The 288,358-nt window shown below is 38.4% G+C and overlaps 2 protein-coding genes and 2 long non-coding RNA genes across 6 annotated transcripts in view; 1 reads left to right on the top strand and 3 right to left on the bottom strand.

Annotated features, from left to right (window-relative positions):
* Positions 1-92,898: 92,898 nt before the first annotated feature.
* LOC130855561 (uncharacterized) lies at positions 92,899-226,629 on the bottom strand. Its single transcript, XR_009054344.1, has 5 exons — positions 226,513-226,629; positions 225,243-225,341; positions 140,482-140,558; positions 93,392-93,440; positions 92,899-93,221 (listed from the first exon to the last, which is right to left on the bottom strand). It is a non-coding gene; the product is annotated as an uncharacterized LOC130855561 (long non-coding RNA).
* Positions 226,630-239,890: 13,261 nt separating this feature from the next.
* On the bottom strand, positions 239,891-252,879 carry LOC130855565 (uncharacterized). Its single transcript, XR_009054345.1, has 3 exons — positions 252,032-252,879; positions 241,267-241,374; positions 239,891-239,930 (listed from the first exon to the last, which is right to left on the bottom strand). It is a non-coding gene; the product is annotated as an uncharacterized LOC130855565 (long non-coding RNA).
* Positions 252,880-256,202: 3,323 nt separating this feature from the next.
* NR2F1 (nuclear receptor subfamily 2 group F member 1) lies at positions 256,203-265,435 on the top strand. The gene is made up of 3 exons (XM_057739326.1): positions 256,203-256,832; positions 259,263-259,790; positions 264,906-265,435. The coding sequence occupies exons 1-3, from the start codon at positions 256,373-256,375 to the stop codon at positions 265,184-265,186; spliced, it is 1,269 nt and encodes a 422-aa protein (XP_057595309.1). The 5' UTR covers positions 256,203-256,372; the 3' UTR covers positions 265,187-265,435.
* Positions 264,763-288,358, bottom strand: part of FAM172A (family with sequence similarity 172 member A) — a 405,836-nt gene continuing 382,240 nt past the window's right edge. For 2 of the 3 annotated variants that reach the window (XM_057739272.1, XM_057739263.1), the window contains one exon: positions 286,360-288,358. This exon is cut by the window's right edge. Coding sequence is in view for 1 of the 3 variants with exons in the window: in XM_057739283.1 (XP_057595266.1) it covers positions 265,226-265,362 (137 nt within the window). In the remaining 2 variants the exon portion in view is untranslated. Of the gene's footprint in view, positions 265,363-286,359 lie in introns of those variants that run through there. The other variant, XM_057739283.1, reaches the window with a different exon arrangement.

The raw sequence follows: 288,358 nt of genomic DNA, 5'->3' as shown, positions 1-288,358 counted from the left end.
CCTCTGGGTGTGTTTGTATGATAGGTAGTAAGTTTGATGATGTATAATCATTGTAAAAAGAAAAAAAGAGTAAGGCCATTTTTAAGACAGAAAAAATACGTTAAAATATTAATAAAGGCTACACCTTAGTAGTGGAACTCAGGGTGATTTTGTTTTCTTCTCTCTGCTTATCTGTATTTTCTAAAGTTGATTTAATGAACTTATAATAAGACAAGAGAGTTTTATAACAAAGACACTGTTAATAAAAGTCATTTTAAAACAAATAGCCTACCAAGCTATCATATCTAATTTTCCATGCATACGTTTTAAAATACTCCTTATGATCTGTCCCTCTGAGTGCAAAAGGCAAAAGACAAAAAATAAAAATTTTCTTTCCTTACCCACATCCCACATTTATTGTTCTACCTGAACGTAAACTCACAGTATTTCCTCGGGACCCCTCTCCGGCTACCTAACAGGCAGAAAAAAATTTCAACCTTCCACTGAATTTCAACCTTCCACAAAATTCACCTAAACTGAATTCTGCATTTGAAAAAAAACCCAAGTGAGAGCATGTGCCCCCCTCTCCTGTCTTCTGGCCACAGGCTCCCTGCTGGACCTCACTCGGACCAGGCTCTGCCCTGACTCACACTTCAGGCCGGTGCTGGCCCAGCTCATCCTCCTCCCTGACCTCCCGGCACCCATAAAGCCAGGTCCACGTTAGGGCTCGGCTACTTGTGTGGAGGAAGTATTCCTCCCTGGGTGCCTGATGTATTCCTCATCATGCAAATGGGAAATAAGCATATCCAGGTCAGAGGCGTAATGTGGGTAAATAATTGCTGGGGGAAATGTGTGGCTCAGCGAGCTCATCTAAAGCCAAAAGCTTAGGACGTGTGAGTCCAGCATCTATGCTGACTTGCTGGGAGCCCACGGGAAAAGCACTTAAACTCTCTGTGTTTCATCTTAAAATAGAGACGATAGGAATGCTAACCCAGGCCCCAGGGAATAGCGAAAGATTGTGAAGTGCTTCAAAAATTCTTGTATCAAAGTAATAGGTGCTATTTAGGGGAAAGGTCATGAAATAATCAAAGACTTCCTGGAACCTCAATAATAACTGTGATTTGACAAACTGTGATCTAGGCATAGTTGAAAAGGCCTAACTAAATTCACGGAAGCCCAAATTTACAGACATACCTGAAGCATTTGCCATAGTTAGTTTAGGAGCTTTATAATCTTTTTTGCAGAAGGAAGACTTGTTATTCTCCTGAAGCAGAATATACCAATCAGCTGTTTGTGTCGATTCGCTGGCTTCATGTGGTTTAGAAAAGAGTCCCACCCAGAGATGAGTTGCTGAGAAAGTTCCTAAAAAAGCATCACTTATTACAAACCAAATTGTATTCAGCAGGTAGAAATGAGCATGTGGGCTAGATACAAGCTAGGATCACAAAAACACACACACAGAAACCACACAAGCCGGAAGAGAGTGCTGTCCTATAATTATGTGGCTTTTCTGCAGGAGTCTCTGTACGCTTCTGTGGCTTCCATGAGGAATACCACGAAAAGCAGGTGGCAGCAGGATGTTTCTGGTCTCAATTCCATCTCCCTCTTCCATTCCCACTGGGCACAACACCCTCCTACAATCTCTGATCTGAGACCAGACAATGTCTCAGTTGCAGTCTGTTGTGGTATTTTCTAGATGGTTTACCACATTTTCTATGTGGTCAAGGAAATAAGGTTGGTGGCAAGTTGACATCTCCCATGACTTGGCTCATAGATTTCAGTCACCATCTTTTGGGGTCTGGTGTGCCCACATAAGGAAGAAAGCAGAGAACATTCAGAAAAAGCCAGCCTAGGAACTGGAGCTGTCTTTATGCCTCCTGTCATCTCTAGCCCTAAACAAAATGATTTGAAACAAAACAAAGTTTCCAATATATCTGATACTCTGTATTCTATTATTTAATCCGCATATCTACCTAATGTCGTAGTTCAAAGGAGGGCTTTGAAATCAAGCCCAGTTCCACTTCTTAGCTAAAATGGCAATGATAGCTCTGCTACTGCCTCATGCTGTAAAGGGCTTTGAGATGAGGGACCTAAGTATTTAACAGAACACCTAGCATAGAGTAAACATTCAATTAACGTTCACAGCTCTCTTAGCAGCAATACTGTTATAGCTAGATCAGTAGCTAGTTTCCTCATTCGGTAACAGAAAACACTGACAGTCAGGAAGATAAAGTGGCTGGTCAGCCAGGATTACCAACCCATGATCTCTGACTGCAGAACACATGTTGTTTCCACTCCCCTTGACTATCTCCCAGCTTGGGAAATAGAGTCGGCGCAGTTCAGAAGGAGGTACTCACAGAGCTACAGAGGTCGTATAACCACCCACGTGCAAGGGTCTCAAAACACAAGTCCAGGCACATAGGAATATATCCTTTTATCCTCTGCTACATTATTATGGCCTCTTTTGAGGTGAGTACTGTGTTTGTCTCAATTTCACAATAATAATGCTCGCTGGGATACTCTCAAATATATTTCTCAGCACCAAGGGCAGAAGTGAGAGCAAAAGCGATCATTCTTTTTTTTTTTCCTTTTTTCTTTCTTTCTTTCAGTGGAAAATCCATGACCTCTGTGACCCTCAACCCAAAATCATAGCCCAAGGCTTGGTTAAAGCTATGGGTGGAGGGGTGAGGGGAGGGCTGATAATATTAGAGAAAGATGAACTAGGAGCAGAAACAAAGGCCAGTAAACAAAGTGAAAGAAGCTTAGAAAGGGGAAGAGGGAGGGGGCCCTTGAAACAGAGAGCAAGGCACAGAAAAAGGACCTGGAGAAAGATGGAATAAATTGTTTGCTTGTGCTGTTTAGCAAAATCAGCTAAATTTGGCTTTCAAAAAGTTTCACACAAAATCATTTTCACTGATTATTTTTTGGCACAAGAAATTTTGTAAAATTTGGAAATTCACAGTGACACAATTTGCTAAAAATGCCATTCAACATGATTTGATGTAAACTACAGAAATGTTATTATAATTCATTAGGAAAACTTAAAAATGTGATAGTGTCCTGAAAACTTGGATCGTTGCCCCAAGAATCACTGGCAGCTAAAAAGCAGCACAAGAACCAAAGTGCTCAGTCTATCTATTCAAAGCAAATGTCATGTGTCTTTTATGTGGTTAGCTTCACTTTAATATCCCGGAGATATTTTGTAGCCATTTTTAGTCTTTCATTTTATTTTCTCCCAGGATTCAAATTCTATTGCCCATACACATACAGGCAATTCTATATAAAATCCATATGACCCACTTACCAGCGAGGAGCCGTGATTACTGCTACAACTGAGATCTGAAGGTCTGAGTCTCCAGTCTACTACCCCATGGTTAGAACTGGCCTGTGCCGTGCGTGTGTGTGTGTGTGTGTGTGTGTGTGTGTGTGTGTGTGTGTTCCGAACAGGATAAAAGTGGCTAGTTGCCTAACAGAATCCAGGGCTCCTAACATCATTCTGAGAAGCATATGTTAGACAGTGAAAAAAATCCTGAATGAACATCAGGCAGACTAGAAGGCTACTGCCTCCTTGAGGAAAAGGAGTTTGCCTTGATCATCTAAGCAAAGACTCTAGCTGCTAGTAAATGCTCAGTAAGTTACAGGAAAGAGGAATGGAAGGAGAATAGGAGGGAGGGAGAGACAAGGGAAGGGAGGAAGAAAGGAACATTCAGTTCGAGTTCTAATACACAGTAAAGTCAACTTGGACAAATTGCTAATTTTTTAAAACCGGTTTCCTCATATGTAAATGAGAATAATACCTACCAGCAGTATCGTTTATAGTCAGGGTATTGAGGTTTATCAGAGATTTTCACATACATCATGTTATTAAATCTTCATACTATTATTTTTATTGCTGTTCCTATCATGATTGTATGTGCCTATATAAAGTGAAAAACAATTTCTCTTTCTTCAACACACCCAACCATTCTTTTAATAACCCTCCCAGTCCTATCCATGCTTTAGGGCCCCATGTCCTCAATCTTCACACTCCCAATTACCAGGTTTCCTGACAGGTGGGCTCCTTTGTAAATCCTATTTTCTTGAATTCCCCTAGGCTTCTTCCTGACCTGCACAAAATGTATCTATTGAATGTACCCATTCTTTAGTCTCCTGCTTTATGCTGATAACCTGATAAATTCATACCAAAGTGACTGCAATTGTATATTACCTCTTGACATCCATTGCTCCCCCCTGAATTACAAGCACTGGAAGGAATAAAACCACATTTCCCAGGCTCCCTTACAGCTGGAAGTCCAGGTGCATTCTGGATTTGGCCAGAGAGATGTGCTTGTGACAGATGTGAAACACAGGTGGAAACCCTCCTGTGGCAGTTGCCCTTGGCAAGCAACTCTGACAGTCACGCATGCGGGCAGTGGCCAGGGCCCACGTTCTCATCACCGCTCATCAGCATCTTGGGTGAGAGGTAGTCAGGACAGAAGCAGCAGTCGCCTGTGCTGTAATGCTCTTCTAACTGCTCAGTTGCAGTGGCAAGGGGAAAACCAGAAGCTAGAAGTCAAGGGCAGCTCCCTGACTTCCATTCTTCTATCCTTTCCCAGTAGTTTTGTGAACTTATAATTCCCTGTATTAAATTCCTTTCTGTTTGAAACACTCAAAAGCAGTTTCTTTTTTTCTGCACTGAACTCTGACTGAAAGAGTAGTTTTAATGATAAACACAGGTTACACTCAATCATCCATCCTCCCTACTCCCTTATCACTGTATTCGTAACTATATACACATTTATCCTGCTGTGTTTTAATTCTCTGTTTACATGTTTATATTTGTCTTCTACTCTATTCTATTTCTTTCTGTGAACATCAAACTTCCTCACCATTGCTACCAAACCGCGAATTTTTAGAGTAAAGATTCAATGTCTCAGTCATTTCTCTATCCCTAGTGCCAACAGCAATGCATAGTGCATAGTAGGCAATAAACACTTTGAACCTCTTTCCAGAGGAGGAATATACATGCACTCCTCCTCTGCCGACAGGAAGTGTTGACCTTGTATGTGAATGCATGAGTTCTTTGCATAGTTTTATTTATGCTCTAAGAAAAAAAGAGTGTCTTTTTAAAAATCTACACACAAATACACACACACACAGTCTATCTATATTCATCTGTAGCTGTGTGTACAGGCAAAATGACATGAAACACTAATGCAATTATCCCACATTATCCAGTCTTTAAAGCAAATCTTTTAAGTAAAAAGACAAACAAAAAACTGGGAAAAAAATATTTGCAATTTATTCTATTTACAAGATAGACAATGAACTAAACTCTCTAATCTATAAAGAGACCATAGAATTTTAAAAAAAAAATTAGAAAATGCGTAATAGTTCACAGAAGAGGAAATATAAATGACTCATAAACATGAAAAGATGCTCAAATCACTCCTACATAGAAAAAATGCAAATTAAAACTACATCAAGATACCATATTTCACTATCATGTTGGTAAAAATCCAAAAATTTGACAACCCCTAGGGTTGGCAAGATGCAGAGAAACGGGAACAGTGATTCATTGCTGGTGGGAGTGTAAATAGGTATAATCATTCTGGAAGGCAATTTGGCAATATTTATTGAAATTACAAATGCATATACTCTTTGACTCAGCAGTTCCAACTCTAGGAGTTTCTTCTACAGATAGTTACACATGGGCAAAATCATGAATGTGCAGGGTTATTTACTGCAGCAGTTCTTGTAATAGCAAAAGATTGGAACAATCTAAAAGTTTTCCAGTAGAGAACTGTTTAAATAAATAATGGCATATGCAAATAATGAGATACTGTTCAGCCACAATAAAAAAAATTAAAGAATGGGCAAGTTCTATAGTACTAATATGTATGGACATGTAAGAGGTAAAGTGAGCAGAAAATACCCAAAGTGTGTATAGTATGCTACATTTGTTTTAAAAATAGGGAAAGAATGTGTTAGCATTTGCTTATATAAACATTTTTTATATACCTGGAGATCTACACAAGAAACTAACAGAGGTCATCTATTTTGGTGAATGGTTGGAAACCAGCAGATGGGGGACTGATGAGAAGCAAATTTTTATTGAGTTCATTTTTACTATTATTAAATTTTTAAACCATGTAAATCTATCACTCATTTTTAAAATTAAACATTAAATACAACTAGTATTAAGAAAAATTAGTGTATTTGAGTCTTATTTACCTCATTTGATCAATTCCTAGCATCTGATAGCACAATCCTCCACCCCCACTAGATGTTTGTAGGGACAGGAAAGAGAGTCTGCAAAGTTTTAGAGTAAAGTGATTGCTTACTGACCACTAATTTTTTTTAATTTATTGGAAATACGTGGATATCACAGTAGGTATCACAGCAGTGGAAAATATCAGGAAGTCTTTTCCTACTTAGAAACATACCCATATTAATTTTACACTTGTTTGGTTTAATAATCTGCTTTATTTTAAGTGCAGATTCAAGGTATATCTCATTACGAGTACCTTGAAACTCAGTATGCATAATTTAATCTGGTGATCTCTTAAAGAATAATCTATATTTACTGAGAGATGGGTATTTTCAACTGGAGGAAAGGGAAGTGGGGTGAGAGGGCAGATATCTAAGTGTGCAGAAAGGGAAGGATTATGTGAAGGTAGCATGGGGCAGACGGCCCAGGAGCCAGAGGAGAGAGGGGACCTGGTGAGACTTGGAGAGAGAAAGGGTAAAGAAAGGGAGATGAGAAGATGACGCATCAAAAGCCTGTTTGACTTTTACCTGGAAACCTGCGGGTGGCAACCACCTCACTTCCACAGGTACTCACTGCTCCTTCATCTCTGATACACAGACCCCGCTCTGCAAATGCTCCAGATTATTGAGGAGTCTTTGCTTTGTTGAAACGACAGGAAGTTACCTCCTATTTAGCCTCATAGGTTTCTTTTTCTTTTTCTTCCTTTCTTTGTTTCTCTCTCTCTCTTTCTTCCTTTCTTTATCTTTTTTTTTTTTTAACATACAAAAAGTATACTTATTTAAGGCATACAACTTAATGTTTGGAGATAAGTATATACCCGTTAAACCATCACCACAATCTATGCCATAAACTTTTCCATCACCTCCAAAAGTTTTCTCCTGCCCTATTCTCTTTTCTGTGTGTGATAAGAACACAGTGTAAGATATGCCCTCTTAGCAAGTGTTTATATGTGCAGAAGAGCATTGTTACCTGTATGCACTCTGCTGTACAATAGATCTCTAGGACTCATTCATCTTGCACAACTGAAACTTTACACCCTTTGGCCAACACCTCCCTATCTCCCCTTCCCCAACAATTGGTAACCACCATTCTAATCTTTGTTTCTATCAGTTTGACAATTTTGGATTCCTCAGGTAAGTGGGCTCACAGGTTTCTAACATATACTCTATTTCACAACAAGACCTAATGCTTAACATTTGTTTCTTCTTAAACTCTACAGCAAAACGGATAGCTATTTAAAGAGAAGAGAATGAGGTAAGGTTTTACATTGTGCAAAATGTGCATGTGGGATTTGGTTTGCTATCACATAGGATGTACATTACATAAATATCACTTCTGAACCAGCTGGTTCACTTGAAAACCCAGTTTCAAACCGTTCAATGCTCCCATTAGTAAAAATTGCTTATATTGTGACATCTGCTAAATAAAACCAGTGACAGTAAATAAAACAAGTAAAATCAACTGTACTATTATCATCTGAGGAATATCACGTCTTTCCGTTGTATTCTGAAAAAGTCATTGTGCCTACATGAACCAAACCAATGGTTATAAGGGATTGAACTGTTATTTAAATGCTCTAAGAATAAATTGTCAGCTGTAGTGAACAGCACAGGGTCCTTTATATTTTGCTAGCAGGTAGGTATTTAGCCTGGTGGTAGAGAATAGATGGCGCTGGCAGGGTTGAGGCTCCACTTACAGTGGTCACCAAAGTTCTTCATGTCTGTGTCAGCACAGATTTCATTATAACTTTAAAGTGTTTCATATCATAGAGACTCTGTAGTGCATGTGCTATGTGTATAGAAATACTTTTTGTACTTGTTAAGATGATATGATGCAGTTATGTTGGAGATGTATTTACATTCATTCATGCCAGGTTCCCATAACATTGTTGTTACACAAATACACATGGCACGGAATACAGGGTGGCTGGTTGGCTACCTGACTGAGAAACAGGAGGTGTGCAGCAGAGAGCCCTGACTCATAAAATTCTAGTATGTTAGAGATGGAGGGGACCTAGAGATCAGAGAACAAGCCCAATGAACCAATGATGAAACTAAGTCAAAAATTAGATTTACAAATGCTATTCATATGTAAAACACTATCTTGAATCAAACCTCAGCTAAGCAGAGCCTGTTAAAAAAAATGATAACAGTAAAACCATGGCTGTAGGAATGCGGGGGAAAAAAGCAAAACAAGAAATGGCTATTTCACAAGGGAAGAGAGAAGGGTTTTGACAACAGGGAGCTACCTACCACTTCATACATCTGGAAGTGAGCAGGCTTCCACCGTTTCCAGGAACAGAAACAACTACGGAACAACCATTGCACTGTTTTGTGGATACAGGAAATGAACAGGCACATCTGCCTGCCCCTGAGGTCACGTGCCCCCATTTGGGCCAGGATTGTCCCTCTGGGATACTGACACTGATCCTCTCTCTGGGCCCACCTGCAGTGTTTGCTTCCACACTCCTGTCTTCAGCCAGGCTGCCCTGTCCCTACCAAAGTGCAGGTAGGATGGTTACAAGCAACAGTTGCTTCCACTGCTGATTCTTGAATAGATATATTTGAATGAGAATTCCCAGCCAAGGTCCTCAAAGCAATAATTTCCTTCCTTGCCAAGATTTTTCTAACAGTAAAAGGTTTTTTAGAAAGAGAAACTTCTAGCATGTAATGTTACCAAAAAAAAAAAAAAGAGTGTATACTAAAACCAGCATCTCAATGAGGGGTTTTAATAGATCTGAATATATTGTTTGGCACTCCAGCCTTGATACTGAAATGGTGGCCTTCCATTGCAGTACATACAAGGAATTTCCTTTTACTTGCCATACTATAACCACATAGTAACTGTATAGCTACTTTTCTTCTTTGGGGGCTCATACATGATAAAGAGCAAATCACTCAGCCTACATCATGATGTGTTGTAGGGAAGAAGGGATCCTATTTTCCAGGCTGGGTTCTGCCTCTAACTTGCTACGTGAAATTAGGCAAATAACCTCCCCTCTCTGAACCTTAAATTTCTAAAGTATAAAATGAGGGGTTAGGCTAAACTCTCTAACATCTTCCATAGTTTAGAGACTCTGCTGCACTCTGGAGCCAATTCTATAAACATTCTATAAAATTATCACTGTGATTACCATTTTTATTATTTCAGGTTGAAATCTGAAACCTAGTTGTAGGGATCACACTCAAATATTTCAATTTGGCAGAGTGCAGTTAGCCTTTAGTGGTTTATCTGGATGGGCACACATGATGGTTAAGATGTCTGAAGAAGTACACAAAGTATTTTATGGTTGACTTTGATAAGACAAAATGCTTTCTGCAGGGTGTGATTCGGATGAGCACACCAGGACACCCAGCCAAACTCATCTGAACTATCCAAACCCCTTGATTCTGCAAACTGGGTTGCAGATCTTTCGAGAACAGGCTTCTTACGAGATTGCTGGCACTTTCTCTTCCAATCCCAGCCAGAAAAACAGTAAGAACAGCCTTTCTCATATCATTTTGGCATTTCTGGTCTTGGTCCAGGCTGGAAAATTGAAGTGTAAAAGCACTTAACTGAACATTTCAGAAGGTAAAGAAATGTTCAGTTCAAGCTTAGCTCTCAAATGGACAAGGGGCTCTTCTTTTATTCACTTCATCAGAACTCTGGATGGCGAAGAAATATCATGATTTGCCCTCTGCTTTCAAAGTTATCTATTCTAAGTTCTGTGTTATAAGAATATAAAGACCTTTAAGTCCCTCTGTAAAGGGCTGCACAAATTATTGTTTATAAGTGTTAGAATCCTGATTGGTATTCTTAATTCAGGGATTCCTACTTCAAGCCTTGAGTGAGTAAATCATTGCAGAATTTTCATTAGGAAAATAGAAATGACTAACATTTTGAAATGATATATATACAACTTGTTGTTAATGTCAGCATAAATATATATGCAACTTATAAACAATATATGCTTGCTTTTAACTTTCCCTTGTCACTCCCATGTTAGCAGAACCCTTAGTCAGATTTGTGTCATAGCTGCCTTGAGTCCAGTCTTGGTTTGTCTCTGTTCTCATTTTGCTCTCTGCCACACACACATACAACATTTACAGGTTCAACTCCAGTGATGGCCCTCACTGTTCTATGACAGGCTAGGAATTTCATTTTGTAAAGGTTACATGCTGATTTGAGAAATGTTTGTTCCCAATACTGAAAACGTTCAAATCACTGTCTTCCACTTATAACCACTAACCATAATTCTATGTCTGGCTATTACTTTTGCTATTTATTAGTTTACATGACCCTGCTCCAGATCAAATGCCTGTTATAAAATACCTGCTTCAAAATTTCTAAAATAGGAGGAAACTTCACTACTTTGGGATGGGCAATGATTTCTCTAATGGACACAAAAATCAATAACCATAAAAAAAAAATTTACTAAACTAGAATTCATCAAAATTAAATATTCATCAAAATGAGTTCAAAATGAAGAAAAGGGAAAGACAAAGCTGCTGACTGGGGGAAAATATTCACAAAACACATGTCTGACAAAGTATTTGTATCCAGAGTACATAAATAATTCTCACAGCTCAATAATAAGACAAACAACCCAATTTAAAATAGACAAAAAATGTGGATAGACAATTCACAAAAGGAGATGCACAAATGGCCAACAAGCACATGAAAATGTTTTCAACATCATTAAACATCAGGGAAATTCAAATTAAAACCACATGAGAAACAGCTACATCCCCACTAGAATGGCTAAACGTTACCAACAGTGCCAAGTTCTGCAGACAATGTGGAGCAACTGAAACGCTTACATTATTGCTGACGGGAATGCAAAATGGTGCCTCTTTGGAAAATAGTTCAACGGCTCATTATCAGGTTAAATATGTACCTACAACTCAGCAATTCCACTCTAAGGTAAGAGACGTGAAAGCATATGCCCAAACAATTGTACTTGAATGCTCACAGCTGTTTTATTCATGATAGCTGAAAACTGTGGGAAAAAATATAACCAACTCTTTGCCCCCTTTTAAGCCCAGGGTCTTTATACACTCTCACATTTTAAAAAGTGCATTCTCTTTTTCTCTTTCCATTTCTCTTGTCTGTTAAGACCTATATATAGGTCTTAACAGACAAGAGACATTTATATATAGACAAGAGAAAATTTATATATATATATAGACAAGAACAATTTATATATATATATATATATATATAAGACCTATAGAGGGGTAGAAACCCTTGATGGTATTGGTCACACCACAATTACCTCAGAGTTTGATTGTACTAAGGGAGCTATTTATAACTGTCTCATTATTGGTTTTTCTTATTTACAGAGGAAAAGTCTAACTAGTTATACATCTCCTCAATTCCACATGACATCCCAGGTAAATATAAATATTGGGTTGGCCAAAAAGTTCATTTCAGTTTTTCTGTAATACGGAAAAAGCAGAACAAACTTTTTGGCCAACCCAATACTTTCTTAAAATATATTGCCATGATAGAGCATGTAAGATACAGAGACACTGAATCTCCTCTTTTCCCTGAAATCTTAGTTCTTGAAAAGCAAAGACTTTCTATGCAGAAATTGAGTTGCTGTGGTGATTACAAATAGCCTGCATTCTTTCAGGACATATTTATTGAGCACTTGTTCTGAATCAGATACTTTTTTTAGATCCCAGAGAAGCAATCGTGAGCGAAATAAAACTCTGACCTTACAAACTAATCAGGGAAGAGAGACAAATAGAGAAGCAGTTACCATTTAGTGTGATACCTGCCACCACAAGGGTATATGCAGGGTGCTATGGAAGAGCATAAAAGGGACACAATCAGATGCAGAGGTTCAGGCGCAAGGATTCTTAGAAAAAATGGTATCAGATGAGAAATAATAGTCACAGCCACTAATATTTATTGAGTGTTCACTAGAGCCCAGGCATCATTCTAAGTCCCTCATTTCATCTTGATAATAACCCTTAAAAGTAGTTACTGATCCTAACGTCATAATAATCCTCCAGGAAAGTTAAAGACCAGGAAATGGGGACCCAGGATGCCAACCAAGGCAGTCTTTTTTCGGAGCCTCTGCTCTTTACCACAGCACACATACCCTTCCTGAAGAGGGGGAAAGGGAATCACATGAGCAAATATGCAGAGGGCAGAGAGAAGCATCTGCCATTTGAGAATCTGAAATTAGAAGTTCCATAAAACTCAGCAAAGAGCACTCATATATTAGGGAGGAGGAGAGAGGAGCCCGGAGAAGCAGTCAGGGCTCAAATTGTGAAGGGCAGTGTAAACCTCATTAGGGAGACTGGACCTGACCTGAGCTAGACCTCGTATGTTCATGGTCTCATTTCATTTCAATAACATGAGAGAAATGATCTGTTGCATATTTCAAATAGATTGGTCAGGGAGCCATTAAAGAGTTTCAGTGGGGAAATGATAAAGCCAGATTCACACTTTAGAAAAATCACTCTAAGGGTGATTTGAAAAATGGATTGAAGAGAAGCAAGACCCAAGGCAGCAAGATCCCTTAGGGTATTTTTGCACTAATCCATGAGAAAGGTAACAATAGCTTAAATATGGAGTGATGACGATGGGCGGTCGGAACAAAGAGATGTTTATGGGGGAGAACTGATAGAAACTGGTGGTTAATTGGCTGCAGGCACTGAGCGAGAAGGCAGAATTGGGATGAGTCTGCTCTGTCTCTTGGCCACAGGCTGCGTGATGGTGCCACTCAAGAAGAGAGAACACAAACTGGGCAGAGTGGAGACACTGAAGCTCATGAGTGCGCTGATTCTGAGTGGCCCTAGGAGAGCCAAGCAGAAGGTCCAGGAGATCTTCAGATCAGAATGTCAGAGGTGAGCGCTGGATTACAGATATTGATTTGAGAATTATTGGTCTGTATATGGTAACCCAAGTTGTGGGTGAAGAAACCCAAAGAGAGCGGGTGTGGTGAAAGAAAAGGACCTAACCCAGAAGCCGAGTAGCATCATCATTTAAGGGCCATGGAGAGACAGGGAAGTTCACAAATGAAGCTGAGAGGCCACCGCCAGAAGGGCAGCGGGAAGTCATGGCATGTGTTGTCACAGAAGCCCAGGGATGAGGGTCCACGGGAAAGATATGTGAGACTTTTTTGGGGGGAACCATCACAACAGGCTATAATTCTCTTCCATTCCAGTAAAGAAACTTTCTCGTGTGCATAATTCACAGGAATCCACAGGCCTAAGATATTTTATTAAGATATCTTATGAGTTACATTCGTGGGGCAACTCAAGAGATATTTGGCTCTAGGAAGATGCTTCTGTTTCCTTAGTGTGTGATACTTCAGACTTTATCAACAAGAACTTTAACTGCTATGTTGTCACTGACTTTCATTCAGTAAACTGAAAAAAAAAAATCATGTCAGTTCTAGACCTTCTATTTTCACGGTCCCATTTCATTTCAGTAACTTGAGAGAAGTGATCTGTTGGGTATTTCAAATAGATTAACTATAACGTTATCTATATGCGACTAAAGAAAAAATGTTAATGATATTTTATATAGGTTATAGACTTTTTCATTCTATTATCAATGCTATTTTATCTGTTTCAGTCTAGTTGACTGAAGGATGACTGGTTAAGTTTAGCTGCATAAATTGAATCTTTGATGCTTTCAAATCTTCTAAAAAATGGAGGTACTATAGTAGCTGGATGGGAAAGAATCTGGTTGATAATTCTGCCGTTAAGTTACTGAACATTAAGACATTCTGTTAAGATATATTCTACATTAAAAATAGAGAGATCAAACTGTGTCAATTATACACCCCCATTCTCAAGTGCCACTGAATAACCCTGATGACTGTTTCATGGAGAAGGAAGAGAGATGATACTTCTTCTATTAGTTACTAGAAATATAGTTCACTATTTGAAAAAACAGGTAGGGTTTGTATTTTGTAACTTACAGGGTAAAAAAATCATCCTCATATTCAGGTAAAAGTAAATCAAGAGAGTTCAATATAAACGTATAAACATATTAACTTGTCAAAATATGTTGAAAACTTGGAAATGGGTATGAGACAAGCATTTTTAATACTTTATGATGATTTGCTGGAACATTCTGAGCAGGAAGAAAGCAGCAGAAAGGTAAAAGATATGGCTGACCTCTCTTTTTCTTCTACTTTTATGTTCAGCCTAATTCATTTTTCCCTGTCAAAAACATATGTTTCCCTGACTTAACTGCCATCCTTTTTAATAATATCCAATCTGTTGTGATGAACAGGAAGTTTAATTCCAAATAGCAAAGTGGGAAACAATTGAGATGGACTAGAAACTGCAACTCAGAGAAAACACAGGGATGTCGTGAAACAGGCAAGTTGCATGAGATAAGGGAGAAATTCTACAGGAAGGTGGGATATTATTTGGTCAAGTTACACAGAAACAACTGTGCTTACTATAAAGTTAAACCTCTTTTAGCTGAGTGTTGAAATTCATGAATCTTTCTCTAATAAAACTACACCACAGCTTTCCTTTAGTCCTCCACTTCCTGATCTTCCTTCACTCCGACTTTCAAATGTATGCCTTCTTTCTGCCCTAATCTTCCTGTGACAGCAGCTTGTAAATTTCAAGCTCTCTCCATTCATATTTGCCACCCACCCTGCCATCAACACCTTGCTCACTGATCCTTGAGTGTGCAGATCTGACCTGGAATAACCTTGAGGCAGCCTTCCATGATTGACAGCAGTTGCATTTGTAGTATTGTTTCTTAGAGACAGGAAAAGACCAGAAGATTTGTGGTGGCAACTGCCAAGGAATTTTACGTAAAGAATTGTGGGTTATAGGAGCTTTTCTGACTTGTACAGGAACAAAAATTCAGGTTATTCCTAATACGGATAAGCCACCCAGCATTTATGTGTCCCTTCTAGGTGTGGGTTTTTTCTTTCTTTTTCCTGCCTCTTCCATTCTGACCACTATTGTTTGATGTGGTGGGTGATGGGTGATGAGAAGGAGGTTGTGGAGGTGTGGGGAGGTTTAATCCTACTCCCTCATTTCAACCCTCTACCCAAACTTTCTGTTTCCTTTCCTGTCCTTTTCCCTTCATCTTTCCAAATCTTGCTTTTGTCTTACCCGAATACTGACAGTCAGGGGACCAGATCGGAGCAAGAAAGTGCCATCAGAGTTGGTAGGGACACTACTCCAGTTGCAACACACGTAGATACACAAACCTGAATTTGTAAAGGGTACCTCATAGTTTCACGGAGAAAAAATGTTTTTATCTCTTTCTGGCATTTCAGCCAGAACAAAAGTCACTGAAATACAACCTTTTTCAAACTCAATTTGTTATCAATAACATTACCAGCAATATCAGTTCAGCCTTAAATGTGAATAAACATTGCAACCAGTCCCATGTGTTTTCAAATATCCCGTTGACAGAATACTGCTGGCCTTTTTGGTAATGCGAAGAGAGGAGCTTACATCTGGGTACGCACAAATATTTTAGGTTATTCTCTTTTAAAATAAATATGTGACTGACAGCTCTAATTCAGACTGCTTATATGCCTTAAACTCTACTTTAACGCTGACAGAAATTTTTAGACGCTGTTTGACTAGACTCATAGACTCCCATAGTTTCTCGTACTTTTCCTTTCAATTCAAGGGATCTTTTAGCGTCTGCAAAAGATGTCCTTCTCTGTGTAAAATCAGGAATACCAACAATCTTGTCCTTAGACTGAAAGAATGGCTGCTGCTCAGGAATTCATGGAACTCCACATCAGGAGCTAGGGTCCCCTATGGATGCTATTTTGTATTAACAAGCAAAATACCAAAGTGAGAGATAAAACTGTATTTTCTCAGCACCAAAGTATATTTCCCCTTTGCTCCTATCACAATCAAGAAAAAGAAAATTATTTTTATTTTTGTATATGTTTTAAGATTTTTCTCTTCAGCTTCTTAATGCTATCCTTCAGGTATTTTTGTTGTTGTTCAACATTTCACATAAGAAAAAGAAAGAGGACAGAAACATCTATCAAGACAGAAGACATGAGAGGGGTATGCAAAACTGAGAACTCTGAAGGCATTTTACACAATGCTTTCATGAGATAAACCACTCCTGCTACTCCTGGACAACAAATCCTTTAAAGCAACTAGAGTTTGGATTCCTATGCTGGATATACTGTTTACTCTGAACCTTTCATATTTGCCTACCCTAATTTTACCTCTAATTACAAACCACCACAGAACTACATTCTACTATTCTACTCCTGGAATAGTGAACAATTCCACTTCTGATTAGATCATCTTTATTTTAATACGTCTTTCTGGAGGGGTATGAAATCAGCTCACTTGATTTCAAAATTCTCTCATTTTCTTTTCCCCATCTCAGCATCACATTAGGCTCCTCCATTTTGTCCCTCTCATTGGCGAAGCACCAGTGTGGCTTGGAATGAGGAGACTGTGTGGTTGCCAGGGTGACCCCAAGGACCAGTTACTGCACATATGGTTCTGCAAATGGAAGTTCCTCAGTCACACCCAATGGCAGGAAAGAAGATTTGCAAACTTGCCCAGGGCAAAGCTGGTGTAAGGTTTCAGATAAATGTTCAGAACTAACCACCTCCTGTTACTCCTAAGGTACAAAAATAAGTGCATGGAAAGAAATTAATTTTTTTATAATCTTAATGATCTTTCTCTTCCTAAAGAAGAAAAAAACACTCATAAGAGGAAGAACATTTGCTTTGAGGGGCATTCATAACAGTTGATTAACACATGCAGGAGAGTATGTAGATGCCTAACTGCAAGAATGTTTAAAAGTTCCCATTTTAATTACCAAAGGATCAGAATCAGCAACAAGTCAGGCTGGAGCTCAAAAATCACCACTTCACATCAGTGGGTCCAAGACTGACTTGCAAAATCTTCTATTAATATTTGACTGTTTCTACAATACTAAGTTTTCACAGATACCATATTTTTAAGGCTCCATTGGGACAATCACTGGCTGGAAACACTAGAGCAAGAGAGAGATGAGATTACCACCTGCCATGGGCAATCTGGGTCCCATGTTCCCTTTGAAGAACTACATTTTGCTTTGTGCTTTTTCTGGAATTTTGTTCAAGTTGGTTGCAATTCTGTATTTCACTAAACGAGAAGCAAAACAAAAGTATTTGCCAGGTAGGATATATTGGGTGTTGTTCACTTTTTATATTTGACAAGTAGTATTTCAGTTTAAGCTGAATGGTTCTTTCAATATTACACGGATTAGAGTTATTTTGGTGAAACCTGGATAAGTATGCTTTTGCTTAAGAAAAACTTGAAACAGTCTATCAATCATTGCATGTTTTTAAACTCAACAAAAGGCTACTTTACAAGTCAAGATTTTTAAAAACCGGTATGTTCAATTTTATGTTATTTTTAATTTTTATATTTTAATCTTGTATGTTCAATAAGCATTTTATATTAAATATAAATTGATTTATCAAACATGTTTTTCCAAGGTGTTGATGATGGTCACTATTTCTAATTTGATGGATGGGCTTAAAATTAAGTAGTACTGTCAGGTGTAATAATTTGCTTAGTAAATATATATTTCAAGGTTAACTTGATAAAATTCATTCATCACAACCATAAAAAAAATTATGAAGACAGTTTAGAGTGTTTAGAGAAAGATTACTATCTGGAACTCCCCAATAATAATATCTGAACCCAAAAATAGTTGATTCCAAGCCCTATAGCAACTTCAAGAAGTCCAATGTTCCTGGTGTTACATCAAGAATTTTCTTATTGACATTCTGTCACACCGTGTTTGGAAAAAAACTAAAACAGAAAAAGATAGCATTAAAAAGTAGAATGAAAATCATTTGACAGATGTTTCTAGTTTCAGTTTGGACAGTTGGCGTTAGAGATAAACATTCATAATCTATCTCATCTTGTTTGACAAACACCAAGATATGTTGCTTTAAACACCAAATTCTAGTATGTTGGAATTTTCAGAAGTGTGACTAATCTTTTAGTTCACATCAAACTGGAAACACACTTGTTCATTCTGCCCATTTCATAGGCAAAATATTGATAGATATCAGATTCGCTATCAGTCTGTCCCCGCTTAAGATCAGTCCTGTCATTGTCTCCTTTGCTACATGCTTCCCCATGACCTGCCTCATCTGTCTACACCTGGGTATCTTCGTTTGTAGAAACTACTACCAATTCCCCTCGAGATAACCTCCCCCCAGCAATGTGTAGTGTGGAAACCTCTCCCTAAAACGTCCAGAGCCTAAAACCATCCACACTAATGGGATTAATTACTTACAATATAAGCGCCTGCCAAATTTCCCCTCCAGGTTCCAAGATTTCAATGTTACGCTTACGTTTTAATAAATATTTGTATTTCAATTTGTTGAAATTATCTTCCAGACAAGCTAGGTATACTTGGTTTTGTTTCTCGCCCAAGTCGATCACATTTTAATGTTCCTTCTGAATATATCTGATGTTTTTAAATCCATATCTGGGCAGTAGCCCTTCAAGAGCCTATTCCCAATGCTACGTAATGCCTTCCATATTCATTAGGGCTAAACAGAACAAAGAAAAAATGTGCACAGTATGATAATGCCAGGGTGTAAGTATTTTCACTATCAATGACAATATCTCATAGGGTTTTCTAAGAGGAAGTATTAGTAAACGAAAGATTAAGCTGTTGGGGAACATAAAAATGGTATGTACATATTTATCAACGAAAATATATATTATTTTGCGTAAATCTCAATCACTGGCCTCTAAAGTTCACTTTCAAAAGTAATTATTAGTGTTTCTATAAGAATAATAGCCAATTCTCTTAATTTCATTGTTCAGACCTATTGATTTAGAGTTCTTAAATTTTTAAAAAATAATTTCCTTATTCATCCATGGGAAATGGCTGTTCTTGTGGTATCTCTAGTACCTCGTAGTTGACTAATATCCTATTGTTTATTTTTCTTGGTAGAGAAAAAAATTTTAAAGGAGTTATTTCACTTTTTGTCCTTCATTTACAAGTGGATTTATTTTTCTCTATAGTATCTTTTAAATTGATACATTGACCTTGTACAGATCTATCTTTTCCCTCTAGTTCTTTTTCTGGAAGCTATTCCTTTTTCCATGCTTTTGTCTCTGTGTCTTAGACACACACATATTTTAAATTTTTTCCTTTATAATTCTAGTATACTTTTCTCTTGGATGTAGTTATATAAGCTTCCTTTTATGAAAACGTATTGTCTTATTTTTATATACACAAAAGGGGGTCCATAGATGGGCTTCAGGAGGTCCAGGAGCCCTCTGACAGTTTATATGAAGCACGTATATGTTCATTTGTGGAGAAAGCCTATTCATTTCAAAAATTCGCAGAGGGTTTTGGGAGACAAAAGAATGTAAACGACTAGTGAGAACAGTCCATAGCGTACAAGTACTCCTTGTACACAGCCCACACGGCTCCACCCCTCTGGCTGCTCTGCTCTCTCCAGGTAGCAGTTCCATCTCCCTCAACTAAGAACTGGGAAAAGACTGACCCCAGGAGATACTTTCTCCCATACACATGTTGATATTTAACAAGTTACTAATTCCCAGGTGTATCTAATTCACTCAGTTCCTACAGGAAGATGGGCTTTTCATGACTAGTCCCAATTTTGCAGCCAGAGCAAGGGAGAAAAGTTTTAGAATTCCAAAGTAGAATTCAAATGAGTTTTCTCATGCTAAAAATTACAAAGAAAAGTTATATGGAGTCATTTTTATGCTGCGAGTGGCCTAAGAATCTACTCATAGTTATTTCCAAGGAAAATGCACTACGAGTTCCAACCTGATTTCCACTTGGGTCCTGCCTATGTAGGTCATTCTAAGAAAAGGCAAGGAAACATTTTATTTGGTTGCTTTTTAGCTTTTCGTCTTAAAGATCATCATTTCGTTATTCCAGCTCTATCACTCTAGGCCAAGTCTTTCTTCTGCTTTCCAGACTTATATATTCAACTCTACAGTCTTTCTCCATCTGGCCGCCTACAGGCACCTCTGCTCCTGCCCTGTGTCCCCGCCTAGCCCCACTCCACAAGGATAAGAACACCCTCATTCCTATTTGTCTTCCTCTCTAGCACGTGCCTGATGCATAATATAGTTCTATAAATGTTTGCCAATGCTCGAATAAATGGAACTAATTTTAAAGCCAGTTGTTATTTAGCCATTATTTATCATTAAACATTATTTTTAAGTATGTAACCTGAATTGTTAATACAGTAAGACATACAAAATACAGCGTTAGCTCACTCTGTTCAGTTTTTGTTCTGTTGAATGGATTTTTGTACTTCTTAACACAATTTTTACTAAATCTATACATAATGAGCAGAAAATATGAATATGGTGATGCATTTCTTAGCTTGGTTCTACTTTATATACTGAAATGTTAGAAGTGGACCATTTCTCGTCTAGTCTCTGGTATGAATCAGAGAACGTAGATCACCGATATTCCTGGTTTCCAGACTGAAGGACTGCTCTACTTACATATGTAAGCAGGATGCATTTTGCCTTGCAAAAAAGAAGTGGCTAAAGCCAATTTTTTGGTGACCCTTAGCCCACCCACTGAGGGTATAAAAAGTTTCAGAATGAAAAGGCCATTAAAGAAAATGTCGTTAGAGAGAGATGTTGGGGTGCAATGGCATTTTCCTCCCACTGCCTAAGGGGCAGGAAGGAGGCTGCTTTCCTGTCACCTCAAGTCAGCTGGGAGGAGCTTGGCCTGTCTCCCCCTGGAGCTGAGGGCCCCAGTGAACTGGTAACTGAATCACACAGGAAAATTCTACAAGGGAGAAATTGGCTGAAGTGGCTGATGGCAGCGGACAAAGAAAACTTTACTGGAAGTAAACTGTGATAAGAAACAAGAGAATAGAGGCAATGATATGTGTTTTACGTAAACCAGATGTTGGCCATGAAGGAGAGAACCAGCCCAGAAACATTTTAAATTGTGTCCAAGAGCACTTCATGAAAGGCTGTTAGGACTCTCTCAGGGGTGAAGGTGATGAACTACTTCATGCCCTGAGGCTGAGGGGACAACTAAAAACAGTAAGCTAGAACATGGAAGGCTCATTGCCCAAATCACAGGAGGTTTACTCAGGGGTGCCCAAAGGGATGAGTTTCAAAGAGACATATAAAAGGGCCCCATCAAGAGTCAGCCTCCAACACCACTAAGACCAGAGAAGCCCAATGCCAGGTCAAGCTATTTCCTGCCTATTCCCCCTCTTCCATCCCCCTCACAACCCTGGAGGAACCAAAGGCAGCCAAATGGGGTGGGGAGGGAGACAAGAAATAAACGATAAGAACATAGTGTTCTCCATACCTGCCTGCCACTTGCAACCAAACTTCCAACCTAAACAGGTCCAAGCTGGACGAAGGCAGAAGATTTAATGTGATGGTAAGTGCAAAGCTTTGCTATTACATGAGACTTGAAAAGAGAATTGGGTTTATGACTAAAGGGACTAGAAGGCTTTTGATTTTCTGGCAGTTACAGGGAAAGTCATGGGACTTGCCCCATATCTCATTCAAAGGGCAGAGAAGATCTATTCAGAGCAGGTTTGAATGAGCAAAGGGACAGGGGAGCACTTTTCAGTTTCACCATGCATCCTATCGACTACTGTTATTTCTTCAAGTAATTATCATCATAATCCAAAAGTATCCTTTGAATTTCAAAATGATGATACCAGTAATTTGGTAATGCTAGGATGCTTGAAAGGTTTCCTCCAAAAACTGGTGGTTCACTCACATTATACAAGTTTGCTCTTCTAAACTCTACATTTTGCAGTTATGGAGAAAATTGATGACATTATCTCCACATTCATCCATAAATATCTTTTTCTTGACTTAAAAAAAATATTTTTGCAACAATATAAATAAGTGTACCCACCCCTCTGCAAATCTTTTCACTAAAACATTTTAATGTTTGACTATTGAAAAAGTCTTATTTAAATTTTGTTTATTATTTAATAGACTGCATTAAATTTAGCAGTGGGCACAGGAACAAAACTATATTCTAAATTAGCTTCCACAATCAGGTCTATAATTCAGTAGCATAAAATAGATCTCAACATATTATAGATGAACAATTAATAAGCATTTTTAAATGATAATGATGGTTGGTCATTATCTAGTACACGCTGAAAACATAAAGAAGGCTTGAAGAGAGAATTCAGAAATGGTGTACAAGAAGGCTTCTCTTCTCATGACTAACTTAGTCTTACCATCCATCTGGCTGGGCGCATCCTCTTAAGGTGGAAAGCAGACAGCCAGATGTAAAGTCTGAGAAATTTTCCAAAATCATCCTAAAAAGAGTAGGGCGCTGAATACAAAGGGTCCTTCCATTTACAACATTGTTTCCAAATAGCATTCCTGGCATCAAATATGTCTACATGACTGAAACCAGATAGATGAGAAAAGAAAAATTCTCAATTTGGTCAATCAGTAGATTGCCTTTCTAATCACACTCTGCTCATTATTCGCTGTTCCCAATTTCCCCAAACTCTCGCACCTCCATGTGTTAGTCCTGATGGAGCCTTTGTTCTTGCTGATGGATGGGCCTTAAGAATCTCTTCTGTTTCTTTAAGGCTCTAAGAAGACTTAAATTTCTACAGATGAAGTGAGGAAGAACTTAAGGAACCAATCATTAGAAATGAGTGGAAAATGGACTAAGCAGAAATATGTCCTATATGTCTGTCCACTAAGACCCTGGGGAGGGATGTGGGGACTGTTTGTTTGAATTTTCCTTTGGTTACATCTTCTCAGGCTACTGCCACAGGTCAACCTTCTCAAAAGGATGCTCAAAGACCTCATATCAGTACAACCATCTCTCAGCTACACTCCTTCTAGGTTCATGCCAATAGTGCCATCCAGAAACTTTGACACTGAAATCTCCTTTGCTCCCATGGAAACATCTAAAGGATTCTCAGCTTTGATATGATTTGGATTCCCCTCTTAGGCTCTGCAACAACCTTTACAGTGACAACATGTCCTGCACGTTTACATTTACTCATAGCCCTTGTGTATAGGCCTCTGTTAGGAAATCATACCCATGTATAACTTTGAATTTGTCACTTGCACAACCATACACATACACGCACACACACACTCTTTTCACAGATGAACTAGTAACAAAACCAATTTAAGCACCGTCCAAATCCTGCCTTCTCCCTCCAGCTACCTCCCCCAACCCTGGCTTCTGCTACTTTTCTTGATTTCTGCTAGGAGCTACCTTAGCAAAGGCCATTCCTTGGTGGAAAAGCAAAGGGAACCTCCACAGACATCACCAACTGACAAAGAGAAGCCCTCGCTTTTTCAGCAGTCATCCAGAAGTCTCCAGGAGTTAGTTTGTTTGATTTAGACCAATAAAATACAAGAGACGGGAAAGAGCTCAGATAAATGCCCAAATCTCTTCAGCAGACTCTCCTGAGATGCAGTGTTCCACACAGCCTCTCCAGAGTCATTCTACATGACCTAACAACCAAATCTGTTTCCTTTGTTGCAGTTCCACACTACATCACATTGGACTTGTTCTTTTCCTTCCTTGCCTCCCTGATTTTTTCCCCTCTCTCTGGCTTCCCTGAGATTGCACCTTCCAATAAACCATTAGCAGCCATCTTTTGTTTTCTAAGGAATCTATGTAAAGAGACTATAAAATAAACTATTTGCCTTGGTCAAAGCTTTTTGTTGTTATCTAACAGTTTTTTCCTAATTTAATGTCTCTGTTTTAATCACTGAATGGAAAGTAATTTTAGCTTCTTGCATATTTCACTTCATTTATAAATGTCTATCCTGAAGATCTCAAGATATCAAATCATATTTTATCACCATAGTATATGTGTTTAATCATCAATAATTATTTTTCCAAGCTGACTTAATATCCTTGAATCTGACTAAATGAGGAAGTTGGTTGGAGGGTCAAGAAGAGGTTCTGAAACAATCAGAATCAAATCAAGACTGCATTTGCTACAGCTGATGTCACTTCATACTTTTGGATTTATGTGCATAAGGATTGAGCTGGACATTCCTCCTTTTTATGTTGTATTTGAGTTGTTCTTTAAATTACAGAATTAAATGCTCAAAGATGAAATCTTTTGAGTTACAATGTCCCTGAATCAAATGCTGTGAAGATGAAGTAGCTTCGCTGTTATGTCTGTCAAAGCCTTCTAGCTATACTTCACATTTGGTGCCTTTATATTTGTTCTTCTATTTCTATTTTGTTAAATAAAATGTTGGAACATATACCAAGAAACACAGATTGTCCATAGCAGCATGAGACTTGGGCTGTGGTTGGAAATAATTTAAATTAAACATTACATGAACACTGAAGAAGTTTCCAACTTCCCAATTTAACTTGTGTATATATTATACCCCCCAAAAAATGTAATACAAGAATATTATACAAAGGAACCCAGGAATCTAAATATATAATTGATCCATAGTTTATATTTTTATACAAATTGTTTTAAAAATAAAAATTAAATATATTCTCATTTTTAACAAAAGATTACTAAATCCCACCAGAATAAAGTACTAAACATAGAAAAGTCTCTAGAACATGAACCTTGCTTGAAAAAATTATCTTATCTAAAATATAAATTATGATTTTAAAGAGCATTCTTACCCAAAACGTATATTCTATGACCATATAAAGGGCATTCAGTGTTAAGGATGTATATAAGAATGCAAATGCCTTTCCAACCGGGCAACAAGAAGTATTCATTTTATTCCACAATTCTCCAAAATGCTGTGTTGCTTATCAAGTTTTAAAATAACTGCTTCCGTGTCCACGTTCTGGCAGCCACAAACTGTGGCGTGACTAGAACTTTGCTCATGTTGCTTTGGATTCACAGGCTGTGTCTAAATGCAGCCTCGGAGTTGGATAGCTGCACACAGAATCTAGCCAAATTGGTTGCAGAGATCTTCATCAAATGTTAAGATATCTTTTTGATATTTTTAACAATTATTAAAGACATTTTAAATCTATAGACACAGACATAGTCTAGGCCAAGGCCCAACACATGCCAAAGGATGACAGAAGACATTTGGAGGATGATGTAATTTTTAACAGTTGGTAACAGATGACCCTGACTGGAAAGGGGCAGGTAGTAGGTTTTCTAAAAACCAGCCCTGACCTAATCACATATTGGGTTATCAGAGAAGTTTCCTAAAAAAAATTAATCTCCAGCCCGATTATGATCCACTCTACAGGGGCAAGATATCAAAAAGGAAAACAGGAGATACACCAATAGGAAAATGTAATGAATAATTTTTATGCCCTTAAATTTGAAGACAGACTAAATGAACACATTTCTAGAAAACAGTAACTTACCAAAACATACTCAAGAAAATATTAACAACCGAGTATTACTATAACCATAAATGACATTGAAGTAGAGTTTAAAATCTTCCCACCAAGGAAAAAATGGGTCCAGACAATTCTACAGGCAATTTCCACAAAACTTTCAGGGAACAAATAATTCCAGTCTTATACAAACAATTCCAGAGTATAGGAAAAAACACAGAAGGAAGGACAACCCATTTTATGTGATTTTATAACACCTTGTTACTAAAACTAAATAAGGGCAGTAAGAGAAAAGAAAATTACAGGCCAATCTCATTCATGTACATAGATTCAAAAATCCCAAATAAAGTATTAGTAAGCTTCATTAATTACTGCAAACAAAAACACTATCATCAATTCAGCTTCTATCAAGAATAAAAAGTTGAGACCTAGGATTTCAGCTCTAAGATACAAGGAGCCTGGAAGTTGTCGCACCCATCTTTACCACAAGGAAAATCTGGACAAACTGAAAATGAAAAAAAAAAATTTCTATCAGATAACTGAAGTTGCAAGACAAATTGCTGCCCCCAAAATATGGGGCACAACACAGAAAGATACAGCAACGAAGACTCGCATCCCTATGGCAGAAATTGCTAGAGCCATAAACTGATAGGAACAATGAAATGGTAACTTTGATTGCAGGCATTGTGTGGACTAATATGAGAGTAAGAAACTCCGGGAGCCACAGTCTTCAAATGTCCCATGCAGATTTTCATGGGCTTTCCCTCCAGAAACTCCAACAGCTTCTCACTTGAGGATCTGAGAACTGGAGAAAGAGTCCCTTGGCAAGGGGAGGGAAAGGGTAGTCCTTGTGAAACATATTCGGAGACATCTCCATTCAAGTGGCTTACTCTACAAGGTGAACGACTCTGCCTTAGCACGGCTTTTGAAACCTTATCCTAGGGGTTACGAATGTCTCCCCATTCCAGCCACCTGCAGCCTTCCTATCTCACTCAAGGGAAAAAAACAAAAACCATGGTGAACAGGGCACAGGGCTTCAAGGAAACAGATTGGAAATGCTACTGCTGGGGAAAGCAGTAGGGGACAAGGAAAAATAAAACAAACCACTGGAGGAGGGGCAGAAACAATTGTGAAGACCACAGCCACTAGCCACAGGCTCACTAAAAGACAGAGATTAATCAGATTACAGAATGCTCCGCTTCCCCACCCCTACCACCACACCCACAGGGCTTCAGTACAATAACAGTGAATCATAGCCAAAAGAGCTGCAAGACAGAGGCTCTCTCTGAGGAGCAGTACTTAGGGAAGCCCCAAAGCAAAGACAGGAGACAAAGGAAGGATGCTAGAGATACCTGAAGTTTCTGGAGCCATAGCTACAACAAACATTAAACCCAGCCCAACTCCTAGCAATATTTACAAAAATTCTCACGGGGACGTCCTATTAAATCAGTTGCTATTTCCTGATACAATATATCCTGCTTACAACAACAACAACAAAAATTACAAGGATGCCGAAGGGTGGCGGGGATGGGGCAGAACACCACCACAATCTGAAGAGATAAAGCAATCCTTAAAAACAACCAGACAGATATGATACAGCTGTTGGAATTATCCAACAGGGGATTTTAAGTGACTAAGATTAATATGTTAAAAGCTCTATAGTAAACAACATGGAAATTCAAATGGATAATGTAAGAGATAGAAAGCTTAAGGAAGAATAAAAAGTAAATGCTATAAATTTCAAACACAGTAAAAGAAACAAAGAATGCCTTTGATGGATTCATCAGTAGACTTGACATGCATGAGGAAAGAATTAGCAAACCTGAGCAAAACAAGTCAGTGGAAACTTCTCAAACTGAGATGCAAAGAGAAAACAGAATGAAACAATAGCACAGAACATTCAAGAAAAGTGGGACAACTTCAAAAGGTGTAACAAACACATGACTGAACTACTGGAAGACATAAGAGAGAAAGAAGCAGAAAAAATATTTGAAGTGATAATGGCCAAGAACTTTCCATATTAATGACAGACAGACACCAAAGCACAGAACCAAGAATCTCAAAGAATACTAAGGCAGTTTATCTTTTTATAGCAAACAAACAAACAAAACACCTAGGCATATTATATTCAAATTACAGAAAACCAAGGACAGAGAAAATCCTAATGGAAGCCAGAGGATGAAGAATAAGACAAGGCTTTGCACTATGACAACTTCTACCTAATAGTGTTCAAAGGTCTTGGGAAAAAAATAAAGAGGATTTGAAAGAAAGAAAGAAACTACCATGATTCACAGATAATAATGCATGTAGAAAACACAAACTTAATTATAAATTAAGGTTTGCAATATTCTTACGGAGAAAATTATAAAATTATAAAACTTGATTGGAAAACATCAAAAAGACCCCAAAAAAGTTGAGAGACATGCTACGTTCATGGATAGAATGACTGAATATTATAAAGATGCCATTTCTCCTCAAATTGATCTATAGACTGAAGGCAATTCTAATCAAGTTTCTAAAGGTTTTTGATGAAACTCAACAAGCCAATTCTAAATTTTGTGTGGAAGAACAAGGGTTGAGGATTGCCAAGTCTCCCTTCTGACAAAGAATAAGATGGGTCAATTGCCCTGTCTGACATCAAGAAATATAATAAAGTTACATTAATTAATATAGTGTAGAACCAGTGCACATAAAGAAAAATAAAGGAATGGAATATAGACTCTAGAGGCAAACAGCTACATAGAAACCTGAGTTATGAAACAGTAGCAGTGTAGATCAGTGAGGAAACATTTCAATAAACATTATCCAGATAATTGCTTATCCACATAGGGATGAAAACAAAGTTGAACCTCTATATCACACAACATGCAGAAATGAATTCCAAGTGGATTAAAGGCTTAAAGGAGAAAGACAAAATGATAAAATTTTAAAATAGATTCAACTGGTAGAGAAGATAGACATAGAAAAAAGTACTTTGAATGCAGTATATTAACTAAGTCTAGTGATGACATAAAGAGGGAGATCTCCCTGGAGGTGATGGAGATAGAGAGTGTTTATTCCAAGCAGAGGAAATAGTGACTGCGAAGGCCCAAGAGTATACATTGGCAGGGACTTTCAGGGACCTGTAAGCCATACCCCATGGATGGCTCTGTCAACATATGGGGACAGGAGGAGCAGAAGCTAAACTGGAACAAGAGATGGAGGTCAAATCCTAAAGGGCCTTGTTTACTCTATAAAGGAATCTGAACAGAGTCATATAAGCAATGAGGAGCCACTGAGGAACAGGAAATAGCAGTCATGTGATGTCATTTGCATTTTAGAAAGATCTGCCTGACATCAAGGTGAATGATAGAACGGAAGGGGGTTCGATTGAAACTTGGGAAGTAAGCAGACGATGAAAGAAGTGTAGGCACAGCTAGTGTTGGCTTGAGTTAAGACAGCAGCAGAGGCGCTGAAGAGGAGCAGAGGGAGTGACACAGGGGCTAAGGAGGAGTGAGAATCCACAGGGCTTAGTGACTGTGTGGGGGAGGGGGAGGGTGTGAGGACGACTCTCAGGCTTCCCGAGTGCATAACTGAATGGATGGTGATGTACGTTCACATACAGAAAGAGGAACCGGTTCAGGGGGTGGGGGTGGGGAGTAAGATAACGAGTTCCGTTCTGAACAAACGGAGTTTGGATAGTATTGTCATATCCAGCAGCAGAGGCTCAGTAGTCGGGGAAGACAAAGATAGTAAAAGGAAAAAGAAGAAATAGCTTCTATAGTGAAGGAGCAAAATTAGAACACATCCTGATATTGTTAGAAAAAGTTTGGTGTCAGTAATTCTGGTGGTCAGTGGCAGTGCCTGGAAAATGTGCGGCATGGGAAAAAAGTCTAAAAAACAAACTACTGCTAAATATTAGTCTTAATTTAAAATCAAATAGTATTTACTGGTGTCAAAATAATGAGGTCCAAATGAGCTTGGGAACCCAAATTTGGAAAGATATTCTTTAACATTTAAATCATTGTGCCTACTTCTTCTGACTCCAATGAATGTTTCTCTTTATTTGCTCTTTATGCGTAGAACACATAAAAAACAAATTGTTAGAGTGGGAAATCTAGGGCCTCCCAGTATATAAGTGCTTCCTTAAAAACCAGAGCAATCCGAACAATAGCAACAGCAACCCCAGACATCATGGAAAATAGTCTAATACTGAAGATTAATAGTACAGATTAAAACAACCCCACATGGGTGCCACTGGCGCTTTACATCCCTCCATAAACTCCTGATGAACTAGAGTAATAAACACCAAATCAACACTGGAGGCTGCTTTAGCTTTTCAGACTTGGGAATCCATGTTGGAAATCATTGCCTCAGTGACCTAAAGAGGCTTATATATTCCTAGAGATAAACAAACAGATTTAACACAATAAATATTACAAAGAGCATGAGAAACTCACCAAAGTTTCAAAAATAGGCTTTTAAATGAAATAATTATAAAACTGATATAGTAGGATTTGGGGTTTTCTTGCTTTAACTTTTCCTGTGTCTCTAAAAAGCAACATGTTTTTAAATGTGATAGGCAGTTTCCATCGCACCTTTTGACGTTAGCTATTGTCTGGTCTAATTCCCTAAATTCTCTCTCTTTTCAAAATTTACACTTGTCACTTCTCTATTGTTTCCCCTGAAATGCATGCAGAAGTGTGAGGTTTCCAAACCAGGAAGAACTAAAGCTGTGCCTGTGTCACTAAACACAGTACTTTATACACTATTTTTCTTTACAGAGTCTCTTTCACAAAATGCTCAAAACAATTGTATTTCATTTTATACAATAAAAATAGCTTTCTGTATTAAGCTGCTGCACATGTTGGGGAGACGATGTTGCTTTTTTACTACTATTTTTCTTGAACACACGTCTTTGACTGAAACTCTGAACTTCACTCCCCAAGATATTAAGAATCAGCACTTTGTACTTTTCTCATTTGCTTCCCTAAAAAGTTTCAGTTAATTTCTAGTTGTTAGAAGATCTGGAATTTAGGAAACCAAGTGCTGCTATTTCATTTCTCATGCTTCTCTAAAAGCCTAAGGTTTAAAAACATAATAACAACCTTGGCTAATGGAAACTGTCCTTTGACTCAAACATTTATTTTAGCACTTAAGATGAACGGGCATTATTTATAAAGTTAGGATGTACACTCCTGAGTTAGGAATAAACTCTACCCTATGATGTGGACATTCAAATTATATATTCAAATTAGTAGGTTTATAGTTTTGCATAGTCTACCACGTATAATTTTAAATGAATAAATAAGCATATCTGGTTGTGTTTGAAGGTTAAGCTACCACATGAAATCCCTTTATTTTTCATTTTCTTATATTAATTGACTGATTCAAATTTTAGTCAATATATTAACCTTTGCTGGAATAATCCTAAAGCATGCTGATTCTTGTTTTCCATAGCAGTTTAATGAGTCTCAACCCACCACACTTTTATAAATGGTTATACCTAAAGGTCACACCTTTCTATGAAAGGCTTGTGATTTACTTTCAAACAGAGAAAGACTAGACAGAAAGGATAAATAGGGAAACGCTGGGGTCAGGAAAGCAGCTTCATTTGCAGCAAAGTGGTCAGCGCTACGATGCTTCCTCAGGTCTCTCCACATGTCACCGCTTGTCCATTCTTGAGGTCTGGTTCTGACCTCTTCCCAGAACTGACTGTTGAAAATTCATCTATCCCTGAGCAGACTGCATCTGGGAATTAAGCTTCTGAATATCAATAATCCCCTCTTAATTATCAGGGGAGTATATTTGTTTTCTATGGCAACTGTAACAAATTGCCACAAATGTTGTCCTTTAAAAGGACACAAATGTATTATCTCATAGTTCTGGGAGGCAGAAGTCCACGATGAGTCTCACGGGGCTACAATTAAGGTGGCACTGAGCCGTGCTCCTTCTGGATGCTGTAAGCGAGAATCCACTTCCTCGCTTTTTCCAACTCTATCTAGTCCATTCAGGCTGCTATAACAAAATACCACAGTCTAGAGACCACAGACTACATAGTTTATAAACAAAAGAATTTTTTTCTCACAGTTCTGTCGGCTAGAAATCCTAGATCAAAATGCCAGCATGGTCAGGTGAGGGCCTTTTCTGGGTGCAGACGTCTCAATATGCCCTCACATGCCAGAAGGGCTGAGGGAGCTCTGTGGGCTCTATTTTATAAAGCACCAGTCCCATTCCAGAGGGCTCCACCCTTATGACCTAATCGTTTCCCAAAGTCTCCACCTCCTAATACAATCACATTAGGCCTTAGGGTTCAACTTATGAATTTTGAGAGGACACATGCAGACCATGACAAGCTCCTAGGGACCACCAACCTTCCTCGGCTCATGGCCCCTTTCCTTCATCTTCAAAGCAAACGTCAAGTTTTTATGCTGCAGCCTAGCTGCTTGTCTCTTCCAATTCCCTCCTCCAGTCTTAAACATGCTTACCATTACATTGGGCCCAACTGGAGAGTCCAGGATCATCCATCCACTTTAAGGTCAGCTGATTAGCAACAATAATTCCATCTGCAACCCCAGGTCCCCTTTGCCATGTAACTTAACACGTTCACAGATTTTTGAATCAGGACCCAGACATCTTTGGGGAGGCATTGTCCTGCCTACCACAAGCGGTAAACTATTACCTAGCATTGTTTTGACAACAAGAGTTGCGATGGTCCCTTGGAAGCAATAAAAGTTTCAAGGGACACCCAACTCTGGCACCCCTCTTGAACACTGGTGATCCCAGAGATCTGCACCCCTGAGGAGGACCCCTTAGCTACCACTGCAACACTAGTTCAGACTCTCCCACTCACATCTTTGCCATGCAGCGGCCCTCATGGGTACCCCACATGTTGAGACGGCACTGATTCACCTGAGAAGCTATGTGTTTGAGGTGAGAGGTGGGATAAGAATGAAAGCTTACAGGCCAAGGCAGAGGATCTTCAGGAATAGGCAAAGCTCAGTACCTGCATTTCTCAGTAGCTTGTGTTTCAGAATTCTGGTTCTGAACATCCACAATGCCTGTTTTCAGAAGCTTCCTGGAAACCAGTGACTATCCCAACAAAAGATGTCTAAAATTCTCCTGTATTAGTTAAGATTAAAAACAAAGCCAATAGTATAGCTTTTTTCTAATGATAAGATAGAAGTTTAAGTCTCTCTGACATAACAGGCCACCCAGGCTCAGCTGATGGTGCAGCTCTGACCAAATACCATTCATCAGCCCAGACTCCTTCCATCCTGATGTTTCTGCACCATCATTGTCCTCTTATGCCTAGTCAAAGTGGGCTTACCTCCAAATCTGTTTCAATCCCACGGGAATAAGACACGGGAAGTTTAGGGTGAATAAATGTTTTCAGCAAGCAAAGCAATGATTGCACAAATCACTTCCCCTTGCATCAGCACTTAATCATGTGGACACACCTAGCTGCAAGGGAGGCTGGAAAACATTGTCTCTAGCTAGGCAGTTTTTAACATTTATTTAGGGCCTGCTTTGTATCAAATTTTTTAAGCACATTATTCTTATTGCTTGCCTTTAATCAAATGAAGCAACCGGGGCTGAAAGTAAAGTCTCTTGCTGACAATTATCCAGAACACCTGAGGCTGAATCCCAGTCTCTCTAGCCCTAAAGCTGTGGGCTTCCCACAGCACCATGCTGTCTCAGAGCTCTACATACTGCATTGATTTGCAGAACTTGCTCTCAGGATTTTGAAAAACATCAAGATTGGATCTGCCTTTTTTCTGAGTTCTTCATTTCCCTAGCTAAATATTCCCTCTACACACTTTCCTTTCACTGAGCAAACCATAGTCTTGAAATTTATTTTATCATTTGTCATGTGTTCAGTAAACTGCTGTGTACATTTATAAAATAGAGCCCTTAAATTTAAAAGCAGACAATAGATCATTTTATTATTCTCTTAAATTCAAAGAACTTAATTCAAATTCATTTCACTTTTTCTTTTGCTGCACTTAAGGGCATTTGATTTCTTTCCCCACCATGGCCCACCTGGTGGAAGGAGTTACTCTTTGAAGACAACAAGCACAGAGGCTGGAAGTTAATGATTAGACCCATATTCTTGCACAGAAGGAAACTCAATCAGAACAAGATTAACCAGAGGAGGTTGCAGAAAATTAATAGATGGCAGAAAACCTTATAAAATGAAAACAAGGGAAGTTTGCTGCAGAACAACAGCCCCTTCAACTTCAGAGTGAGAAGATACGCAGTGTCCTGTCTGCTCTCCTCCTTTGTTGAAATATTCATTTATCCTTTCTCTGCTGTTTCAGAAGCATTTATAGCAGCTTTCACAAGCTTTCAGCTCCAATTTAGAAGGTAGCTCCTCAAAGAGAGAGACAATCTTTAATTTCTTCTTCACCTTTCTATAGCACTCTGCACACAGCTGGTGTTCAATAAATGTTTTCGGCACCCAAATGTAAGAAGTCTGAGTAAAAAGGCCTAGGTGAAGTGTTTTTTCTTTTTCCTAGAGCCCAGACAGAAAACGATCTCCTGCTGGTTACAAATCTAATGATAAGCTCTGTGGAAAATGCCGGATATGTGCTCCCTGGCCATCTGGGCCCCACCACATCGGAGGGCCTCCAGACCTGGGTTTCCTGCTCAGGTGCTGAACGCGGCAGGTCCCACCACCACACCCACAAAGAGGCCAACAACACTGCATGTCCTGGTAAGCCTAAAGTGCTTTTTCTCAAAGCTGCATATCTTGTCAAAACTGTTTGCCCACATCACTACAACTGTGTGCAGGGAAGCCTGAAACAAGTCCGTGTTTGGAAAGCAATGGAAAGTACAAGAGGTTCTGAAATTCATAAGCCTGGAAAAGCAATGATTCAGAGAGAAGCTGCTCTTCTCTGTTCTTCCAAATTGAAAAGCACTCAAGGCGATAGAGCAGCTGCTGCTTGCCCAGGCTGGTTCCTGTTGACCTGACTTGACCTTGTACCTCATGTTTGAATCGAGCCTCCAGCTAGACCAGGAAACCACAGCCTCCCTCCCATGATCAAGTTTGACCTATACATCTCTCCTTCTCCCTGTAGAAGTACAGCAGGGGAGCCGGGCTGTGGGGAGACAGAGGAAAGTTAGGTCAAAGGAGAGGCTTCATTAAAGGGTTAACACCAAAGTAGTATCACAACCCTCCTTCCTTCCCTTTCAGCTAATCTGCTGCCTGCTCCTCCTTTACATTTTATAGTCTTCTCTTCCAATTACAGGTGATTAATAATTAAGTGGTTGTTAATTCTTTTCTCCTGGAAGTCTGGAAAACTTGAGCAATGATGATACAGTTGTAGCTCAAGAAGGAAACAGGGGGAAGGCACCAAAAGAAATTAGTGTTTTCTTTCCCATGTAAAACTTATAACATCCACAAATGACATGGGTTGTAATTCATAGCCTTCAATCTATAAACAAACATTTTATGCTACTTAGAATTATGTTTTTTCTTTTTCATTTCCTAAGTAACCTCCATGTTTTCAAGACAAGAGGAGGAGAGAAAAAGCCACACTGCCCTTCAAGAATTATGAGCTTCCTTGGCTCCAACTCTTCAACTTTGAATATTTACTTGGCAGCTAGCTGACTGAAATTCAAATAAACCTACAATTATTAGGTAAAATAAAGTGTGCCCCATAACTCAGAGCACTCATAATGTGTGGAAAATTTTCAGCTGACCTAATTTATGTTTCCAGTTTGACCCAGAGTAAGTTGAGTCACTCATTACTAGGTGACATGTGGTTAAGGCCAACCCCAAAGATCTCAGTCAAGGAAAGTTCTTTGATGTTACTCTTGACTTCCCAGAGTTTGTAAAACTAAATCCTTCCTGAAAAACAGTGAATCTGTATGAGGTGTGTGTGCGTACAGTTAGGTGATGAATGCCAAGCATATTCCTAACTGTTTTAGAGCAATTCAAAGAACTGGCCACTAGAGAAACCTCCACGAACTACCTCCGCCTCATACCAATTATTCTCTTTGTACTCCCTCAAAGAGATCTGAACCACATTAAACTGCTCTTCTTGCATTTTCTCATCCCTAACAGAGATTCCAAATCTACAGAAGCTGGATTTTTAACCTCTTTAAAAAGAGGGGCCCTTTATTTACAGTAGATGCTCAACAGATATTTAGAAATGAACAAATGGATGAATGAGTGAAGGCCTAATTCTGACAACGTGCCATTCACTAATAAAGCTTTCTTGCTGCCTACCTACCTCCTTCCCTTCTACCCCCGCTGTTCTTCGGAATCCCAAGGGTCTGCAAGCACAGCGGAGCGTTCGGTTTAGGCAGACATTCAAGTACACTCTCCAGAGCAAGGACCAGCACACCTGCCGGCTGCTTCCCTTCATGGCAAACAAATGTTTAGCACGTATCCAGATCACAGACACCCTAGCTCTTGTGGAGAGTCCGCATCACTTCTGATCTAACATGCCGATGGTGAGGTTTAACAGCAAATAGATAATGTATTGTTATGACTCAGCTTTGAAACAAATTATTTCCGTGAGTTCGCTCAAGCTCCCAAGTCAGTTTCATGGAAGAGCATCCCAAGACTGTAAGGCAAACTACTCCTCTGTGAACCAATATTTTCTTCATACAGTATCAGGCAAGCAAAATAGAAGACAGAAATAAATTGGATTTGAGGCTGCTATATGCCTGCGCCTGTCAGAGTCCTGGATTTCAAATTTTGGTTTGTCATTATAACAGCTTCTTTGTTATCATTGCCTCGTTGTAAAATAAGGGAAAGTTACGCACTTGAACTTACTATTTTTATTTATATATTCAAGTCTTATATGAAAGCTTCTTTTTTTACGTTTAAAACCACTAAAATAAAACAGTGGCAAAGGCGATGAGATCTGTCAGGAACTGGCAGCGTTTTTAAGCAACCTACACACTTCACTCATTCACAGTCATTCAACAAATCTTTCCCAGCACCTGAACAATGCCTGGTGCTGTTCTAAGTGCTGGGGACATAGCTGTGAATTAGAGAATCGAATTCCTGCCCATGTTGTAGAGAACTGGTATAGGGTTCTAGGATTTACTTTCTGATTTCTTAAAATAACTGCGATAAGAGTGCTTTGTCCCATATTTCAAATATGCCACGGAATGCTGGGAAAATGAACTTTGTAAACCAAAATGTTCCATAACTTAATTTCCTATTCATAAACGATCATACAAATTACAATATTACTAATGCAAATAAACGCTTCTCTTTCTGAGGTAGATATTCGCAGTTCCTTCCACCGTTCCGGTGGTTTCCAAACCCCTCACAGGCCTGGCTCCCATCTTCCCGCTGCTGTCTGATTTGTGGACGCCCATGTAAGATGTCTGGCGGTGCTGGGAGAGAGCAAAATTCCAGAACCGGCTTAAGCACCAGTTGCAGGAGCCACCGGCACTTCCATCCCAATTCAAATAAACCCAAAGGAAAGAGCTTTCTCCCTACCCTGCTCATCGCTCTGGCCCTGATTAACAGCATGACGACCAGACTCTAGAGTCTGATGCCCTTCATCTGGCCAGGGGAGGATGGCAGAGCCCCCACTAGTGCTGCGTACTATGGGAGGAAGCCGGCCTTCTCAAGTTCTTCCCTGTGGTGCAGCGTGCAGAGAGGACACATCCTTCAATTAGATTCAGTTCTCCAGCAAGTATAAAATTAGTACCTTAGCCAAACCTGGATCCTCTTCTCAAGAACTTACACTTAATAGGATAGTTTCCAGAGCCTGCTGAGAGGTCAGTCTTGACCCTATGTAGTAAAACCCAGAGAGGAAGGCCAAGGCCAACCTCAGTACCACCAAGCAGCAGGACAGCACAGTGGTACCCAGCAAGGACTCTGGACCAGGATACCTGGCTTCCTGGCCCTCCACTTTGGCACGTTCCTTAACCTTTCAGAGCATCCATTGGAATATGCAGGAGACAAAACAATGCTTCCTCACAGGGTGGTTGTGAGAATTAAATGAGTTGGAACATCCAAACCAGTGAGTGCTGAGCCTGGTGATACATCAGGCCATGCCTGGGCACTCCAGGCTCGGAATGTTGGCCCACTGCTTGCTTATTTCTGTTCACATGTCTTAAACATTAAGAAACACGTGAAATGGTGGGAGAGATGATAAAAATATCTATGAATGGTACAAAACACTAGGTCCATACTAAAATGTTGACATTTAATGTCTTTTCCTCAGACACAGGTACTAGTATATCAATCAAGGAGACAAACTCATTCAGGTTATTGGACTGTCTCAGAGCATATGTGGCCTTTGTCTGTTTTACAAATTCCCCCAAGTTCTTCTCTAAAACGGATAAGACTATGATTTTTTTTTTTTTTTAGTTTTTCATTTATTTATTTATTTATTTTATTGGCTATGTTGGGCCTTCGTTGTTGCACAAGGGCTCTCCCCAGTTGCGGCGAGTGGGGGCCACTCTTCATTGTGGTGCACAGGCTTCTCATTGCCATGGCCTCTCTTGTTGCAGAGCACAGGCTTTAGGGCTATGGGCTTCAGTATTTGTGGCACATGGGCTCAATAGTTGTGGCTCATGGACTCCAGAGCTCAGGCTCAATAGTTGTGGCGCACGGGCCCAGCTGCTCCGCGGCATGTGGTATCCTCCTGGGGCAGGGATCAAACCCGTGTCCCCTGCATTGGCAGGTGGACTCTTACTGCGCCACCTAGGAAGTCCTATAATTCATTTTTAATGTGCGGAAGAATTGTAAGGGATGCAGAAGTCTTGTAGGTGATATAAAAATTGCAAATGCTCCACAAAAAGGACCCACCTAAATGGCTGACATGTAAAAGAAGATGTTTTAAAATGTTTCCCTTTGTCACACTCCACGAGGTCTCTCCTGCCTGCCACACCCACGTGAGTCCCTCCCTGTGCTCTCTGAGCTGTGGAAGGAGCGGGCCCACCGTGCTTCTGTGGGTGCGCTGCTAGACGTGTGCAAATCTGCCTCACCCCTCAACTCCCTGCCCGCTTCCCCTAACTGACACCCTAAGAAACTTCTGTCCATCTGCTGCATTTCACAGCTACCCGGGGAGGGTCGTGGCCAAGGTCACACACCCAGGGCGATGCAGAGCAGCACCGGCTCCCTGCCTCCTGAGGACTCCCAATCCAGTGCTCGTCCCACAATACCAGGCCTGCACTGAGAGGCACCGGGGAGAATGCTGCAGTGCTGACTTGCAGCCAGAACATCTCAGGTCAGAATCTTGAAAAGCCCCTAGGTGGTGGGTATAATTTTGGCCCTAGCACTGCTGGGACCTCTGTGGGAATATCCTCTATTCAGCAACTATAGCAAGTCTCAGCCCAGGACTTCTGAAGCAACGCCCAGCCCACATGGCCAGAATATCTCTGAGAGCCAGTGCTGCCCGTGCTGGGACAGGACGGCTCCTTGTTCAGCCAGGCCGACCAGTTCTCTTGGGCTTTCAGTAACCACCAACCCAAGGAGGGAGGGGGCAGGCTGCAGGCACCGCAGGCTGGGTTGCTGCTCTCAAGCTCAGGTCACACGCTAAGCTGCCTCCACTTAAGTGCAGCCAAAGTTCTTCAAAGTATTTGGATGAAAATTTTCATAAAACAAACATGGAAATCCATTACCAGCAGTCGCCAAGTGCTGGCACCTTGACGAACGGCCACTCCACCAGCATCCAGGAAATGTGCTGGGCTGACAAGTGACTCTTGCGAAGGAGCCCTTTACTTAAACGAGGTAGGTACCCCCCATGGCAGGATACATGCGGAAGTTCAAGGACCAAGGAGACTGCTCATTGCAGAATGTTTTAAGAGATCCAGTACTGTCCGCTCACTCAAGCTCTCTGAATCCACGATTGTAAAAGAGTTAAGTCATATATGGAGTCCTAGAAATACAACAAGCTAGTGAATATAACAGAAAAGTTATATTGAAACCAATACCCTCTGCCCGCCAAATCCGCTTCTCCACAAAGACACCCAAACTAATGCCTTCAGCAAGTTTTAATATCTTTTGTGTTCCTCCTTTTATTCCCATTTTTAGTTTTAACGTTTTTATTGAAACAAAGAATAGTTAGAGAATCTTTTGTTTACAGATTATTTTAAAAACAAACTTTGTACCACTGGCTTATGTGTGCATATATACAATATATTGTATATATTTATATGAAATGTATATAAAATATCTTATATTTATATATATAAAATATATTTATATTTACATATAAAATATACAAATTATATGATACATAATATATCACAGTATTTACATATATCTAATATACATGACATATATCTTATATATCATGTAAATTATATAACTTAATATAATATAAATTATATATGATATATAATATATGCATCTACATAAATATAAATTTTAATTAAACTATATATAATATATATAATTTTAAGATATACAATACAAAATTTATTATAATCATATATAACATATTATATAAATATGTATACATAAATTTTACATAATATTTATATATAATTTTAATATATATTCCAATGTCTTTGTAGTACAAGGACACTTATGTGTTTTCTATCACCTTGGAGGATATATCAGGGAGCCCAGAGGAATGAGATGTATTCCCTAGTCTTTAATCTCCATGTTAGTAGATGGGTTTGAGTAGTTAAGAGTTTGCAGAGCATAAACCTAAAATCTCCAGCTGGTCCCGCAGGTGAAAGTGTTCTTAGCTGCCAGGCACAGGCCCCCCTCTGTGGGAGAAGTGGTGTTTTATACCATGTTGATGACTGATAGTTCAAGTACATTTTGCAGACTCATTTTCCCAGCATTCTGTTGTTTCAGCTGAACTATTCATGCCACAATACTTTTATAGGCTCTGAGGCTGAAAAATGTTCCCATCCAGGTAAGATATATGAACCTCTTAGTTTTCTGATGCAAAAGTAGCATTTCAGATTATCCTCTTGCAAAAGAAAACCACACTCCTTACGCTGGCAGGTAAATGGGAGAGTGGAGATTTGAACAAGGACATGAAATATAGGTGATACTCCTGTAGTGCCTTCTGTGGCAGCCTACTTGCAACAGCTGCCGTTACGCTCTGCTGCGATGAAATCAGTGTTTCCAAGCTGGGGGTGGAGCATGGGGAAGCTTCTAGGAGAATCACAGGCCACAGACAAGGAGCCCTGCATTCCCATTAGGTGGCCACAGTATTGTAAGGACCATATTTCATACTAAGCACAGTGGAAAAGAAGAGCTGGAGGTCTGGAATCCAAGACCTGGGCTTGAATCCCAGTTTGTGCTACCTGTGCAGCAGTAGACAAGCGACTTGAGCTCAAGTAGCCATAGCTTTCTTAATAAATAGAATGGGGATAATAATCATTTTGAATCCTGCCATTTACCAGTTGCATAACTTTGGGCACGTTTCTTCTCCTCTCTGTGCCTCAGTGTCCTGTCCTATAAATGATAGTTTTAACATTTCTTATGTTATAGGTGAGGATTAATTGGCTAAGAGAGGCAAAGCTCTTAGAAGAGTGCTAGCACGTTAAAAAGCTATTTCAGATGGTTCAGAAAATCCAAACTTGAGAAAGTCCTCCAGGAAAAGATGAAGAGGGGGCAGAAAGAGCAAGGAGTTGGGAGAAAAAGAGGACGCAAGTGAACATCATTGCCCATGCCTTTGAAAATGCTTGGCCTTTTGGCTTCCGTAGAGATTGATCTTAGTGCCTCTGCTTCCGGATGGGAGCTGCAGGGCAGGGTGAATGGGTCCCCAGGAAATGACAACTGCTGTGGTTTCACAGTTGTTTCTTCAATTGTTTCGTTCTACAACTACTTGAGAGCATCCAAACACAGAACTTTTCTCTAGAGGTTGATACGGAGGGAAGGAAGAAAGAGAACTGGCTGAGACTGAATAATAAAAAAATAATTGTTAAACCTTTAAGACTAATCAGTGGTAGCAGAAAGAATGTCCTGATTTGTATTAGCTTCCAGAAAGTCCTGTAAGAACAATCCAAAAATTAGTCATATATAAATGCTATATTGGTGTGTGATGGTAGGAGCTATTTGAGCTCAGAGTCTGAGAACTTCTCTTAAATGGCTAAAAGCCTCTATATTCCTAAGTTTCAAAGGTAAGAGAGAACCAGGGAAAGCCCAAAGAAAACCAGTTCACCCCTATCTCTTTAATGGTCTCTGATCTCATCTGTGAGATGGGGCCATAGCATCTATAACTGAGTCTGAAAGGACTGGGCTATCGGGGGCCAAAGATTCCAAACTAAAAAGGACTCTAAACCTCCCTGACATTTGCAGCTCTCCCAAAATATAACTAGAAGGAGAAACTTGGATACAAACCTCTTTCTATACATAGTATCACATTTAGTTGAAATACATTATCTGATAAGCCTCTAGCAGGGAAGAGTTGATATCTAAAGACCATTCTCCCCTCCTTTCACATGGCCAGGCTGGGAAGGCGGCAGTTTCTCAATGAAGTCATATGACCAATGAGGTGTGAGCACAAGTGATACCTGCAGCTTCCAAATCACGCCCATCGAGAGAAGGGGAGTGGCCTCTCCTTCCCCTGTCCCTGTTCTCCTTCCCACTGGATGGAATGCGGACCTGGTAGGAAGCATCTCGGACCATGAAAATCCCGCTCTAGGGAAGGCACAGCAACACGCTAGAGGGGAGCCTGAGTCTCTCATATCACAGAGATACCACACCAGCCCAGACTGCTTACATGCTAGACTGTTATGTGACAAACTTCCATCTTGCTATTTTGGGTCCCAGTGGCTTCACCTATATTCTAACTACCACAGTTCCATGTGCAGTGGGAAGGTGAGGTGTGATTACACAAGTGGTGTTCTTGAGTTATAATAAGTGAGCATAAACCGCTTCAAAGGAGGAAAGACCTCGATAAAGCAGTGTTTTGCTTTGCTTTTTGCAGCCAGAGCTGAATTGCCATGAACAATAAAATGGAAGCGGAGCCTGTGCAACATCCCTCTTCTCAGCTCCTCCCACAGGCAGTGCCCGCCTAGTCTTTATAGAAATGTGACTAAACATTTAGAGAATGTCGACTTGAAGGCAGAGGTCCTGGGTGCACATCTCAGTCTTGTCTTGCCTTCTAGGCAAAGTTGTTGTAAGATGTGAGATGTTTGTAAAAGCACTTAGGAGAGTGCTTGCCAAGAATTTGTGTCTCAGTAAGTGTTAGTTTCCTTTCTTCTTGACAGCTGCCTCCTTTTTCTCATAATGTGTGGTGAGATTTCTAATAGAGGACCTCAGTCAGTATTCAAAATGCTTTGGAAGTTTACCTATAAATGCATATCTTATCAAAGATATAAATGAAGTCCAAATCACCTGTGAATTACTGGGAGACCAAGTAAGGATGTTTTTCTCAATTAACAAAGTATGGGTGAGGCTTTCTGACACATTTGTTTGGGAAATAATGGGTGAGAGTTTAACCCCATGCCAGGAAACAAAGATGTTCTCGGGGACGTCTAATTTAATTACATTATTCTCCAAAAGTTTCTTTCCTTACTGTGGTATTGAAAGGAATAGTCTGGGTCAGTGAGCCCTAAAGGCCAAATTGAAACTGGGAAAGAAAGAAAATATGACATATGACATAGAAAAGTGTCTTCCACTCATTTTGAAAATCATCCTGCTGTAACTGCATCGATTCATCTCTCAGTCTTCTCGTCGTGACTCCCGCAATTCATCCAACAGACATTCGTGAACACCTCCTGCGACCCAGGTCCTGTTCCAGGCTCTGAAGATGCCAAGACAAAGCCCTTGTATACTTTCAGTCCACTGAGGGGTCTGACCAGGAACAGGAACTGACTAGAGAACAGGCACAAATGAGGGGCCGCCAATTCCTCCTCCAGAGAGAAGGGTTCAACATTCCAGCTGGGTCTGGAAGAACTTTATGAAGGGCACAAGGCATTCTCAACAGTGATTGATTATATCTCACGTTAGAGCAGAACGGATATTGAAGAGGACTGGGACAGAGAAACAAGAATAAAGGCCTCAGCTAAGGAGGTGGTAATAAAGAGGTCAAAGGCCCAGAGTTTAATGACTAATGAGACATGAAAAAAAGAGGAAGAGAGGCGCTAACACCATGGTTCTTGATTTGCTATATTAGGTAGATGGTGTCCAAATAAAACAAGACAAATAATGGCAGAGACATCACAAATTAAAAAAATAAGACACCAAGTCCTGTTTTGAGATGATGAGTCTGCAGTTCTGCAGGTCATATCCAGAAGGAGACATTAGGGAAGCTTTTGGAAGTAAGGGCCTTGATCTCAGGAGAGAGGTCAGGCTGCAGGTTAGAACCAGGACATCTTTCCCACACTCATGGTAGCTGAAACGGAGCAGACAAGCAGACGCAGGGAGAAGGTATGCAGAAATAAGAGGTGAGGACCAGAGACAGAACCCTCAGTATTCTAACATCTAAAGAATGGGGAAAAAAATGAAGAAAAGACTCAGAAGGGAGAGACATAGAAATGGGAATTTCAAAAAGTAAAGAGTAATCAATATTCTCAAATACTGCAAGGGGTCACTAAGAATAAGAACTGGAAATAGGTCAGTAGGCTTGGCAATTAGGAAGACACTGGTGACTTCTGAGAGAGGTTCTAGTGGAGCAATAGGAATGGAACCCTGACTGTAATGAGAGGAAAAATGAGTGGTCCTGGAGGAAGTAAATTTGGCAGGACCAAATTCCTCTTTCAAGAAATTTGGTGGTAAATTGAAGGAGAGAAATCAAGTGATGATGAAGAGGTTGTGCCAAAACTAATTAGAGAGAAATATTTAAACAAGTTTGCAGGCTGATCAAAAGGGACCAGAACAGAATGAGGGGCTGATGATATGAGAAGAAAATAACTGATAGAACAAGACCTTGAGCAGGTGAGAATGGATGGGTGTCAGGCCTTCACTTGACTTCTTATCTCAATCATTAGCAGGCATGAGCCTTGTGTTTCCAAAGTTCTTTACTCTGTCTGCTATTCATAATAATAATAAAAAACTAACCTAGCTTGGATCCTAGGTACCCAAAGTACCAGACTGAAAGGTACCACTCCAGGAAATCTAGCAGGTCTAGCTGCCTTCCAGCTCTGTGAGATTATGTTTCTGACTTTAGAAGCCAACACTATTTCCCACCTCTGTCGATATTAATCTCTTCTTAGCATCACTTATCACCTTAGCACTGAGTCTCACCTGCCGGTCTTCATTCTAGTCTAGTAGTCTTCATTCTAGTCTAGTAGGTAAAACATGGGCTCTGAGTTTGAATCTGAGCTTCATCACTTACTCCTTGTGTGACTAATTATAGGCACGTTATGTAATCTCACTGTGCCTCAGTTTTCTCATCTGTAAAACAGGTCCTTTTCATTCCTCCAAGCTGAATCTTCTTAGTTTTCATGGAAATTCACTATAACTATAAAAAACACCTTCGTGTCCCAAATTCCTATAGGAGAAACAATTATGCTTTTGTGATTCAAAAATTCACCGTTTCCCTCATTGAAACAATTGTTTTTATACGACACATTTTCACAAAAGCAAAAAGTTAGGGAGGAGCCCCCTACATTCTTAGAAAAGGCTGGAAGATTGTTGTGGGAAGCTGAATATGGGCTCCCCCAAAATACCCAGGTCCTAATCCTGGAACTTGAGAATGTTACTCCATATGGCACAAGGGATTTTGCAAATAGCATTAAATTAAGGTTCTTGAGATGAGGAGATTATCATGGATTTGCCAGGTGGGCCAAAAATGTAATCACATGTGTCTTTATACGAAGAAGGCAGTGGAGATTTGGTCACAGAAGAGAAGAGACCATGTGACAGAGCAGAGGGAAGCCAAGTCAAGAAAAAAAAGATGCTAGTTATTGGCTCTGAAGATGGAGGAAGGGGCCATGAGTCAAGGAGTGCAACTCCAGAGGCTAGAAGAGGCAAGGAAATAGATTCTCCCCTATCTCAGGGTCCTGCTGACACCTTGACTTTAGCCCAGGAAAACTGATTTCAGACTTCTGACCTCCAGAATTGTAAGGGAATAAATTCATATTGTTTTAAGTCACTAAGTTTGTGGTCATTAGTACAATGGTAGGAAACAAACAATTGATTTCTCTTTTCTGAGACTTAGAAGGCAAGTTATCAAGCCTTTTACCTTGGAGAGAAGAAGGCAGAAATCTAGTTACCCATCCTCTTTTATTTCTGGACCAGAGTAAAAGATCTTCTGAGGGGACCTGCAAATAATTTACTCCAACCCAGAGCATCCTCTAGACTCTGCAGTGAAGAATTGTTCATCCTCCTCTAAAAGAGAGTCAAAGAGATGATTCACATGTGCTAGGGAAAATGTTTTTATGTTTTCTTTAATCAAATAAAATTAAAATAATCATTTCAAAATTTACCTACAATAAAAACATAATCAGACTAAGTTAAGATTCCACTTTTTATCTGCCAGAGAAGCAGGGAAATTCAAGCTTATTTTTTAAGTACTAATAAAACCTTCAGTGTAAGGAAGTGGTTTCCAAACACAAGCCATAAAATAAGGATGTATTTTAAAATGCTGTTATTAGATAATTGCCATTCCCACAAACTTCCCCTCATGCATCCTGGCAGCCGATCACACTCTGAAGTAAAGGAAAACATTGTTTTATGAATAGTTTTTTTCTTGTGACATTTTGGTGAACAATAAGATCGTGACACCAAGAAAAACCTGCTCCCACAAACAAAATCATTTAAATTTTGTCAGGTGATCCATAGGGAACTCATGAAAAATATTTCTTCCAGAAGAGTCTGGATGCCTTAAAGATGGGGACAGAACGCAAAAATCTGGAGATCTTTGTCTTTCAGAGCCCACCTTCCTCTTGGGCAATAAGTAAAACGCATTTTCTGTGTGGTCCATGTGTCCAGATAAGTGCCTGTCTCTGTTTGTCCCTGATCCCACTTGGAAGAAAGCTACAACTTGGATTCCATGTATCCTCATTCCCAGAGACTTTTAGTGAAAATTCATGTTAAACACTATTTATATAACTCTCTATGGTTAAAAACTTACCATGAACAAGGAGATTTGACTCATAAGAAGCATCTAAGTTCTATGTTCATTTTATATATCAAACAAATATTGAGCCCCTACTGTGTGCAAGAAAATAAGCTAGATGCTGAAATTGGGGATGAAGCTCAATGATGAAAAAGTCACCTGCCTTGAGTGATCTTAAAAGAATCTTTTCTAAGATAAAGATAGAAGGAAGCATATAGTCAACAATATTCAGTTTTCCATGGGGACATTATGGGTTCTGCTGTACACCTGTTAGCCTCTACTCCCCCTTCTCCTAGTAAGAATTGTGGTAACAATTTAGGAGATTCCGTTTTTTGAGCTTTTGCTAGATCTGAAATTCCCAGGTATTCTCATGCTTTAATTGTTTCAGACTCACTCTGATCCAGTACCATAAAAAATTGGGAACTAGCCTATATTTTTCAAATGTGTAAAAGGGGTTTTTAATTCTTTGAGATCATAGTTCAAAAGATAGATAGATGATAGATAGATAGATAGATAGATAGATAGATAGATAGATAGATAGATGATAGATAGATAGATGATAGATATTGAGATCATAGTTCAAAAGATAGATGATAGATAGATAGATAGATAGATGATAGATTACATATATACACACACATATACAGAGAAATCAAGTATGTAAATGATTTCCTCAAATGCAATAAGAATAACCCTAAGACCAACATTCTTTTAAAAAATAAAAATAAAAATTATAAAGTAAGCATCCCTTTCTAGAGGGCAGCAATAACCAGGTAAATCAAGTTCCAGCAGTATCGGTCTGGGCTAGTGGTTGAGAACTACATTCTCAATTCCAAAGTCCAACAGCAATCTCATTATGGGGCCTCATGAAAAGCTAGGCTACTCTTTCTGGACTCATAGACACAAAAACTCAGCCATCTTTTTCTTATTATTTGCTTTAACTGGATTCCAGGTTTTCTTCCATGTTCCTTTCTCCTGGTGGATCTGAAGAACCTGTTCCTTAATTCCCAGTGTCCTCATGGAATTGTTCTCCTTCTTTTTCCTTATACTCACTCCCCAGCCTTGCTAAAAGGCAGCCTTCCTTTTCTCCCTCCTCCACACAGGTAGTTTGTGACAAAGCCAGGTCTAGACTGTATCTCCAGGCCTCCAGGGCACATGCCTGTCTGATAAACAGAAATCCTGCCTTTAAAAAAAAAAAGATTGTCTGTTCAAATGTCATTTTCCTTAGTCATTAAATTTTGAGAAACATGTAGACAATAGTGATAAATAATCAGGCTCCTATAGTGGTGAAAGAGCCAAGGTAAAGGTTTCTATTTCATTTGTCACCAATTGCTTCTGGCAAAAGAGGAGAAATATGCCAAGCTTTTAAGACTTTATGAACTGCTGTGTGAGCAATGCTAGGTACCAATAATCAAACAACTTGTGAAAACGTTTTTAAAGAACCAAATGAAGTTAAACTTAACAAAAAGTTACCCCAAAGAGAGGAAGTAAAACAATGATTAGTTTGGTTATCACATATCATTCCCAGGGTTTTATATACTGATGCACATTTTTGGAATGGCGTGACCCAGCACTGTAAATCTAGATGGAAAGAAAACAACCTTTGGAGAATTTTGTTAAAGACAAGCATTGAAGTAAAATTATATTTGGTAAATTTTATGACTTAGGAAAATATATATATATACACACACACACGTCATTTTTATATTCTTTCACAATAAGTGACGTTATACATAAGTATTATTTTTGGTAATAATTTAGAGAAGAGACCCCAATATTGCTTTCATTTGACTAAGTTAGAAGTCTAATTTGAATCTCTGTACTAAAAAGTACATGTTATTTTTATTTGCCTATCATCTTAATAACTCCCTATCTTCTTTTTTTGTTTTTATATCCTATCTTCTGAACAATTTTATTCTAGAAAGGTGGTTGTGAAATGCTCAAGAACTAAAAGAAAACACAAATTAGAGCGTGACATTAACTATTTACAGAACAGAATGGAGTGGGGTACTACACAGTGTGATGTTTTGTGTGATTAATATACTACTTAATAAGATTGATCATCTTTTAAAATTGTTTTCCAGGTAGTCCATTAGTTAGCATGAAAAGAGCTCAAGAAAATCTTATGTATAAAGGAGGTCATGACTTGGTTTTACAGACTACTAAATTATGGGTATTAACACTGCCAAATAATATAATTCAGGAAATTAAGTATCCTGGTATCGTGGCTTTCTGACAAACATACAGAACATACTGGACTCAGAAAGATAAACAATTGAGGTTATAATCTCACCTCACCCAAAACATCCCACTGTACCTGAGTCAACAAAAATCTGAGTGATAACACAAAGATCACAGGGTGCAGGCTATCTTGTGCGTAGCTGTAGGAGTCCTCTCTTTCCTTTTCCTGTTTACGTTGTCAATTACAAAATGCTGAGTTGGAATGTTCTTATATTTAAGACCTGTTCAGCGTTTTCTCTTTTTCCTCACATTTACGTTAGCCTTTTCCTTTAATTATCTTGATGTTGTTATTCTTGGCAAGGCTGCTCTTTCCGTTATGGTGTGTTTACCTTCCAAACAATCCCTACTTCCTCCTTATCTTTGTGAGCTTATTAAAATTTCCAGCCCCAACCGCTCACTGCCCCTCTTCAGGGTATCCTCACCTTCACCGCTCACTTCTCTTTCTCTCTTTTCAACCCTCCTTTCAACTCTCACCCCAACCCTCTTACCCCTTTGGAATAACAAGTTATTTCCTCTTTCATTTCCTCTTACAGAAGATGTTTTTGGACCCATTCCCGAAACTCTTTGGCATGAAACCATACCCATGCCGTCCTGAGTTTCCACTGGGCACACTTCCAGGAGTGTTTCATCGGCCTGGAGCCCGTGGCCTTCACACCAGGTCAGGCCTGGCTTTGTCAATCATGTTCATCACTGTCCAGCAAAGCAGGCAACCTGCACTTGTGGTGACAGGACCGGTGGGTCTTGTTCCCTCCGGCAACAGGCTCATGTTTTCATGTTATTTTCAAAAAGTCTGTTCAAGATATAAGAATCTGGACTTCTTTTTTATTGTGGGTGAAAATGTGATTTGATGAAGGGAAGGGATGCTGAGTCAGCAATATTTGCCCAGCAGAGACATGTTTCTCAACTTACGGAATAGCTGTCTTAACCAATTACTTCTCATTCTTTACAGGTCAATCCAGTGGCATCCAAGAGCCTTATTAATTTGTCCTTTAGTGGGGAATTAACTGTAATGATTAAATTAAGCAGACTAAAAACTTTACCACTCACTAGTTGATAGGATGTTGAGTTTCATAGCACATTTTGATATGTTCTTAATATTTATGTATCACTAATATGATATAGTTAAGAGCTAGAGGACTCTGTCTTGAGATGAAGGTTTTACTCATGTATTGAAACACAAAGGCAAGAAGCCAAGACAGTGTCCTGCATCACAGAACCCTAAGCAGGGTCCCCCACATTTGACATCAAGTGCTTTGGCAACCATGTAAGTAAATGTGCAGGAAAGCACACATTCTCATTAATGGCAATGGACTCTGGTGCCCATAAACAGACACACTACAAGTGAACAAGTAATTTATTTCTTTCGATTCAAAACATTCTAGATTCAAAACCCAAACCTGGTCTTTTTTGTGAAGTTTGATTGGTTTGGTTTGGTTCAAAGGGCAGAGACTGAAGAGTGAATTTTAATTTATTTTTTCAATATTTTTTAGTAAATAAGGCCTTGACTGGGTCAAGTTATAAACATTTTCTATGTCACTCCAGTACCTTGTTGCTAATACAATTAAAAATACAAAGTCAAAGAGACTTCCAATTAAAAATGGTGTTTGCCAAGCAGTTCCAATAGAATGTCTCCCTTCAATCAGATGAAAACACTGATGAGGGCCCAGAAAACACCATGTGTGCTTGCTAGGTATTAGCCCAGCACACAAACCAGCCCACAGGCTGGGAAGGAGGAAGATAGATTGTTTGTAGATCAGAGGGGCCCCTAGTGAGCTCCGGTTTGAAGGAGGATGACTCAGTGCTGGTAAATCTACCTCACAGGCCGAGAGCTAAGGAGATCAGACCCCACATAAGGGACCGAGAGCAGGGACAATCCACTCACCCTCTCCACTAACGATGTCCAGTCTGCAGAGCTCGCTCCTTGTGTGAGACTGAACAAAAAGGGGTGGGGAAAATACTGCAGAATAAGGGAAAGACAGCAGCTTCCGCAAGACCCAGAGAAGAGAAGCTGGGTTTGAGCTTATCGCTTGCTGGCCGCCTGAACTTGAACAAGGTACTTAAAATCTCTAATCTTCAGTTTTTGTGAGAAATGATGTATAAAAAGGAAAATATGTTGTGCCTAAGGTATGGTAAGTACTCAATAAAAGCTGGTTAATATAATGATTATGATTACCAGGTGGTAAGATGTGCTTTCAAGTTATTATTTATTCATTCATTCAGCGAATATTATTGAATGCCTGTCCTATTCTGACATTAAAAAAGACATACCATGTTCCCTTCCCTATTATCTCATGCTGCTTGTGGTCTATTATAATAATTAACAATTAAAACAGTTCTGCTCCAAGAATAATAAGCTAAATGGAAAGCAATATAATAATATTATCAATTGAGTTCTAGGAGAAAGGGTCATGGAAATCTCCAAATCACAGTCAAAGTCAGACTTTACTCAAACTACATTAAAACTGGATTTAATATAAGCTTATGTAATTAGACGTTTACATCCAATATTTAAGAACATAATTTTTATTGTCTACAAAAAATATAAAAATAATATAAGTGCAACAGCTTCTTGACATAGACACCACATAAATAGTTTAACGTGGACTATAAAAAAATGAAAGATAAATGAAAAAAATCTTAACTTATTAAGATTTGCTATAAAAAAGTATATAATTGATACAATGATATCAGTTCTAAGATAATAGCACTCCTGATGTTCTAATAGCCATTACATTAGAATTGTTTTATCTTCTCCCTTGCATAACTCTAATTTTACTATCAGAGGTCTTTGTCATTTCATTTAGTGTTATCAGATTTGTCCTTTTACAATAATTCTGCCAATATTAATATATTTGGATTTTCTTGGGGGAAATCACAATAAGAACACAATTTTTAAGCTATTGGAATACGGTCTAAATTAATTGATGTTTTTTGTCCACTTCAGGGCTGAAGAAGTAAGTTATCTGACCTAAGATGGTCATGAATTTGCCTCCAAATAAACCCATTCTTGGGGCTGCTTAAAATGTCATATGCTGCTATTTCTATTCCTAATTTAACAGAATTAGCTGGTTTTTTTCCTAAAAATCCTTGAGGATACTTATTTTGTTCTGTGTGTACTGACTCCTCAAGCCGATAGCCACCCTACTAAAGTGCACTGGCATCTTGCAATCAACGTGTTCTTGAGGTAAGTCTGCTAAAATAAACTTGGGTTCTCATCCTGACTAGCTCATCTCAGAGGAAAAAATAGGGATTTTACCTAACTGTGAACATTGAAACTACTTGACTTTACGTCCCCTTGTAAATTCTGACTAAATAGATATTCATTGAAATATACCAGAGTATATAACAATTTCCAAGCCTAACACTGCATTCGATGTTGAAATAGAGTCCTCCTTTGTTTTCTAAGATGATCTGTCTATCCTTATTTAGAGAAGCCAAAAAAGAAAAATAACTTTCCACCCCACACTAAGTACCTTTAAACTCATGAAAGGCAAGCCCCCTTGGACCATCTCCTATCTTTCTGGCTCTCTCTCTGCCAGTAAAGGCTTTTAAGAAATGGAAAGGAATATCTTTATGTTCTTCCTAACTGTTCCCCACTGCCTCCTTCTTTTTGATGGGTAGGTTGGTACTACTGTCAGCAGTCCAATTCTCTATCAGCACATTTTAAACTACACTGCAAAAAAGAAAAAGAAGAGAAGAGGTATATCAGAATCCAGAGAGCTGACCACACTGGCCTCAACTTTGCTAATTGAAACATGACTCCCTGTAGCCATTTGTCCACAACTTTTATGTCCATAATTGTGTCTGAAGAATTTGGAAAAAGAAAAATAGCAGGAGAAAAAGCACAAAATACTCAGATACAAGTAGCTGACCACAAAAAGTTTCCAGAATGATACCAGCCAACATCTTACTGACTAGCTTGGAAGCAAACCGTCCTGAGGTGTAACCATGGTTCCATCACTGGACAAATTGCTTAGCTTCTCTGAGCCTGTTTCCTCATCCATGGAATACAAATGATAATACGTTGCTATTTCTGTTGTTATATAGGTTAAAGCAGAATATGCAAAGTACTTCGATTGGTAGCTGACCCACAGTAAACACTCAATAAGTACCGGTATCAGCTGTTAATATCATCCTCATCATCATTTCTTTTACTTGTTCCTTTGTTATGCATTTCTTGTTTTCCCCAACTATGTCAATTATTTCAATAAACATGTGCCACGTGCCAAACAAGCACCATAGAGGGAATTGTGGCACAAAGAATAACTGAAATGTAGAGTTTCTGGCTCCAGAAGTTCACAACCCAGGAGATAGGACAGAGATAAACAGATAAGCATTCTACCTGCTAATGAACACATGACACCGCTGTGCCCTTGTTTCTGTGTATGTCTCCATTTGCTAACAAACTACACACCCCTCAAAGTCAAAGCCACATCTTAGTCTTCCCTATATCCCTAGTGCCTTGTCTGGTCCATGATTACATGTTCAATAAATGTCTGCAAAACAAACAAATGAATAAATTAATGCTTTACATTCAGAGCAAAGAGAGTGTACACCACCTGGAGAAAATGGGGTGGCCTCACCAAGAAGGTCACATTTGATCCAGATCTTAAAGAAAATTGCAGTTCAATAGGCAATGTGTGAAAAGGCTTTCTGGGAAAAGGGAACTGTATAAAAATTCAATTCTAAATTCTTAGAAACTAAGACCCCTAATTTTAAATTCCCTTATAACAACACACAGGACCTGAAGAAAACTTATCCATAGATTACTAAATATCAACAAAAACTAATATTTGTAGTGCAGCTAAACATACTGGGCACTGTCCTAAATGTTCTACAGTATGAAGTTATCTAATCCTCACCACAATCATGCGAGGTAGGTACCTATTTTACTTAGACACAGAGACATTAGCTGATTTGCTCAAGGTCACGTAGCCAGGAACCAGCAGAGTCAAATTTCAACCTACATGGTCTGGATCAAGAGCCTACAGGCTTCCTCACAGGCTCTCTCTGCACTGTATTCCTTCACTCCATCTTTGGATAGATGCTGATTATCTGCTTTGAGCCAGGCACTGTTCTAGTGCTCATCATTATGAAGCTTGCATTCTAGTGTGAGAAGACAAATGATAAACTAAACAAATAAGTGAGTGGTATAAGATATGAGGAGGTGTTATGCTATGAAAACATTAACTAGAAGAGGAGAATACGGAGTCTCTAATAAAGGGCAGATGTTCAATTTTAACTACTGGAGTCAGGGAAGGCCCTGCTGAGAAGATGGCATTTGAGCAAAGACTTCAAGGAGGTGAGTGAGCTCAGTGGTTATCTGGAAGAAGGGAATTCAAGGCAAAGGGCAAAGCAAGTGCAAAGGCACTGAGATAAGCGCGTACCTGGCCTGTTGAGGCCAATGTAATTGAAGTAAAGGAGAGTAGAAGAGATCAGAAAAGTAAGAGATGGTGAGGTCATGTAGAGCCTTCTAAGACACTAGCTTTTACCCAGTAGAAAAAATATTGTATAGTAGTTTTCTTTGCATCAGTACATACCCAGGCTTTTTCCTTAGCTCCTGCCAAGCAATGAGACAGAATTTAAAACTGGCCACCACCCATTCTGTCCTTTGCACCCAAATAGTGTGAGTATACTTTGTAGTGCTCACAGACCTATCCCAACTTCCTTAGATCCCTGTTTGCGTTCAATAAAATAGAACCATGGACTATACAGAATCATTACCGACATGGTAAAGGCCCCCCGGCCTTTGAATAAGATCACTGATCTAATAATAAACCAGAAGACTGGGGGGGGGGGGGGGGAGATGGGAAAAGGATGCTTATTTTATTTTATTTTATTTTTATTTTATTTTATTATTTTTTGGGGGGTACACCAGGTTCAATCATCTGTTTTTATACACATATCCCCGTATTCCCTCCCTTCCTTGACTCCCCCCCCTCGAGTCCCCCCCACCCTCCCCACCCCAGTCCTCTAAGGCATCTTCCATCCTCGAGTTGGACTCCCTTTGTTATACAACAACTTCCCACTGACTATCTATTTTACAGTTGGTAGTATATATATGTCTGTGCTACTCTCTCGCTTCCTCTCAATTTAGGATGCTTATTTTAAATAGCTGCTCTGAGCTTGTAACCATTTTTAGATGACAACTTCCACAACTTCACCCACCCCCTACACAGTGCTTGTGGGTAGTAAGGTTCATATAGATTAAAAATTTTTCAAAGAAATGCCAATTTTTAAGCTCCAGAACTTAGATTATGTTGTTTTATCTTGATTTTCAATTTACAGTTTGACACCAGAGTCCCATTTTGGGTGAAAATACTCTCCTATGTAGAACCCTATTCAAGTCTCAAACAAAACCACAAAGATTAAATTTGACAGGGAAACTTCGTAAGATAAAAGCAAATGTTAGTAACCAAGCAATTACTACACTTTAAAATCTATTTTCCTAATAATTGTTCCTTATAAGAAATAGGAAATCTTTGAATCAATGAAAGTTTTTATTTTATTTAGGTAAAATTTACATACAATTCTTCAGTGCATAATTCAATACATAAATGTAAACACTCATGTAAACAACTAAATAAAATTATATAAAATTTCCATCCTCCCATAAAATTTTCTCGTATATCCTCCTACTCTATCCCTCTTATCACAAGACAACCACTGTTCTAAATTAAAATCTCACAACATTAGTTTTATCATTCCTTGAATTTCATATACATGGAATCATAATATGTACTCTTTTGAGTCTGGAATATTTTGCTCCACATATTGAGATTCACCCATATAGTTAAGCACCATTAGTTTATTCATTTTTATTGCTAAGTATTGGGTTGGCCAAAAAGTTCATTCAAGTTTTTCCATAACATCTTACAGAAAAGCCCACCAGTAATGGGTAGGAGATGCCATTTTATACTCCCACCAGTAATGCATGGGAGATCCGATTTCTACATATCTCACAGATAGTTGGTGTTTTAAGTCTTTTTTTAACAAAAGCCATTCTGGTCATTTTGAAAAGCTATCTTATTGTGATTTTAATTTGCATTTCCCTGATGGCAAATGATTCAGAGCCCATTTTCACGTGCTTATTGTCCATTTGCCTGCCTTCTCTTTGAAGTGCCTGATCTAATCATTTTCCATTTTCATAAATTTGCTTGTCTTCTTTTATTGATATGTAGGAGTTTTTTTACATCTTTTTGGTAAAATCATTTGACAGACATATCTTCTTAAATAATTTATTCCAGCCTATTGCATGACTTTTCTTAATAGTATCTTTTGATTATTAGAAGTTTTTAGTTTGGATGAAGTCTAATTTAATCATTTTAAAAAATGTGTGGTTTCATGCTTTTTGCATTCTAAGAAATCTTTGCCTGTCTCAATACTACAGTCTTATTCTAGGTTTTCTTCTAGAAGCTTTATACTTTTATCTTCAAATTTATACTTGATCTCAAATTAATTTGTATATAGTGTGAAGGGGTTGAGATTCATGTTTTATTTATATTTAAGTGTTTTATTTATATTTAATCCAGTGCCATTTGTTGAACACATTTTCCATTCCCCCATCGAACTGCAGTGGCATCTTGGTCAAAAATCAATGGACTGTATATATATTTGTATCTATTTCTAGACTCTCTATTCTGTACCACTGGTACACTTCTCTATCATCATGCCAATAACATGTTGCCTTGATCACTGTAGTTTTATACCGAGTCTTGAAATCAGGTAAATTCTTCCAACTTTTCTCTTTTCCAAAACTGACTCTTGTAGGCCTTTTTTATTTCTATTCAAATTATAGAATCAGTTGTTTTCTTCAAAAGGAGAGGGGGGCTATTGTAATTTTGATTGGAATTGTGTTGTCTACCTATAGACAAATTTGGGCAGAAGTGACATTTTAACAATATTGAGTCTTCCACCCATGAACAAGGTATAATTCTTCTTTATTGGGTTTTATTTAGTTATTATCAGTATTGCTTTGAAGATTTCAGTATAGAAATCTTGAGTAAATTTTGCCAAGTTTATTCCTATTTATTCTATGGATTTTGCTGCTAAATGTTATTGTTTTCTTAAATTTTATTTTCAAATTATTTCTTGCTGTAGTATAGAAATACACATAATTTTCTCTGTTGACCTTGTATCCTTGGACTTTATTAAATCACTTATTAGTTCTAGTAGTTTTTATGTAATTTTCTGAAATTTTCCTGCATACACTATTATCGCATCCCCAAATAAACACAATTTGACTTTTTTATTTTCATTCCTTATGTCTACTCCTTTTTATTTCTTTTCATTTTTGTTCCTTTTTTTAGCCTCATTGCACTAGCTAGAGCTTCCCATACAATGCTGAATAGAACTTGTGAAAGTAAACATCTATAAGAGTGGACATCCTTGCCTTGTTCTTCATCTTAGGGTAAACCTGTTCAGTTTTTTTATCATTAAATATGATATTAGCTGTTGAGTTTTTTTGAAGATGCTATTTATCACAGTGAGGAATTTTTCTTTTTCTTTTTTTCTTTTTTTTTTTTTTGCATTTTTTCTTGTTTGGATCTGTTGACAATGAAGTCTCTCAAGTTTCATTTATCTAAAAATATCTGATTATTTCATTTGCACTTCCCTGATGATCAGTGATGTTGACAACCTTTTCATGTACCTGTTGGCCATTTGTATATCTTCTATGGAAAAATAAAACACTTACATTGAGATATTATATATCTCAGGGTAATTTTCTTTGTATTTATCCTGCTTGAACTGGATCTAAAAATTGAAGTTTTCCTCCAGTTTAAAAATTTGGTGCCATTATATTTTCAAATAGTTTTTCTGTCCATATTCTCTTTCTCCTTTCCTTTAGAAACTCTAGTTCCATGTATCTTAGGCTACTTGATATTTTCCCACAAATCACTGAGTCTCTGTTCTCCCCTTGCCCATCCCTTTTTCTCTGTGTCCTTCAATTTGAGGAACTTCTATTGACTTTCCTAAAGTTTGCTCTTTCTTCTGCACTGTCCAATATGCTGTTAAGTCCACTCAGTGAAGTTTTTGTTTCATATATTTTATTTTGCAATTCTAGAAGTTCCATTTGTTTCATCTTCTTATTTTCCATTTCATGCTGAGATTCCTCATCTGTTCATTCATTTTGACCATCTTTTCCTTGCAATCCTTTAACACATTTACAATAACTGTTATAAAATGCTTGTGTGCTAATTTCAACATCTTGGCCAATCAGGGTTTATTTCAAATGACTGATTTTTCTTTTGCTCATGTTTTGTAGTTTATTGTTTCTTTGTATGTTTAATAATAACTTTTATATGTTGAGTATTATGAATAATACATTATAGGAAGTTTGGATTATATTACCTTCCTTTAAAGTATGTTGAATGTAATTCCAGCAGTCAGCTGTAATTCCATTCAGCCAGATTTGGTTTTAAGCTTTATTAGTGTGGCTCTATTTCAGTGTATTCTCTAACTGAGAATGTGGCCCTTAATCTAAGTTGTGGTCCTTACTCCTAAAATATGGCCTTTTGGAGTTCTCAACTAAATGTCAGCCCACTTTGGCTAGGCTAGAATTCCAGTGTCTTCCAGCACTGCATGATCTACGAGAGCTGCATTCTGCTTTCAGACCCCACTAGCCTCTCTCTGCTAGGCCTTACAGAGTCTTACCCTACCTATATGTAGCCCAACCCTTGGCAAAAGATCCGAAGGCAACCTATGCACAGACTTCTGGGCCTCAACCCTTCTAGCATCCCCCTCTCTGGGACCCTGACCTGTATATTCCAGCTGCCTTAGTAGAACTAAACTCTGATCTCTGCCTTCTCAGCCAAGCAAGACTGACATTCCTCATGGAGTGTCACCTCCCTGAACTATAGTCTGGAAAATGCCACTAATTAGAAAGCGAGAGTAAACATGAAGCTTACCGCTTATTTTTCCTTCCAAGAATAACAGGCTTGTACTGCCTATTTCCAAATGCCAGTTTTATAATTATTTAGAGCAGTGGGTTAACTATAATACCAGTTTTGCTAATATGTCCTGAAATAGTAGTCCAATCAGCTCATAATTCATCAGTTTATGATCTTGATCCATACTTCAATTCTTCAGCCTTAGTTTCCCCATCTTGTAAAACTATGGGTTGTCTCTAAGGAACCTACTTCTTCTAAGAGCCTAAGATTTAGTAATCTCTTGCCTCAGACATTAGAAAATATCTCCAGTCATAGCCTCATTCCTTATAAATGAATAAATGGATTTATTTAGTGCCCAAGTTTGAACTGCCGCCTTGACTTTTTCTAGTCAGCACAGGTGTGATATGATTTTCTGAAAGCTAAAAAATAAATGAATAAATAAATAAATAAATAAATCATGGTTTCCTTAAAGGTATTATAGTTAGCAACATTCTTACAAATCCACTACATCACTGTACTGGAGTAGGAATTTAAATGGTCCCATTTTTTCCTATTTAAAATGAAAAGTTGGCACCATTTTAATAGAGAATTGTGTAGGTTAATGTCTATAATACTGGGAATGTGCCTGGGGGTTCTTGAGTGAGAAGGTCTCATATATAAAAGAGAATTTTCCATACTCAAAAATTATAATACTTAGGGACTTCCCTGGTGGTCCAGTGGGTAAGGCTCTGTGCTCCCAATGCAGGGGGCCCAGGTTCGATCCCTGGTCAGGGAACTAAGATCCCACATGCCTGCTGTAACTAAGAGTCTGCATGCCACAACTAAAAGATCCTGCATGCCGCAACTAAGACCCGGTGCAGTCAAAATAAATAAATAAATAAATAAATAAATAAATAAATAAATAAATAAATAAATATTATAATACCCCATATGTGTGTTATGGGATAGAAAAAAAGAAAAAAATGATAGTTAATCATCTTGCATACTTTCAAACATTCCAAGCACATGCACACACACACACACACACACACACACACACACAAACACAAAATACCTAGTATATGCCTTTCATGAAATTATAAAACAAACTTACCAGTCTTGCAAAATACTAGAATTTGTAAGCTACTTAACACCCATTTCCCCAATTTCTTTTTTTGTATTTTCTTCCTTTTCTTAAAGTCACTGATATTTACACATAAAAGTATGTTGAAAGAGTTTCTAGGGAATGCTTTTTCACCTATTAAACACTTTATTTAAAAGTTTTAACCTTTCTTTTTTCTAAGAGCACTTGAAGGTTGCCTTGAGAAACATCATGTGTGGAAAACACAACTTTTTCTTGCATTAAGCATTTTTGGTGAAATACTTTTAAACTTCGTGTAGTCATTTCAGATGATCTAAAAGAACCCCAGAGACAATAAAAGAAGAGCACATCTGTTATCCTCTCTGTTAATATAAGTGTCTGATTGTTTCCTGTCCCACAAGGCATATTCCCACATAAAACATGACAGGGAGAATGAGTAGTAATGACTGGACTGCAATGACTGGGCTTGTGAACATCCCACACAATGACCATAGGTTCACTTATGAGATGATGTGCTAACACCACCAAAAATGAGCAATGACAACCACATAGGACTATTAAACAACAGAGAGGGACATTTGGACACCGAAGGCTTGTTGGAGAGAAGGCATTTACTAAGCTTGCTCCTAGAGGACTCCCAAGGCCTCGGAAAATAGTTCACAGCACATTTTTCTCTTCCTCTGTGTGCAGGGTGAGAACACCAATTTCAGGACAACTCTTGAGAGCAAGCATGAGAATTTTTAGGTGTACAGTTTTTTTGAGATGGAGGTATTTTGAGGCTGATTTTAAATATGTAGATAAAGGAACATTTCTGGATACTGATAGTCTTCACATCGCACAGTAGTGTGGGACCATAAAAATGACCATGCAAGCTAAAACCATGCAAGTCATGTTAATAATCAATGAGAAATTATGATTATTTTATGACCTCTAGAAGCTTTTGTCAAAATAATAAATCACCCCTTACTGTCAATTATCAATACATAGGGAAATTAAAATAGAAAAATTAATATTTATTTTGTACACTGTAATTTAAAGCATTAGAAACATTGAAAATTAATGTGTTTAAAATTTTTGTAAGAATCTCATCAAAAGTTGTTTAAACAGTGCTTGCCTTTTCATTGTATAACAGAATATGTAGCAAATATCTCTTCTGTGTTACTGAGTTATTATACTCTTTTCTAAGTTTGGGTCAGCTTCTAAACTTTTGTTCTTTGTTATTTGATTTAAACATCATATAATATCTCTAAGAGTTCTTTAATGTGGGGTTTTTTTTTTCAAGTTGCTTTTTCTCTTTTAACCAATGTCACATCCTCTGGGACATTTTCATCCTTTTTGTCACAACCACTTTCCAATTTTACTTCCAGAGTTATTTTTTGTTTCTTTGCTGCACTTTCATCTTTGTTGGCCAATTCCCTGTTTCAAGGATCTATTTTTGTAAAAAGTCATGTGAGCTTATCTCTGCAAGACAAAGACACAACACCACTATGCACCTTGCTGTCTGTGCATGAACTGAATAACAGATGCACAGTGACCAGTCAGTGACAGGCACTGAATAAAGTGATGTGATTTTCACCGATCATGATGTGCATCTGTTTCATACACATATATAAGACGTTATAATTTGACATTGTATATACTACAAACTGAACATCACCAGAAGTTCAGTTACCATCCATCACCATACACTTGACCCCCTCCATCCATTTTGCCCATCCCCCAATCCCCTTCTCCTCTGGTAACCAATAATCTGATCTCCATATCTAGGAGTTTGTTTGTTTTGTTTGTTTTGTTTTATGAGATTCCACATATGAGTGAAATTATATGGTATTTGTCTTTGTCTGACATATTTCACTTAGCATAATACATTCAAGGTCCATCTATGTTGCCGCAAATGGCAGGATTTCATTCTTTTTATGGCTAAGTAGTATTGCATTGTGTTTGTGCACCACATCCCTATCCATTCATCCATCGCAGGACACTTAGATGTATACATGGCCAACAAGCACATGAAAAGATGTTCAATATCACTAATTATTAGGGAAATGAAAATCAAAACCATGATAAGCTATTACCTCACAGCTATTAGAATGGCTATTAACAAAAAGACAAGAAATAACAAATATTGGAGAGAATTTGGAGAAAGGGGAACACTTGTACACTGTTGGTGGAACTGTAAATTGGTGCAGCCACTATGGAAAACAGGATGGAGATTACGCCAAAAAAAAAGATAATAGAATTTCCATATGACCCAGCTATTCCACTTCTGCGTATTTATCTAAAGAACATGAAAACACTAATTTGAAAAGATATATGTACCCCTATGTTCACTGCAGCATTATTTACAATAGCTAAGGTATGGAAACAATATAAGTGCCCATCGATGGATGAATGGATAAAGAAGATATGACATATATACACAATGGAATATTACACCTCTATAAAAAAGAGTGCATCTGTTTTTTATGTCATGATTTGTAGGCTGGAGAGCTAGGAGCAAAGTCTGTGATGTGGACAGTTACTTGAGATTAATAATGAAATTTGAACCACTTTGTTGGGGGACTGGTGTTATCAAACTAAACTGTGGTAAATGAAATTCATGCATATCTAAAACCTTGCAAAGTGAAGATTGTCACTATTCAAAATTTGGTTTTCCCACTGATTTGATTTGACTTCAGTTTAGCCATTAGGTATTTTCTTCCTGGTTTAATGAATTTTATAAAACTTCTAAGTAAAGGGATCGGTGGGCTTTTTGCAGCTTGGAGGGAATCTCAGGCAAAACCCAGACGTATAGGACTATAGGACTCTTCTACATTTTAGAGAGCTTAATTTCTATTTCAAACCCCTCTCTTATGAAGTGGCAAATCTGAGTATTCTATCAATGGCTCTCATCCCTGTATTAAGACTCAATCCAAAAATCCCCCTCTCAAGACCTACAAACATCCCTCCAGCTTCATTCAGCCTGATTTTCTTCTCTTTTATACATGATCCCTCCCTCACCAGCTAACATGACAAGAGTGGGAGGATCCTGGCTCTGATAATAAAGTATCTCTAGTACCATTCCACATCATCCCATCCTATGCCTGGATCTTTCTTAAACTCAAAAGGCAATAATTTGACTCATTTCTCATGGCTACCATGAGGGGTTCTACTATAATGACCGCTTTCCAAGCAGCAAATGTTACAAGATTTCACCTAGAATGGGAGAAGGACCATGGGATAAAAAGAAATGGAAAAAAAAAAAAAAGCTAATTGTTTTCTAAATTTTATCCCACAGTAAAACATAGTGTGGTATTTAAACAAAGTTCTGTCAGCTTCCTGAGTTTAAATCCAGGCTTCGCTGCTAAACATTACTTTATCTCATTGGGCCTCAGTTTCATCATCTGTAAAACTGAGACAGTAAAGGTTCAGACCTCTTAAGAGTTTTGTGGAAATTAACTTTTTCATGAAAAGCATTTAGCATAGTGCCTGGAGATAGCAACTGCTCAATAAATCTTGACCCTTGTTACTAAGGAAAACAGCCACCAGTGGATGATGGAAACCCAAATTTTTGAGGTTATATATCCCCCAAATACCCTGAGAATTATGCCACTTATTCACAGCTGGGTTGTGACTGCCAGCTTTTCAAAAATCAATTGGCCTACAATTTTGTTTTAAGCTAAAAACCTAAATCTTGCTTAGAATTTTCCTTACACAAAATTAAAAGAAGAGGATTTTCTGCTTTTTAAAAAGGACTCTATGTGATTACACACTATGCATCCTGTGGACTAGGATAGGGCAATGAAGTGTACGAATTCCTAAAAAAGCCGTTTTTTCTTTACCATCAACAACAGTCAAAACTGCCAGCAGGGCCAATCGTGCTAAATCCATATGAACTAATCCATTGAGAGTGAAGGGTCAAGAATCACAAAAATTCGAATTTTCCCCTCCTACTCTTTGATGATGAATATGCCCGTGGCACCTGGGGAACAGTCCTAACTATCATCACCATGTGTCTGGAACTACTTCCCAGAAACGTGTGTGGTGGTGGTGGTGGTAATGGTGTGTCTGTGCACGCGTGCACACGCAAACACACATGTAAGTGAGTACGAAGCTTGGGCAAGGAGAAAGAAATGGTTTTGAAATGACTAAATAGGGTATTATTTATTGAAGCATTAAGCAAGGTCATTGACAGCTTTCCTTAGTTTTCTTTACAAGGGTGGCATCTCCCAGATACAAAACAAAATCAAATTTAAAAAAATCAGCATCTCCTCAGCAATTGCACCCACTGAGAAATGTAACCCTTGTTAAAGCTGAACACATGAGTGACACAGATAGAGGCCAAGCCTCAGAGCCCAACAACTAAACTATCGACTCAAATCTATCCTTCAATGGAAGGAATTGAGGAAGAACTATCTTCTCAGCCCCTGCTTATTCTTTCCAGCTTTGCACATCTGTTTTTCTTGCCTACTTGACCTCTTTCCTCCTCCTATGCCTGCACCTCAATTTTGCCTTAGGGAACTATCACTCCCCCCAAGGCATAAAGTCTTTGGTTGAACAAAGTGTCTTCCACCGTCTTTGGCTAACAACATGCTCCCTTTTGCGGGAATTTAATCTTGAGCAGGAGGATGCAAGGAAGGAAGTCGGGTGGGCTCACTTGTTCCAGCAGTGATACCACCAGACTGCTGCCCAAACCCCTAGAGCTGCCCTGGGCCTATTCTTTTCTAAGCTTAGGATTTCCAGACTTCCTGTTGAGCCTGTGTATCCTCTCACATTTCTCCTATACATTCCTGTTGTTCAAATCACGTAGGGTCAGTTCTGTTGCTTGCAACTAAAGAACCCTAGCTCATAGGACACTCACCCTGCCTTCTGCCTAGACCCTGCTTAAAACTGTCTGGGGTAAAGAGAAAATCCTTCCATAATACTTCCTCTGAGTTCTATGCCTCATTTAGGGACAATGGTACCAAGAGAAGAAGGAGGTTAAGCTTCCATTTCAGAGGTCAGCCAAGCATGAAAGTTAGAAATAGGAAGTAAACCTATATGGTCATAAATACATATAAATGACAATGTATATTAAAGATACAACACATATGCTAACTCTTGTTTAATAAATTTAGATCATGATGTAATTGAAAATCAATTCTAAAAAGTTGTCTGTTATTTTCTAGTCTTTAAATATTACCTGCTATAGATTGAATGTTTGTGTCCTCCCAAAATTTACGTACCAAAACCTAATCTCAAATATGACAGTGGTTGGAGGTGGGGTCTTTGGGTGGTGATTAGGTCATGAGGTTGGAGCCCCCATGAATGGGATTAGTGCCCTGTAAAAGAGACTCCAGAGCACTCCCTCACCCCCTCTGTCATGTGAGGGCATAGCAAGAAGATAGCTATCTATCAACCAGGAAATGGGCCCTCATGAGGCACTAAATTCACTGGTGGCTTGATCTTGGACTTCCCAGCCTCCAAAACTGTGAGAAATAAATGCTGTTTACATCACCCAGTCTATGGTATTTTTGTTACACCAGACAAAACTGACATCACCAGTTACTAATCTAATATTATGCTTCCTTAAGAAAAATACTTAGGTTTTTATCCACGTTAAAACAAACACAAAAACTAATACCAACAACAGAAAACCCTACTTGTCTCGAGATTCATGATTTGTGGCAACTTGGTCAACCATCTTGGACTAAGGAACTGTAACAGCAGTTTTTTATTCACATGACAGTCCTGTGAAGAAACGGAAGGCCTTGAAGTCCCTGAGTCGGCTTAGCTTCCTGGATGGATGTCCCTTTGTGCCTCTCTTTGCACAGACACACTTCTTTCACATAACATGACTACCAGCAGCTCCCTTTCAATTGGCCGAAGACCATCGTGAGATAGTCTTCCACCAGCCCCCATGAGCAGCCCAGCACACTGTGGAAAACCAAAGCAGCCTCTCTTTCAAACAGCAAGAGGAGCCCTGGATAATAAGTTTTTAATCATTCATTCCAGGACCCTTTGAAGTTGTAAAAGTTACTATTATTCCCATAATAGTAAAGATTACTAACTAAATTCTCTAGAAACTTCTTTTAAGCCTTTTAAGGGGCTATACCTTGTTCCTAAACTTTCAACAAAATCGAACCAAGCAAAAATTGAGATTTTTTTTCTTTTTAAACAGAGCTATGCAGTAGTTTTCTCATGTTTTCCAGGGTTACTGCCTTTGGTAACTAATTCTGATATTTAATCCTGCTCAGCTTGGTTTCTCTCTTCAACATCAAGGACCGTGTGGGCCAGTATTTAACTAACTTTTTAAGCTACAACAATCCCTGAGCTTTGCTGGGTGAGAAGAAGTGAGGCACCATGCCAACCTACAGGCAGAATGCTAGCCCTCTTCAGAATCATTCAGAATCTGAACGATTCACATTCATTCATTCAGAATCCTGATTCAGAACCGTTCCCTAGTGCCAATGATCATTCTTACACCACTGCCGGATTCAGCAACCAAATTCCACATTAAACACCTCGTATGCATCTGACACTACTTTAGGCACTCTGGTAAATATAAAAATAGTAGAAGGTAATGTTTGCTTGTAAACATTGCTGTGACCCCACCAAATTTTAAGGCAGATATTTGTTTTCCTATGAAGACCACATCTTTCTCTGAGCTCAGAACCTCCTTGGATCTTGCAGATCTCCTCCTCTTGGATCTTGTATGGTCTTCCCAGCCTTTGTAAAAGAAACAAGACACAGAAATGAAAGGCAAAGTAATGGTAATAATAATAGTGAATGATGAGTCTTGGGACAAAGGAACCGCAACACAGAAAGACTGACTCAAACATGCTTGCTGTCCCAAGAGATCATAAATTACAGTGACTCCAGTGTTTATTGTGAGACTCACATTTACCTATGTGATTATTTGTTTTACCGTCCCTTCTAACTGACGTCTGTTACCCCCTACTTTTTGGATACAGACTACCCTGCAGAGTTTCTGAGATGGGTAGAAGTCACAAAAAGGAGCAGAAGTCCACACTCTTGCTACCCAAAGTGTGGCCCAGGAACAGCAGCACTAGCATCCCTTGTGACTTGTTAGAAATGCTGAATCCTAGGCTCCACCCCAGACCTACTAAATCAGAATCTGCATTCTAACAAGATCCACTGGATAATTCCTTCACACATTAAAACCTGAAAAGCTCTGGTCTATAGCATTTGATAATTTGAAAGAGCTTTCAAAACTACCTGGAGTTCCTGGTTGTAATTTCTAGGATGTGAAAGAGAATTTATAATGCATGTACACATCTTCCCTACAGTACAGCATGCAGCCTTTCTGATTTGTGACTGAAATAAGAAGACATCTTATAAGATCTGTCTCTACTGATATGAATTGTCCAACAGTGAAATTTTTCACACCATATATGCTTCCACTGAAAGAAAAGAATTTATGTGCTTATCAAATTTAAAATAGTAACATTTATTTTAATAACACTTAACATGAACATGAATTATGCAACCACATTAAGGCAAGAATAAGGAAAGTAAAACCAGTTCCTATAAAATAACTTTGTCACCTAATTATGCCCAAAACAAAATCTTGGGCCAACTTGACTTTTCTTTTTCTCTTTTCCAAAGTACTCCATTAAATAGATTTAACTTTGTCTTTCAAACTGCCCTTATCAAAGAATGATTTTTCCATATGCTTAAATCCATAGGGCTCTACCATTATAGAGTGGCCATGAAAAATGAAGGGGAAAAACACAGTTTTCTTCTGAAGAACTTATTTGAGGTGACAAAATAGATTAAAATGAGGCTATTGCAAGGGTTAAACTTACATTCTATGTCCTCCAAAAATCTAATGAAATTTGGGCCTTCTGGGAAGGATGGAGAAAATTTTATAGAAAATGAAGACTCTAAGGAAAACAATCTCCATGGGTAGTTCAAGAGGAATGAGAACCTATCTATAGCATTCAGGATTTAGGTTAAAAATGAGGAAAAGTTTCCTGACAATTAAGATTATTAAATGCATAAATTAGCATTATGTGGAAATTTAAGAGGACACGATGTTAAAAGCGTTTGCTTCCTTGAAGTCATGAAGTTGATTTATTCTTATTGGAGCTCTTGTTTTAAAAATAATAATTGTTGTTGTTGTTTTTAGCTTTATGATTATGACAACAATGACAAATGAGCGCTAACAATGTATTAGGCACTGTGCTTTGTATTTTACGTGCTTTGTTGGTGCTATTATTATACTTATCTTATAGTTGGAAAGAACTGATTCTATTAGAGGTTAAGTGACAGATCCAAGGTCACAGAGGCAGTTTGTGGTAGGACCAGGATTCGTTCAAGGCGGCTTCCCTCCAGAGTCAGTACACTGACCCTCTCTACTATACTATGCTATCTCCTGATACCCGCACATAGTGACAGGCCAGACTGGGACCCCAAAGTTGGATTCACTTGGTGCTGTGGCAAATAGCCTTTCAGGGAAACTATAGTCAATATTGGGAAAAGCATTAGGAGCATAAAGATAACATCTAGTTAACCAGGTGAGGTGGTTGAAACACCTAATTTTCTCCTTGTCTGTTCAATATGTCATCGGTCACGAGGCACAGCCCACCAAGCTGAGAGCTGATTTAGGCTGCCTCGGGGTTTCCATATGCCATCCACATGGCTGTCACCATATCAACACCCAGAAACAAAGCAGTTTTGGAGACATTCTGACCCTCACTCCACATTGCACTAACCAACCATAATCTGTCAACATGTAGCACAACTAGGACAACAAACAAATCCTCTCTCTCTCTCTCTCAATTATACACAAACCAAATGAAAAAAAATTTCAGCAGAAGGACCATCAGAGAGCCTGAACCTGAGCTGATGCTGTCATTATCATAATATAAATGCAGTGGATTTAATATCTCTAGTCTATCTAGATCAAACAAGATAACATATGTAAGGCTCAGCCAGTGTGCAGAACATCAGTACTCAGCAAATGTCAGTTCTTTCCTTTGCCCCCTCCTTAATTACATGGCTCTCACATATTTTATTTTACTTCTGAATTCAAAAGTAGAAGGCATGACCCCTTTAGAAAAAGCCAGGTGATATCCCATTGTGAAGCAAACAGATTGTAGTTAGAAGTAACAGGACAGTGATGGAGATATTTATAAGGTGCCTCCGCTTTACAAAAGGCAGCTCAATTTCATGAGAGAAAAGGAAGGTGAGTACACATGAAGACTTAACACAAAACAGCAGAAAAGATCTGAGAGCTAATGCAGAAATTTGACACCTGACCACTATAAACTGCCTTGTGCTATAGGAAACCATGAATTATTTGAAGACACAAAATGCCTGGGGTTTAGTGTACTGTTACCAGTAGCTTATGACAAATAGAAAATACCAAACTGCCCAAAAGCCATGAAAATCACCCAAGTGTTCACAGAAAGTTCCAAATAGACTAACGATTAAAGTGGGTTCAGATAACATTCTACCTTAGAAGATACCTTACTTGTACTTAGACGTTTAAAAATGGATTTCTTGGTTACAGGAGAAGTGATCAATTTATGTTTTAACTTTTTAAATTGCATTTTATATTATAAAAGTGTTACTATAATAAGTGAGATGCTTGTTTTTCTCAGTAATTCATCCTAGAAGCAAGTCTAACATATAAGCCTCTGTGCTCTAGTGAATCAGTAGAAGGCAAGCAATCTAAAAGGAATGAGAGGGCTTCCTAGGTGGCGCAGTGGTTAAGAGTCTGCCTGCCAATGCAGGGGACATGGGTTTGATTCCCTGCTCCAGGAAGATCCCACATGCCACAGAGCAACTAAGCCCGTGTGCCACAACTATTGAGCCTGTGCTTTAGAGCCCATGAGCCACAACTATTGAGCCCATGTGCTGCAACTACCGAAGCCCACGCGCCTAGAGCCCATGCTCCACAACAAGAGAAGCCACGGCCCGTGCACCACATTGAAGAGTAGCCCCCCCTCACCGCAACTAAAGAAAGCCCGCGCACAGCAAAAAAGACCCAACACAGCCAATAAAATAAATAAATTTATAAAAAATAAAATAAAAGGAATGAGAAGTTTCTTTAGCAAAGTGTTCTTCAGATTTTTGAAACTTATAGCCCCCTTTGATATGTACCAACATCTAATGCCTTCTTTTGATGTTCTATAAAATTCAAAGCAAAATGAACATTATTATTTGCATTGAATCAAAACAATGGACATAGTAATGCTTTGCTTTCAAACCATACAGTCCCATACCACCATTATGACACTAGAGCTGGCAGTATAAGGGAAAGTATGCTACTGCTCACCTCCTCTTGAAGAATCTTTGCTCTCGTACTCATCCCGAAATACCACTGGCTTCTATCTACATAAAAGAAATTCTCATTGATCAGATTTCAGAGTTCCAATCTGCTTCACTTTCATTGAATACTCATGGTCTTAAAAGAGGCCTAAGTAAATTGCAAAAAGAAATATGTAAACTCTTCTAGTTTAAAAATAATTAAATCTTAGAAATTGTATCTGCAAATTTTGCAAGGTATTTGTTAGTCATTCTAAGTTGTGAAGCTTTAATAACATCACCCATCTTTTACAAGTTGTTGGAACACTTTATAGGTTGTCATTTTCTGTCATTATCTGGATTTAGGGTTTTTTTTTTCCTGGAACAAACTCAACACATAATGCCTCTTGTGAGCTACCATCATTTATTTACATGAGTGAGAAGGCAGCATGGTATTTTGGAAGATTCCAAAGGCTCTGACAGTCAGATACACTCACGTTCAAATCCTGAATCTGCTGCTGACTATCTAGATGACCTTGAGCACATTCCTTAACCTGAGCCTTTATTTCCACATCTGTGAAATGAGCTTAACAATTCCCTCTCTCAGGACTGTTGTGAGAATTAGAATACATTTGAAGCCCCTTGCACAGTATCTTGGCATATAGTAGGTACTTAATGTAATTTTCTAGTAACTATCGAGCTTATGGAAAAGATTTTATTTACATTATGATTTTTAGTACATATGATATTGAGTATTCCTTTAAAAAAAAGAGAGAGATTTTCAGTTTTTTAAAATGAAAAGTAATGTGTCTAGATTTAATGAAATTTGATCTTTACTATCATAATAGTGATTGTTTTGAAAGAAATTGAAAAATAGTTACCTAGGCAATACCCAAAAGCTGATTCTGCAAGACAGAGTGAAAGGAGATGCAAAAATTACTTCAATAGTTACCAATATGTTTCCAAATACTAGTTATCTTATCACATTATATAAATTAACCACACTGCACCTGCCACTAGTGTATCAAATCTTTGTTTTTTCCCGATATATCAACAGCAGTTAATTTAGAACAGTTACCTAATATTATCAAGACACCACCAGATTCAGGAACTCTGATTTTCTTTATTTTAGCTCCTCCATTCACAGGGTTTGGACTCTCATTAGTCGTAGGGGAACTAATTCTTCTAGCATGAATCCTTCCCTTCTTACCCTGACCTGCAGGCAGCCATGCTCTGCTCAAGAGCAAGGCAGGAAATACCCCCTGAAGGAACAGGGCTCTGCAATTCCTGCTTACCACACTGTAAAGTACTAGAAACACACAAAGCATGACAAAGATAGAATCTAATTGTTTTAACCAGTGAGAAAATTTTCAGTGACAATGTTGAAAGATTTTTCCATCAACCCAGATAAACTATGATTACACTCATGTTTACATATTGCTAAATGTCCAGAAGAAAAATGACAAATTCAATCATCTTGATATTTTACCGTGGAAAATTAACCACTGTATGGCAAAAACAAAAACAAAGCAAAACAAAAAAACCTTCAATTCTACTCCATGCTAAAAGACAATACCATACAGGGGATGGGAAAATATGTTAACATTTGATTAAAACACAACAGGGAAATAAGTATCAATACAGATCAACTTAGAATTTAGAATTTGACATATGTGAAAGTTCCTGGCGTAGTATGTAATATAATTGCTGAACAGATAATATTTGAACATCAACCCAAATTTATCTTCAAACTGCTGTCCTATGTCTGATGTATTAATTTACATAATTAACCTTATAACCATCTAAATAGTTTTTTTTTTAATATTCTGGTAAGGACATATCCATATTCTTGTGCTCTGAAATGAACTCTCAGAACAGGAATACACTGAACTGTTCACATTTCAGTAAAAACCAATAATAGATACATAATTTCTTATGAATGTTCAAGGAACCAGAAATGCACTGGGTGCCTTGAAATTTATCTCAGTACAATGGTGCATCCAAAATAAAAATCTAAGTATATAAAACACTAAAAAATAACGGTAGTTTTTACTGTTGGTCCGGAGTTAGTAGCAAAGGGGAATTGCATTACATAATATGCAGCGAGACCTAATTCCTTGAAAATCTTCTTAACATATTCCAAACTAACTCTTAAAGGTAGCTGTCCTCTCCCCTCCTTTCTCTCCACAAATTCCCCTGAACTATTTCCTTATCTCTCCCTGTGCTAATTCTCTTCACCTCTTTACTTTTCTCTCTTCTCCTTTACCCTCTTTAGAAGAGAACAAAAGAAGGATTGCAAACACTGGTCTGAGCTCCATTGTCTGAAATCCTTGGGGCCAGATGTATTCAGAAACTCAGAACTTTTCAAATTTTAAGATTAATATAATGCATATACTGCATATTACATTCAGTGGCTGGAAAAGCACCCTGCAATCAAGTGTATTAATATTTAAGCTGTGAAATATATGAATAGTCATATTAAATGAGTTAAATAAATATTATACATAGACTATACAAGCTCAGGTCAGGTTTTGGGCAAATGAATTTGCCAGAAAAGAAGAGAACTTTTTGTTTTCAGAACTTTGGTGGTTTCAAAATCACAGAAGAGACCGTAAATCTGTATTTCTAAATTAACGTTTTTCCTTTTATTCCTGACACATTTAATTTTATTAATAGCCAACCAAGGTTATTAAGAATTATGGAATTGTGTTACAAAAGAGAAGGGTGATCCACTGAGCACCTATTACGTTCCAGGCACTTTTCTAAGTTCTGTACCTAGTGAAAAAAATACATAAAAATCCTGCTCTCATGGGATTGTTTATATTCTGAAATGGAGCCTGGGGGTAGGGGTAGGCGAGACAGAAAATAAACAAACAAGTAAATGAAAATATAATCTAATATCTGGTCGCTAAAGGTGCAATGAAAAAAATTTTAAAAAGCAGAGAAAAGGCATGAAGAGTCAGAAAGGGTAAGGGGTGAAAAAGGAAAGCCTCTCTGGAAAGTTAGAATTTGAATGGACAATTTAAAGGCATAAAAGACTTTCAGGAGGGGAGCATTCCAGGCTGAAGGGACAGCAACTGCAAAGTTAAGGCAGGGAGACGGTGGGGGTGCTGCTTGAGGAAGCAGTGGTAGAGCGCACTGAGGGATAGGGAGAAACAGGGGAAATGAGGTCAGAAGAAAAGAATGGATCTTGAAATGGCTCTTTTTTTCTTTTTTTTTTTATTATTATTATTTGGGGGGGGGTACACCAAGTTCAATCATCTGTTTTTATACACATATCCCCGTATTCCCTCCCTCCCTCAACTCCCCCCCACCCTCCCTCTTGAAATGGCTCTTAAAATGGGAGAATGATGGGCTGGGGCAGGTGACTGGAGCTGTTGTTGACTGCAAGTGATGGGAAGAAGACAGCCAGACAATGACCCAGGGCGAGAGGTGCTAGTCAAGCACAGAGAAGAACAAGGTCAGCAAGGGGCTGCCATGCTGTTGGGGAGGTCATGCTGAGTCTCTAAATGCAGGGCAATGCAGGAGGGCAGGAGCACAGGAGCTGAGACCAGAGCCCCTGTACTGCGAAAGATGTAGGACAGTGAGGGAGAGAAAGTGAACAGACACAGCTTATGGAGCTGTTGAACAAACTGAAGCCTTGGCAACAGATCAAGAAAGAATCCATTGCCCAAAGGTGGGCTCTCAGGAAGAACAGGTCTGGCAGCCTGGAGGAAGTGAGCACTGAGTTAGCCAAACACTTACTCCCCTCCTAAACAGAACCGGTATTAGTCCTGCTAGCTGGAGCAGGGCTCCGGCATGTGGGGAGTGCGATCATCACGAATCTCCTCTCCTGCTTCTGAGTCCAGGGACAGAGTTTCTTAATATTTTGTTCTTTCACATATCCAAACAATCTGAAAACAGTCATAGAGCCCTGGGAAGACAAGAAAAAGTGCTCTGCATCCACTAATGAAAAACATCATTTAATAACAAGGTAAGGAAACAGCTGTAGTAGTGATACAGCAGGAAGGATGGATCTTTGGAAAGAGCATGCTAGTCTATAATAATATAGGAAAGAAAAAAAAAAGTCACCAGGCCAATGATGCCCCCGTGACCATTGCTAGTAACAATAGTAAGAAAGCAACCATGACAATGATCATTATTATGAACTTCCATTTCTTTAATTACCACCATTTGCCAGGCACAGTGCTAGGCACTTCACATATGATTTCCAAACCTTAGAGCTATGGAGGGGTTAGAAGCACAGATAGATGGTATTATTGCTTGGTATTGTTTACTGGCTACGGTCACTCTGAGTGTGGACCCAATTAAGAAATAAGACCCAAGGACCACACCAATGTAGATTAAAATGTCAGTTTTAATCCTGAAAAATAGAACTAGAAAACGTGACTGTCAAATGGGGTTCTTATTGTATATTACCAAAAGGGGTGGCTTCCTCCACAAGTGTAAGACCTGTTCCTGTAAGTTTAGTTCATAGAAGAAGAAAAAAATTAAGATGATGCATTCTACAGAAGAGAGGGAGAGAGAAAGAGAGACAGATCAAGCAAAACTACCCAATCAATAAATGATTCCCTGTTCCAACTGGAAACATAAGAAAAGAAGACTCCTCCTTCACAATTTTTCTTAGGGAGGGCAAATTCCCTCTTCTGTACAGAAGAGTGGGGAATAATAACCATTTTGGTCTTATTATGCACATTTTATAGACAAGGCAACTGCAGCTCTAAAGTGTAATTAACTTTCCCAAGTCATAAAGCTGGGAAGTAAGAGAGAATTCAGGATTTGAATTCAGCTCAGTCAGACTCAGATGTCCTAACTCTTTCCACTATGTCACTTAAGAAATTACTGATAGAAAAAACAATCCTAAAAGTTGTATAGAACCACAAAAGACCCCAAATAGCCAAAGCAATCCTGAGAAAGAAGAACAAAGCCGGAGACATCACACTTCCTGATGTCACACTATATTACAAAGCTATAGTAATCAAAACAGAATGGTAATGGAATAAAAACAGACACATAGATCAATGGAACAGCATCAAGAGCCCACAAATAAACCCACACTTATACAGTCAACTAACATTTGACAAGGGAGCCAAGAATACTCAATGGAAAAAAAAAGAACGCCTCTTCAACAAATGGTGCTGGGGAAATTGGATATTTGCATGTAAAAGAATGAAACTAGACCATTTTTAGGCAACAATCACACAGCTTAACTCAAAATGGACTGAAAAACTTAACTGTAATACCTGAAACCATATAACTCCTAGAAGAAAACATAAGAAAAAATCTCCTTGACATTGGTCTTGGCAATGATTTTTTTGGATATGACACCTAAAGTACAAGCAACAAAATCAAAAATAAGTAAGTGGGATGATATGAAACTAAAAAGCTTCTGCACAGCAAAAGAACAATCAATAAAATGAAAAGGCAGGAGACTGGGATTTACATATATAAGTAATATGTATAAATAGATGACTAATAAGAAAAAATATCAAATTGTACACTTTAAATATATGCAGTTTATTGTATGTCAAATATATCTCAATAAAATGCTTAAAAAATGAAAAGGCAATGTATGAAATGGGAGAAAATGTTTGCAAACCACATATCTGATAAGGGGTTAATATCCAAAATACATTAAGAACTCTTTCTCTGTCTGACTTATTTCACTAAGCATAATACCATCCATGTTGTTGCAAATGGCAAAATTTTATTCTTTTACATTGCTGAATAGTATTCCACTGTGTATGTGTATGTGTGTGTATCACCTCTTCTTTATCCATTCATCTGTTGATGGACACTTAGACTATTTCTAGACCTTGGCTCTTGTAAATAATGCTGCTGTGAACAATGGGGTGCATGTATCTTTTTGAATTAGTGTTTTTCTTTTTGTCAGATCTATAGACTGGAGTGGAATTCCTGGATCATTTTTACTTTTTCGAGGAACCTCCATACTATTTTCCATAGTGGCTGCACCAATTTACATTCCCACCAACAGTGTATAAGGGTTCCTGCTTTTCCACATCCTCACCAGCATTGGTTATTTGTGGTCTTCTTGATGACAGCCATTCTGAGAGATGTGAAGCAATATCTCATTATGGTTTCACTTGCATTTCTCTGATGATTAGTGATGTTGGTCATCTTTTCATGTGCCATTGGCCATCTGTATGTCTTCTTTGGAAAAATGTCTATTCAGGTCTTCTGCTCACTTTTTAATCAGGTTGCTTGCTTTTTTTGATATTCAGTTGTATGAGCTGTTTGTATATTTTGGATATTAACCCCTTGGATATTAACTGATAAGTCAAATCATTTTCAAATATTTTCTCCCATTCAGTAGGTTGTCCTCTTGTTTTGTTGAAGGTTTCCTTTGCTGTGCATAAGCTTTTAAGCTTAATTAGGCCCCATTTGTTTATACTTATTTTTATTTCCTTTGCTTTAGGAGCAGATCCAAAAAAAATACTGCTTTGATTTATGCCAGAGTGTTCTACCTAAATTTTCTTCTAGGAATTTTTATGGTTTTTGGTCTTACATTTAGGTTTGTAATCCATTTTGAGTTTACTTTTGTATATTGTGTTAGAAAATGATCTAATTTCATTCTTAACACATGTAGCTGTCCAGTTTTCCCAGTACCACTTATTGAAGAGACTGTCTTTTCCCCATTGTGTATTCTTGCCTCATTTGTCATAGATTAATTGGCCACAGTGCATGGGTTTATTTCCATGCTCTCTATCTTGTTCCACTGATCTATGTGTCTTTGTTTCAGTACCATGCTGTTTTGATTACTGTAGTTTTGCAGTGTAGTCTGAGGTGAGGGGGCATGATTCCTCCAGCTCTGTTCTTATGTCTCAAGACTGTTTTGGCTTTTCAGGACTTTTTGTATTTCCACATAAACTTTAAAATGATTTGTTCTTAGTGAAATAAGTCATATAGAGAAAGATAAATATTGTATGTTATCACATATTTGGAATCTAAAAATTAAAACAAATTAATGAATATAACAAAACAGAAACATACGGATATAGAGAACAAACTAGCAGTTACCAGTGAGGAGAAGGAAGAAGGGAGGAGCAAGATAGGGGTAGGAGATTAAGAAGTATAAACTATTAGGTATAAAATAAATAAGTAGGACTTCCCTGGTGGCACAGTGATTAAGAATCCACCTGCCAATGCAGGGGACATGGGTTCGATCCCTGGCCCAGGAAGATCCCACATGCTGTGGAGCAACTAAGCCCATGTGCCACAAATATTAAGCCTGCACTTTAGAGCCTGTGAGCCACAACTACTGACCCTGCATGCTGCAACTGCTGAAGCCTGTGTGCCTAGAGCCTGTGCTCTGCAACAAGAGAGGCCACTGCAATGAGAAGCCCGTGCACCACAACAAAGAGTAGCTCCCATTCACCACAACTAGAGAAAGCCCACATGCAACAACGAAGACCCAACACAGCCAAAAATAGCAAATAAATAATAAAGTTATCTTTAAAAAATAAATAAATAAATAAAACAAAACAAATAAAATAAAATAAATAAGCTATAAGGATATATTGTACAGCCCAGGAAATATAGCTAATATTTTATAATAACTGTAAATGGAGCATAATATAGAAAAATTTTGAATCACTAATATAATATTGTAAGTCAACTATATCTCAATTAAAAAATAAATTTAAAAAAGAACTCATACAACTCAAGAGCAAAATCTCATCAACATCATCATCCAGTTTAAAAATGGGCAGAGGATCTGAATAGACATTTTTTCAAAGAATTCAAATGGCCAAGAGGTATATCAAAAGGTACACAACACTAATCAGGGAAATGCAAATCAAAACCACAATTGGATACCCCCTCACATCTGTTAGAATGGCTGTTATTAAAAAGAACAAGAGATAACAAGTATTGGTGAGGATGTCGGAGAAAGGGAAATTCTGTGCCCTCTTGGTGGAAATGTAAGTTGGTGCAACCACTATGAGAAACAAATGTCTTTGCTCCATTGTACGTTCTTGCCTCCTTCATCAAAGATTAATCAACCACAGGTTTGTGGGACTATTTCTGGGCTCTCTACTCTATTCCATTGATTCATATGTCTGTTTTTGTGCCAATACCACACTGTTTTGATTACTGTAGCTTTGTAGTATTGTCTGAAGTCTGGGTGGGTTATACCTCCAGCTTTGTTCTTTTTCCTCAGGATTGCTTTGGCAGTTCTGGGTCTTTTGTGGTTCCCTTTAAATTTTAGGATTATTTGTTCTCATTCTGTGAAAAATGTCATGGGTATTTGATAGGGATTGCATTAAATCTGTAGATTGCTTTGGATACTGTTGCCATTTTAACAATATTAATTCTTTCAGTCCATTTCTTTAAATACTCTTCAGTTTCCTTTATCATTGTTTTATAGTTCTCAGCATGTAAGTCTTTCACCTCCTAGGTCAGGTTTATTCTTAAGTTTTTTATACTTTTTGATGAGATTTTAAAACAGATTTTTTTTTTTTTACTTTTCCTTTCTGATATTTCTTTATTAGTATAAAGAAATGCAACAGACATTAATCTTGTACCTTTCTACCTTGCTGAATTCATTTATTAGTTCTAGTAATTTTTATGCAGATCCTTTAGGGTTTTCTATATATAGTATCATGTCATCTGCATATCTCTTTGGCAAGTGGTGTTGAGAAAGCTGGACAGCTGCATGCAAATCAATGAAGTCAGAACACTCTCTCACACCATATACAAAAATAAACTCAAAATGGCCTAAAGACTAAAATATAAGACAGGACATCATAAAACTCCTAGAAAGAGAGCATAGGCAAAACATTCTCTGACATAAATCATAGCAATGTTTTCTTAGGTCAGTCTCTCAAGGCAATAGAAATAAAAGCAAAAATAAACAAATGGGACGTAATCAAACATAAATTTTGCAAAGCAAAGGAAACCATAAACAAAATGAAAATACAACCTATGGACTGGAAGAAAAGATCTAAAAACAATATGACCAACATGGAGTTAATTTCCAAAATATACAAATAGCTCACACAACTCAATAACAAAAAAAGAACCCAATCAAAAAATAGGCAGAAGACCTAAATAGACATTTCTCCAAAGAAGACATATAGATGGCTAATAGACACATGAAAAGATGCTCAATATTGCTAATTACCAGAGAAATGCAAATTAAAACTATAATGAGGTATCACCTCACACTGATCAGAAAGGCCATCATTAAAAAGTCTACAAATAAAAAATTCTGGAGAAAAGGGAACCCTCCTACACTGTTGGTGGGAATATAAATTGGTGCAGTCATGATGGAAAACAGTATGGAGGTTCCTTAAAACACTAAAATTAGAGTTATCACAAGATTCAGCAATCCCAATCCTAAGCATATATCCAGAGAAAACTCTAATTTGAAAAAATACATGCATCCAAACGTTCATAGCAGCACTATTTACAGTAGCCAAGACATGGAAACAACCTAAGTGTCCATTGACAGATGAATGGATAAAAAAGATGTGGTACATATATACAATGGAATACTATGCAGCAATAGAAAAGAATGAAATAATGCCATTTGCAGCAACATGGATGCAACCAGAGATTATCAGACTAAGTGAAGTGTCAGACAGAAAAAGACAAATATCATATGGTATGACTTATATGCAGAATCTAAAATATGATACAAATAAACTTATTTGCAAAAGAGAAACAGACTACAGACATAGAAAACAAACATTGTTACCAAAGGGGAAATAGGAGGGGATAAATTAGGAGTTTGGGATTAGCAGATACAAACTACTATATATAAAACAGATTCACAACAAGGTCCTACTGTATAGCACAGTGAACTATATAAAATATCTTGTAATAACCTATAATGGAAAAGAATATGAAAAATATATATATATAAAACTGAATCATTTTGCTGTATGCCAGAAACTAACACAACACTGTAAATCAACTATACTTCATGAGAGAGTAGCATAGACGTATATACACTACCAACTGTTAAATAGATAGCTAGTGGGAAGTTGCTGTATAACAAAGGGAGATCAACTCGATGATGAGTGATGACTTAGAGAGCCAGGACAGGGAGGGTGGGAGAGAGTTGCGGGAGGGAGGGGATATGGGGATATATGTATAAATACAGCTGATTCACTTTGGTGTACCTCAAAAGCTTGTACAAGAGTGTAAAGCAATTATATTCCAATAAAGAGCTAAAAAAAAACTATACTTCAATTTTAAAAAAAGAAAATAGAATGGAGTTTCCTCAAAAAATTAAAAACAGAACTATCATATGATCTAACAATTCCACTATATATCCAAAGGAAATAAAATCACTGTCCCAAAGAGATATCTGCACCCTCATGTTCACTGTAGTTTTATTTACAATAACCAAGACATGCAAACAACTTAGGTGTCTATCAACAAATGAATGAAGAAAATATTATACACACACACACACACACACACACTGGCATATTATTCAGCCATAAAATATAAGGAAATCCTGCCATTTGTGACAACATGGATGGACTTTGAGGGCATTATGTTAAGTGAAATGAGTCAGATGAAGAAGATAAATACCATATAATCTCATTTATTTGTAGAATCTAAAAAACCCAAATTCATAGAAACAGAGAACAGGTTGGTGGTTGCCAGGGTTTGGGGGTGGGAAAATTGAGTAAAGACTGCCAAAATGTACAAATTTCTAATTATAAACAAGATTTGGGGATATATTGTACAGTATGGTGACTATTGTTAACAATATTATATATTAACATTTGAAAGTTGCTAAGAGAGTAGATCTTCAAAGTTCTCATCATAAGAGCAAAAATTATAACTAGTGAGGTGCTGGACATTAAACTCGTGCTAATCATTTCACAATATATACATATATCAAATAATTATGTTGTACATCTTAAATTTACAAAATGTTATATGTCAACTAACCTCAATAAGAATGAAAAAATAATTTTATAAAGAAATTAACTTGAATTTAATTTTTTAGATTCTTACAAAGGTAATACACGATCATCGTGCAGAATACAAATAACAAATGGAAAGAAAATTAAAAGCACCTACAATTGCCCATAGCTCTTGTGTATATTTTGGTGTAGAGCCTTCCTGCCTTTATATGAGGTAGCCTGTCTGAGAAAGGCTTAAATTAGGTTATTACTGGGAAATTTCTGAGGGAGTTGGAGGACAAGAACTGTCAGGGAGACAGGGCTCAGGGGCCGGAGGAAGAAGCTAGTAAGCAGTTTCTGCAGTCTCGGGCACATCAATCCTCAACATCTGCCTGCCAGAAGCCAGGTCTCACCTTGGCCAAGACAGCATCCAATTCCCCCACTCTTTGCTCCACCTGAGTATCTAACTGAGGTCCCTCCCTTTCTCTAGCAGCTGAAGTCAGAAAGCTGCATCATCCATCATAGTCCTTTCAATTTCCAAAGCCTTATACCTGTGCCCCTGCTTATTTGGTCATTCCTCTTCAGCTCTCTAGGCGCCAGGTTGCTCGCAATTGCCTGGTTTTGGACTTCTCCCTCATTTGGACATCTGGAATTAGAAGCTCCCTTTTTCTTAAATGTCTACCTAGCTTCCAGCTCACTGCTTGCTCTCATCCTCATTCTTATTTTGCTTCCACGGATAATTCTAACACCAGGCTTTCAGAACTAGGACATCCCATTCTAGCCTGCTGATCTCTCAAAACCAGCTTTTACCCAGGGTCCAACCACACCTACCATCTATCTGGACTCTTACCCAGACCTGGATTTCACAGTCCTAATGTTCATTGAATGTCCACAGTCAATAGCTATCAATATCCCCAGGTTGACACAGGTCTTTTCTATTTCTACCAATAGCCTGGTTAGAAACTAAGGATCAAAGACATTTCCAAACCCATATATCTTATATAGTAATTTGCTCTTTTTGAGAAGTGGTATCTATTGCCTATCACCAGCAGAAGTCAGAACACTGTCGCCCACTGCATCTTGGTATCTAAGTCACCAAGGAAAACGCATCTAAGTCGGCACTGGAAGGAATAACACTTTATTCACATAAAGAAGAGACAGAACATAATCATCTTCAGTAGTGGGCACTGGTCCTCATGGCCAATGGCCATTGGCCTGCATGAACGCCTCTTGTGCCGCAGAATGAAGGACCCCATCCTCTACGGGGACAGGTGTATACCACATGACACACATGCTTAAGCAGAACAAAGGAGCACACATTGGGTCTGAAACATGGAAAGATGTGCCCCCCCAAAGTGACCAGTCCAGCACAGGCTATGAGGACTCTTTCTCTCCTGGTAAAGAAGGTTCCAGGCCCAAGGCCCACTCTTATGAGGACGAATGAGGTCTGAAGGCAGTCAGTCTACTGCACACAGGAGACTGCCTTTCCCAATAGTTCTACTTTTCAGAGTTCTCTACTTAGAAATGTATTATCTGTATTGTCTTTAAATGTGTTATCCTTTGCCTTCCAATAGCGACATCAATGCAGCTCAGTGAGGGAAATATTTTCATAAGATGGATTTAAAGAATTTTTTTCTGGATTTGTTTTCAGCTCCAACTCTATATCATATAAATTCACTTAAACTTACCTGAGGCCATACCTTTCCCTCTTCCTGAAAATAAACCGTCAATTTGTCGTGAAACTGTAACCCAAATGGGCTGTCACAAGATTATAAACACTAAGTGAAAGAAATCTTATTGGACAAATTAGAATGATTCGAATCAGAACAATTACATTAGAATTAAATCAATCAAGTTAAAATTACTGATTAAAATGAAAAATTAGCTATCAAATCAGGGCCCGCATTTAGAATTTGACTAAAACATCTATGAGTTTTCTAGGAAGAACTTGAACAATCACACCATGACTGTGTTCAATGCCATTGCTATAGCGATGAGAATTCCTTGGTTGGGCATTTCTAGTTACAAGCAGATAGGAAGCCAATGCATATAAACTGCCCTCCCCTCTCTGAGACATGCTCTCGTCCAGACAGCAAGGGAGAATGGACCACAGATCTGTATCCAAGTGGAGGAAGGGGGACGAGTCTTGAACTCCTTCACTGTGCAAATGTTCAGATTCAGGTGGTTTGGGGATGTTTACCAAAGATCTTAAGGAACATGGGAAAGATCATCAAACCACCGGAATGCACTGTATTTTAAATTCAATTTTGAAATCACTTCTTGGAAATGCACTAGATAGGAGCACCTTCAAACCTGCAGTATGTGAGCACATATAATTAGGTTAGTACCAGATTTGTTCAGGCTGTAGCAGAATAAATGAATAATGTGATTTTACTGAGTTAGTACATGACTTATTAAAGTCTTGGTCCCCAGAAGATCACCACCTGGGTAACCATCTCCAAGATAGTTACAAGTTAGCGAGGAGATAAAAACACAAATTTCTGAAACTAGTGAAGAATCAGAGATCTTTGCAATCTAGCGGGAAGTTAATTTGTCCTCAGGCACTACTGAATCAAGTTGAAGAAGGACTTCAAGGGGTCTGTTTATCAATCCTGAAGTGTTCTTTTAGTGCAAAGCCCGTGACCCAAGAGACACGAGGAGTGGAGCTCTAGAAAATCATATGGTCTTTCTGGCCGGGAAAGTGGCCCTTGTCCCATGATCTAACAGCAACAGCACAATATTCATCCACGTAGTAGGGACTGATATACAAAAGAGGCTTTTCTTTGTGGCACACACACACACAAAAAAAGACCTGCTTTTCTTTCACCCTGCTCAAATGTGTGGGATTTCATAGCACAGTACTAGACCAGCTCAATACCTGATTGAAATAACTCAAGAGGAGGATACAGAGGGAAGACTGAATTCAGAATCCTCTGTGAAAGTACATCTGTTTCATATGAGACACACAATCTGTCTCATTCCAACCTGCATTTCTGGGTCACTTGAGACATTTAAACTGCACTTATAATTAACAGCTATTTTTAAACAGCGAAAAAATAGAGCACTGGTAAGGTACAAAAGCATTAAAATTGCCCCAGTTTTGCTTTTCAATAGGACACACCACCGCAATATGCTTCAAGATCAAAGAGAGCTCAGAAAAAGAGAGAGAGAGAAAGAGAGAGACAGGCCGATCAGTGGGGATAAATTGTTCCCATTATGATGGTGTAAGAATAGGGTTCTTTCAATTGAAACAATTTAATAACCACATTCATTACATTGGTGTCCACTTGGTTTTATCTGAGCAGTTTTTGCATAACTGGGGAACAAGTTCAATTGAGCTTATTCTCTAGAAATTAAGATGTGCAGGGTTTGACATTCAGAAATTAAGCACTAATAGTCGACCAAGCAGTTGTCTCGAGATTCCCCCTGGATGTAGTGAGATCTGTCTACCACTAATTATGGCAAATGCGAAAATACGTTCTCTAAAAGACCTACCCCAAATTTTCATTAGCTCATTTAAAGGCAGTTAAAGTTATATTAGGGTGATGATGGGATTTCAGAGTCTCCTCTTTGGAATATGTTTATAGGATCACTTTGCAAAGCATCACTTGCATAGCATAAGTAGAGCATTGCCATCTGTAAACTTGTTTTTCTCTCAGCTATCAACAGAGGAAACCTTTCAGAGCACTCTTCTAATATTCTGTGAGATCAAGACAACCAAATAGAATCACGACAAACACTGGAAGTGCCGATTTGACAAACAAGGGAATCATTGATTTAGGAGGGAAAAAAATCACTAATTTTCCAGGGTTGACTTCAGCTTTGAGTATCTGTATACTAGAAAAAGTGGTGGATTTTTTTGCCAACCAGCCTTCCTGAGAATGGTTACACTGCCAGGTCTCAACTGCACTATGGAGCATAATGTGTCATTTGAAGTGTAGTTCATCCTAAAGTGCTATGTAAAAAAAAAAAAGATATTAGGAATAGAGCTGTAGAAGTGCATACAGAAGAAAATTCCAGGTTTACACATGATGTATTAGACATACACAATCCATTCCTGTTTGCTCTCCTCACCAGGATCTAAATCATGCACAGGAAAATTTAAAAGACATTTCCCAGTGTACACTAAATCCTTCTGTGTTTTCCTATTGCTGCCAAACTAGTGGAGAGTAAAGAATTGTTGAAACATATATTGGGTGGCAACTTTGTAATAGCTGCACTTCTTCTTTCCTTCTTTTTTCCAGAGGACAAAGTGTAAAAACTGAGAAGTTACCCTTACCTCTACAAAAGCTTTTAAATAATGGCTTTTTCCAGGAGCAACTGCACTTCTCTCACTAGACCATTTCCCCAGATGGGATTTGCAATATAAAGCCACCATAGATTGGCTTATTGAGGAAAGAAGATAGACTTGTACAAATCACTGGGAAGATAAATAAGCTATAGAGATCAATATATAAAAGCCAGACGGAAAAAAAATCAAACTCCGGCATTCCAGACCAATTAAGATGTTATTTACTGCCCATGTGATTGTAACATCGATGTTCTCCTTACTCGTTTTCACACCATAGGCATTTGTTTTGCTGAGAGAAAGATATATAACTGATGTGTAAATAGAAAATGATATAGATAGGTTTTATGTCCCATAAAACTGTTAATCTGTGCTCCACATTAAATATAAAGTACATTTTTTATTTAGACACTGCACTGGTATAATTAAAATAAAGTATGCTAGCTTTATTTTTTCAGTAAGTCATTTCCAACCATAGAGATCAAATAACAGTGCAACAGCAGCATGAAATGTGGTTATAATAGCCTGAGACCACATTTCCTGAAACTAAAACATTGGAGATAATAGTGTGAAGGTACAAATTAAATGCAAATAAAACAGATTCCCTATTGTTGCTAATCCCTGGATTGGGTTTCAGTGGGGAAATTTAGCTGTAATGGTTAACTTCTTTGTACAGTAATCACTGACACGTTAGCAGTTACATTTTGAGATCACTGATGGAAACTATCAGTGAAGGATTTAAGAAGACTACCTGTCCATCTTTCAGGAAGAGAATGGAAGTGGCCTGGGGCAAATCAAATAAAAATATACTGCCCAGACTGCCTCCGGGACACTTATGGCACTTGGCAAACACTCATTGACTTGTTTCCTAACTGATGTACATTTTTCTGGCAACCTACTTTCATTCCCCAGCAGAAGCTCTTTTTGATTTCAGAGGTGTGTCAGCATGTCTTAGCAATATCCCATTTCCTAGGCTGACTGTTCTGAAAACATCTCAAAAAATAACACAAGGAGACTTACATAGTCGGCTTGTGTTACAATTTCTGGTTTTCCTACACTGTAATAAGGCTACATGCCATGGAGATCAAATGTGGTTAGTGTAACAGAGATGTTTTTTAAAGTTGAAAATATGATTTAAAGTAAACTTAACAGAATCACCTTTTCCCTCAGCCCAGTTTCGTTATGGACCTTGCTACTCGCGTTCAAAACAGTCGTTGAGCAATTGGTTTCTCAGGATTTTCAAGTACACTGACATGACTAGCTATTCTGATGAGATATGGCCTTATTCTAAACAAGCAACTAACTCATGTTTTGGAGATTTCTGGTAAACAACCTCTTTCTAGTCTTTCATAAAATGGCATTTGTCTCATAATTCTATAATTTGCATCTCTCAGCTTTCAGAACAGTTTGGGGCACATTCCATTCTATACAATTACCATCTGTAACCACAAACAGCAGTAATAGTGTAAGCAAAACAAATATCTTTCTTCCTCACTTCCAAACACTATAAGAGACTACCAAAAAGCTCTCTGCAGTCCCTTCCTTACCTTGAAGCCTTACATGTCTGAAAGAGTCAAGAACCACATTTATACAAGCTAATCCAAACTTAATCCTTTTCCCTTCTTCTCCAAAATTAGGTGCACATACTCCGGGGCACACAAGATGATGCACTGGGGTGCAAAGAAACCATTAGAAGATCTGCTTTTATTTATTTACATATTAAAAAGAAATGAAATTTACTACTAGTATATATACTATTAATATAGATAATATTATAGCTTAGAAGGAAATATACATATATTGAGGTGCATTCGCAAAAACTTTAAACTATTTTCACGTATGATTTTTAAAGTTTGGAGACTACTAGGCTGACAACTGGTATTAATCTTTCAAATATTAGTATGAGAAAGAATTCTGAAACTCCACATGGTAAGCAGATTAATGCCCTGCTCCCGCTCCAAGGATTTCCAGGTCCTCTTCTCCAGAACCTGTGAATATGATACCTTGTGTGGCACAAGAGACTTTGCAGATGTCACGTAGGGTATGGGCCCTTGAGATGGGAAGAGCATCCTGGATTACCCAGGTGGGCCCAATCTAATCACAAGAGTCCTCAAAGGTGGAGAACATTTTTATGGCTGCAGTGAGAAAGAGAGATGTGACAACAGAACAGGGTCAGATACGTGCAACGTGAGAAGCATCTGACTCACCATTGCTAGTCTTAAATACAGAGGAGGGGGCCACAAGCCAAGGAAGGCAGGCAGTTCCCAGAAGCTAGGAAAGGCAAAGAAGAAGATTCTCCCCAAGAGCCTCCTGCATGCAGCCCTGTCAACAAGGAATGCAGCCCTGTCAACAAGTTATTTTAGCCCAGTGAGATCTCTGACCTATAGAACTGCAAGATAATAAACTTGTGTTATTTTAAGTCACTACATTTGTGGTAATGTGTTATGGCAGCACTCAGAAATTTACACACTCCATCTGCCCTAATTCTGAATGCTGGAGTATTAAGACAGATGTAAGGACTACACCAAATGGATTCAAAGTTGCAATCACTTAAACATTTTTTGGTCAGTGTCTCCTGAGTGTACATCACTAGGGGAACAAAGAGCAGCAAAGTAGGATGTAAGTTGATGAAATATTATTTGCAAAAATGGAAACAGAACAAAAGCAGTTATTTGGCCAAGAAGAGGTAAGAGTTTTCACATATGATTTTTGCCCATCATCTGAACATTATCTGCAGTGCCACCAAATATCAAAAAAGAGTTAAAATAGCCGACCTCAGAAAAAGTTGCATTTCCCCCAAATCTAAGGCACTTAGAAAAATCTTAAACTCATTCCTCAATATTTGAACTTCAGAAGGTAAAATTTCCAGGAATGACAATATTAATGTGCCAGCATGAAATAACATCATTCTGTAGGAGGTAATAAGGGCATAAATTATGTCAAATTGTATTTGGTTCATGGATGTTACTATGCTTCTTATGGGCAGATACAGCTAACAGGCAAAGAACACCTTCCTGTCTCCCTCAGAAAATTAAAGTCGTGTACACAAACATCAGCCTAAGGAATTAGGGGACTGTTTGTGGCAAAATGAAAATGTGTCACGTTATAGATACACCTCCTAAAGATACGAAATATCTCTTGTTACAGCAGAACATAATTTTCCTCCTGGTCTTGGTCATCATAGAAAGAACCATTAAGCCATTTACATTACAAGTGGCGGCTCCTACTCCTGCTAGGTGATACAAGTGGCGGCTCCTACCCCTGCCAGGTGATATAATACACTAAATGAACTTGCTGCTAGGCTATATAGTGCTCCATTATGGACTCTAGCTATTAATTGGTTTGGGGTCATTGGCCATCTCAGTTAACGTGAGGAATCTATTCTTCTTTAAGTAAAATGTTCAATAGCATCTCCTATTGAAGTGGGCCAGATTCAAACGATATGTATCATTATGCACATGCCAATGTACACGTGTACGGGTTTCCCTGCATTTATTTATTTAGGATAAGAAAACAAGAGTCTACGTTCCAAAGTGTAAAGAAAGTAATAACAGATGCCATTGTGTACCAAAGTTGTTTAAAAGTCTGAAAAAAAATGTGGCAAGAGGAAAATGCAAAACTCTATAAGCCATATTGTTGACTTAACCCTTTTGGAGCTAAAGCACTAAGGGGTGAAAGCCCCTTTTATCTTTTTTGCCCCTGTCTGAAGATGCATATAGATGACACTGCAAACAGAACCACCTCTTTTGCTATAACCTGGGTAATAATGTGCTCAGTTAATCTATACAACATAGAGTCATCCTCTCAAAAAGTAATTTACTTCTTTAAAAACTGGAAGGAAAATAAATATGGTGCAGTAAAATTGTTGAGTAGCGGAATCTATCTGGACATTTCACAAAACATTTCATTATGCTGACAATTCCCAGAAGTGCTCTCAAGAGTGCTTTAAGCTGAGGATTATTGCACTGGAGCTGATGGACTTTTTTTGTAGCCCCTTTAAAAGGCAGTGAACCGTTTTTCTATTTTATTTAAATAATGCCCCTTAAAATGGATTTTTAGAGGTATAATAACTCCTTAAGAGTCAGTTATGCTAAACAGTTTCTCTTGATAGAAATGTTGTAAAACTCGTTAACTGCACAATTTCAGATGCCGGCTTGGTGAACACTAACTGACATGTGAATGACCAGAGTTTGTAAAATAAATTGCAATAGTTGTTGTATCATACAGCTAGCATTGCACAAGCTGGAGGCCACAAGGGGCTCCAACCTGACAGAAAATTACTTCAAGATGAATGAAAAGTGCTTGCTTCTCTTTATTAGTTTTTAGAGAACAATGAAAATGTTGAATTGTTTACAGAGGGCTGATTAAATGTGGTCAGTGGGGCCACGTCCCTACCGCTAACTGTTGGCCTCCCCCCTCCCACGCGCCCCAACTTACATACTCACACACCACACTGTTCTGAGCGCCCGCCCCCACCCTTTGCTCCCCGCCACATGCATCTCCTTATAGGCTATTACGGCTGCACATCTGTGTGTGAACTGTGCTCATTTTGACATTCCACTGCTGCTCGGTGCTGCAGAGGCCTTTGTTAGGTAAAACACTGTTGTCAAGCCTAACAAGCAAGTCATGCAATTTGCTGGACACTGCGGCAGAGAACAGCCCAGGATGAATTGCTTCAGCTTCGAACAATGACCAGTTCCATAGTGGAATACATATGTATTTCTTCCATTGTGCAGTACTACAAGAAGTCATGACATTTTGTTTTTTTAAGGCTTTGATTTAAAAAAAAAAATGTTTCTAGGGTTAGACTACCACAAAATAGCCTTTTTGTTGTATTTACTTAGGATAACTATTGTCTTATGGCTAAAGGAAAAGGCATGAAGTGCCTTAATTGGTCATTTGTGGTTTACATCCCATTTATGTTTTACCAGAAAGCACAATGAGAGGAAAGGCACTAGCTACTATTTCAGCTGACTGTTTGATGTACTTAAAGTGGTGGTCAAAACAGGGCATTTAGGAGGATGTTGTGGAGAAAGATTCTCACTTTGTATTTCCACAAAGTAAACAGCCCTTGATGGAAAGAAATATGAGAACTCATTAACAAGCATATGCCAAGCAGGAAGAAAAGTCTTTTTAACCAGACCGAGCTAAATGAATCGGATCCAAAAGAATTTTTGGTAAAGTAAAAAATTAAGGAAAAGCAAATCACTGCCATTTCAGCTCAACAAACAGCCTTCCATGGCCCATCCCCTTCCTTACTCCTATCTTCTCCCTCACACACACACAGACACACACACACACACACACGCACACATCAGGGAAATCAACAATAGGAAGCAGTTCAAATGCTATTTGTGGCATTCTGACACAATACACAGCGCACACCCCTAATGTGCAAGCAGGCTTCTCTCCCTCTGTGTGCAGAATGTGCATTCGGAGCCTATTATGTGTATAAACAATAGCATATGTAATTACCTTTCTAGGGTGGCAATTACTCCTCAGAATCAACAACCAGACTTAAAGCATGTTCCCCCAAAAGACATTTGGGGATCAATTCTGGGTCAGTTACGCAGGCTGTGATTTGATTTATCACATGGTATCAGGCTGTGTTAAAAAAAAAAAAAAGGAAGTTTACCCAAAAAAAAAGGATTATGAGGTAAAGGCTAAAAGTTTGGCTCACATTTGTTTGTTTCCAATTTTGCTTTCTCCCAATTGCTCAGCCCTCCCCCATTCTCAAAACAACTGTGATTTGCTGGGTTTTATCTGTTAAGACAGTTTGCTGTTCAGGAATACTAAATGCCATGAATCTAGACTATGTCCAGATTTGAACTGTCCCCCACCCCCAGGCAGTGGGAATTTCCCCTGGGATGCAGCAGAAGGTAGGGGTTAATAGTTCAGGCTTTGGAATCTAAGAGATCTGGACTTAGATCCCCATGACTTAAGATACATGTCTGTGCAATGGATAATACCCACTTCAAATAGTTGTGTGGTTTATATGAGATAATTAAGAGGATACGTGAAAAGCACTAAGCTCAGCACCTGGCACATCAAGAGTACCCAGTGAATAGAATGATTGCTCTTCTACTGATGGACAAGCCGGAGGAGGAGAATCACAGCAGCCCCACCCCTGTGCAGAGCCGGACAAGGGCCAGGGGAAGCAGAGTGGATGTTGGTACAAATGACAGGGCTGAACTGGTGAGTCCCAGACACCAATTACAAGGACCAGTGGACTAGACAATATACGAAGTATCCAGCTGATCTGGACTCACTCTAAGTACACTGACTGTAAACTACAAACCAATAGAGGCGCTACTCTCTTAGCAAGACCCCTCTGTCCTTTACGGAGCCTTAAGAGCCATAGATGAAAAAAGTTACTTTACATGCCTTGATAACCAAATATTTACTGAACACATATCTACTATGCACCAGGCTCTGTCCTACAAGGAATACAGAGATGGCCCCTCTAAAAAATCTCCCCAAATAGTAAATAAATATCTACAGTTTAGTCCACTACAGGTTCATAACTCAGACTTCCTGGAAGCTACTTCATGCAAACTGAAAGTGACATAAGAAATATCCGATATCACCAACAGGAGTTTGAGGGTGGGGCAATGCATCCTATTAAGGATGAATTGTGTAATTAAAGTCACTGGTCAAATTAGAGTTATTCCTTACTGAGGAGCAAAATAAAAGAAATTTTATTTTTAATTTAGAAATTAAATAAAAAGGAATGATTTAAGAATTCTCATCAAATTCTTTAGGGTGCAATATAATGCTCCACTCAAAGAAGACTTTATGCCCATTCTATAGGGAGCAACGTTGTTTGTTAAATAAAAGAGAAATAGCACTTAAACAATTCATTTCTCAAACGGCACACAGTGCTATTGGCAGTACGTATTGGCAGCTTAATTAAGAAGCCTGTTGATGATGTTAAAAAAAAAGCTGGCACATTTTCAATTCATATATGGACACTACTCAAGGCAAAGACACGTCTGTCATTGGCTCATACATACTAAGATGTGTCACAGACACCATGTCTACAGTCACATTAGCATCTTAACACTGGAAAAATCATGACTTAGTCCCATATCAGAAAAAAGTTTTTGGAAAAATGGTATAGTCATCCAACTTATGGAATACAGACAACAACGCAATGAATACTGAAATAGCCAAATTTTCAAACAGAGCGTTTGCTCAGGCCTGTTTTGGTCCTTCCCTGCCCTTTCTTGGGTCCATGAACAACACCCCAAGCTTGATCCAAACCTTTCCCTTCTCCATGCTAATAACTCACTCAGAATGGCAGGCCCCTAGGGCATAGAAGGCAGAGGCCTATAGAGACAACAGATATAATTCACCTTCCTACTCCCCTAGAAATGTACTAACACAATATATTTTTCTAATATATAATCTACACCTAAGGGAGAAAAAGGATTTATTCAAATTTACTCCAACGATAATGTATTAAAATCTCTAAAGTATATTGAATGTATATGGAATCAATAAAATGGGTCCTAACTACCAGAAGACCAAAAAACAAAACAAAACAAAAACATGGAATTAAGATGTCCTGAGTTGCCCACATTAGAACTTTTGCTTTGTTTTAAAGAGATTTAAAATACTTACAGATTTAAAATACTTACAGAATACTTACTTTTCCATTTGTTTCCTGTTTTAGGGACATACTTAAGAGTGGAAGACCAAAAAAAAAAAAAAAAAAAAAAGTGTGCCCTGAAACTAACTGTAAATCTATTGAATGCAGGGACCACATCTTATTTGTCTCCTCATTTTCCCTCCCTTATTTTGCACAGTGATTCACACATAGTAAGTACTCAATTAAGTTGAAAAGGCAATGCACGTTTCAATTCACTTTAATTTGGAAGGGTTGCATTGATTTAAGAAACAGCTGAGACAAAAAGGATAGGTTCAACCTTTCCTGATTTCTGGCTGGTGAAGCACACTGTCCTGAAAAATTCCTTTGGCGAAGCTTGCATAACACTGGCATCATTAACTGCTGGTCTCTGTGGCATTCTTAATGTCTTGATTTGTTTCCATTTTTGCTGACAGTTAACAAGATGATTCTCCAACAGTTGTCTTTCCAACAAGAAAACGCGAAAGGTGATTTGAAGCCGGTATTCAGTGCAACAGGTATTCAGTCTACCTCCATCCTACAGACAGTACACCTGAGAACAAAATGGAAACAAATTTTTAATCTAAGCCTTTCGAAGAACAACTTTTCAGAAGTACAATGGTTGGTCTTTTGTTGATTGCTAAAATTATTTAGTTCAACATTTCAAAAATACAACCAGGATCTTTTATGGTAATAATGCTGTTTAAAGTTTTCTTTCCTTACCTTACATAATGACTTTGAAATCCATGCCGCCCCCGGCGCAGATCCAAGCCTAGTAAAATCAGAAATACCACATATCTGTGAATTTTGAAAACAAAGGTTCCCTACCCAGGTAAAGATCCTGTGTGTTTTTCTTTGCCTTGATAGACAGGAATAAAACCCCACCTGAGGTTCTGAGCCCTACACTTTCATGAACAGTAAAGTTCCTGCCTGCATGCCACCAGGTAGCACCAAAGTGTCTGGCTGGGAATCAACAGCTACAGATAGAGAAGCCCATTGTGAAGCAATTTGGTGAGGCAAGAGCACACTTTCTTCAGCAAAGGCTCTGAACTAACCAGGTGGGTAAAAGAAGAATGCACGAACACTTCAAAATCAGCTCCATGGCAAAGGCCCCATGAGGGCAGCCTGGAAGGATCCAGGTAGGTCCCACCTTGGGCTTTTCAGTCATACCCATGCACGTGTGTATCAGTAACACAATCTTAGGAAAGAAAGACATCTTTGCAAGAAACATTTTTACTCCATTTACGTACTCACGGGCTACTGTCTCTCTGAGATGTCCCACTGCAGTGGAATACAAAGCCAACCAATACACAAGTAAGCTTAGCCTTAACACACTTAATTTATTAACTAATTTATTTGAATTTTCAAAAATTGGCCAAAAGTAATTGCATATATTCTTAAAATATCCTTCAGCTCATGAGCAAAAATGTCATACTACATGAGCATTTAAAATCCACCTAGAATCATTTTAGGTTCTTCCTTCTCTATCCATTACATCAAACTTGTCACTGAAGGCTGTTAATTCTTAATTTGAAATGTCTTTTGCAGAGACCCCTTTTCTTCTGAATTGCTACTAGAAGTTCCTCATTGTCAGGCCCTATTCTCCTCAGCCTGGACTATGACAGCCTCCTAGCTATGCCTAGGTCTCCTCTGCTGCTGTCTCAACTCCTTCCAAGTGATGCTACTAATATGGGCCTCCACTTCAGCCATTCATTCCACGATCCCTCTGAGCTAGGGCCCCTGAAATCTCCACTTTAGCGGTTTAGTGTAGCTGTCGCCTTCAGCCCATCATCAGGCAGGCAAAAGAGAAGCAATCTCAGCCCTTTTTGGGCCACAAATGCACTGAATTACACTGAGTTTAAACTGCTTCATCATCATTTTCCCCTTTGTTTCCCTACCAACCCCAGACATGCTGGCCCAATCTTCAGAACTGCTTCTGCGTGGACTAGGTTTCCCATTTCTGACAAGGCTTTGTGCCTTGCCCAGAACCCAAATCTACTTGACAAGGACCCTGATACAACCTTTCCTCAAGTTCGATTCTGGGACTCCAGCTACTGGCTGGGATCCAGCTATGAACAGATTGCACAATGCCATGATCCCACCATTCCTGACTCTGAATCTCACTTGCTATCTACATTCTAGTTGCCCAAATCTACTGCTGAATTGGATTTCCTCAGGTTCAACACCTTCTCTGAACCAGTCCCGAGATCATCACATCCTCTTAGTCTCTGAGGACTGGACTGCTGGCTAACCCTATACAGCCAGGCTCCCAGACCCTGATATACCTAGTCTTCACTTTCTCCTGTTTCCTGGTAACCTATGTTGCTGAGGTCCTGCATAGAAACCCCCTTTACCCAGCCTAGACAAATTCTAACACTATAATGTTTTTATAACACCTATCTTTTATTTATTCATTCATTCAATTAGTCATTTATTAATTTATCCTAACTTCATTCCATAAGAAAATAAGGAGGTTAACACTAACTTAGTTAAAACAAACAAACCAAAAAACCTTTCATGATTACCTATAGCCTAACCCCTGCCTGATCTTTGAAGTATTCCACTTTCCTATTCCACATCATTTCCTAGTCTCCAACATGAAGTCTCTGCTTCAGGCATACAAGTCTACTGACCTCTAAACTCATTCTGAATCTTTGTTCACCCCCTCTTTTCTTCCTTCTTAATTAGCTCCTTTTATCCTTTGGCATCTCACCTGTGACATGATCTAAGGAGCCTTCTCCAAGAAACAAATCCACATTGACTTGTCCCTTACCTGGATTCCTCTGGAATAATCAATATCACACAGTTTAAGTGCTTGGTTTTCACTAAATGTTTCATATACATTAGGTCCCCAGACAGACTGTCAGTCTTTGAGAACTGGGATGAAGGCCATGTCTTGTAGTTGCTATGGTGCCTCCAAAGTACTTGATGTTAACCTCTAACAGGAGGGCATAGCTCCACTTCCATCTTCTCCTTACTCCTACTCTACTCCCCAGCCCCACAGCCATGAAGGAAAAGAGACAAGGTAACTGAATCAAGTTACTGGATTCAACTAAACTTCTTAAAAGGAGGTGGAGCTTTTGGTGTATTGAGTGGAAATTTTAAAGTTTTAAACTGTCGGCTTCTGTGTTTTCTTTGGAGTTGTCTCTCAGGGTTCTCACTCTCTCTGGACTGCTTCTCTCTACTTCCAGGTGGCCAGTGAGACAAAACAGGTCTGGAACTACCTCCCACTTCAGACATGCTCCCCAACTACCACCTCCCCGCCCCCTCTCACCCCCCCCCCCCAAGATAAAGCCTAGGGCAGAATAATTAGACAACTGTAACTTAAACTTCTCCTTTCTTATTTTTCCTCTGCCTCGTCTAGCCACTAGTGAAATACGATCTAAAGAGCAGGACCCAGGAGAGGGGGACCAAGGAGGCCTATCTGTGTACAAGACACAATATTTCTAAGCAGCTCCACATGGATAGCTGAGCTCATCAGAAACTGCGTTAGGTTTGAAGGAGAGGTGAGGGCAGGGGGTGGGGCAGCACCCAGGAAATAAATAAGAATATATGTGTAGGTACTTGAGGTCTAACCTACAGTTATCTCCTCCCACTACCCGTTAGCCCCAGGAGGTACCTGGATAAAAACCTGTGGGTCCATCTCAACGTAACTACTAACCTAAGTATATGCTGAATAAATACTTGTTAATTGCTTTTTCTATAGTAAATGTCTAAACTTTATCAGAATAGACCGAGAATTTTAGGAAACTTTGAAGTTCTGGGTCAGAGTTGTTTATGATTTATGTATTAAATACCTGTCTCACTCAAAAGCTTAAAGTAATTTTTTTTTTCTAAAGCCATTTCTCTACAAACACACTTCTTACAACATAGATCTCTGAGTCTGAGATCTTTTTGAGAGTAAGGATGCAAGCAAGACAAATCCCGGGGGTTTTGAAAGGCTTTCTGCCAAAGATTAAAGCAAGTAGGCTTCTTCTATTGTGAAATTTTGAATTACTACTTACAGATGACCAAAGTCCACTGTAGAATCATGTAATATTCATGATATCTAACATATTTTGAATATTTAAATATATCATACACACACTATACATATGCATATATACATAACCTTGATATACTACTTGGAAAGAAATGGAAAATGGATGCAGGAATATTCCAAAGTCATTAGATCATTTGTCACTTTTCCAAGTCTGAAACAATGCTCTTAATTAGCATATGATACAGAGACTGCCAATTGTCCCCTAATACTCATTCTCCCCTTTTTCCTTTATTAATAGAACCCCTGAATTTTGAGAGGTATATGACCATAAAGATTATACTTTCAAGGCTTCTTGGCAGCAACGTATGGTCAGTAGGATGTGAGCAGAAGTTAGGAGGTGCAACATCTAAGGAATGCCTTTAAGGAAAATGCTTATAAATCTTCAGACATATGAATGACGCTAACACCCAGGGATAGCAGAACAGTAAGATAAAACTTTAGTTCTTCCTTACTCAACTATCTACGCATAAGCAGTCCAAAGCTGATATGGCTGACACGGCACTTCCACTGTGTCAGGGAGCTCCTTCCAGCTTGTTTAAGCCACTACCTTTTGGAATATAGGTTATGCCACTGTAACAAATACAGCACTATATAATTCTAGCTCTGTCACTTACTAGCTATCTACCCTTGGACAAATTATTTAAACTCTATGAACTTGTTTCTTTATCGATACCTATTTCACAGGTTGTTGTTAACAACATGAGGCTGGTTTTTTTTTTTTTTGGCTTCCCATTATATCCCCAGCTTCTAGCAGTGTCTGCATACAGTAAGCATTCAATAAAAATTAGTTATTACTGCTGTTCCTGTTGTTATGCCAAATCTAGACAAATAATGCCATACCTTAACAACTAACCATTAGATACCTCTAGTAAAGAAAAAAAAAAAAAGATCTGAAATAGAAATAATACAGCTAATCAACATGGCATACACTACAGTGATCACATTTTCTGACCCAAACTTAGAAAACATGGTCTGACAAAAGGTTTTTTTCTGACTTGTGAACTTAGTATTATAAAAATTTTTATATGTTAAACCATTGGTTGTCAACTGAATGAACTGACTTTACTTTTCTGCAGTTACCTGCTGAAATTGGTCCGCCCTGGAAAGTCAAGCCATATAGCCCCAAGAGCTGGGGTTGGTTCTGTCCCCTCTAGTTTTTATTACAAAGTTCCACTGTGCGTGCATACGACGCACCAAAGAAAAGAAAAAGAAAAAAAAAACCTGAATTACTCATTTATGGCTGTGAATTTGTACTGTAATGGTTCAGAATCTCCAAAACATAATTCTTATATTTTCCCCAAGGAAGATGGACACTTCTTGCTTCTACAAAAATAGCATGGATGAGAGTTTTCAGTAAAATATGTTTCTCCTATTGATGATCACTTAACACACACACACACGCACGCACACACCTGGCTGCTTGCATTTCACCACAAGTGGTACCATTTGCCAGTCATTGAAGTAATTCAGTCTGATCTGTTGAGGTAATGGATTCTGACAAACTGTGTAAGCCTGTCACTAAGGGGAGGATAGATTATAGTCTCCATGCAGGACATTATAGTGCTTACGTTTCTCACCCATACAGGCTATGAAACATAAGGGGAAAGCAAGAAGATGGAAATAAAGTTGAACAAGGACTTACTGCTTCTCTCCCCAATGAATGACATCAGCTGATCACCAGTCCACACTTTCTACTACGTATATATAAGGATCTATTTCTTTCTAGTTAATATAAAGACCCTTTACAAAGAACAAAGATTATGCACAAAAGTGACTATTCAGTCATTTAAATCTACCTTGAGACCTTGTGCTTCCACTTTTAAAATCTTATTTTTTCCTTTTTCATCCTACGTATTTAGCCATTTTGCTTCTCTATAATTTTTTACTTACACACTTAAAATTTTCATCTAAAATGGATATCACATCGTGAATGAAATTCATTAATTAGGTGAACTGAAAAAGACAAGTCTGAATTAATGAAAAGTCTACACTATGGACTATGGTCAAAAAGATCATAACAGCAACAGCTAATGTTTGAGAGTTTACACCATGAAAATCACCAGGCTGAACACTTTATAAGCATTATCTCTTTGAGTCCTTACAAAAAGTCCTGGAGCAGGTATTACCATCCCATTTTTACAAATTAGAAAACAAAACCTGAGAGATATTAAGTAACCTGCCTAAGGCCACATAGCTAATGAGTGATAGAACTACTTTCAAACCTGAGTTTGTCTGACTCCAAAGCTCATGTTCTCTACCACCACACCAAAATGCTGGGGTTTTCCTTTAATCAATTATAATAATAAAGCAATATCTCAGATTAGGTTAACAAAACTCTAAAGTGCCAAGGAACCCTGCCTTACTTTAAAAAATAACAAGTATGTGAAGTTAGCTCGCCAATTATTTTAGATTGGTAATAATTATCTGCCATTTATGAAGTACATACTGTACACCAGGCACTTTACATTAAATCTAACCCTCACAGCAACCTCATAAATTAGATAACTATCTGCATTTTATAGATGAGGGAAAAGATACTCAGAGACGCTAACGTAATTTGTCCAAGGTCACATAGCTAGTAAGTGGCACAGTCTCTGCACTCTGCCATCTCCACGCTACCTTATCCCCTTTCTCTAGAGTGCTAGAAAAGGCTGCTTCTAAAATTTAGAGTGCCATTCCTCTCTGGTTATATGTATACTATTTATTAGCTCAGCAAAGCTTTAGTTCAGAGGCAATGCAAGAGTAAACTTTAACCCAGGCACTGCCCTCATTACCATAAATTCCAAGTTTAGTGAGGTCCACGTTAATGGGTTTTACTGTATATAGAAAAGAGTTTAATAGTCACTTAGCCCTGCTCTATCTCCATTAACAAATCTAAAAACCACACAAAGGTGAAGGAAGGAAGAACAATGACCTCAGAACTAAAACAGATAAGAAGTGCCTGTAATTTGTACTCCAGCAAAAAGTCATAAGACACAGCATATGCCGACACAATACAGTACACACACCAATACGTAACAACAAATGCAACCCTACAAGTATAAGTGCTCTATTCATCAATTAAAGAAAATTAATCCTCATCAGATGTTCATATTAAGGAATATAGCCATAGCAAATCGGCAATAATAATTAAAAGTCCATTTCAAATCTCTTTGGTGAGCAGTGAAATGATCTAACATAGCCAGGCTGCCTGATCCTTTTTGCAGTGTTGTATAAATGTGCAATTAGGTGAAAATTTCTAGCTGTTTAACATGGTCGTCTTTACTTCTCATGCTGCACTTGTTTCTAATGAAGACATGCTTCCATGTGTACCCTGAGTAGAAAAAGTGTACAAGCTGTGACAGTCAAAAGCATGTCCACTCTGAGAGCCAAGTCCATAAATCACAGAGTTTTGCCACAGAGGTCATCACAGTGTTGCAAAGATTTTAAACAAATCCTACCTGCTTTGGAGGGGGCTACCTGAAACAGTCAGGATCCCACAACTCTGTCATGTTACATCATTTTGTTGTTGTTGTTATTTCTTTTCTTTAGATCAGTTTGTAAATGAGCTGCCAATGTTAATTGATCCAACTATCTGAAACTGCCATAACTCTGAAAATCCTGTATCTTGTGTTGCTTGATTGGCTTGCACACCAAGCTCACCAAAATATTTACTACCTTAGGATTCAGTCTTTCACTTTCACTTCCAACTCACTCAGCCAGAGCATCATAACTATTACTGTTTCTTTTACAGTCGATTTCAAGTCACCGTAAGGCATTCCTGAAAAAGAGCATGGAGTCTCATTCTCTGAACTTTTCAAAGTCAGAGTGAGAAGAAAACATCCTTCCTAGGAGTGTGGGATAAACTCTGAGTTCTCTCAGAATCCTTCCCAACCTATGAGTCTCTGATTGTTATTAATCAATTAAATCTTATGATATACCCAGCAAGTCTACTTCTAGGAATCTTTCCTACAGAAATACTAGCACAAGTCTATAAAAATAAAAACACTACCATTTTCACTACAGCACTGTTTGTAATCACAAAACCTGAAATGATCTAAATGGCCAGGAGTTGAAGAATGGTTTATTAAGGACCATCCAAACCACAGAACACTATGCAGCCATTAAAAATAATAAGATATGTCTCTACTGACATGAAAATGTGTTCAGTGAAAAAAGGAAGATGCAGAACAAAAAAACACTGTGTTACTATTTGGGGGGAAAATAAACTGCATATGTATACAAATATATATATGGAGAATATGGACATATATGAGACAAAAAGATCTGTTTTAGAGAGATATAAATATATAGCCACGTATATTTCTGTTATGTGATATTTAGGTAACAATATTTCTATAATATGCTTATATATATACACGTTTGCACGTGCATAGAAAAATCAGGAAGAATAAGTCAGCTCAGGCTGCTATAACAAAATACCACGAACTGGGTGACTGAAACAACATTTATTTCTCATAGTTTTAGAGACTTGGAAGTCCAAGATCAAAGTACTAGCATATTTGGTTCCTGACGAGGACCTGACTCCTGGCTTATAGACAGCCACCTTTTTGCTATATTCTTACAAAGTGGGGAAAGAGAAAGCAAGCAACCAAGCCTCTGGAAAGTGAGATAGGGAAAGGAGAATTTTAACTTTTTACTTGTATACATTATCGTATTTATTTAGATTTCCAAGCAATTCCCCAAAATTGAGACACCCTTCCTTTCCCGCACTCCAAACAAGTTTAGAAGTAATACAAAAAAACAAACAAACAAACAGATGAGAGGTTAGAATATAACCTTTATTACTGATTGAGACCAGGGTGAAGGAAGTAGCTTAGTGTGAAAGCCAAAACAAGCCCAGCTGTCTAAACTACAGAACTAGACCATCTCCACAAGCCAACCCAGTACTGGGCTGGGCTGGGCTCCCAGCCTCAGAGAGAATGTGGTTCTCAGTATGCAGGCCCTTCTATAGCTAGGAGGGTGGCAGTAAGCTGAGCTGGCCCACTTATTTACTCGAAATTTACCAATTAGGTAAGCTGCTCTCCTTCTAGAGCAGAGTGAGAAAAGTGGTCTGTCAAGAAGGAGTATAATCTTTGTCTGAAAAAGTAGTAGTGGTGGTGGCTCAGTCTACCTTGCAATAGGTTAAAGAGTAAATGGTGGGAAGGCAGAAGCAAGAAAGTAGACAAGTCAGGAAGAATTGAAAGAAAAGAAACAGAGTAGGGAATTTAGGAATGGTTTTTTTTTTTGCGGGGGGTTTTCTGTTTGTTTTGGGAGGTTTCGTTTGTTTTTTTAAGGACAAAGCCAACAAAATGTGAAATATGGAAAGTAGAAGAGTCAAAATAATTTACAGCAAGAATCTAAGCACAGTGATGGAATCATGGAGACAAGTGAAGTTGGATGCCTCTTACCGAGACACAAATAAAAGGGAAGAAAGAGGAAAGGCCACAGTGATTTGAGGCAGAGTTGAAAGAAAATTGAGTTCATATCATGGGATCAGTTTCATAAAAAGGTGGACAGATTCTAGCGCTAAAGCCAGACAACAAAATTAAACTTGCAAACTGCCACAGGACTGGCTGTACTAAAGTCATGACAAAACTCAGAAGAACCAAGACCTACTTGTAAATGTTTTATCATACTGTGAAACTTTTGAGAAATTATGTGATCTATTATTTATAAGACATTGCTTAGATTACTATTGATGTATATATACTCCATATCATTCAACATCATGCATCATAATATTAGTGATTCACGTGCTCCTTTGTCCCTGGGAACACTAAGGAATAAAGGTTTTCATAAATAACAATGGTTTAAGCTTGACTGGCCCTGTGCAATTTTTCACTGCAATTCTGGCTACCATTACACCATATTCCCCAAATCACAGTGCAGTATGAAGTAAAATGAAACAGACCAAATAAACTGGTGGAAAGATTCACAGTCTAAAAGTCTGGCTCCATACTTTTAACTGATAGAGACTAAAATTTCTGCCCTGGAAAAGTTTCTGTATTTTCACTGGTCTATTTTCATACCATGGTTTCAATGGCCACAGAAGTCCTCCTGGTAAACAGAGTCTTCTGGCAAACAGTTTTCTGTGAGTTAAAAAAATATGGAAAAGCTTCACATCTTTCAGCTGTCCCCAAAGTCATATTCTTTATCAGGTTTTTAAGTTATGTTCCTAGTCTCCATGCCTCAATGTGGTTTAGTTTTACAACCAGCTGCCCCCTCTTAACTAGCAGTTTTTGACGTCATTCAGGTTTTGTAAACTGTGTGCTATAGCCCTTACTTGGGCTTCTCAGCTGCAATTAAAGTTACATGGCATTTGGTTAAGTGTGGAGGCTGGCACCAGAGAGGATCCATAATGGTGATTATCATGCAAATCAGCCTCCTGCAAGTCCAGCTCCTCCGGAGGACTTCCAGCTCAGCTTCCCCCAGTCGCTTCATTGTCTCCAGGATAAAGCGAGCCATCTTAGCTGCTGACACTGGACGCGGCTGAGATTGGTTCTCCTGACAGAGATTAGTGGGCAGCAATGAATCTTTCACTTGGGGTAGAAATATGATTTTATTTAAGAAAATAACCATACATAATTGGGCTGCTGTCATTTTAAATTTTAATGGTGAGAGTACTATGGAGGCTTCTGGAACTTTAAATTATGACTTTCAGAAGCTTCACACTGAATCTTTCAATTATTCTCTGTAAGTACTTTCTCAAAGCATGTGCCACCATGACATTGCTATCACAATTCAAATCTAAATTCAAAACTGACTGCAAGGCTATGAGCTATGTGCTGGCGTGCTGGCTGCCTCATTTTATCTTTGAACATCTGACGAGGCGAATCAAGAGGCACTCTCCCAGAGCCCAGCCAGCTGTTTGCCAAATATTCAAATACCCTGGCATGCAGAAGAACCTTTCAGATTTCCCCACATCAAAATTAGCAGAGACCCCCTATTTTTCCCATTAGTTTCTGGCTCACCTACACCCTTCCACACAGGCCCCGCCTGACTCACTCAGCTAAGTGGTCGCTCTTGTTCGCTCACTCACCTCTCAGGTCCCCCACTCCAGTGCGTGCTGCAGAATGGAGCGAGTTCAGACAAAACCATGGGGGAGAGTTTTGCAAGTGTGTATTTCCTTGAAGTGGATCTGAAAGAGGGGCTGAGCTGATATTTGTAGTAGTAGGAAGACAGAGAGCAAAGAGAGTGTGTGGATTTTATTTAAAATGCATTCATTAGACTGGAGCAAAAATGGAATTGGGAAGACAGTAGCAAGGGAATGTGAAAAGGATTTTTCCTTTTCCTTTGGTGTCTTAACTTACTTGTTATATACCTATTTTCTTTAATCATTTTAATATTTTTTATCTTCATATTAAAACAAGTGGAAATGAATAATTATTTACAGGTTTAGCTTTAGACTGCTTCGATTATTTTAAAAGTCCCCTACTTCTGTAAAAACTGTGCCAAATTTACAATTGTAAATAACTAAATCCAGCTGCACTAATGAATCTACAGTAAAAGACAACCCTTATTTCACATTTTAAAGGTCCTGAAGCAATTTTCCTCAGCTGGATGACTTCGAACAGAGGCTATGGACAGCATGTGGGAAGCTTAGAAGGAGAAAGGGACCACAGACAAGGTGCCACAGACAACAGCCTCTACCCAAACGGCCGGTCAAATTTCCTGGACACCAAAACCCAGGTTTCCAGCTGGGTGAGGGGTTCTCAATTCCTTCCTGAAAAGTTGAATCTTTACTTGTTCATTTCCTGTGATGTGTTTACACTTGGACAGAAGGGGCACAGCAGGGATGCTTTCAGGGCACATCTAGAGGGAAGCCAATCTCACAGGAGTCATGGATGCCAGATGTCAAACCAGTGTGTGCTGCTGCGCGTGCTCTGAGCATCCTGCATGGGCATCAGATCACGGTCTGAGGAAACTCTGCTGTCTTGATATGGTAGAAATTTGTGTCATTTTAAAAATTGGAACAGTAATAAACAAAGCTGCTATTATGAATGTAAAAATTACCTCAGAGCCAGATAGGCTGATGGTGTTCCTGTTCTGCCAGTCAAGTATATTCACTCCATCAACCTAAACCATCATAAGACAAACAATTTACTCCTGGGAGCCTTAGGTGGTAAAGGTTAGGAGGCCCACATGTGGAGTGGCCATAACAAGGATGCTGACTGACACTGTTTCTTGAAAATAGCCTCAAACGTTGCTCTGCACTGAGATCAAGACTATGGTGCCCTAGTGGGCATATTTCTAAGTCACCGATTATGGACAGAGAAACAAAATTTTTAAAAGCCACACTGATTCTGGAGCCCAAAGCAGTACAATTACACACTCTGTCTGACTTGAATATTTAAGGCTTGTGAAGTGTTTCAAATAAGACAGTTCTACATAAATCATTCACCCAAACATTCACTATGCTCCTAATACATGGCAAGTACTATACCATGATAAACTAGTTTTGCTTAAAGAATTATATTCAAACTACTGAATTTCTCTGCAGAATTTAGTACCATGGCTTGTCCCTTCAACTTAAAGTTCCTTCACATATGTAAAAGTTCTCTCCCTCTTAGAGGAGTCTACTTCTTAGCCCACTCTGTCCCTTTTCACTAATTCCTTTTCCACAGCCCTGTTCTCATATCACTCTGAATCAAGGAGGAGTGAAGGGTAGTATATCAAAATCGTATGGGGGATATTTTTTTAAACTATACAGGTACTTTTCACCTCCATTTGAGAATCATTACCTATGTGACTCACTCACTGTTTCTAGCTGGAGTAAATCATATTCCATAAAATTTTGGGAATGAATAAAACAAACAGAAATAAACTGAAGATCTCTGCACTAAACACTTCCTCTTGATGATACTATCACCTATATGTTGATGATTTCAAAAATAACATTTTAAGGGAATTCCCTGGAGGTCCAGTGGTTAGGACTCGGAACTTTCACTGCAGTGGCCCAGGCTCAAGCCCTGGTCAGGGAACTAAGATCCCACAAGACACGTGGCACAAAAATAAAAAACAACAACAACAAAATATTTTAAGCCCAGACCCACATGTGCAAATGCCTAGTGGCTCTCTGTTTTCAAATGACCTATCAAACTCAATAAGTGCAACATCAGATTATCTTTATTTTTTTTCTTCTCTCCCCTTTCTTAATAGTACCCACGAAGTGGATACTTCTCACTTCCCATTCCCACCCCACACACAGCAAATCTGTTTCTAGATATTTCCTCTTCTTCCTCAAGAATACATCTTAGTCTGTCAACCATGTGCCATATCCCACCTGGACCTCTGCAGTAGCCTCCTCACTCCTCCCTAGCAGCAGCCTCTCCATTCCAAATCATTCTCCTCATGATCCTGATTCCTATTGATTATAGGAGGGAATCCTAGAATGCAGCACTCAAAATATACAAGATGACTTTCGATACCAAATAGACCAACTTTTTATATATTTATATATATATTTTTTTGATCTTTATTGGAGTATAAAAGCTTTACACTGGTGTGCCAGTTTTTGCTGTACAACAAAGCGAATCAGCTGTACTTATACATATATCTCCATATCCCCTCCCTCTTGAGCCTCCCTCCAGAGCATTCCTCCCACCCTCCCTAACCCACCCCTCTAGGTCATCAGCAATCATCGGGTTGATCTCCCTGTGTTAGGCAGTTGCTTCCCACTAGCTATCTATTTTACATTTGGTAGTGTATATATGTCAATACTACTCTTTCACTTTGTTTCAGCTTCTGCTTTCCTACCTCCCCATGTCATCAAGTCTGTTCTCTACCTCTGCATCTTTATTCTTCCTCTACCACTGAGTTCATCAATACCTTTCTTTTAGATTCCATATATATGTGTTAGCATACGGTATTTGTTCTCTTTCTGACTTTCACTCTGTATGACAGACTCTGAATGTAAATTGATACACCCACTATGGAAAACAGTATGGAGGTTCCTTAAAAAACTAAAAATAGAACTACCATATGACCCAGCAATACCACTACTGGGCATATACCTGGAAAAAAAAATAATTCAAAAAGATACACGTACCACAATGTTCACTGCAGCATTATTTACAATAGCCAGTACATTGAAGCAACCTAAATGTCCACCAACAGATGAATGGATAATGAAGATGTGGCACATATACACAATGGAATATTATTCAGCAATAATATTATATATAATATTATATAAAGGAATGAAATTGAGATCACAATATGATCTCAGGGTTCCAAGCACAGAAGCCCCAGTGCATAAGCATTTCTCAAGTCTCTGCTGGTTTCATATTTGCTAACGGCCATTGGCCAAAGTCAGTCACGTGATCAACCCAAATTCAGTGATGGGCAAACAGACTCCACTTCTTAATGGAAGGATTTTCAATATTACATTTCCAGGAGTTGGATGCAGGAAAGGGAAGAATTTGTGACCATTTCTACAATCTACCACTCTTAGCACATTCCACACATGCCAGACTTATTCATACATGTGCTAAAGCTGTTCTCATCACCTAAAATGAATTATCAACCTCCTTCTGTCCTTCTGGCAAATTTGAACTTCTTGTCCTTCAAGGTTCTGCTCAAATATAACATTCCCTGACATCTTCCCTCAAATTAATTATACCCTCATGTTTATGTGATCCCTTGCATATGCATCTATTATAGCATTCAGTGAATTGTATTATAGTTACTTATAATGTCTCCCTAAATAGACTGTCTTTGTACCATCAGCGTAGTACCTGGCAAAGAACAGGCATTCAATAAATATTCACTAAATTGAATTCAATTGAAAAAATTCAAAACAAAGATTAAAGTCTTCCTCAAAGAAGACTACATTTAAAGACTTAAGGTGTAACTATACAAAACTGACCTTATGAGTTAGGAGAACTAATTAGACCCACCTCATCTAATTTGAAGGGCACTTAGGGCAATGCTCCCAGTCAAAAGCATTTTTCCTGTGGGACTGGCACAAAGCCTGAACTTCCAGCATAGATTATTCTAGGCCCTAAAATGTTTTGATGTAGTGCAAAGAGCATAGGCTTTGGAGTCTGAAACACTAGGACTCAAAACATAGCTATTTTTGTGATCCTAACAACTTACTTAATATGCTTCTCTGCACCACTTCTTTACATCCATACAGAGTTATCTGTGTTGCAATTACATATGTAAAGCACCCTAGCACAGTGCTTGCCATATACCTAATACACATCAAATCCCAGAGTCTCCTATTAGAAAAGCAAATGACCTGGGATGGAGTAATCTCAAGCCTTTATCATTAACATCTGAGGAGAGCTGGGGGGGGGGAGGGGGCGGCGAAAGAAGAGAAGAAGAGTAGTGTGGAAGTAAAGGAAGAGGTAATAGTTCAAAAATTTCACAATTTAACTGCAAGCCAGGCCTGCGGCTAGTAATTACACAGTTACATCAGTTTTCAGGGACCTATGAAGGAATAAAAGTTTCCCCCACCCCCACAGTATACAGTGTCTATATGTGGTCATACAGGACTTAGGAATTTCTGCAGATTTTGCTGGGCATCAGTATAGAATCGACATTTATACATATACTTAGCCAAGATGACTGGGGAGAGAGTTAAGGAAGAAAAGAGTTGTTTAAAATGATGTTACGCTAATCTTTTTAATCCCCTTACTTTTTTCTTTTTACATTTAAAAGAGGTAGTTGCGGTAAATAAGTTTTCTTCTCCCTATCTAAGGAAACAACTTTTAAGTGAAGCAAATGAAAAGCACATTACAAATATACAATTTTAAACTTCAAATTACATCACTTCTAAAGAAAATGTTACCATTGAAATCAACATAAAGTGAGTTTACACACACTGAAGTCCTATTTCAAAGTTAACCCAAATTTAATACATTTTAATAGAATCTAAACTTCCAAAGTCTAAGTTGGAACTTGTCTCTTACAAGAAGTCTCTATAGTTGCTCTTCCTAAAGCTGTTCTCACATCTCAGCGGCACCTCTGGAACAGTTCTGCACTTAATGTGCACTAGATCAATCTACATTTGTTGATGTCTACCCCTGTAAATGAATCTCCACCATTTTCCTGCTGTCTTTCACCCCAGCTTCACTGTAAACTTCCTGGTACTAGGATTCTTCTAATCCACCTTTCCCCACTCCCAGCACCCAGACTGTACTAAATAAATCTTAATTTATGGCTGACAAGGAAATGTATAAGTAGCATTTGCTGGTGACAAATTCACTGGTCTATTCAAGTTCAGATCAAGACCTCTAAAGACCCTAAGAAATGAAAAATTATGGTGCTCCCCCCCCACAGATCAAAATAAAAATAATTTCACCATAAAAGCAGAAAGCACTAAACTTACACATATGTTCAAGTTAAAATAACTTATGGTGGCAAAATTTTAGGTAAGCTCATCAAAGGCTGAACTACTCTCTCATTCTTTCCCCTGTGAGGTGAGATGACGTGAGGTGAGTGAGGAGAGTGAGAGAGAGAGAGAGAGAAAGCAGGCATTGTTGTTTCTGATTTCCTAGTTCTTGGTCTGTCTTAGAATACTCCAATTCTTGGTCCACTTCATAAAACTATGTCAGAATATTAATTACAGATATATATGGCTACAGAGTTAGAAAAAGGAATCAGATAATTGCCTAAATCCATACTTATATTAGCTGTTCCCTTGCAAGTGTCCAATTCAATTACAGATATGTAGCAGGACATCTTAACATATGAATAGAAACAACATAACACATTGTTTTGCCTGCTGTTATAATTGTATTGTAGTTGTGTACAGGAAAGGAGGTGTAATAATTGATTGTCAGCAAGGACTCAGAAGCACAAGTACCTTGCATTTTATTTCACTAGACTCCAATATTTGATAAAAGCAAAAATCACCAAATTATATTTGAATAAATCTTCCATAAATAATGTTTTCACAGCCATCACAAAGTCTAGAATACAGATGCTAGTTACAAGCCAAAGTAAAAACCACCATAGTTTTCTAAATCTATGCAGTTAAAACTATTTTCACTTATACTGTGATTCTCATATTCATAGTAACAGATATTGGTTAATATTTCCATTAAATTTGAACACTTTATGCTTAAATATAATTGCTTCAGCTAAACTTTTTCCACTTGTATATTGTAAAATCTGAACGTGTTCCATATGAGTTGAATACTTCATTTCATATAACCAAGCAGACCTTTTCTAATGTTTGGATACCTAGGAAAACAGCATAGAGAAATCAGAAAATTCCTGTGAGTCAGTATAAAGGTACTTTACTTCTGATTATATAGGCACCTTAGAAATGTAAGCTTTTTAAACCCTATACTGACAATAAAATGCAACAAGAATGCAAATTTAGGAATGAAATTGAATAACTGAACAGATTGTTATGTGATCAAATACGATTCGTGTTCTCTGTGGCCAATTAAAAAAAAGGAAAAAAATATTTCCCTTGGTGGCTTTGGCCTAGGAATGGATGGTGTATTATGTTCATTAAATAGGAAGCCAAGGATTACATGAACAAATAATATCACAGCTCTGTAGAATGACTAATGGCCTTTGCAAAGACCTAGACTGGTTTCATCTTTCTTGAGATTTTATCACAGATTTGGTTTTAGTCATGTGAAGTCCCTAAGGCCAGCAGAGGTAACAAGTGTTTGATATATGATACTTGAGCCACTTTTGTCAGACTGCATTTATTTTAAGCTATAATCATACTTGGAACTCTTATATGTATATGTTCTTGGGCTTTAGTTTTTTTCTTGTTTCCAGTGAGGGGTCGAACAGATATGACAATTATAATAACACTATTCACTAAAGCTCTACAAAAATAACATATATCTGTTTCCACGCAAGGGATGCCTTTTCATTAAACAAATGAGTATAGAGCAAGCACTTTAATGTAAGGACTTACCCTTTGTTCATTGCCTTATTTGCACAGCTTACAACATATCCCTTACCTTTTAACATATATTATCCATTTCAATTCAATCCATTCTTTACAATCTGCAGCAAGCCACAGAAGTTCTCTTTTAGCTGAAAGGAAATTTCAAGAAGGAGGGGTGTGGAAAAACACATTTAATTTATCCTATTGAAAAGGGACCATTCTAGATGATGTCTGAGCACTTTTGCATTTTCTTACACACTGCAAATCAGCTCAGATATCTTAATCAGTGGCTAGAAACATATCCTTATCAGTAACATATTCATGAAAGATGGTATGTGTATGAGCTGCAAAATGTTTGGCAGAGACCCAGGAATAAAAAAGAAAGAAAGAATATGGTAAAGAGTTGATGGAATAGCTTTGTGTTTCAACCCCATTCATTTGGGGAATTTTCTATCATCTCTGTTTGTTCTGTATGGAAGGATAATAGACAAACCCACAAAATGTCAGATTTCTACTACTGATTTCATCTATATTTAGATATATTCACTGTACAGTAATCCAGGATGGAAGCATATCTATACACAGTTGTGTATATAGGAACATACATACATTCTCATGTCTCTTTCTAAATTTTCCTATTCATGATACTATCTTATACAAAGTTCATCACTTTTCTGTTTTGACAATATAAGCACTGCCTAAATATTATTTCACAAAATCAAGAGTAGTTCCTGACAATTAATTTCTGCAGTCAATGGTCTACTCAAACTGGGCAACTCCCCTTGGAACTTAGAAGCCACAACAGCACACTGTGTGCGTGAAAGAGCAAGACAATTCATTAGCTGATTCTGCAGCAACTCAAAGTGGCGGGGGATGTCAGCCCCTGTTCTGGTGCTTCAATACTAATGAGAGTCATTGCATATTCATAACCTCAAATACAGTCAGCTTCTTGTAAAAACTTTTGTCACCCAGGCTTCATGGCAAGAGCAAAGCACTGCACAATTCGAGTCGTGGCACTTCCGCCAAGTGAGTGCAAGAGCAAGATTGATTGTTTTACAATGCAGCCTGACGCAGAACTGAAAGATGCTGCCCCAAGGTCCTAAAATTCTGCTTAGTTTGATTGCAAAACCCTGAATAATCAAAGAAACAAAAAAGAGGCAGTGGTGGTGAATGTATTTGTCTATATATACATATACCCACATATACACCATACATAAAAAATACAGAAAAGAATACTTCAGGAAACTTGGCTTACTGAGTGCTCAGAGTAATTATCTGTTAGGAATGTAACACCACTCACATCAGTTCTTACCATGTCGAAAGAAGAATGGTGCCCCAGCAAACTTGTTCTCAAGTTGCAGAAACACCACAGCATAGCTTAATAGATTTCTAAAACTGTCTGAAGTTTCCCATCATTAGCAATACCAAAGCTTAGTGAACTGAACCGTCAGCTCCACCAAATCTAGAGCTACCTGTAATCTAGCTCCTCAGGTGGCTTTTTATGTTGTTATCACTGCCTCCCTTGCTTTCTCATCATCATCATTATGATTCGTTTCCCAAAGTGAGCTGTTCAGTGTGCTTGCCAGGAAATCCTAAGGGCCTGGCACTACACCATTTGACCCCAAAATACCTGTCTGCTTGGGGTAGCTACCAGCATCCCCTGGAATCAGAGAAAGGAAATGTGTGTTTCAGCACCCACTCTGGAAAAGCCTTGAGCATTTTTTCACTCATAATGATGTCTTCAGCGGGAATGCCAGCACACTTCCACATTTTTCTGACAAGCATACAATCTATAAACTACCGGTAAAAATTAAATAAAACAGGACCGTGAAAGAAAAGTTTCTAAATTTGATCACACTTGAGTTGTTAAAAGTTATTTCCAGATGCATAATGTGTATAAATATCTGCATAGTTAAAGAGAAATCAGGAATTTTAGGAGGTTGGTGGCGATAGATGATGAGGTGTTGTGGGGGAAGGGGCCCACCAAACTGTCTTATATCTCAGTCACAGACACACGAGCTTTGAAAATAGAAGGATTTGTGTTTATGATTGATTGAGGTAACTGATTATCCACAGATATTTTAAGTGTTGAGACATTAAATTGTCAGCTCTATCAGTTTGATTGCAGTAAAACATGAAAACATTGACTTTTGTCTAGTTAGAGAAATTTATTTTTCCCAGAATGACAATCCTTTAAGTAGAAACCAGGCAGCTTGCCAGCTTTCCATGTCATACACTGAAGTTTGCAAATGCAACCCATATTTTCAAGTGTTTTTCAAGGTTCAACGAATAGTGCATAGGTTTTTTGCAAATGGTCTTGTAATAAACAGATTCCTGCAGTACTCTTCATTCTTTAAACCTGAGAAAAGTATTTACTCTTTTAGAAGAAAACAAAAAAATACTGTAGCTTTGTATTCATGGAAAATATGTTACCAGTGCTCTTAAGTATCTCTCAAAAATAATATAACCCTCTTTTGACCACCATACTGTGAACAAGTTTGATTAATATGTTTTATAAGTCTGAAATAAATGCTCATCATAATTGCCAATAACCTGTTAAAAGTCTTTGTTCCCAGAATGAGTAATTTGTCTGATCCTCTTTAAGAAACCACATTTCAACCTAAAAGGAAATTGTTACAATCGAGTAAATTCTACTAAAATTTGATTGTCATTAAAACAGCCTTATATTCTAGATCCTTTGTGTACTATTTAGTATTTGTGTACTAATTAATGTGTCCACACTATTTTACAAAATAAAAATACCACATCTTATTTGTTATTAGTGCTTGTCAGAACATCTGTGCTTTTTACTGGGCAGAACGGTAGTTCTAGTGTTTAAAACCTAGTCCATTATAATAATCAAAAATGTCAGACATTATATATAGTCAATTACTAAATAAAATCTGTGACTGGGAAATCATTTAAATGATGATTAAAATGAAAACACCAATCAAAAGACAGATTTGGTCATTAATTCCACTGAAACACCAACATTTCTATATTCTCCAAGCATTTATCCATGATCATCAAAATACAGGATGTTCTAAAGACCAGCAAACCATTGAGCCCTCCATGTCTGAGTTCTACAAACAGCAGTAGATAATACCTGGAGAAAAAAGGGTCCCTGAATAGCCAAGCAAAGGTACACCAACTAGAACAACTTCTTCCCAACTCCCTCCCAACTCCTTAAGCCAATCATCTTGTGTCCTGGACTGCTGGATTTGGTTGCCCTTATCATATCTTAGAGGGTAACAACTATTATAAGTGGTCATTAAATTATCCATTCTCCTACTCCTTTATTCCAACTACCACTGATGCTGAATTGCATAGAACCATTGCATTGGTGGTTCTATGGCAGAGCTTTACAGGGCACCCTTTCTATACACTGCCAACAATTACAGCTCCTTTTGTCAACACGCTTTCCTCCTTGGTTTAGTTCTACCTACTTTAATACCATGACCATAAAGATTAAAATTACAGGTCATTTTCCATTTAACATCCCTTTTTTTATTTATATTTTTCCTAAAATCTAAGAAAAAGTCATTTTTATACCAATTGTTGTTTTTACTTCTATATCACCTTTGTCCATAAGAAGCTATTTTTCATTTTATTATTTTCCAAATTGCCAAGAAACCACAGATTCTGTATATACAATCATTTGTATATTGTAAGCATTACTGCTCTTCTTCATTTTGATGTATGCATAATTTAACTTTTAACAAAGTTTATTTTCCTTTTTTTCCTTTTTTCCTCTCTTTATTGGAATATAACTGCTTTACACTGTTGTGCCAGTTTTTGCTGTACAACAAAGTGAATCAGCTGTATTTATACATATATCCCCATATCCCCTCCCTCCCGCGACTCCTTCCCACCCTTCCTATCTCAGCCCTCTAAGTCATCACCCATCATTGAGTTGATCTCCCTGTGTTACGCAGCAGTTTCCCACTGGCTATCTATTTTACAACAAAGTTTATTTTCATTCTTTCTTTTTCTGCTCTCTATGCCATAACTACCCCCGAATAATTTCAATATATTGTGGCAGTTCTGAAAACAATGTTCTTTCATGTCTTACACACTAATTTTCCTGCTTTCGTCATTCCTCATCTCTTACAAGGTTTTGGTATTTAGCTCACAAATTAGGTCAAAAGTAGATAACTTATTTTGTTCCCCTTTGTTGGGTTTTTTTTCCTTTAAGAAAACTAGAATTCCCTTGCAGCCAAACTAAAATGATCTACCTGCTATTCACCTCTTATAACAATTCCATAATTTCTGTAGTTCTACAATGTTTTCTAGACCTTCAAATTCTGTTCTCCTTGAAGTACCATCTAGCATAGAGATTATGTTGTTAACTTTAGTAAACACAGGAAAATAATACCTCGCTCAGGTAGGGTTTCTCTGTGACGGACGTTACGGATGCTGTTTCCAAGAAGTACCTAGATGGTACTAACTCAGTATCACTGCTAAAGTGGCCGCAAGTATGATAATTTTAACACTCTTTTATTTATCCTGAATGATTATTTTCATCATCTGCCCTCGAATTTACAAAGTTCACTATGAGCTTGTCATTTTAGTGATAGCACCCACCCTTACCATGCATATAAACATAAGCTAGAATTTCCACTCTTTGAGCCTTCCTAAGCCTCATTTCAGCTGCATATATAAATCTAAAGAAAAACTAGAGAGAAAAAGATGGCGGCGAAGTAGAGGGACGTGGAATGCATCCCTCTCCACAGATGCACTGGGAATGTACTGAAGGACGCAATAATTCCCACAGAGAACCGACTGAACACCAGCAGACGGCCTTGGACACCAGAAAGGACTGCAAGGATCCTGACATAACTGGTAGGGAGGCATCTGCGACGGTTCAAAGAGGGTAAAGCGGCGGAGCTGTGGCAGACGGGAGGGAGTGAGAAACACACGGAAGGTCCGCATCGCAGCTCAGCCTTCCCGGACCGAGAGGTGGATTCACAGCTGAACAGAGGGTCTGGGAGCAGGAGCGTGGGAACCAGAGAGCTGGTTCAGGGTGAGAAAAATTGTTGCCAGTAAGGTGACGGACTGAGAGGACAGGAGGGAAGAGGTACGTGGCGAGGAGTGCCTGCCCCTGAGAGCTGCCCGGCCATGATGGCAGCTGGAGGCTGCAGGCTCATGGGCAGGGGGGAGGGGCCGCGGGCATAGCCTCTCTCTCTCTTTTGGCGCCTCTGCAACAGGCAGTGGAGAGACGCCCTGTGGGCCACCTAAGGCACTCAGGGATAAGAAGTAACCTCAGGCACTCGGGCGGGGCTAGATTCAAACCCCTTGGAATGCAGGCAGCAGGGAGGCAGCAGAGAAAAAAAAACCAAGAGAGGCCCAACTCTGAGACTTTCTGTTTACACCTGAGCCACCAGCATCCCTCTGCAACAGGCATCTCCAAGCCCAACTAAAACAACAGTGAGCCACTGCTCACTCACTCCCAGGGGAAGGAGCCACTATTGTACCCTCTCCCTCCCCACACACCGACGCTTACAGAAGAACAATAAAGGAACCTCTGCTGGTCACAGAATAATGCAAAAAAACCCAAGGCGGGGAGAAGGACACTTAAAGCTGAGACTCTAAGGAAACAGAAATATTAGTATCAATCCTATTGAACTGGTCCATTCTGGGATCAGTTCTGGATTTTTTTTTTCCTTTATTAATTACGATCTTAGTCCTAAGGGATCTACAAGTTTTATAACATAATTTTTTAATGATATTTTTTATTCTATTTTTATTTTTTTGCCTTTTTGTATACTTCTATTTCTAGCTAAGTTTTTGGTAGTACAGACAATATATCTCTCATACTTTCCTTTCATCCCTATTTTTTATACATTTCTATTCCTTTCTTTTTATTTGCATATTTCCAATCACACTATGCTCTTCTGTTCCCCTTTCTTCCATCCATTTTTAGTTTATTTTATCTTAACATACTTATAAGCAACACTATCGATCTGTTCAGACTCCTTGCTCTATTCTCCAGATGACACACCACCTTGGTATTTAATATTAGGTTTTTGTCTTTATCTTAGTTCTTAGTACAATTGTCTAATTTCATTCTGAGAATCTCCATTCTGTCTGGTGGTACCCTAGCTCTTTTCTATATTTGATTCTAGCTTACAAAATCTCCCTGCATTAGTGTTTGTATGTGTAAGGTGTTATTTGTTTGTTTGTTTGTTTTTGCTTTTGTCTCTGATTTGTTCTGTTTCAGTTGTCAATTTCTGTTGGGTTTCTCTTTGAATCTCTGATAGCATACTGGGGTTCTGTCAGGTCTTTCCAGAGCTTTATGTCCTAATGGATTCAGTAATTGTGTGTCTTATACATGTATGTGTTTCCTAGACTTAGTATCTGTTTAACCAAACACTTGGACATTAGCCTGAGGCTTCGACAGTCTTCTATAAAGACCTCTATCACCAGGACAAGCAATCCCAAAAGTTTGGACAACCATGAGGAAACAAAGAAACACCATGCAGGCAAAGGAGCAGGAAAAAAACCCACAAGACCAAATAAATGAGGAGGAAATAGGAAAAATGCCTGAAAAAGAATTCAGAGTAATGATAGTAAAAATGATACAAAATCTTGATAACAAAATAGAGAAAGTACAAAAAACAGTTCATAAGAATTCAGAAAAACAAACAGCAATGGATAACAAAATAACTGAAATTAAAAATACTCTAGATGCTATAACCAGCAGAATGACTGAGGCAAAAGAATGAATAAGTGAATTGGAAGATAGAATGGGGGAAATAAATGCCACAGAGCAGGAAAAAGAAAAAAGAATAAAAAGAAGAGAAGACAGTCTCAGAGACCTCAGCGATAACATTAAGCGTACCAACATTCGAATTATAGGCATCCCAGAAGAAGAAGAAAAAAAGAAAGGGCCTGAGAAAATATGTGAAGAGGTTATAGTGGAAAACTTCCCCAACATGGGAAAGGAAATAATTAACCAAGTCCAAGAAGCGCAGAGAGTCCCATACAGAATAAACCCAAGGAGAAATACACCAAGACACATATTAATCAAACTAACGACAATTAAACACAAAGAAAAACTATTAAAAGCAGCAAGAGAAAAGCAACAAATAACATATAAGGGAAAACCCATAAGGATAACAGCTGACCTTTCTACAGAAACTCTGCAGGCCAGAAGAGAATGGCAGGATATACTGAAAGCCCTGAAAGAGAGAAACCTACAGCCAAGAATATTCTACCCAGCAAGAATCTCATTCAGATTTGAGGGAGAAATCAAAAGCTTTCCAGACAAGCAAAAGTTAAGAGAATTCAGCACCACCAAACCAGCCTTACAACAAGTGCTAAAGGAACTTCTCTAAGTAGGAAACACAAGAAAAGGAAAACACCTACAAATACAAACCCAAAACAATTCAGAAAATGGTCATTGGAACACACATGTCAATAATCACTTTAAATGTCAATGGATTAAATGCTCCAACCAAAAGACACAGACTGGCTGAATGAATGGATACAAAAACAAGACCCTTCTATATGCTGCCTACAAGAAACCCACTTCAGATCAAGGGATACATATAGACTGAAAGTAAAGGGATGGAAAAAGATATTCCATGCAAATGGAAGTCAAAAGAAAGCTGGAGGAGCAATACTCATATCAGACACATTAGACTTGAAAGTAAAGACTATTACAAGAGACAAGGAAGGACACTACATAATGATCAAGGGATCCATTCAAGAAGAACATATCACAATGGTAAATATCTACACACCCAACATAGGAGCACCTCAATACATAAGGCAAATGCTAACAGCTATAAAAGGGGACATCGACAATAACACAATAATACTGGGAGACTTGAACACCCCACTTACATCAATGGACAGATCATCCAAACAGAAAATAAAGACACATAAGCTTTAAATGACACATTAGACCATCTCGACTTAATTGATATTTATAGGACATTCCATCCAAAAATGACAGAATACACTTTCTTCTCAAGTGCACATGGAACATTTTCCAGGATAGATCACATCTTGGGTCACAAATCAAACCTTGGCAATTTCAAGAAAATTGAAATCATATCAAGCATCTTCTCAGATCACAACGCCATGAGACTAGATATCAATGACAGGAAAAAAACTGCAAAAAATACAAACACATGGAGGCTAAACAAGTCACTATTAAACAACCAAGAAATCACTAAAGAAATCAAAGAGGAAAACAAAAAATATCTAGAAACAAATGACAACGAAAACACAACAACCCCAAACCTATGGGATGCAGCAAAAGCAGTTCTAAGAGGGAAGTTTATAGCAATACAGTCCTACCTGAAGAAACAAGAAAATTATCGAATAAACAACCTAACCTTACACCTAAAACAACTAGAGAAAGAAGAACAAAGAAACCCCAAAGTGAGCAGAAGGAAAGAAATCATAAAGATCAGAGCAGAAGTAAATGAAAAAGAAAGGTAGGAAGCAATAGCAAAAATTAATAAAACTAAAAGCTGGTTCTTTGAGAAGATTAACAAAATTGATAAACCATTAGCCAGACTCATCAAGAAAAAAAGGGAGAAGATGAAAATCAACAGAATTAGAAATGAAAAAGGAGAAGTAACAACAGACACCTCAGAAATACAAAACATCATAAGAGACTACCACAAGCCACTATATGCCAATAAATTGGATAATCTGGAAGAAATGGATACATTCTTAGAAAAATACAATCTTCCAAGACTGAATCAGGAAAGAAATAGAAACTATGAACAGACCAATCAAAAGTACGGAAATTGAGGCAGTGATTAAAAATCTCCCAACACACAAAAGCCCAGGACCAGATGGATTTATGGGCGAATTCTATCAAACAGTTAGAGAAGAGCTAACACCTATCCTTCTCAAACTCTTCCAAAATATTGCAGAAGGCGGAACACTCCCAAACTCATTCTACGAAGCCACCATCACCCTGATACCAAAACCAGGCAAAGATGTCACAAAAAAAGAAAACTACAGACCAATATCACTGATGAATATAGATGCAAAAATCCTCAACAAAATACTAGCTAACAGACTGCAACAGCACATTAAAAAAATCATACACCATGATCAAGTGGGGTTTATCTCTGGGATGCAAGGATTCTTCAATATACGCAAATCAATCAATGTGATACATTATATCAACAAATTGAAGGATAAAAACCATATGATCATCTCAATAGATGCAGAAAAAGCTTTTGACAAAGTTCAACATCCATTTATGATAAAAGCTCTCCAGAAAATGGGCATAGAAGGAAATTACCTCAACATAATAAAAGCCATATATGCAAAACCAAAAGCCAACATCATTCGAAATAGGGAAAAACTGAAAGAATTCCCTCTCAGAACAGGAACAAGACAAGGGTGTCCACTCTCACCACTATTATTCAACATAGTTTTGGAAGTTTTAGCCACAGCCATCAGAGAAGAAAAAGAAATCAAAGGAATCCAAATTGGAAAAGAAGAAGGAAAATTGTCACTCTTTGCAGATGACATGATATTATATATAGAAAACCCTAAAGACTCTACCAGAAAACTGCTAGCACTAATTGATGAGTTTATTAAAGTAGCAGGATTCAAAATTAATGCACAGAAATCTCTTGCATTCCTACACACTAACAACAGAAGAGCAGAAAGAGAAATTAAGGAAACTCTCCCATTCACCATTGCAACAAAAAGAATAAAATACCTAGGAATAAACCTGCCTAAGGAGGCAAAAGATCTGTATGCAGAAAACTTTAAGACATTGATGAAAGAAATCAAAGACGACACAGATGGAGGGACATACCATGTTCCTGGATTGGAAGATCAACATAGTGAAAATGACTGTACTACCCAAAGCAATTTACAGATTCAAGGCAATCCTGATCAAATTACCAATGGCATTTTTCACAGAACTAGAGCAAGAAATCTTACGATTTGTATGGAAACGCAAAAGACCCTGAATAGCCAAAGCAATCTTGAGAAGGAAAAATGGAGTTGGTGGAATCAGGCTTCCTGACTTCAAACTATACTACAAGGCCATAATGATCAAGACAGTATGGTACTGGCACAAAAACAGAAAGGAAGATCAATGGAATAGAATAGAGAACTCAGAAGTAAGCCCAAACACATATGGGCACCTTATCTTTGACAAAGGAGGCACGAGTATACAATGGAAAAAAGACAGCCTCTTCAATAAGTGGTGCTGGGAAAATTGGACAGCAACATGTAAAAGAATGAAATTAGAACACTTCCTAACACCATACACAAAAATAAACTCCAAATGGATGAAAGACCTACATGTAAGGCCAGACACTATAAAACTCCTAGAGGAAAACATAGGCAGAACACCCTATGACATCCATCAAAGCAAGATCCTTTTGGACCCACCTCCTAGAATCAGGGAAATAAAATCAAGAATAAACAAATGGGACCTCATGAAACTTAAATGCTTTTGCACAGTGAAAGAAACCATAAACAAGACTAGAAGGCAACCCTCAGAATGGGAAAAAATAGTTGCCTATGAAACTATGGACAAAGGATTAACCTCCAAAATATATAAGCAGCTCATGAGACTTAATACCAAAAAAGCAAATAACCCAATCCACAAATGGGCGGAAGACCTAATAGACATTTCTCCAAAGAAGACATACAGATGGCCAACAAACACATGACAAGATGCTCAACATCACTAATCATCAGAGAAATGCAAGTCAAAGCCACAATGAGGTATCACCTCACACCGATCAGAATGGCCATCATCACAAAATCTGGAAACAACAAACGTTGGAGAGGGTGTGGAGAAAAGGGAACTCTCCTGCACTGTTGGTGGGAATGTAAGTTGGTACAGCCACTATGGAAAACAATTTGGAGGTTCCTTCAAAAACTACAAATAGATCTACCATATTATCCAGTAATCCCACTACTGGGCATATACCCAAAGAAAACCATAATCCCAAAAGAAACATGTACCATAATGTTTATTGCAGCACTATTTACAATAGCCAGGACATGGAAGCAACCTAAATGCCCATCAACAAATGAATGGATAAAGAAGATGTGGCATATATATATACAATGGAATATTACTCAGCTATAAAAAGGGATGAGATGGAGCTATATGTAATGAGGTGGATAGACCTAGAGTCTGTCATACAGAGTGAAGTAAGTCAGAAAGAGAAAGACAAATATTGTATGCTAATTCACATATACGGAATCTAAAAATGGTACTGATGAACTCAGTGACAAGACAAGAACAAGGACACAGATGCAGAGAATGGAATGGAGAACTCGAGGTTTGGGAGGGGGCAGGGGGGCAAGGGGAAGCTGAGACGAAGCGAGAGAGTAGCACAGACATATATATACTACCAACTGTAAATTAGATAGCCAGTGGGAAGTTGTTGTATAACAAAGGGAGTTCAACTCGAGGATGGAAGATGCCTTAGAGGACTGGGATGGGGAGGGTGGGAGGGACTCGAGGGAGGGTGTGGGGGGAGTCGAGGGAGGGAGGGAATATGGGGATATGTGTATAAAAACAGATGATTGAACTTGGTGTACCCCCAAAAAAATAATAAATAAATAAATAAATAAATAAATAGATAGATAAATAAATAATAAAAAAAAATAAAGAAAACTAAATTTTATTGCATCTACATTAAAAATTTCTTTGTTACTACCTACAGGCGGTCTCTCTTAGAATTCCTTGAACCCTTGGGTCAAATACAAACTTGCTCCATTGCTTGAAGTTTTTCCATATGCTCTTTTTTTTTAAGTGTCCCTCAATATTTAGCAACAATCTCTGCAGACTGAAAGAACAAGTAGTCTCTTCCTAGAGCTAGTGAAATATTAGATATCCCCTTCCATATATAAAATCATTATTACATGTAAAACTTTCTGCCCTCTCTGTTTACATAGCTGGAAGGAATGATCATTTTAAGAGCAGTGATTTTCAGATTGTATTCAGAGGTGCCTCAGAGGTTCTCTCTCTCTTTTTTTTTTTTTTTTTTTTTAAACTGCATATAGAGATTCTTTTTAGGAGAAAATAAGTGAAGGAGCAACACCAAATAGAAAGTGTTCTAGACCTAATTCATCCAGCACACCATCACCTTTTCTTTACAACTTTTTGTTTTGAAATAATTTTAAATATACAGAAAAGTTACAAGCATAGTACAAAGAACTATTGTATGTGCTTAACCCAGATTTTAACATTTAGCCGCAATTGCTTTATCATTCTTTCCAACCTTCCCCAGCCTCTCTTTTCCTCTTCTTCTTTCTCTCTTAATAAGTATACATCTTTTATTTTCTGAATTGTTTGAAAGTTACAAAACCTTGTTCCATTACCTCTAAATACTACAGAGTAGATTTCCCAAGAACAAGGATATTCACTTACATTATCACAGTATGATAATCAAAATCAGGAAATTTAATATTGACATAATGCTGTTATATAATCTATAGAATTTATTTAAAGTTTGCCAATTGTCTCAAAAATACCCTTTATAGCAATTTTTTTTTCTGGTCCAGAATCAGCCTTTGTTTTTCACAACACTGACATTTATAAATAGTATAAACAATTTCCTTTGTAAAAGTCCCTCAATTGGGGTTTGTCTAATGTTTCCTCACAATTAGATTAGGTTATATATTTTTGGCAGAAATATTATATAAATGATATTGTGTTTTTTTCAGTGTATCACATCAGGAAGCAAATAATATTGGTTTGTCTAGCTATTGGTGATATTAACTTTGATTAATTACTTAAGTAGTTAAAGTAGTATCTGCCAGGTTACTCCACTGTAAAATATCTGTTTTCCCTTAGTAATTAAAGAATAATTCATGGAAAGATACTTTTAAGACTTTGTAAATATCTTAGCCTTCATCCAATGCTCATTCACTGGTTTTTATCAGCCACTGATGATCCTTGCCTGGTGGTTAAAATGGTGGCAAAATGGTGATTTTCCAACATCACTTTTATTTATTTTATATTTTGGGATTTGTTTCCAAACAATATTTTTAAAACTTTGAAACCCATTGTTCTGATGTAGCATTTTTTTTCTCCAATTTTCCTTATTTCAAGTCAGGTTTGTATAAACAGTATCTAGAATACAGAGAAGATTGAGCATAAATGATGGCAACCCTTTTGTTTCTGTGGCCACGCTGTCCACTATGTTGTCCCTCCAACCTGCCAGGTATGCTCCTGAATTAAGTGAGTGCCATCCCTTGTGTCCTTGGCCTGGAAGCTTCCTCCCCATGCAGCTCTGTAGTTGTTCCCACATCTCCTTTAAGCCATAGCTCAAACATTCCTTTCTCAAGGAGGCCTCCCCTGGCCATTTTTATTATAACTAAACAATGGTTCTCAAACTTTTTAAAGCCCCCTTTGAAAACCCCTTTGATGGTAACCCCTTAATTCCCAAAGCTTCATTTCACAGCAAGATATAAAATAACAATAGGTTTAACCCATGAATGGTTAAGTCAGAAACATGATCTTAACCCTTACTGTTTTATTTCACCATAGCAGGTTGACAAACTTTCTAAAGTGTTTGCTGGTATACACACAGTCCTTCTGGGTCATGGACTGTGAAAAAAAATAGATGTTACTTACTCTGCTGCTTCTGACTTATTGATTCCTTATTCAATTCACTTCCTTATTACATACAGCATATCCACTTCTCTATCACTTTGCTATGAATGTCTAATTTTTAAAACTGTTTGCTCCTAAATAAAAGTATCAATAAACAAGAATAATGTAGAACCACTTGTCTTTTCTTATGGAACACTCTCTAAAAGAATATCTTTTTAACTATGTAACACTTAACATTTGCTTATCCCAAATAACTCTTTAAAAAACAAAACACCCTCAACAAAGAATCACAGATAATAATCACCATCAAAGAGATAGCCAAGACTTTACAAGTAATCAAGTGCTTTCACTAACATTCAATAGAGAAACTCACTTTTCCCTGAACACGTTGCTTCAATATATAATTCAGTGTGACTGCATTGTATAGATCAGGATTAAAAGTGTCCTTAAAATACACAGTAAGTTCCATGACTTACAGGGCTTTCCCAAAGCCAACTTGGTAAGTCATTATTGGTATGCATCATCAATTTCTTAGAAAATCTTAAGTGTTTCTAACTATTTAACTAGTCTTTTTCCAAAACTGCAACATATTTCAGACTTTCCAAAGTATATTACTTCCAGTTCTTGTATTGAGGGCATATTCAGTGACTAACTTCTCCCCTCAACATCTATTTTTCATTAAATTACATAACAGACATCTTCTAGGTTTTCAAAATGCTTCTGTACAGTGGAATCAATATATTTGTCAACATGGTAAATAAGTAAATGTTTACAGGCCATAAGGTGATGAGGCATCTCACTATATAACAGAAGAAATTCTCCCAATATGTAACTTATTCTCCAAGGGCAACTCATATACACTGAACTATACTTTAAATCTCCTGGCTATCTAGTCCATCTAGTGAAATCCTTGAGTGATTTGCCAATGATACATCTGAAGACCTAACTCACTTTCAAAGATGCCTATTTTAGGCACTGCAAGAATTACCTGATTTTAAGTGAAACTCATGATCTCAAAAAAATACACCATATAAATTCAGTGGCCATTTGTTTTTTGTTTGTTTGTTTGTCTTTGGGGATTTTTTGTTTTTTTTCATTATAATGTTAGTTACCCTGTAGTATTCAATTATCTAAGATAAAAGGCATACCACAGTCTTTAGTCTTCTAACATACAAAAGAAAAACTATATTCATCACATATGAAGAAATACAACTTCTTGTTCTTGAGGTCTAGACCTGAGCCATCCAATATGGTAGCCAGTAGCCACATATGCCTACTGAGCACTTGTAATACATCTAGTCCAAATTGAGACACACATAAGTGTGATATACATTAGATTTCAAAGATTTAGTATGAAAAAATGTAAAATATCTCACTAATAATTTTATGTTGATTATATGTTGAAATAATATTTTAACATATTCAATTAAATAAAATATTATTAAATTCATCAGTTTCTTTTTTTTTAAATGTAGCTACTAGAAAATTTTAAATTACATAAGTGGCTCACATTTTATTCCTACTGGAGAGGACTTGTTTAGACTAAAGTGGCCAAAAGTCATAATCAGAGGCCAGTTCCATAGTGTGTCATAAATATCCTGCAGCCACACTACTTTCTACATTTTTGAGATTATTAGCACATCATCAAATCCCACGAGCAACAGATGACTAAGTTAGGTGAACTCAGTCTGTAATGAATACAATAATAAATCTTACACGTGTTAATGATATCATAGTGGTTAATTAGGCAACTTGGTACCCACCTGCTGTAACTGTCTTAAAAATGACTATCAATACTATTACTTTGATATAGCCGAAGTTTACAGATTTTATTTTTTATTACCTCATTTCTATAAATACTATACTGAATATTCTTATAAACAGTTTACTGTCTACTGAATACCTTTATTTAGATATAATGTGCATTTTAAATTCATCATATCAAAAATGAAGTCATTACCTTACTGTTAGGAGTCAATTCTCCAAGGAATTTCTCTGTGTGTGTCTCAGACTAGAAATGGTGTATCCCTCCAGGTTAGAGGGCATACTGTTCCCTGACAAGGATAATAAAGACAGTGTCATCCTCTGAGACAAAGGTTGGGCAGGACACAGATCCACTGTGTGCACAGCATCTACCTGGACCTCACTGTGTACTATGGGACTTGGGGAACCTATATGAACATGAAGATCATGCTGCCTACTGTGTTTTGAGCAATAAACTACCTAAACCTATCTCACTGGGCTCACTGTTTTCTTATCACAGAAATCTACAAAAGTGTGGTGAGCCAGCCTAGCAGCTGACTGCTGCTTAGGAACTGTTTAATACTCCTCCTCCTTTTATGTCCTCAGTCTTCATACAAGCACTGCTATCTACTCCACAGCCCAAGTCAGAAGCCTGACCATCAATCTTGACTCCTGTTCCTCATTCACTGGCCCCACCATATCCAGTCAAGTCACCATGTCCTATCATCTAAATTTCTCTTAAATCATCACTTCTCTATTTCCTCTGACTTCACCCTAGTTCATGTCACTAACCTCTCTCATCCAGATGCCTAATTTATGTCACTATCTCTAGTGTTGCCCTACTTCACCCATTCTTCACACTGCAGCTGTAATGATCATTGTCATTTCATTGCCCTCAGGATAAAGTCCAAACTTCTTAGGATTACAAGGTATTTTAAGGTCAGGACTTATATTGAATGTTTCTTGAAATTCTATTTGTGATTATATCACAGGGGGTGGAGAGGGAGGGGAGGAGAAAATTAGAGATTAGCCCACTTCTAACATAAAACACTGTGGAGCAAAACGTAAGTTGGGTGGCGTAGACCTGAGTGGATTCATCATAGTTCCTTTCTTCCTTATTCACGAAGAGTTGAGTGAAGCTGAACTGTATGACTTCCCTCTGTTAGAACTAGTAATGAAAAAAGGGCTCAACACAATCAAGAAGGGCCCTTATTACTTTATGTATTGCCAGCCACATTTATTCTGATGAAGAGAATGCTCAGCCTGTAAGCAAATATGGCCTTGCTGTTACTAGATGTGGAATAGGTGATTGGTGTCACATTTGTCTTTTCTTTTTGGTTCATGGCACTCAAAAAAGAGGCCTCCTTTGTTTTTAAATGACAGATACTAAGCATGTTTAATTCAGATTGTATCATGTTGATTGGGATGGGGAAAATTCAGATAAGCTTTATCCTGCTTTTTGTCTGGTTTAGTTCCTCTTCTTCATGACTTAGCTCAGATTTTCACTCTTTCAGGAAACCTTCTCTGACTTCCAAAGTAGGGTTAGGTGTCTTTTCTATGTACTTACTCATGTTTTAGCATTTAATACACAGAATTAATCTCTGCAACTACATGGTAACCTCCTTGAAGACAGTGTGTTTAACTCATTATCTATATCCTCAATGCTAGTATCATGCCTGGCACATAGTAGGGACCCAATAAGTAATTGTTTAGTTTAAATAAATAAATAATGAGATTACACTTTTAAAAATCAGGAAGATAACTGTAATATTGAAGGGAAATAAGGAGGAGAGGGATTTAGGTTGCAGCACTTTTCTGAGCTTCTAACACATACTCAAACACACATACATATATACTGACATGCCGTATCACTGAAGTTTTCCCTAATTTCAATAGCCCTCCCACTCCTAGGTTTGAAGCTTCAGAGCTATTAGAAGCTTTCATGAGAAAAGAGAAAAAAATGCATTTTTTTCAAAGACTTATTCATGTAAGGCAGACTTTAATATAATCTATACATAAATCAAGTCTGCTTCCAGGCCAGAAGCACAGAGATGGTGAAGGTAAGACGACAGTTTAACTGGACAATTACTTCATCCAACTTTTTAGGATGAAAGATCATCTTTGCTTACTATCCTCTCCAAAGAGCCAAGGTATTTTTGGCCCCTGGTTTGAATTTTGAGAAAAGAAGCTTAGAATGTTGCTAAGCTTTCTTCCAAGACCTTATCCAGAGCAGCCAACATAGCCCGTCAACAAAGGAAAACAAAGAGAGATCTTTAAGGAAACTGGTGCAGCATGGCAGGTTTCAAGAATGCCTATGATCCCAGGTGTGTGAACAGCTTAGGGAGACACTGCTGTCCTGGTAGTCACTAGCTGGTTACCCTTATTTAAATTTCAGAGTTTTCTTTGGCCAATAGCTGAATGATCAATTTGGTTTGTTTTTTTTGTTTGTTTTTAATTTATTTATTTATTTTATTGGCTGTGTTGGGTCTTTTTTGCTGTGCGCAGGCTTTCTTTTAGTTGCAGTGAGTGGGGGTTACTCTTCATTGTGGTGCACGGGCTCCTCTTTGCTGTGGCTTCTCTTGTTGCAGAGCACAGGCTCTAGGCGCATGGGCTTCAGTAGTTGCAGCACATGGGCTCAACAGTTGTGGCTCACGGGCTCTAAAGCACAGGCTCAGTAGTTGTGGCTCATGGGCTTAGCTGCTCCATGGCATGTGGGATCTTCCTGGAGCAGGGATCGAACCTGTGTCCCCTGCATTGCCAAGCAGATTCTTAACCACTGCGCCACCTAGGAAGCCCAATGATCAGTTTTAAAATGATTTCCAGTAAAACCAATGTAGCTCAACTTTATATTTTATGACCTGATTCTTCTAGATTATTGAAAGCTAAGTTCTTAAACTCACAGAGCACTGTCCTTCATGTAAAGAATAAGTATATAATCACATTTGGAGACAAATCTGGGTTCTAGTAATGACCCTGAAACTCACTATATGAACTTGGAGTAATAATTTTAAAACTTCAGAGCCTCAGCTTCCTCTTTGTAGTGAGGATTAATTAAATAACAATACAATGTGCCTATAACATTACCCACTACTGCACTGATGCTCAATAAGTGATAATCATAATTTTCATAAGATTCTTTAGAACACAGGTTAGCAGGCCAAACCTGTCCACCAGTTTCATAAATAAAGTTTTATTGGAACACAGCTACAATCATTTGTTTATGTATTGTTTATTGTCTATGACTACTTCTGCACTACAATGACAAAGTTGTGCAGACAGAGTAATGACAGAGTTACAACAGAGATTAATGACCCACAAAACCTAAAATATTTACTATTTGGCCCTGTATGGGAAAAGTCTGCTGACTCCTACTTACAATAGATTTCACTAAAACTTCTAAAATATTATTATCACCTTTTAGACCATCAATATATCAAATAAGCTTTCCTGGCTTTAATATACTCAAAGCTTTGTAATTAAATTCAGTATATTCAGTCTCACAAAGATAATGGCAGATATAACAGGTCTTTCTCTTCATCTATCCTCAACAGTAACTGGATGTGGCTAGAAAAAAGTCTGATAGGGATGGCTATACAAAATAATAGGCAAAATCTAACTCTTTGTAACAACCTGATAGCTTAAGTATGCTACTTACACTACTATAGTCTAGGCTTAATGAAAAAGACAGGAAGGCAGGGTATTAGTCAGGGTTCTCCAGATGGTAACTGATGGTTATAGATCTAGCTTGAGTCTAAAGGCCTGAGAACCAGGAAAGCCAATGGTGTAAGCTCTAGTCTGAAAGCCAGCAGGTTTGAGACCCAAGAAGAGCCAATTTCTCAGTTCTAGTCTAAAAAGTAGAAGAGCTATTGCCAACTCAACAGGTCCTTCTTGTGCATCCTTTCTGTCCTATTCATATCTTCAACTCATTGGATAAGGCCCATCCACATTAGGGAGGGCAGTCTTCTTTACTCATTCTACCAATTCAAATGTTAATCTCATCCAAAAAAACTTTCACAGACACTCCCAGCACAACGTTTGACCAAATATTTGGGTACCTCATGGCCCAGTCAAGTTGACACATAAAGTTAACTGTCACAGCAGGCAGGCAGCCAAAAACCAAGTATCCCTATTAGGTAGAAAATACAGAATTCTCACATACACAAGTAATATCCTGTAAGACTTTTTTTTATTGCTGCTATATAAACAGATACAAAAAGCAGGGTTTTAAAAACTACTTACACAAAATATCTAAGAGAGCAATTCTATATACTAGATAACTAGGATTCAATGTTGGAATTAGTACTTCCTGAGGCTACAAAAAAGTCTCATTAGATTTGAATAGAGGCTATATTTACCAAAATATTATTCTTCTTTCAACATTCCAAACACTTTGTACAATTGTTACAGCCTAGATATAGCTACAATGTAGATCATCTTACTCTTCCCCTTCTTTTCAAAACTCAGTAAAAAAAAAATGTGCTTTAACCTTATAAAATACCAACATCAGACCATTCATTGACTATATTTTCCCAATATTCACCTTCTAATCTGTTTATTAATCCTAATATTTCTTCATCTGTGAATATTTTAAAGATAATAGCAGGGTACCATGATTATAGAAATTAATCAATTATATGCAGTTTATTGTAAATCTTACCACTTTATTGAAAAATTCTATTGTAAATCTTACTACTTTATAAAAAGCAAGAGCAAGTGTTTTTACAGAGTGATTGATAACAATAGTTTCTGTTCTACTGCTTTGAAACAAGCAGAGTAAGCACGGGCTAAGAAATCCTATTTCCAGAGGCCTGATGACATCACTGATTATTGTTTCACATAAACAAGGAAATACCTATTAGAGCTGAGTAGTAAAACCAAATATCAAATAGTTGAAGTAGAAGGCACTTAATGGAAACAACAACTTTTTATAGACCCTTTACCTTATCTATGTCCATCACCAAAAATGAATAAAAGACAAAATATCACGTCTATATTTCTGGGAAGGTAGTGGTACAACCTGGAATTTCTGTAGATATTTCTGATAGACTATTGGGAAGGGCTGTGAGTAGACTTTAGTAACCTTAAAAAACCTACTTACAGCATGTCAACATCTCTTAAGTACCTTCTAAATACAAATGTTCATGTTATAACTCTTCTCTGGAATTTTAAGTTAGGAATGGGTTACTCTTCATGAGGATCACGCACACCGTAAACTTTTTTTAGGTCTGGATTTAGCAAAGCTCCAAGCACATTTTGTCAAAGTTCATTTTAAGCCATTTCTCAAATTTAATACACATGTACATTTCAAAAACAATTTATTTCATGTATTTCTGATTCATTTATACTTTGCTCATCAAAAGTTTATTTTTTATAAGAGTTAGTTGTTCTTTATGATTCCTAATAAGGTTTGCTTTTATAACACTCTTAAACACTCTCGATTTGAAGAGAGAAAGTTGCTCTAAAAACTTTTACCTCAGAATAACTAATTTGGTTTGAATAGAATCTACACTTAGCAAAATATTCCTATACTCTCAATTAATTTTTCTTTAACATTTCTTATAACTCTATAAGCCCATATATAGCTACAGTATAACTAAGTCATATATATCACCATCACCTAGGCAGCATTTCCAAATCTGTATTCTGCAGAATGCTAGTGTCTCAAGAGATGTCAAGAGGTGTTCATGGGTAGAAAGTGGTTAGGAGTGGTAGTCTATTAAGTGTTGGAAATGCTGAATTAAACAAAACCAAACAGGTTTCTTCACTATGAGGTTTGCCAGAACCTTTATGTGCATAATGAATATTCAAGAAAAAGATATAAGAAGCAACATTTCCCAAACTTAACAATGGAACTCTCTTATCAAACCTCCTAACATATTGTAGAATATTTATGCTCTGTAAAACAATTTGGAAAGCTGATTTGCATGGTCTCAAACACTAAGGAAGTAACTGCGTTTATGATATCCCACCTGTATCTGTCACTGTCAATGTGATAATCTACCAAACAGTGAAAGATTAACCAGCTATTTTAAAAATACTCCTAGATGAGGCAGAATTACTAATAATTCTGTTTTAACAAGATAAGAACAAACTGGAAATCTGAGTTTTGAAAAGATTCACAGATATAGACAGCAGACTTGTGGCTGCCAATGAGGAGGGGAGGCGGGGGGAGGGATGGACTGGAATTTGGGATTAGCAGATGCAAACTACTGGGTTGGCCAAAAAGTGCCTCCGATTTTTTAGCAAAAAATAAAAGACACATTTTTCATCTTCATCAAGAATTTTATTGAACAACATATTCACCCTTTTGTTCTACTACCTTCTGCCATTTTTCAGGCAACTACATAGTTCCACCTTCCCAAAACTTTTTATCTTTTTGAGCAAAGAACTGTTCCAGGTGCTTTTCACAGTCTTCCAGAGAATTGAAATTTTTTCCATTAAGAGAATTTTGTGAAGACCTAAATCAACAGAAATTCGAAAGTGCAATGTCTGGTGAATACAGCGGATGAATCAGAACTTCCCAGCCAGGGGCTTCCCTGGTAGCACTGTGGTTAAGAATTCACCTGTCAATGCAGGGAACACAGTTTCGATCCCTGCGTGGAGAAGATCCCACATGCCATGGAGCAACTAAGCCCATGTGCCACAACTACTGAGCCTGAGCTCTAGAGCCTGCGATCCACAATTACTGAGTCCACAGGCCACAACTACTGAAGCCCACACGCCTAGAGCCGGAGCTCCACAACAAGAGAAGCCACCGCAATGAGAAACCAGCACACCACAACGAAGAGAAGCCCCTGCTTGCCACAACTAGAGAAAGCCCGTGCACAGCAATGAAGACACAACACAGCCAAAAATTAAATAAATAAATAAATAAATAAATGAACTTCCCAGCCAAACTGTAACAGTTTTTACCTGCCCATCAGAGAACATGCAGCCTGACATCACCCTGATGGAAGACTCTGTATTTTCTGTTGACTAATTCTGGATGCTTTTTGTCAAGTGCCACTTTTAGTTGGTCTAATTGGGAGCAATACTTGTTGGAATAAATCATTTGGTTTTCCAGAAGGAGCTTATAATAGAGGACTCCCTTCCAATCCCACCATATACACAACATCGCCTTCTTTGTATGAAGACCAGGCTTTGGTGTGGTTGGTGGTGGTTCATTTTGCTTGCCCCACAATCTCTTCCATTCCACATTATTGTACAGTATCCACTTTTCATCACCCATCACAATTTGTTTTAAAAATGGAACAATTTCATTACATTTAAGCAGAGAATGACGTGGAAGTGAAGTCAAGAAGGTTTTTTTCCTCTTATGTGGAACCCAAGCATCACATACACTGCACAAATTTTTTTGTTGTGTTTCAGTTGCATTTTTACCTTTCTTAAAATAATAAAGCACAGTATGATGAAAATGTTACTTTTTTTCTTCTATCTTCAATATTAAAATGGCTACACAAAAATTCACCAATTTTTATGTCTTTTTTTAATGCATGCTGATATAACAGCTGTCACATACAATCTAAAAAAATTGTTTTGAATAAAGTTAAGTTAAAGACAACTAAGTGCTACTAGAGCCATTTTACAAAAAAAAAAAAAAAAATGAACGAACCTTTTGGCCAACCCAATATAAAATGGATAAACAACAAGGTCCTACTGTGTAGCACAGGGAACTATATCCAATATCCTGTGATAAACCATAATGGCAAAGAATATGAAAAAATGTATACATTTACATGTGTATAATCGAATCACTTTGCTGTACAGCAGAAATTAACACAACATTGTAAATCAACTTCAATAAAATATTTTTTTTTAAAAAGATTCTAAAGGCAGCAAGAGAAAAACAAAGTGTCAGTTACAACGGAATCCCCATAAGGCTATCAGCAAATGAGCCCTAACCAAACTTATAAGCTTTTGCACAGCAAAGGAACCATAAACCAAAAGAAAAGACAACCTACAGAATGGGAGAAAATATTTGCAAATAATGCAACCGACAAGGGCTTCATCTGTAAAATATACAAACAGCTCATAGAACTCAATATCAAAAAAAGCAAACAACCCTATCAAAATATGGGCAGTAGACCTGAACAGACATATTTCCAATGAAGACATCATACAGATAGCCAAGAGGCACATGAAAAGATGCTCAACATCACTAATCATCAGAGAAATGCAAATCAAATCCACAATGAGATATTACCTCACATCAATCAGAATGGCTATCATCAAAAAGACCACAAATAATAAATGTTGGCAAGGATGTGGGGAAAAGGGAACCCTTGTACACTACTGGTGGAAATGTAAATTGGTACAGTCACTGTGGGAAAACAGTAAGGAGATTCCTCAAAAAACTAAAAATAGAACTAACATATGATCCAGCAATTCCACTCCTCGGTATATACCCAATGAAAACGAAAACACTCATTCGAAAATATACACGCACACCAATGCTCATAGCAGCATTATTTACAATAGTCAAGATATGGAAGCAACTTGTATCCCCTGACAGATGAATGGATAAAGAAGATGTGGTATATATATATACAATGGAATACCACTCATATAAAGAATGAAATTTTACCATTCGCAACAACATGGATGGACTTGGAAGGTATTATGCTTAGTGAAATAAGTCAGACAGAGAAAGACAAATACTGTATGATATCACTTATAAATGAAATCTTAAAAACAATAATAAAACAAGTGAACATAACAAAAAAGAAACAGGCCCATGATATAGAGAACAAACTAGTGGTTACCACAGGGACAGGAAAGTGGGGAGGTACAAGATACAGATAGGGGTGGGACCTAATGAAACTTAAAAGCTTTTGCAGAGCAAAGGAAACTATAAACAAGACGAAAAGACAACACTCAGAATGGGAGAAAATATTTGCAAACGAACCAACAGACAAAGGATTAATCTCCAAAATATATAAACAGTTTATCCAGCTCAATATCAAAAAAACAAACAACCCAATCAAAAAATGGGCAGAAGACCTACAGAGGCATTTCTCTAAAGAAGACATACAAATGGCCAAGAGGCACATGAAAAGCTGCTCAACATCACTAATTACTAGAGAAATGCAAATCAAAACGACAATGAGCTATCACCTTACACTAGTTAGAATGAGCATCATCAGAAAATCTACAAACAGTAAATGCTGGAGAGGGTGTGGAGAAAAGGGAACCCTCTTGCACTGTTGGTGGGAATGTAAATTGATACAGCCACTATGGAGAACAGTATGGCGTTTCCCTGGAAAACTAAAAATAGAATTACCACATGATCCAGCAATCCCACTACTGGGCATATACCCAGAGAAAACCATCATTCAAAAAGACACATGCACCCCAATGTTCACTGCAGTACTATTTACAATAGCCAGGTCATGGAAGCAACTTAAATGTTCATCAACAGATGAATGGATAAAGAAATGTGGTACATATATACAATGGAATATTACTCAGCTGTAAAAAGGAACAAAATTGGGACATTTGTAGAGACATGGATGGACCTAGAGACTGTCATACAGAGTAAGGTAAGTCAGAAAGAGAAAAATATCGTATATTAATGCATATTGCAGAATATAGAAAAATGGTACAGATCAAGTGGTTTGCAAGGCAGAAACAGAGACACATGTAGAGAACAAACATATGGACACCAAGGGGGGAAAGTGGGGGGGCTTGGGGGGGTTGGGTGGGATGAACTGGGAGATTGGGATTTCCATATATACATTGCTAATATGAAAAAAATATCAAATTGTACACTTTAAATATATGCATTTTATGTCAATTATATCTCAATAAAAGTTCTTTAAAAAGATACAGACAGGGAATTAAGAGATGCAAACTACTATGTATAAAATAAATAAGCTACAAGGATATACTGTACAATACAGGGAATATAGCCAATATTTTATAATAACTATAAATGGAGTATAACCTTTACAATTTGTGACTCATGTTGTACACCTGAAACTTATATAATATTGTAACTATACCTCAATTTAAAAAATGTACAATGAGATATGACTAGATAGAATGTACCCACTAGAGTGATTAAAATTAAAACATTAATAACAATGATAACAGGACTGTGGAGCAACTTCACTTTCATACATGTAAAATGTAAAATGATACAATCACTTTGGAAAATAGTTTGAATTATATATGTAAAATAGGTAAACTTTATGTTCTATAATTTATACCCCAACAAAGCTGAATTTTAAAAATCAACTCAACAAAACATTTTTAAATTAGTAAAATAAAAATTCTGATAATATCTTGTAGTGGTTTAACATTTTTTAAATACTAGCCAATTTTTCCCCCTATTATTCTTAGAGTCTTCCTTCATTCAAGCAGTAGATAGGCTCTCAACTTACCTCAGGGAAAGTAGTGACAGCAGAAAGCAGAAATAAGGAGTCTTTTTTCTGACCTATGAATTTCAAAACCATGGACCTTGAGCATAATGGAAAGGACTTGGAGCATATGCTTACCAAAGCTAGGCAGATAAATAATACAAAACAAAAGGGAATGTGGAGACTAGAGTGAGTAAATCCTGTAAGGAGCCTCTATGCAACTCCAGCTGATTTTTACCATATGAAAATGTGGGTCCAATGTTGCGAGATCATTTTCCTCAAATGAAATCTGGAAATTCAGATTTTTATATGAATTTTCCAAAATTTTGAAATAATTCCCAAAGTCACCTCTGTGAGTCAAGTTCAGCCCATGGATTTGCAACATCTGGCACAGAAGACAGATTTAGAACACCTTAAAAACAAAAAACCACAAGACTTCCTCACCTTCCAGACTTGAAAGAAATTCTCTGGAATGGGGAAAAGAAGAGTCAAAGCAACAATGAATACAGACGTTGTTTTTACAGAACAGAGGCAATGTGCATGCCATTTCTCAGGTACACACTCAAGAAGGCAAGAAGGTCCCACAGAACTGGATAGATAATGTGATGGGCAAAAAAGGTATTAGCCTCATAGAATTTCCCAGGCCCTATACAGCCCCAGAGAGACTTAGACAAGTGGCAGTCTCAGAGAATTCTCCAAATTTTAGTGGAGTTTGGGGACCAAAGAAAGATTGCAACGTTATCAATAGCATAGAAGTTGCAGAAAGAGTTGCTTTACCAGCTAAAAACTTGTGGATGGGAATGAGGAATAAGTCAGCAGTAACTTGTGATGAATGACTAACTTCAGAAACAAAATGAAGGATACTATCACTGTGGAATGGTAAAGGTATCTAGTAGGACCCACCATCCCAACCCAAGAATTAGCAGAGCAGAAAAAGGTAGGAGACCCCTAATTAACGTTAAAATTTCACCCACCTAGGTAGAATAGGGGCTCAAAACAGAAACTGAACTACAAAATAATTACAGAAAGTATATTCCTTGAATATCTGACATTGTAAAGTGAGATATACATCTACAGTCAGCTATAAGTAAGAAAATTATCAAGAGAAGAGGGGAGCATTTTATTTTGTTTACTTTCTTTAGATGAGTTATGCCAAACAAACACTGGATTTGGTATTATGCCCTGCAGATAGGCCACCAGAGCATAAGATTTTGAATCACTCCTACTCAATATACTATAGAACTTAGCTCTTCAGATGACCTTTCTAATAACTTTACTAGACATACAGAGTTATCAAACAAATTTATCAGGTTTCCAAAACACATTTATAAGTAATAAACTGTCCTAGGGAAAGTCTAAATAATTGGTTACACTGGACCAAGTGAGTAAAACTTACTCATTCAGCAACTATTTAAATAAATACAATATGATGAGAATCCATTGGTTTACACTGGTCAAAGTGTTCGTCTGAGGCATTAACAAGGAGGAAGCAGCAAGGTTGTCACAATGTGTGTGTGTGTGTGTGTGCGTGTGCGTGTAAACACTGTATCTTACAATTTTTCTAAAATGACCACACAGTCCTTTAATTTCCAGAAAATAGAGTATGTATTTAAAAAGAGAAGACAAGTCTTTTAATTATCCCTTTGATACAGTCTTAGAAATTTAACAGCACACTGCCTGATTAAACATGATTAATACTCAGATCTACACTGTTGCAATTGCCCAAGTAATTCAGGCAAAGAGACTATTGAGATAATTAACCAAGTATTTACAGCAGTTGTGACACAAGACAACCTCTGAGCTTCAGTTTTCTTCTCTGTAAAATGGGGACAAATACCTACACAGCCTAATATTTGCAAAAGCATCTAGAATGGTGTCTGATATACAAGCCCACAAAAATATTTACTGAATTGGCCAGCATGGACTTCACTTCCACTGGCCTCTGAAAGTACTAATCAATAAAATCTTTCTAGGAAAACAGTCCCTTACTCCCTCATGGTACTGCAGCACTCTTCCAAAGGTAAAACAGACCTTGAGTAGTGTTATCCAGTGCAGGCTATCCCTGAACAACCACTGTATTAATATATACAACTGGGTAAGTGCCTAAGAATTCTCCTGATACCTTGCATCTCTACTTTCATCTGAGAAAATATTCCTCAAGTGAAGTGAGTCCACATTGCCTCCCTGCTCTCAACCCTCTAAGAGTAATGACTTGCCATCACACTTAGAATAAAATCCAAGGACTTTACCGTGGCCTACCAGCCTTCCCATGATCTGCCTCTGCCTAACTCTTCACCTCATTTCCTACCACACTCCCCCTCCACCCACTGTGCTTCTTACTGATCCGTGAACACATCAAGCCTTTGCACTTGACTCATCCCACTTCCAGTTACACACTCCCCTGAAACTCATATCGTTTGTTCTCTCACTTCAGATTTCTGCTCAAATATCACCTCTACAGAGAAAACTTCCTTGACTGCCCTTTCTAAAGTGGGATACTCTGTTATTCTCTATCCCCTTAACCTGTTTTTTTTCCCATAGCAAATCAAATATATATTTATTCATCTGCTGTAATGGGTGCTCCATGAGGATCGAGACTTCATCTCATTAACTATTTTATCTCCAGAGCCTAGGACCCTGCCTGGTATAAAGAGACAGTGAATTATCATTGACAATGAATCTGCTCAATTAAGTGGGAGGATTTGAATATTCAAGGAAAGCTTTCAGCAAATGCTACTGACAGTGCAATAAGAAGTAAGAAGATATCGAATCAAACTCAGCATCCCCTCTACCCCCAGCTAATATCTGATCACCCTGGCCGGCCTTCAGCCAGAATTCCCCAGACTTGATGTCTCCTCTTAGTACTTCTCCATCCACCAATGCAGCACCCTGCCCCCCACTTGCTCCTTGGCTATAAATCCCCACTTGTTCTGGGTGTATTTGGAATGGAGCCCAGTTCTATACTGGAGTCTCTCTCCCCCATTGCAATAGTCTTTTTGAATAAAATTTATGTTTACCATTTAAAAAAAAAGAAGAAGTAAGAAGATCCGTAATAGTTATGGTAGCCATGTAAACCTAGAATACCTATAGATGGGAAAAGGTAAAAGGCTGAAGGAACTGGATTAGCACCAGAATTAGAGTAAGATTTTTAATAGCTGGAGGACAGTAGGCAGGATGGAAGTAAAAAGAATAAGGTCAGGCCTCAGATGGTTGAAGCCTGAGCAGAATGGAGAAAATTTTCTCTTTTTTATCCCATTCACTCTCCCTCATTTTCCTTCCTCTCACGTTTCCTCTGGCAGTATCTACCCACTTTTGCCATCTCTCTTCCTCCTCCTTTTTTGCTTCCTCTGTCATAAATTGTTTTTCACTTGTATATTGCCTTCACAGTTTTCTTCCTGTGAATTAGTAGCCTCAGTAGAAGAAAAGATCTCTAATGAGAAACTCTTAAGAATATATTTTATATCCCTTAGATGCCAAGAACACCAACATCATCATCATCATCATCATTGTCAGCACGGAGTTCTCAAATGCAACAGGCTGAAAAAAAGAAGCATGAAGCCATTCCCTTCACCTCCTACATCAAGAATTCTGAGTGCTTTGGGACTTCATCTGTTTAATTTTCTTCTTATCCTTCTCCAGAATATATCTTTAAAATATAATCACCTTTTTTTTTAGCTTTACTGAGATATAATTTATATATAATTGCACATATGTAATATATATATTTTGATGAGTTTGGACATATGCACACACATCACCACAATTAAGGTACTATAAACATATCTATAATCTAAAATTTTCTTGTATTCCTTTGTGTTTTTGTTCTGTTATAAAAGCATGTAACATGAGATTTATCCTCAACATTTTAAAGTACACAATAACACATTTTTAACTATAGGCACTGTGTTGTACAACCAATCAACATCTTTGACGTCTATCTTCATGAATTCCTTTTAAAAAATCATGACACATCCACTAAAGTATGTTTGCTAAAATCCTAAGCCTAGCATTACCTTTTTTATTAAATTGACCCTGGTGCTTATTCAAGTTAAAATAAATGAAAACTGACAAGCAGTCTCATCAGACTCATAAATGATTGTGTATATATGCCTCTCCCCAGCCTCACCAAATGCCACTGGGCTTGGTATTCAACTCAACTCTTTGAAGAATAACTTCTAATACATTAGCAGCAGCCAACATAATAATATATATTAATTTCAAATACCTCTTAAAATATTATATCCCAGAATGTCAACTTACTCATTTTAAATTCTTCCATAGGAGTTTACAAGTAGAACATGATCTCTGTAATCCAAAATGAGTCTTGAGAATGTAAACTGTAAATAAAAATTTTAGGAGAAATTCATGACAAAGTTCATGTTTTTCCCATTTTGACCAAAGAAAAATCAAAGCAAGGAGAAATTTTTCTTTAATATCAAGCATATTTATAAGTGACAAGGCATTTATAAACTACATGATGACCTATTAGAGCTAATCAATATACTCAATAACAAACAAGATATTTCATCTTAAATGATTTATTCCATTATTTTGCTAACTATGCTTAAATTAATTCCAATTATAATCATAAATTCAAGACTATAGAGAGAAAAAAAGTTAATTCTACAAATTAAAAATCAAAATCCTAGAGTATTAATATATTACTCCTCTACATATTTCCCTGTTTCATCGCTCCAACTCCTCATATCCACACTCCCTGTCTCTGTCATTGTACATTCAAGTCCAGAGTACTATCAAGTCTAATACGGTTAGTGTAAAGTATGTATAGTTAGCAGTGTGACTTTATTATTTGTTTTGCTTAGTTCCAGGACTGAAGAATGCTAATTCCAATGCAAAAGTGTGATTCATTGTGCATATAAGTCTCTTCCCACCCCTCACCAAATCTGTGCCTTCACTGACATTCAAGAGTGCATAATTCAACTGTTGGTATTTGTCCACATTAGTCCCACAACATATTTACCAATAGTGAAAGGATGGGTCCAAATTTATATTAAGCCTAATCTGGCTTAAGACAAAATACATCTTCCTAAGGCATTCCCATTCTGAAATAACTCATAATCATAAAAGTTATATATTTACAGGATAAAAATCTGAAACGACAGTAAGGGCAGCAAAATATTCTGCTTTTCATTTTCACTATCTTGGTGTTTACTTAATGAAATGTGACACTGCTATCAGCGTAGTAAAATAAACATGAAAAGGTGCCCAATGTACAAAGAAAATATGAAAATCTCTAATGACAACAGGAAAAACAAAAATTGTTCTCTTTTCCTTTCATATGCCCTTTGTGTTAACCTGAGAGCATATGACCTTGTTATCTACATACTATAATAAAGATAAAATTGGTTGCCAGTGTGCCTAGATGGAGGCTGCAAAAATAACTAAGTAAAATTTTATTTCCCTGTGCCCGATAAAAGATCCATCATACAGGAATCAGTTCTCATTTCTCTATGTTAGAAGCTGTATACTAAATGCAGCTAAACGAGAGAAAAATACCTAAGTAACTCTCAGAAGTGGCATACACAGATATTACATCTTTGTTGAAATCTCAAAACTTACATTATCCAAAGGTTTAATTCACCTTTAAAACAGAATTTATTAAAATTCTAAACTCATATTGTGTTTATCTTTTTCGTAAGTGGATATATATACCTAGCAACATGTTTGTATCTGATGTTACTCATATAAATAAAAGCATATAGTAATTTTAGGCATTAATAGAAAAACAGACATCTGCATAGAACATTTCCCTCATTAGATATCATGTTAGCATATTTTTCCCATTTCTGATTTTACTACAAAACAAAATGAGCTGATTTTACCCTTAACTTTCTCTACGATATATATTGCCAATAATGCAAATACTTTAATTGCACATTAGAACAATCTCATTTTCCTCTAAAAATTGCTATAGAAATTAGCTCTGAAGAGACCTCATAACACATACAAAAAAAATTAAAATATGACTGTCAAACTGGCACACCAGTTACCACTTAACAACAAATATTACTTTAAAAATTACTTTTAAATTAAAAGCTATCTTTTTGAAAATCCCAGGCAAGATCACGTGGGTCATTAGAATGTTACTTGGCCTCTTCCTAAATTAGTGTTGAACTGAATCAATTAGATAAGAATCAATTAGCAAAAAACTATGTACTAATCAACTATCTTAACTACTAGCCAAACTGTATATTCAAAAAGTAACTCACTCTATTGCCATATATACATTACTAATAACAAAAAATATCAAATTGTACACTTCAAATATATGCAGTTTATTGTATGTCAATTATATCTCAAAGTTCTTTAAAAAAGGTAACTCACTCTTCAGATAGGATCAAGATGGCAGAATAGGAGGATGTGCGCTCACTCCCTCTGGCAAGAGCACCGGAATTACAACTAACTGCTGAACAATCATTGACAGAAAGACACTGAAACTCACCAAAAAAGACACCCCACATCCAGAGACAAAGGAGAAGCCGCAATGAGATGGTAGGAGGGGCACAATCGCATTAAAATCAAATCCCATAAATGCTGGGTGGGTAACTCACAAACTGGAGAACAGTTTTACAACAGAAGTCCACCCACTAAAGTGAGGGTTCTGAGTCCCACGTGAGGCTTCCCAACCTGGGAGTCCAGCAACAGGAGGAGGAATCCCCAGAGAATCAGACTTTGAAAGCCAGCAGGATTTGATTGCAGGACCTCCACAGGACTGGGGGAAACAGAGACTCCACTCTTGGAGGGCACACAAAAATGTGTGCTCACCAGGACCCAGGGGGAAGGAGCAGTGACCCCACAGGAGACTGAACCAGACCTGCCTGCTGGTGTTGGGGGGTTGCCTGCAGAGGTGGGGGGCAGCTGTGGCTCACCAAGGAGATAGGGGCACTGGCTGTGGCTCACCAAGGAGACAGGGACACTGGCGGCAGGGGTTCTGGGAAGTGGTCATTGGCGTGAGCCTTCCCAGAGTCCGTCATTAGCCCCACCAAAGAGCCTGTGGGCTCCAGTGCTAGGTGGCCTCAGGCCAAACGACCAACAGGGTGGGAACACAGCCCCACCCATTGGCAGAAAGCAGATTAAAGTCTTACTGAGTTCCACCCACCCAGCCCTACCCACCATCAGCCCCTCCTATCAGGAAGCATGCATGAGCCTCCTAGATAGCTTCCTCCACAAGAGGGCAGACAGCAGTATCAAGCAGTATCAGCAGTATTTCGTCTTGTGGAACTGAAAACCACAGCCACAGAAAGACAGAGAAAACGAAAAAGCAGAGGACTTTGTACCAGATGAAGGGACAGGATAAAAACCCAGAAAAACAACTAAATGAAGAGGAGACAGGCACCCTTCCAGAAAAAGAATTCAGAATAATGATGATGATGATGATCCGGGACTTTGAAAAAAGACTGGATGCAAAGATTGAAAAGTTTACCAAAGACCTAGAAGAATTAAAGAGCAAACAAACAGAGATATGCAACACAATAACTGAAATGAAAAATACACTAGAAGGAACCAATAGCAGATTAACTGAGACAGAAAGGCGAATAAGTGACCTGAAAGACAGAATGGTGAAAATCACTGATGCAGAAAAGAATAAGGAAAAAAGAATGAAAAGAACTGAAGACAGCCTAAGAGACCTCTGGGACAATGTTAAACTCACCAACATTCGCATTATAGGGGTCCCAGAAGGAGAAGAGGGAGAGAAAGAACCCGAGGAAATATTGGAAGAGATTATAATTGAAAACTTCCCTAACGTGGGAAAGGAAACAACTACCCAAGTCCAGGAAACACAGAGAGTCCCAGGCAGGATAAACCCAAGGAGAAACACGTCAAGACATATACTAGTCAAACTGACAAAAATTAAAGACAGAGAAAAGTTATTAAAGCAACAAGAGGAAAACGACAAATAACATACAAGGGAACTCCCATAAGGTTAACAGCTGATTTCTCAGCAGAAACTCTGCAAGCCAGAAGGGAGTGGCATGACATATTTCAAGTGATGAAAGGGAAGAACCTACAACCAAGAATACTCTACCCAGCAAGCATCTCATTCAGATTCGATGGAGAAATCAAAAGCTTTACAGACAAGCAACAGCTAAGAGAATTCAGCATCACCAAACCAGCCCTGCAACAAATGCTAAAGGAACTTCTCCAAGCAGGAAGCATAAGAGAAGAAAAGGACCTACAAAAACAAACACAAAACAATTAAGAAAATGGTAATAGGAACATACATATCGATAATCACCCCGAAAGGAAATGGACTAAATGCACCAACCGAAAGACACAGACTGGCTGAATGGATACAAAAGCAAGACCCATATATATGCTGTCTACAAGAGACCCACTTCAGACCTAGGCACACATACAGATGGAAAGTGAGGGGATGGAAAAAGATAGTCCATGCAAATGAAAATCAAAAGAAAGCTGGAGTAGCGATACTCATATCAGATAAAATAGACTTTAAAATAAAAAACGTTACAAGAGACAAGAAAGGACACTACATAAATATCAAGGGATCCATCCAAGAAGAGGAGATAACAATTATAAATATATATGCGCCCAACACAGGAGCACCTCAATACATAAGGCAAATGCTAACAACTATGAAAGAGGAAATCGACAGTAACACAACAATAGTGGGGGATTTTAACACCCCACTTACACAAATGGACAGATCATCCACACAGAAAATTAATCAGGAATCACAATCTTTAAATGACACAGTAAGTCAGCTGGATTTAATAGATATCTATAGGGTATTATATCCAAAAACAGCAGATTACACGTTCTTCTCAAGTGCACATGGAACATTCTCCAGGATAGATCACATTTTGGGTCATGAATCAAGCCTTGGTAAATTCAAGAAAATTGAAATCGTATCAAGCATCTTTTCCAACCACAACGCTATGAGATTAGAAATCAATTACAGGAAAAAAACTGTAAAAAACACAAACACATGGAGGCTAAACAATACGCTACTAAATAATCAAGAGATCACTGAAGAAATCAAAGAGGAAGTCAAAAAATACATAGAGACAAATGACAATGAAAACACAACGATCCAAAACCTATGGGATGCAGCAAAGGCAGTTCTAAGAAAGTTTATAGCAATACAATCCTACCTCAAGAAACAAGAAAAATCCCAAACAAACAATCTAACCTTACACTAAAGAAACTAGAGAAAGAAGAGCAAACAAAACCCAAAGTTAGTAGACAAACTGGGACATTTGTGGAGACATGGATGGACCTAGAGACTGTCATACAGAGTGAAATGAGTCAGAAAGAGAAAAACAAATATCGTATATTAACACATATATGTGGACTATAGAAAAATGGTACAAATCAACCAGTTTGCAAGGCAGAAACAGAGACACAGATGTAGAGAACAAACATATGGACACCAAGTGGGGAAAGCGGGAAGGGTTGGGGGGGAATGAATTGGGAGATTGGGATACCAAATTGTACACTCTAAATATATGCTGTTTATTGTCTGTTAACTGTATCTCAATAAAAGTTCTTAAAAAAAAAACAACTCACTCTTTTGTCAGAAAGTCACATTTGGGGCTAGTGGGGAAATAAACTGACACTTTTCTGGAAAAAAATTTGGGGATGACATTTATAAAGTATTAATGTTTATTCTCTTTTCACCAGTAACTCTACTCCTAAGAATTAACCTAAGGAGATAATCAGAATTACAAATAAAGTTTTTATATGTAAAGATGTGCATTCCAACATTACTTACTGGAGCAGAAGGAAAAAATGCAAACCTCAAAAAAAACAAAGATTTAGAAATGAATACCATGCAGCCATTTAAATCACAATTATGAATAAAATGTAATGGCCTAATAAAATTCTCAGCATATATACATCAAAAACACCAAAATACTTACAGTGATTACCTATGGTTGCTATAATTACAGGTTATTTTTATATATCTATTTTTTTGTAATTTTAGGAGCTAATATTGCTATACAAGAATATTTTAATATTCTGCATTGAACTATTATAAACTAAGGGGTTTGTTAGAAGCCATTTCACTGAGTGATAGTCATAAAATACTTCACGTGCACAGTGAAGAAATTGCTGGTCAAGAGTAGATGACTGTCATCAGCTAGCTTCTCCTCAAGCACCAAGAACAGTGGTACAGTTCCCCTGTTAATATCCATCAATAATCAAATTAGTAGAGCATTCACGTTAACAATTTGTATTTCCATCTAAGGGTGAATTTATTTGACAAATAGCTGCATTTCCCAGTAAGGACAGTTAGCACAGCAAAACTGCTTGAAAAAAGGAACAGGAACCAATATTTACTAAGTATGTTAACAGACATGATGCTAAACGCTTCACATATTTCATTTAATCCTTACAATACTATATAAGGCAGGTATTATTATTTTTCAGAGGAGAGAACTGAAGCTTAGAGAGGTTAGGTAACTTATCTAAGTACGCAAAGCTAGTAAATAGTGATACTGGAATCTGAACCAAGCTTTTCCACACCAGTGAAGGAAATTAAGCTAATAACTGTAATCATGGGATTATTCATCCTGCATAAGAAAATGGTCTTGAAAATATTTCAATTGTAAAGCACTAAATAACTTTGAAAAAAATGATCATTAATCTACTGATCATTAATAGTTAACAGATTCCACATACTCAAGAGAAAAGCAAATAAATCTTTTAACTAATGTTCAACAAGATAATGCCCAATACTAACTGTTTCTGGAAATAACAGGTGTTTAACAAATACCTATGGTACTGAACCAAACTAACCTGAGATTGACCAATGAAAATAAAAATAGAAAGAAATAAATATCTCCATATCACTTTCCAAAAGCTATATGAACACTCTCTCACTCCAGTTACAAATACTTAAATTTACTAAATTATAACATAATATATAATTAAGTATGTTAGACAACTGGTTATCATTAGGTAGAACATGGGGGAGGAGGTAACATATATACAGAATAGACATAAATCCCACACACAGAGTGGTGCATTTAGTCCCTAATAAAATCAATATAACTTGATTAAGGATCTAGAAAGAGGATGAAGTAATTAAGAAGGTTTCCATTTTAACTCTTAAAAATCCAATGACTAAAAATTTTATTTTTTATTTTTTTATAAATTTATTTATTTATTTATTGGCTGCATTGGGTCTTCATTGCTGAGCATGGGCTTTCTCTAGTTGCAGCGAGCAGGGGCTACTCTTCATTGCAGTGTGTGGGCTTCTCAGTGCGGTGGCTTCTCTTATTGCAGAGCACGAGCTCTAGGCGCACAGGCTTGAGTAGTTGTGGCACATGGGCTCAATAGCTGTGGTTCATGGGCTCTAGAGCACAGGTTCAATAGTTGTGGCCCATGGGCTCAGTTGCTCTGCAGCATGTGGGATTTTCCTGAGCAGGGATCAAACCCGGATCCCCCGCATTGGCGATTCCTAACCACTGTGCCACCTAGGAAGTCCCTAACTACTAAAAATTTTAATCTGAAAGTTACTTCCCTTTAAATGAAGCATTCTAGGGACTTCTAGAATGTTCCTGTTTAGATAAAACTATTTGAAATCATAGCTTCTACTAATTTAAATAATCGGTTAAAATTCTGATAACGAAGTCAGTGTTAAATAGCTATGGTTTTGATTCACAAACACATGATGTGAATAATTTTTGCCTATTTTTAACAATATATAAAACCTCTGCCATCTATACCATTAAGATGATTGAACTAAGTTAAGGCCCATGTGTCCTATAAATTTTCTAAGGTCAAAATGTTTGTTGCTGGCAAATGCACCAAGGGTCAACTTGTCATAAGCTAAAATAGACAAAGGAATTTAAATTGCTACAGACAATCAAGGAGCAAATTGGGACTACAACAACACATACTAAATATGTAAGTAAACTTAAGTATGTGTATATATATTATATTTATATACTTATTTATATTTATATACTTATATATTTATGTATCTATAAATAAATATCCATTTATATATTTATATTTTTATATATATTTATTTATCTAACAATGCTATAGTACACTCTTAAAGACCAAACACACACACACATAAACACACACACAGATAAACACACACAAACCAAAAAATATCCCTTTTAAGATACAAAGGAATTAAGACTGGCTGTGTTGATATTTCTGGAAAGTAGACCTAGCTCAGCCACTGTTCAAATTTAAACCCTGGCACAGCATGGATAACCTATCATGGATAATCAAGAAATTAATCGGCATCCCCCCCAAGATCATTAGCAACAGTTTATTTTGAGTTTAAATGAGACATTTATAAAATTATATTAGTATGCTTTGTCTTCTTTGTAAATAATTATAAATTATATAATTTAAATGAATAAACAGAATTAAAAGGTGGATCAAAATTATAATAATACTACCTGAGATTATTAACCAAAATAGAATTATAAATAAGATTAAAAGAATTAATAAAAATCTGTTGAGTTAAACTCATAAAATTAATCTCCTTTAATGTTCTAGTAATTATATTTTCAGGCAATATTTTGTAAAATTTCAACTGTATCAGATTGATAACTTGTACAGGATTTGTAAATACAGATCAAATTTTAAATAGTTCAGAGGGCAAAAAAGGTTAAAAGAAGAAACACATAGTATTTTTGAAAATGTGCTAATAATTTGTCACAGTGACTCAGATGCTAAGGTTTTATATCTTACTCAATGTTATACTCCCAGAATCAAGTATACTGCCTGCAACACTATAAGCAGTTAACTATATCAAACTGAGGTTACATCTTTCAGCAAGTCGGCCAAATTATTTTTTAAGAAGTTAAGATTTCCCATCCTGAACATTTTAGTGCATGTATGCCTATGTGGATTTTTCTGGGAAGAGAATTAATGTCTTTTACCACAGATTCAAATAATGATATGACACCAAAAAATTAAAAGCTACAGATCTAAACAAATTATGGACATCGTGAATGTAGGCTGTCACTCTCAAACACATAGAGCTAAGGCAGCTCTAGAAATAGTTCCGAAAAGAAAGGTCACCTCTGGAAGAAAAAGAATAGGGTTTTTTGGTAGCATTTTTTCAACTGCTTGTTTATTACCCTTGTTGTTTTGCCTATGTTAACCAAAATTAGAAGATTACTACAATTCATTTAATTCAACTGGCACTAATGCAGCCACTGATACAGTTATAGAATAGCACACTTTAGAAACGTACACTATTGTTATGAAGTTAAATGTACCTACAATAAGATGAACAAGTTGAGGTTACATAAAATACCTTACTGGATAATTCTCTTTGGAACCTTAAGTTTTGTTTATTAAATATTATTTTTATTAATTTCTGTAACCCTTGCTTGCTATAACTCAGTAAAATAGTGACTAAATTTCACATGATAAAGTAAGCTAGATTTCATATTAATTCTCTCTTTACATATAACTTAAAATCTTCTTTTAAAATTTTGAGCATACCTATTCTGTAGGTGAACACCACACAGCCCTGCTCCACCAAGCTCACTGTATGTGCCAATCCTCATTCCAACTGTAACTAAAATGCTATAATTCCACATCATTACATTAAGCAAGAGCCAAGTTGCAGATTTTACACTGTCTGATTACTAAGATCACATTAGCTCACTACCAGTGGTTTAGTCACTGTATCAACTATTGGTATTAAATCTTTGGATGCAATGAAAGTTAACAATGCTATTTTTATGTTGTGCAAAAAAAATTCATTCAGTCTGTTTTCCCTTTTTGATTACAGTTCATTTAAGGGAAAAATGTTGCTGTATGGCTTGACAATGTTTTATGTGTCTTCGGCTGATAGAACACACAAAACGTTTGAATAGGCCCATTTATTTGAGCAGACGTATTAAATAATACTTTAAATGTGAACATGCGTGTCATAAATTTTGTAGTCTCTTTAAAGTAGGATAAATCTGGTATTTAAAATAGTCTTTGTTCAAAGCCATTTTTTTTTCTAACAGTCATAAAGGGACTCTGATTTGTGCTGCATGAACAATGCCAGCATCATCATTTTAATGTTATCCATATGGGCTTCTAATAATAGATAAGAGTCTACATTTGTATTATATGTCTTAGAGACATTTAAAATCTAGATAAGGAAAGGCTGATTTCATTGGCCCCATAGTTAAAGGAAAGCAGACCCTAATTAAAAGAATTCTGTTCTGAATTAACTAGTTTGACATGTGCTAATTGACAGTTCCTGTGAAATGGTTCTAATTAAAGTCAATATGTCTTTTTCAATTAAAAGGAAATTAAGAATATACTAATATACATTAACAACTTAATCTGCTTTCAATATCCCATACATCAGCTGCTTTTTTCCCTCCTAACGTTATTGAAGAACCATCTGACATGAATCATCTACTGTTTGCTTATGGTATCTCATTATTACTTCACATGAGCACAGCAGTAGTATATGTCCCCTTGAGGAAGAGGATAACCTGCACGTGCTTTAATTTTCAGGTCTCCCAACTCTTAGTTCATTAAAAGTAAACCCACCTTCTGAAATTTAAAAAATGGACATTCTTAATAAGAATCTTTGCTATTTGAAAACAAAGACAAGTGTTCTCAATTAGTTGGTCTTTTACTATGGCCTTAGAGGTAATTGCATTCTGCTGGAAAGAAGGCTGGACTATGTTTTCATCGTTTGGCTTGATTCAATGCAAAGCTTGATTTGAGCAACATACAACAGAAAACATCTTTCAAATCATATTCTGTTTCTCAAGTGAAACTTTGGGGAAATCTCAGGTGGGAATACTTTGCATTGTATATATAAGAGGAAAATAGAAAGCAAGATTGCTCAAATGCCAACAATAACAGAAGGCCCATCATATTCACTGAAAATGTAGCATTAGAGAAGCTGTTTATAGAAACATAATTAAATATTCAAATGTGCATTACCAAAGCTATGGTGTTGGCAATGTTAATACTAGAGAAAGTAATATTAAACTCAAGCATCAACACAAATGTACACAGCATTAACAACACATGGAGAACTATGGAGACGATTAAAACTGTTTCTTAATAGGTGATTATAATTTAGATATTTTAATTATAATAAAAATATTTTTAAAGAAAGTTTTATACTATCAAGATAGTATATGCAGTCCTTTCATATGATATAGCTGATACTTTGATAGGTATTTTATGACAGCCCTCTTTTTCCATAGTTTAAAATTCAACCATAAAATGTGGCTACTTACAGAAATAGGATATTGTTTCACCTAATTTTACCAAAACTAGCTTATTCATGTTTAATACAGATCAAGAAAAAAGGTAGACAAGTCATTTCCACTTTTCCACTTTTCTTCACTTACATTTTTAAAGATTAAATTTGCTATTACCTGTAGCTTTCTGAGTATGTATGGAAGAGCTGGAGAGAGAGTCAGCCTGCCAGTCAACCCAAGATTTTGTATTGAAAGTATTTTTTCCCAAATATACTCTATTATTCTCTTCTGAGTTGTTACCAAAAACTTTGATGAGAATCATAAGTGGGACTCTAAAAGCAGCTGAAGTCTAGTGAATTTCCAGAATACGTAAATGCATATTAATCCATGTTCAAAAAAGTACCTCCTTACATTATAATCAGATTCAAAAGTCAAAATGCAGTGCTACTTATCACCATGTCAAGCCCCTACTTTGATTTTCAATTCTAGGATCTTGCTCCTCGAGCTGGCATAGACTGGAAATGCTGCAGTAACAGCATGTACTCAGCTTTCTGAAATGGGAGAGAAGCCAACGCAGCAACTTTTCTGCCCAATTAAAGAGCATTGTCTACAGCAGGCCTACACAACATAAGGCTTGCAGACTGCACACAGTCATGAAGCAATTGTTCATGACCCACCCACAGATTTGAGAAAGGGGAGCAAGTAGAAAGACAGACAATATGGCACCCATGTCAGCAACAAGAGATAAGGCTGTTCCACAGACTCCACGTCTCAGTTCACGTTACAATGACAATACCCCATATCTAAACTCACAATGAAAATCAATGCAAACTGTCAAGCCTTCCAACAAAGGCATTCATTCACAGTACTGATGCTAGACTAGTATAAAAATTTCCTAAAGGGGAGGAACTATATTGAACTGAAACTAGGAAAACCCTGTACCATTCACCGGACAGCTTATACTCTTTGAGCAATCAACACTTACTGATGATCCTCAGGGCTTATTTTTTCTGTAAGAACTTGTTTTCATCTTTTCTCTTGCTCCTGTTATTTAATTACCAGTGAGTGACAATAAAATTTATTGTTCAAACTGGAACACTTTTAAGAATGAGCAACGAAAGGAGTGATATTATGGAAGATGACAGAGTATGAAGCTCTAGAGTCAGTCCCTTCACCAAAACAACTATTGAGCTGGTAAGAACTGTTAAAATTAAGTATTTAAGAACTCTGGGGTCTAGTCGAACACTTGTAGCATCCAGGGAAGTGCCTAACAAAGAAAAAGGCTGGTAAATTTTCATGAATTTCAACATCACACATAGCAGCAACAATCCTCAAGCCCCAACGAAAGTAACCATGGGAATGACCTGAATTCCTGATACAAGTTTTTTGGTATCACGGTGGACAATAAGACTCTTCTCCTACAAAAACCAGAGTTCTGTGTTTTGATCTGCCTGGCAGTTCACTAAGGGGCCAGCACACAGGCTGGCCATAAGTTGAACCTTAATGGGTTGAACTGCTTCCCTGGCATCATTGAAGTAAGTTAAAGAGACAGAATATCCTTTACATTTTTTTCTGTTACTGTATCCAGACACTTAAGGAAATCTCTGTCAGGTCACTAGCTGACCACAAGGATAACAGAACATAGACTTCAGTGATCACACATAACAAGGAATATAGGCTTTGCAAAAAAACAATTTGGAAATGTCACTAAACAAATGAACTACTGCGGACTTGATCAAGTAATAACAGTCCTCAGTATAGTGGGAGAAACTGATTTCCAGAATTACCTTACAATATTCAAAATGTCCAGATCTCAACAAGAAAATTACAAAGCACACAAAGAAATAGGAACATATCACTCATTCACATTAAAAAAAAGAGAAAGAAATTGATGAAAACCATTCTGAGGAAGCCCAGACATTAACTTACTTGACAAACACTTTAAATTTACTGTCTTAAACACACTAAAAGACCTGAAGAAAATCACAAAGAATTAAAAGAAATTAGGAAAACTATGAACAAGTAAGGAATATTAAGAAAGAGACCGGAATTATTAAAAGATCAAAGTAGAAATTTGGGAATCAAAAAGTACAACAGATAAAATTTTAAAATTCACAAGAGGTATTCAACAGCAGATACGAGTAGGAGTCATCAAATTTGAAGGTAGAGCAATGGTAACTGTCCAGTCTGAGGAGTAGGAAGAACACCAAGAAAAATGAACAAAGCCTCAGAGACTTACAGGACACCATCAAACATACCAACATATATATTATGGGAGTCTCAGAAGGAGGAGAGAAGAAAAAAAAAAGGCAAAAAAAAAAATTTGAGGAAATACTGTCCAAAAGCTTCCCCAGTTTGATGAAATACATAAATACACACACCCAAGAATCTCAACAAACTCCAAGCAGGACGAACTCAAAGAAATCCACACCATGACATATTATTATCAAATTGCTGAAAGACAAAGATGGAGAGAATCCTGAAAGCAACAAGAGAGAAGTGATTAATCACATAGAAGGCATTCTCAAAAAGATTAACAGCCTATTTCTCATCAAAAATCATGGAGACTAAATGGCAGTAGAACAATATATTTAAAGAATTGAAAGGAAAAACATGTCAACCAGGAATTCTGTATTCAGCAAAACAATCCTTCATATATAAAGGAGAAATTATGACATTCCTAGCCAAACAGGAGCTAAGGGAATTCGTTACGAGTAATCTGCTCTATAAGAAATGCTGAAGGGAGTCCATCAGGTTGAAATAAAAGGATACTAGACAGTAAATCAAAGCCACACAGAAAGATAAAGAACAATGGTAAAGGTAACTATATATAGAGACAAATATAAAATCTAAAAATACTGTATTTTTGGTATGTAACTCCTCTTTTTATTTTCTATTTAACTTAAAAGACAAATGCATAGGGACTTCCCTGGTGGTCCAATGGTTAAGAATCTGCCTCCCAATGCAAGGGATGCAAGTTCGATCCCTGGTCTGGGAACTAAGATCCCACATGCTACAGGGGAGCTAAGCCCATGGGTCACAACTACTGAGCCTACGCACTCTAGAGCCCATGTGCCACAACAAAAGATCCTACATGCTACAACTAAGACCCAATGCAGCCAAATAAATAACTTTTAAAAAAGACAAATGCATAAAACAATAATTATAAATCCATGTTAACAGGCACACAATGTATAAAGACACAATCTATGACAGTAACAACATAAAGGGGAAGATGAAGCCAATTAGGAGTAGAGTTAATGTTTGCTATTGAAGCTAAGTTGGTATCAATTAAAACTAGAGTTTTATAAATTTAGGATGTTAACTGTAATCCCCATAATAACTACTAATAATCAAAAATATAGGTAAAAAGAAATGGAAGGGGAATCAAAATAGTATACAGAAAAAAAAGCAAACACAAAATAAGTCAGTATTAGAGGAGTTAAGTAACAAGAAAAAATGACAAAACAAATAGCACAATTGCAGATATAAGTCCTTCATTACCAGTAATTACTTTAAATGTAAATGAGTTAAACTCATCAATTAAAAGACAGATATTGGTAGAATTTTTTTTGAAAAACACAATACAGCTATTTGCTGCTTAAAAGAGACTCATTTCAGACCCAAAGACACAGATAGGTTGAGAGTCAAGGGATGGAAAAAGATACTCCATGCAAATAGTAACCAAAAGCCTGGCTACCTATATTAACATGAAAAAATTGATTTTACATACAAAACTGTTGCAAGAGACAAAGAAAGACATTTTACAGTGACAAGAGGATCAATTCACCATGAAGATATAACAATTATAAATATATACATACTAAACAACAGAGGCTCAAAAAAAGAAAACAGTGCCAGAACTGAAGGGAGAAACAGTCTCCAATAATAGTTGGAAACTTCAACAGCCCACTTTCAATAATGTAGAGGACATGTAGATAGAAAATCACTAACAAAAAAGAGGACTTGAGCAACACTATAAATCAACTACACCTGACAAACATATACAGAACATGACACCTAACAATGGTAGAACATATATTCTTCTCAACTGCATGCAGAACATTCTCCAGGATAGACATGTTAGGCCATAAAATAATTCTCAAATTTCAAAATGCTAAATCATACAGTGGATGATTACAATGGAACTAACCACAATGGAACAAAGCTAGATATCGACAACAAAAGGAAAACTGGAAAACTCTCAAATACATGGAAATTAAATAACATATGCTTAAGCAATCAGTAAATCAAGGAAAGAATCACTAGGGATATTAGAAAATACTTTGAGATTAAAAAAATAAAAACACAACCCACCAAAACTTCCAGGTTGCAGCAAAACCAGTGTTCTGAGGGAAATTTATAGCTATAAACAACTCCATTAAAAAAGATTTCAAATCAACAATCCAACTTCACACCCTAAGGAACTAGAAAAAGAAGCACAAATTAAACCCAAAGCCAGAAGAAAGAAAGAAATAATAAGGATTACAGCAGCGATAAACAAAATAAAGAAAAGCAATAGAAAAAAATCAATGAAACCAAAAATTGGTTCTTGGGGGGAAAAAAATCAACAAAAATTACAAAACCTTTAACTAGACTAAGAAAGAGAGAAGATGCAAATAATTAAGATAAGAGATGAAAGCAGGGACATTACTACTGACCTCACAGAAATCAAAAGGATTATCCGAAAATACTATGAAGAATTTTACACCAACACTTTAGACAATCTAGATGAAATGGACAAATTCCAAGGAAAACACAAGTTACCAAAAGAGTAGAAAATCCTTTTTTTTTTTTTTTTTTGCCACACCATGCAGCATATGGGATCTTAGTTCCCTGACCAGGGATTGAACCCTTGCCCCCTTCATTGGGAGCATGGAGTCTTAACCACTGGACCACCAGAGAAGTCCCAAGAGTAGAAAATCTTAACAGACCTATAACAAGTTAGAGATTGAATCAGTTAATAAAAATCTCCTCCAAAAAGAAAAGTCAGGACTATATGGCTTCAGTGGTGGATTCTATCAAACATTTACAGAATAATTAACGATTCCTTCTCAAACTCTTCCAAAAAACAGAGAAAGCTTTCTAACACATTTTATGAGGTCAGCATTAACCTAATACCAAAGATATCATAAGAAAATTACAGATAAATACATCTTATGAATATAGACACAAAATTCCTCAACAAAACTCTAGCAAACCAAATCCAACAGCACATTAAAATTATACACCATGACCAAATGGGATTTAAGTCAGGAATGTAATCGTGGTTGAACTTCTGAAAAGCAATCAATGTAATACAAACCCCATTAAGAGAATGGAGAAAAAAACATTATCATCTCAACACATACAGAAGGAATATTTAACAAAATTCTACACCCTCTCATGATAAAAAAAAACACTCACAATCTAGGATAGAAGGGAGCTTCCTTAACATGATAAGGGGAATTTGTGAAGAATTCACAGTTAACATCATACTCAATAGTAAAAGAAGGAAAGTGTTTCCCCTAAGATCAGGAACAAGACAAGGATGTCACTTTCACCACTGCTATTCAACACAGTACTGGAAGTTCTAGACAGAGCAATTAGTCAAGAAAAAGAAAGAAAATGCATCCAAATTGATTATGTCTTTTAGAAACAGAAAGAAGTAAAACTATATTTGCAGATGTCATGATTCTATACATACAAAATCCACACACACAAAAAAAGCTAGAGCTAATAAATGAATTCAGTAAAGTTGCAGGATACAAGATCAACACATGTCAGTTTGTTTCTATATGGCAGCAATGAACAATCTTAAAAGAAAATTAAGAAAATAATTCCATTTACAATAACTTTCAAAAGAACAAAATAGTAAGAAATAAATTTAACCAAGAAAGTGAAAGACTTACACATTGAGTACTACAAAACATTGCTGAAAAAATTTAAAGATCTAAATAAATGGAAATATATCCCATATTCATGAATAGGAAGACTTAATATTGTTAAGATGAAAATACTCCACAAAGAAAACAATTCCTTAAATTTATATGAAACTGCAAGAAACCTCAAATAACCAAAAAAATACTGAAAAAGAGAAACACAGTTGGAGGACTCACACTTCTCAATTTCAAAACTTAATACAAAGCTACAGTAATCAAAACAGTGGGTATCAGCATAAGGACAGATATAGAGACCAAAAGAACAGAATTGAGAGTCCAGAAATAAACAAAATCGACCACAGCCAATTGACTTTTGACAAGACCATTCAAGAGGGAAAAAAATCATCTCTTTAACAGATGGGGCAGTGAAAAATGGATAACCACATACAAATAAAAAGATGGACCCATACCTTACTTCTTACACAAAAACTAACTAAAAATAACCCAATGGCCTAAAAGTAAGAGCCAAAATTGTAAAACTATCAGAAGAAAACACAAGGGTAATCTTCATAACCTCAGATTTGGCAATGGATCTCAGATTTGACACCAAAAGCATAAGCAATAAAAAATGGACAAACTGGACATCATAAAATTAGAATATTTTTTACATGAAAGAATGTTATCAAGAATGTGAAGGGAGATAGTTTCCTCCACAAGAGAGCACACAACAGTATCAAGCAGTATCAGCAGTATTTCGTCTTGTGGAACTGAAAACCACAGCCACAGAAAGACAGAGAAAACGAAAAAGCAGAGGACTTTGTACCAGATGAAGGGACAGGATAAAAACCCAGAAAAACAACTAAATGAAGAGGAGACAGGCACCCTTCCAGAAAAAGAATTCAGAATAATGATGATGATGATGATCCGGGACTTTGAAAAAAGACTGGATGCAAAGATTGAAAAGTTTACCAAAGACCTAGAAGAATTAAAGAGCAAACAAACAGAGATATGCAACACAATAACTGAAATGAAAAATACACTAGAAGGAACCAATAGCAGATTAACTGAGACAGAAAGGCGAATAAGTGACCTGAAAGACAGAATGGTGAAAATCACTGATGCAGAAAAGAATAAGGAAAAAAGAATGAAAAGAACTGAAGACAGCCTAAGAGACCTCTGGGACAATGTTAAACTCACCAACATTTGCATTATAGGGGTCCCAGAAGGAGAAGAGGGAGAGAAAGAACCCGAGGAAATATTGGAAGAGATTATAATTGAAAACTTCCCTAACGTGAGAAAGGAAACAACTACCCAAGTCCAGGAAACACAGAGAGTCCCAGGCAGGATAAACCCAAGGAGAAACACGTCAAGACATATACTAGTCAAATTGACAAAAATTAAAGACAGAGAAAAGTTATTAAAGCAACAAGAGGAAAACGACAAATAACATACAAGGGAACTCCCATAAGGTTAACAGCTGATTTCTCAGCAGAAACTCTGCAAGCCAGAAGGGAGTGGCATGACATATTTCAAGTGATGAAAGGGAAGAACCTACAACCAAGAATACTCTACCCAGCAAGCATCTCATTCAGATTCGATGGAGAAATCAAAAGCTTTACAGACAAGCAACAGCTAAGAGAATTCAGCATCACCAAACCAGCCCTGCAACAAATGCTAAAGGAACTTCTCCAAGCAGGAAGCATAAGAGAAGAAAAGGACCTACAAAAACAAACACAAAACAATTAAGAAAATGGTAATAGGAACATACATATCGATAATCACCCCGAATGGAAATGGACTAAATGCACCAACCGAAAGACACAGACTGGCTGAATGGATACAAAAGCAAGACCCATATATATGCTGTCTACAAGAGACCCACTTCAGACCTAGGCACACATACAGATGGAAAGTGAGGGGATGGAAAAAGATAGTCCATGCAAATGAAAATCAAAAGAAAGCTGGAGTAGCGATACTCATATCAGATAAAATAGACTTTAAAATAAAAAACGTTACAAGAGACAAGAAAGGACACTACATAAATATCAAGGGATCCATCCAAGAGGAGATAACAATTATAAATATATATGCGCCCAACACAGGAGCACCTCAATACATAAGGCAAATGCTAACAACTATGAAAGAGGAAATTCAAGGCAGAAATAGAGACATATATGTAGAGAACAAACATATGGACACCAAGTGGGGAAAGCAGGGAGGGTTGGGGGGGAATGAATTGGGAGATTGGGATACCAAATTGTATACTCTAAATATATGCTGTTTATTGTCTGTTAACTGTATCTCAATAAATGTTCTTAAAAAAAAAAAAAGAATGTGAAGGGACAACCTACAGAACGGAGGAAAAATTTTGCAAATCACACATCTGATAAAAGATTAATATCCAGAATATATAAAGAACTCTTAAAATTCAACAAACAAAATGGTACAAATTTTAAAATGGGTAAAGGACTTAAATAGACATTTCTCCAAAGAAGACTTACAAATACCCAACAAGCACCAGAGGGTATCTAGGACAGCTTTAATCAAAAAATAAAAAATAGTAAGTGTTGGCAAGGATGTAGAAAAATAGGAAACCTTGTATATTACTGGTGAGCATGTAAAATAGTACAGCTGCTGTGAAAAAAAATTTGCTGTTCTTCAAAAAGTTAAACACAGATTACCATATGACTCAGAAATTCTGCCCCTAGGTACATACCTAACAGAAATGAAAACATATGTCCATACATAAATTTGTACATGAATGTTTATAGTAGCATTATTCATAACAGCCAAAAGATAGAAACAGCACAAATGCCCATCAGTGGATAAATGTATAAACAAATTGAGGTACGTATGTATTTTGTCTGTGTGTGTGTGTGCATGTGTGTGTATTTAGCCTTATGTGTATGTGTGCGTGTGCGCACATGCGTGCAAGTATTCTGCCACAAAAAGGATACATACTACAACTAGCATGAATCTCAAAAACATTATGCTAAGTGAAAGAAAGTAGACATAAAAGGTCACATATTGTACGGTCTACTTAAATAACTGCTTACAAGGTGTGATGTGGTTTTCTTTGATCCTTTCAAACACCATGCATTTTTTAAATAGTGACATTGTATTTAAATGGATTTAAGCTATAATCTCCACAGAATTTCATATATGTAGCTCTTCTTTTCAGTACCTTAGCTTTTTGTTTAACTCTATTTTAATCTCTTCTCTAATGCCTGATGTTTGTTTTTTCCCATTATGAAAAAATACAAATATACATTCAAATCTAGCTCTAAACTACAATTATTTTAGAGTAAGAAAATAAGACGAAGTACATGGAGAAAATGCAAATAGAGTAACAACCTCTCCAAAATTTTAAGTAAGATATGACCCTTAAAAGGGCACAGTTTCTATAATGAAATGTAAATGTTTATATGCTTTTCACCAAGAGACAGGAGAACCTAGGCTTGGTCCAGACCAGGTAATGGAGGTAAGTTAGGAACCCTAAGATAATACCTACTTCTGTCTTCTACTTGGAAAAAAATAATTTATTCCCATCATTTTAATCTCTAATATATAACTATGGATACTATAAATATTTTAGAATACAGTATATTTGTATATACAAATATGGCTATTATTAGACATCTCATTTTTAAGAGAAAATAAATTTATTTCAAAATACTACTTACTCAACTAGTTATAAATTATTTTGGAAATATTCTCCTTAAACGGGTTCTCTAAATTTATTTCACAACTTTAAAACCAGGAAAAGAATGTTTTTTGGATACTATAAACTAAATACAGTATACATTTCTCAAAACTATTGAAGAAGATAGTATTATTGCTAAATTTACATCATGACTATGATCTGAACATAAAGAAGAAACTCAATATCCCCATGCTGAAGAATCAGAAGAAAAAAATGAATGAATTATTTCTATAAGACTAACTATCCAATTTTCAAATATTATTAGGTATCCCTGAAAGTTAATAAAATCAAAGTGAAACAAATAAAAAGAAACTCTGAATTCCTCTATTCATTCATAGACAGTAATATGAAATAAACACAAAACCCACATTTCATCTTTGTCTTTATATAAATAATTATCAAAGCATTTTAACAGCTTATGTCTTACTTTGATCAAGCAGGCCTGTCTCTGAGGAGAAGAAACTGCTGTGATGTTAATGCTGGCTAAGCCCACACTATGAATTCTGCAGTCCAGGGGAAAAAATTTTTTGTAAGATGTCTACTCAAGAAATCATGTCTTGGCGCTTGTAGGAGAAACCCCACCCACAACTTTGTCAGAACTGCTTTTATTCAAGTAATTCTGCTATTATTACCTTCTCTTTCTATCATGTCTCCTTACCTTGAGCATTCTGAAATAGTTAGGCATCCTCTTTTAATATAAGCATTATGGAAACTGTCCCACTAAACAGATAAACGTTTTCTACATTTATTTGTTCATGAGTTGAAAACAGAAAAACACAAGGTGTTTTTAATGTCTTTCTAGGTTTGCCACATAAAATAATTGTTCCCAGGCATTCTTAATTTACATATCATGACTTTTGTGATATTTTTCTCTTGTTCCTGTTAATTGAATATTCATCTTTGGTATCTCAAAGCACAACAACTTTTCACCTAATTCTGATCCCTCTAGAGGAGTCAAGATCTCTGGGTGCATGATAAAGAGATAGATGACTGTCTTTTCCTTGGCAGCAAAAGGAAGAGATATATATATAATATGCAGATATATAGGTCACTTTCTAAGTGTCTGCTGTAGTTAGCTTCCTCTTTACCGTGGATGCATATTTCAGCATTAATGGTGCCAATTTTCAATAAGGCAGCTTACATACCAAGAAAACTACATGAGAAGAAACTCAATGACTCTGAAATACCCTGCCTAAATGACTGGACTTCTATATATAGCACTTTCTTAAATTTTTGTAATACATTCAGTAGAGCACTTTTTTAAAGATATAATTCTTCCATACTGCTTCAGTGATTAGTAGTAGCTTTATCTAGTCATTCCCACAGACTGTGATAAATGCCAAATAACTTAAAGCCCAGCTTTCTAATAGTTTCTATTACTGCAGTGTGTAGAATGTACATGAAGAATGCTGAAAAGCAGGAAATGACTTGGATAGCAATGGCGATATTATGCTATGTTTGTTTAAGTTGCTGTATAAAAGGCAAACCTCCCCATTCCCCTCACCACGAGAGCTGTGATTAAAACTCCGGCTGCCTGAAACCAAATATAAGGTTGTGCTCTCTTCACTCAGCTGTCAATCTTTCAACTAGTTGGTTTACAGGTTCTGAGAAAACACACACTCCTGTTTTATACATGTGCATGAAAGACCCAGCTTTTGCAAGTTCAATTAGACAGAAAATTGAGTTCTTTCTCTTAATTCCACATCACTGTGGAATAGTGACAACTACAGGACCTTGGGTTGTTACTTTGTTGAACTTTGTTTTTCCTTATCAACATGTGTTTTATTGTCTCCACCTATAAATTCATATTTAAATGTAGATACGATGCTCAAATACATTTAATGTAATACATATTCATAAATCTAAGCTGACGTAACTTTGACACAGATGACATCATGAATATATAAAGAAAATGATGGTGAATGTCATTGCCTGAAGTATTGGCAAAAGTCAATGTTAAGATTCTCATTAAGTTTCTCACATTCCTCATGTTTTCAATAAATATGTCAGTAAATGTCTACACTCCATGATCTTAATCAAGGGTCAGTTAGAAAACATTCTACTTTTAACTTTGTTGATCAATGCACAAGTTTAAATAGCATTACTTCATTTTTGCACTGGATTTTCTAAGTGGTCTTTTTAAAAATAACTGAAGTATTATGCTTTCTTTAAAAATAAGTCTTATAACAAAAAAGAAACACTGTACGTAATATGAGATAAAAACTAACAAAAATAAGTAGGAATAAAATTACTATTATTTTTATCACTTAAGAAACAAAAAATGGGATTGGAGAATACAAGATGATGGTAAAGGACACGTGAAGTCCACACCCACATATAGAGCAATTCCTCTTGAAGAAGACTAAGGGCTGATTAAACAACTACTGCACATAGAAGGACCACATAGAAATGGGCAGGAAAGACAGAGACACAGGATCCATGGGTACCCCACCCCTGACACTACGACTTGCAGTAGGGAGGGAAACTGCTAAGGGGCCTGAGCGCAGAATCACACACCCTAGGAGACAGTGAAAAAACAGCAGTTTTAAGGGTACCTAGATTACACAGGAAGGAATTCATTTACTAACCCTAGAGCTTCTGCAAAATGGAAAGAAAACTGCTGGAGCTCTCTCCGAGATCAAAGACACCAGTGAGAGCCATCATTTGAGTCTACATAGGACTTACCTGCCCACAACTGCTCCAGCTCCAGGTGTCCCACCAAGGCAGCTTGACCGAGGGACTGCCCCCAGCCAGGGCACACTTTAGACCTAGCTGCCCTACCAATGTGGCCTTGGGTGCGCACTCCCCAAGGATTAATCCTAACCTGGGCATGCTCTATCCCCAGCTGCCCCGCCAAGTCAGCCTCAGATGTAGTGCTCCCCAGGGACTGCCCCTGGCCACTCTAGCTCCAACAAGCCTGCCAAAGCCGTCAGGTTCCAATAGTCTACAGGCTCCCATTCAGAGCCACTCCTTCAAGACCAAGAGAGGGACTTTCTAGGTGGCGCAGTGGTTAAGAATCCGCCTGCCAATGCAGGGGACACGGGTTCAATCCCTGGTCCAGGAAGATCCCACATGCCACAGAGCAACTAAGCCCATGCGCCACAACTACTGAGCCTGCGCTCTAGAACCCATGAGCCACAACTGTTGAGCCCGTGTGCTGCAACTACTGAAGCCCATGCATCTAGAGCCTGTGCTCCGCAGCAAGAGAAGCCACAGCAACAAGGAGCCCATGCACCGCAACAAAGAGTAGACCCCTCCTGCCACAAATAAAGAAAGCCCGTGTGTAGCAACAAAGACCCAACACAGCCAATAAATTAATTAATTAATTTTTAAAAAAAGACCAAGAGAGGTAGCTGTTTCACCTAACTCAGAGAAACAAAAACTCAAATTCAAATAAAATGAGGAGACAGAGGAATATATTTCAAATGAAAGAACAAAATAAAACCCAAGGTGAAAAAAAATGCTAATGAAATGGAAATAAGTAATTTACCTGATAAAGAATTCAAAGAAACTGTTATAAGGATGCCCACTGAACTCAGGAGAAGAGTGGAGGACCTCAGTGAGAACTTCAACAAAGATTTAGAAAATATAAGAATGAACCAATCAGAACTAAAGAATACAATAACTGAAATAAAAAATACACTAGAGGGAATAAGCAGCAGATTAGATGATACAGAAGAATGAATAAGTGATCTGGAAGATAGAATAGTGGAAATCACCTAATCAAAACAGTAAAAAGAATTTTTTTAAATGAAGAGAGTTTAAGAAACCTCTGAATTTACAATAGCCAGGACATGGAAGCAACCTAAATGCCCATCAACAAATGAATGGATACAGAAGATGTGGCATATATACACAATGGAATATTACTCAGCTATAAAAAGGGATGAGATGGAGCTATATGTAATGAGGTGGATAGAACTACAGTCTGTCATACAGAGTGAAGTAAGTCAGAAAGAGAAGGACAAATATTGTATGCTAACTCACATATACGGAATCTAAAAATTGAACTGATGAACTCAGTGACAAGAACAAGGACGCAGATACAGAGAATGGACTGGAGAACTCAAGGTATGGGAGGGGGAGGGGGGTGAAGGGGAAATTGAGACGAAGCGAGGGAGTAGCACAGACATATATATACTACCAACTGTAAAATAGATAGTCAGTGGGAAGTTGTTGTATAACAAAGGGAGTCCAACTCAAGGATGGAAGATGCCTTAGAGGACTGGGGCAGGGAGGGTGGGGGGGACTTGGGGGGGGGGAGTCAAGGAAGGGAAGGAATACAGAGATATGTGTATAAAAACAGATGATTGAACTTGGTGTACCCCCAAAAAAATAATAAAAAAAAAAGAGAGACCTCTGAGACAAATCAAGCATACTAATATTTGCATTATAGGTATCTTAGAAGGAGAAAAGAGAAAGAGACATAAAACTTATTTAAAGAAATAATGGGTGCAAACTTCCCTAATCCAGGAAGGATACAGGCATCTAGGCATAGGAAGCATAGAATCCCAAACAAGATGAACCTAAAGAGATCCACACCAAGACATACAATTAAAACGGCAAAAGTTAAAGATAAAGAGAGAATCTTAAAGGTAGCAAGAGAAAAACAACAAATCACATACAAAGGAAGACTACCAGATGATTTTTCAGCAGAAACTTTATGGGCCAGAAGGGAGTGGCAGGATATATTTAAAGTGCTAACAGGAAAAAACTTATAACCTAGAATACTCTATCTGGCAAGTTTGTCATTTAAAACTGAATGAGAGATAAAGAGTTTCCCAGACAAGCCAAAACTAAAGGAGTTCATCACCATTACACTGGACTTACAAAAAATGTTAAAGGGTCATCTTTAAGCAGAAAACAAAAGGCTACAACTATAAATAAGAATATATGAAATAAAAAATCTCACTGGTAAAGGCAAGTATATAGTAAAGGCAAGTGGATCAGCCACTTAAAAAGCTAGTATAAAGGGTAAAAGACAAAAGTAGTACAATCAACTATAACTGCAGTAAGTAGTTAGCGAACACAGAATTTTTAAAAAGATGTAAAATATGACAACAAAAACATGAAACAGGGTGGGGTAGTTAAAAACGTAGTACTTTTAGAATGTATCTGAACATAAGTGACTATCAGCTTAAAAGAGATGGATACATATACAGGTCAATATATATGAATGACATGGTAACCACAAACCAAAAAACTATACAAGGATACATAAAAAATAAAGAGAAAGGAATACAAACATAACACTAAAGGAATCCATCAAACCACAAGGGAAGAAGCCAAGAGAAGAAGACAGGAACTGAGAAGAACCATAAGAAAACCAGAAAACAATTTAAATGGCAATAAGTACACACTTATCAATAATTACTTTAAGTGCAAATGGACTAAATGCTCTAATGAAAAGACATAGGAATGCTGAATGGATAAAAAACAAGAGCCATCTATATGCTGCCTACAAGAGATTCATCTCAGATTTAAAAACACACATAGACTAAAAGTGGAAGGGTGGAAAAAGTTATTCCATGCAAATGGAAACAAAAAGAAAGCTGGGTAGCCATACTCATATCAGACAAAACAGACTTTAAAACAAAGACTGTAACAAAAGAGAAGGGAGGATATTACATAATGATAAAGAATTCAATCCAACAGAAGGATATATATAACATTTGTAAACACTTATGGCACCCCAACATAGGAGGACCTAAATTTATAAAGCAAATATTAACAGAAATAAAGGGAGAAATACACAATACAATTATACTAGGGGACTTTAATACCCCCATTCCATCCAAAAGTAGCAGAATGTATACTCTATTCAAGTGCACATGGAACTTTCTCTGGGATAGATCACATTAGGCCAAAAAACAAGTCTAGATAAATTTAAGAAGACTGAAACCATATCAAGCATCTTTTCTGACCATACAGAATGAAACTAGAAATCAACTAGAAGAAGAAAACTGGGGGGAAAAAAAACTACAAATACATGGAGACTGAACAACATGCTACTAAACAACTAATTTCAACAAACAAATCAAAGAGGAACTAAAAGAAAAATACCTTGAGACAAATGAAAATGGAAACACAACTGTCCAAAATCTATGGGATGCAGCAAAAGTAGTTCTAACAGGCATGTTCATAGTGATAGAGCCCTATCTCAAGAACAAGAAAAATCTGAAGTAAACAATCTAAATGTATATTTAAAAATATAAAAGATCATAAGAGAACACTTTGAACAATTATATGCCAACAAATTAGATAACCTAGAAGATATGCATAAATTTCTAGAAACATACAATCCTTCAAAACTGAATCATGGAGAAATAGAAAATCTGAATAAACCGACTACTAGTAATAAAACTGAATCAGTAATCAAAACATTTCCAAAAAATGAAAGTCCGGATCCAGATAGCTTTACAGGTGAATTCTACCAAAAATTTAAAGAATAGTTAACACCTATCCTTCCTCAAATTATTCTAAAAAATTACAGAGGAAAAAATGCTTCCAAACTCAATCTATAAGTCCAGCATCACCTTGATACCAAAACAGATAACCGCTAATATGTTGAATCTGAAAAATAAAACAAATGAACAAACAAAACAAAAGAAATAGACTCATAGATACAGAGAACAAACTGGTGGTTGCCAAAGGGGAGGGAGGTGGGGTAATGGAAAAATAAGTGAAAGGGATTATGAGATACAAGCTTCCAGCTATAAAATAAATAAATCATGAGGATGTACTGTATACATAGGGAATCTATTCAATAATATTATAAAACTTTGTATGGTCACAGATTGTAACTGTTCTTACTGCAGTGATCATTTTATAATGTATAAAAATACCAAATTACTATTTTGCTCACCTTAAACAAAAATAATACTGTATGTCAATTTTAACTGAATTTTTAAATTTTCTTAAAGGAAAAGAAACTGGAAAACAGTTGAAACAATTTTTCTCATATTTTTGCAAAATTCTTACCTCTGCTCAAAATTCCAAGTAAATGTGTCATCCCCAAAAGAAGAATTTTTCTGAGAGCTATGATCTCTTTGAGGGATCTGAAGATTTAACCATAACTTGTACATTTCCAACCTATTTAATGCATACTAATATTGCCTCCATATTTTAACTTGTAAAAAATGCACAGCAAAAGATCTAGTTGAAATGTATTAAATACAAAAGTTCTATGTGACATGCTAACAGTAGATATAGTTTTAATGAAACCCCTGTCCCACAAATAGAGAAGTATAAAATAAAGCAACAAGGAAGACACAAGTTAGAGGGCAGCACAAGTGAAAGACATACAATCAAACAGAATGAATGCCATCAGATAAAGACATTCTTCAAAGATTTAAGAAATACCCTAAACCAATAATCTGCACTAGTGTCCACAAATTATACATAGGTAATTTTTTCTATTTTACTAAAAAGAATTTATATTCACAATCATGCTTTTGTTTAAAAGCCTTTGGACTTTATTTATTGGTCTTTTGAAAGAAGCACTAAGATTATTTGACCTAGGGTCCCTACATAAATTTTTCTTTGACTAAGAGAAAGAGGAAAATAAGCAAGGCAGAGAGGAGAAAAAGGAAGATAATGTACTAAAAACACTTTAAAATAACCATAACAGAAGATCAATAATATTTTCAAGTGAAAGGGGAGAAGATTTGGTGGGAAATGTCATAATTTTAGTTATAAGATATATCTCATAAAATTGTTTCATATGTGTGACTGTGTATGTTCCTTCAGCCAGCTAATTACAGAAAAGGGATCACAGACATGGATGACAGAAAATAAATGCTGTCGATCTATTTCTGGCAAGATGATAAAGTGAATCACTCCTGTTCCAAACACAAAGAAAGGCTGGAAGAAGTGCAAACAAATTAAAAAATCCCTAGTTTAGAAATACCCAGGCTCCAGAAACAAAGAGAAAACTCAAAGCCAGAATCACAAGCGTATACGCTGACAGCATGACAATTTAAGAAGTAAAGAGTAGAAATAGGGCCTAAGAGCCAGTCGCTGCAGTTTTAAGGTTCTTATGTAGGGATAAAATACATGGTTTGGGGCCCACACAAGTAGAAGAACTAGAAAATAACTAAGATACCTGAGTAAAATGTTCAGATAATAAAAATATTGCTTATTCCATAAAAAGGGGTATTAAAAACAAAAACACAGGCCCTACTCATAAGTCCAGAAGAGCAGCAAGCTGGTTCTAAGCCAAAAGCTCTAAATAAGAAAAAAGTTTCCCACGAAAGACCACACTTAAAGATAGGTTTGGGATTCAAATTTACATTACATGCATGGTATGGTAATCCCATGCCAGATAAAAAAACAGAGCCTAATAAGAATTTTTATATACTATACTATACTATTACAGTGCGACCTCCAGGAAATATTATTAAATGAAAGATGAGTTCTGAATAATATGAAGAGTATGCATATGTTTATCTAAGAAAGAAAATACAAACATATAAACACACATATGGTTCCATTTTTTTAAAAAAAAGAGAGATCAATCAAAGCTAATTAAATTATTTGCCTGTGGGAAAGGAGAGAAGAGGGTGAAAGGGAGAAGAATAGAAGCTAGACTTCTCCAAATTTATCTTTTCTAGATTTGACTTTGAAATTATGTAAATAGCTAACATAATCATACAAAAAAACTGAATCAATAATTTTAAAAATGATTCCCAAAATGTGAAAGTAAAGTGAAACAAACTAATCTATGTATCAAGTTGATGGCTTAAACACACAGAGAGCAATTATTTCAAGTGACTTCAAAACAGAGTAATTTGATTATAAATCCTTAGTAGGATATACAACAAAGACCAAAGAACTGCAAAGAAATTTTAAACTATTTCAGTAACCATATTATTAGCAATGGCATTGGTCTTGTTATACTGATTAACATAGAGCAAACAATTATATTACTGTTACAAGAAACCAATGTTTTCAGCACGTTAAAAACACAAACACAAAAACAAAACAAGTTAAGTTAAAACACTGTAATCTCAAATTTGAATTGGAAATACCAGGGTAAATTCATGCGGTATTTTTTATTAAAAAAAAAAAATTCACCTTGCCTAGCTCTTCATATTTCCATTAAAAAGGTCTAGATACATTGACAAATCCAGAGCACTAAACACCCCATCATCCAGATTGTGGTCTCTAAGTACCATTTTGCACTAAAAGGAATTAGGGTTATTTAGAACAGTTGATCTCAGATCTAATGTAGGAAACATACAAAATGAGCCTGAAATATCTTACTGTACCAGAAAACAAGATTATTAAAGGCTAATGGTATTATGTCAAAAGGGCTCAGTAACTAACTTGAAGAGACAGCAAAAGTTTGAACAATTTTAGGAAGAAGATAACATTTCAAAGGATTAAATTACTAAATATGTTGAAAATCCATGTGTTCATAACAATTTTAAAAAATAAAAACTTTATTGCCTTTAGCGGATGCAAGGGAATCAACATATTATTATGAAAATTGGTAAGTAAAAGGAAAGAATCGTGCATTATTTTTATTATCTTTTATTAACTGTACCACAAAGTAATTGAATAGTTGATGGGGACAAGTTATTTATAGAAATATTCCAACTAATAAATAAAAAAGAAAGTTAGACTTCACAACTCTGTATGGCATGATGAAATCTGGCTAGATTCATCAATGTGTGCTAAAATCATTAAGTAAACAGCAGATGGGGAATTTTATAAGGTATGGATCAGGCTGACAATAGCTGAAACTACTGATCAATCTTTCCATTACACACACAAAAAAAGAGCAACCAGATCTTACATGCCTCCTGACATGATACAATAGAAAGTATACACCACCATGAAATATTCTTGCAAAAAAAAAAAAAAATCAAGCCTAAGTAAGCCTTTATATCTAACTACTGGTTAACAGAAACAGGATACAGAGTAACATATTTTACAACACCTAGGATGAAATTAGCAAAATCCTGGATGTAGTTAGGCAGAAAAATGTTAACATAGCAGGCCCAAAACTCTTATCCTTAGAAAAGCCTGTTTGCAAGGTTGGACCTTGGCTGGTGGTGGAACTTGGATTTCAGTAGGGTTCCCACCATTCCCAGAATTAGTAAGAGTGTTCAGTGTGCTTAAATTGTTCACACAATGTGGTTTATGCTGAACACATGCTCTCCTTCTGAGAGTCTGGAATTCTCAGACTCTCTGGTACACACCAGGCAGAGGATACCTACGTAACCAGCCTTCAGTAAAAACCCTGGTACTGAATCTCTAATGAGCTCTTCTTTTAAGCATTTCACACGTGTTGTCACAACTCACTCCTGAGAGTTAAAATTAAGCACATCCTGTGTGACTCTACTAGTAGACTCTTAGAAGTTTGCAATTGGTTGCCACCACACTGCCCCATTTGTCTTTCCCCTCCACTGGTATTACTTTGTATCCTTTTGCTATAAGAAATCATATCCATGCACACAACTATATTCTGAATCCCATGATTCAACCAGCCCTCCTGGTGAATCACTGAAACTAGGAGTGGTCTTTAGAACCTCCAACACAGTGGGAAACAACAGATTAATAAACTGAATTCATCAACAAATAAATTGCACAAGAAAAAAAGGAGGGAAAACCTGTAAAGAAATTTAATAATAAATGTTTAATTTTAATATTTTGTTTCAGTTCCTGCGATTAAAGATTAAAAACTCCGACAGGAAAAAAATTGTGATTAAAAAAACCATAAAACTAAAAATAAATTTAAATAAACTTCCAAATAATTGTACAAGTCTGTGGCATTTATACTCTTGAAGTCATTCAAATTTAAAACCACACTAAGATTTTGGAATATCCTTTATAAGTAACCTAAACTTAACCCAAGAAGAATATTGAAAACTTGAATATATTTATGAACATCAAAAAATTAAATCAGTAGTCAAATATCTATCCACAAGAAAGCACCAGCCCAAGGCTGTTTATAGACAAGTATTACCAAATCTGAAATAAACAGGTAACCCTTAATTTAAACAAGACATTTTAGAGAACAGAAAAATGGAAAAAGCTATTCAGCTTATTTTATGAGGCTAGTATAATCTTATGCTCAAAATGACAAAAACTGTAAAAGAAAAAAACTATAGGCTAGTCTCATTTACTAACCTAGATTTTTAAAATTCTACGCAAAGCATTAGCAACTTTAATCAGTTTAAAATTAATCAGTCACATACCAAGTGTGTCTGTACATCATCTGTATGCCTATATACATATACACATACATGTATCTACAAAACTACATCATGATCAAGTAAGGTTTATCCCAGGAACTCAAGGATAGACTAACACTTAAAAACCTATTAATGTAATTTTTACATCAACATATTGATGAAAAAAATCATATGATCTTTTAAAAAGACAGGAAAAAATTCAATGTGCATACATTATCTTTTATTAAGAACCTCTTAGCAAGCTAAGAACACAAGGAAATTTTCTTAATTTGATATTTAACAGTAAAACAAAAAAAAAGTATTTGAAGTCAGAAACAAGGTGAGAATGTTTGCTATTACTTACTGCTTCTATTCAATCTTGTACAGGAAATCCTAATCAATTTTAAAAGTATTAAAAGCTTAAAGATTTTTTACAGTCATTATTTGCAGATAATATAATTACAGAGAAGATCCAAGAGAATCTAAAAACTGTCAAAACTAATAATATAGTTCAACAGGTTATTGGATACAAGATCAATATACAAAAAATTAACAGTATTCCTATACACATGGAATAACCACATAAAAAAGTAACTAATGATCTTATTCACAATAGAAAGAAAATCATAATGTACCTAAGAAAATATCTAACAAAATCTGAGTAAGACCTCTATAAAGAAAATTATAAAACCTTATTGTCAAAGTGAGAGCATTGGCATTTATACACTACCAAATGTAAAATAGATAACTAGTGGGAAACAACTGCATAACACAGGGAGATCAACTCGATGATTGGTGATGACCTAGAGGAATGGGATAGGAAGGGTGGGAGGGAGGCTCAAGAGGGAGGGGATATGGGGATATATGTATAAATACAGCTGATTCACTTTGTTGTACAGCAGAAACTAGCACAATAGTGTAAACCAATTATACTCCAATAAAGATCTGGAAAAAAAAAACCTTATTGTCAGGCATAAATGGAAACATAGATGAATGGAAAGATATACCATGTTGGTGGATGGAAAGACCAAGTTTCATAAAAATGTCTATTCTCATACACTATAAATTCAATTCAAATAGAAATTCCATGGGGGTTGTTAACAGATCTTGACAACATGACTCTACATGTGAGAGAACAGACTGAAAACAGGACAATTTTGAAGAAGATGAACAAGGTGGGAAGGCTTACCCTAACATCCACCATCATATTATAAAGCTTTGATAATTTAGATAGCATGATACTGGCACAGAGACAAACAAACCTAACCACATAAAATAGAGAACCCAGAAACAGATCCACCTATTTATGGCAATTTGGAAGATGAAAAAGTTAGGAATACAAGTCACCAAGGAAAGGAGAAATTACTTTTTTAAATGATGCTGAGAAATTAAGTTATACATATGGGGAGAAAACTAGATCATTGTTTCACAAAATAAATCAGAGGTGGAGTTAAAAAATCTAAATCTAGAAAGCAAAATTATAACACTATTAGAGGAAAAAGCAGGAAGTTAACCATATGGCATCAAAATAGGAAAAGCCAGCTTAAACAAGAGCTAAAAATATACAAGCATTAAAGAGAAAGGCTAAAAAATTTTTTACAATAAATTTTAAAACTTCTATACATCAAGACATCATAAAGAAAGTAAAAAGACAAGCCATAAAATGGGACAAATTTATAGTACATATAACCAAAAATGGATTATTATATAGAAATTCTAAATCAAAAAGAAAAAAAAATTAAAGGAATATGAACACACAATTCACAGAAAAGGAAATCCAAACAGCCAATAAACAAACATATGAAAGGTTGCTCATTCTCACTAAATACTAGGGAAATGTAAATTAAAACAAAATAACATTTGAATCTATGGTCTAATATTTTTAAGTATCAGCAAGTATGTGAGAAAAGGAAATCTTATCCTGGTTGAAGCATAAATTGGTATAGCTACTACTGTAGGGAATGAGTTGGCCACATCATGTAAAGTCGATAACAACTGCAACTAACAAATGCATGCCCTAAAGAAACTTTCACATATATGTGTAAAAAACAAGCATAAAAGGGCTCACTGCAGATTAAACTGGAAATAGTCTAAATGTCCATAAATCAGTGTGTCATTATAGATAAATCTCAAAAACACTGGGCTGAGTGAAACAAACAAGCTTCAAAAAATGAATAGTATGATACCATTTGTATGAAGCTTAAGAATATGCAAGCAATGGTATATATCAGAACTTAATGCCGTGATGAAAATGTTCTGTATCTGCACTAATACAGTAGACTAAGCCACACGTCGATATTGAACACTTGTAATGTGGCTAGTGCTCCTGAGGAATTTAATGTATTTTATTGTATTTTAATTTTAATTTAAATGGCTACTGGCCACCATATTGGCAGAAGAGGTATACATAATTTATGGATACATGCATAAATAGAAATATAAAATCTTGGAGGAAGAATACACCCCAACTTCACGACAGTGGTTACCTCGGAAGAAGTGAAGTGAGTTAAAATGGGATATGAAGGGATTCAACAGTCTCTGTGACATTTTATTTCTTTAAAACAATAAAAATATATAAAACAAATATGTCAAAATGCTAATATCTGTTAACACTGATTAGTCTGATTAGTATGTTTGAAATACTTTCCAATTTATCTAATATTGCCTAATTTAAATGTTTCATTTTAGTTTCTTTGAAATATATAATAATTTATATTTTTTAAATAACTTTTTGAAAGTAAATAATATTTAAATCTTTATCATACCTAAAAAGCTAAAAACCCAGGAGATCAACTATCATATGTATAGTCTCAATGAATACATATAACATTGAAAAAAGCAGACAAGAGCAAAACTGTGACATAGCATGTTTGCATAGCTCCTAATAATGATTTTTACAATTAATTTCAAAGGTTAACAAAAATATTTCAAAAATGTGTTACTTTACTTAAATTTTAAATGTAACAAATAGAGAAAATCATGTATTTATCTTACAGATAAATTAGAACTATTATAAATATACTGAATAAAATACTGAAAATAGCACTGGACCAGGGGTGGCCAAGGCAGTTTGTATCAACTTCCTAGTACCAGTTTACACTAATTTTCTGTGTTCTATTCACCTAAGTTTCCTCATTTGTACAGGATGAACTAGAGAGTCTCTGAAATCACTGTCAATTTTTTTAAGATTGGAAATTTTAATTGAGTTTTCTTTCTTCTTTCAAATACATACTTAATAAGTAATTTAGAATAATCATTCCTTTGTATCTAGGTGTCAAAAAATTTGTACACCTGAAACCCAAATTATCTTATTGCTGTCTGATTCTACCTCAGTTGTCCATAAAATAGAAAAAGAAGACAGCAAATACATGATCAGCTAGTCAGGAATTCATGGCTTTCAAAAAACCTAATTTTTCTTTTTTTTTAATTTAACTATAGTTGATTTACAAATGTGTCAATTTCTGCTGTACAGCAAAGTAACTCAGTTACACATACATATACATTCTTTTTTTATATTCTTTTCCATTATGGTTTATCTCAGGCTACTGAATATAATTCCGTGTGGTACAGTAGGACCTTGTTGTTTTTCTATTCTATATGTAAAGTTTGCATCTGCTAATCCCAAACTCCCAATCCAACCCTCTCCCACCCCTCTCCCCACTTGGCAACCATCAGTCTATTCTCTATATCTCTGACTCTGTTTCTGTTTCACAGATAGGTGTCATATTTTAGATTCCACATATAAGTGATATCATATGATATTTGTCTTTTTCTAACACTTCACTTAGTATGACAATCTCTAGTTGCACCCATGTTGCTACAAATGGCATTACTTCATTCTTTTCTATGGCTGAGTAGTATTCCATTTATATATATATATATATAAATACACATATACATACATACATACCACATCTTCTTTATCCATTCATCTGTCAAAGAACATTTAGCTTGTTTCCATCTCTTGGCTATTGCGAATAGTGCTGCTTTGAACATAAGGGTGTGCATGTATCTTTCTGAATTATAGATTTATCTGGATACATGCCCAGGATTTCTGGATCATGTGGTTGATTCTTTTTTTTGTTTTCTGAGGAACCTCCATACTGTTTTCCACAGTGGCTGCACCAATTTACATTCCCACCAGCAGTGTAGGAGGGGTCCCTCTCCTCCACACCCCCTCCAGCATTTTTTATTTGTAGACTTTTTGATGATGGCCATTCTGACTAGTGTGAGGTGGTACCTCACTTGTGCCTTTGATTTGCCTTTCTGTAATAATTAGTGATGTTGAGCACCTTTTCATGTGCCTATTAGCCATCTGTATGTCTCCTTTGGAAAAGTCTCTCTTTAGATCTTCTGCCCATTTTTTGATTGGGTTGTTTGTTTTTTGTTGTTGAGTTGTATGAGCTGTTTGTGTATTTGGGGGGGAAAAACTCATTTTGCAAAGCTGGAAGCTTTTCTACTAAGTGGTTGCTTTTCTGTGGATATCCCAATATCCTTAACAGAAAATGTGATTCTCCGTACAAATTGCACATTTGCTCACATGAATTTTCTTCAACTCATAGAAGTTTAAAACTTATGCCTAGTTCCAATGTTCATTTTGCTTCATTGTACATTAGCCAGAGATCTCAACCCATTCAGTGTTCTCCCCTGTCATCATGCATCCAGAGAACGTGGAAGAATTGGGTCCCTCTATGCTATTCATTCACACAGCTTTTAGTTCCATCACTAAGTCTGTGACAGAAATGTCCAGATTGGAGAAGAAAAGTTTAACCTGCAAGACTGGTATTAAACGGTAGGGCTCTGGGTTAAATTGTTTTGGATGATGGTACAAATAGCAAAAACACGTGGTAATTATCTCTTGTTTTTGGATTTATTTTATGGCAAAATTATTGAGACATTTCTGATCTCTATCACCTTTCATATAATATGTATAGAACTTAACAAATGTCTCCTGTGATTTACTTCCTAACCATGATGAGGGGAAGGGTAGTGTTCTTACTATACATAGTACTTTTTTTAGCATAAGGGAAAATTCAAGCTTGGAGAGAGCAAGGATTGAGAATTAGGGAACAGAATGTCTCCTACACAAAGAGGGAAAAAGCATTTTATGGTTCATTAATCCTAATTAATGACCCTCATGGAGACCATTATAAACCAGGAGTTGATGGATAAGATTACAGTGTATTTGAGTATGTAACTACAATTTAGTTTGAAACACTCAACTTTTCTTTCATGTTCTACTATATTCAAAGCCAGAATAACACTGCTGAATGTTGAATACAGGGCTACTTAAAGGAACATTTGTTTTAAATCCAAGGACTTAGAGAAAAGAGAGGAGAAAATATTTTCAGCTTGGTATTTCTAGTAACACCCAGTACTGAATATTCTATACCAAAAACTATAAATGCAGTAAATTGCTACTTTTTGATAAATCTAAACTGAAAATAGCCAAACAAGGGGAGGGATGAACATAAGTGGCACTATCCTCATGATTAAAATATACAATCGAAAGGAATACATTTCTCTTCTCCAAGTTTTCAACCCACCAAAGGATTTTTACCCCCAGCATCCATTAAAAAATGAAATTCATTCAAGGAACTCACATAATAAAGTGAGAGGTGCTGTCATAAAGTCTGGCCAGTTTCCCTGCAAACGGAAGAAAGACTGATAGTGTATAAACCCTGAGATTATTTGTAAATTACCTACCATTCAGTAATCAATAAGAACTTAAATATTATTATACCTTTTTTTATCCATTTAAGCAAGAGAAATATTTTAGTAGGGGCAATTCTTTCTAATATATTGAATTAAATATGTAGGGAAGCAGATCTAACATTATACAACAGTGTAACTAGGACTCAAAAATGCTTAAATAGTTAATTTTAAGGAACTTAAGTTTTGATTTAGACTTTGATTATGAAAAAATAAAGAGAAATATTACTTTATAAAACTAAAAATCTTAATTTTTAAAATTTCTTATGTTATGCAATTCAAACATTATGAATAGTTCATGTAAGAAAGCAAATTTGACCAATTTAAAGTGAAACTAATGCTTCCCTTTATAAAGTTAAGTTTCAAAAAAGTTAAAACATCAATGAAAAACAATATAAATTTTTAATGCTTCCATTAACATCTTTAAAAAGAATTTCATTTTGGCTATTCATAGTTTCCAAAATTGTATTTTCCTACTTTTCAAGGCAAAGAAACACTGTGTATAAGGAAGTGACGTGTAAAGAAATAATTTAGGGCTTCCTAGGTGGCGCAGTGGTTAAGAATCTGCCTGCCAATGCAGGGGACATGGGTTCAATCCCTGCTCCAGGAAGACCCCACATGCCGCGGAGCAACTAAGCCCGTGCGCCACAATTATTGAGCCTGCGCTTTAGAGCCCATGAGCCACAACTATTGAGCCCATGTGCTGCAACTACTGAAGCCCACGTGCCTAGAGCCCGTGCTCTGCAACAAGAGAAGCCATGGCAATGAGGAGCCCACGCACTACAACGAAGAGTAGCCCCCACTCACCGCAACTAAAAAGAAAGCCTGCGCACAGTAAAAAAGACCCAACACAGCCAATAAAATAAATAAATAAATAAATTTATTTAAAAAAAAAAGAAATAATTTAGCTTACGTATTTATTGTACCAATTCCAAGCATATAAAATAAAGCCATGATGAGGTTTTTTTCTAATGGTCCGGTTTTTATATTTAACATCACTTTTATCATCTATTTTATACAGTTCTTTATTACATCAAAATTGTTTAAGTTCACCTAGCCAATGGAAAATTACTCCCACTCATAATTTTATCAAAATTCTTACCACTAGAACTCTCTGATATATAAGATACATGTAATAATTGTTATTGACTACCAAGGGTAGTATCCTACTTCTTTTTATCACTCAAATATGTACCTATTAGTTTTTCTATTTCTCTCAAATGTGTGTTCTCACAAGACCACATACCTCTCCTTAGTAATCAGCTTTAATTCTGAAGTTATTTGATTAATGTCAATCTCTTCCACTAGATTGTAATATATCCACATCTAGCATAGTGTCTGACTTAGAGTAAATGATCTATAAGTATGTGTTAACCAATGGGTGATATTAACAACAAAACACTGTTTTCTTTCACTTTTAGAAAATTTCTCTGTCTGCTGTACATAAATTGGACCTCAATAAATAGGTGACTGGCTGGAGACAATGCCAGAAGACCTCCCTCAAATGCAGCTCTGTACCCAAGAAATATACCATTTTTATCTCTTTTGCGTACCAATTTTGTCTCTTTATGTTTAAATTTAAGGTAATAAACTGAAAACAGAATGCATCCTTATTAATATCTACATCCAGCGATTTCTAGGATCTGTTGAAAAGGCACATAGTAAGAAATCAATAATCATGCCATTAACAAATTGATGACCAAGTTTTCATAATAAATGTGGTCAAATATTAGAGCCAGGGCAATTAACTTGTACCTGACACAAACAGCGCAAAAATTAATGAAGTCTTCTCCTCAAAAAGAATTAGTATGCCTTTTGCAGTATTTTGGTACACACAAACACAATGTATTGGTGGGCCAAAAAGTGCCTTCAGTTTTTTAAGTAAAAATATAAGACACATTTTTCATTTTCACCAAGAATTTTATTGAACAACGTATTCACCCTTTTGTTCCACTACCTTCTGCCATTTTTTAGGCAACTTCATAATTCCATCTTTCCAAAACTTTTTATCTTTTTGAGCAAAGAACTGTTTCAGGTGCCTTTTACAGTCTTCCAGGGAATTGAATTTTTTTCCATTAAGGGAATTTTGTACAGACCTAAATAAATGGAAATCTGAAGGTGCAATATCCAGTGAATGTGGCAGATGAATCAGAACTTCCCAGACAAACTATAACAGTTTTTGCCTGGTCATCAAAGAAACACGCAGCCTGGCGTTATCCTGATGGAAGATTATGCATTTTCTGTTGACTAATTCTGGATGCTTTATGTCAACTGCCGCTTTCAGTTTGTCTAACTGGGAGGAATTCTACTTGTTGGAATTAATCATTTGGTTTTCCAGAAGGAGCTCATAATAGAGGACTCCCTTCCAATCCCACCATATATACAACATCACCTTCTTTGGATGAAGACCGGCCTTTGGTGTTGTTGGTGGTCGTTCATTTCGCTTGCCCCGTGATCTCTTCTGTTCCACACTGTTGTACAGTATCCGCTTTTCATCGCCCATCACAATTTGTTTTAAAAATGGAACATTTTCATTGTGTTTCAGTAGAGAATTGCATGTGGAAATATGGTCAAGACTGGGTTTTTTTGCTTAACTTATGTGGAACCCAAACATCAAAGCAATTAACATAACCAAGCTGGTGCAAATGATTTTCAGCACTCGATTTAGATATTTTGAGTATGTCAGCTATGTCCTGCATGGTATAACGTTGATTATTCTCAATTATTGTTCTGATTTGATCGCTATCAACTTCAACTGCTCTACTCGACTGTGGAGCATCATCCAGAGAGAAATCTCTAGCATGAAACTTCACAAACCACTCTTTACATGTTCAATCAGTCACAGCACCTTCTCCATACACTGCACAATTTTTTTTTTTTGCATTTCGGTTGCATTTTTACATTTCTTGAAATAATAAAGCATAATATGATGAAAATGTTGCTTTTTTCTCCCAACTTCAATATTAAAATAGCTACACAAAAATTCACCAATTTTGATGTCTTTTTTTTAAATTGGATTTATTTTTTTATTGACTGTGTTGGGTCTTCGTTGCTGCACATGGGCTTTCTCTAGTTGCAGTGAGCGGGGGCTACTCTTCATTGTGGTGCATGGGCTCCTCATTGTGGTGGCTTCTCTTGTTGCGGAGCACAGGCTTTAGGCCCGTGGGCATCAGTAGTTGTGGCTCACGGGCTCTAGAGTGCAGGCTCAGTAGTTATGGCTCACAGGCTTAGTTGCTCCGCAACATGTGGTATCTTCCTGGGGCAGGGCTCTTGTCCCCTGCATTGGCAGGCGAATTCTTAACCACTGTGCCACCTTGGAAGTCCCTTGATGTCTTTTTTTTACTGCACGCTTATGTGATAGCTGTCACATACAATCTAACAAAATTGTTTCAATGAAGTTAAAGACAACTAAGTGCTACTACAGCCATCTTATGGAAAAAACTGAATGAACTTTTTGGCCCACCCAATATATAGGCATTACAGGTAAATATATTGCCACCACAAATAACAGTATAAAGTTAGAGATACTTGAAATGCAAGGCAGAAATACTAAGTATTAAACTAGCAGGATACCTCTGTGAAGTTAAGAAACTAGAACAGAGTAATCTGAGTCCTTCACATCATCAAAGAAGAGATCTCACTATTTTATTTAGAACTGTTACATTTCTTTCACTATACAATGCACTAGTTAATAAAAGATTCACTAGAACAGCACATATCTACCAAACTACAAAAAGAAACCTGGTGGCAGATTTACCCAATTACACAGTTAACATAAACCATCATGTACTTAGTTTATAAAATATAATGGAAATATTTTCCTGAATCTCCCACTGATAGAATACATTTTCAATTAATTCACATTATGATTTGATACATACTTTTCATGAAGTATATTTACTCTTATTTTTCCCCTACCTAAAACTCCAGAATTTTTTTGAAAAACTTCTCTAAAGGCTCTAAAACACAGTAAGCAATTGCTTGATACCTTCTTTCTCTTTTTTAAAAGTGTTGTACAGCTGCTAATGTATGTTTGTGCTGGCATTGAAGAGTGGAGCCTTGGGAATATAAAATCTGATTTCAGAGAAACCAGAGCTAGCTTCAAAGAAAAGAGCAACTCTCTCCAGCTGATAAGATTTTTCCTAAAAGAAAACAGCTACCAAGTAAGAAACACACTGATGATATCTCCTGTTAGTCTTCTACAATCCTTCTCAAAACTTTTTTTTCATTTGATTACATATTTCCATTTCATATTTTCTGCTGTGATAGTTCAATTTTTTTAAATTAAGATGCTCTTTATTATTTTTATTGTTAACTGATTGATTGACTGATTTAAGCCACAACGTGGCTTATAGGATATCTCAATTCCCCGACCAGAGATTAAACCCAGGCCACTAGACGACCAGGGAACTGGTTTAATTTTTGTTAGCTTATTTACTTATTGTAGGTTTCAGAGTACAATCCCACTGCTTAAAAGTACAATAAATCAGCTATTTATGGCAAAAAAAAAAATCAGCTATGTAATTGCAGAATATCCTCAAAAAATATCATAATAAAGCAAAACAAATTTAAGAAATATGAAGTATTTTCTTATAGATTTAGAATGTTACTGGGCAATAATAATTAGGTAACTTATTTTCATACACTCATACCACAAAACTTAAATGTCAGAGCTGATTAGTTATGATTAAGTTTATATTCTTTTTTTCAGAAGAGATGAATGAAATAAACAAATTGGTCACCAAGACTTTTATCCCCCATTCTGGGAGAGACTGAGTTAAAGCAGAAAGAATGAAACTATGTGGGTAATCTATTACATAACTCTCTTTGCAGTTTACAAATCTGAATAAGTTTGAACTGGGGTTGGTGGGGAAGAAAAGAAACAATCATTCAAAGAACTTCTATAATATGAGGGTGAGTCAAAATTTATCCACACTCTGGCTGTAGAATTTATTTTAATTAACTTTTAGAAAAAACAAACACATCATTTTTTGACATAATCTCCTTGCTTTTCAATACACTTTGTCCATCTGTCAACAAGCTTTGATATTCCCTGATTTAAAAAAATGTTTTAGGCTGAGCTGCGAGCCACGAATGCACTGCTGTCTTCACTTCTTCATCAGAAGTGAATCTTCCTCCTTGTAGGACTGCATTCATGAGACCAAACAGGTAAAAGTCCAATGGAACAAAATCAGGACTATAGGGAGGATGCTTTAACACCTCAAAGCAAAGTTTTTGTAGAGTGTCGATGGTGTGGGACGTGCACACCCTCAGACCACAAATAAACAAATCACTGAACGCTGCTCCTCTTTTGTGCAAATCACAAGTGGAGCATCTATTTTTGCTCATACCACAGTTATAAATGAACTGATGTAACATGTTCACACCTGCACAGCAGTGACTAGGGAGACAGTAGCTTTAAATGGCAAGTGCTGATAAGACAGTGCGGCCAACAGAAGTTTTAATATAACCGGAGTGAAGATACTTTTTGACTCACCCTCACATATTATAGGTATAAAATGACCTTTGAAGTTTGAACAAGAGTTTGCAAAGCTGAATTTATGATAAATATTAATAATGTGAAATAGACCTAGTAGTAAGTAGACCTAGTGTCTCTAGACCTCAAGCTGTGTGGAAACACTAGAAAGAGGACTGAACTGTTTTTTTCCAACATGTAATTAAATTGATGGATTTACAATTAGTAGTATAGTAGAACACTGTAATTCTGGCTTTATATTTGTATGGAACCTTACAGTTTAAAACATTTTCAAGAGGAAAACACAGGCAGAACACTCTATGACATAAACCAAAGCAAGATCCTTTTTGACCCACCTCCTAGAATCATGGAAATAAAATAAAAAATAAACAAATGGGACCTAATGAAACTTAAAAGCTTTTGCAGAGCAAAAGAAACTATAAACAAGACAAGAAGACGACCCTCAGAATGGGAGAAAATATTTGCCAACAAAGCAACTGACAAAAAATTAATCTCCAAAATATACAAGCAGCTTATGCACCTTAATACCAAAAAAGCAAATAACCCAATCCACAAATGGGCGGAAGACCTAAATAGACATTTCTCCAAAGAAGACATGCAGATGGCTAACAAACACATGAAAAGATGCTCAACATCACTAATCATTAAAGAAATGCAAGTCAAAGCCACAAAGAGGTATCACCTCACACACCAATCAGAATGGCCATCATCAAAAAATCTAGAAACAATAAACGCTGGAGAGGGTGTGGAGAAAAGGGAACTCTCCTGCACTGTTGGTGGGAAGGTAAGTTGGTACAGCCACTATGGAAAACAGTTTGGAGGTTCCTTAAAAAACTAAAAATGGAACTGCCATATGACCCAGCAATCCCACTCCTGGGCATATACCCAGAGAAAACCATAATCCAAAAAGAAACACATACCATAATGTTCATTGCAGCACTATTTACAATAGACAGGACATGGAAGCCACCTAAATGCCCATTAACAGAGGAATGGATAAAGAAGATGTGGCATATATATACAATGGAATATTACTCAGCCGTAAGAAAGAATGAAATTGAGTTATTTGTAATGAGGTGAATAGACCTAGAGTCTGTCACACAGAGCAAAGCAAGCCAGAAAGAGAAAAACAAACACTGTATGCTAACTCATATATATGGAATCTAAAAAAATGGTACTGATGAACCCAGTGACAGGGCAAGAATAAAGATGCAGATGTAGAGAATGTACTTGAGGACACAGGGGGGTGGGAGGGGCAAAGGGGAAGCTGGGACAAAGTGAGAGAGTAGCATTGACATATATACACTACCAAATGTAAAGTAGTGGGAAGTTCCTGCATAACATAGGGAGATCAACTCCATAATGGGTGGTGACTTAGAAGGCCAGGATAGGGAGGGTGGGAGGGAGTCACAGGAGGGAGGGGATATGGGGATATATGTATAAGTATAGCATTCACTTTGGTGTACCTCAAAAACTTTACACAACAGTGTAAAGCAATTATATTCCAATAAAGAGCTTTAAGAAAAAAAAAAAAACTTTCACACAGGTAATTTCATTCAATTTTCCCAATAACCCTCAAAACCCCATTTTACAGGTGAAAAAAAAGACTCAAAAAACAGGTTTTTTCCCAAATCCAAATCCACATAATTTCAGAAATGGAATATGAACCCAGATCTTAGCATTCCAAGATAATATATTTGTCTTTATCTGTACTTATTTCTTTATCTTTAAAATGAGAACCACTATTCCATGTGACAGTTTCTCATTTACTCCTCAAAAATTTAGTGAGTAACAAATACACGACTGGCAAGATTAGGTGACATGCATGTTGAAAGTACTTTGGACACTGTATAAAAATAAAAACAAAACATTCATACACAAACATAGGGCAATAGCAGTAAGGAAACTGGTCTAGGCTTCAAGGGGATCAATGTCAGAACTGATAATTTAACCCACAGTATTATGCTTCTTTGGGCTCCCTACAATATGCATATGAGAAACCATCATGGCAGAGGCTGGTGCAAAAGTCTATTAAAGTAGATTCAAAGTAGATTAAAATGGTCTAGTAGACTATTAACATTTTAAATTAAACCAAAAATCACTACTTAAGTGACTGTCTCTCAGGGAGTAGGATCTAAAGTCAGCATATAAGGAAAATGTGCATATGGTCAAAATCCTTTAGGGCAATGGCACACTGAAGATGGACAAACTTTCTCTCAGAGCCTTTTATCTTTTTTCTTTGAGTACCAGAAGAATTAGTTAGCTTGAATTTCATTTTACATTAAAAATATATACATATCTTTAAACTCTAGAACCACACTCAGCTCAGAACACATGAAAGAAATGAGACTGACAGGAAAAGAAGATTTACATCTCACTGTCACTTCCAAATCACATTCAATGCGTGGAATATATCAATTTCTCTTTTTGGCCAAAACTCCATATATGTATTTAAGTGAGGTAAATGTATAACATAAATCCACTGTAGAAGTCATTAAAATAGAAAACATAAGGGTATATATCCACACTAATATTTACATATGTGTGGAAATAATGATATACTCAAAAAACTGCCCACACTTTATGATGCTGAGAGGACCCTTAATTTCTATTTCTACACTGTATATTTTGGCAATAACTTACTTGTTAGCATATATGTCACCCACATTAAAGAATAGGGAAGTATACATAAATGTATATTAAATTTTCCAATGGAAGACCCTATAAAACAATGCTTTCTATTTAGACATGCGCATTAGAGCCCCATGTCTGTTGCTATTGCCCAATAATTCTTAACGTTTGACATAAAGGAAAATATCCCCCTTGATTACAAGAAATGGGTGATCTTTTACAAGAAAGGATTCTACAATAACTTCTACTACATATTTTGTTCAACATAACACTTAAATACAATGTGTTTGAAAAATTAGACTAAAATAACATTTTAAAAGTCTACACTAAGAGAAAAAATTTCCAGAATATTACTCATCAGTGATGACTAAGTATAAATTGACATTTTCTCCTAGCTGAGGTTTTTAAAAATCCTATTTATAGAAAGACAAATTGAGCATTACTGTATCTAAAGTCTCAATGTTAAGACTCATAGGGTTTTTAAGAGACAAATTCACATTCACCATTATTTATAGTAATAGACAGATCATATTAAACTCCATGTAAATCACACACTTCAAAAAGAAAAATGTGGTCTACCTATTTAAAAACTGAACTACGTATATACACATTATTATATTATTTTCCACATGCTCAAAAACTAAAGATTGTTTAAAATTTTAGATTTTACAAACTCATAGAAACAGAGAACAAACTAATGGTTACCAGTGGGGAGCAGGGAGGGGCAACATAGGTGTGGGGGAGTGAGAGGTACAAACTATTGGGTGTAAGACTACAAGGATGTATTGTACAACATGGGGAATATAGCCAATATTTTGTAATAACTGTAAATGGAGTAACTTTTTAAAATTGTATAAAAATACATACAGAGGAAAAAGAAATTATTTTAAGTTGGAAATAATTTTTTCTGGTTAGTCTCCACTCTTGAAAGAATGCCTAATCCACCCGAAAAAGCTGTCAAATCCACAGTATTATTTTCACATATTTACCACACTCAATTATCAAAGGAAAATTCCTAGATAAGTAGACTAACCATTGAAATTTTAATAAGATCAAGCAAAAAATAATTTTGTTGTATTATTATTTTCCTTTTTCATTCAACAAGAAGAAACATATAGACTCTACTGAGTGAAGAATACCTTGATCTAAATTACAAAATATTTAACCTAGGACTAGATTTTCAATCTATTAACTTCAAGAACATTTTCAAGAGTAACACAGCCCGTTCTTAAGTGGATTTGCACCAGATGTGATGGAGACTCCAATGAATGCAAATATGTTCTCATCTTCCATTAAAAACAAAAGAAATTATTTACATGAGCAAAATTAGATGATGGTCAAGGCTGAAACATCCAAATAATATAATATTCCCCTTCCATGGCAAAATAAAACTTCCATATATTCCTACTCCAAAAAAAAAAAAAGGTATGTCTTTTATATCTCTTTGACCAAAATAAAAATTTAATTTGCAAAACCAAGCATTTGGAAATGTCACAATACTTCATCAATAAACACATGAGGTGATAATACTTATAGAAATGTTACACATTTTGTATCCTCTAAATGCCCGAGAGGAACAATTCAATTACATGAATTTGCAATATTATATACTTTGCTTATTTATGAATTTAGAGAGTGAAGGTATAACTAATTTCATCTCTTAAAAATATAGCCATTAATAAAAAATGAATAGCATGAAAGGCAATTCTTATTTTTGGCTTAGAAGAATTGAAAATAGAATATGAGCTAAAAAGAGGAAAATTACATGTATGAATGTATGTAGTAATATATGTGTTTATGTGTGTGTTTGTGTGTGTGTGTGTATAATATGTGTAGTCTTCTTCAATATATCCTGGCTAGCTTGAATTAGTGATGCTAAAGATTGTTTATTCCTCACATAATGCAAACAACAGTTGGAAAACTTGCTGTTACTATTACTGGAGAAATAAGGAAATAAAATTTCTTGAAGCAGTCCCATATTAAAGTTATAGGGCTCACCAAAGTTACTGGTAACTATACTGATGCTGAAAAGGGACAAATGCCAACACATTTAAGATAAAGGCATCGGAAAGCTTAAAACTGATTAGGACCTAGCAGTGACTGAGTAACACTTAGATTATAGAAATAGTGAAAAACTTGGTGGTTATCTTAATTGACACAGAATTGTACCAAAAAGAATTTAATCCTCATTTTTTCATTAATAGTTTATTTATTTCAAAGCACCTTCAATTCTCTATTTCTCTTTTCTGGGGGAGTCAAAGCCAAAGTGGTCATAGGTGAATTCTTTAATCACATGATGCCTCATTTTCAATAACATAAATTAATTTATATTATGGAGATGCTGAGGATCCAGGAATCCTAGCTCTGAATTTAGAACTAATATTATACTAAAATTCAAACCTCACTTTTACTCATGCAGATCTGTTAACATAAAATATAAGCAATAAATTGCTTTGTTGCAGAAAAAGGAGTAAAGTTATTGTATACAAATATACACAACTTTCACACTTAGCAAAAGCAGTAGCTAACTTTGTAATAAGTTTATGGTTTACAAAGTTCTTTTTTTAAAAAATTACTCACTGTATCCTTACATTAGCCCTATATCCATTTTACAAATTAAAAACTGTGACTCAAACATGTTAAATGATTTGCCCAAAAATAAATCACAGAAGTCATAATTGACAGTCTTAAATTCAGATTCCAATATCTGTAATAGCTGTATTTATTTAAGTATTATCAACTATAGTCACTGTGTTTTACATTATATCTTAGGCATTACACATCTTACAGCTGAAAGTCTTTGCCCTTTTACTACCTCTCCCTATTTCCCTCACCTCTTAGCCCCTGGTAACCACTTTTCTACTCTGTTTCTATAAGTTTGAAGTTTGTTTGTTTTATTCCACATGTAAGTGATACTATGCAGTATTTGTCTTTAGCTTATTTCATTTGGCAGAATAACCTCAAGGTCCACGTTGTCACAAATGGCAAGATTTCCTTCTTTTTCATGTCTAAATAATATTTCACTGTGGATGTGTCCCACTGATGGACACTGAAAAACAAAAAAAAAAAGGTGGCACACTGAGCTTTGCTAGAGAGGAACTGGCCTGGCTGGAAGTGGAAGCAGGATGGAATACCAGTTATGTATCATGCAGATGATGTCCAGAACCCTTACTTGAAAATTTCTGTCAAAATTTGCTTCTGAGTTCCAGTCCAAATGACAACATAGGAGCCTCCTGAACCCACCTTCTTCTTTATAGAACACAAAACCTAGTTGTACACAGATTAATTCCCTCTGAAAGAAATCCAGAAACTACCTGAGTGATATCAATGTATCAGGCAAACAAGAAAATATCCACATCAGAATGGGCCTTGGCACATCCTCAAATATTGGAAAACACTAAGAACTAATAAGGCAGGTTGGACAATCACAAAGGTTTGAGCAACAACAAAGAACTAAGGCCAGGCTGAACAATAAGGTTTATCTTCCTATACAAGACCACTCTGTCACTGGGAGGAGGTGTCTGTTTTATCTAATGCCAGAACCAACACACAGAGTCAAAAAATTTGAAGAAACGGGAATATGTTCCAAACAAAATAAGAAGATAAAACTCCAGACAGATATTAATGAAACAGAGATAAGTGATTTGAAATAGAGTTCAAAATAATGGTCATAAAGGTACTTACCAAGGTTAGAACAATGCACGAACTAGGTGAGAATTTCAACAGAGGGATAGAAAATATAAAGTACCAAACAGAAATCACAGAGCTGAAAAATATAATAACTTAACTGAAAAATTCAATAGAGGGGTACAACATCAGACTAGATGAAATGGAAGAAAGGATCAGTGAACTTGAAAATAGGGCAGTCGGATTCATGCAATCAGAGGAACAAAAGAAAAAAAGAATGAAAAAGAGTGATGATAGCTTAAGGGACTTATAGCACAACATCAAGCAGACCAAATAAATAACCTAATTGTGTACCTCAAGGTACTAGAAAAAGGAGAACAAACTAAGTCCAAAGTTAGTAGAAGGAAGGAAATAACAAAGATCAGAGCAGAAATGAATGAAATAGAGACTGAAAAGACAATAGAAAAGATCAGTGAACACTTCTCCAAAGAAGACATACAGATGGTTGACAGGCACATGAAAAGATGCTTAATATCACTACTGGAGAAATGCAAATCAAAACCACAATAAGGTATCACCTCACACCAGTCACAATGGTTATCATCAAAAAGTCTACAGATAATAAACGCTATAGAGGGTGTGCAGAAAAGGAAACCCTCCTACACTGCTGGTGGGAATGTAAATTGGTATAGTCACTATGAAAAACAGTATGGAGATTCCTTAAAAAAACAAAAATGGAACTAACCACATGATCCAGCAATCTGATTCCTGAGTAAACAACCAGAAAATAAAACTCTAATTAAAAAAAATACATGCACCCCAATATTCATAGCAGCACATAGCCAAGACATGGAAACAACCCAAGTGCCCATCAACGGATGATTGGCTTAATAAGATGTGGTATATACATGCAATGGAATATTAGCCACAAAAAAAGAATGAAATATTGCCATTTGCAGCAACCTGGGTAGACCAAGAGAATATTATACTTAGTGAAGTAAGTCATACAGAGAAAAACAAATATTATATGATGTCACTTATATGTAAAATCTAAAAAATAATACAAATAAATCTATATACAAAATAGAAACAGACTTACAGACATAGGAACAAACTTACGGTTGCCAATGGGGAAGGGGGGGAGGGATAAATTAGGATTAACAGATACAAACTACTATACATAAAATAGATAAGCAATAAGGATTCACTGTACAGAACAGGGAACTATATTCAATACCTTATAATGACCTACAATGGAAAATAATGTGACTGTCTATATATAATTCAGTTATATAGATATAACTGAGTCACTTTCTGTACATCCGAAGCTAATACAACATTGTAAATCAACTATACTTCAATGAAAAAAAAGGAAAGATCAGTGAAACTAAGAGCTGATTTTGTGAAAAGATAAATAAAATAGACAAACCTTTAGCTAGAATTACCAAGAAAAAAATAAAGAGGACTCAAACAAATAAAATTACAAATGAAAGAGGAAACATTACAATTGATACCAAATACAAATGATCATAAAAGACTTCTAGGGAGAATTATCTCGCAAAACATTAGACAACCTAGAAGAAATGTATAAATTCCTAGAAACATACAACCTACTGAATCACAAAGAAACAGAACATCTGAACAGACCAGAAGACTAAATTATTAATCAAAACCTCCCAAAAAATTGTATAGGGCTGAACAGCTTCACTGGTAAACTCTACCAAACATTTAAAGAATTAATACCAACACTTCTCAAACTCTTCCAAAAAACAGAAGAGGAAAAGAACACTTTCAAACTCATTTTATGAAGCCATCATTACCATGAAACCAAAACCAAACAAGGACACTACAAAAAAAGAAAATTACAGGCCAATGTCCCTGATGAACATAGATGTAAAAATTCTCAACAAAATACTAGCAAACCGAATCCAACAACACATTAAAAGGATCATACACCATGATTAAATGGAATTTATTCCAGGAATGGAAGAATGGTTCAATGTCTGCAAATCAATCAATGTGATATACAACATTAACAAAATGAAGGATAAAAATCATATCATCAAATCAATAGATACGCAAAAAGCATCTGAAAAATTTAACATCAATTCATGATAAAAAAAATTCTCCCAGGCTTCCCTGCTGGCACAGTGGTTAGGAATCCGCCTGCCAATGCAGGGGACACGGGTTCAAGCCCTGGTCCAGGAAGATCCCACATGCCGTGGAGTTACTAAGCCTGTGCACTGCAACTACTGAGCCTGCGCTTTAGGGCCCACGAGCCACAACTATTGAACCCATGTGCCACAACTACTGAAGCCCACGCACCTAGAGCCCGTGCTCCACAACAAGAGAAGCCACCACAATGAGAAGCCATGCACCAAACGAAGAGTAGCCTCTGCTCTCCACAACTAGAGAAAAGCCCATGTGCAGCAACAAAGACCCAATCCAGCCAATAAATAAATAATTTTTTAAAAATTCTCACAAACTAGCTATAAGGGTGCATACCTCAAGATAATAACGGCCATACATGACAAACCAAAGCTAACATCATACTCGGTGATTAAAAAATTGAAAGCTTTCCTCTAAGATCAGGAACAAGACAAGGATGCCCACTCTACCACTTTGATTCAACATAGCACTGAAAGTCTTAGCCAGAATTATTAGGCAAGAATGAGAACAGAAAAGGCATTCAGATTGGAAAGGAAAAAGTAAAACTGTCTCTGTTAGCAAATGACATGATATTATATATAGAAAACCCTCAAGACTCCACACACACAAAAAAATCTGTTAGGTCTAATCAACAAATTCAGTAATGTTGCAGGATACAAAATCAATATAAAAATAAGTTGCACTTCCATATACTAACTTTTTATATCAGAAAGAGAAATTAAGAAAAGAATTCCAATTATAATTGCATCAAAAGACTAAAATGCCTAGGAATAAATTGAACTGAGGAGATGAAAAATTTATACACTGAAAACTATGAGACACTGATGAACTGAAGAAGACACATAAAAATGGAAAGAATTTCTGTGTTTATGGTTTGGAAAATTAATATTATTAAAATGCCACACTACTCAAAGCAAAGTACAGATTCAATGCAATCATTATCAAAATACCAATGGCATTTTTCATAGAAATAGAAAAAAAAAATCCTAAAATTCATATGGAACCACAAAAGACTCCAAACAGCCAAATCTTGAGAAAAAAGAACAAAGCTGGAAGAATCACACTTCCTAATTTCAAACTATACAATAAAACTATAGCAATCAAAACAGTATGGTATTGGCATTAAGAACATGCAAAGAATGAAACTGGACCCTTGTCTTCTGCCATACACAAAATCAACTCAAAGTGGATTAAAGATTTGAACAAAGACCTGAAACTGCAAAAGTCCTAGAAGAAAACATAGAAAGTAAGCCCATTGACATCAGTCCTGGTAATGATTGTTTGGATTGGACACTAACAGCAAAAGCAAAAAAAAACAACAATAAACAATTGGGAGTACTTCCCTGTTGGTCCTGTGGTTAAGACATCTTTCTTCCATTGCAGGGGGCATGGGTTCAATCCCTGGCCGGGGAACTAAGAACCCACATGCCATGCAGGGCACCCCCCCCCCCAAAATGGGACTACATCAAACTGAAAAGCTTCTGCTCAGCAAAGGAAACTATGAACAAAATGAAAAGGAAATCAATCCAACAGGAAAAAATAGCTTCAAATTATACATGTTATAAGGGGTTACAATCCAAAATATATAAAGAATTCACACAACTCAATAGCCAAAAAATTTGATTTGTAAGTGGGCAGAGAAACTAAATAGACATTTTTACAAACACATACAAACCAAAAGGTACATGAAAAGGTGCTCAACATCTCTAATCATCAGGTAAATGCAAATCAAAACCACAAGATATCACCTCATACGTGTTAGAATAGCTATCATCAAAAAGACAAAAGATAAGTGTTGGTGAGGATGTAGAAAAAAGGGAACCCTCATGCACTGTTGGTGGGAATGTAAATTGGTGCAGCCACTATGGAAAACAGTACAAAGGATTCTCAAAAAAATTTAAATTAGAACTACCATATGGTTCAAAAATCCCACTTCTGGCAATATATTCAAAGCAAATGAAAACAAGGATATAGAAAAATATCACCACTCCTATGTTCTTTGCAGCATTATTCATAATAACCAAGATATGCAAACAACCTATTATCTGTATTTTTAATTCAGATCAGAGGTCCTGCCTGATTTAGAGGTTGTCAAATGGTCATTTCATTTATGCCTCTAATAGAGATTTCCGTACCAGAAATATTGAATCTCTGGTTCCACAAGAGATCACCTAGCCCTCTCCTTTAGGCCCTAGAGAAGTCCACTTGCTGGCCTCATCAGCCTAGTCTTTGCCTCTTATCTGAGGCAGCAGCAGCAGCAGGACCAATGGTATTAGCTCCAGCAGTAGTAAGAATGTCAAAGGGAAGCAGGCAAACAAGGGGATACAATGGTAATTGCCTTTTTAAAATGGATTCGTAGCATCTTTCATACTTGAAGGTCCTGATTCACTTTCTCCTTAACATTTTAATCACTGAGAAAAATGACAAATACCAAATTTACCTAGTCAGTTCTTCAGTCCTATAAACATTTGATTATTTGCAACTTAGTTTGGAGTTGGGAAAAACCTTAATGATCAAGTTCTAGCCTCCAAAACAAAATACATTCAGAGAGTCTCAGTGACTTGTCCAAGATTATTTTTCTGAAGTTAATCTTTTTAAAAAGAGTACACATTTTTCAAGTTTTTCTTTGACAACATTTACATGGGAAAAAGAAGTAAGGATCTGTCCAAACTTTTAAAATACATTCTTTTAAAAAAAAAGTTGTCATTTTCTGGACTTCCCTAGTGGTGCAGTGGCTAAGAATCTGCCTGCCAACGCAGGGGACACGGGTTTGATCCCTGGACCAGGAAGATTCCACATGCCACAAAGCAACTAAGTCTGTGAGCCACAACTACTGAGCCCACATGCCACAACTACTGAAGCCCGCAAGCCTAGAGCCCATGTTCCACAACAAGAAAAGCCACCACAATAAGAAACTTGCACACTGCAAGGAAGAGTAGCCCCTGCTCTCCACAACTAGAGAAGAGCCATGCACAGCGACAAAGACCCAACGCAGCCAAAAATTAATTAATTAATTTTTTTAAAAGTTGTCATTTTCTAATTTCTTCAACCTAGTATAGTTGGAAGTCATTTGTCATTGTTTAATTAAAAAAAAGAGAGAGAGAGAAAGCTGTTTATCAACATATATAATACCTCATACTGCAACATGTTCCCGATATCAAGAAATTCAAGGAAAAGAAAATAATGGCAAATGACTTGTCAAACTTCAGGGATTTTTTCTTCTTTTAGAATTTTCTGAAGAGAGTAAAAACAAGACCACCTGTGAGTTAAGATATTCTCAGACAAACTCTATTTAAGAGACAAATGGGTTTGTTTCACTGATATACAAGGAAAAAACGAAATTGGACTTTTATGAAACACACTGGAAAGTCCCATCCTTCCCATGCCTATCCTCATCAGTATAATAATGAAAGCCAAGGTATCATTGGTTATGATCCAAACTGTATTCTTTGATTTTTACTAGGAGTTACACTAAGTTTCCTAATGAAATGTTTTCATTTTTCCCTTTACCTGGATGATTTCCTTGTAGCTGCTACCATCCCACAGAAGTGTATTTACAGTTAAAATGACCTATGGCTCATACTTTGTGTTTGGAACTAGTTCTTTTGCCATCTTTTCATTGTCCCTTGCCCTACCTTTTTCTACCTTAACAATATCCAGTGTCCACATCTTTATTAGCAAATTATTTCAAATCCAAAGATGAAAATATACCAAAACTGACCAAGATAGAAGTTGTAACTCTACAGTAGTGCACAAACAGAAGAAAACAAATAATGCAGACAAATATGATAGCCAAGGAACTAAAAAAAGCTCTTTAAGCCAAGCTTTAATGCCAGAGAAGGTAAATCTAACGTTCACTCTGTTTTTTCTATTCCTAGAATGAATTCCTACTCTGAGCAAGAATAACAACAGCAATAAACCTAAAGGGAAACAAATTTTGAGGAAGCCTAATTATACCTTTTTCTTCATTTCTACACAGCAAATCTTAACACTCAATAGCATACCATATAATAGTAGAAGAGCTCATTAGTTAAAACATCTGACTAGACTGTTTAAAGACTGCCTCTGGTGGCTTAGGTGGAACAAATATTTACTGCCTCTTTAAAAAAGCCTACAGGATTTCCTAGGTGTCACAGTGGTTAAGAATCCTCCTGCCAATGCAGGGGACATGGGTTCAATCCCTGCCCCAGGAAGATACCACATGCCACGGAGCAACTAAGCCTGTGAGCCACAACTATTGAGCCTGTGCTCTAGTGCCCGTGAGTCACAACTATTGAGCGCATGTGCTGCAACTACTGAAGCCCACGCGCCTAGAGCCTGTGCTCTGCAACAAGAGAAACCACCACAATGAGGAGCCTGCGCATCACAATGAAGAGTAGTCCCCCACCGCCGCCTGATCGCAACTAGACAAAGCCCGTATGCAGCAATGAAGACTCAACACAGCCAATAAATTAATTAATTAATTTTTTTCAAAAAAGCCTACAATTGCCCCAAGATTTTCTGCCAATATTTTTAATCTTATTTGTTATTTTGATATACCTACTCTTTTTCTAAAATGTACCTTGCAATCCATTTTGCAAGTATTTATCATAATAAATTCAGTTTGTGGACTTCCCTGGTGGTCCAGTGGGTAAGACTCCACGCTCCCAATGCAGGGGGCCCAGGTTTGATCCCTGGTCAGGGAACTAGATTCCACATGCATGCTGTAACCAAGAGTCTGCATTGCTGCAATTAAAAAAAAAAAAAAAAAAGATTCCACATGCTGCAACGAAGATTCCACGTGCCGCAATTAAGACCAGGCACAGCCTAAATAAATATTTTAATTAATTAATTAATTAATTCAGTTTGTGGACTTCTGTCCCAAAGAAAAGAAAGTCATTCTAGATTTATTTTATGTAAAACATGAATTTATTTAGTTGCCTCATTTATATACTTACTTTTTAAAAATTCCTTGCATTTTTATAAATTTCAGACAGCAGATTTAGATAGAAAGAGAGAGTGAGAGAAGGAGAGAGAATTTTGTAATAGAATCTTGCCTGAGCCAATTCTCAGTAGTCTTTTGGCAAAAGGCCTGTGTGTGAACTATTTCCAAGGCCTCAGTCTGAAAGGCAGCCAAAGACTCCACAAAAAGAACAGGCCCAAAATGACTTATTACCTTTAACCTCTGACTTTTTACCCAGTTGCCTCATACTTTGTGAACTTGAAATCTTGTGAGAGAATGCTTGGCCATCCTGTTTACAAACAGCCTATTTATTCCACAGAACAGCTTGGCAGGACATATCCAGGTCACCTGACCTAAGGTTGTCACAGAAACCATGAGAATCAGGCTCTTCTTGTAATTAAGCCAAAACTGCAACACTGGCTGAAATCAGCCGCAATCACCAAACATTTAATTCACTTATATATTGTATACTTTACCAAAGTATTAACACACAAAAATGTGAAAGCAATCACAAATAAACTACAGGTAGTATAAGACATGCCTTCTGTGGAGAATAGAAAAAGCATAAATGTTTAACCTGAATATTACAAATTAATCTCAACCATTACACTGCCTTAGATCTTGCTAAACTTAGCAAAAAACAAAAATCACACAATCTTTCGGTTTTCATGTGTTTTCAAAACTCTAGTCTATATTTTAGTCAGGCTTTATATTAGGCATTTACCTGAAGAAATTACTTCATTACATTCATTATTTCCAGCATATTTTAACTAATCCTTCAAGGCTGCTGCTTCTATCATTTTGGTGATCCCTTTAAAACAGATTACATAATTGATTAATTCTCACAAATTAGTGAGTATAAATGTAGCCAGATTTCCTTTTTTAAGTGAAAATTGATTTCAAGAATGAACAAACTAGTGAGTAATCACATTTCAAAGGGTCCTTTATTATTCAATGGATTTATTTTCAGGAGTTATTTTCTGAATTTTCTTACCATACCCAAATATAACTAAGTGTGCTAAATTACTATATGCACACAAGTTAGGGACACTACCATTTGAAATAATATTAATGAGTTATCTTAACTGAGAAAACTGTAACATTGTATTTACATATGTATTTACCACTAAGGAAAAACTGAATTAATTGCCTGCATACATCACAACAGAGTGATCACTTAATATATGGTAATATGGTCTTTAATTTAGGAAAAGAGCTTCTTTTTTTAAAATCTAAGAATGATAATGATGATAGGTAACATATATTGAATGTGCTGAACACTGTTGGAAGTATTTGACATGGATTAGACAATTTAATCTTCACAAGAACCCTATGAGATAGACACTATTATCACTCTCATTTTATAAAATAGGAAAGTGCGACTGAGAGAGGTCAAGCCATACCCCTAGTAAGAGAAAGATTTGGAATTTGAACTGAAGCAATGTGACTTGACTTTACTGCCTCTCAAACCATGGCCTTTAGAAAACAACTTACCAAGTATACAAGTAAAATAACATGTTATTACTAATAATATAAAACAAATACCACTTTATACTTTATAAAGTACCTTCACAAATATTTCATTTGAGTCTAATAATAATCCTGTGAGGTAATATCATTTCTATTTTGTAAATGAAGAAACTAAAGGTAAGAAAGGTAAACTGGTTTTTCCAAAGTCACCTGGCTAATAAATAATAGAGTGAGGATACCAATCCAGGCCTTTTAATATTACACCTTATGTTTTTCCAACTATAATGACTCTCCTTATTCCACACTAGGATCTTCTCTAAGATCTTAACTCAATGACAAGTAGCATGAAAAATATTTCCAGTAAGAATAATATAAAATAAAAAAGTAAAGGCTTTCTCAATCTAACATTGAAAGAAAGCAGTATTGGGGACTTCCCTAGTGGCGCAGTAGTTAACAATCTGCCTGTCACAAGAATGAAGATGGGTATATAGAGAACCAACTTGTGGACATGCGGTGCAGGGGGCGGCAAAAGGGAAGCTGAGACGAAGTGAGCGAGCAGCACTGACATATATATACTACCAAATGTAAAATAGATAGCTAGTGGGAAGTTGCTGCATAACATAGGGAGATCAACTCGATGATAGGTGATGACTTACAGGGCTGGGATAGGGAGGGAGTTGCAGGAGGGAGGGAACATGGGGATATATGCATAAATACAGCTGATTCACTTTGGTGTACAGCAAAAACTGGCACAATAGTGTAAAGCAATTATATTCCAAAAAACAGCTTTAAAAATAAAATAAATAAAATAATAAAATAAAATAAAATAAAATTATACCAGAGGGAAAAAAAAAGAATCTGCCTGCCAATGCAGGGGACAGGGATTCAATCCCTGGTCCAGGAATATCCCACATGCCGCAGAGCAACTAAGCCCATGCGCCCAACTACTGAAGCCTGAGCACCGCAAGGAAGAGGAGCCCCTGCTCACCACAACCAGAGAAAGCCGCACGTGCAACAACGAAGACCCAATGCAGCCAAAAATAAATAAATAAATAGCAATATTACCGTGCAACGTTTTAGTGAAAATAAATCCCATTTCCATATTTTAAAATCATGTAATTCCTAGTAGTGAGATTTTCATTTTCCTTACTTATCCAAATAATGAGGAAAAAGAGCTAGCAGGGTCATATACTCAAAGGATATTCCCATGAACCTGCCAAACAAAAAGGATTGCCCAGAAAATAACTAAATCAAAATCAGGCTAGTATAAAAGCTACACCAAGAGTTTGACTTAGAACCTCTACTGATCCTCCACCCAAGAACATTTTTAAGGGGGTTGACCATCACCTAGATTATCAGCAAAGTTAGGCTAGGCATATTACATGGAAGATCACTTCCCAAGAGGTACTCTCCCAGCTCTTCTCTATTTGTCTAAAATAGCAATCATAGGTTTTAAAACAGATACCTATAAAAGTCAGATGGTATGTAATTTTAGAAAGTAATATCTTTTCCAAAAGACTGAATATGACATCTGCAGAGCAGAAGTACAATAAGGAAAGTCAGCCCACACATTACTAGAGTAAGGAGTGTTATGAGGCCATCCTGAGACTAACTGAGAGACCTACTAGAGAGAAATTGAGCGAATAAGGCCTTAACTTTGCTCATCTGTGATAGAGACTCTCTCTTTGGCCATGTCTGTGGCAATAAAAAATATATATATATATATGTATATATTTATATACATATATATATAAGAGGGAAGTGAGAAAAAGAAAAAAGTAAAATAATGTGAAAATAAATATACTGGGGAAATTTAAAATTTTTAAAGGAATGAAGAAATAAAGATTTTTAAAGAAAAATTAAAACAGAATAAGTCCTTAGAGAGAGTTCCTTCTGTGACAAATTAAGAGGAAAAATTTAAACAATCAGTATACAACATGACAATTTGAAACTTTATTGAAGCAATAAGAAGCTGATATATACAACAGAATATATCTGCAAGAAACAAGGAATAAAAAGAGACAAAGAAAGAGAAAAAATAAAGCAACTTATTTACAAGTAGGCCAATGTCAAAGGATCTTAAGACCTATACGGATTAGTCCATGATAAGCTCTTTTGGCAAGCCTACCATGTACAATCAAAAAAGCTTCTAGAATATGCCTCATGACCATAAATGTACTCTGGGCTGCCAATTAACTTACTAAATTGCTATGTGATAAGTTTATCCTGAATGTTTTAAAATCATCACTGGAATTATTTCAAAAATATATATATTATAGTTGTCATTGATTTTACATACAGGCAAGCATCGTATTTCGGGAACTGGGGGTAAATGTGCCAAGAAAAAAAATGGCAAGTCATCAATGTTGAATATCCTCTTCCACTAAGGAAGAATATGCCTGATGAGTGTGTGTCATCTGTTTAAAAAGAAAAAAAAAAAAGGTAAGATCTTTCACAGTAGTGCTGAGACCTATTATGCATCAAGATGTTGCTGGATTCCATTTCTTTTTATTTCAAGGGTTGTAGCCCACTCTGCAGATAATGCTTGCAAAGCCCATCATTCTTTGTAGTTCTGATGCTTCACCAAACAGGCTCAAGGGGCTGTCCTTATGGAATCCTAACTGATTGCTAGCATTCCTTTACTTCTCTGACATTCCAACTCTAAAAATTGCTCTGAAGCCCTCAGTGTTTCCTCTATAATGCAAACAGACAATAGTTTTAACATGATTCCTGACACAACTCAAAGAGACCTTTTATGGTTTTAGTCATGTTGTGCTAAAATCTGAAACAAGAACATATCCAAGAAATGAGCATTCAGATAAAGAAAAATTTTCCTTTCAAAAAAATTTAAAACACACTCACAAGTGGATACTTTTTGGCCACTGAAAAAACACAATAAAACTGTTGTGATACAATTGGAACTGACAGATTCCAGGGGAAAAGCATGGAAACACCAACAGAGGAAGATAGGCACTATTCTGCTGTACACATAGGTAACATGAGTGCTTTGATGACACAAAAATGGCTGGTTTAATAAAACAGAATGGGTTTTGCACCTTAACAATTTAGGAATAAATGCTCCAAAATGCTTTCCAACATTAGCTCTCACTTCATTTCTCTTGCCTCAGGTTTCCCCTACTCCTCATAGGGGTTCAACAATGCCCCTACCATCCACCTTCAGGCTCTGTCTTACCCTGTATCTGAGTTCATTTTGACCAAGGTAAGAAATTCCTAAGCTAACAATATGTTACTAAACAACCAAAGGATCACTGAAGAAATCAAAGAGGAAATCCAAAAATACCTTGAGACAAATGATAACAAAAACACAATGGTCCAAAACCTATGGGATACAGCAAAAGCAATCTTAAGAAGGGAAGTTTATAGCAATACAATCTTATCTTAGGAAACTAAAAAATCTCAAATAAATAGCCTAACCTTATACCTAAAGCAACTAGAGAAAGAAGAACAAACAAAACCCAAAGTTAGTAGAAGGAAAGAAATCATAAAGATTAGAGCAGAAATAAATGAAATAGAGATGAAGAAAACAATAGCAAAGATCAATGAAACTAAAAGCTAGTTCTCTGAGAAGATAAACAAAATTGATAAACCTTTAGCCAGACTCATCAAGAAAAAAAGGGAGAGGACTCAAATCAAGAAAATTAGAAATGAAAAATGAGAAGTTACAACTGACATCACAGAAATACAAAGGATCATAAGCGACTACGACAAGCAACCATACACCAATAATGGACAACCTTAAAGAAATGGATGAATTCTTAGAAAAGCACAATTTTCCAAGACTGAAACAGAAAGATATAGAAAATATGAACAGACAAATCACAAGTACTGAAATTGAAACTGTGATTGAAAAATTTTCAACAAACAAAATTCCAGGACCAGATGGCTTCACAGGCAAATTCTATCAAACATTTAAAAAGAGTTAACACCTATCTTTCTGAAACTCTTCCAAAAAATTGCAGACAAAGGAACACTCCCAAACTCATTCTATGAGGCCACCACCACCCTGATACCAAAACCAGACAGACACCACAAAAAAAGAAAATTACTGGCCAATATCACTGATGAACACAGACATCAAAATCCTCAGCAAAATACTAGCAAACCAAATCCAACAACATATTAAAAGGATCATACATCATAATCAAGTGGGAATTATCCAAGAGATGCAAGGATTCTTCAATATACACAAATCAATCAATGTGATACACCACATTAACAAACTAAGAATAAAAACCATATGATCATCTCAATAGATGCAGAAAAAGCTTTTGACAAAATTCAACACTATTTATGATAAGAATTCTCCAAAAAGTGGCCATAGAGGGAAACTACCTCAACATAACAATGGCCATTTATGACAAACCCACAGCAATTATCATTCTCAACATTAAAAAACTGAAAGAATTTCCTCTAAGATCAGGAATAAGACAAGAATGTCCATTCTAACGACTTTTATTCAACATAATTTTGGAAGTTCTAGCCATGGTAATTAGAGAAGAAAAAGAAACAAAAGGAATCCAAATTGGAAAAGAAGAAGTAAAATTGTCACTATTTGCAGATGACATGATACTGTACCTAGAAAATCCTAAAAATGCTTCCAGAAAACTACCAGAGCTCATCAATTAATTTGGTAAAGTTGCAGAATATAAAATTAATACACAGAAATCTCTTGCATTCCTATACATTAAAAATGAAAGGTCAGAAAGAGAAATTAAGGAAACAATCCCATTTACCATCACAACAAAAAGAAAAAAATACCTAGGAATAAACATACCTAAAGAGGCAAAAGACTCAGAAAACTGTAACATACTGATGAAAGAAATCAAAGATGACACAAACAGATGGAGAGACATACCATGTTCTTGGATTAGAAGAATCAATACTGTTACAATTATTATACTACCCAAAGCAATGTAAAGGTAAAATGCAATCCCTATCAAATTACCAATGGCATTTTTCACAGAATTAGAACAAAAAATTTTACAATTTGTATAGAAACACAAAAGACCCTGAATAGCCAAAGCAATCTTGAGAAAGAAAAACAGCCAGCGGAATCAGGCGCCCTGACTTCAGACTATATGACAAAGCTACAGTAATCAAAACAGTATGGTACTGGCACAAAAACAGAAATATAGATCAATGGAACCGGATAGAAAGTCCAGAGACAAACCCACACATCTATGGCAAAGGAGGCAAGAATATACAATGGAGAAAAGATGGGCTCTTCAATAAGTGGTGCTGGGAAAACTGGACAGCCACATGTAAAAGAATGAAAGTAGAACACTTGCTAACACCATACACAAAAATAAATGCGAAATGGATTAAAGACCTAAGTGTAAGGCTGGATACTATAAAACTCTTAGAGGAAAACAGGCAGAACACTCTCCAACATAAATCAAAGAAAGATTTTTTTTGATTCACCTCCTAGAGTAATGAAAATAAAAACAAAAATAAGTAAATGGGACCTAATTAAACATAAAAGCTTTTGCACATCAAAGGAAACCATAAACAAAAAGACAACCCACAGAATGGGGTTTGTTTGTTTGCAAACAAAGCAACCAACAAGGGATTAATCTCCAAAATATACAAATAGCTCATGCAGTTCAATATCAAAAAAACAACCCAATCAAAAAAATGGATGGAAGATCTAAATAGACATTTCTCCAAAAAAGACATACAGATGGCCAAAAAGCACATGAAAACTTGCTCAACATCACTAATTATTAGAGAAATGCAAATCAAAACTACAATGAGGTATCACCTCACACCGGTCAGAATGGCCATCAACAAAAAATCTAGAAACAATAAATGCTGGAGAGGGTGTGGAGAAAAGGGAACCATCCTACACTGTTGGTGGGAATGTAAATTGGTACAAACCACTATGGAAAACAGTATGCAGGTTCCTTAAAAAACTAAAAATAGAGCTACCATATGATCCAGCAGCCCCGCTTCTGGGCATATAACCAGAGAAAACCATAATTTGAAAAGATACATGCATCCGAGTGTTCATTGCAGCACTATTTACAATAGCCAGGACATGGAAGCAACTTAAATATCCCTCAACAGAGGAATGGATAAAGAAGATGTGGTACATACATATATACAATGGGATATTACTCCGCCATAAAAAAGAATGAAATAATGCCATTTGCAGCAATATGGATGGACCTAGAGATTGTTATACTGAGTGAAGTAAGTCAGAGAAAGACAAATATCATATGATATTGCTTATATGTGGAATCTAAACAAAATGGTACAAATAAACTTATTTAAAAAACAGAAATATAAAAAAAAAAACAGAAATAGAGTCACAGATGTAGAAAACAAACTTATGGTTACTGGGGGGAAAATGGGGGGGATAAATTGGAAGCTGGGATTGACACATACACACTACTACATATAAAATAGATAACTAGTTCAATCCCTGCTCCAGGAAGATCCCACACGCCATGGAGCAACTAAGCCCGTGTGCCACAACTATTGAGCCTGCACTCTAGAGCCTGTGAGCCACAATTATTGAGCCTTTGTGCCACAGCTACTGAAGCCCGCACGCCTAGAGCCTGTGCTCCACAACAAGAGAAGCCACCGCAATGAGGAGGCCGTGCACCACAATGAAGAGCAGCCCCCACTCACCACAACTAGAGGAAGTCCGTGTGCAGCAATGAAGACCCAACACAACCAATAAATAAATAAATTTATTAAAAAAATAAAATAGGTAACTAATTAGGACCTACTGTGTATCACAAGAATTCTACTCAATAATGACTATGTGGAAAAGAATCTAAAAAAGAGTGGATATATGTATATTTATAGCTGATTCACTTTGCTGTACAGCAGAAACAAACACAACATTGTAAATCAACTATACTCCAACAAAAAAAATTTTAATAAATAAATAAAAATAAAATAAAATCCTAAACTGCTTCAGTGGAAACTTTGTACCTCATCATTTAGTCATTCACCACAGTAAGCAGAGGAAACACAGGAAGCAAAGAAGGTAAAGGGTGACCAACTGGTTGCCATAAGCCTCACTCTTCCCATGTCATAAACAGGGCTACCAAACTCAAGTTTTTGAGGCTTCCCTTGCCTCTAATGTACCCTTGTCAGAAAAAATGACTTCTCATTACCCCTTCTGCTATGATTAGCATAGTAAACCATGAACTTTCAATCTCCCACAGCAGAAAGCACAACCTTAATTATCATCACTACAGTCTTAAGTCTGGTGGCTATGTCTCCTTTCTTAAAAATCTCAATCAACTGCTTCCTATATGTCTGCTTTCTTATAAGGAATTACCAACTCAGTTTCTTACTGATATGTCTGGTATGCCTGTGAGGCCCTTGCAACTTTACCTTGAATCCCCTAAACAAGAATCTTTTTCTTCAAAGTATAACTGAATATTTGAGATAACCAGAGATAACTGAATATTTGACCATCATGCCACTGTTCCTCAAACTGTCCCCCATCCTTACGTTAGGATGGTCATCCAAGCACCTGTCCTGCCCTAGAAATAAAGTCTATTGTCAGCCTTGGCCCCTCCATACTATGTTAACTACCTAGCCAGAATGTCTCACCAACAAGCAGGGCCAGAACTAAGATGAGAGGAGTAAAGCACCTTGGGTGCAAATTTAAGAAGGTGAAAAAAAACTCAAGTCAAGATAAATAATATTTTAATGCCTTAGTTTAAATAATCAAAATGTATGCAAAAAATTGATGATGAACAAAATATCAAATTTTTAAATTAATACAAAGTCAATATTACTGATTCTTCTTTTTACCTCAGGTTCCAACATAGTTAGTGACTATCTCTATTTAAAATTTTGATATTTTATCCATTGCGAATTTTTTTGCCTGAAGCAAGTGCATTGCTCACCTCATCCTAGTTTCAACCCTGCCAACAAGTACCAGGATAAAACATATTTTTAAATGTGATCTTAATGGTAATACTCACGAATAAAAGTTGGTTTAGGAAATCTTCTGTAGTTGGAATATAAAATTTGATATACATTACTATGAAATAAAATTGGTGGAAGCATAACAATTTATTCAAACTCCAAATTTTAAAATTATCAACTATCTTCTTGAACTTTTATTTTCAGTAATGGAAGCAAAAATTATTTAGACCTTGGTGTTATTGGCATTCGGGGCTGGATAATTCTTTGTTGCAGGAAGGTGTCCTATGTACTGTAGAACGTTTAGAAGCATCACTGATCTCTACTGACTAGATGTCAGTAGCTCCCCCAACCCCAACTGTAAGAGCCAAAAATATCTCCAGACACTGCCAAATGTCCTTCAAGGGGACAAAATCATCCCGAGCTGAGAACTACTAGTTGAGACCATCCCTCCTGCTGAAAATGAAAAATGAAGAATTTTTTTTAAATGCCATCATCTTAAAGCACTGAACTGACATCATAATGGGGAACTGTCAGGCTGAATGCTGAGTGAAATATAAAACCCAGTGCTAACTCTCTAGTAAGCAGCACATCAAACACCTATGAAGACATTTGCCAACTGGCAAATTTAAGGTTCAATTCTGAAACACCAAAGGCAAAGAGCCCCACCTAAAGCGGGGTGGCTAACAGGACACTCTCACCATATTAAGTTGGACCCAAGGTAATACCTAGAATGAAACCGTCCTCCCCATTCCCAACCCCACCCCTAGGACTGTGAAGGTTGCTTTGGCACTAAGAGAAGCAGGGGAAAAAAGAGAAGGAAAAGAGGGGGGACCTCTGTTCTGAGATGCAAAAGTACATCTATCTCACACCACTCATAAAAATTAATTTGAAATGGGTTAAAAATTTAAAATAAGACCTGAAACCCTAAAATCCATCCATTCCTGAAAATCTTTGGCCACAGGCTGGCCCTTGTGAGGATTTGCTGACCAGGTTCTCATTACCTTGACTGAGTAGGGAATCTCAAACTGTGATTTTGGTGAAATGGCCCAAGATTCTTTAGCAAAAGCAAACACAAATCCTACCTATAAGAAGGTAAGTATAGTCTAAGCCTCCAGAACTCTCCAAATAATTTTGTGAGGGCAATAAGAAAAATAACCAAGCATACAAGGAAACAAAGCACCATGGGCAAAAGTCTGCACAAATGAAAGACAACTAAAAGAGATCCATTAAGACTTCAAATATTAGAATTATCAGAAACAAATTACAAAACTATTCTTACTACATTAAAATTAATTAATTAATTAATTAATAGCATGCTTGAAAACATATGTAGGTACAGGAAATTATACAAAGTGAAAGCAGATTTGAAAAAGAATCAAATGAAATTTCTAGAAATTAAAAATATAATGACTGAAATTTAAAATCAAATATTTGCAAATCACATATATCTGATAAGGGGTTAACACCCAAAATATATAAATAACTAATACAACTCAATAGCAAAAATAATAATAATAATAACCTGATTTTAAAATGGGCAAAAGATCTGAACATTTTTCCAAAGAAGACATATGAATTGCCAACAAGTATATGAAAAGGTGTTCAACATTACTAATCATCAGGGAAATGCAAATCAAAACCAAAATTAGCTATCATCTCACACCTACCAGGGTGGCTATTATCAAAAAGGCAAGAAATAACAACTGTTGGAAAGGGTGTGGGGAAGAGGGAACCCTTGTAAAATGTCGATTGGAATATAAATGATACAGCTATTATGGGAAAAAAAGTACAGAAGTTCCTCAAGAAATTAAAAAATAAAACTATGATACAATCCAGCAATCCTACTTCTGGGTGCATAACCAAAAGAAATAAAATCATTATCTCAAAGAGACATCTGCACTCCCATGTTCATTACAGCATTATTCACAACAGCCAAGATATGGAAAAATAACCTAAGTGTCCATCAATGGATGAGCAGATAAGGAAAATGTGATGTATGTGCACACACTGGAATATTATTCAGTCATAAAAAGGAAGGAAATTCTGTCATTTTCAACAATATGTATGAACCTGGAGGACATTATGCTAAGTGAAATAAATCAGACAAAGACAAATACTGTAGATCTCACTGACTATATGTAGAATCTAAAAAAGTCAAACTCACAGAAACAGAGAGTAGAACAGTGGTTGCCAGGAGTGTGGCTGAGGGAAATGGGGAGATGTTGTCCATAGTGTACAAACTTTCAGTTGTAATATGAGTAATGAAGATCTAATGTACAGCATTATAGTTAAAAATACTGTATTACATACTTGAAATCTGCCAAGAAAGTAGATCTTAAGTGTTCACAGTATCAAAAAAAAAAAAGGTAACTATGTGAGGTAATGGATGTATTAATTAACTTGATTGTAGTAATCATTTCACACTATATATGTATATTAAATCATCACATACACCTTGAAAAAGTAAATTTTAAAAAACTATAACTTGCATTGAGAAGTTATTGCAATGTAAATTATACTTCAGAAAAAATTTTTAAAAGCTACCGTGTTACAGAGAGGCACACAATCAGACACTAGTGAAGCAAATATTCATAACTAAATGACCACAAATGAGTGGTAATTATATTCTTATATTATGGACTAAATATTTGTGTTCCCCACCCCAAAGTTCATATGTTGAAATCCTAATCCCAATTTGATGGTATTTAGAGTTAGAGCCTTTGGGAGGTAATTAGGTCTTGAGGGTAAAACTTTCATGAATGGAATTAGTGCCTTTATAAGCAGACATGAACAAGATGATCTCTCTTCCCTACCATGTAAAAAAATACAGCAAGAAGGTGGCCATCTACAAACCAGGAAGAGGGTCCCCACCAGACACAGAATATGCCAGCAGCTTTATCTTGGACTTCCCAATCTTAAGAATTGTGGGAGATAAGTGTTTGTTGTTTAAGCCGCCCACTTTATGGTATTTTGTTTTAGCAGTCTGAACTGATTTGGACACCTTACAAAGCAACAACTAACTACTTACAGAACCTAAGAAAGAAAGATACAAGTATGTGAAGTTATTGATATGCTTTCTTACAAAGGTACATCAAACAATGCAACTGAGGAAATGTCTGCCAAATCCTTTGAGAAACTAATAAATTTCTAAACAACCAGGGTCAATTTGACCAATTAATTCATTAAATAATACTATTATTAAGGCATTAGTAGTATTTTTTCTCTTTTAATGGTACATAAATGGTATATCTTAAAATTGATGGTATTTTAGATTCAATTTTAAAAAGATAATTGAAGAGATCAACAAAATTTTCCAGAACTGATGAAAGACACCAATTCACATATACAAGAAGCCAAAAATTCCCAGGCAGTATAAATAAAAGGAAATACACACTTAAACACATCATCATGAAAATATTTAAAACCAAAAGGAAAGAGAAAGACCTTAAAAGCAATCAGGGTGCAGTGGAGGGAGAGACAGAGAAATATTACTTTCAAAAGAAGGTCAGTGCCAGGTTTGTGAAGTGGAAAGTTCAATAGTGTTAAGATGGCAATTCTCCCCAGATTGATTCATACATCAGTTACTACCAGAATTTCAGCTGCCTTTGGCAGATATTGGCAAAATGATCCTAAAATGTATTTAGAATTTCAAATTATATAGAATTGCAAAACTTATATAGAATTTATATAGAATGCCAAAACAATTTTGAAAAAGACAAAGCTGAACAAAATATACTTCTCAATTACAAACCTTAATATAAAGTTACTTCAGTAGTTATCAACACAATATAGTACTGGCACAAGGACAGTCATGTAGATCACTAGAAAAGAACTAATTTTCAACAAAGGTGCAAAATAAATTCATTGAGGGAAAAGAAAGCCTTTTTAATTAATGGTAGTAGGAAAACTGGATATCCATATGCCAAAAGATAAAGTTATACCTTTATTTCACACTATACATAAAAATTAACACAAAATAGATCACAGACTTAAATGTTAGAGCCAAAACAAACTTTTAAAAGAAAACACAGGTATATTCAACACCTTAGGTCAGACAAAAATTTCTTAGCTATGACACCAAAAGCATGGTTCATTTTTAAAAATCTGATAAATTAGACCTCATCAAAATTCAAATCTTTTTTTTTAGCTCTTTATTGCACTATAATTGTTTTACACTGTTATGCCAGTTTCTGCTGTACAACAAAGTGAATCAGCTGTATTTATACATATGTCCCCATATCCCCTCCCTCCTGCAACTCCTTCCCACCCTCCCTATTCCACCCTTCTAAGTCATCACCAATCATCGACTTGATCTCCCCGTGCTATGCAGCAGCTTCCCACTAGCTATCTGTTTTACATTTGGTAGTGTATATATGTCAATGCTACTCTCTCACGTTATCCCAGCTTGCCCTTTGCATCCCCCCCAACCTGTGCCTTCAAGTCCGTTCTCTACATCTGCATCTTTATTCTTGTCCTGCCACTGGGTTCATCCATACCATTTTTCTAGATTCCATGTACATGAGTTAGCATATGGTATTTGTTTTTCTCTTTCTGGCTTACTTCACTCTGTATGACAGACTCTAGGTCCATCCACCTCACTACAAATAACTCAATTTCATTCATTTTTATGGCTGAGTAATATTCCATTGTATATCTGTGCTACATCTTCTTTATCCATTCATCTGTTGATGGGCATTTAGGTTGCTTCCATGTCCTGGCTATTGTAAATAATGCTGCAATGAACATTGTGGTACATGTACCTTTTTGAATCATGGTTTGTTTTCTCAGGCTATATACCCAGTAGTGGGATTGCTGGGTCATATGGTAGTTCTATTTTTAGTTTTTTAAGGAACCTCCATACTGTTTTCCACAGTGGCTGTACCAATTTACATTCCCACCAACAGTGCAAGAGGGTTCCCTTTTCTCCACACCCTCTCCAGCACTTACTGTTTCTGGATGTTTTGATTATGGCCATTCTGACCAGTGTGAGGTGATACCTCATTGAGGCTCTGACTTGCATTTCTCTAATGATTAGTGATGTTAAGCATCTTTTCATGTGTTTGTTAGCCATCTACATGTCTTCTTTTGAGAAATGTCTGTTTAGGTCTTCCACCCATTTTTGAAAATTCAAATCTTTTACACTTCAAAAGATATTATTGTGAAAACTAAAAGGCAAGCAACAGACTGGGAGAAAATATTTGGGAAACACACATCTTATGAAGGATTTGTGTACAAAATATTCAAAGAACACTTTGTATAAAAGAAGACAAACAACCCAATCAAAATTTGGCTAAAATTTTTGACAAAACATTTCACCAAAGAAGATATATGGGTGGCTAATAAGCACACAAAAAAGTATCCAGTATCATTAGTTTAGAAAAATGCAAATTAAAACCACAATGGGACTTCCTAGGTGGCACAGTGGTTAGGAATCTGCCTGCCAATGCTGGGGACCTGGACTCAAGCCCTGCTCCAGGAAGATTCCACATGCTGAGGAGTAACTAAGCCCGTGCACCACAACTACTGAGCCTGCGCTCTAGAGCCCACAAGCCACAGCTATTGAGCCCATGTGCTGCAACTACTGAAGCCCGCGCGCCTAGAACCCATGCTCCACAACAAAAGAAGCCACAGCAATGAGGAGCCCACGCACCACAACAAAGAATAGCCCCCACTCATTGCAACCAGAAAAAGCCCGTGTGCAGCAGCAAAGACTCAACACAGCCAATAAATAAATAAATAAATTTATTAAAAAAGAAAAAAAAACACAATGAAAAGCAATTTCACACCCATTGGGATGGCTAGAATACTTTTATAAAGCAATTATACTCCAATAAAGATGTATAAAAAATAAATTTTAAAAAACAGATAATAACAAATGTTGGCAAGGATGTGGAAAAACAGGAGTCCTCATAGTTTGCTGGTGGGAATATAAAATTATGCAACCACTTTGGACAGTTTGGTAGTCTTATAAAAAGTTAAAAATAAATTTTCCAAGTGACTAAACAATTTTACCCTTCGGTATCTACCGAAGAAAAATTAAAACATATATTTACACAAAGACTTACACATGGATTCTCTTAGCAGCATTATTCATATTCCTAGTCAAAAATTATAAAAACCTAAATGTCCATCAACTGATGAATGGACAGACGTGATGTAGTATATGCACACAGTGGAATACTACTCATCAATAAAAAGAACAAATGACTAACACATGCTTTGACATATATTAACCTCAAAAATATTATTCTGGGGGGGGAGGATAGATTGAGAGCTTGGGATTGACATGTACACATTGCTATATTTAAAACAGAGGGACTTCCCCGGTGGCACAATGATTAAGAATCTGCCTGCCAAAGCAAGGGACATGAGTTCAATCCCTGGTCCGGGAAAATCCCACAAGCTGAAGAGCAACTAAGCCCATGCACCACAACTACTGCACCTGCACTCTAGAGCCCGAGAGCCACAACTACTGAGTCCATGTGCCACAACTACTAAAGCCTGCACACCCTAGGGCCCAAGTGCTGCAACTACTGAGCCCACGTGCTGCAACTACTGAAGCCCAAGCACCTAGAGCCTGTGCTCTGCAACAAGTCACTGCACTGAGAAGACTGCGCCCTGCAACAAAGAGTAGCCCCCACTCGCCACAACTAGAGAAAGCCCACACACAGCAACAAAGACCCAACGCAAGCAAAAAAAAAAAAAAAAAAAAAGGCAAAATTGTAACAAATTCAATAAAGACAAAAAAATCCAACTAACTTTAAAAAAAAAATAGATAACCAACAAGGACCTACTGTATAGCACAGGGAACTCTGCTCAATATTCTGTAATAAGCTGAATGGGAACAAAATTTTAAAAAGAACAGATATATGTATATGTATAACTGAACCACTTTGCTGTACACATGAAACTAACACAAACTTGTTAACCAACTATACTCAATAATAAATGAAAATTTAAAAAAACAGAAATAGAAGTAAAAATAAAAAATAAATTAAAATGTTAATATTAAACAGTAACATTACACAAGTGAAAGCACAATAAATCATCCTATTTAAATCCTTATCATATTTAGAAGAATTCTCATACTTAACACATATCTTAGTATTTCAGAAGCCTTCATAATTTTCATAAATGAATGATGATAGTGGATGCTTACTGAGTACACCAAAGAGGTTAGACATCAAACACTTTCAGTGTGAAAAAATATATTATTCTAAGTCAAAGAATACCAACACAAGAGACCACATATTGTATGATTTAATTTATACAAAATTTGCAGGAAAGGAAAATCTACAGAGAAAGAAAATAGATTAGTATCATCTGGAAGAAAGGAGAAGGGATAGAGGTTACCAAAGGGGAAAAGGAGGGAAGATAAATTAGGAGTTTAGGATTAACAGATACACACTACTACATATAAAATAAACAACAAGGACCTAATATATAGCACAGGGAACTATATTCAGTATCTTGTAATAACTTACAATAGAAAAGAATCTGAAAAAGAATATATATATATACATATATACACATACATACATATACAACTGAATCACTTTGCTGTACACCTGAAACTAACACAATGTTGTAAATCAACTATACCTCAATTCAGAAAAAAGGAGAGGGGATGGAGATTAACAGTTAAGGAACATAAGGAATCCTATTTGGATGACAGGAATGCCCAAAACTGATCAATGGTAATGGCTGCACAGCTTACTAAATTTACTTTAAAAATCATTGAATATATACCTAAAATGGGTGAATTAAATTAATATGCAAAATTATATCACATACCCCAAAGCTATATATACACATACATATCTATATACACGTATATGAATATACATACATATACACATACATGAAAGTCTGACTGGTAACTGGCAACACAAAAACAATAATGAAAACCAGAAAACAATGGAATGAGATCTTAAACACAATGACAAACAAAATTACCATCCCTGAATTTTATACCCAGCAAAATATGTTTAAAGAATGAACACAAAATAGAGACTTTTTCAGAACAGTAAAAATGGAATTTGTTATCAGCAGATACTCTCTAGAAGAAATGCTAAAGAATAAACCACAGATAGCAGGAATGAACTCCCAAATAAAAGATTTACCATGCAAGAAAGAACCAATAGCAAATAAAGTGACAAATATGTGAGTATATGTACATAAATATCAAGTATAAAAATTAGTAATAAAGTTTCATGGGGTTAAAAAATAAACATAACACAACAATGTTCAGGAAAAGGGGGATTGGGGTTAGAGTATTCTAAAGTCTTTATATTATCCAGAAGGAAATTAAAGGTAATGATTAACTTGAGACTTTGATAATTACATTTACCATAATTTCTAGATTAACCAATAAATTAATATAAACAGAATGTATAACTTCTAAATTATTAGAGGGAAAATGCAATAATAAAAAAGTTATCAATTGTATTTAGTCAGGGTTACCCAAAGAAACAGAACCATAACCAATGGGGGGGGAGGGGTTGTGTGTCTAGAGAGAAAGAGAAATATTTATTACAGGAAATTGGCCAATGCAATTATGGAGGCTGAACAAGTCCCAAGATCTGTAATCATCAATCTGCAGACCTAGGAGAGCTGATGATATAGTTCCAGTTCAAGTCCAAAGGTCTAAGAACCAGGAGATCCAACAGCATAGTTCCAGTCTGAAAGCTAGTAGTCTTGGGACCTAGGAAGATGTTTCAGGTTGAGTCTGAGGGTGGGGAAAAAAATCAGATGTCCCAGCTCAATAAGGCAGAAGGAATTCCTTCTTACTCATCCTTTTTGTTCTATTCAGATCTTCAACGGATTGGATGAGGCTCACCCATATTGAGGAGGGCAATCTGCTTTACTCAGTCTATCAATTCAAATGTTGATCTCATCCAGAAATACCTTCATGGACACAGCAGAATGTTTGATGAAATATCTGGGCACCCTGTGGCCTAGTCAAGTTGACACATAAAATTAATCACATCAATCCAAAAGAAAGCAAAAATGGAGAGAAAAATAGAAAAGACATGTCAAATGGGAAGTGAAAAATAGGACACCAAAGTCTACCATATCAGTAAATGTATGAAATATAACCAAATTTAAACTCTGCTTAGAACCAATTAGATGTCTGAGAGAAAGTAAATGAATTCAATGCACTCATTCATTAACATCTACTATGTGTTATGTACTGTTTTAAGTATGTGGACACATCAGAGAAAAAAACAAAACAATCAGGTTACAATAAATAAATGTTCTGTATTCATTTTCATCTATCTATAATCCATACCTCCCTTCTTTAAAAGACTGTGTTGATTTATAATTTAAAACAATTTATGCAATGGGTTAATTTAAAGATAAAGGAGAATTCAGTAATTAAATGAACAAATGTAGAACATGGGTGCACAAGGAACCACAGATGAGGAAATTACTAAAAGCGAGTAATATTAATATTAAATTTGAGCTTAGAGGCAGCCAAGGCAAAAAGGGAAAAGGCACATTTTAGTCATTTACCAAAAGTTGTATATTCAGTAGAAGACAGAAACTTTTATTTAGCCCTAAATTATAATGAAAACTAGCAGGGATCCTTATATTCTAAGAAATATATATTTATATAGGCTGTTCCAAGAGATCCACTAGCCAAGCTAAGAAGTTTCATACAAAGACAAGTTGGGTAGGATAGGAAAAAACCATGGGCTTTAGATTCAGAGAGAGTTGAGTTTGAGTCATGTTCCATCACCAACGGGCTGTATAACCATGGGCAAATTATTTAACCTCTCTGAACATCAATTTTCTCATCTCTAAAATGGAACTATGAATAAAGGAATTAGAAAGACATTTTATAAAGTATCTAGCATGTAATGAGCTCTCAATTTTAAAAGAGTTTTTATTATTATTACTATTACAGCACATAATAAACAAACATGAGGGCAACATAAATTGATACAGAGAGGAGTTTCTACAGATAGATTAAAGGGCATGGTGCTTTAAGAACAGTCAGTTCCACAGTACCAATGAACTAAAATAAGAAAATTTTCCAAAACTGTTCTCAGAAATCTCTAAAGAACAATATGGAAGTAATATAAAGAGAAAGTTGACTGTTTTACACATTGAGATATCATAAGGTTTGTGTACAGAAATTTACATAAGGCAAGTCAGAGTAAAACTGGGCTTTTGTCAAGTGGGCTTGTCTTTTTGCCTTTTTCCTAAGCATCAACATTAATCAGTAAACTACATGAAAGTAGAGTTCATTCATGGTTTTGCATGCCATTCCTTCCCAGTATAGGCACATATAGAGCAGTCAATATTAGTTAATGAACAAATAGATATCCGCTATTATCTCTGGAATTGACAATTTTCATTTCAAGAAAGTTGCCTAATATGTTTTGTGGTGATAGTTTGATAGTTTGACCCTAGGCTCTTCTGTGACTTGTAACATAAACTTTTTTTTAATGACCAACTCTGAAGGTTAATTTTATATGTCAACTTGGCTATGCTATTGTACACAGTTATTTAATCAAACACTAAGTTAGGTATTACTGTGAAGGTATTCTGTGGATACTGTTACCATCCACAATCAGCTGACTTTAGGTAACAGAAATTATCCTCAGTAACTTGGGTGGGCTTCATCCCATGAGCTGAAGGCCATAAGAACAAAAACTCAAAAGTCCCAGAGAAGAAGAAATTCTGCCTCAAGACTGCAGCATTATCTTCTGCCTAAGTTTACAGCCTGCCACCCTGCCCTACAGAATTTAGACTAGTAGGTCCCCACAATCATGTGAGCCACTTTCTTAAAACAGATCATAATTGCATGTTTTTGTATATGTATATGTTTTATATATCTTATTGTTTCTGTTTCTCTGGGGAACCCTAACTAATACACCAACTAAAGTGAATGATTTGTTTTGAGGCTTGAAAGTACAAAGTTGACATCAAAAGTAGAATATACCAAAAATAATGTTATATGTTGTTTTCGACCTTTAGTTTTAAGTAAAACAAAATTTCTCTTTTTCGTTCTTCTTTGATATCAATTCTAAATCACTGATTCCAGCCAGCATCTATCACCTTCAAAATTCAAGTTCATTGAATCTTTTTGCATAATAATACAGATTTCTCAGCATCAAAACCATTTATCAGGGGCTTCCGTGGTGGCGCAGTGGTTAAGAATCTGCCTGCCGATGCAGGGGACACGGGTTCGAGCCCTGGTCCAGGAAGATCCCACATGCTGTGGAGCAACTAAGCCCGTGCACCACAACTATTGAGCCTGCATTCTAGAGCCCGTGAGCCACAACTATTGAGCCTTTGTGCCACAGCTACTGAAACCCGCATGCCTAGAGCCTGTGCTCCACAACAAGAGAAGCCACCGCAATGAGGAGGCCGTGCACCACAATGAAGAGCAGCCCCCACTCACCACAACTAGAGGAAGCCCGCACGCAGCAGTGAAGACCCAATGCAGCCAAAATAAATAAAAGAAAAATAAAAATTTTCTTTTTAAATTTTTAAATCTTAAATATATATATATATCATTTTTAACCATATATCATTAAACTCAATTAAAAGGAAGTTCTTTTTTTTTAAGTCTTTTGTTGAATTTGTTACAATAGTGCTTCTGTTTTTTAAGTTTTGTTTTTTTGGCCGCAGGCATGTGGGATCTTACTTAGCTCCCTGACCAGAGATCAAACCCACACCCCCTGCATTGGAAGGTGAAGTCTTAACCACTGGACCACCCGGGAAGTCCAAAAGGAGGTTCTTAAAGAATTTTTTTAAAGATTTTCCATAACATCAATAGCATAAAGGCCTAAAATCATACAGCATGCACTTATACCATATTAGTGTTCATGTAATAAAAAGTAAGATATCATAATTGTATACTCCACACCTATTAATCTGTAGTTCTACCCTTTAGCATATACCTAAACAAGAGAAATAAAAAGTTTATCAAATCTATGCCAAGGAAGGATTTAACCAAAAATATTCAAAAGGGCCATAAATTTTAATATATCAGATGTCACTTGAAAATTCACTTTATATTACCAGGATAGAAATTGTCACTTTTATTGTACAAAACTAAAATAGGGACACCAATGTAATGTTTATATTGAGAAATTTAATATATATTTATGTAAAATGAGATACCTGGACCATGTTACAAAAATGCAAATTTTATTTTCTTGTACAGTTAGTAAGAAAAGGGAGGGAGAATAAATATCAAAGGTTAAAGTGTAAACTCTGGAACACAAGCTTTTGGCAGACTTTATTTATACTGGGCATCCTGACCTCTTTAAACACTTACCTAGAAATGCAAATACCAGAAATTTATTCTTGAATATTTTCCTTCAGTTTTCCCATAATCTCCATATACTTCCATTCCCTCTCTCAGTGACTATACTAATGCTAAATTGTTCAAGGGAATCAATTAATGTAAGCAATCAGGTTGTACATCACAAAATGGAGACAATCTAGAAATGTATTTTATTCAGTCAACATAAACAAATGATCAAAATAATTCAGGCCATTTATGTGGCTTAAAAAATATATTTTTGTCTCCTTCTTTCCATCCCAGTCTTCTTCTATTCCCAAGTCTTATGGCCAGGTCACAGCAACAAAAGCCCATTTTACCGTATATTGCTTACCTCAATATACCTAAGGAAGTACAATAAATGTTTCTAGATTTCAAATGTACACGTATGTCACAGACGTAAAAAGCACTGAGCCAGGCTGGAAAATTACAGTATTTTATGGCCCCACTTTAGTTTATGGTCATTTCACAAAATCCACCAAAGTCATAAAAGATTTAAAGTTTTTTTTTCCTATAATTAGTAAATTGATCCTTTGTCTCTCCAATTCTAATTCCTTAATTCCAATTCTACTAGAATGGTTTATATTGTTAAAAATATCTTTGGAGAATTAATCTTTTGGTCATAATTTTTAAATGAATACAATAAGTGATTAAATATATAATTCATTGCCCAATCAGGAGTAAAATTCTAATCCCATAAAAGATGTTTAATAGCAATTTTAACTACTAGGCACATAATTAATGGTGTTAAGGGATAAAAATTAAATTTAAAGGTGACTAAAGCATAAATTCAAGAACTTTAGACAACTCTAAAGATAACACAACATTAAAATTAAAAGCTTATAGCTGTGTTTATAAAATTATGTGTAATTATAAATTACTATTCCATCTTTTCATAGAAATTAATATAGTAGAAGAATTTTATTCAGAAGAAAACTCATAAAACATTTTTAAAGACAATGAAATAGCAATAAAACAATTTTTGGTTCTAATATAAATAAATCTTATTCATAAAAGAAAGCAAAGAAAGTAAGTTAAAAGGCATTGGAACTCTGAGGTATTAATTACTGTGCTTTTACATACAGGGAAATTATGGCAGTACAATTCTATGATCCATATATAGTCAAAGCTTCCGTTAACTTTGATGATTTTGCCTTTATAAGTAATACAGAATTACTTTATCATATACAATATTTTTATTAGTAAGAGGATCTCATAATAATACTGTTAAACAATTGGGGCCCTACATTCTCAAGCCTCAGAATTTTCAATGACAGGATCTCACTTTTACTATGGCAATGACTGAATTTTGTGCAAAATTCTCAAATTTTGAATATATCACATTATGAAGCATGAAATAAAATAAAAAGCATTTTATTTTCAATTGCTTGGGTGGATGGGATCAAAGAAAATGCAGTTATACTACAGGAATTTTCTGCCATTCAATTGCCAGTATAGTTATGCATGAGGAACTCTTACTAAGTCAAAAGAGAACAAAATGCATTTGAAAGCAGAATTGACCCTCTCGATTTGGTTTTATGAATGGAAAGATTCAGGTCACTATGGACCCTTTTCCTACTCAAAAAGAGACCCTCTCTATTACTAAGCATTAAAATGCTTCACATTTTAAAGTTTGCAACATCATGTCCTCATTATGAATTAGGTATTTAGGGGAAAGTGCATTTCCTACAAAGGAAAATGTTAAAAATGTACAATTCCTCCAACATGTATTTCTCAAATACTAAGAAATGTAACTGTTTTTGCAACCTAGACTCAGGCAACTGCCCAAGCAGCCTATGGGACTGATATCAATAGGAGTTTTATGCCTGATGGAAAATCATTCTAAAGATTTTTTTTTTTAATCTGAAAAATAACGTCACCACTGTGATTTCCACCCTGGGAAACAAAAGCAGGAATTACATTGTGTTGTTAAAATGTTAGCAACTGCATTTCATTTTTTGAAAAGGCAATTTAGTTTTCCTGAAATAAAGAGCTGATTATATCTTTTATTACTGTTACAAGAATTTGATAAATCACAAAGTATGAGTTGCAGCATGTGCCAACTATCAACCAGGAAAAATGAACCTGATTCATAATTCACTTTGAGAATGTCTAGTTAGTCAATCAAGTGATTTGTAATCAGGAAGACTGCCAGAAATGGAATGAATAATGAGCCACAATAAAATCCCTGGATTTTTTTTAGTATTCTTATTTCATTATGTGACTTTTATTGCCACTTTTGATTGCTGTTTCTCAGCAACACAAATTAAACAACACATATTTACTTAGAAGTTTCTGACTCTTAAATAGGCTAAAGGATATACAAGTTGAATGACCAAAGTATTTAATGTCTTCCTAGAAATTAAAAGTCTTAGTGTTTATAGCTTTAGCAAAGAAAATTTCATTCCTTCCAACTCCCTCAACACTTGCCTTATTTTATTTAAATTATTTAGTGAATATGCTATTTCGGGATAGCTTTTTCTGGTTCAGTATATCTTCTTAAGTTGTTTCTATCTAGTCTAAAACAAGTAAAATCATTTAACAGAATTTTGTTACTATCAGAAGCCATAAACTTCCTATTAATAGCTTCATTGTATACTATTTCCTCAGTTAAAACTGAAACATAAGCTGATGGCCAAGGAATATTTGACCTCTAATACATGTTATTAAATAATATATATTTCTTATTAAATATACATAATATAATATTAAGTTATTATAATATATTGAATTATATAATTGATATATACTATAATTATTAGTATAATCTTATTAAATTACAAATATAAAAAAATAAATCAACTTAAAGCTTAGCATATAACTAAAGGGACAATATGACAAATCAGTGTTTTTCAAAATGTAAAACTAAACTATGTAAGAATTTGTCACTCTGATAATACTGGTCATTACTAGCATTTTAATCAGGATGGCATGACATAAGAATTACACAATTTTAAAGCAAATAGAACTTTAATGTAATAACAAATAGGCTCTTCTTTGAGTTACTTTTCACAATTTTCAAGCAGAAAATTCTTTATCCAACTTTAGACTGATTATAACATCAGATCACATGTGGCCCTTCTTAAGGAAAGTAATAAGTCCTTAAGCCAAGACCTATTCTACTCATTATTGAAATCCAATATTTATGAAAAATTCAACTATCTAAGTTTTGTGGGTTAATTTCCAATAATAAATGTTGTTTAAGGTAACAAAATTCCAGGCATATAAAATATTGACTCCAAGAAGCAAGTACAACTATGGTGAGACCTCAGGAGAGATACTGTTTTTCACACTGAATGTTCCCTGAAAAGTGTAGCAGCACTCCACCTTGGAATTCACCACTTGATCACCATTATCACACCAACTGTGAGGATCATCTTTTCTTTCCTACAGAGATTAACCACTCATTCCACAAATGCTTATTAAGCATCTATTATGTGTCGGATATTGTGCTAAAAACTGGGGATGTAAAAATGAATCAGGCAGCCTTTGTACTTGCCCTTAAGCAATCTATAGTCTCAGGACTTCCCTGGTGGCGCAGCAGTTAAGAATCCACCTGCCGACGCAGGGGACACAGGTTTGATCCCTGGTCTGGGAAGATCGCCCGTGCCATGGAGCAACTAAGCCTGTGCGCCACAACTACTGAGCCTGTGCTCTAGAGCCCAAGAGCCACAACTACTGAGCTCATGTGCCACAACTACTGAAGCCCACGCACCTAGAGCCTGTGCTCCGAAACAAGAGAAGCCACTGCAATGAAAAGCCTGTGCACCACAACAAAGAGTAGCCCCTGCTCACCACAACTAGAGAAAGTCTGCAGGCAGCAACAAAGACACAATGCAGCCAATAAATTAATTAATTTTAAAAAAAGAAATATATCGTCTAGTTAGAAAAATTCACATAGGTAAATAAGTACAATAAAATATAGGTTCTAGAATAGATCTACATACTGGAAAAGCTCAAAGAATGTAAAGTATGATGATAGAGGACAGTAGTCATGAAAAGCTTCAGAGAGAGACCAAAGCTGAACCTTGAATGAAAAGTTCATATTCATCAGGAAGCAAGAAGGAAAGATCATAATGGTAAAAAGGAGAATATTAATAAAGAAGAAGTATCAAATAGCCAATTACAGTAGGGTGACTACAAGCTATTCAGTTTAACTGAAGTCAACATGTAAGGAATATATATGATGGGTGGTAAGGGAGAAAAGGCTGCCATAGTGCCTGAAGCACTATGCAACGGCCCAATAACAAAAGCCCTATATGTACACTAACACAATATATATCTTATAAACAACAGAAAGCTTTGAAGAATTTTAAGCATAAAAATCACAGGACCATAGGTTTTCATAATGTGTAAATAATTTATGCATTTGGCGTTCTTCAACAACGGTCAAACTAACATTTCACATTTCATTATGTATCTGACAGAGAGTTAATATCACCATTTTGGCCTACCTCTTTTATGTTCATACGTAAATAATCTCCTAAAACAAAGGTCTCAGCTTCTAGCAAACTTGTGAGTTGAACAGCAATTCTACTATCTGAAGAGTGGGGCAGACACTAAAGATACACCGAATTTACTTTAAGTGGTATCATCAAGATTCTACTTAAAGAATTCATGCATGTGATATATGCATATGCATACACACACAATATTAAGCATGGATAATATACTGACAGACTGTCAAAGTTATGTCCATATCAAGTCACAAAAGCAAATGTTTTACCCAGACACATTTTGGTGTACCTCAGTCAGTAGTACAAAATCATTGTGACTTAGCCAGACTATGTTTCAAAAATAAAGTAGCCCAGTCTTGAATTGCATACATAAAAGCTTCATTAGCTTAACACAGCATTTATAAACAGGAGCTTTGAGCAGAAGCTCTGAGGTCAGAGAGTCCAGGGATGGAATTCTGGGTCAGCAACTGACCTTATACGAATTATTAAACTCTTTAAGTCTTAGTTTCCTTATCTATAAACCTGAGATAATTATTCCTGCCCCACAACACTGTTGTGAAGATACAATGAGATATAGAAAGCACTTAGCATAGGACTGAGCAAATATTAATTATTAGATAAATAGTATCTTATTATTATAGATACAATAGAAATTATTCTATTTATGATAAACTCATGTTTATACACTAAATAATTTTGTTTGACTTACATTATAATATTAAAAAAATTTCCAAAGTCTAGGCCAACTGAAAATGCTTGATGTAGGCTTAATGTGAATATAATACTATTATGAGACAATCATCTAAAAATAATGTTTAGAGATTCTGAAAAATGCATCAAGTTACACTTAATTACTTACAGAGCATGGGAAGAAGCGTCCAATCTTACTACAGGAAAATTGGGATCCTTTTTAAGGAAAAGGATAATTGTACAATCAAGCCTTTTCTCTAAATACAGTGCCATGTCATTCCTTTTTTTATTTCATCACCTCTTACAAAAAGATTTAGTATAGATGATAAGGCTGGTTATAATCATGTCATGACAGGTACCTGTAGTATAAGGATTCTCTCCCTAGAGTGAGGCCTTTGACTTCAGTGAGCATCAGTCCCACAGTCTCTGACCTTGGGATTTGTTTATACTCCAAAAGAAAAAAATAAAAATAAAATAACAATAAAACTACAAAAAAGGTAGAATACTGGTAAAGCAAGACTGTAAAAGAAAATTTACTTTGATGACCTGACAATGGCAATGACTCAAGTGAAAACAGCTAGAATAAAGAGGGCTAAAGCAACATCAGTAACTATATCAAGTTACTTATACATATATACATATATACACATACGCATGGTTAGGTAAGGTTGGGTCAAGTCACAAATGTAATTAGTATAGTAAAACTAAGTTATGATTATTAAATATGCATTAAATGATATTAGCCTGAACTACAGATTGCTACGTAGATGCACTACTAACTCTTGTGATAACAGTAAACATATAGGACTTCCTAAGTGGTGCAGTGGTTAAGAATCCAGCTGCCAATGCAGGAGACCCGGGTTCGAGCCCTGCTCCAGGAAGATCCCACACGCCATGGAGCAACTAAGCCCATGTGCCACAACTATTGAGCCTGTGCTCTAGAGCCCGTGAGCCACAACTATTGAGCCCGTGTGCCACAACTACTGAAGCCCATGGGCCTAGAGCCCATGCTCCGCAACAAGAGAAGCCACTACAATGAGCAGCCCATGTACCGAAGAGTAGCCCCCCACTCGCAGCAGCTAGAGAAAGCCCGTGTGTAGCAATGGAGACCCAACGCAGCCAATAAATACATAAAATAAATTAATTTTTTAAAAAAAGTATATATGTAGTCATCCACTATATCTCTGGGATGGCAAACCTGCAGCAAGCATTAACAACGGCTACCAGCTGAAAGACCAATAATCCATATATTTGAAAATGGAAGAGAATCTTTACAATCACACTGCAGTTATTTTTGAAAAGTCCTGAGATCAGTAACATATTTTAAAATAAGCCTATAATACACATAATTCTGTTCTAGCCAATATTTATTCAAATAAAAGTCATGAACTATAAGTTAGCTAGCAAATGTGTTATATAGAAATAAGAATAGAGGTGAGAGAGAGAAGCTAATCAAACGACTTTTAGGTATGTTCATAAACACTAAATTATTACTTCCATTCTTTTTACTATTAGGTTGACTTTTATGCAATCCTTTAGACACAAGTAATGAAGCATTATGGTTCAACATTCCTAATAATGTCTCACAAAACAAAGTTTAAACCAAATTGTTGTTTGATAACACTGAAAACATAAAATAATACTCATATGATCTTTTCTGTATGAAAATGACACTGACTCACCATAAATAAAGATGAGTTTCAAGTTTTCCCGAGGTGGAGACGGACTTCATAATATAGCCATACTCTTGCCAAAGCTCCCTGGTGAATAACAACTTATATCTGAAAGATAAGTGTTACCAGTGGTCACAGAAAATAACAAAATAAAATGTCAATACAGAAATGAAATTTATGCCTTGGTCCCAACAACCACTGTGTTTTGATGAACTAAAAGCCACAAAAATATATAAATACTGTATAAAACTTACATACAAAATTGCACGTGTATTTACTCTGATACATTAATTGTATTCTATATATCACTGACCTAAAAATATGAATAATCATAGCCTGACCTCTATCTCTAAGTAAAAATGTTCTCAGCTGACTTAACTAAAACAAAAATTGCTTCTGACATGTAAAATCCGAAGTGTATAATGAAAATGCTCAAAACACGAAAGCATGCCAACTTTACATCCCTCATCACCAGTAGCAATAACTGAGGAAATTACAGAATATTTTTGTTAATGTTAGCAATATTCTCAATAGCGTTAAGTGCAGTATGACTACAGCCAAAATTATTTCAACATTTCCCAGAATTCTGAAAAATACTTCTACTTTTTATGAAGAAAAACTAATTTCATTACCAGTTTCCGTATTCATTCATGTTAATGCAGAAGAGAGGTTTTATAAATAAATATTCCTGATACAGAATTTTATCAGTTGCCAGTTGAATCTCCTTCATAAGAGTTGAGAAGCTAGCTAAACATTTCTGAAGACATAGTGTAAGTAAAATTAATGTTCTGTGCTTCTTTATTATTTAAGGGAGTAAGTTATTGATATTTGTTAAAAATCATTAAGAAGCAGAACGTCTCTGGTGATCCAGTGGTTAAGACTCCTCGCTTCCAATGCAGGAGGTATGGGTTCGATCCCGGGTTGGGGAACTAAGATCCCACAAGCCATGTGGTGTGGCCAAAAAGAATATTTTTTAATTTCTTAATTAAAAAAAACAAGAAAAAAAATCAGTAAGAAGCAGCTAACAACTGGATACAATTCAAACAAAATCACAATGCTAAGTACCTATGATAAGCAAGGCAAACACTATTTGGGGTTTCTATGACAGCTATAAAAATAACAAAGCATAGTACACAATCTCGAAGAAATCAGAGTATCAGTATTACTGAAACATTCCACTTCCATTTCTACCTAGTTGCTTGCAATAACAAACAGCTAAATTCTAACCCAGATCCTCTGTTAGAACAGGAAGGATGAAGTGGAGAGCACAGCATCATACCAGAACATAGTAGCTACCACAGGGATGAGGCTCTGGGGCTCCTCTTGCAAAGAGATAAGGAAATTTCAATAGAAATGTTGAGAACATCTGCTACAACCTGTGATGTAGGTCAACTGCCACCTGTAAACAAATACACTTTGTTAATTTTAAGGCACTATACAAAATGTTTCCAGTCACAATTCTGTTTTAAAGGGTCATTCTCCTCGCCAACTCGTCACTACATTCCTTATCATCATCCCCCATCAACTCCCATCAAAACTGGATATTAGGCCACAGACCCCTAAAGTTCCTTTTCATTTTAGTTTCCCGTTTCCACAATGCCCAGCAGAGCACCTTACAATTTTTAAATGCTTAATAAATGTTTGATAAGTTGAATTGAACTAGTCATCTTACTCCTTCACCTGTCACCACAAAATAATCACTTATTCTAGCTACAGCCACCATTCCTGGAAGGACAGTATATGATGAAAAGACAACATTATTTATTAATTCAACAAATGTTTTGCTCAAACACCTACTAGGTATCATGCTAAGTTCCACGGATATTAGTGTAAATAACACATGATCCCTGCCATTAAATAACTCAATCTAATAAGAAAGATAAAGATGGAAAATAGCCATTATAATACTCTGAAATCAGTTTATAACAAATTTTCTAGGAAGTCACAGAGACTAAAAGGGAGGGAAACTGTCTTAGAATAAAAGCTTTAGAGAGGAAATGTCATGTGAAATAAGTACCAAAGAATGAGTAGCTGCTGAACAGAGGGACAAAAAGAGAAAGGACATTCTTAGCAGAAGGAAGAGGTGAAAATTTATAGCTATGCCAAAGGATACACAATATATTGAGAAGTCAAGAAGCTTTTGGGAAAGTAGCAGATGAGAAGGAAAAAAGGCAGAAGGAAGATCACAGAGATGCCGTATTATGCTGAAAAGATGGACCTCTGTCCTGACTAAAGGAAGTAAGCCAAGAGCATGACACGATCATTAAAAACATCTTGGCAGCAGTATGAAAGATCGGAGGAAAGACAAGGTTAGAGGCATGGGACCAAATCATGAGACAAAGCTGACTCGACTTTAACGGTTTATGGAACTATGGTGACACAATTCACCAATGACCATTAGGTCTGTTACCCAGTGGATCTTGAATTCAGATATATATTTAGAGAATACTACAGACACTAATTTATTTTAGAAAACTGTTTATGTGATATAATCTCAATGAAACAGCAAAGCAGGAATTTCACAGAAGTTACATTGAGATACCAAAATGTTAATAATGACTAGCTCTGAGTACTGGGATTACAGGTTATATTTTTCTTCTTATTATTAGTATATTCAAAATTTTCCACGTTAGAATTAAAAATAAATTTTAGGGCAATTCCTTGAAACTTAAAAGCTACAACTGGCATTAACCCTAAAGGGCCAGAGCCAGGATTCCTTGACAACATAATTAGCTCCAAAGACTGCCTTTGCCACCACAGCCCCTATACATAAAATACCCATTCCTACATCAGAACCTAAACCCATGCCCTTTCTGCTTCTGTAACATCCTCTTACCATGAATGCCCACCTAAATCCCAACCTCACCATACCACCAGCTATAATAATCTTATACATACATTACCAATAGCTCATTATCTGCCTTACACAATGTGACATCCAATCATATTATTTATTGAAATCCTTCCTGAATAGTTCTCCAGTTTGTTCTTCCCACAATTTTCTACAAGAATACTAGTGAATAAAAAAAAAAAAAAAAAAAAAAGAATGCTAGTGCAAAATTAGTCCTATTCCAAAACAAATATTCAGATTACTCATTTATGGATATACGTGCCTGTAATTACACCAATGATTTGATAAACTGCTAATTTATGTATATAACCACTACAAAAGAGTTTTCAAATCTACTATGTCAGAAGAATCTGCCTATATTATGAGTTGCATTGTGTCCGCCTAAAAGATGTTGAAGTGCTAACCCTCAGTACCTGTGAATGTGACCTTATTTGGAAATAGGGTCTTTGCAGATAATCAAGTTAAAATGAGGTCATTTGGGAGAGCTCTAATCCAATATGGCTGATGTCCTCATAAATAGAGGAAATTTGGACAAAGAGACAATAATACACACAGGGAGGACACTACATGAGATGAAGGCAAGGGTCAGAGTTATGCATCTACAAGCCAAAGAACACCAAAGACTGCCCACACACCAGCAAAAGCTATGAAAGAAGCATGGAATAGATTCTCTTCCTCATAGCCCTCAAAAGAACCAACCCTGCTAACATCTTTATCTTGAACTTCTAGCCTACAGAACTGAGAAACAATAAGTTACTGTTGCTTAAACTACCCCCATTTGTGGTACTTTGTTACAGCAGCCCTAGCAAAATACTACACCCACTAAGAGAAACTATGATTTTTTTCCCCTGAAAGTCACTAAAGACGAAAACTTTCTAAAGAAAGACTGCAAATCAGAAATAAAATTTCTTGCTATTCATTTTTAAATTTTGTAGCAAAAGTGTTATTTAACAGCTAAACCAACCTAGCGCCAAAAATCTCCAAGGGAATATGATTCAACCTTCATCCTATATAGTGCCATTTATACATACAGCATCACATAATCAAACATGGGAGAATGATAGCATCCTGAAGATACTAGGACACGAGCACACATGAAATTATATAGATTTTCTTATGCTTTGTAAGAATTTCTCCATGCATTTTTATGTACCTGTGGGGATATGATTTAACCTGTCATAAAATCAAAATGTAGTATAATGAGTTACTTAATAAGGAGCAATGAAATTAGCACAGGTCAGAAATGGGCTCTGGAGTCACAAATACTTCAATTCAAATTCTTGTTCTACTACTCATCAGCTATGTGACCTGAGCAAATACTTAACCATGTTTGAGCCTCAAATTCTTCATCAGTAAAATGGGAATAATATATAAAATGTGTTTAGCATATAATGATGATAACAGGGTTTTATTACTTATACAAAAAGTAAAATTTAGAAATTAAGGGGTTTTTTTTTAATAATTCTCGTGGGTAAAACAAAGAATTAGGCAAGTTTATATAAGAACAAAAGCCTTGATCATATGTATTGTATTTTAAAATGTTGCTTTTGACTAGTTTCTTACTATAAAGCGTAGGACTTTCAGAATTTTAAAACTATTTGTCAAAATTCAAAACACACTTAAACTCATTAATATTGGAACTGGCACAAACAGGATCTTGGTGACTTTTGGCTGTCACAGACATCTTTGATACGTGGCTTTCAAAGCTGTACAGTACCAATCCCTAATTCCCTCAGATCAGTAAGCCAGTCCAGGAAAACTACCTTAACAACTTAGACTGATATCAAGTTAACTCTAAGTATGGAATAACCCATTATAACCTTCTACCAGGTATTACTGATGTATTTTTTGCCTCTTTTTAAATATAAATCTTACAAATATAAAATACACATCCCAAAACTGTATCCAATTGAAAAGGGACTCATTCTGTAATTTATATACTCCTTTTCAGAAATATTTAAATAATGCAAAACCCAGTTGATCACCAAAATTCAAAAGTTGTATCATGCAAACATTCTTCACAAGATGTAAATACCTCCACTGCTCACTGCAATACTTATACAAATGGACACTTGTACATCTACACATAAAGAAATGAAAGACAGAATTCCCTGATTGTCCAGTGGTTAGGACTTGCCATGGCCCAGGTTGAAGCTGTGGTCAGGGAACTAAGATTCCCACAAGCCACACAGCGTGGCAAAAAAAAAAAAAAAAAGCTACATAATTAACTCCAAAAAGACTGCAATTACTATGGAGAGAACGATGGTATTTTTGTTAACCTTTTCATCTAAAACACCTATCTACATTGGTCAAATTTGTTAGAAAATTTATCAACAACCCACTTCTCTTTGTGAGAAAGCCAAATAGTAAATTACTCTTAGTACTCTTAATAAACTTTGGTGAACTATAAAAACATGTTCAATGTTGTAATAAATTCAATAATACTAGCAGCAAAGCTAACATGGGGTCAAGACCAAACATGGGTATTTTTCTAAACATTTATGAAAACATGTTTTGCCTTCATACTTAGTATATGTTCTAACTTTAACTCAAATAGACTTTGCAACTGAGTTTGTTTTAAAAATGAATCTGCTTCTTGCTAAATAAGGAACATAAAGGCCACTTTTCAGAAAACATTATTATGTAATTATTAAAGACAATTAGACTAGCATACTTAAACAGAGTATAAAAAAATTCTTAGATCTTATTTTTTTAAGCTTATTTAAAGTTAGCAAATGCCATATTCTATTTATTCAAGGTACTATATTAAGAATAACATAGTTTTTTTTTAGCTTATTTTTGAGTATGGTGAGAGGGTGTGTTCTAACTTTACTGATTTACATGCAGTTGTCCAACTTTCCCAACACCACTTGCTAAAGAGACTGTCTTTTCCCCACTGCATATTCTTGTCCCCTTTGTTGAAAATTAATTGACCATAGTTGTGTGGGTTTATTTCTGGGCTCTCTATTCTGTTCCATTGATCCATATGTCTGATTTTGTGACAATACCATGCTGTTTTGATTACTGTAGCTTTGTAGTACTGTATTGTCTGAAGTCTGGGATGGTTATGCCTCCTACTTTGTTCTTTTTCTTCAGGATTGCTTTGGCAAAACAGCTTAAAGACTTAAACATAAGACATGACACCATAAAACCCCTAGAAGAGAATACAGGGAAAACATTCTCTGACATAAATCATACCATGTTTTCTTAGGTCAGTCTCCCAAGGCAATAGAAATAAAAACAAAAATAAACAAATGAGACCTAATCAAACTTACAAACTTTGCACAGCAAAGGAAACTATAAACAAAAGGAACAGAAAACCTACTGAATGGGAGGAAATATTTGCAAATGATGTGAGCATCATTTGCAAATATTTCCAAAATATACAAAGAGTTCACACAACTCGGCAATAAAAAAACAAACAACCCAATCAAAAAATGGGCAGACCTAAATAGACATTTCTCCAAAGAAGAAATACAGATGGCCAATAGGCACATGAAAAGATGTTCAACATCACTAATTATTAGAGAAATGCAAACCAAAACTACAGTGATGTACCACCTCATGCCAGTCAGAATGGCCACCATTAAAAAGTCTACAAATAACAAATGCTGGAGAGGGTGTGGAGAAAAGCGAACCCTCTGACACTACTGGTGAAAATGTAAGTTGGTGCAGCCACTGTGGAAAACAGTATGGAGGCTCCTCAGAAAACTAAAAATAGAATCAACCATATGATCCAGAAATCCCACTCCTAGGCATACATCCAGGCAAAACTATAATTCAAAAAGACACATGCACCCCTATGTTCATAGCAACACTATTCACAACAGCCAAGATATGGAAACAATCGAAATGTCCTTCAACAGATGAATGGATAAAGAAGGTGTGATACATATATACAATGGAATACTACTCAGTCATAAAAAACAGTGAAATAATGCCATGTGCAGCAACATGGATACAACTAGAGATTATTATACTAAGTGAAGTAAGTCAGAAAGAAAAAGACAAATATAAGGATATCACTTATATGTGGAATCATTTTAAAATATGACAAATAAACCTATCTATGAAACAGAAACAGAATCAGGGATATAGAGAACAGAGTGGTGGTTACCAAGTGGGGGGGACAGAGGGTTGGATTTGGAGTTGGGGATTAGCAGATGCAAACTGGTATATACAGAATGAATAAACAACAAGTTTCCATATAGCACAGGAAACTATATTCAATATCCTGTGAAAAACCAAAATCAAAAAGAATATGAAAAAGAATGTGTATATACGTATAACTGAGTCACTTTGCTGTACAGCAATAATTAATACAACATTGTAATTCATCTATACTTCAATAAAAAATAAATTTTAAAAAGTAACATAGTATTAAAACAATGTGGAAATCCCTCAAAAAATTAAGAACAGAACTACCATATGACCCAGCTGTTCTGCTTCCAGGTATTTATCCAAAGAACATGAAAACACTATTTCTAAAATATATATGTACCCCTATGCTCATTACAGCATTATTTATAATAGCCAAGATATGCAAGCAACCTAAGTGCCCAATGATATATGAATGGATTAAAAAAGATGTGGGGTGTGTGTGTATGTGTGTGTGTGTATAATGAAAAATTACTCAGCCACAAAAAAAGTCACAAAAAAAAAAAATCCTGCCATTTGCAACAACATAGATGGCCCTTGACAGTACTGTGCTAAGTGAAATAAGTCAGATAAAGAAAGACAAATATCATACTATTTAACTCATTGCAATTAAAAAAAAAGCTAACAAAATAAAACAAAAACAAGCTAATAAATACAGAGATCAGATTAGTGGTTACTAGAGGGGAAGTGAGTGGGGAGGGGTGAGTAAAATGAATGAAGCGTTTAACTAGACGTGGTGGTGATCACTTTGCAGAGTATACAAATGTCAAATTATAATGCCATACACTTGAAACTTATATAATAAAAAGAGAATAATATAATATCACTTTGGCCAAGTTCAAATTATAATTCTAAGAATTTTTTCAAAAGGTAAAGAACAGCTGGGACTTGGCTGGTGATGCAGTGGTTAAGACTCCATGCTCCCAATGCAGGGGGCCCAGGCTCGATCCCTGGTCAGGGAACTAGATCCCACATGCATGCAGCAACTAAGTTCACATGCCACAACTAAGGAGCCTGCCAGCTGCAACTAAGACCCAGCATAAATAAATTAAATAAAGTAAATAAATAAATAAATAAATATTTTTTTAAAGGTAAAGAACAGCAACAGAAAACTATATTTTCTTTTGCCTTTAAAATCCTAATACAGTAATATTAATAAATCACACAATATATTATATTAAGGAAATACAATCGATTAAATTACTGGCAAAAGACAGTATCAATTATTATCCCCCTGAAGACAGGGACTCTGCCTTTATCTACTTCACATGCCTTAAGCATGACAAGAACTCAATAAATGTTAACTATACCTCAAGAACAACAAGCACAACAGTAACATAATTCTCCTAAGAATCAAATAATAGGAAAATCCTAAAAGATCTAGGAATTCAAAACAGCCCAGGAACAATATTTTACAACGTGAAAATTCTAACATTAGTAGAAGAAAATTCTATTCCTTGTCCCACAGACAAAATCCAAGGTCACAGCTGGAAAGTGTATATTGGCTGTGTCAGTAGAAAATATACAGTCAACGCTGGTTTTAAAATAATCTCAACTTGGCCTAAGGTGAAGTCTTTCTCTTTCTGACTTACTTCACTTAGTATGATAATCTTTAGGTCCAACCATGTTACTGCAAATGTCATTATTTCATTCTCTTTTATGGCTAATACCATATGATATCACTCATATGTGGAATCTAAAATATGATACAAACTTATTTACAAAGTAGAAACAGACTCACAGACACAGAAAACAAATTTATAGTTACCAAAGGGGAAAGGGGGTGGGGAGGGATAAAATAGGAGTTTGCAATTAGTAGATACAACTAGTACATATAAAATAAACAAGGTACTACTGTATAGCACAGGGAACTATATTCAATATCCTATAAAAATCCATATGGAAAAGAATGTGAAAAAGAATATATATATACGTAACTGAATTACTTTGCTGTACACCACAAACTAACTCAATGTTGTAAATCAACTACACTTCTATTTAAAAAAATGTTTTAATAAATAAATAAAGTGAAGTCATTAAGAACTGAGTAGAAACAGTGCAGACATTAAAGGACCTATAATCCTGGTAGCATATGTGGCCAAAAAGAAAATTATCTTACCATCATATTTGGTTGTTGCTTCTGCAAACAGCACACTACCTTTCTACAAGAGCTATTATAACTAAGTGAGGTAACACATGTGCACTATATATAGACTATACATTCTTGTGTCTCGCTGGGATCTCTCTGATTTCAGCATTGTTGGTTTGGTGGTTAAAATTCTGTATATTCACCACCATCATCCAGATTCATATAATGGTCAGGAAGAAAACAGGTAGTCAGGGGCGAGTTTCCTTTATCCATACCTTTTCTCTTGAGTTTCACCTACCTGCTAGAGCAATAAGGGGAAATTTAACCAGTGTAGAAAATTCTTTATATTACACACTATAGATGTTCACCAGAACTTTCAACTGGACAAGAATTGCCTTTTGAAATACTTACACACACATATATACATACACACCACAGCTTTCTCTCCAGACAGAAACACCACAGAAATGAAAGAAATCATATTCAGTAAGTGTAAGTAAATAAAGCAATGGCTAAACAAAAGGGGTACTGAATGCTGGTGTCTGATTACATTAGGTCTCTCCTCCCCAACCCAATATGCTAGGGGAAATTTCCTACTAGAAGGTGCTGAACACATAAGCTAATTGATCTAAAATACTCAGAGAAAAATGTGCTATCTGGTTTATCGTTACAACACAACTACTGGGACTTCCCTGGTAGCGCAGTGGTAAAGAATCCACCTGCCAATGCAGGTGACACGCGTTCAATCTCTGGTCCGGGAAGATCCCATATGCCTCATAGCAACTAAACCCGTGCGCCACAACTACCGAGCCTGCACTCTAAAGCCCGCGAGCCACAACTATTGAGCCCAAGTGCCATAACTACTGAAGCCTGCGTGCCTAGAGCCTGTGCTCCGCTACAAAAGAAGCCACTGCAATGAGAAGCCCACGCACTGCAACGAAGAGTAGCCCCTGCTTGCCTCAACTAGAAAAAGCCTCCACACAACAACGAAGACCCAACCCAGCCAATTAATTAATTAATTTAAAAAACCATAACTACCTTGAGAATATTTATAGCATTTACAAAGCTACTATTAGTAGCTTCATAGGCCCTAAAAAGAATAACTACTATTACAAGTTTCCAAATTCGTATCTACAGAAGAAATCAAACAATTTATTAAACCAACTTTTTTGGTCTTGAAGCAACAGATTTGGGGAAAGACGGTTTTACAACAGGACAGATAACTCCACTTCTAGTTATAACTGCTATTTTTTCATAGGAGAAGCATGGCATTGTCTGTGTGAATATTATGACTCAAGCTTACTCATCTTAACTAAGAATGAATTAAATTTGTTAGAGTAAAACCCTGAAAGAGAATGAACATGCATGTAATTCTAAGTTGCCATTTTTAGAGTGGGGTTTTGCTCCAAAGAGATTTTAAAAACATGTTTCCACGTTATTCTATTTGCACTACTTTCACTTTAGTGCTCTGGTAAGTTGGCTGCTAAATAAAAACAAGAAACAAACTCATTTTCAAAAAGAAAGTCATTTGTGATTTGACCATAGCATAAGCTATGTGAAAAAGGAAGAAGTAATTTGTTAAAGTCCTGACTGCCAAATATATTGAAATTTAGATACATGTACACGTAAAGAGACACTTGTATTTGTGCCCCTCCCTATTTTCCTGGTCCAGTTACCATGAAAAGATCAGAAAATTAACTGTAGGGTAAGGAGCCTTTTAAAAGTTTCATTATATCCAAACTGTCATTCTTTCCAGGAAAGTCCAGAAAATATAGAAGGGAATCACAGGCACTGCAGGCCACACAGTCTTATCATTCTATAAGTAGCTTCCAGGCTGATATGACTTCAATGTTTTTCCCCACAGAAAAGATATTCTAAAAGAAAAATACCTTTCCTGCACGCACAATCTCAAAATCATACATGCCTGTGGATCGTCTTTAATCACAGGCTAGAGCAGCGGTCACTCAGCCAGTACCCAAAGATGACAGATGATGTGGACTGAAGAAAAGAGTGTTTGAATGGAAGTGGAAAGAACTGAGTTTTATTCCCAGCTCTGTGATTCACCTACATGGTCTTGGGCAAGTTATTTAACCTCTCTGGGCCTCTGTCTTCTGTTTGTTAAATTTTATTTTGTTTCATATGGAAAACAAGAGGTAATCAAAAAACTTTTTAAAATAATAGCTAGAAAAATATCGGAGAACATGTGGGCCTATCCCCAACTTCACAGATGAGGACAGTAAAGCAGAGAAGTAAACCCAGTCACAGGTGATTAGATTAAAAGGGTTCTAACAGCTGTTGCAGCTCCTACAGCTTAAAATTTGTTTAAAATGACAAATCACTTATGTCATACTTTTAAACCACGTAAAAAAAATACATAAAAGGCAAAAACGTTGATAATTATCAAATTTAGGATGATGATTATCTCTTCAAGAAGCCATAAGGGAATATAACCAGGAAAAACTTCCATTGTTCTGGTAACATTTTATTTCCCAAATTGAGTTTGGAGTACATGGGTGTTTGTTTCTCTTTACATACCATTTTTTGTCTGGAATATTTTCTAATCATTTTTAAGTAACCACCAAAACATCTTTAACCAAAAGCTGAGTGAAATAAATGAAAACATTTCTCTGGAATTTTAAACATCCATGGAAATAGTGTGTGGTTTCATTCTCCTGTTGAATTTAAAAAGTAAATATCACTATGTCCCCTAATATAAAGAAAAGAGTAGAATTGGCTGTATGTATATATATAACTATTTCCAATCTCCAGCTTAGTAAAATATTAAAAATACACAAAATGGCACAAAACACAAAATGAACTGTATTACTAACAGCATGATTAACCCATTTAAGAATACTGAGAGGAATACCCAATAATTTGTACTCTAAACATATGCCTAAGAGAAATATATTCAGGAATCTCATCTAAGAGCCTAGTGTTTAATCATCAGGGTTCTTTATTTGTTTTTAATGAGACAAATAGGAACTGCAATGGTTTACCAAAAGTAAGCAAAGGCCTTTCTAAACCTCTACATGGAACCTACCTGTAAAAACTAAGTATCTCTGAAATTTTCCAACAAGAAAGTATAGGTCATTCAGCAAAATATATTTACTGTATACTACCATAATAGCTATTTAATTGTTATCATTATGATGCAGGTATATAATGGAAACAGATGTTCCTCTTTCCTTTCAGCAAAGCACAAGAAAAGCATAAACTTGCTGATATTGCATGGACTACTATCACAGCACAATAGAGGGAAAAAGACATTAGCACATGACAATATTAGTTTTTACTACACAACTAATTGCATAAAAAGTACAACTTGAGATCATTAAATCAATATAATTTTCAGCACTACAGAAGGGAAACAAATAGATTTGTATAACCAGCCTATTTCACATCTGCAGTTAGGAAAATTCTTCTGAGAGACTAAGTATATGCAAAATGCTACCACTACTTTCAGAACACAAGGAAAAGAGTGTTGCTCTGTTTTCTTTGCTCATGTAACATGAATTAGAATGCTGCCTCTACAGAGAACAGTTTTTAAACAGTACCAATATAAAGTGCAAGAATCTTTCTGAAAAAAATCTGGCAGTTCATATCAAGACTCTTAAAAAACAGTACATACCCTCAATCCAAGTAATTTATTTTCTAATAATATATTGTAAGGAAATTAACCAGAGGGATGATAAAAGATTAATTTTAAATGCTATTCTTCATAACTTTATTTATGATAACGGAAAATTAGAAACCTAACTCTAATAGTAGAACAGTGATTAATTAAATCATATATGTTAAAACAGTATACAGTTACATAAATGACTTTAATAATTTTAATTATATAGGAAAATTTTCATTGTATAATGCCAACTGAAGAAAAGCAGGACAGAGTTTATGCTTATATCTATGGTATACACACACACACACACATATATAAAATGTTTTGAGGAAAAGTCTTAGAAAAACACACAAAATGTCATTTCTAACTTTTGCAAATTCCCTATTATGAGCAGACACTCCTTTTTTAATCAGAAAAAATATATTTTTTCTTTAAACAGTTAAACAATTCTATTTCCATTCTCTAATACTCTCTGTCCTTGTTCAAAGTTTATAAAAATTCTTTGGGTCATGTACTCTTATAAATAGTTATAGGTAAATGGACTTAAAGTTATGTTGACATGCTATTCGATCCTAAAATCTGGCATAGAAAGAAAAGTATTTGTAAGTCACATAGACATCACTTTTTTTTCCTGAGTTAAACATTTTTTTCCTTACAAATTAGAGAAAACTTTTATGGGACAAACATCACAAATGCTTACTTAAGAGCTATTACTATGATGTGTTTTAAGTCATGAAGTCAAGAAAGTTTTTCCATTAAAAATATTTCTAAAGCATATTAAGTAGCATATTAATTGCTCTCCCAATATGCAAATGAAAAGTTTGCCATAGCTTTTGCAGGATTCCTAGTTTCATGATTCTATTTTTACAAGAAGGAGCTGATTTGTCTTAGGCTATTACTGTCTATTACTTCTAGAAGTCTTGCGGAAAGGTGGGAAGCAGCAAATTCTGGCAATCTGCCTAAAGAGAAATCAATGAAACAAATTAATCCTGCGCAGGCTGCAATGACACAGTAATCCATCATTCAGAGCTGCTTTTATATACCAAATCAGAGAGCAGAGGAAAGAGCCCTGGGGGACATCACAGACAACAACTTACACCAACACTGGGAAAATACTGAGGAATCAGTTTATTTAAAGAGGATAGATTTCAGTTGATTGCCTATTTCATCAAATAAAGATTTTTTTCTTTCACAGTGTGGTGAACCCAAGGCCTGATGACTATATCTTCAGAATTCAGTACCATATATGCTGGTTGACATCAACAGGGGATGAGTGCTTTAAAATAATTAGCATCATTAATCAGTATGAACAAATATCTAGCTAGAGTAATATTACTTTTTCCATTAAATTTCTAGGTGTTAAACACATTCTCTGTTTTCAGTAGGGACTAACTGTAAATTTACCTACTAATCTACAACAACTGCCAATTCCTGGTAAACCACATTTGAGATATAAGATATGTATAGCTTCCTAAGTACTAGCACTGTGTTAAGTTTAAAGACATGAAAACTTTAACTACATCTCTTGTAGTATAAACTCCAACAAGCCAACCAGAGTATAAATAAATAACTTGTTTTATCATGATAAGTAGCTCTCTGGCTTATAATAGACAAGGAAAGATAAATTTAAATGTGGTTTCTTTTTAAAAATAAACTTATCAATGTACAGCAATACATTTACACTAAGTATATTTTTTATTTATATACAAAAACATATGCATCTAAATTTATTTGTTCTTATGTAGAAATTTATGCACCTGAGTATATCTTCCTAGAGTAATGTATTCTGAATGAAAGTATACTCCCTAGATGAAAACTAATGACAAGAACCATAAAGTCATAGTGTATTACTACTGTTAAACGCATGCATCTTTTTCACAGTTAAATGTGATAAGTTAGTGAAAGGAAAGAATTTTCAAGAAATAAACAGAAACAAACCTGTCACGATGATTCCTGAAATGTTAAAACCCAGAATACCTAAACACAGATCCAAAACAGAAAACAAAAGGTTAAATAAATGCTAACTAGTCAATTTTTGAGTGGCATCTTCGATTCTGAGGTCCATGGCCATGACTGCAATTCCTGGACCTGCTGATGCATTTTTAATTCAGTGCATGGATCTAGTATTTATTGATTTAATAAGGTTAGGGGTATTACATTGTTGCTGCTACTGATGAACTGTCAGCAATTTAATCTAGTGAAATCTAACAGAGGAATATATATTTTAGAGAAGGGGGTGGGTGGGGGAAGGGGGGGGAGAAAGAGAGAGAGAGAGAGGCAATAGCTATGTAAATGTATTCCCTTCAATAACCTTGACAGTGGCAAGACCAAAGCCCATTTTCTCTCAGATTGCTTTGGGCTCCAGACATTTACTAAAGATGCTGGCCACCAACTAGTTGAGGTCACAATGAAGAGACTGCAACAAAATCTTTCAGGTAAACCTTCAATATTAGGGAAAGCAATGACATATTCCACATCCACCCTCTGGCCTCTCCTGAAAGGTTTTGAGATGTGTTCATGTGCACACATCCCCAAAAAACCTGAACCCTTACCTTCTCACCTCAGGTTTTAAAGTAGCTCTTCAGCATTTTCCTCTCTCCGGACCCTAACATTGTCCAGAGCGTCATTAGCATGCAGGCACACAGAAAAGAAAGGAGGCAATTCACTTTCTCAAAAGCAATTCTGCCAAAATACAACCAAAGGAGACAGGCTTTACAGGGCATGTCAAAAGATAGAGGTATTATAGGATCCAGAATCAGAGAAGGGGAGAAAAATCCACTGACGTTGCTGAAACAAACACTTGGGGAATATTAGAAAGCTTTTTGCACTGCTGTGCTACCCTGCCTGTGGGCTTATTTCCCCAACGTGGACACCTGGGAAGCATGTTGTGCTCCAGCTTTCCCTGACTTTGAAGAAATGGATAATCTAAGGAGCAGTGCTGCTGCTGGGGTCAGTAAAACTATGCTAATTGGTGAACCTAATTGCTTCAAGCAGTCCTGCCTCTAAACAGGGAGAGTACAGTTGATGGAGTCAGTCTGTTCCTAATAAAATGAAGAAGCACTGAATTAAATTCCCAAGGAAGGCACTATAAAAGTTTCCACAGTGTAACCAAATGACTTCACCTATGCTATTACCCCTAAGATGACATCTTTGAAAGAAAGCAGACCCCAGTCAGGCTCCATATTCATAAATTGGCTGAGTTTAGGCCAGTGAATCTGGATTGATTTTAAAAGGCTTTCTCATCCTTCCAATCAAATGAAGTCATTGTTAATTAGATGCTTTCTGTTAACAATGTCACTCTTCTCCACATTACCTGCTCACACTTGCAGCGCCTCTAGTGCAACATCTGGAGCATCAGTTCCTGTGCAATCAGTCCTCACAAGTTTGGCTCGAGGGTGGTGGTATTTCCGTTTCTCAATCCCTGTCTGAAGGTAGATACTATTCAGTGTACCAGTGGCGAGATACATAGCAACTTTGTAAATTGAGAGATTATAAAACGATCCCTGGGAAAACTCTCCAGATACTGTCTTCCAAAAAAAATTTTATTAACTACACAGCAGTTTCTCTGTGCTGTTTCTGACTTGTACACGGATGTTTTCAAAGCCGCCGAAGGCCACAAACTTAACTCCCACTGACTTTCCAACTTCTGAAAATCGATCTCCTCAAACTAGAAAATAGGGTTGGAGGTTTCCCAGCCTTGCCTCAGGCCGTGCTCCCTACCCCATCTCAACCCAACACCTGTGGAGGACCAGCTGCCCGAGGAGGGTCAAACTTGGGCAGCCCCCGAGACGCCAGGCTCAGAGCGCTCCGGGCAAAGATAAGACAGAAGCGTAGTGAGTTAGCCTCGCACAAGCCGTCCCGCTCGACGGTGGGTCTCGGAACCTTACAAAGTTGGGTGGAGGCCGGCTTACTCCCTCCGGGTCCACTCCGAAGAGGTTTGCAGCGCTGACCCGAGGGGTCACACAGCGCCAGCGTCGACCGAGGGCTCAGGGCCGGGGTTTGGGGAGCGTGCGCCACCCCCCGGTCGGGCCTGCCTTCCTTCTTGGATCTCTTCCCCCGCGCGGGCCCGGGCCTCTGTCACTCCGGCCGGCTCGCGGGGTGCGGGCTTTCAGCGCCGGCGAAACCGCCGCTCCGGCGCTCCGAGGACGGCCCGACGCGCCTACCCGCGGCCCGGACCGCTCGGCCGCGCGGGGCCTCCGGCTCGCGTCGAGCGCCCGGCCGCCAACGCCGCGAGCGAGGCTTCACGCCCGGATGTGGGCCTCGCTTCCGGGAGCGGCTCCCCCCCGCGGCGCTGCGGGCCCCAGTTCCCGCGCCCAAGGGAAGGCGTGGGAGGGGCCCCAGGGCCCCTACAGGGAAAGCGGGTGCGCGCAGCGCAGAGTTCGTTCTCAAGGGAGCGCCCTGTGGGGTGAGGCATGAGAGGAGACAGGGGAGTAAGGGCCCTTGACGGCAGTAGGGAAGGCGCGGGCTTCGGGCAGGTACCTCCCGGCCGCCCTCCGGTTCCGCAAAGCCGAGGGCCACCCTGATCCGCGGGCATCGGCGGAGGAGTGGCCGCCACAGTCACATTAGGGCCCCGGCGGCCCGAAGGCGACAGGCTTTCGGGAGAGCCTCGCGGACCGCCGCCAGGTCACGTAGTTCATCCCGGGCAGGGAACTCCTGAGCGATAGTCGCCCACCAGGATATGGACCTGGACCTGGGGCCCTATCCCTGACTCAGGCGCTCGAGGCCAGACCGCGGCCTTGGAGTCTCCTGTGGCTGCGGCTGCGAACGGGGTCGGGAGGCTCGACGGTTAAGCGCCCGTGAGTCTCCAATTCCTAGACATCACAGAGGGCAGAACCACACTAGATGAGATTAGACAGTGACGGTGGAAGGACAGAACCACCCCGAGACAGCCACACTCTGCGAGTTGGGACACAATTGCTCTTCTTCAAATCGTTTACCCGCTTCGCCCTGTGACAACGCACGCTTTCTCCGCAAGAGGGTTTGGAGAAATTAACTTTCTTGGGATTCTCTCATCCCTGTTATGTGGGCTCGGGGAGGAAGGCAGACAATAGCAGCAGCCGAAACACCTGCGATCTCTCAATACAATCAAATATGTATGCTGATTGGAGTCATTTCTCCTTCCGCTTCCAGAGGGAGCTCAAACCTGAAGCGTCAAGGTTATCCCTCTCCTACGTGTGAAATAGGATACTCGCAAAACCTGTTAGGAACACCACCCGCCCGCACCTGGAGAGGGTTCCCCTTTGCAAGTAGAAAAGGCGATCTGATTTTTTTTTTTTTTTTTTTTTTCATTTTCGTGTTTGTGTGACTCTAAGTTGGGAGCTTGCGAAGTGTGACACACTCCTCTGACCCTCTGGAGACTACACTAGAACTGAGCAAAGGGAGATCAGGTGAGGGAAAGGGAAGGCGCTGAGCAGAGAATGGCTGGCAGAAGTCTGGGTGGGTGGTGCGCCAAGGGCGGCTGGACCCGCGGCGGGACCCAGCTGCGCGCGGGTAAACCCCAGAACGCAGATCACTGGTCTCTGGGCAGATCCCGCAGAAATACGGCCACGTGCTGGGGCTGCTGCGCTGTGACTCTGTGTTTCGGGGAGATCTACACACACACACACACACACACACACACACACACACACACACACAGCGGCGCATGCCTCTCTCTGCTGGCGCTGAGATCCGTCAGAGGTCGTCCAGATATCGGAATCCCGCGAGTGTCCGCCTGGCACAGCCACTTGACCATTTCGCTCTCGCTAGATGAGGGGTAGCTCTAGCCAGGGAGGGAGGGCGGACCAAGGTGCCTGTCTCGTGGGGCTCCAGCCAGCGCAGGGTAAGGGCTGAGACAGTGGCCGAGCCCGGGGAGAGGTGGCGTCCTCCGTGGTTCAAGCTTCCTCCTCGCCATTCGGTCCGGTCACCTGTCATCCCGAGCTTGCCGGGTCCTCGCCCCGCTCGGCTCTCCGCGGCCACGCGACAACCTCCTGCCAGCCTGAGCTGCGCGCCCTGGTGGTTCCCGGGTGCCCCAGCCCTGAGAGCCAGGGCTCACCCCTCACTGAAGCCTCTAGATACAAACAGCACTGGCGTGGCTCTTCCTGCCCCCAGATCCCGGTCTTATCCTCCCACCGAGCAGTGACTCGCCGGTGTTTGGGGTGGTTGTTGTTTCTTTTAAAAGTATATTAAAGGATCATTGGCATCTCCCCGTCAAGTCATTACGCCTTTATCCCCATCAATTAACCACACCTCAGAGGGCTGCTATTACGAGCTAAATTGAGCTGCAAAAGTAGGTATCCCGTTTCGGGCAGATGTTGTCATCTCCCGCTGAGATAAGCGGCTGGCGGCTCCGGACCCGCAGCTTCCGCAGGCGCCCGAGCTGCGCTGGACCAGGCTAAGGACTCTGGGCCGCGGGGCTGGAAGGAAGGTCTCCGCCCGACATTGCGCCGGCGCTCTAGGACCCGGGGGAACCGGGAGGGCCCTAGCTCTCGGACCTCAACCACTGTGCACGTCAAGGGGAAGTGTCTCCAGAGTTATACCAGGGAAAACGCCAAGAGCGAGCCGTGCGTCTTTACGCAGAAAAGTAGAGTGGAGAGTGATAGCAAAGTCCCAGCTCCCCGCCGGAGACCCAGAAGAGGGGCGGCGGAGGTGTGGAGAGAGGGCGAAGTAGTGACTTTGTCTGGCAGCCCCTCCGCCGACGCACCCCACTTCCTCTTCCCTCCACTCCAGCCTCCCTCCTCCCTGGTAGCAGGCCCCCAAGACCCCTTGCGGAGGAAGGCGTGGTGCTATGGAGATGCTGCATGTGTAGCTAGGGAATCCTGGACCGAAACGTGGCGTGTAGGACAAAGGAGATTCACTAGGGACCGACGTGGCCTTCCACCCAAATGTATCTTTTCACTCTTTCTCACCCCCAGTCACTCCTGAGGACTTGGAGCTCGGCTGTCGCACGCAACTGGGAGATCCTGGAGGGCTGAGGGAAGGAGGGGACAAGGGGACGTGGCCCTCGCTGCAGTTACAGGACTTTCCTCCCGATAGTGGCCACAATATATTTAGCCAAGGCTAAAAGAGATTAATTTCCCAGCATAATCCAATTAAAAGATTTCTAAAGTAATCTTCTGCGAAAATAAAAAAAAACAAGTGCGCGGCTAAAGAGGGGACTGGTTTTGATGACAGTGATTTATCGCCTCTGCACAGCAGGCGCTGCCTCTCTCTCTCGGCACGCGATTTGACCAGAGCATCCCGTCGGTGCCTCCAGTCCAAACCTTAGCCTTTCTGAAAGATAGCCATCCATCACGCCAACCTGGGCAGGAGAAATAAGTGCAAGGGACTGGGGTTGCTTACAAGCACCATAGACTTTTTTAAGTGCTATTAGATTTATGGTCTCTTTTTTCGACGCCCATCCAGAGTAATTAGCACATATGTTCTAAATAGATGATAGTTTTGTGAGCAATAAAGCAATTACCCATCGTTGGAGCTGACAGTTCCTCCAACTAAACTCCAACCAGCAGCTAATTGGAAAAGTCATTTCAGCTCCATTGTCTGCAATTAGTCCTGCTAAACTACTACACCCCGACTAGCTGGTTTGAGGTTAATTTATTCAGTGTTGTATTTGCACGGAGGAACCATTGCCACGAAGGGACTTGCCTTTTGCCCCCAATAGACTGTGCCTTGGGACTAGAGGAGCAGGTGGAAGTGAGATGCTGATGTTTTGGGGCTTGAATGGTTCCCAGGGGAGGGGGCAACTGGCCCGGCCTCAGCTTCAAGGTCAGTGTCCAGCGCGCTAAGCGCTGCCGACAGAGAAAGCCATTGTTTCTCCTGCTGGGCAGTAACTGAAAGAAACTGCTCAGTTCTCAGTTTGTGCTACCAAAAGCTTAGTGTTAAAAAAAAAATCAGCATAGAGGAGGCGACTGGATTCTGAGTGCACCTTTCCTGCTGCACACCCAGTTGTGACCCTGGGAACCAAACTGTCCCTAGGGATAAAAGTAGACTCAGACCCGCCAAAATAGCAAAATCCAAGCCCTCAGCGGGGAGAGGGATCCTCCAATTCTCAGAGTGGTTGGGGAAAGAAAAGACTAGAAAGGTCAGGAAGCCCTGCTTCTGCCTTCAGCCTCTCTGAGGGCAAAGTCCCCTTGAAATTGGGGGTTTTCTGTGAATTTCTTCCTTGGCTTTTTCTTTTCACTTTTCTTTTTTCCTTCCTTCTTTCCTTATCTTTTCTTTCCTTTCTAAAGCCCAACAGGTCCAAGATTTGTGCACAGTGAGTGGAAAAAATGTGTTAAACGTCGGTTTGACGCCCCACCGGAGCTTCCAAATATCCAGCGGCTGGGATTCTTCTACTTAATTTAATCTTTATTGGACAGGGCAGCTTCTACCCTCCTATTCCCCAGGAAACCCCGGGAAACGGGTCCGTTGGGGTTCAGAATTGAGAGCGGGAAGAAGAGGAGTTAAAGAGGGATTAATCCTCTCCCACCCAACCTCGAACTTTGGAACTGCGATCTCTGGTAGGCTGAGGGTATGAGGCAAGGGGGCCCAAGGTCCCAGCCCCGACAGCCAAGGGTCTCTGCAAGCTGGAGCAGGGGGCAGGGAGGCTGGCAGGTTGAGATGAGAACTTGTAGCCCTGGTAACCGAGTATTCCCTTAAAGGAATTTACAACGAAGTGTCCCAGGCTCTGGGAGCAATGCGAATTTTACTTAGAAGAACATGGGATTGGGGGTGGGGGTGGGTGGCTGGGGCCAGAACGGGCTTCTTAGGAAGTAAAGTCCAGCATCTTCAGTCCTAGAAATCAAATGTCTTTTTCTGGATAGCCATTCATACCTAACAACCTGAGGGCCGTTTCTCCTTCATGAAGTACATGTAACAATGGCTAAGGAAGACAATTTAAATGGTATTGTAGTCAGTATGTGAGACTTACTAAAACAAGTCTCATTTCAAGACAAATTATAATCACTCAGCTTCAAAGATTTGGGATATGTATCTATAGCCAAAAAAGAAAAAAAGAAAAAAAACTTTTAAACTGTCTAATGTCAGGCTCTTGTTTTCCACTTATTTATTGTGTTTTAACCAATTTAATTCCAAGAATAAAACAAAAAGAAAAAATATTGGGGAGAAATCGAAAGTAATGGTCTCATCTTACCCCATGACCTCCCACCTGTCATACAATCTCTACCCTCTAAACAGAAATTCTCCTGTCAGTGTGGCTTCCAGTTGAAAATGGAAAGGAAATAAGATGTCTTCACTAAAAGGCAATTATTTGCTTTCTTTCGGGACTTAAATATGACATCGCAGAGAGTGAGGGCAAGAAAAAGGTGAAAAAAGAGTCAGCTGAAAGTATCACCTGGACTTAGTAGAGAATCCTAATGTGAGTGTGTGTGCATACTTATGTGTAAGGGCAGAATAACCCACCCAATCCAACCCCCAACCCAGAATGTATGGGACACATTTACATAAACATCCATATACCCTGAAAAATCTATAAGCACATGTGTGCAGAGATGTAGTCCTATGCAAGCTCAGCTAGCTGTCCACACACATGTATTCACTTCTGGAGTAAAGGCATTTTCATTGCTCCCATAGTATCTTTCCACTAAGGGCGATTAGATGATGTCTATTCAAAGTTGCTGATCCAGAGAGAAAATAAGAGTAGATAAAAGGAGATTTCAAGTGACCTCCTCGTCCCTTTCACACCAACCTGAGCCCTAGAATAGCCAAGGATCAACTAACACAAAAGCCCTTTCCTTTTTCTTTTCAGCTTCAGAAGATTTCATGCAAATGGTTAACAATAAAACACAGAACTATCAGCGAGTTTTGTTAGATCATGCATTTGGAATACTATATTAACTCCTCCCACACATGGGCTAGGTTTATTATCCACCTCTGAAGTGGGTAAATAAAACATACATAGCAAAACGGAGGGCATAATTATTTACTGCTCCATGTGGTTCGTATCAGTGGTGTACTATGTTCATTCTTTTTCACTTAAACTTTACCTAAAGCCTCTCTCTCCTACTGATGGAGGACACTGTAATAAACATGTCTTCCACTGACAGTTTAGAGGGAAATTTTAGGTTTTTATTTACATCAAACTTCTGATCAGTAAAATAGGATTGTAGCATAACCATAGTTACCAACAGATCTGCTGGCTTTGTGAGCCAATACTTTTCCACTAGTTTAGTTTACTTTATAGGCAGTGAAGAAAGTGGCATTGAAAACTTCAACGTATTCCAGCAGCTTTTAATCAGTGAGTGTCCAACTCAGATCTACTACTGATGGACTAATCCTGTAGTAAAAGAAATAGGTGCTCTGATAGGTACTATTAAGGGAAAGTATTATATAGTGTAGTTAATTGTATTGCCAGGGTACTTTAACAAGTTTCAAACTCATTTCAAAACTTGAACTCTTCTTCCAAACCCAAGTCATTTTCCTTAGGAAGAAGAGGCATGCAGTTATTCTTCATTCAAGTCAGACATTTAAAATAAATATATTTTGTAACACAAAAGTCTCCAGTTCCTAATTTTTGCATAAATGCATTTAGATAGCTAAGGCTTGATTTTTACAAAAAGTAAATATTTGACCCTGGCTTCACCGGTGTGCTAGAAATGGTTGTCACTTTTCCTCCTACAAAAGGCTTGATTTGCATCCAAAGGTCAGCACTTGCTCTCCAGCCATTTTCCCGTGGCTTCTCCTGGGCCCTCTAACTGGGGGCCCAAGCAAAAAGGGGAAGTGCTTCCCTTATCTCTCTTTTCCAAAACACGTGCTTTAACTGGCCAGTTTGTGATAGAAAACTAAACTGCTTTTTAAGGTAAAGCACTTATCTGTGGGTATTTTGACCCAAAGGTGACAAAGAAGAAATGTCCAGGCCATACCAGGCCATACCAGAGTGATAGTGAGTGCAGGAGCCTGCTGAGAGCAGCTGAGAGAAGCCCAGCAGAAGCCCGACTCCCAACTTGGCCTTTCCACCCTTGTCTTCATGTTGACAAAGGCAGAACTTTTTACAGCTGGGCAGCCACAATACAGACTGAGTTCAGTCTTGCAGGAAGGGGTGGTTTCTGACATAGTCGTGGCTTTTGTTTGTTTGTTTGTTTGGGGTTTTATTTTTAACTAATTACAAAACATTAGGCAGGCATTAATGTGCCTCTCTTCACCCTTTTCTTCAAAAAATCTCTGCAAGACCATTTTAAATACATCTTCTTCAACTTCATTTTTCACAGACTTAATCTCATACCAAGGGAGACTAATTGATTCGGCACCTTTAAAATAAGCTCTTTGGGAAAGGTCTGCAGTAAGAGCAGAAAAACTGACCTTTCTCCCAACGACTGCAGCATGTTCATCTCTTTAGATGGGCTTGATAAAACAGGGTTATTTCTGTTCTGTGGTCTCTCAAAACAGAATAATACCATTTTTAATGATTTAGGGGATAGGGAAGAGATATAGGAGAAAATTTTCTACACATACCTGGTCATTTGTAGGGTCTCATGGCTCTTGAACTAGATTTAGAAAACATTTTTACAAGGCCATCTTTTGTTTTTTTTTTTTTCAGCGTGATTTACCAAAAAGCCAAAACAAATGATTCGTTGAGTTTGGGGAAAGCAAAATACCAATATCAAAGAGGTCACAGGATTAGTGAGGAATGATTCCAGCCTTAGTGGAAGGAAAGATAGTGGGGAGGGGAGTGTTAATCAGCTAGAAAGTCTGCATGGATCCAGACTCTGGGGCCTGGAATGCAAGTCATACTATATATGCAGCCACAGATCTCTGCTTCTCTCCTTCTCCCGCCAGGTCACAACTATTTATTGTCTGTCCCGCTAGAAGAGAGCAAGTATTGTGTGGAAGGCTTTTAAAAAGTGATTAAAGCTGAGCTGTGGTGCTAGCAATCCTTAAGAGGTATTGTAAGCCCAAGCAGAGGGGTACCGTCTTGTGTCTCTTGGGGAACCACACTGGAGACTTTGTGTGCATTGAACTGGCCTATGGGGACCAGGAGGACAGGGGAAGACTTTAGAAGTGAGGGCCTGGCAGTCCAGGCCCTGGCCAGGCTTTTCCTGTCTCTACACAGGCCTCACCAGGAGAGAGAGATCTTGGAGAGGGCCGAATATATATGGCCACCACGCTGGCAGTCTCAAGGAGGGTGCTGAGACAAGGGCCACAGTGGGTCTGGGTCCGAGAGCCAAGTCCACACGCTGAGACTCAGAGGCCCGAGAAACAAGGGCTTGCTGGAGAAAGGAGGGAGAGAGATCTGGAGAAGAGGATGAGTGGAAGAAAGACGGGAATTCCATCTGCTTTTCTGCTTCTGCAGCTGAGCGTGCCTGGACCCGTGTGTGTATTTTCAGTTTGAGGACCTACCTGCTCCCGCAAAATATGGTCACTTTTCTAGCAGATGCCCTCCCCAGCAACAACAGATATCATTATCTCCTGGTTAAGTGTGGGGCTCATCCGGCCTCAGGACCAGTGTGCCAAGTTGAACTAGTAACAAACGACAGCCTCGCAGAGAGAAAGCCAAAGTTCCCCAGGACCTGAGCTGACCCCTCAGTACCTCCACGGAAGCCATTTGCTGGGGGTGGGGCTTTGGGCACAAGTGGAGGCGCTCTGCGGCTGTGCAAATGCGGTCGGGAAACACAGGGTCCAGAAGAGAAACTAAGCTTAGAGTGCCGCTTGGGCTGGACGAGTCCAGGAGGGGGGAAGCTCCTCTCCTCGAAAAGCCTCGGTTTCTTCTTGCCCTTCCCACGACAGAAAGTTGGCGCATATGCCCTACAAGGAGCGCGATCTGTTCCCCAGCTCTGAAAAACCGAGCGTTCCCACTGCTCCAGGCACCACCACCAACAGCCGCCCCCCACCACACACACACTTTCCGGGACTAAGGCCGGGGCTGCACCCCTCCCTCCCTCCCTCCCTCCCTCCCTTTCGGAGAAGTAGGCAGCTTCTCCTGAGGCCACTCGAGGTCTCTGCTTCTTCCCATACCCAGGGTCACGCCAGATCCCAGGGGCCTCTTCCAAGTTTGGAAGCTCAGGGTAGGGGCCGGCAGGAAGAGCCCACAGTGAGGGTGAGTGGGCCCCACCGCTCTTGGAGAGCCTCAGCTAGTCCTCCTGCCACGCCTTGCCCCTAGCCTGCTAGGCCGAACCCAGGCCAACTGGGCTAGGCTGGCTCCTTCCCGCGCCCACCCAGCCCTCGGGCGCGGCCCCCGGCGTCGGCTCCCCCGCCCCGCGCGCCCGCCCTGCGCGCCCTCTGACGCAAACGCGCGCCCCTGCCACAGCGCGGAGGAAAGCTTTCTCGTTGGTTTTAATTGAGGCTCTTCCTTTCATACACACCCGCTCCATCCTCACCCCTGCGGAGGTGACCCCTCCCCGCCTCCAGCCCTCTTGCTGTAGTGCGAGAAGTCTGGCTGGGCTGTGGGGCTGCAGATCCGGTGCTCTGTCGCTGCTGTCGCCGCCGCCCCGGGTTCTCCGCTGGGGAGAACGGCTTGGTGTCCCTTTTAATCTGCTGACACTATCACCCACATCAAACAGGCAGCCATCGATCGCGTTACTTTAGGGGATCCCGTTACAAACGGCGTCCGCAGGTGGGAGGCAGGAGCAGGGCTCGCCAGGGCCTGGCTGCAGCCAGGCACGGCGCTGGCTACAGGGCCAGCCCAGCCGGACTCCGAAGCCGACTCCACCGCGGCTCCGGCTTGGCACCGGATTCGGGAGGGTGCGGGGCGGGGGCGGCGGCCGCGGGTACCAAACCTGTGGACCCTCCGCCCCCACCCCGGCCCTCTGCCCCCAGGCTGGAGGCTCCGCAGCATTTTCCCGCCGGTGGGGGGGGGGGGGTGGGGGGCGTTAGAAAATGGGAGTGGGAGAGACCTGTTTTGAATTTGGACTGACGCTCGGCGTGCACGATCCTCAGCTCCAGGGCGGCGCCGCGGCCGCGATCCCTACCTCCACGCCGCCGCGGCACAGAGGCCCGGTCAGGGCAGCTCCGGAGCAGGCCCCGCGGAAAGTTCTTCTCGACCCGTCCCGGCTGACTGGACTGCGGCCCCGGCCTGCAGAAGCCGGATGCCTGCGAGCAAAGGATGCCTCCCGGCCTATCCGCGTTGCCAACCCCGAGTTCAAAAGAAACGATAATCATTGCATTACTTGCCTGGTGGGGCAGGACTTGGCCGAGTCTCGCTTCTGGTGCCCACGACTCCCGGTCCAGTGTCCGAGGGCGGCTGGGCCCAAGGGCCAGGTGTCCAGGGGGCATCTGGTTCCCTGGCGCTCGCGCTCGCTTCCTCTTCCACTCGCTCCGTCTCTCTCCACGTTCTCTTCCCTTCTGCCTGTCTCCCTCTCTCTGCCTACTTCCTCAGCCCTCGACTGCCTGCCTTTGTACTATATGGGGAGTAAAATTTAAAATTTATATGTAGAAAGCTCGTTCTTTTTCTTTTTCTTCCTTCTTTCCTTTTTTTTTTTCTTTCTCTTGTCTTTTTCTCTTTCCTCTTTCTTTTTTCTTTTCTTTTTTTTTCTTTTTATTTTTTAATCGTGTTCGTTTCACCTTTTAACTGACCAGGAGACGTGAGCGCGTTTACTAGGAGAGAAGGGCGAGGGCAAGGAGCCCTCGCCGGCCCCCATCGCCTCCTCTCCAGCTGCGTACAATGGGCCGCCGCTTGCAGAGTGCACTGACAGTCTCTTCATTATTCGAGCTGGAGGGGCTGTGGGGCACACACGGAAAAGCCTTTATTCTGCTTTTAAAATCGTCGCTCGTCACTAAGCGCTCGCCAACTCCTGCCTTGTAGACTGGAGAGACCGGGAAGCGCCAAACGCACCCCAAACACGCAGCGCTTCCCAAACCCCTCCCTGGTGAAATTTAAAGTGAGAACGAGTATTAAAAAGCAAACCCTACCTCTGCCAATACAGCGTGGCCATGTACTCCCACCTTTACCTGAGGGCGTGTTGAGGCTCGGGATGCTGGAGCTGAGACAAACTTTTACGCTCTCCCGAGTCGAGGGGCGGGCGGACCCGCACAGCTCCCACCCCGGGCGGCGGCGGCGGCGGCTTTGTCACTCCGCGCCGCGCCGCGCCCGCCGGAGCCTGCCTAGGGGAGCGATCTCAAAACGAGGGGGGTGCGAGTGTGCGATTGGAGAATATGTAACTAATAGAAGTATCATTTTCTCCCAGTACAATCTTTCAAGGAAAAAAAAAATCCATTGAAAGAATTTTCAAAGTGCTGTCTTCGTTTGGAGAAAAGGCACAGGCTGCCTGCCGGGAGAGGAGGAGGGACCCGACTGTGCGCCTCCGGGACGCGGCTCCCGTCCGCTAGGTGGCAGCCAGAGCCAGCGATTCCTGCAGGCCTCGCGGCGGGACCCGCTCCTCCCGCCCGCCTCTCCTCCGGCGACCAATCGCCTTTGGGAATCAGGGTCTCCTCTCTCTCTCTCTCTCTCTCTCTCTCTCTCTCTCTCTCTCTCTCTCTCCCCCCCGCCCCCCTTTCTCTCTCTCTCTCTCCCCTCCCTCTCTCTCTCCCTCTCTCCCCCTCCCTCTCTCTCCCTCTCCCTCCTGCCTTCTTCCTCCCCTCCCCCCTTCTTCCTCCCCTCCCCCCTCCTCTCCCCATCTCCCATCTCCTTCCCTTCTTGCTCACCCCTTTCCTCTTTTCCTGGGACTCAGACTTGGTCGCACTAACCACCCCCCCACCACCAATATGAGAACTTACTACTGTTTTATTAATAATTATTGGAGCGTTCTTTAGAGCTTGAAACAGCCTGAGGATACCAAAAAGGGAAAGGAAGAGAAAAGAAAGAAAGAGAGAAGGAAAAATAGGATTGATTGGAAAGTTTATTTTAAAAATCATCTTTGGGATGAGGAGGAACCGTTGGTTCGAATTGATTTTGTGGCAATAGCTGCGAATTCCAGGAGTGCGTTTTGTCATAATTAAACCTTTAAGTTTAAAACCAAAATATACGTTGGACCAAAAAACAGGGAGTTCCTACTTTGTTTCTTAAAGGAATATAAAATGAGCAGAATGCACTCTTGCGTTGTGCTTATGTGTGAAAGAAGAAAACAATACAAACCCAGAATATTTCACGAATCATTAAAACGGTGAGAGTTTAATTCCCATTTAAATTTTTCTTAATATTTTCAATGACACTTCACGCTCATAAAACATAATTTTTAAAACTTTCCTGAAGAAAACAAAATAGTCTTTCAAATTCTCTTTTTACCCGTTGCAAAGCATTCTTCCTCTCACCATCCCTTCCCCCTCTGGTGTTCGTGTGCGTGTGTGTGTGTGTGTGTGACCATAGACGACCCATACTAATCAGGTCTCAGAGTAAATAGCAGCGCAGGGCGATCTCAATGTAAATTGCGCTTGTCAGAAGCACACCCCCTCCCTCACTTTCTTTCCTCCTCCCCTAGCGATCCCCGTCAGTAGGTAGCTAAGAGGGAGGGGAAAAAAAAAAAAGAAAGAAAGAAAAAGAGGAGGGGGGAGGGGCTCTCCAACCAATGGCGTGCGGGAGGCTTGGCTAACCTTAGCCTCCCATTTTCTCTCCCCCCGATTCAGGGCTCTGACCAGTCAGTCGCCTTTGATTATCAGTTGCCAGCAGCCCTTCTCTTGGCTCCTTGACACGAGCTCCATATAAGGCAGCGATCTCCATAGAAACGTGTCAGTTTCAATAGTAGTGTCAAAGTTCACTATATACAGACATTCGCGCAGATCCCCCTTTCGGAAACACTGCTCTGCGAGTCCTCCCGTTTAAACGCATTCAATTTTGGGGTCTCTCTCTCTTTCTCTCTCTCTCTCTCCCCTCCGCCTCTTTCCATCTCTCTCTTTCTCTCTTCTCTCCCCCTCTCTCCTCTCGCCCCTTTCTCTTTTCTTACATATTCTAATAGTTCTTCCCCCGTATTCTTCTTCTTTCTCTTTTTCTCCCTCCTCCTTGTCTCTTTTACTCCATTCCTGCAGAAGAGTGAGGGCTAAACTTTAAAAAAAAAAAAAAAAAAAGAGGAGGAGGAGGCACCCCCTTCGTATTCTTCTTATCGTTATTTTATACATATATGATTTTTTTTTGGAGGGAGGGTGTTGGTTCCCGGCTGAAGAGCACTTATTTAAAATACTAAAAAAAGAACATTTTTGGGCGATCTCCAGGGTTTTTTTAACTAGCTCTGTGTGTTATAGCAGAAGAAGCAGAAGAAGGAGCAAGAAAGAGGAAAAGAAGAGGATTATTTATTCGACCTACTTTGGATGTCTCTCTCGCTTTTTTTTTTTTCTTTTTCTTTTCTTTTCTTTTTTTTTTTTTTTTTGCAATTCTTTTTCTTCTGATTTTTATTTTTTCTGTTTCGCTGTGAATTCGTCGCCGGCGTGAATTATCTCGTGTTTTTCTCCCCCTCCATCACCTCCCGAAAGAAGAAGGCAGCGAGAGCCGGGCGCCACCGGCACAACAAAAAGAGCAAAGTGTGTGATCCTCCTCGCTGGCTGCCTCCCGCTCTCCGGCGCTGCCTTCCTGAATGGCTGGCTGCGTCCGGCCCTGGACCTGGCCCCCCGACACCAGCGCGCCCTGATCGCCGCCGGCAGCCTCGCCCCGCGCCCTGCTCGGCTCACCGCGCTCCCCTCAATCCCGAGCCCAGCGAGGGCTCTCGCCGGGACAGCGGCGGCGGCGCCGGCGGCCCCGACCCCGGCTTGCGCTCCGGCTGCGGCCCCGACTCCAGCTCGGACTCCGGCCCGGGCCCCGGCTCCTCCAGCGGCGCTCGCCGCTGCAGCTGAGGCAGCAGCTCCAGAGGCGCCTGCAGCCGCGACCTCCTCCTCCGCCGCCGCCGCCGCCCTCGCCGGCTTCCTCTATGTCTGCTCCGCCGGCGCGCAGCGCGTAGCCCGAGCGGCCGGCGGGCGGGCGGGCGGGCGCCCGGCGCGGGTGAGCGAGTGTGTGTGCGAGTGTGTGTGTGTGCGCGGGGGTGCGGGCAAGGCGGAGGGTGAGTGTGTGCGCGCGCCGTGGCCCATGCCCGCCGCCCCCGGCGCTGCGCCCCGCGCCGCTCCCGGCTGCCGCCTGTGCCATTTCTGATTTTGCAACTTGGGGAAGAAGAAAAAAGCGAGAGAAGGGAGCTTGCTCGCTGGGGGGGGGTGGGGAGGGGGGGAAGGAGAGCGTGGCCCCCCCAGGATCGGAGCGCGGGGGGAGCGGGCGAGGGGAGCAGGGGTGTTGGGGGGGGAGCCTGAGAGCCTGGGGGGGCTGCAAAAAGAGAGAAAGAAAACAGCAGGAACCACAACAAAACGCCAGCAGGGCGGGCGGGCGCGCAGCAGCAGCGGGGCGGCCGAGGCAGTAGCGGCGGCGGCGGCGGCGGCGGCGGAGGCAGCGGCCGGTGCCCGGCTCCGGCTCGGCTCCCGCGACCCCGGGGCGCCGGGCGGGCCCCCCGCCCCCTCCCCCTCCCCCCTTCCCCTTCCCCTTCCCCTCCCAGCGCGCCCGCGCGCCCCGCGGGCCTCGGCGAGCAGCTCGGCTCCCCCCAGCGCTCCCCGGGCCCAAAGATATGGCAATGGTAGTTAGCAGCTGGCGAGATCCGCAGGACGACGTGGCCGGGGGCAACCCCGGCGGCCCCAACCCCGCAGCGCAGGCGGCCCGCGGCGGCGGCGGCGCCGGCGAGCAGCAACAGCAGGCGGGCTCGGGCGCGCCGCACACGCCGCAGACCCCGGGCCAGCCCGGAGCGCCCGCCACCCCCGGCACGGCGGGGGACAAGGGCCAGGGCCCGCCCGGCTCGGGCCAGAGCCAGCAGCACATCGAGTGCGTGGTGTGCGGGGACAAGTCGAGCGGCAAGCACTACGGCCAATTCACCTGCGAGGGCTGCAAAAGTTTCTTCAAGAGGAGCGTCCGCAGGAACTTAACTTACACATGCCGTGCCAACAGGAACTGTCCCATCGACCAGCACCACCGCAACCAGTGCCAATACTGCCGCCTCAAGAAGTGCCTCAAAGTGGGCATGAGGCGGGAAGGTGAATATTTCTTCTGTGCTTCTCTCCCTGAGCTTCGCCCGCCTCCCCGGCCCTCTTTCTTTCTCTCTCGCGGGGGTGGCTGCTGTATGGGGCTGGGGCTCCTGAGGTCCCGGCGCGTCCCAGCTTCCCCTGTCCCCGCTGCCTTCCTCCCCCGGCGTCTCCCCCCCCCCCCCACCAGCTCGCTGCCGCTGCCTCCCCCTCCTGGCCTGCTCTCCTCTCCCCGGCTCCCTCCACCCCGCCCGCTGCCTGCTCAGGATTGTGTCCCTGGGATCGTGAGCTGTGGCTTAAAAATCCCCTCCCTCTGTCTTGGATGTGCTCGGTGTGTGTCTCTTTCCCGCGTGTGCGTGAGGATGCCTGGGGCTGGGCTGGCATGAACTTGGGGAGGGGTGCTTATTTCCCCCAGAAAACTCTGCCTCTGTGTTTTTTCATTCCACTGTCCCCTCCACCTCTTCATGCCCTTTATTTAAAATGGGGGAGGGCTGGAGACTGGAGTACTCTGAACCACAGATTCATTACTGCATCATCCTTTTGGAAGCTTAGCTTGGAAAAAGAGGAGTGAGATTTATTGCACTTGTAGGTCTAATTAGGGGGGAAAGGGGGCTTCTGGCCTGTTCACTGGTTCCCTCTACTCTTCACTGAGCTGGGGCCGCCTCCTCCAGAGCTGTGGCCTTGTTTTCACCCCTCTACTTTCAAAGGAAAGTTTGTGACTGAACCGTGCTTTCATAGTTCTGTTATTTTTTTTAAAGCATGATACTCATTTTATTTCTTCATCAAACTCCACCCTCTGCTTAAATACTGCATACAAATTACAATTTACAACGGCATTTACCGATCCTTCTGATTTGGCTATAATGCATATACTGCAGCTGGCATGAGCTTCCACATCATTTAATCCCTGTGTTGTATGGCTTTGGTTTCTTTTAACACAACTTTTGATCTTGTATTTAGATATGCTTCATGTTCATGTGGCAAGAGATGCAGCACTTTTCTTATAAATATATCTAGCCATTTACAGTTAAAGTTTATCTCCTGACAATCATTAAAGATGTCTTATAGTCAAATTAGCAAACCAGTCAATTTTGCAGAATGCAGATTACTCCTTCTTGTAATTGACTTTAAAATTATATTTTATATGCCACAAGAAAAGAAATTGAATTCCTTCAGATCTCAAGAAGCAGGCAAATATGACGACTTCATTTCTAGCTCCAGGGAGATTTTATAGGCATTTGGAAAAAAAAAAAAAACTTTGAATTGTACTCTCATTTAATTGAAAAATAAGTGCCAAGTTCAAAACTATAATTAGAAAAAAAGTATTCTAGCCGTTATGTTTCAATAGCTTAAATTGCACTGGGGCTTGCATTAAAATTAGAATCAACGCAAACTTAAGAAAATAGTGTACAACCTGAAATAAGATAGCTACGTGTACATGGACATATCTATATTAATTTGTTGGGGGGAGAGTTCAGTAGCCCTAACTTTTCCTAAAGTTGTCTTTGTTTACATGGCAATTTAAAACGCTGGCACTGTTGAGGTAAAACATACACATTAAAAAAAAAAAAAAAAAAACTTTGGTCAGCTTTAAGAACTCAAAGCATGCTTACGTTTTGCATTCAGATGGTTAATGAATCCAGTGTTTTTGCAGTTGCAAGCTCGTGCATTCACTGGGCAAAAGCTGGCTGCAGGTTGCAGTAGCACCGCACAGGACAGACATTAATTATATTTTCCACTTTTTTCAATAATGTTTGGCTACTGTAAGTTCAACTTTTTTCTTGAATTTTTTTTTCAATTTTCTGTTGCTTTTAACAGTGAGAACTTTGTGTGGGGCGATGGGGAGGAGGGGATAGGGGAGGGGTGCAGGATTACTTGTTTTCTATTCAAAAGTTGTAAGTGGTTAGTAGGGTATGTAACTTGTATCTATTTTAAGGATAATTCCATAGTATTTTTAGAGAATATGGAAACATTTTGAGCAAAACCTGCTTGCTTGCAAATGAAGAGGCAGCTAGGCATTTGCCTAGAACCACCTTTCTCTGGTTTCGCCTGTTTTTGTTTTTGTTTCACCTTTGTTTGGTTCCTTCTGGAGGGGTGAGTGGGATTTCATTAATCTGTGTGACTTGGTGGTGGTCGAGGGGTTGGGTGGCACTTTCTTGGCCATGCCTGGCTGGGGGCCCTTAGGTCAGGCCTAGTTCTGGCAGGGCTGGGGTGGTCAGGGGCGCAGGATATGGCTGGGCATACTGGGCCGCGGAGCTGGAGGGCTTCACCCCAGATTTCCTCCGGGTGTGGGCTGTGAGAGAGAGCGAACGCCAACGAAGATGCTCCGGGCGCTTGTGGCTGCGGGAAGAGCCTCCGCATTGTGTCGGGTGCGCTGCGGCACGGGATGTTTGCAAGCCCCCTGGATGCACATTGCCTCTTTTCTCTCTTTCTTTTTGTCAGCGGTTCAGCGAGGAAGAATGCCTCCAACTCAACCCAATCCAGGCCAGTACGCACTCACCAACGGGGACCCCCTCAACGGCCACTGCTACCTGTCCGGCTACATCTCGCTGCTGCTGCGCGCGGAGCCCTACCCCACGTCGCGCTACGGCAGCCAATGCATGCAGCCCAACAACATCATGGGCATCGAGAACATCTGCGAGCTGGCCGCGCGCCTGCTCTTCAGCGCCGTCGAGTGGGCCCGCAACATCCCCTTCTTCCCGGATCTGCAGATCACCGACCAGGTGTCCCTCCTACGCCTGACCTGGAGCGAGCTGTTCGTGCTCAACGCAGCCCAGTGCTCCATGCCGCTGCACGTGGCGCCGCTGCTGGCCGCCGCCGGCCTGCACGCCTCGCCCATGTCCGCCGACCGCGTCGTGGCCTTCATGGACCACATCCGCATCTTCCAGGAGCAGGTGGAGAAGCTCAAGGCGCTGCACGTCGACTCGGCCGAGTACAGCTGCCTCAAAGCCATTGTGCTGTTCACGTCAGGTGAGGCTGCGGCCACTGGGAGGGCAGGCCGCGCCGGGAGCGCCCGCAGGCCCCGCTCCGCTCGGGCCCGGCCTCCCGCGCCGCTCCGCGGCGCCCGGCGCGCCCGGGCCCTCGCCGACCTCAGGCCTGGCCGGGACCTGCGGCCCCCGCGCGGGGAAGCGGCCGGCGGCGCCGCTGCCATCTTGGGAGCGCGGCGGTGCGGGAGCCGAGGCGGCGCGGCTGCGGGCGGCTAGGTGGCCCGGCCTGGCGGCCTGGAGCCCCGCGCGGGGCCGCGGCGGCGGCGGCGGGCGCGTGTCTGGCTGGGGCGGGGGGGGGGGGGGGCGGGGAGGCGGTGCCGTGGATCCGTCTGGCTGCGCGTGTGTGCGGTGTGCATGTGTGTGCGATGTGCGTGTGCGTGTGTGCCGGAGCTCAGCGTTTCTGGGGGAGGAGAGGGAAGGAAGAGAACGTGGGAATGTGGCTTTCTCCTGTGTGTGGCACGCTCCCTGGCTGAGTTTCCCGACAGTGAGACACACACAGAGAAGTGGAAAGAGAAGAATACGGGCAAATAAATCATAAATAATCCCGCTTTATTGCTGCCTGATTTTCCCTTATCGGAAACCATTCATGTTTGCAGTTGCTGAGGTTATTGAGGGTCGTAAAAAACGGATTCGATCTAAACAAGAAAGATAAAAAACAAAAGCAATACTGTAGAACCCGCAAGTATGGGAGGATTCCCGCCCCAGAGATAAATCTCATAGCCATGCAAAACGCACGAACATTGGAAATTTAACAGAGTGACTTAAAAATATCAAATTAAATGTAGGCAGTGGTAACATGCATGTTAACAATTTCTCTTATGATAGATGGTTTAAATTAACTTCCAGGAAAGTGCATTAACGTTGCCTTTGAAGGCTCTGGTCTGAGCCTCTGAGAACACTGCCCCCCTTTTTATTATTGTAACCTGCAAGAGGGAAACATATAAACACCCAGGACAGCAGGTAATGGGGGGAAATATAAACAAAGCCAGAAAGGACGCTGGTGGGGAACAGAGCTGCTCAGACTGGGTCTCAGGCCTTGCCCACTGTGAGTAGGGTTAGCTGCCTTTTTACCACCGTTATTGGCGCTATTGTTTTTAATTCCTCCATTCAGAGAACAAATAAACCATCCTAATAAATCTATCCTAGAGCCAGGACCTGCAAAGGCCAAATTAAAACCATTCTTGAGCAGAGATGGCAAAACCCCTTTCCCAAGGCCTTGTTGAACAGTAAGCAGTGGTATAATCTATCAATATTTCCTGGCTTTCATGCGTGAAGAATCGTATTTACATTGTATTAAAATGACTCTTAAATTTGCACAATATTGTAATGTAGCAAATGTAGTATTAATATCGATCTGAACAGCAGATAATTTATTTAGACAAGAGCATCTCATTTGTATGCAGGGTGGCCTGAGCCATGGACTTGGACTGCCCCCCTTTTACTCTCAGTGCAAATGCAGGTCTGCTAGTGGGAGAGGGAGTTATTCTTTGCAAGAGGATAAAGTGTGAACCTTAAAACAAATGGAAGATTTATTGAATAGCCTCCTCGGTGTTTGAATGCATTTTATCTTAATAAGTCTTCTTGATGGAAACGTGTTTTTCAAAAGTGACAAAGAGCTTGGGAAGCAGCGACCCGGCTGCTTTAGCTCTGGCAGGCCTGGGGCCTGGCTGGCTCTCCACTACCCAGCTCTTTAGCCAAATTAATCAGGAAGCAAGCCAGTGTCAGGGAAGCTGGGGTTTTAAAATCTCATCCAGTGAGGTGTCTTGAAGCAGAAATGTGACTTGGAGCTGGACAGAGGTCTTCTCAAGAAAAGTCTCCCTCCCTTTTCCTTGTCCCCCCCCATCAAGGTTCTTTGAACCCCCTTGACTTTGCTGATCTCCTGCCCTTTCCCAGAGAGAGGCGAGGATTGTGCAGGCTGCAGGGAAGATTGTGGAATTATTCATGCTTTTCTTTCAACTTTCCATAAAATGTCCCTGTGAAAAATGTTCCTGAAAAAAAAAAGTTTTCCCAAAGCTGTTTCTTAAACCAAGTCTTCAAGGTGCAAGGGAGGCCCAGAAGTGAACAATAACATTATTTTGTTGGAAAAATTGCAAGAAGAATATCCGAAAATGAAAATAGAGCTGTCAGTAGTAATTCACCCCCCTCCTCCATACAACACATTTCCACTTTTGACTAAACTTGTTTTGATTGCTAGCCAGAAGGGAATTCATGGGAAGCCTTCTCAAAGTCATCCAACTTTTAAGCAAACTTTGAATGATGGAAAAGACAGTTTTAGACATATTGTCTAACGAGGTTTACTCCGGCTAAGCATGTGAAGCTGGCACGGGGGTTCCCTGTGGTGGTTTTCACATTTGGCCTCCGGATGGTATGTTTAATCCTTAATATTCTGGACAGCATCCAAAGACTAGGTCGTGACCTGAACTTACTTTTTAAAAAAAAATTCATTAATTCATACACCTAAATATTCTCTCAAATAAATGAGACTTGCCATGAAAGGAGCCATCTAGTTAACATAAATACAATAAATCCATTTTCAACACAATAATAACTTTGATTTCTAGTTATGGCAGCTGATTACATCTATATTTCCTGAACACTAAACTCTGGTGAATGCACAACATGAAATACATTCTCTACACTACAAAGGCTAAGCTGGGAGGGCCTGAGCGGTAATGTTTATTTATTTACATAATTTCTTTTCCATATACTGTAGAAGAAATATCGAGGGTTCCCACACTGACACTACTATATAAAAAGTGAGATGTGGATTTTGCACGTTCTACCTCCCTTTCTTATCTGGGGTATAACTCATGGAGTGTAAATATGTACTGCAGCATCAGAGCCCCTGCTCACCTAGTTTTGCCACCACAACCACCCAATTGATCTGAGAGCTCATACTGTTGGTCCACAGTTGGGGCAATTCTGTTGCAGAATATTCTGTTGTAAGAATGAATATCCAGAGTGGGAAGGCAGGTCCAAACCAGCTCCTGCCCGAGGGAGGTCACAGGGCTGGCCGCTGGCACTTTGCAGAGGGGCACAGCTACAGGCATTCTGCCTTCAGAGGAGGAAAGAACTGGACGCAGCCAACACAGGGGCCAGGCATGCCTTTCCTGGACTTCTCTCCCTTGGAGTAGCCTAGGTGGGGGAAGGGTAGTGACCTTGCACTCTGGGTGCCCTAAGTGTAATATCAGATAAATATTTTACAAACCTGAAGAGATGCCATATGGATCTTTAAAAAAATCTGCTGGGGTATCAGTGGGTCCCTTTCATACTGCATTCTCTGAGGCTGAAAGGGATCCTGTGGCATAAATGGCAGATAATGCATGTAAAGCAAGATATATATGTAAATATGAGTCTGCATGGTGGTCATTCAGTAGGACCAGGTTAGCAAGGAAAGCCAAAGGCAGACCTCGGGGTCCCTTCTCTAAGTATCAAAGCCCCAAAGTGCTCCTGCCCTCACTCTGCTAGCCATAAAATCTCACTGACTTCCCAAGTCAGGCTAGTGTGGAGGCACCCAAATGGCTGGCTAGAGTAATTAGACATCTGAGAGGACCCCAATCTGGATCTGGGGTCAAAGGAGACCTGCCTCAGAAGTTCTTGAATTATCACTAGTTTTATTTGTGTTTTTGCTCAAGGCCATAGCCTTGTAGATGAAGGTGTTAGAATGCTTTGTAAATCCCGGTTCTTGAAACAGAGACATAAAGCTCAGAAACTCAGCAGACACAGGTTTCTCTTTGAATCATTTGCTGTGTCTTCTTAGGGTCACACTTGCCCATTCACAATTATACAATGTCCTTTTGGGGGCATTGCCACGCACGAATTTCTTCCCAGATCTATATATTAGCAAACTCTGCCTTTGATCTCTAGTCAACCTCCTGACTGGCTAAGGGCTCCTCTGTGATCTTCCTGTTTTTTAAATATTTATTATTAATACAAGAAACAACATGGGTGTTTGAACTAGGAGAGGAAGCCTTCACTTCATTCCTCTGATTCCACCTTCCCCTCTATTTGCTTGCCTCTAGTTAGTTGATACAGGATAAACTGCTGTCTTGAAATATTTTTTGTAGACCAAGAAGAGCGCTTGGTTGATGTAAGATTAAACACATAGGTTTTGAGATGTTTCATTGTATATAGGTGCATTTTTCTCCTTAAGCCTGCCACAGGAAGCCTATCTCCCCATATCCTCCCTCAACTCCCCACCTCCCAGTTCTAAAGCAGCAGCAGCAGCTGCCTCCAGCCCAGCTTTGCGTCTGATCGCTGAAGTTGTCTCCTTTCTGCAGCCTGGAGTAACTGAGCCATATTCCTTCTGATTATTATAGAGCTTACAGAGATGTGACCAATTTTCAATTACTTGATCTAAGGCACAGATAGACGTGTTCACCCTCACTAAGGATTTGCTGCAGAGTACTTGCTTGCATAGATAGTGGATTGCAAATCCTATATTGCTAAAGCATGAGCTTGATCTGATTCCAGGCACTGCCAGCCTAGGATTTCTTATCCCCTCCCATGTGTCTGTTCACTATACAATCTAGGTTCTCCTTGAGGTTTCTGCTTGGGGTCGTTTGGATTTGAGAGGGCAACTCCAAGAAGCGTTTTAGAACTGCTTCCAGGCTGCATATTTCTTCAGGGCTCCTGAAGACCCCAAAGTCAGGGGCAGGCAAAGGGGGAAAAAGTCCTCCCTTTAGTGAGCACAGCAGAAAAGATGCTCCCCTGCAGGTGGAGGGCAGGTTGCTATGTATAGCAAACATGGCTCCAGCATCGTACATTATTTAATCCAAAGGCGAAAGAGGAAAAACAAAGGGACTAGAGAGGTTGCTGCCTCTGCAAGTGTGTGCTTCTCTCTCCAGCTCCCCTAGGCTTGGTGGGGGTTTGATTTATTTTTATTTGTGTTGGGGGCTGGAGGAAGGAAATGGTGAAGAAGGAGTCGGGAGGCATGGAGGGGAGGATTTCTTTTCTTTTTCCTTCTATTTCTATTTTTTCCCCTCGGCTCCTTAAAAGAAGAAAAGAATTAATGGCTTGATGTTTGTGACTTTGCAGTTCGCTGACCTAACCGTGTGCCCTCTCCCCTTGTCTCTCCTTCCTGTGGCTGCTCGGGCAGATGCCTGTGGCCTGTCGGATGCCGCCCACATCGAGAGCCTGCAGGAGAAGTCGCAGTGCGCGCTGGAGGAGTACGTGAGGAGCCAATACCCTAACCAGCCCAGCCGCTTCGGCAAACTGCTACTGCGACTGCCCTCGCTGCGCACCGTATCCTCCTCGGTCATCGAGCAGCTCTTCTTCGTCCGTTTGGTAGGTAAAACCCCCATCGAAACTCTCATCCGCGATATGTTACTGTCTGGGAGCAGCTTCAACTGGCCTTACATGTCTATCCAGTGCTCCTAGACCTTGGGCACTTCCCACCTGCCCCCACCCCCTAGAGACTCACAGGACTGGCGGGGCCGTGGACTCCAATGCCGCGGGGACACCAGGCGGCCGATGCAGGGTGCGGTGGGCTGGGCAGGGGCGGGAGGAGGGCCGGGGCGACAAGAGCAGCCCACCGTGCAGAAATGCAACCCGAGCTGCAAACCAGGAGAAAAAGAGACTCTTTTTAGTATCAGATCTGTGAACACGTTGGAAAGGAAAGAAAAAAGACCTTGTGTCTGATGAGAAAAAGAAAAACAGTTTTGGAAGAGAGGACCATGAAAATTTTAATAAAACAGAAGGAGACTAATGGACCTTCCAGGATTTATTGTGGACGGATGTGGATATATTCTGTACAGAAAACAACACATATGGAAATGGACCGAATCCTATGTAGAAACACACATGCGCGCACACACACACACACACAAACATTGTTATTCATTTTGTAAAATACTAGTCTTTATTTTCATTTTTTTGTAAAATTTAAACATCGTATGCACATAAAAAAGAAACAAGAATTAGGGGAAAATAACATTTTCCAAATAATTATAAAAAATTGTCCTGTGTCTATGTATCTATATCTGTTTTGTATTTTTTTCTGGTTCCAAACCAGATTTCCTGTGATTCTATACTAATAATTTTTGATATAACCCTTTGCTTCTTATAATGAGTGCGATATATGTTGTCGAAGCTGTTCTTCAAGAATTAAAATTGAAGTGAAAATTTAAACAAAAAATAAAAGAATTTAGCAAAACCCACGTGTCTGCTTACTTGACAGATGTCATCAGTACAAGAGAACCCTCCAATTAATTTCCACTCCAATTATTATTAGAATGGGGGGTGAGGGGGGAAACTTTTAAGGTCCGTTACCAAGTTGGCTAGATTTATTTCCTAAAACCTAGCAGCTGCTTTGGTTTTGTAAATTCAGAAGCCCAGGCTCGGCATGGGACAGAGTGGGCAGGGAGGGCAGGGCACTTCCGTGCCAGCCGCAGCCATTGTGACCTTGTAGGTGGTGGGCAGCCAGTGCACAGCTGGCCGAGAGGCTGGGGCAGGCCTGGTCCCTCGGGGTCGAGTTTCTGCACTGCCTGCTTCAGTATCTGCAGGTGGGAACTTGCCTGGCTGGAGAGGCAGGGAGCCCTGGACATGGAGTGTTGCGGTGGAGAGGGCCACTCTGATGCCTCTGCGCCTTGCCTGTGACTGGAGGGTCAGCCTCTTCCCAGCTCTGGGAAGAGAGTTGGGGATTCAGCTGCGAGCCCTGGCTTTGCTCTCGCTGTGACCCACTAAAGAGCTGGCTATGGTTTGCCCTTCACTCCAGATCCTGTGACAGGAGTTCCCTGGAGGGCCCTCGACTCTGCTGGGTGTCTGGAAGGGCCCCTCTGTGGCACTTAGGACTGTGGACCTGGAACTGGGAGTCCAGGAGCTGGGCTGGAGCAGATTCTTTCCAGAAGCGGCATTTGAGTCCTAGTGGCCCTTTCAGGGCAGAAACCTGCTACTGAGGCCTCTCCTTGGGTGTGCGTGGGGGTGCTGCTCTCTGTAACAGCTTTCAGAGCGTGAATGTTTTATAGGATCCGAGTTGGCGCTGTGAGAACACATATTGCCAAGGGAGCTTTTTCTTAACATATTAATAAAGGCAGGTCTTTTAAAATAACACCTCTTCACCCCTTCACCCCTTCCCTCACCGTCTCCCCCAGCCCCAGACAGGCATGGATGAGGCAAGAGCTTTACTTTCAGAAATCCGCGGCAAAGTTTTGCTCTCAATTTGCTGCCTAGAAGTCTCTAGGTGGCCCCACCCCTTTAAAAATGCATGAACAAGCTCTGATCCGCCTAAGGTTTTAATATTCTGGGTGCAGAGCAGCCGGGCAATGCAAACTCTTTCTGTGAAGAAGCCCCTGCAGGTCCGCCTGGGGACTGGCCTGAGCCCTAGGGTGGCTAGACTGATAGGGTGTGTGGGGTGTGGAGCCCCTCGGGCTGCTGGGGCCCTTCTGCCTTCCAGCAGGTCCCACCCGGCCCTGGCCTTCCTCCTTTGCACCGCACGCAGGGGCAATGCTTTTGGGCCTAGGCTGACTTCTTTGCAGGTTGGGCACCCAAGGCAGGAGGGGCGTGGGAAGAACTCGTATTTAACCATCGACAGCCTCCCAGGAAGTCTCAGGGAGCCTTCCCAGGAGTGTGGGAATTAGGGTGGGTTGGGCTGCTGCGGGGGCATGGCGGGGGAGGGGAGCCGAGCTGCCTCCAAGCACTCACAGATCTTTCCTGCCTTTCTTGAAATGAGATGTAAATATATTCATTACAGTGTGATCCCTCTGATGAAAACAGATAAACATTTTCGTAGGTCAGAAACGTATTTTTCAATTAATTTCAATATGGAGGCCCAAGCACAAGGCACCCAGCACGGGACTGGCCAGGAAGCCAAGGCTCAGGGTTTAGGAAGCACTTGTTCCGGGTCCAGAGGTGACAGTGTTAACCTGGCTCTTGCTCAGAAGGGCCGGGAGCCTTACCTGCAGCCTGGGGAGTCCCAGTGACCTTTCTAAGCCTGGCTCTAAGCCCAGTGGTGACCAGCACAGCCTAGGAAGAAGAGCAGGCCTTCTTATGGCCTCACAGACTCCCTCACAGGCTTGGTCTAGGAACCAGGAGGCCCTGGGGAGGAGCAAGAGATGCTCTGCTCCCGCGCTCAGCAGCCCATCTGGGGTCTGCGGGCAGTGGGTTTCTCCTCTGCTGTCTCCTTGGTGGCTAGAGTAGTCCCTGCCTGCATCAAACACAGAGAGACCGTCATCTTCAGAGGTCTCTATGTCTCAGCCAGAGAGATGGAGCCTCACAGGGAGTCAGGGGGCATGTGGGCATCCCTGAAGAGCAGGACAGGCTGTCTGCAACTTTAAGCTTTCCATTCTCAGAGCGTGCAGTTCGGCCCCATGAATCTGCTTGCCCTAAGGGAAGGTTTAGGAACCGAGACAGGCATCTAAGCCACTGGTTGAGCCTTACCACAACCAGAAAGCATGGTCTCTGCGCTCCTGGCCATCTAAAAGCTCCTTGGCCGAGCTGACCAGTGGCGGTGGCGTGGGAAGCTAAGGGTTGAGCAGCTGGGGGCTTCCTTGCAGTGCAGAGGAGTAGACCAGTAGAGGCCAGGCTGCCCCCACTCAGGATCCTGTGCCTCCTCAGACCCTAGGAGCCACTGGGCAGAAGACTGCGTGGAGCAGGTGGGAGTCTCCTCTGCCTGGGTGGCCACTTGGAGGCCCCTAAGCAAAGAGCCATCTTCGAGCCAAGCGCCAGGGGGAGCCCTGGCACCCGGGTGTGCGGCCGCTGGCAGGTGTGGGCCAGACAGCTGGGGGGCGCAGCCCTGAGGACTCAGGAGAGTGGAGCTGGGAAAACTGGGCGGGGTAGAACCGACACCCCCCCCCCCAACCCAGGGCCGGAGGAAACCCATCTTAACAGCTGCACTGTGGCCCACACAAGGTGACTTCCCTCTGGAAATTACCTGTGACATATGAAAGTCAAACGTTGAGAATTTTAGGGGCTTTGAAGTCGGTTTAAACTACTTTAGCCACAAGCTTTGCTGAAGACATCAAAAAAGGCTGTCTTGGGACTTGCTTTCCGCCGGGAATCTCTAGGGAATATAGCTGCGCCTCATCCACCGCGGAGGAACAAGGACTGGCACAAAAGAGTTAAAATATGACCTTTGCCCCGACACGCACATCCCAACCTGCGACAAGCCTGGCGGAAGCCCGGGGGTGGGGATGGGCCCGCCTCCCTCCTGGCCACCAGGACACCTTTGGCCTCCGGAACTCTGCCCCTCGGTCGGTTCAGGCTCTTGGTCTCTGGCAGCCTCAAAGGGTCTCGGTCAGCTCCTGGAAGCCCCGCCGCCCCAACTTTGCGCTCCTGGGCGCTGGGGATCTGAAGCCCCCTGCACCCAAGACTACCTGCGCTCGTCTGCTTGGAGCGTGCAAAAGTTTATGTTTAAAAAATCCTCCTTCTCCTCCACTTGTAGGCAGTCCTTATATCTCCGACAGTGGCAGAATCACCTCGTAAACGCCTCGATTCTCAGAACAAATCACCTGAATGTTTCTGCAATGGGAAACCATGAAAGAGCGTGGGGAGAGGGTTCAGGGAGACACAAGTGGGAACTAATAAAACTCTTGTTAGAGGGCCTGCTCAGGATCCGTGGCGTCACTGGGACTTTTACTTAGAAAGCCAAAGAGTTGTATTCCTAAATGAGTTAAAGACCCATTTACCTCTGTCGTGTTCTATTCATCAAGCCACAAGTTGAGAGTTCCTAACATGAAACTATTTGTTTGCTTACACAACCAGCTGGGCGCAATTTCACGTCTGAGATATCTATCTGAAAGCGCCTCTCATTTATTATCTCTCCTTGTCAGCGAATCCATTTTCCAGCTCCCCCTCCCCTCTTTGGACTTTATTTATTTATTTATGGTGGGACTTCTTTGCCTGGGAGGACCTGGGTCTGGAATGCTCCCAGGGGAGCGACCGCTCCCAACGCGGTTTCTGCTGCGCCCAGGGCGCGTGGCCCAGGGGCCAGTGGAGGCGAGCTCGCCGCCACCGCTGACCCCCGGCAGCCGGCGGACCTGGGTGTGGGGCGGCCAGCGGGTGGGCCTGGCCGGATACTGCAGAGCTGCCTTTCTCCCTGGATGTCCTCCCGGCTGGCTAGCTCTCCCAGAGTAAGCCACAACCACCTGTGCGAGGAGGGGGTGAGAGGAGGCCGGGAGGGGAGCTCAGGAGCCTCTCCCCGAGTTGGGGGCCCGAGATACGGATTTGAGAGATGCTTTCACAAAGCCTCACCTAGTCCCGTGGGGCCAATGTCTTCTCCCGGGCCAGAGCGCGGTGTGAGTAACCAAGATGTAAATAGTTGTGTGATGGGCTGGGGGAGGGGGCAGCGCATTTATTGTGTGTGCTGAGGGGAGAAGGCTGCACGTGGTTTCAATTTTGAAGCACAAAGAAATAACATGCAATGCAGAAAATAGGTTTATGAATGGAATTGAGAGGAAAGAAAACAATTAACACGGTGCAAGGTTGCACACTCGATTGGCCATCCCTCGCCTTCTCTTCTACCCCAATTTTGAGAAATTCGGATCATGTGAATAGAGCAGGTCTAGGCAGTTGGATCCGGCTGACAAGGGAACCCCTGATGGAGATCACAGAGATGGGTGGATAATGTGTCTATCCATCTCCTAGTCTGCTAAGGCCTCCTCCAACCAAGCTGATAGAAAGAGATCAAATCCCCACGTCCAACATAAAAAATACCCCCAGCTGTAAAGTTGGAAAGGAGATGGGGTGTCAATAAGGGAGCGGAGGGAGAAAGAGAGAGAGAGAGAGCGATGGATTTCTTTAAGACAGACCAGGCTGGCCTCCGCAAGCTATCCTATTGTGTTGATTTAGGAAGACATTTGCTGTATATAACGTTTAAGGCTGATAATATCATTGCGCAGCCAGATAAATAAAGCGTTGGCCCAACGGTGGGGTCAGCGATCGATCTCTGGGCTCAGAGGAAAAAGGAGAGAGACGGGGTCGTGCACGAGCCTCTGTCTGTGTGCTTGTCAGTCGGCATGCATGAGCCTGAGTGTGTGTGAGCGTCAGGGTGTGCGAGAGAGAACCAAGTCTTCAGCTGGCCAAGAGGCTCATTAGCATTCCTAACCCATGGACCTGCGCTGACAACTAACAGAGATATCCCGCTCACCACCAGGCCTCCTCTCCTTTTGTCTTCAGATCTGGAGGAGGAAAAGATTTCTCAGTGGAAGCGGGAGCCTGAACTTCCATGTGGTTGTTGGAGATTCTGGGTATTAAAAAAAAAGAAAGAAAGAAAGAAAGAAAGGGGGAAAAAAGAGACATGCCAGAATCTCGCCTGATCTTTTACTCTGCTTTTAAAAACTTCCCTCCTAAAAAAAGAAACTTTTTTGCTTTTCTCTCTCAAAGTGTAATATGCTTGTTGAAACTCCAAGCTTAAATGAGACAGAAAATCCTCTGAAAATATTTTGCCTTTTCTCCTTGTTGACGTGCAGAGAGGTGGATGTTTATATGTTTGGCTCACATGCCACATGTAAAGCTGGTACTTTTAGTTAAAGATTTCTAGAATATAGCAACCAGGGGTTGTTTGAGCTTTTGGTTTCCCTTCTGTCTTTGGCTTGCTTTTGTTTTTTGTTATGATAAAATTCATTTTATTTTCTATAATAAATATCCTGCTTGTTACTTTATCACTCTTCGTTGTTTAAACTACGTCTTTCAAAATTAAATAGGATCAAGTTTTGTATTAACTATCAGAAATAAGCAATTTTAGAGGCCACCACTATTCTAAGAAAAATTTAAAAATAATTTTCATTTATGCAATTTTAATCACCTTACACCTATTTGAGGGGAAATGTCTTTCCCCCATATCTCACAGGGATAAATATGTATCCACTTTGCTCTCCTAGATCCTGTGCCTTGAACACCATCAAACCAGGCAGATAGTTTTACATGGGAGTGTACAAATTATCCCATGTTGACAGATGTTTGTCACTTAGTAACTTCTTTCCAAGTTTTCCCCCCCTCCCCTAAGCCTTCTTTCTAGCTTGCTTTGTTGTTTTAAAATATGCATGTCTCTCACTGGAATGCCAGTCACGAGTGCAAACTTTGTGTCCAACCTCCCACATGAAATGATCCTTTTAGAGGGAACTCGATATGTCTCAATCTGCACTTCACTCAAAGCCTCTGAGTATGGGCCACTCACTCACTGGTCCTGGCTCCAAAATAACTCAGCAGAAACGGGTTTCCAACTAAAAATCCCCTTGAATGTCTCCCAGGGAAGAAATATAGCTCCTATAATTAAAGGAGGCAACGGCCAGAGGGGGAATGCAGCCGGCAGCCAAAAAAAAAAGTAAGAGTTTTATTTATTTGCTGATTGAACTTGTGTTGTCATGACCAGCAGGTTTATCCACACTGGAAGTGCTGGAGGTTTGTACTGTGCGTGCTCAAGAGGGAGAGGTGGACAGGAAGGGGAAGGGGAGGATGACATGGAATAGGAAGAATGAAAGCAAGGAGGACAATTTTGGGAAAGAGAAAATGATCTGGGGGACAATGTAGGGAAATTTCTTTGCACATGATTTGAGTAAAAACTTGTAGTGGGGAATATGGGGTGAGGCGGTTCAGAGGAGATGAGGGGGTAATTATAGTAAATTCTTGAATGCAGGGTATCATCAGGAAAAGGAGGGCTCTAACTGTTTTCCCTAGAAAAGTAATGTGACAGCAGGAAAATTATTAGCTGTGCTGTGTGTGGCAGTTTCAGTATGTGGGGGGTGGAGTTACGAAGAGAGGAACCAGGGAGAAGGGAAGAAGTTCCAGGACTCCAAGCAGAAGTGTCAGGGAGCCAGAAGCCCTCCACCCTCCTTGGCAAAAGTTGTCTAGTAGGTGTGGATGTGAAATCTTCTCTAGAAGACATCATCTTTGCATCTTATTTTAATTAGTTTCATCCATTTGAGTTGATTCTGGCATTAGAACTGCTTACAGGATGATTCAGCTCATGGCATGAAGAACAGCTCCCAATCTCTTTGACCACCCCCCAAAGCTTCAAAACAGGAGTCCTCAGACTGGGCAGCTCATTTCTATTAAAAAGGCAAAACTTTAGCACTGATGAAAAACAGATGAATTTTTTCTCTCTCTCTCTGAAACAGTTACTCTCTTTTACTGATGTGAAGTGACGTCAGCAATGCCTGTCCTATCCCCTTGGAGAGAAGGGAGAGAGGAGGAGGGGATGGAAGGAGGGAGCTGAGAGAAAGGGCTAGAGAAAAAGAGAAAAAGCAAACGGAGGGAAGAGGGGAAAGGGAAGGGGGTGGTAAGAGGAGAATGGGAATGAATATTCTATACATTTTTTGGGCCCAGATTCCACAAATAGTGGGCAAAACAATGCTTTAGAAGCCGGTGGTGGATAGGACACCTTTCTCTACTCTCCCTCGATCTACATATTCTAACATATGGAAAGCTTACAGGCCCAGTGCACTTATAGAAGCCGATAATGCATTAGCTCTCAGCAATATTTACAGCAGCACTTTTAATACACACCAGATGGCTGGCGACTGTGCCGCCTCAGCCAGCTCACTCCTCGGTTTTACTCGGCGGCACTTTGTTGCAATTACGCTCCATGCTGAGACCAATTTTATTGGTGACCTATTTTTCATATTTGCAGCATTTTATGTTAAAAACCTCCTCTCTGGCCTTTTTGTAAAGGGCAGCGCTCAGGAAGGGAGAGCTTAGGAGGACGGCGGGGCTGTCTAGGTGGTTATTAATATTTATCATGATGTTACATACCTCGGGTTTAAGTGAGTAAACCGGAGAGACATGAGTACTCCGGTCATTATGTTTGTTCACTCACCCCCTGTTTGTCAGACCCCCACGGACTGTCTACACGGCGCGCTTGCCTCAGAGTCAATACATCCGACCATAAATATTGTATTCCATTAATTATCACGCCACTGGCTTATCCTGGGCGCCGGCGTCCTCGAGCGACGCAGGGCAAATGAGGACGCTTCCTGAGCAGATTTCTAGGCTGAGACCCCCGCTGAAATTTCCGCAGCGCCTGGGAATTCCTAGAGCCCGAGCGCCCGGCTCAACTCGGGCCGGGCCTGGGGCCGGCTGGCAGCGGAGGGGGTGCGGCGGGCGGAGGCCCGCCGCCGCCAGGAGCGCTCAGTACCTGTTATCTTGCTACGCAGAAGGCCACAGGGAGAATCCCATTTGGCACGCCGGGAAAGGCTTTCAACTTTATCTCCCGTCATGTAAATATCCCCGAGTGCCCGACTGAGGGACTTTGTTTTGCATCGAACAATATAAATATCCTATTTGCTACAACGCAGGTGTGCTCTTCCTACCCGAACTCTCTCTCTCTCTCTTTTTTCCCTCCCTCGTTCCCCTGGTTTAAAAGAAAAATCACAGATGTTTACTTTATTGATATAACCTATACCATGGGTAGGCTGAGGATAATATGCCTCAACTAACAGTCATTCAGCAAATAATAGAGGCGTTCTGGATGCTTTCCAACGTTACACATGTACTTGGTCATAAAATGATACGTGAAAAAATTAACATCTGCTTTCCTAAAATAAAGTGTGCCAAGTAGCTTTTTATGAATGCTTTCCTCATTTTAAAAAGAAATATGGAGAGAGAAACTGGCACCCAGATGTATAGCATATTTATAATGGTTTGGGGATTTAAAGGTAGCATATGCATTGCACAAGCCATTTAAAAACTGACGGTTTAAAAGCTACTTCACCCCAGACATCTTCGAATCCTGAAGAGTCTTCCAAATTTTATTATTTAAAGAGGAATTTACTGTAATTTAATTGTGTATCAAGGCAGAACCTCATGCAAGTCAGGGCACTGCAGCCCGAGTTCAACAGAAATTCCAACCCGCCTTTTATTTACCTAATTTCTCAGCAAGGTTCCCAGGCCCTTAAGAAGGCAGAGCTGGAAAGTTTAGCTGGGCTCTTTTTTGTTGTTGTTTAATTCCACTATTAGGAAATGAGGCCTACCTTTGAATTATTTCATTAGGATTTGGCCTTTTGGGGGAAGGGGTGGGAACCATAATCATTAGTGGCTTTTTATTATTTCTACAATAAATGGCTAGATTCTTTGTTGAATAAGCTGCTTGAATGTTTTGCAGATGTTCCACTTAGACCAAATCTGACCCCCTATTTCCTCCCAAATAAGTCGCTTAAACTCTCCCACCAGTGCATTTACTCCAGAGCATACTCCCCCATCCTGATGAGTTTGTGTGTCGAGCATATTCTTACGAAATTTCCACCTAACTGCACACACACACACACAAATACATTTACACACACACACACACACTCCCACCCACTGAGTCTCTGAGCGTGGTAGAGGGTAAGAGAAGAGAAAAAAAGACGGGAAACTGGTGAGGCGGAATGGAAAGGAGGAGGGAAGTCAGCGCAGTGGTTACACCCCTGTGCGGAGCGCGCCCTCCCTGGGCCCCTCACCCGCCTTTGTGCCTTTGGTTTGAAACATGAGGGGTGGCCCAGCTCCGTTTCCCCCAAAGTGCTGGGAATCTTGATTTGCCCAGCGTTTGATTTGCCCAAGGTATTTCGGGGCCGTCCCGGTGAGCGGAGGCCGAGCCGGGCCAGCCCCGCGGTCATCCCAGAGCATCCTTGCCGCGACACCGCCCAGCCGCAGCGGCCGCGCGTGGGTACCCGGGCCGAACAAAGGGCTCCGTGGGGCGCGGGGCGCGGGCACGTGACATGCCGCAGCGCCGCGTCGCGGGCCCCCGCGGGGAGGGGCGGCCGACCCGGGGTGCCGGGTGGCTTCTTGACATAAAAAGCTCTGCGGGCCTCGGGCTGGCTGCGCCGGGCCGCGCTCCGCGGGGATGAGAAGTCCCTGTCTGGCTCCGCGTTGGAGAAGCCGCACCTCTCATCTCTCCAGCTCTTACTTGAAAATCACTTGGAAGACACTGTGTGTGCGGGGAGGGCCGCGGGGTGGGCCGGGGCCAGGCTGCGAGGCTGAGGGGGGCCGGCTTGTGGGTGGATGGGGAGGAGGTTGAAGAAATAGCTCTGTTCTGAGTGACAGGACTCCTTTTCAAAGAGCAAACAGGGAGGGGGTGGGGGACGGTGGGGAGAAGCTCCTCATATGAATAGGAGAATTTTCAAGGTTTCGAAGAGTTACTCCCTCTCCCCACCTTTAAAGACAGAGATCTCTTTTCTTTTCTTTTCTTTTTCTTTCTTTCTAAGGTAGGAAGTGCGCGTGCCAACGTGTCTTGGTGGGTTTCAGGAGAAAGGATGAACCGTTAAACTTTAAAAAATGTTCTTGGGTTGGTAAAAATTATTGAAACATTTTAATATGTTTTTGTGGACTCACTGACCAGAGTGGTTAAGTCAAGCTCTCAGAGGTCTTTCGTTTGTCTGTGAGGGAAAGAGGCTTCTCTCACCCCAATAACAAAAACCTATCACAAGTTTACTTCTTACTAGAAAAGAGTGTGTCCTTATTCGAACACCTCTAAGGTGTCAGATGCCTCTGAGGAATCAGGTCGGGAGGGTAAAGTTCATCACACACGCGCTGATTTTTAAAGGCTGCCTGGATTTATAATTGAACCTTAGAAACACGTTTATTATCTCCATTCTCAGCCTCAGCTTAAGAAAAAACTATTGGTGGGGGACCATGCCTTATAGAGGAGAAAACCTTCTTTAACAAAAAAAAGATTTAAACCCACAGTCCCAGTTGTTTGTTGTTGTTACCATGATTATGATGTTATTATGTCATCCCTCCTTTTTGCACTTGATCTGATGAGAGAACTTTTTAAAAGAGTGTGACATGAAGGACACAAAGACAGTATATCAATGAAAAGAAGAAAGTGGCCCTTTTAATGAGAACTAAAGAAAACCCAAATGTAGATGAAGTGTACCGTAAAAGCTGCTTCAAAGTCCATCTTAATTCCCTTGGGCTCAGTCATCACAAACATGTGATAATTGGGAGTTCTGCACGGAGGTAAGTCGGCCATGGGGTGGGGACCACGCAGATGCGCCTCCCTGCCCTCTAATTCCAAATACATTTTCACCAAGAACTTGGAGACCTTACAGAACCCAGATTTGCCTACTTAACTTTCAAATGCTATTTGCCCATTAAAGTAATTTTTTGTTTCTTGAGTAACTGTGCTCACGAAGGGAGCTTCATCCTCCACCCCACCTCACCCCCCAGCAGGTCAGAATATGCTGGGCCATATTCTAGGTTTTGGCTCTTATTTTGTGATCAACTCTGTTTAATTTTCTATTTATTTTCGGACCTCAGCCTTTCTGGATCACAAAAGTCCCCACAAGCAACACAGCAATAAATCTGAACAAAAATAAGACAGATTTCCTCATCGATGTGTAATAAAGTTAAAGGACATTGTTTTGTCAGACAAGCGCTAAGTAGAAAATAAATCTCAGAGTCTGGGGAAACAAAACGGAGCGCTGCTGGCATGTGTGTAAATTTACTTTTAAAAGCAATAAATCAATGTTAAATTAAACAGCTGGGTACCCTGTCTAGGAGAAGGTTCCCTGTTTAAGAAGACCTTGATGGGAGAAATGTGCTATTTAACCAGACACCAATAACAACAACGACAAAAAGTTAAATTTTTATTGTGATCCGAGAGGCAAGACTGGCCTGGGAACTTCTCTGAACTTCAGAGAGGAAGAGGGAAGAAGAGGCAGTGCAAATTGTATCTACAATTTCCATCTTCAGATCTTTACATATGTTTTCAGGCCAAGGAGACAAGAAGGTTTCATAGAAATGTTTTAGATGTTTTGTAAATTGTCTCTTAAGCTCCTTATTGGCTTAGGTTTGTTGGGTGGGTTATGATTTTTGTGGGATTTTTTTTCTGTAAATACTGTAACCTGTGGAGATGTTTTAATGAGGATGTTGAGCATATTCTTATCTAACACTTCCTTGATTCTCAATGTGGTTGTTTTGCACAGTAAATAGCATAGTAGAAAATAAAGAGAATTGTTATTTCATGTCTATTATGTCACGTCATGCCTTTTTTCACTGAGAAGCAAACCTGAGATTGGAGTAGCATTTAAAACTCAGCTGGGATACTTTAATATTCATTTTCTAAGGTGGTGGTGGTGTTGTTGTTTGGTTGGTTTTTTAATAAAACACTTCACTGGGAAAATTTGTGTGTGGAGGGTGGGGGCAGGGGAGAGAAGAATAGAAAACCTAAGCTCTGGCTCTGTATTCTACGAACAATGTGAGTCAATGAATTATTATAAAGACAATATTCAATAGCAGGAAATTAGGAGTAGTTTAAGGCTAACATGTATGTACACGGATTCCCCCCACCACCAATCTTAAAATGAAATTCCAGAAAGAATCAACAGAAGTGCTTTAGAAAGCAGACATGAGGTGAACCCCTTAGTCTTTTGAATTCAGATCAACTAGTTTAAAAGAAAAATATGGGATGCTTGCCTACACAGAAACCAGCAAATTGTTCTTTACTTTCTTCATATCACAATCTCAGAAGCTGTGTTTTGTTAGCCCAGTTCCACAGAATATTCATATAATTAGGTAACATCATTCAAACCTAAAGGATGGGAAAAGTGCTGTTTTCCCCCTCAAGCTACAAACTAACAGGGATATTTGGCAGCATCCTGGCTACCTTTGACTTTTCTTCAGCCAAAGGAAATATCAAAGACCCGGTTGCCTGGAGAAGAATAAAGTTATATTATTTATATTTTGAAGGCAGCATTCAGTTTCCATGACCAGCCGTGGCTTGTTAAGGAAATCTGTGTCTTATGCCACTCAGAGATAGCTCGAATTGCCCGTCAGGAGACGTCTGGGCAGCCTTGTAAACTCAGAATGACTTCTCAAATCCTGCTAGGATTTCCCAGCGATGTGCTTTCCTCTGCGCTGAAGCCCTGGGAGTCATGTTAGCCCAAGGTGAGCCTTTCAGGCACTGCTCTTTGTTCCCATCTGGAGAGGAAGGTGCAGAATTAGTTAGACGCTATGCTGGTTTTGGAGGTGGGGATGGTGGGAACGGAAAGGCCGCTTGTTCTAATTAAAGACAATAAGCAACCCTGTGAGGAGCTGTCCTTTAGCCTTAGCTTGAGGGAGGAAGGGTCTGTCTCACCTCAGTAGTTAAGTCTGTTTGAGCTGGCTGGTGGGGCGAAGAGCAGAAACCTGCAGGTAGCGCTGGGCTCAGGTGAGACTGGGCCAGTGAGTGGTTAAGTCGCAGCGAGTGCATCTTGAAGTCCCCCTTTACCTCCTAAATTCCCTAGTCGCTCTGTGTTCTGTGCTTGACTTTGATTCTAACTTTGCTTGCTAGATGGCGCTCGGTGTCTCAGGACCTTCCATTTCAGAATTAAAGCAGCTTTTTAGCACCGTTGTTCTCAACTAGTTGTGGGCATTTGATTAGCACAGGGCTGGTAATGTTATTACTGCCCTTGTTTGTCACCCTTGTTCGCTTTTCGATTAAGGTAGTGCCCAGGTGGGAGCTGCCCGTCTTAATCCGTTACAGTAATAAAATTGAGTGAAACCCTGCACCTGAATTTAGGGCACATTTATGGCTCAATTACCTGTTCTGATACATTTCAAAAAGCACTTTTGTAAATTTTCCTCCAGTAATCTGATTGAAGTTTTCAGGGAGAAGATAAATCAGCAGGTCCAGGTGGTTATTTACAGTTCTTGAGGTTTACCTCCAAGAGTTCACCTCCTGCCCACTACTACTATTTCCATTTCAAGATGAGTTAAGCTAATCTTAGGGAACTTATTACTTTCATTTATCATTATGGTATGCCATTCACTGATTTAAAAGTATTATAATTTGTCTAAAGGCCAAATACTAAAGCTCATGTCCTTAAAGAAATGTGTTTTAATATTAGTAATAAAAGCTACCCTAAAGTTTGTGAAGGGTGATTTGTGGATTCTAACGTATATTTATTTTAATCACTAGGTGATTCTTCTCAGATATTCAAAACCTAAAAAAAAAAAAGAAACAAAAAAACCTCCTTTGTGTTGAAGCACAAAGAGACAAAGTCAATAGTTCTAAGTTTCTGATGAAAAAAAAAATTTAGATGAGCCAAAAAGACCTGTGTATGGTTTTGTCAAATAAAGATGTCACTTTCACAGCACCCACTGCTCTCAAACCATTGTGTGTCCCTTAAAGAAAAGGTTGCAGGTGAAGAAGCAAATGGAAAAAAAGAAAAAAACCCTCTATAGAGATATTTTGCAAACATTTTAACAAAAGAGAGTTTAACTTGTTACTTGCTTTTAGGATTTAGAGAACTAATTTGTATAGAAATGTTCCATCTTTAGGAAAATCAATAACACTCAGAGCTGGGTGGTTTGGAAACCTTTTGTCAAACCTTGGCTGCTTTGGTGGAGAACCCCCGGCAAAGTCTCTCCCTAGGTGTTAGGCTGAAACTAGCAGGCGCTGAAAACCTAAAGCGGAAAATTTACAACTTGATCAGCCCCAGCCACAAACCAAAAAACCTGCTACTGGTGCAAGCATATGTTCCAGATTAAGTTAGGCAAATGGCTCTCATTTTCTCAGGGCTGAAAGTTGATCATGAAAATTCACATTTGAGTAAGCAATGCTTCCAATGGATCACCGGATCCTCAAACGCTTATAAATCCCAACCAACCATTTACTCAAGAGATTTCATATATTTTATCAGCTCTTGAAAGCTTAGTTTACAATCTCCTGTAAATTTAATCCAATCAGGTATTATTTTCCAGGAACACATATAGTTTTAAAAGTTGGGTAAGTTGAAAACTATGTATTCTCTTTTCTAATGTTAAACTGCTAGATAGCTAATGTGTAACTCAGTTGCTCTAATGCTTTTTCTATTTCTTCACATGCAGACTAACTTTAAAAAGCAGAAATTAAACTGTTGGATTTATTTCAAAGTTTCTGTAAAGTTTTATTCACCAGAAGCATAAGTGATTTTTTTCACAGCATGAGACAAAATAAGAGAATGTTACCGAAGCCTTTAATTATGTCAGGGAAGACTGAAATCATGATGTTTCTTTTAATGGGGATAAATGTATTTTGCAGCCTCCCTGTGGTCATACAGCCATCCCCAGCTCAGTCATTTGAAGACCAGTCTGGCTATTAAGATGTCTTGTAAGCTAGTTTAGAATTACCTCCCGATTCTCCAAGATGGCTAGCTCCCTGGGCAAGTTGCAAAGGATGGAGCCTGGCATCAGACACCTAGGGTCCCTTCCTATCTCGGGATAGGAAGCCATTCCCTATTACCTACCCGAATTTGAATGATCATCCTGCAGATTTTAACCAATATTGTCATGTTGAAATTTGGTAGTTGTTATTGTTTACATTTCTCCCTTCCCCAAGGGGTCTTGGAAAGTGTTTAAGAGATTATTGATTTCCAAGAAAGCAAATAAAGAAGCCTGTTCTTTTATAACATATGAAATACACACTTTTCTTTAGCTGAACAGGCAGTGTATATTTGACATTGACAAATGGGCAAGAGAGAGGGAACATTTTAAAAGACTTTGAAGGAGGAAAAAATGGATAGGACAGAAGAAATCCTCTAGAAGAGTGAGATTAGAATTAAAGAAAAAGCTTGGATAAGGTGTGTGGGGGGCGTGGCGGGGGGGATGGCCATCTATGCTGTAAAATGGTTTAAAGTGTCATCGAACACATGCAGGTGGTGAGCAAACATCACTGGAGAACCTCCTTTCAGGGGGACCACCTTTCAGGGGGACGGTATCACTCAGTGTTTTGATTGATTTGTCTTTTTAAAATGAGTTTTCTTATGCTTCTTTTCACCACATTTTTCTCTGGCAAAGTGGTCCTGAAATATCTACCCAGGTCTGGGAGTTTCTGATTAACTTAGAATAACCCAGAAAAGTCATTCTGAAATTGTATCAAGAATACCCTTTAAAAAAAAAAAGTAAGAAATTCCTGATTAATTAAATAGAGATCTTAGCCACTCTGTCCCCAGGTCATAAGGGAAATCTCCAGCGAAGGAAAGTGATTCCCAGAAACCCAGATTGAAGGAACAAATGCTAGGCACCCAGGAGTTCAGTAACTGCTCTCTATTCCACCCAAATCCCCACAAGTCCCCCGCACCAACAGAGGAAAGCCCCATGTCCTTCTCCACACCTGACTCCCTTTCTTGTTCCTGAACCTCTGGAAGGTAAGAATGAAATATTCATTTATCCAAAGCTGGAAACTCAATTCATAGAATAAGCTCCGGAAAAATATACCAGCCAAAGACATTCAAACATTATGGAGATATTTCAGTTGTACTTTCACAACTGGGAGGTGGATCCCAGTCTAGAATGTGCGAGTCTCCAAGTCACTATTATTCAACAGGTCCCCTTTGCTACCCTGCACACTGCAGCTGCCACAGGCGTTTCCCTAGTTTTCGTAGGAGGGTCGTGCCGCTAGTTAAAATAGCTCCCGGCGTGGCTGAGTTTCTCTTGTAGCACCGACTTGTCTTCGAATTTGGGCAAAACGACTGTTGTGACCACAAGAGTGACCAAATTATGAGAAAAAATTATCTTTGGGGATAACTCAGCAGTGACTTTGCACACTAAAAAGAGGACAAAAGTTTTGTGTAAGCAGTGCTGTATGAGAAAACAGACTAAATTGTAAATCTATGAAATGTTTAATAAAATATTTCTATGCCTTAAGGCATAGAAAAACAGAGTGTTTTGAAGCTGAACTGCCGCTAAGCTGAGGAATTCACGGAAATTTTTCATTGTAATACTATGCCCAAAAGAGAATCATTTCGTCCCGAAGTGTATTGTAATCCATGTTACTATACAAAAGCAATTTTGTAATCGTTTTATCCAGGCTCTTTTAGAGGAAAGAAACCCCATACCGTTAAGATGCCAGAATTCTCTCCCTTCTTCACTTTCCTGGCCCTTTCTGGTAAAGTTTGGCTTTAGTTGATTTGAAACGATTTTTGTACAATCGATATTTTAATAGAAATTTGTTTTTAGCCGTCTTGCCTGCTCTAAATGTAATACTTTCGTCCTCAAAGTCGGCTCAGGACAGTAGATGATTAGAACACGGTTCCAGAAGGAGGGAAGCGATTTCACTTAAAGTGCAAGTGAGGCAAGTTTCAATAAAGGAAGGTGCAATTTGAAATCTTTAAAAACTAGTCTTAAGAGTGGTGACTTAAATGTTGCTAGGGAGATCATGCAATGAAAAAGACACCACACGAAAGTGATCTTCCTTTATTGTACTTTGCTTAAACCAACAGTAAAAGGAGAGCCAAACAGGAAGACGTGCCGAAATTTGGAGCTTGGAGTTGAGGTCTGAAAGTAGGAAAAGAGGTGGTGGTGGGTACTGAGCCAGACGCGCCCCCTTTTTAGTGCTGTCAGATCAGTTTCTGTCAAGCTCTTTAGTGCGCCGCCGACCGGAGGCCCGCTGCACAGCCACCTGCTACCGGGCGGTAATGAACCATGTACCTGGACGCACCCGGGTGAGACGGCTCTAACCACGGACAGAGCCGTGGGACCGAAGACCCCGTGGGTCTGGACGTACAGCTCTTGCACCACAGGTTTCTCGCGACTGAGATCACCAGCCCAGGGAGAATAGGCTCACAGTATAGAGCTCTTAATCCGGTGCCGTTACAGCTCTGGCCAGCTAAGGGTGGTTGTGAAAAGTTGGCCAAAGAAAAGTTGTGGGTAAGGCTTCTACTGTAAAAATGACTGAGAGTGGCGCTGCTTTCATTACAAAGGAGATGCAAATTGGGGGAGCAGGCAAATGGTGTATCAACTGGGGCACTCTAGTCAACACTGGGAGCGGAGCAAACAAGACTCTCCACCCACAAACTGTATAGTTTTTAAACCCACTGTCGCTTTGGGCTAGATCCTAAGATTTCGAGCGCCAGTTTCCTATTGAGGGGGTGGTCGGAGAGAGGAATCAGGCGAGCGGCGGAACTTCGGGGTTCTGGCGGAGGGAAGAGGGAAGGGGGCGCGCTGGGTGCTGTCCATGGTGCTGGGAAGAACGCGGCTTCATTTCGCGGCACCCAAACCTAGCTCAGGTGTAAAAAGGGGACCAGAAACTGAGAACTCCTGCGGCTGGGATGTTTTTTTCTTCCTACGAATGTGGAAAATATGCTTATGGATGTACAATTTAAACAGCACTCTACGAAGGGTTCTACCCTATTTCTCAGTCTGCACTGCTGAGTCAGACAGCAGCGGTTACTGTCATTATAGGAAGGTTTCCTCCTTAAAGTGTTCCAATATTTCAAAGTAATGTAATTGTCAATTCTTGACGTACAAAGTAAAGAGGAAGGCGGAAAGAAAAAAGGTGATTTGAGACTTTAAACATATCCAAAGGCACTTAGTTATTTCCAGGTTTGATACCAGATAAAAGCACAGCATGACTTAGCCTTTTAGATAATACGTTTATCGAGAAAGTATTAAAAATATATAGATCCAATTTCATTTAAATAATTCTCTAAACTCCATGCTGGCCAAATACAGCAGATATATTTTTTGCTAGCAAGAATAGAAGGAGCAATTTATCTATTGTAGTGTGTGTGTGTGTGTGTGCGCGTGTGTGTGTGTGTGTGGGTGTGTGGGTGTGAGTGTGTGAATTTGAAATGGCTGATTTCGAGTTCCAAAATGTACTCTAACAACTGGAATCTCTTAAAACAAATTTGATTTCTTAAAAGACAGGTGCCCAGAGAGCAAGCAAGATGCAAGTAGAAAGTATTTCAAAATTAGGATAAAGAACTAAAGAGAAACGTAGCTTACCTAGGAAGTAAATCACACTTCTGTTGAGAGAGAGAGAGAGAGAGAGATGGAGAGAGGGAGACAGAGAGAAAACATATAGGTTTTTACACGTGTAAAATATATATTTTTTTATACAAAAAGTTTTGTGTGTGTGTATATAAATGTGAAATTATGTGACAAAATTTCAGGTAGAATATTATCTATGTTTGGTCAAACCAGAAATGTGAAAAACAAGAAAACATTTTATCTTAATTGTGTTAACCATGAAAAATCTTAGCCTTAGCAACTTGAATCCATGTGACAATGACGAAGGAAAGGGACAAGAATTCAAACAGCTGACACAATGATCAGCAGCAACTGACAGCATCTCATTTGATATTTGATATCAAGCACTAGATCAATATTTGTGAAATCAATGCAATTTTAATGGTTTTCTTTTGAAACTGTATGAAAGTCAAACTGTGACACTGTGCTAGGGCTATTTTTAGAGCTGGCTATTCCAGGGGATGATATTAAGTAATTTACTGAGGCAAAGCAAAAAAACAAAAACAAGCAAAAGAAAAAAAAAAAGCACCCCCCCCTCCAGAATCCCCAAACCAAAACCACCACAACAAACCATCAATATTTCTTCAGTTGATAAATCCTGATTATCTAAGTACCCAGAGAAGGTGGGAACACTTACTGGAAAAAAGCCATTTATGTAATTATAGTTAAAAGAAAACAAGGAAGAAAATAAGCCTTTGGGAAATTATTTGGAGGTACATAAGGATGAACTGGATCAGAGATACCTTTTCAGGCACAGTGGGATTAGGTGGTACTTGAGCAAAAAGAAATGAAAATGATAAAAAGAGAAAGCTAGTCCTTTGTTATAGGGTCAATCGCCTCATGTGTGGAATTCTATGGAAAATAACAGATTTTTCTGTGTCCCAGGCAGAAGAGAAAATAGAGAACCCTATCTAAAACTCATAGCGAGGTCCCCACAAAGGTCAAATAGAGGGGAAAAAAAGTAATTAGGTATATACGATTGTCTATTATTTTCCTTTTAAGAGTTTATACATTAAAAATAAAATGCAAATTGACCTCAGGGGCACATAGGTCCCCAACCTATAAATCTTTAAATGGTAATCTAGAAGGGTTCTATTCTTTATTTTTCAGTCTTTACCACTTAGTCAGACAGCAATGTTAACTCATTTGTTTATTAACTCATTTTGTTTGACAAAGAAGCTAAACTTTATTTATTTGTTTTTACAGATTCAGTTTTGAAGAATTTTCACCCAGAGGAATGAATCCAAGAGAGCAAACAGCAATTTCTGGGGAGGTAGATGACAGGGTGGTGCAGAGGGAGTATAACTAGGTGAACATTTGGAAGGACAGTAACAAGGTGAGATGTGGTGATTGTGGACAGTGTTCCTGATAAGCAAATGTGTAAGTTTTTGCACTAAAATAGAAAGTGTTTTCCATTTGTAATTCAACTTTAATTAAGAACTTGGGAGAGATTGGTTTCTTTTTTGCTTAAAATAATAGGAACATTTTAGAAAATTTCTGACCCCTGACCTAAAGACCTCTCATTCCTCTCCAAGACAGAGAAGAAAATACTTCAAAACTACGCAATTCTTAAAATTTTTCAGCTCAGTTTCTTTCTTTCTACTGTTTTTCTTGATGACAGTAAATTACCTGGTAAAGAAACTGTTAATATATTATTACTAACAGATCACTTTAAATAAAAGGCATTATATTATATGCTTTTAAATGAAATACAGACCTAAGTCCTTTTGCAGTAGAATTAAATCATGCACCTAGTATAACTCCTTAAGGACCTTAAGTAAAAGCATACTTTACAGGGTTTTTAATAACTCCATAACAAACAGTCACTCTCTGCATGTGTCTCTATGTTCTACTTTATTTCAAGTCTGGCAGATTGCCTATAAACTAAAGACACCAATACTTTATTTTTTCTTTAATGAAACAAAGCCAGTCTTAAACACTGAATCACATTACATACAGATACGTTATAGATGCAAATTAACTTGAGGCATTCAAAAATATTTATTACAATGCCTTATAGAATTTGATCATCAAAAATTTATTTAAAAGAAAATAAGTTTACAAACAATCCTGGTGACCAACATATATGGAGTACCTACTATGTTACTCGCACTGAAAAGACATACACACACTGTATATGTTGTCTATGTGGTGGAACAGCCATATGTACCCCATGGCTGGATGTGTACATGTATGTGCACACACACACACACATATATGCATATACACATCTTTTTCCTATTAGGTCTTTAAAAAAAACCCTGAGTATTTCAAAGAAGGAAATGAACTTTATAGTCAATTGTAGTTAATTTGGACTTCATTTTGGCTAATCACAATTTGACCAATAATATTTTTTTTCCTGATGGCATGAAGGACAGTACTTAGAATTTAAAAGTTCAGTGTTCCAAAAATGCTACTCTTCTTAAGCCACTTTGAAGTAATGCTAGTGAGTCTAAGATCCAGATCTACATGTTAATCTCTAGTTTTGCCTTCAAACAGAATTCAGTTACAAAGAACTTGGAAAGATTTTGAATCTATTCAGGAGAGGAAAACTCTTTAATTTTCTGAGGAGTAAAAACTCCCCAAGAAACTTCATATAGCTTCTTAGATTTTGCTTAGCATACGTGATAAAACATTGATTGTTGCAGTTTGGTGACCCATGAAATTTGGGGGTTAGTTTTCTCTTCAGACCAGAGCATATAATTATGCAAATAAAGAGCTGTCACTGATCTAGTGAAATACTCACAAACACATGCACTCTGAAATTGGACAGAAAAGTGAAAATGGTTGGTGATGTGATGGTGCCATGGTTTGTTTTCCTGCCAAGTTTCTATCCAAGTTCATTATTCAAATTGTAAACTTTAAAAAGAGACATATCATTCTTGGGGTATTGGTTGTCTTTTCATTTCAGATTCTTTGTATTGGTACTGCAGGCCGGCTACATAGTACAGTTCAACATTATTTTGCCTATGACAGTCTCCCATATTACCTGATGTATTAGCCAAGGAAGAAAAAGTGGAATGATCTGGAAAGTAAGATGCAGGGCCTCTCTAGATTTCTTTCTAGAAACATGTTTCATGTCTGTTTCAAATAGAACTCAACTCCAACAATACAAAGAATATAGTGAAAGGTTTTTCACAAATCTCAAGGCAAAGGACTGGGAAAAGTTGCCTGGAAGGCCTCATGGATTAAGTCAAATTTCCATTTTCAAGCTTTTTCCATTCAAGGGGAAAAGACTGGTCACTGCATGATATCCACTTAATGGTCAAACTTTCAGGAAGATTTTCTCCTATCTAGCAATTAAAGCCCACTCCATAATATTTGGTGACTTTAACCTTTAAGGTTCATTTATAATTACCACTCCTCTAAAACCTTTGTGCTAAGAATTAACAAGAGTTCTTCAATGTAACCATGCTCTTTGGCATCAAGGTCTCCCAATTCCGAAGTTACCATTGCGCAGGCTGTTGCATAATTTCAGATGTCATGGAGAGTCCCACTGATGAAATCTGAGAAGGCTCATGTCAGACCACTGACTGCTAAAGACATCACTACATGAAAGATCAGTGGTGTGAAACTTTAAAAACATCGATCCAAATGAATCAATTAAATCAACATTCATGCCTCCTAAGTGTGAGGTTTAAAACTATCATTGTTGCCTTTTTTTTTTTTTACCCTACATAGATTTCAAGATAAACGCTGGAATGCTTTGATGGCTACTTCTATTCTCGAATCTCTGTTAATCGACTTTGTGTTATTTCCCTCTTTTCAACATCTTCCACTTGGTGTACATTCTTTACTTTTAGTACAGTGCATGACAGTTGCAATGCTTTAAATCTAAAACCGCCTAACAAAGCTGACGCTTTAGGTAGGGTAGCTTTAAGCTCTGTGAAGTGTTGATTAAAAACCCTTTCCCAGACTCAAACTGATCTT

This window comes from Hippopotamus amphibius, chromosome 1 (genome assembly GCF_030028045.1).
Source record: "Hippopotamus amphibius kiboko isolate mHipAmp2 chromosome 1, mHipAmp2.hap2, whole genome shotgun sequence".
NCBI lineage: Eukaryota > Metazoa > Chordata > Mammalia > Artiodactyla > Hippopotamidae > Hippopotamus > Hippopotamus amphibius.
The sequence above is the reverse complement of the archived record's forward strand: the minus strand, read 5'-3'. Positions and strand labels throughout refer to the sequence as shown.

Coding starts and splice junctions, on each gene's coding strand:
- NR2F1 (XM_057739326.1), top strand. CDS start 256,373: ATGGCAATGGTAGTTAGCAGCTGGCGAGATCCGCAGGACGACGTGGCC. Junction 256,833..259,262: donor AGTGGGCATGAGGCGGGAAG/GTGAATATTTCT, acceptor TCTTTTTGTCAG/CGGTTCAGCGAGGAAGAATG. Junction 259,791..264,905: donor CATTGTGCTGTTCACGTCAG/GTGAGGCTGCGG, acceptor CTGCTCGGGCAG/ATGCCTGTGGCCTGTCGGAT.